The 239936-nt window shown below is 36.9% G+C and overlaps 12 protein-coding genes and 3 long non-coding RNA genes across 24 annotated transcripts; 7 read left to right on the top strand and 8 right to left on the bottom strand.

Moving 5' to 3' along the window:
* The first annotated feature begins 7556 nt into the window (after positions 1-7556).
* LOC124634279 (synaptic vesicle glycoprotein 2C-like) lies at positions 7557-24412 on the top strand. 4 transcript variants are annotated; one of them, XM_047169764.1, is made up of 12 exons: positions 8191-8261; positions 14842-14917; positions 15275-15374; positions 19286-19447; positions 19829-19991; positions 20320-20441; positions 20687-20931; positions 21352-21515; positions 21842-21965; positions 22383-22663; positions 23054-23181; positions 23513-24412. In XM_047169764.1, exons 2-12 carry the CDS (start codon positions 14870-14872, stop codon positions 23611-23613), a joined length of 1638 nt encoding a protein of 545 aa, XP_047025720.1. In that variant the 5' UTR covers positions 8191-8261; positions 14842-14869; the 3' UTR covers positions 23614-24412. The 4 variants fall into 4 exon arrangements, with proteins under 4 accessions (XP_047025721.1, XP_047025723.1, XP_047025722.1 ...); XM_047169765.1 differs by lacking the exons at positions 8191-8261; positions 14842-14917 and adding an exon at positions 7557-7638; XM_047169767.1 differs by lacking the exons at positions 8191-8261; positions 14842-14917 and adding an exon at positions 7656-7674.
* On the bottom strand, positions 22921-30388 carry LOC124634282. The gene is made up of 2 exons (XR_006984840.1): positions 29377-30388; positions 22921-23159 (listed from the first exon to the last, which is right to left on the bottom strand). It is a non-coding gene; the product is annotated as an uncharacterized LOC124634282 (long non-coding RNA).
* On the top strand, positions 28894-37470 carry LOC124634281 (putative transporter svop-1). Its single transcript, XM_047169768.1, has 10 exons — positions 28894-29151; positions 30989-31150; positions 31541-31703; positions 31949-32070; positions 32367-32611; positions 34843-34994; positions 35271-35400; positions 35983-36272; positions 36656-36783; positions 37034-37470. The coding sequence occupies exons 1-10, from the start codon at positions 29085-29087 to the stop codon at positions 37150-37152; spliced, it is 1578 nt and encodes a 525-aa protein (XP_047025724.1). The 5' UTR covers positions 28894-29084; the 3' UTR covers positions 37153-37470.
* Positions 37471-39085: 1615 nt separating this feature from the next.
* On the bottom strand, positions 39086-43273 carry LOC124634477. The gene is made up of 3 exons (XR_006984873.1): positions 43261-43273; positions 39471-39517; positions 39086-39224 (listed from the first exon to the last, which is right to left on the bottom strand). It is a non-coding gene; the product is annotated as an uncharacterized LOC124634477 (long non-coding RNA).
* Positions 43274-43762: 489 nt separating this feature from the next.
* LOC124634531 lies at positions 43763-56366 on the top strand. The gene is made up of 7 exons (XM_047170140.1): positions 43763-43923; positions 44098-44271; positions 51253-51461; positions 52645-52798; positions 53794-54062; positions 54303-54515; positions 54978-56366. Exons 1-7 carry the CDS (start codon positions 43872-43874, stop codon positions 55029-55031), a joined length of 1125 nt encoding a protein of 374 aa, XP_047026096.1. The 5' UTR covers positions 43763-43871; the 3' UTR covers positions 55032-56366.
* Positions 56367-59170: 2804 nt separating this feature from the next.
* On the bottom strand, positions 59171-74001 carry LOC124634646 (BTB/POZ domain-containing protein 17). Its single transcript, XM_047170306.1, has 14 exons — positions 73680-74001; positions 73057-73197; positions 72622-72719; positions 72248-72329; positions 71934-72053; positions 71108-71244; positions 70341-70457; positions 69429-69541; positions 65715-65992; positions 63958-64074; positions 63463-63551; positions 62548-62667; positions 61593-61680; positions 59171-61201 (listed from the first exon to the last, which is right to left on the bottom strand). The coding sequence occupies exons 1-14, from the start codon at positions 73761-73763 to the stop codon at positions 61133-61135; spliced, it is 1653 nt and encodes a 550-aa protein (XP_047026262.1). The 5' UTR covers positions 73764-74001; the 3' UTR covers positions 59171-61132.
* Positions 74002-75719: 1718 nt separating this feature from the next.
* Positions 75720-82693, top strand: LOC124634647 (FK506-binding protein 59). Of its 2 annotated transcripts, none has more exons than XM_047170308.1 (7): positions 75720-76090; positions 76593-76735; positions 78785-78905; positions 79572-79967; positions 80191-80462; positions 80801-80918; positions 81448-82693. In XM_047170308.1, exons 1-7 carry the CDS (start codon positions 75889-75891, stop codon positions 81465-81467), a joined length of 1272 nt encoding a protein of 423 aa, XP_047026264.1. In that variant the 5' UTR covers positions 75720-75888; the 3' UTR covers positions 81468-82693. The 2 variants fall into 2 exon arrangements, with proteins under 2 accessions (XP_047026264.1, XP_047026263.1); XM_047170307.1 differs by having other exon boundaries at positions 75721-76090; positions 80801-80911.
* An 80-nt stretch (positions 82694-82773) lies between these two features.
* On the bottom strand, positions 82774-93675 carry LOC124634648 (mitochondrial protein C2orf69 homolog). Of its 3 annotated transcripts, none has more exons than XM_047170309.1 (10): positions 93499-93675; positions 91399-91558; positions 90530-90657; positions 89967-90089; positions 89172-89280; positions 88078-88175; positions 87095-87253; positions 86578-86684; positions 85502-85614; positions 82774-85107 (listed from the first exon to the last, which is right to left on the bottom strand). In XM_047170309.1, the coding sequence occupies exons 2-10, from the start codon at positions 91525-91527 to the stop codon at positions 84973-84975; spliced, it is 1101 nt and encodes a 366-aa protein (XP_047026265.1). In that variant the 5' UTR covers positions 91528-91558; positions 93499-93675; the 3' UTR covers positions 82774-84972. The 3 variants fall into 3 exon arrangements, with proteins under 3 accessions (XP_047026265.1, XP_047026266.1, XP_047026267.1); XM_047170310.1 differs by having other exon boundaries at positions 93389-93675; XM_047170311.1 differs by having other exon boundaries at positions 89967-90071; positions 93499-93673.
* Positions 91907-93353, bottom strand: LOC124634650 (TWiK family of potassium channels protein 7). Its single transcript, XM_047170312.1, has one exon. It carries the CDS (start codon positions 93103-93105, stop codon positions 92029-92031), a length of 1077 nt encoding a protein of 358 aa, XP_047026268.1. The 5' UTR covers positions 93106-93353; the 3' UTR covers positions 91907-92028.
* Positions 93676-94175: 500 nt separating the features above from the next.
* On the top strand, positions 94176-113126 carry LOC124634318 (oocyte zinc finger protein XlCOF6-like). Its single transcript, XM_047169853.1, has 7 exons — positions 94176-94439; positions 94678-95099; positions 95445-95540; positions 95624-96091; positions 107080-107286; positions 107506-108281; positions 108354-113126. The coding sequence occupies exons 2-7, from the start codon at positions 94801-94803 to the stop codon at positions 108710-108712; spliced, it is 2205 nt and encodes a 734-aa protein (XP_047025809.1). The 5' UTR covers positions 94176-94439; positions 94678-94800; the 3' UTR covers positions 108713-113126.
* Positions 113127-115758: 2632 nt separating this feature from the next.
* On the bottom strand, positions 115759-180439 carry LOC124634317. 4 transcript variants are annotated; one of them, XM_047169852.1, is made up of 15 exons: positions 180338-180439; positions 176876-176943; positions 176267-176344; positions 136480-137898; positions 134432-136394; positions 133985-134180; positions 133472-133602; positions 131353-131480; positions 130921-131018; positions 130628-130683; positions 130089-130393; positions 129694-129750; positions 129527-129606; positions 122106-122194; positions 115759-121824 (listed from the first exon to the last, which is right to left on the bottom strand). In XM_047169852.1, the coding sequence occupies exons 4-15, from the start codon at positions 137881-137883 to the stop codon at positions 117821-117823; spliced, it is 8511 nt and encodes a 2836-aa protein (XP_047025808.1). In that variant the 5' UTR covers positions 137884-137898; positions 176267-176344; positions 176876-176943; positions 180338-180439; the 3' UTR covers positions 115759-117820. The 4 variants fall into 4 exon arrangements, with proteins under 4 accessions (XP_047025808.1, XP_047025806.1, XP_047025805.1 ...); XM_047169850.1 differs by lacking the exons at positions 176267-176344; positions 176876-176943; positions 180338-180439 and adding exons at positions 139462-139804; positions 163671-163999 and having other exon boundaries at positions 122106-122191; XM_047169849.1 differs by lacking the exons at positions 176267-176344; positions 176876-176943; positions 180338-180439 and adding exons at positions 139462-139804; positions 163755-163998.
* On the top strand, positions 122562-123077 carry LOC124634319. The gene is made up of 2 exons (XR_006984845.1): positions 122562-122906; positions 123016-123077. It is a non-coding gene; the product is annotated as an uncharacterized LOC124634319 (long non-coding RNA).
* Positions 180440-180795: 356 nt separating the features above from the next.
* LOC124634498 (FAST kinase domain-containing protein 4) lies at positions 180796-189502 on the top strand. The gene is made up of 11 exons (XM_047170096.1): positions 180796-180901; positions 181114-181282; positions 181556-181743; positions 182056-182283; positions 184295-184467; positions 185027-185258; positions 185999-186149; positions 186654-186881; positions 187145-187211; positions 187336-187441; positions 187939-189502. The coding sequence occupies exons 2-11, from the start codon at positions 181114-181116 to the stop codon at positions 188056-188058; spliced, it is 1662 nt and encodes a 553-aa protein (XP_047026052.1). The 5' UTR covers positions 180796-180901; the 3' UTR covers positions 188059-189502.
* Positions 189492-198103, bottom strand: LOC124634499 (carbonic anhydrase 1-like). The gene is made up of 8 exons (XM_047170097.1): positions 197319-198103; positions 196372-196548; positions 195836-195962; positions 195368-195470; positions 192683-192792; positions 191135-191258; positions 190539-190711; positions 189492-190056 (listed from the first exon to the last, which is right to left on the bottom strand). Exons 2-8 carry the CDS (start codon positions 196448-196450, stop codon positions 190026-190028), a joined length of 747 nt encoding a protein of 248 aa, XP_047026053.1. The 5' UTR covers positions 196451-196548; positions 197319-198103; the 3' UTR covers positions 189492-190025.
* Positions 198104-203346: 5243 nt separating this feature from the next.
* Positions 203347-217168, bottom strand: LOC124634484 (putative carbonic anhydrase 5). The gene is made up of 8 exons (XM_047170081.1): positions 216863-217168; positions 216103-216135; positions 213075-213242; positions 211980-212103; positions 207081-207183; positions 206601-206710; positions 205689-205812; positions 203347-205450 (listed from the first exon to the last, which is right to left on the bottom strand). Exons 1-8 carry the CDS (start codon positions 216900-216902, stop codon positions 205190-205192), a joined length of 963 nt encoding a protein of 320 aa, XP_047026037.1. The 5' UTR covers positions 216903-217168; the 3' UTR covers positions 203347-205189.
* Positions 217169-239936: the final 22768 nt, after the last annotated feature.

A 239936-nucleotide genomic window follows, 5' to 3' on the forward strand; every position in this document is an offset into this window, starting at 1 on the left:
TCCTCAAATATAAGACTGGTAACGAGGGTATAATAATTACCTATCTAAAGATTATCGACTAATTAATTGGACATAGACGATGTAATTGGAAGATAATAGTAGCTAAAAATATGTATGTCGTTGATTTTTAAAGGGTAATTCCTGCCAAACTTTAGATAACAAATGAACATGCAGTAAAAATATGCTGCTCTAAATTTTAAGGTTACCTTAAGTGTAAAGTAAAAAAAGCATAAGTACAATATATATATATATATATATATATGTTACCGTAAGATTACAAACATCGTTAGATTACAATCTATCTCGAGAGATTGTAAACTGTCGAATTATTGTGAACCGTAACATCTGATTGCAATTTAACGCATTATTTTTCGCTATATTATAATCTATCGATGAGAAATTGTCAAATTGTCAACTGTCCGAAAGCTCTCTCTGATTGGTCAGTCTTTTTGTAAGATCGACCAATCACGACCAGCCGTTCTGTTCCCATGGAGTTCCCGTAGAGTTAGGAATGAAATAGAGGTGTCAGTTAAATAAAATAAATGCTCTTCAAAAATTCTTCAAGTATTAAATTTATATAAAAATAACTCTTATAAAAATACAGTTAGGTATTTTGTCTTCAAATACAAACTAATATTTAAAAATAAAATAAAAGGGGTGCTAATTAAACAGGCTTCTTTTTAATATCATTATTCGCCCCCAAAAATGTATGTTGCCTTCTAAATTACTAAGTCAGCCACAATTAATAAAGCGTCGAGCATCTAAATAATACTATCTTAGCCACGAGTTATCTTCCACTCTAAATACAACTCAGCATGATGGTTATTTTTTTGCATCTAAATTTGTAGCATGCATTCTAACAGTAAACTTCTTAAATACTATTAAATGACATCATAAAAATATTTATTTACCTTCTAATTTTTTAACTCGTACCTACTGAGTTTTTTGTTTAAAATATAACACATCCCATATTAATTGACCCAGCATGGAAGTAAGCATGCAACTTGCAGCAAGCATAACTTCTGTCACGGCTCCGGCGCTGCGGGGCTCCGGCGGTCCCATGCGAGCTTATCGTCGCAGATGGTTTTCACGCTCACCACCGCAGCTTCGGCTTGCTGGCCGGCTCCGACGGCCAGCCTCAGCCGCGGCGGCGAGCGCTGAAACTACCTGCGCCTCAGCTCGCAGGCCGCCTCGCCCCTCCGCGCCTACGCGGTTTTGAATTGCACTCTAGGGGTAGGGCAGACAAGACTACGTGGAGTCGGTTTTGCAGCGATTCGTTTTCGTCACTAACTTCAATTTTTAATACAATTTTTAATTGTGTGTAATTTGAGTCTTAAAAATTAAGTACAATTTTTGATTTTATAAAAAATTAAACCGTCACTTATTTTTGCACGTCAAAGAGCTGTGACACCGGGAGTTGCAAAGAACATTGTCTTTTTTGACGTTCTACCAATCAGCGCGCAAGATGCATTCCGTTCTACGCCAGTTGACAATTTGACCGCTCTACATCGCTCTCGATCTTACAAAAAGACTGACCAATCAGGGAGAGCTTTCGGACAGTTGACAATTTGACAATTTCTCATCGATAGATTATAATATAGCGAAAAATAATGCGTTAAATTGCAATCAGGTGTTACGGTTTACAATAATTCGACAGTTTACAATCTCTCGAGATAGATTGTAATCTAACGATGTTTGTAATCTTACGGTGACATATATATGTTATGGACCAAGTGATAAATTGGGCAGTATACATAATGCCCGGTCATTATGAAAAATGCCCAATATGAGAGCGCAATTTAATAATAATTATTTAAATAAGCAAATTGACCGGGCACCGTACATATTACCCGTGACGTTTTGGGAAAAGTAATACAAACATATTTAATTTCAATTTTTTTATTGTTATTGCCATTTAACTTAAAATAAACTAAATATTAAACCACTTAAATAATCAGCCTCATGATTTGGATTAATTATGAAGGACTTCTGCCTTTTTTCATCAAATGACCCCCCGCTGTGGGTTAGCAGCGGTGAGGGTGTCAGACTCTTACTGACTGACCGTCGTGTCCTTTTATGTACCAGGGCCGCGGTCTTTCAAACAATCCCGCAGCCCCGGCAGACCTTGGCCCTGACGGGCCCCGCTGGGGTTGCTGACATCTCTTTGAGGAGCGCGTGGAACAACGCGCGCCACCGACACGGGTCTGTTGCCTAAAAATAGACATGAGTGAGCCACCCGAACTCACCGCCCACAGACCCACGCCTACGGTGGCCGGGAGTCGTCTCGCGACACCCGGCGCCCGTGATCTACCTGGTCCAGCGCGGCGGCCGGGATGAGAGGTGCGACGAACTCTTTGACGTTCCGCCGCCTCCTTCTCGAGCATGACTGCTTCGCAGAAGGAGGCGACGGCATCCCATTCCCTCTCGCCCCGGACCATGGCCTGAACCAGAGCCGGACGCGAGAGGTCGCCGCCGCCTAAAGCCTCGACTAGGACCCGGCGGTGCTCTTCCCACGCAGGGCACTCCTGGACTGTGTGGTCCACCGTGTCCTCGGGGCTGTCCGCACAGTGTTGACACCCGGGCGCCTCCTCACAAGGATTTCTGCCTTAAAAATCCACTATTTTTTGCATATAAATGTTAAGGAAAGTCATATTAAAAATATAACATAAAATAAAATTAAGAATGGCTGTCTCTGATTGGTCAAAGCGTGTCACGCCATGCGTACTTCCCTCCCCGCCCTCGCACCGCGTAATATATAGCTTTATTATCAAATTGCCCAGCTGTCATGTAGCAATATAATAATGCCCGTGCGATGTGATAAATAATGAAGTTAAGATAGTTATTAATCACTTGGCCCGATAAAGCTAGACATTATTCATAATGCTCGGGCATTATTTATAATGCCCGAATTAATCACATGGTCCATAACATATATAACTGCACGTATAAAGGTAGGTAGCCGGTTGCATATAAGAGGTACCAGGGCTACAGGTGTTTTACATGGAACTGAATCCTTGAACACACACCCGGGCAACATGATACTCCTTGGTAAGACTAATTCCTGAAATTTCTAGCTATGTAGGTACTAATAAACCGAAGCGATTGTCAAAGATGAATCCTGGTCATACAATTCAACTGCTTTCTGAAAATCCTCTGAAACACTGGCTATAGAACTTCCAGTAAGTATACCTCTTCATATCCGTTACATTATTCTGATTGATCTAGATAGTTTATTGTTGTAATTAAGGCATCAGCAGCGTCGGCGACTTTTCTTAACCTTGTGGTATCTCTGTATTTGCTACCAAAAGTGGCGTATAATTTCATTGAGTAATCAAAATCACGTGTTATAATGATACCTAGCTCAACACTTAAGTATCTTTATGATAGTTAAAAGGATACCTGTTCATAGCACTCAAGCTAATAATAGTAAGCAAGAACAAATACGTATTGAACAACAGATCCCACCAAAGCAGAGCGGATCAGAAAAGTTTTTAAACAACCCATAGAATGCCTTCGTTCAGCAATAACGAAATTCTATTGCTTCTTTACTCTACTTTACTCCACTTAAGTGGCATCTGCAGGACCTAAAATTCTTCATATTCTTTATCTAAAACAAAATAATTTTCGGCGTCATTTAGTTCGGCACATCTTCTTCTTACTTAATAATAAAAGTAGTTTATTCATAATCGTACGTAGATTATAAAGTATTAAATTACTTTCATCAGCACGTTTTTTACCCTGTTATATATAATAGCGAATTAGCTAAAAGAATACACGAACGTGACATAATAATTATCTATTCACAAAATGACGGCAGCGTTTTTATAATGTACGGACAGAAAGATAAAAGTGAAATATGTTAGTGATATAATAGTTACACACACCATCCATCCATGCTATAAATTATTGACTTAATATGTTTTCTGTACATCTTTACAATCTGATCTGTGTTAATAATAAAATAACGACAGTAACTTGATTTTATAAGGGTTTCTGTTACTGTTACAGCCTTCTTATCGTCCCACTGCTGGGCACAGGCCTCCTCTCACACGGAGAAGGATTGAGCATTAATTACCACGCTTGCTCAGTGCGGGTTGGTGATTTCAGACTATATAGTCCAGGTTTCCTCAAGTTGTTTTCCTTCACAAGGGTTTCGAATTTAATTAATTACCAAAAAAAAATGATAGTCACCGATTATCCTCGTAGTTACGGAGTTCCGTGTTACCATATGTTGTCTTTTCATAACATAATTATCTACCGACGAATCGTCTGGCTGATAACAAAGGCTGATTGTATCTAGCTAATGTGCAAGTTGTTTATGCATGTAAAAATTACGAAAGTTAGGTAACGATATAATAAATAAAATACGTATAGGCATGAACTTAATGTAAACTCATTTTAGAGAGCAATCAGGTTTTCTCGATATCTACTGGCTGTTTTCGCGCGCTGTCGTTGTCGTCAATTACCGGGAAAAAAATATAGCCTATGATTCTCGAGATTGTGTGACTTTCCACTTTTCAGTTTCGGAGCCTTTAAGGGTACAAAAAAAAGCTATATACATGAGTATAAAATTGTAATAGTGTAGAACACCATCGAGCGAAAGTCCGACTCCCACGTGGCTTTTTTAATTTCTCAATCCCCAACAGTATCTAATGCAGTCCTATTTGAGTTTTTATAAGATGCCATTTAAGTTTAAAATAACTGTATTAGATGTGTACCGTTTTAACTTGCTCAACCTTGTGCCAAAGACGTGATCAGTGCATGAGTGCATATCATCTAATCTAAGACATAATATTATGATAATTAATATATAACGAACGGAAAACTAACCTACCCCATCAAATGACGCACATTTGACCCACTGCGGTCTATAATCACAATAAAAGACTTGTTTACTGGTAAGCATTTTAATGGAACATAAATAAACACGTCTGTGAGCAGAAATTAATTACAGAGTTCAAAAATAAAACTTGATTGCCAGATATTTTTAAATCGTACCTATACAAAAAATCTAGGTAAGGTTCTCAATTCATCACAATTTGTGATACTTAAAGATAAAAATAATGTTGCAACTCAAAACGTAAGTGCATTTTGGGGATAATTATTTTGTATGTTCAAGAATAATTCTCATACGAATGGTTAGGTAACAGTTCATTTATAGTCCCAGGCGGACCACATCCAGTAACCGGGTAAAAGTAGGCAGCAATAAATCATAGAACTACTAAACAATATACAATAAATAACAAATAAATACCTGCATTGTCAACACCTTGACAAACAAAACTTTAATCATTAGGTGTAAATATATCATGTAATACAAACAATAGGTAATAGAGAAGATAAAAAAGATGTCAATCACTTTGTAGAACAAAGCGTGTGTCAATTACAAGGCTATGTCCTATCCCAGGTTCTAGACTATGTATCTATGTATTAAATTTCGTATAAATCGGTTCAGTAGTTTTGGCGTGGAAGCGCGATAGATAGAAGGACATATTTGTTTTCTCATTTATAATTAATAATATGGGTGAGTTGTACCATTTAACTACAACGGCATTGGTTAAATCGGTGATTTGACTACTTCAAATACAAAAACTGAATAATCAAACAATTGAATGCACAAGCAATTGTGCAAATTACAGGAGTGCATGACATTAAACATGAAACCATTTTGAGACTTATACAGTAACAACTTAGCTAATAATATTTAAAACATGGTAAAGCAATAACGAATGGGCACTATTCACACTGTTTAAGTAGGAAGCGTCACAATACTCCTTTCATTATATAATCGTCGTAAATTATCGTTACCTATAATTAAATGCAACTCACTATAAGTAGTAAGGATTTATGAAATACCTTGAAATTAAACTAAGAATTCCTAACGTGGATTAGATGAGGGCCTAATGACATGCTTAGAAAATATTTTATAAAAAAAAGATCATGGCAATTCTCTTAGCTAGGATCCTTATCAAAACCAGGCGTGCAATTCATTAATAAGATAGAAAATATTTCTGTCCATTTGAATTTCATCATTTAAAATCTAAGGAATCTCAAAGTTAATCGGAGCAATGGAGAGGTCTATGCCAAGAGTTTTTCTGCGAGATCGAATGTGAAATGACGAGATTCGCGAACCTTGGGGGAGATCTTGTCCAGTATTGGACGTCTTTCGGCTTTATTTTTTTTAACGACGTCAAAAATCATCAAATGACCCCTCCCGCTGTGGGTTAGCAGCGGTGAGAGAGCGTCAGACTCTTACTGACTAAAAACCGTCGTGTTCCATCGTAGGCCTTTTATGCACCAGGGCCGAGGCTCTTTCGAAAAATCCCGCAGCCATACAATCCCGCAGCCGACGTCTCTCGGCTGACGCGACGATTTAAAATCTAGGCATTGGATATTTTTAAGGGAGTGCGTTTATAAATTGCGGTCTAAACGCGGTCCGCGAGAAACAACTAGTCTATGGTAATTTAAATGGCCATGTTTGTCATATGGTGGCATGTTTACCTGGCACAAACAGTGACAAGAAGAACATAGAGTATTTTTATCTATCACAAATTAACTACGGGAAAACCAGCATAAGGAGATTAAAATATTATGAAAGAGCAACTGACAACACTGCGATTTAAAACCGGTAAGTCTACTACAATTTTCTATGTAAGTATAATTTTGCACGGGTTCCTCTGATAAAGCAGATTGGAATTCCCACGAGCAAGGGTTAAAATGGGTGTTCTGACGAACAAATGTCTCTACAGGAAATATGTAGGTATTCGATTTAACTCCATGGTTCTACGATCCAGCTTTTCTCCAATTATTTTAATTATAGATTAGTTTAATTAAAGAATAATATTAATATAGATAAATATTAGATTAATTATAGATTTAAAATTCTAATCGATAGCAGTTTTTTTATGGAACGACTACTGAACTAAATTCTTCCACCCAGTTACTGGGGAACTATACACCTTTGTCAGGCAACTTTCATGATCTGGCTTATAACTACCAAGTATCGACTTCTGAAGACCTACAAATTCAAACACTCTATGGGACTTACAGCTATAGACAGAATGGTTAATTTTTCGACTGATTTTGTATCACTTTCGTAGTGGCCTAGCTTTTGAAGTATCTTTGGCAGATGTACGGGTAGTCAAAAGCCGGTTAGTCTGACAACCAGTCTTACCAGAGCGAATTGGTTGTCCGGGTAACTGAGTTGAGGAAGTCAGTTAGGCAATCGCTCTTTTTAAAAGAGTACTCAGCAGCATCCGGTTTGACTGGAAGCCGACCCCAACATAGTTGGGAAAAGGCTAGGCAGCTGATGGTTCCTTTCCCTATACTGGGACAATAAAACGGCTGATTATTTGTTCTTTTTTTTAAGTAAATAGTGATTAACATATGAACCTAATGATCTCATACCCGGCTTAGCTACACAAACTTATATAATTAAACCCAGACGATCAGTTAAGCCTGACCCGAGGTTCAAGTCGATAGATACAGCCCTCCCGCGGTCCGTTATCTGAAGTCGGATGTTCAGCCATTAAATATCGGCCGGACTTTCGAAATTAATCAGTTTCACAAGATATTTGAGTGTGTCATGTCATGAGTGGGAAACGAGTGCTGTTTAATGTCAGTTCTTCGTTTTTAAAAGTGAGTTGGACCAGTAGATAATAATAATGAGACTAGGTAACTAAGTTAAAAGTTACAGCGATATTTTTAATGTGAATTTTCCCAACATTTTTCAGGCATTCACAATATAATTTTATTTTTATTAGAGAAGAGTTCCAAAGTTTTAAGAGTTGTGTGTTTATTCTCGCTTGGATCCGTAAAATAAATTGATAATAGGCTAAATAAAATTGAGATATAAAATCCTTCAAACAACACAATGGTCTGATGATGTAATAGAGATCGTCAACCTAAGTTTGATTAGCAATGATGCATAATTTTGAAATAAAATATTTTCTTATTTATTAAAAAAAAGCTTTCGTGTATCCAAGTCCATTGTTATCTCCACGACAACTAAACGTCAAGGAATATTTATTTTTCATCTCCAAAAAAAAATCGAAAAATATTCCGTCCACGATAACCCCGTACGTCCAAAGCGCCGAAAGTTCACGCGAAACAGTTCACAAACCCTTATCTTGGTGAAGTCAGCGATGTGGCGATACTTACCGAAATAAAACAGGCGCGGGACAGTCAAAAGCAATCAGTGTTATGTTCAGTGGCGTAGCATGCACCGCACCGCGCGCGCTCCCAACTCATACTAGTCCTCAGTGAGTACTCGCACGTCATTACTTTTTTTTTAAATAAATAATGGAATAAAAAAAAACATAAATAATAGGTACTGACTGGAATAAAAAAAATATATTGGAAGTTAAAAACAAGCAGTGTTTTGACATGAATTTGAAAATAGAATAGGTGCCTACCATAAAGTGAAATAATGTTATTTTTTGGGTTCCTACTTTTTTATGTGCTGTGGTTTCAATGAAAAGTGCTCTAACTATTACTAAGCCGTAGAAAAAATAATCCAATAAGTTTTAAGGATTAATTATTATCATGGGTGAATCAATAAATAAGACGAATAATATGCAGATAGCTTGTACAACTAGGATATTAGGCCAACTGAGTCTAATAATCGAATGTATTGAATACATAATGTAGGTACCATACATATGGCACTAAGTAACCTTCCCGCAATGTGTGATTCTGATGAAATCATCCAAGATTGTTTAATAAACAATAATGAGCTAATAATAATATAACACCAAGAAATAGATTGAAAAATAAAGATAACAACCGAACGCGTCACGTATGATAGGACTTGATGTACAAAAAATAAGGAAATAGCCTTTCGGTTGTCAACCTCCGTACAGCACATTACGTGCAATGCTAACGCTTTTATGAGTAAGGCAATAACGTTAGGTAGGCCTTCAGAAAAAGGAAGATTATACCGTTAAATCGATAATAATAAATTATAAATGATACCTTCCCGGAATCCTAATTAGTTTTTCTATCTAACAAAACTGATACGTAGTGAAATAAATCTGACCTGACATTCCTGTGACGTGATATGTTTTCATTTTGATGATATTTATTCACCGCAAATATATTCACTAAAACTACACTATAATACGATGGCACATATGTTTACACATTCATAACATACTAAATATCACTACTAAATACAGTATTTACACGACACAACAACTTATTCTGTCAACCGATAAAAATTTTGCGAACGCGGCGTTCGCCGGCAGCCATACGCCTGGCAAGTAACGTTAACGTTTTTACGACTTTTTCTCTTTGACACACAATTATGATGTCAATAAGTGATGGTTTAAGCATATATTACTTTTATTTTGTTTATAGGTAAATATGCTGACTACTTAAATGTATTTCAAACTATTTACGAGAATTTGTAGCAAAACATGTCATAACACGACGGCCATTACGGAAAAAAAAATGTTAAGTCTAAACTTTCGTTACTTTTTTCGCCTATATAATCATCACTTTCTGAAAAACAATTACTAAATACGGAATCTACACTTATTTCTCAGTAATTCTATATAGATTTTTATAAGAAAACTTAGCGTTTACTGCCTCTATTCATTGTTTATTTCGCTGTTTGATTCGCACAAATTTACACTCTTTGACGTCGGCCGTGAGTGGAATGTCAGATGAATTTATTTATTTTTTAGTTCGTTCAAAATTATGTTGCTGCTATTGAAAAATATTTAAATTAAGATCGAATGAACCATTTCTTTCATACAAATACAGAACATATTGCTACTTGCAACACAACTACAGATATTTAGCGGCCAATCCTGACCAAGCCCTTAAGTGTAACTGTCCGACTTAAGACATTTGGAGCACTTTTTTCTTATGTCGCACTGTGTAATATAAAACATTCGAGAGGTATATGAAAACATGTCCGAATCAAATCTAGTAAATTCCCCTAAAACACCTAGCTATTAAAAAACTTAGTTTTCATTAAATTGTTCATTATTTACCTACCTAATTTTGACACGGTTAAATATAACACACAACTCATTTGCAATAAAGTTACGAATCACAAACTTCGTTGTGTAAAATGTTGCCAAATGAGTAAATAGCAGTCCGTAAAAAGAACTTAAAACAATTCAAAAAATTTATATATCCTTGAATATGGAATGCAAATACTTAAATCTAAAACAAAATAAAACGACAACCTCACACATTGTTTTAAAATGACTGTTGTTGAAAGACGGTAAAACCTTTTTGGTCATTTGAGTCGCGGAGCATACATTTTGGAAATTCTAAAAACAAACATCGCAAAGGGTTTTAATTAAAATAAGTGTTGCCATATAAAAAAAACAAACTTATTTGAATAAAAGTCCATGTTAAAAATAGAAATTGATAATAATAAAAAGTGCATTAGCCGTTTATTCGATAATTATAACCTTGCACGTTCTGAATATCAAGTTTACGATAATATTATGTTTACCTGGTCTACGGAGGGTCAAGAGTGATGCAATTTAAACACTGGTATCATAGGCTTGAGGTTAAAGAGATCAACCTCTTTTGTAGCTTAGAAATTTATTAAGAGCGGATCAAAGAGCCGCCCGACGATGTTTTGGGTCAAGTTAGCACCTAACTTCTCTAGATGATATTTCAAAGTAATACCTATTATATAGTAGTAGTAGTAGTAGTAGGTATCTATTGAACATTGACGTGTTTTGACATACCTGATGCAAACAAGATTTGTTAGCATTTTGTTAACTTCATTAATACAACAGCTGATTGTTGCGATTTTTTTACACATTAAAAATTGGAATAATAATGTCATATTTTATTTTTATCGTGCCAAACTTAAGACTGAAATAAGCAATGAAGAAAAACATGACCCGAGTTTTGGACGACATAAAAGCAGACTTTAAGAGTGATCTCTTCCAGATAAGCCACTTATTCATAATATTCTAGAGATAGGTATTTTTTTTGGGCCCAGAGATCCCAACCCAACGACCTAACGACTTTCTACACTAGAAGGAATAAACCTATAGCTCTACAAAAGCGGTTTATTAAGAGAGCACATATTACGTCCTAAAGCACTATGGTAATACGGAAGCTAACGTCATCAGCATGACGCCATGAATACACAAGAAGGCTGTAAAATTATGTAGCACGCCAGCTCACTCATTTTTGGACGTATTTGTTTTATAGGCCACGGAAAGTGAGCCGTTAACATCGTTTTGGGGGATCATAAATTAATTTTGCCATTTTTATCTAGTTTAGGAAACTGCGTAATACTGTTAGATCGATTTTTCGCCACATTTTCCTTTTGACAATGTCATATTTTATGTCTAATTTATGAAGGAGTGTTAATTAAACTATTCCTAAAGAAAATAAATAAAACCTTTTTCGTCATCTATTCTTTGAAAACAAAAAAATCTTGCCTACACAGCATTCAGTATTAGAAAATCAGCATCCTCTAAAACACATGGTACATAAAGGGCTTAAAAAGGAACATAGTGGGATTTAGTCAGTAAGAGTCTGACTGCCACACTCAGAATGGATACTTAAATTAGTCTTAATGAATCCTTAACTAATTATCATTAAATCTGTTAATGAACGATACATCCCAGAGACGAAATTTAAGGGTTCATTAGTTAATGACAGCTTTAAGTATCCGTAGGGCAGAGTATCGTCAAATTGTCTTTGATAATGCTTATCGATAAACGAAAGGTGTAGCCGCACCTTAAAATGTGAAATTATTAAGTAGCAAAAACTGTTATTTAAATACATTATAAAACCTTGTATATCAATAATAGAAATAAGAATTTGTTAATTTCGGGATCGTTTTTACGTAAAAACACCTATTTTCATGTAAATGATATAAAGTACATGAAAACTTTTTTCTGGTATCACTGTCAATATTGTACTGTCAGTGTCAAGGTTACATTTAAAATTCTTGTTCCGTTAACCGACAGGAAAGAAAAGTGTGTGGAAAAGTGTGATAAGCTCTGAAATAAATAGCTTTATCTTAACATATTATCATGGTAAGTTTCGTTTCTATGTACATTAGTAGCTGCACATATGTATTTGAAGAATTTAACTTGTGCTTGTTTCATTTTAGGAGTCTTCAGGAACAAGAGCACCACGCAAACGTGTGGCTAATTTCACGGCGGACGAAAAAGCTTTGTTAGCACAATTAGTTAAAAAGAGACCAATCGTGGAATCTTAAATAACAGATGGCAAGTCAGTCGCCAAGAAACAAGCAGCATGGGATAGTATAACACAGGAGTTCAATCAGGAATCAATCACCAACTTCCAGACTACGGGCTGCTTTGTGAAAGTTTAAGAAAACCCAAAAAGCGATTTCGGCCCGACCCGGGAATCGAACCCGAGACCTCAAGCACAGCAGCCGCGCTTGCGACCACTAGATCAACGAGGAAGTCAAATAAACTTTGTACTACATAATTGGCCTCTTGTTCAACAATTAAAAAAGTATTCCTCTTATTTTATGGATTTTTATTTATTAAAAATTATATTATGAGAAAAATCTATCAACTATAGATTGTCGCACCAAAAATCCATTGCTGTTGGTTGTGCTTTCACGCCTTTCACTCAGGACAACATCATCATTCTCAATATGAGGAGTTTCCTAGTTCTTTGGAACCAAATCATCAACCTGTAAAGAAATATTATGCAGTGTCGCACAAGCACATATAACAGCCACAACTGTATCCATCTTAATGCCCATGCCAAGTTGGAGACAAGGAAACCTTCTTTTCCAAATGCCAAAGCATCTTTCCACAATATTCCACATTATATTTTATTTGGCTTCTGTTGTAGTTTTCTTGTGCAGTTGAATTTGGTGATAAAAACGGTGTCAGTACCACATTGCTAACTGCATACCCGCTGTCCCCTAAAATTATCCCTTTTAACACACCAGTATTCAGTCTTTGTTTACTTGCACTGCTGTTATAAATAAAACTATCATGGGTACTGCCAGGCCAACGGGCTACTAGATCATAAAATTCCAAGTTTGTCCCAGTGACTGTTTGAACATTGAAAGAAAAATACCCTTTTATATTCCCATAGACTTCTAATGTTACTCCTCCTGGGCTTCTTATTTGGCCCCACTACTCCAAACCTTCTGCTATAGTCTACAAAATCAATAAAGTCAAGCAAATCACTCATCTTTACTTTATTGTTCAAACACTTCTATTCCTGAGACTTTTTAAAATATTTTATTTACTTTTATAACCTTAAACATAAATGTCAAAATCAATCATTAGAAAGTTAAGTAAAGGTTTTGCTGTACTTAACTTTAATTGTCATTAAGGGATGGTAACGGATCATTAAGTGTCTCTGAGAGTGAGCTTTTTTAAATCTATACTAAGGAGCCACTTAAGTAACCATTAAATGACTCTGAGTGTGGCAGTGACACTCCCTCACGCTGCACCCAGTGGCATGGGTTATTCCCACAAGAAGGGTATTTTTACATCGTAGGAATATTTTGACTACCCAAATAGTACCTATGCTTTCACTGCACATGAACCGTAAACATTACTATCATTATTAACTTTAATTAATAAACAATTTCTTTCACTGATAACTCCAATTCTTGAATGACAATAAGTGCATTGAACTCTAAGCAAAAAAAAACAATAATAATATGCAGTTCTGATAAATCAATTCGTTGCCCAGTAACTGCAGACCTCTTTACACCATTTTTAAGCTTTTAATCGTCATAATCCTTACTTTGCCAGCTATAAATAATTCCGACGCCTACGATATGATATCGCGAAGAAGGCATGCTGATATTAATACCTCCGTTACTCATCTGATTTTATTTTATTTATAATCTTTAGGTAATTAATTCATTATTTGTAGGTGACATTTGATATAATTTTGTTGCTGAGCAAGTTTTCTTCACGTCACATCTTTAATATACGTCACAAAGTGATTAAATTCAAACTCAATTAAATCTATGCACCTATATAATTTTTGTCTTCCATCTTTAAAGGATTTTCCATAATAGTGTTACTACAAACGCTCGTCACGTGTTTAAGAAAATTTTACGTAGAGAATTTTCCTTAAACACGTGACAAACATCTGTTTAACTTTTTTGTAAATACATAGTGCAGATTGCATTGTCAAACGTAATAATAATCTGGTTTCCTGCTTACCTGGCGGTCATTGACTTTTCCTTAATCATAAACTAAAGAAACTGGTACCTCAAATTATTTAGAAATACTTTGACGATTCGCGTCATGGAAACAATCGCTTTGTGGTTTATTTTGTGTCCTAATCCAACAACGTTTCTTAATTAACACATAGACACAATAATAAACACATTTCTAATACAATTCAAATTAAAATTACTAAAGTTTGCAGAATTAGATTGCCTTGAATGGTTTTAGCGGTAAATCCAATTGAAAGTTGTCTACTTGAAATAAAACCCTAGCTCAAATATCTACTGCCTTGATCTCGTATTTTCCTCGAATGACTAATAAATTACAGGACAAATGCCAATCAATACAATCAACGATGTTTTTAAATTATCACTAAGCAGTGTATCGTAAAACTTCAGAGAGATGGCAAACATAACGTAGGTACCAACCATCTGATAAGACTAATCACTCAAGGATTTTTGCAAATCAATTATTTATCAACAATAATTGGAACAAAACATGATAACAAGATACTTCAATTAAGCCACTATAAAAAGGACGAAATGCATCATTAATCCACAGTCGTGATTGAGTGACAATAGCTATAAAATATTTAGTATAAAAAAAAAATACATGCCATCGACTCAACTCTGGCTAGACATGTAGAACCGACACATTATCACGTTCAAATTTTTAGGTTTCGAGTAGACTGAAGGCCGTTAATCATGGCGGCAGAAAAACCATATGACTATGATGTAGTCCCTGACGGAGAGGTAACTTTGAAACCAGAAAAGTCACAAAACAGCTTAAACTACACGAAACACGCTTTAAGCTATTATTTTCGTTAATCACAGCTTGGAGTTTGTGTCAAAAATCACTAAATGTTTTTGTGTTGTCCGGTGGTATTTTATGGGATCGAAGGACCCAAATATGTTCGTCCTTAGCTTTAGAAGACGTCACAAGAATTGGGATACGCTCGATATATTTATACGCTTGGTATATTTTATCCGTCGGGGTTCAGTATTTGGGTTTCTACTCCATCAGTGTTTGAATTTTATTCTCCCAACATATTTGTGGGCCCGGGTTCAAATAATCCATAGATTACTAAAGTAACTAATCTCTTTTTCCAGGTTCTAGAAGCAGAGATGGCTATGAACGGCTCTATGGATAAAAGTGGCGGGAAAGGCGACAAGACAGCTGTGACCCTAGATGACGCCATGTTGTTATCGGGTAAGTCTCTTACCTACCCTTTAATCAATTTATAATATTATTGTTTAGCAAACAGATTAACTGGATTGAGACGTTATAATTGAATAAACATAAATACGCATTCATTAATTAATTATCATGAGAATGTTATTAACATCTTCTCATTGAAATTAATCTGCTGACCGAGTGGCAGAGAAAAACATATCTCAGATAATTAGAGTAACTTTCGGACCTTTTTATTAAACTATAAACTATTTCAGTTAATGTAACACAAATGTCTACATAATACTATAATAAACTCTAGTAACAGCTGTTTTGTCCAGATAACAAGAACATTGACAAACACTAGTAAGCAATAATATATATATACTACAAAAACAACATGTTTTGCAGAATTAGATATAAGATATATAATAAGTACCATCATAAAGACTACAGTCATTTTACTTAGACTCCATTCAGACCGTACAAAGTTCAGTTATTTAAAGATCATATTAATCTAAGTTTATTGAGACAAGTTCATATAAAATACGCGCCGACATATTTAACCCATAAGTTTTATAAGCTCTTTAATTGATTGCAATTGCGAACTTTATTATTTCGCATTGTTTTTAATTGGCTGTGGGAAACATTGGCTAGATCTATTTGGTGGTCAGACTTCACTTTATCTTTTTTGTCCGCTCTTGATATTTGTTACTATTAAAAGAATTCGATTCACATATGAATTCGTCTTTTAATTCCAAAAAGTCACTAAAAGTAAAAGACCTTACGAATTCTTACCAACACTTAACAAAAGTTGCACCTAAATTATTCAAGTTTCCTACTAAAACAGATCAACAAAGCATCCTGAATTCCCAATAACTTAAACAAACCAAAACCACTTGAGGAAAGAATCAGTAGTGTTAAGCAAACCCGTTTCAAAGGACAGGTCATTGTAACTGGTCACCCTTATTGCTTCTGCCCCATATTATATGCGTAAACGTGACAACCCAAGTCACGTTTGTTGTAATATTATTCTAGTTTTCAGTGTTTATTGTTAGACGGATCGTGAAGTCTTAGTACTTAATAGGATGACGTTTCTCCTTTTGATTACGAAATCCTAAAAACTTCAAATGCGGTCAAGATATAGTCCTTTATATAAATAAATAAATAAATATCAATTCTGAGCATCTGACCATCTGACCCCTCTAACTTTAGATAGTGTGTCATACAAAGTAAAGCATGACGAAACACACAGCTGCACTAGTATCGTAAATAAATAGTAGCATTAAAAGTAGTAGTTTCTATTCTAACTCTCTCATAACGGGCCAGCTGGAAGAGATTTCTAATGAAATAAGCTGTGCCTTTGTACTATCTGTTCTATTTTTCTTCTTCTCTGTATTCTGTGTGTGTAAATAAATAAATAAAAAGTACCTTTTTACTTGAATTTAAACGCAATAATCAATCTCAACAAAAACAAATTAGCACGTGTTCTCTTTTGTTTATTAGTTTGTCTTTTGTTTATCTGCCGTAGTCTTTTGCCAGCTATGGTGGAATTGACTTCCAATTTCATCGGTTGCGACCAATTAGGTACCAGTGTTTCACATAGAACGACTATCTATCCTATCTTACCTCAACGCAGTTACCCAGGCAACCTAATACCCCTTGCTAAGACTGCTTGTTAGATTTTCAATCTGCTGACTATCCGTAGAGAATCCAAAGATGTTCAAATGACAGCCGGGACCAACCAGTTTATAGTGCCTTCCGAAAAGCGGAACTCATCCACGTCACGGACCGACTGCAAGAAGCCTTGGTTGACCTTACTTGATGTCTTTAAAATTAAAAGGAAGTAAAGTATCTATAATAGTTAAAATCACTACATATTAATTTAAATGCCAATAGATAAGTCTGCATTCGCGACCCACTAACACAAAGACAAATCAATGATTAATATTAATTACCTATTTACTCTATTTAACTCTGTTATTATCGAGGACAATAACTGATAGCACGAATATGCATATTGATGCACTAACAGTGTCATTCACAAACTTCAAGATATTTGATACCGAACGTAGACTCGAAGGACCATTTTGTATGTGACACTTATCTGTTTGCTTACGAAACAGTTCAAAAATATAATAATCACATTTTGACAGTTCTCTTAAAAATCAAAACACATTTAACAACACACTAGGGTCCAGTCTGAGTCGTGTAAAAAGTAGGTATGTAAATGCAGAATGAAAGTTACTTATATTGTATAAACTTTCGCTTGGTACTTTTTTGGCTGAAAGGACCAAATGAAATACCTTAGTGCTTTTAGTTGCCTTAGCATAAAAATATAAATAAATGTTGAATACATTACAAATATATTGTAGTCGGAAGATTGGTAAATGACATGTTAATTTGTAGACAAGCAATTAAATTTGCAATAACTGACAATAAATCAAACCTATCGTCTCATCACAAAAGTTCACCGAAGAAGAATTATACCATTTATCGCAATACTACTATGACAGATACATAAAGAATTTCTTATTATTTGCATATATCTTTTCTTTTTAAAATTGGTCACTAGTCACTCAGATGCATCTGGTTAGACTGGAAGCCAACCTCAACAGTTAGGAAAAGGTTGGCAGATAACGATAATACAAGTCTCTTCTTTTTATTTTAGCACGTTTTGACGTCAAAATCACGTTAACAAGACCACCTAAAGATATTTAGTTGTACAAATATTTGTGAGAAGTAATATGCGTAATAAAATACTGTAATATTGACTTGTTACTTACTGTTAAGTCAAACATCGTAATTAGGGAAACCCCACCGTTGATGAGATGACAAGATAAGTCATTGTCAATTGTTTGTTACTTTAATTAGATAAGGATGCTGTAGTTTTTATGGAATTAAATAAATAATTTAATCTGCAAAGTTATATATAATGGTGAATGGAAAAGTATGATTTATCCCCAGATATCCCTAGGTTTTTAAAACCGTGTCATTTGAGACGTTTCCTAGCGAGGTCCTTTGTTACGCATTTCCACGTTAGTCGTATCGTATTTTCGCGTCACGTTGTTTTGCTCAAGATAAACTTGATTTAGTTGTATAGATATTTTTGAAATTAACTGCATTGCACGTCATAGGTCTAGCAAATTACTCATACTGCAAAAACCCAGACCCACTCCTTGGAACCGTGCAACTAGCTTGACGTAACAAAAGAGCTTTTTAGATTGTCTCTCATCTTCGTATTTTCCCCTCTCCTGTAAAGTTTCCCAGCTATTACATTCGGCGTGATTTATTTAAAATAAATTCAGAGGTTTGTTGGTTTTAGACGAATGATAATCACCTCTTTAAAGTACTGGTATGCCCATTTATCCTTATCTTTGTATAAACTTTAAAAGGAGACCAAGAACATTGAGTTGTGTCGAAATATCTTCTCAGATACGAGATGTTGAAAACAATGTCAACAAAACTGTTGTTGAAAAAACGTTTAATTAATAAACATGCTAGCTAAAGTACAAATAAGTAATTAATTTAATTGTTGAACTTTATCATTGAACAATGTCTCATACTATCTAGGTATTTAAATAAATATAACGCACATCCTGTGTGTGCATACACAGACAGAATGTCCTGAATCATTTCTGACTCCATTTTTACATATTTTTGACGAAGTGGAATGAGAGCTAAGTACTTGGGACGTCATTACGCTTACTTTCTATTTCATTCTGCATAATTTTGTCATCTCTCTCTATCATTAAGATTTCCGTGGATTCACCCTGAAGTGTTCTACTTCGCATACCCGAATAAAAGTCTGTATATAAAAAAGCATCCATAAAACCGTAATCAGGTTACCATCTGCCCTTCTTGTTAAACAATTAATTTGCTCTACCTTTTGGACAACCGTGTGTGTACCGTACACTTCACCTGTAATAAGATTAACGTGATTGTTCCAGGTTTCGGCATGTACAACATCTTGCACATGCTGATGTCAGGCGTCATCCTGCTGGGCATGATCATGCAGAGCCTTGCGTTAGGCTACATACTGCCGGCGGCGCAGTGTGACCTGGAGCTCACGCTGCAGCAGAGGGGCTGGCTGTCTGCTATACCGTTCTTAGGTGAGTACTGCTTTAACAGTTGTCATCATCAAGGTTGTTATAGTTGGCTGATAGATCATGAGCAGAAAGAACAACATTCCTCTTTCTCGCATTTTCTAGATCCCTTTTAAATTGTAGGTCTTTTACAAGACTAACCAATAGGTACGACAATTCCCTTGTATTTTACAAGACTAACCAATACGACAGTTCCCTTGAATTTTTCATGGGAAACTTTATTGGTTAGTCTTGTAAAAGACCTAAAATTTAATAGGAATCTAGAAAATGCGATCCAATCCATTATCTTTTCAGTTTATCTTAATCTCTGCTAGTAAAAAAAAAAACATTCACACAATATGAATATAACACGTTCAGATCATGATACGATTTACTGTATCTTTCCAGCTATAATCCTGACATCGTACTTCTGGGGCTGGCTGGCAGACACGCAGGGCAGGAGACCAGTCATGCTGTTCTCTATGATCATATCTGCCGTCTTCTCCGCCTTCGCTAGCTTCGCACCTGAGGTCATCTCTTTCGGCGTGCTGGTCTTTTTGTCCGCTATATTGTAAGTTGATTTCGTATACCTAAGTTAATATAGGTATAAAGTTCGCTTTTGAGAAGCTTGGAAGAAATTAAAACCCAAACTTAAAAAGATATTTCATACTTACTAAATAAAACTTGTGTATGGTTGACTGATAGTTTGAAGGTTATCGTGGATTCAATCAAACTTTTAAGTAGAATTGAAATCTGATCGTTATAATCGTTATAATATCATTCATCTCCTTACTGTTTTATAACCGCAATCAAACTGCGTATTTATCGACCGACTCAATTTTTGCAGCGGGCTGTAAGAAGATTTTCAGAAACTAATGTTTTCTAAATTGCATTTTCAGCATGTCGGGCTCATCAGCTGTCGTGTACACATACCTGGGCGAGTTCAACAACCTGCGTCATCGAGACAAGATGGTGGCATTCGGATCATCCTTCGTCGGCATCGGCACGGTCATACTGCCATGTAAGTTGTGAACTCAATGGTTACTCATCAGCTTTACCGATTTTTAGGGACTTCCTTAAAAGGACTAGAAACTAAACCTAAACTGGGACTTCCATGTCCACTATGAAGTTCCTGGAAGGTTCAATGTTAGAATGCTAAATGCTGCCGAGGCTGCCAGATGACTCGAAGGAGTTACCGCAGCCCTGGGACATAAAGATCTCCAGTCACACGAATTGTAACTAATAATCTTTTCAAATCATTTTCAGGTGTATCCTGGCTAATCCTGCCCCTAGAATTCGCATACCCCATCCCGTTCCTGGGCATTGAATACCGTCCGTGGCGTCTGCTGGTGGTGGCCTGTGCCATCCCCTTCGCGTTGGGCTCCGTGCTGCTCCTGTTCGCGCCCGAGAGCCCCAAGTTCCTGTTCGCGACGGGCGATTATGATGGTGCTTTGGAAGTTGTGAAGAGGATCTATTATAGAAATACGAAGATGGAGGTGGACAGTTTTCCTGTAAGTGTCAATTATGTCGAATATAATAATAAAATAATATTGTGTTGGTTTCTTCCCCACGTTCGCCTTCCAATAATCCGGGACTCTGTGTCTGATTGAGACATACAAAAGAAGAAAATAAAAAGAATAGATTTCGCGGATAAAAAGATATGAAAAAATTGAGTATTAGCGCCTTGCGAAAATAAATTAGCAAGTTGGCATACTGTGACAGGTAGATTTATATTTGGGTATCGCCTACGTCAAAAGTACTGGTTTGTATTTAACTGACAAAACCCTGATGAAACCTGGATGGATTAAAACCAGTCAGTGAGCCCACTGCAAAAGATTGGAACCTGTGTCAAGGGCTTTGGATCCATATACATTAGACGCTCTTTATTTCTCCAAAATCCATTATATTCAAATATCCTCTCCCTGTTTCAGGTGACCTCCCTAATAATAGAGAACCAGATGACGAAGACATCTAACGTGAAGGGAGCGGCGGCTATCTGGGCGTCCATGAAGGAGCAGACGGTGCCGCTGTTCCAGAGGCCGCTGCTGCCCTGGACTGCTCTCACCTGCTTCGTGCAGTTCGGGATATTTGCCACGTAAGAACAGTTTATGATGACAATAATATTGTAGGACGACTAAAGGAAAACTATACATGGGTTAGAATAATGGGAACGACCGTAAGTTATGTTGATGTTGACTGTTGTAAAGGATACAAAGGTGTTCGGAGGAACAAAATATCAATTGTTGAATTGGTAAAAACAATAATATAATTAGATAGAAAACATTTTCCGACATTTTAAACTTTATCATTTACCAACAAACACTTATGTTGTAGTGACTTTGATATACCTCCTACTTATTTATTAACATCAATATCAATTGAACTGAATTTTGCTAATAGACTTTATGTTTCTTTTTTCAGAACTAACGGATTCTACGTATGGTTCCCGTCCATCCTCAATTCTCTGGCGAACCACGAGGGTGGAGAGACCAAGATCTGTGATGTACTCGACGCCGGCAGAGATGCTGTATCTAATGGCACTATAGTAAGAACAAAATAAGATTTTTTAAATGACAATCATCTTTCCCGAGAATGAAAAAGAAATAATGAAAAATGATGCCTATGTAGGTACTTATGTCGCACTGGCTTTAGCCTTCTCTGTTGAGCGTTTGGCAATTCAGTCTAGTCTTCGAGTAAGGATAAATAGAGATAGTAAAGATAAAAGGTAGGCAATTAGGCATAACTATATAAAATAGGATATGAATAGTTAATTCTTACGTATCGATTAGTCAATTTAGTGCCATAGATCTCAGGATGGGTCAGCTTGCTCAGAAAAATAATTAAGGTGCAAATTAGGAAACAAACTCTAGGAAATTCACACTCTCATTTTGTAAATCATAGATACTTTTAATCATCCTATATTTACTTACTATACTTACTTAACACCACTCTTTCCCCACAGATCTGCGACGACACAATCCACACCTCAACCTTCGAGCGCTCCATCTACATTGGCCTGGTCTTCTCCTCCATGTACATCATCGTAGGCTTCCTAGTAGACTATGTGGGCAAGAAGCCGATCCTCGTGGTGATCCTGGGCTTCACGGGCATCAGCGGCATCTGTGCTCACCTGGCTTATAACCAGCAGTTAGCGGTGGTGCTGTTTGCCATCTTCCAGATGTCTGGAGCCTGTATTGGGTTGATGAATGCTGTGGCTGTTGAGTTGTTCCCTACTAAGTTTAGGTGAGTTACGTATACCAATAGTGTTACGTTTTTTAATGCGTATTTGATGACTTTGTTAAAATATTGTATGTGTAATGTATATAGTACGTTGCGTAAAAGGTGCTTATTGTGAAGTTCTGAAATTATCTTATATCTCTTGATTATGAGATGAGAAAAACCAATGGAAAAAGTCTAGATCATCAAAGCTTGACCTCTATACTGTCAACACAGTTTTTGGTCACACTTGCCCTATAGGTATTTAAATAGAAAAATCTAGATAAATAGAATTCATATAATATCTTTCCTAGACATTGATCTGTTTAAGACTACTCATAAGTTATTTCTTTCCTACACATTAATCTGTCTAATAGTACCTTTAATACTTATATTTGGCTACATAATATCTTCCAGAGCGATGGCGATTTGCCTGTCCATGATGATGGGTCGCGTGGGCTCCATGGTGGGCTCCAACCTCATCGGACTGTTCCTCGAAGTCAACTGCGGAGCCGGCTTCTATCTGTTCGGATCCATAATTATTGGTAAGTTTTTACATCTCTTTAATAGTTATGATGTGTGACTTTGGGAACTTATGCTAATCTAAAAAATCTGCCGTTTTGTTCTTTTTGTTTGTTGGTCAAAATTGTGAGCACGATCCAGGAACTCAAGAAGAGCGGGTGTTTTTGGGGGCTGTCTCTTGTAATTTGATCTTCGAAATGTGCGGTTTTAAAATATACTGATATTTTGTATATATAAGTACAAACACATTTGATATTAGGATTTTGAATATAAATTAGAAGCAGAAAATCTCTAGCTCTCTAAACTATATTTACTCAAATCTGTATGATTAAAATAATGTATTTTTCTTTCCAGTAAATTCGCTATTCTGCCTAACGTTACCGAACAAGAAGAGGATCCCACATAAGAAAATCGTAGTGGAATCTACCCAAAACGAGACCCACGAACCTGTATGAACCGGTTCAAACCAGAAACATGGAACTGGACAGAACTAGTTAATTCTGTTGCGAAGAAAACGATAGTTGAAGATTAAATACTCCGAAATAAGTCTTAGGACTTGTTTATTGGCAATGGGACCGAGTTCCTTTTCGTTACTGAAATTAGTTAGGGAAAGCAGGTTTTATTCATCGCCAATAGATAGGCCTAAGACCCTATAGTTAATTGAAGGCTATTATACAAATGATGATGATGATGAGGGCTACCACGCTTGATTTTACTTCCAGAAGAAATGTGTGTTGAAATTTAAAAAAAAAAACCGTTTATATTTAATTACTTATGACCATTGTGCAATATGGATATGCCGTCTGACCCACATTTTGTAAATCTTTATGCGATAGTAGCGCCAACTGGTGACCAATTACGGTAGCCCCATCAGATGTGAATGAAGTGATCAGATATATTAGTTTAATTGATTTTTATTTGAAGGAATATAATTATTTAACAACCAAAGATTGTTGAGTAGTTATAAGTTATAACTTTAGTATTTAAAGAGATTGTATACGATATTAGAAGTAAGAAAGTGAGAATGTTCTAATGCTCACTAGAGTTAAGAACCAAAACACGTTTAATTATTACGAATGTAACTATCTTTTTTTTTATTGTTACGTCGTAACAGATTATAACTGATAAATTATGACGAAATGCAAATAGCAAGCTTGTTGTTCGAAGATGAAGTCATACTGCCATAATAAATATCTTCTGTTAATTATTTGTAAGATTCAAAGCATTAAAAATAAAAAAATTGATAATAAAATATGTATTTGTTTTACTTCTTCTTCCCAGCAAAAACACATAGGAAGTGGTGAAGGGTGGGCGTTTTGGGGGCTGGCTTTTGTAAATTTATTTTTTTGACATTCGAAAAGTGCTGTTTTGCAGCCAAGTTTGAATAAATGACTTTTGATTTTGCTTTTGATTTTACTGTATCCCGAGTAAAGTACCTTTTCTTATGTGTCATTTGCTAGTGTGAAAAGTTTCATCATAATTAATTACGATACGAATTTTATCAGTCTCCTAGTCTACTTTTCCCAAAAATAACTCACCGGTTTTACTAAATCAACATTTAAGAACATTGTTCTAAATAAAAGATTCAAATAACTCAAATGAATGAACCATTCAGTTGCGTAATATTTCACTCATTCATAAGAATACTAGACCTGTTGATCTGCGCAAACTAGATGCGCAGTAACCTAACCTCAAAACCCGCCCAATGAAAATATTTCAGGAATACAGCCGAGGAAGCTTTCAGAGAGCCTTCAGTCGTGAAAATGTTGTACCGCCCTACATTGCGGAAACTGAAGGTTTTCACTTCCGGGAAACCTGGCGACGAGGGCAGGAAAATTTCAGAATTGTGGGCGGCGGTACCAGGCGACCATAAGTGCTAGAAGATAGGGTTGCGACGGGATAGCGCGCAGACAAGACGGGGAGAGTACGCATGCGCGGAATTCGTCTAGCATCGATTTTCTCACACCCCTTACTCACGACCCCTTCGCTGTACATTGATGTAGGAAGTAAAATAGACAGTTACGGCATAAAAGTAATCATAACATCATGCTTAAAATTAGAACAGCTGATAAAAATATTTTGAGTATTTATTTTACGCACAAACATTTGCATCCCGATATTATGTAGATAGCGTTGTATAACCACTTAATATAAAAGCAAATAGTACGTGTGACTTCTTTATCGAGTTATTTAAAAAGCTAACGACATTTACAGAGAATGAACGAAATTTGCCCAGGTGGTCACTCGTCACTGCAAATTCAAGTATAGACAATCTTCACTCCATTCTATTTTATTCGTAGCTCCTGATCCGCTACGCCCTGCTGAAGAAAGGAATTTTTCCAATTCCTCGCACCTCTGTGCGCCTAGTAAACCAGATGTCGTGGAAACTTCGGTGAAAAGATATCAAGCAATTTTCCAAGCAGAATGGTCTTTCCACTTGCAAGTCAATTTCGAGTATGAGAATAGTCATAATGTTCAATAGCAATTAAATTTACTTTTTTTCAATCAATTATGTTTGTAGGGAAATTCCAAAAGAGTTTACACAAAGTGTACTCAAAGTACGTACTCTAGTTACCCCTTAAGAAAATGCTCATTCCGTTATAAAGAAAATAATTATTCAAGAGGCCTTGCTAGAACAGAAAACCTTGGTCCTCGAAGCGACAGCTAAGGCCCTCTATGAGTCCAAATCGTTGACGGATCCGCCATTTTAGTCATATTTACCAGGAGAGCAGATTCTACGAAGAGGTTATTGATTTTCCACGACGCGAGGGAAAGGGACCGACAGCGGTCCGACTTTCCCTAAGGTAAGAATGAGACAGAGCGATGCGCCCCCAAGCCACCCCCATGGCTTAGAGATAATCAGCTGTTTCCATTCAAGATTTCGCTTATTGTTTTGTTTACAAATAAGATAATCCATTGCAATTGACAGCTGATCTTCATCTCTAGTAAAAATGCCTACTTTATTTAAGTACATAGGTACTTAGCAGACATAACCATTTTCCTTGTAACACAAAACCTCAGTATAAATAAAGCTTATTTTGGTAGTTTGAAGACGCCCCGCCCGCGGCGTTACGGGGCGCGCCGTTAACCGCCTGTGGGATGTTAAAATTCTTTCATATCATGCTTATCCTATGCCTTCTTATATCATTACTATCTCTAGTAAGCAAAACAGATAGAGTATTGGAAAAGGCTTTCAGCATCAAACAACGAGCCGAATAAAGACGTAAGTTTCACGTGCTCGTAAAATCGCGAGACACAGATAGTTTTCAAATGTTTGGTTAATTTCACCGAAATCTTTGTGTAATATTTGTTTTTATATTTATACAAGTATGTGTTGCGTGTCAATTTATTCTTTGAGTTTATTTAATCACGAGTTGAGTTTTATCTCGTTTGGAAACAGATGTTGCGCTGATTGTAAATTATCTTGGACTGTCTTTTCAATAAATGTTTTCAGGATAGTAGGTATAGGTAAATGAGACACAGATAGGTATTTATACCACAGATAGGTATTTATATCTACTTATCTTAAGTGCCTGATATGTTTATACGTGGCTTTATGTAGGTACATATTATGCGAGGACTCTTAATCGCAATATCTCACGAATGATAACTTTAACGAAAACATCGTAGGACCAAATTTTGAGATTTACAACTTGGTCTAAGGTTTTTTTTTTATAAAGCTTTCCGTTTACGAAAAAAAAGTTTCTTTTGAAGCACACATAGGATTGATGGGGACTTCTAAAACTGTATTTGGAATAAGCTCTCCACCAATATTTGGCTTTCCGGGAATTTCGATTATTTCCAATATCTATTCTATATTGATCGGACGGCTACAGAAATCGGTTACAAATGACGTAAACATGACTAACAAAGACTGAACTTGGTAACAAAACTGCATGAGTGCCTTCTGAAAACTCTTTTAGATACATAGATAGATAGAATATTCTTTATTGTACACTAATAACAAACATAGAAGGACATAACAGACAAGTAGTAGACGAGTACAATAGGCGGTCTTATCACTAAAAGCGATCTCTTCCAGACAACCTTTGGATTGAGTCGATCTGTAAGGAAAAAGATAACAAACTCTTAAATCTTTTAAACTCAAACTCGAACTCTTCCTATGTGTTTTTGCTGGGAAGAAGAAGCAAATTTTTTGAAAACTAGCCGTCTTCCCGCGGTTTCACCAGCGTTCCGTGGGAACTACTGCCCGTACAGCGATAATATATCAGCCTATATTACTCGGGAAGAACGTTTCCAACAGTGATAGAATTTTTGAAATCGATCCAGTAGCTTTTCAGCTTATCCACAAAAACTCTTTCTCTCTTTTTTCCTCTTTAAAATATTAGTACCTAAGTATCAAGAAGTATAGAAAGAAATAAAATAATAGGTATATATATGTATATATATATTTATTATGATGCTACAATCACAGCTAATTCACACTTGAAACACCTAATTCACACCGAAATAAATTGTACCATACCTATGTTCATCAGGATTTTTAACAGGAAACTATCGCTAGTAGAAATTCTACTGGTATACATAGAGACAATTATACATACTTAAATAATTAATTGAACAATCCCTTCAGTATACAATTAAGGCATTCACAACCACGTCAATAGAATATAAACTACAGTGTACAGTCGACTTCGCATCTTTGTTACACTGTATTGCAAATTGCATCACAACAATTCGAGTGCAACAAAAGGGGAACACACAAGCAAAAAATAAATAGGTACGTAAGTACGGATATCCGACACACGAATGATTCAGTGTTCCGATAACAATTGCATAGTGAGTCGGAACAAGCGATTTTTTACTATTTTTTATCAAACGTGACTTTACATTTCTAGTGATAGTTACACATTTGGCTTTCCCAAAAATGTTATTGTCGATTACCGCAAATAAACAATTATTGTTTATGTACAATATAGTTATCGATATGAGCTGGTTATTCATTGAGTGATTTTATCACAATTTGTATCATTGGAAAATCCAACTTCCGATACTACGACGTTACCATTTCATTATTTTAGTTTACAACTGGATTAAACTGGTTACCAAAAACATGTTCTTTTTTTAACTTATTACACTTTTTTTTGTTAAACTGATAGCAAAAAATAAAGACAGTTTCTTCCACGTTCGCGTCTTAATTTAAGAATTTGTTTTAAAATTAAGTAACACGATAAACTACTTACCAAATACATTAATTAACATGGGAAACACAAAGACCACCTTACACAATACTTGTATTCTAACTTATTTTTGTTATTTCTTTACGAGAAAAGTAGTGAATGGATTTTGGTGACACCTGGCAGCAATATTAGGAAGGTACATAGATAGGTACAGGGGATAGGACCCCAAAATATAAGCCGCCTAACCACAGGCCTAACACACAGACAAGAGAGACCATTTGAAAGATTAATCAGAGTGCGGAAATAAAATGGTGAGGCCTTTGCCCAGCTGTGAGATATTTAAGGCCTATGGAAATAAAATTTGCTCGATAATATCAATCTTAATTCAAATGTTCTGAGCAATTGTAAAAAAAAACATTTACCAACTCAAAAAATTATATCTTAAGTCAAGTTAACGTCCTTCCATTTTGGAAGACCAGTGGAAAATGTCTTATTGACTGTGTGCGGAACTTCGAGAGTCATACGACGCGATTCCCACGTGGTTTTCCTTTCCTATCAGTGTTTGGCTGATTAACAACAAACTATATTTAAAGCGAGCGCCGTTTCCGAGCACTCACTGCGGTTTTCCTGTCTTCAGTCTCTCACTCGTATTCAAAACTTTTTAGAGTATTCAAAAAAAGTTACGCAAAATTAAAAAAGTTAAAAAAATTGACGTAAAATAGCGCGGGAGAAGAATTTGAATTTGGAAAATTAAAAATCGAATATTTGAGATTTGAATTTCTAAAATGACATTCACTATAGGGGATGGAGTCTCAAAGAAAACTTCTTTTGACGAGGCGTTGGACCTCACTGGTGAGTTTTTTTTTTTATTAGCATGGTTCGCTTACAAAATGGAGCTTGACTAAAATAATCATCCATATAAATGAACGAAGCTAGGAATGTAATTAAAAATTATCCGGGCCCAAGGTCTGCAATGCTAATCTTACGATTTTTTTTTTCAACCAAGTAAATGGAATTATAACATGATGCTTTAAAACACGTGCGCCTTTAAGTAATCTATAAAAAAATAATACTTACCTACCCATAAAGCTTTATTAAGTCCTGGACGGAACTACTTCCTTATTCTCGCTATCTTTATATCTAATGTTAAATTGCGCCATTGTTAACATAAGCTACTGAACTACTAAACAAACTCGATAACCAGTGTTCACTAGACTAGACGTTTTATCTTACAATCGTACGATGTACGATCAGACGTGTAGTGATAAGAGATGTGTGCCCAGTTCCAAGCTAATTTTTATCGAGTCATCACCATCATTTATGATCTAACTTTTCTTATGGCTATCCATCATGGGAATGACTTGCGTTTGTGCATCATCGGTTTTGTAGGGAACGGAGTAAAGCTGAAGAGTTTGTTTGTTTGTTTGTTTGTTTGAACGCGCTAATCTCAGGAACTACTGGTCCGATTTGAAAATTTATTTCAGTGTTAGATAGCCCATTTATCGAGGAAGGCTATAGGCTACTTTTTATCCCGGTACGGGAAGTAGTTCCCACGGGATGCGGGTGAAACCGCTGGCAGAAGCTAGTTAATTTATAATGACTTGGAACAGATCACGTTATCCATTGATCTCTATAGACAATGACTCTATAGTCTATAGAACAGCGATTGGAGCCATTTGCACTGTTACTGTACGTACGCACGTGCTTGTCGGTCAGTGTCAACATGATACCCACGTGGATAAAATCACGACTTTCTACTGAAGAATACAGTATTTCATGAAAGACCTTAATACTAAATAATATACGTCATATAAGTAGTACGACCGCACGCAGTTTGACCCGCGTCTTCGCCTTGGCTCGACTTTATAAAAAGAAACTTATCGTTACCATAATATATTTTTTCAAGTGCGATCTGAGATGAGATTAGAGTGTACAAACAAACAAATAAACTCTTCAGTTCTATAATGCCTATTGGTTAATTCAGTAATAGATCAACAAATGGGTAGACTTGAAAGAAAGCCAGGGGCTCGATTCTACTGCTTTCGTTATTTTGCCTATTCATTGTTACGACACTACTCAGACAACACTAAAAATCTTCCGAGATCGAGATCCCAATGTTAATATTTGAGAGCCAAACGAACGCAAATTGTTGTCAATTGTTACGTACAAATTAATGTCAATTCAGAGTCAGGGTATAGTATATTATCTTCAAGCTGTGCCCGCGATATCACTAGCCTATGGCTTCCGCAATACATTGCGACGAAACGCCGATTTTCTTTTGTTTGCCAGAATTGGGCTATCAAAGAAGTTCCTATTACTACTTTTTTTTTTAATGCAATTAATAAGTAGCTCCAGAACTTACGCGGAGGTATTTCTTCACGTTCACTTGTTCAGTTTTCAGCTGATATTTAGATGATTCATGCATTTCAATGACATCCCGTTATTCGTACTTCCATCTCTCCTATAAATCTGTAATCTGAAACAAAAATAGTAATGTAAGTGCATAAATTACTGATAACAAAATAATGTCTAATCTAGAAAACAGAATTACAAGTTACAAAAATTATAGAAGTCGCTAAACTTGGCTGCGTTTATTAAGAAATGTGTTAAAGTATTTTGTAATTTTGTAATGGACTTTACTTACTGACTGAAATTTTAATATATATTTGTGCTGCTAACTCTTTACCAGGTTTCGGCAAATACAATGTGGGCATGCTGATAACCTGCTGTTTCCTGATCGTGGCAATGTACATGGACATCTTCGGCATCTCCGTGGTCTTGCCAGCTGTGGCCTGCGACATGTCTTTGGACACCATGCAACAGGGGTTGCTGTCTGCTATACCGCTAATAGGTAAGTGGTTAAAGAGGTTGGATAATATTTCTACTGTTCGAAGGTTCATATACGATAGTATACCTACATAGGTACTATCGAAAAAGAATCCGGCCTTCATGGGGACCATAGTATCAATGGAATTTCATAAGGGAGTACATTTGTAAGTACATAAATGAGGGAAATATGTAAGAGGAGTACATAAGTTAAGTATTTAAGGAGAACATACGGGGTAGTACATAAGGGAATATGTAAGCGGAGTACCTACCTAAATAAGGTAGTAGATATGGAAGCATAATACGGGTAGTACACAAGGGTGCACATAAAAGAGTCTATAAGGAGCTAAATAAGGGTGTACATAAGAAAGTACATAAGAGGCCTATACATAATTTTCCATGTTCTGTTTTCCAGGTGTAATAATCTCCTCATATGTATGGGGACTTTGCGCAGACACGATAGGTCGGAGGACCACACTGTTGATAGCCATGCCAGTAGGTTTCGCCCTCAGCTTAGCAGCTACCATGGCTCCTAACTTCACATTGCTGGCCACTCTAAAGTTACTTTCAGTTTCATTGTGAGTATAATATTCTTTAATTACACGTCAATGCACCGATAATTAATCGATTCTAATATGTGATAAAAAAACTACCATAGTTGACAGCGTTAAGTACTTAAAGTATGGCAATACTGGGCAAAAGTCCGCCACACTTTCTAAACAAAACTGTTACTTTTATTTTTTAGCTATAAGAAGCGTATAGTATAGAAGTAGTTTATGATTGTTATAAAGTTAAGGTTAACTATATTTATTTGTGTTTACAGCTCATCAGCTGCAAACGCGGCGGCCTTCGTGCTGTTAGCAGAAAGCGTGCCCAGCAGGCATCGCAGTAGATTTATGTTCCTTATGGCCAGCGCTACAATGGTCGTGCAGTTATTGATTTGCTGTAAGTCAATTTCACTTTACTACCTTTTTTTGGTGGGAAAACATTACTCTTACTGACTAAAATCCACCATGTTCTTTCTGAAGCCCTTTGAATACCTATGCCCCGGTAACTCCTTTTCAGCACTTTAACTTTTTGCCCTGACAAATGGAACAGGCTGACAGTCTTATTTTTTTTTATATAAGAAATTCATATTTATATTAGTCTTCCTTGTTTGTTAAAAAAAAAACTACCAGACATATTTCTTCACTTAATTAATTTTCGTCTAAATAAAATAACAATCTATTACTTTTTTACAGCTTTTGCCATACCGTTATTCTCGCTATCCTTCAGCTACGAGATATCCTGGCTTGGCGTGGCATACACACCCTGGAGGTCGCTGATGCAAGCCATCTGCTTGCCGAGTGCTTTAGGAATCGTATGCACTATATTCCTACAAGAAAGTCCCAAATTCTTGCTCAGTAAAGACAGACATGATGAGGCTTTGGAAGTTTTGAAATCGATACACAAGAGCAACACTGGTTCTAAGAAGGGTGGTTATTCTGTAAGTATGGTTATCATCATCTTAATTAGTACTTTATTCGCTTGTTATGTCGTATAAAGTCGGTTACTATATGAGAAGAAATATCTGCATCTTATCAATATTAATATCAATAAAAAATAATTATTCTCTTGAGCAAAACAGAAATCAATACTGTTCCTTATTACCTTTAGCAAATGCACTATACCTACCTATTTATAATGTTTTGGTATATGAATCTTGAATGCTATGACTGTGCCTTACGTACATAAATTAATCTTTATTGATGCCTTGATTTATTGGCCTACATGATTATCGTTATGACGAAAAATCTTTGAGTCACACGAGCGGCTTTTTTCATTAGTCACGATGCAAATAAATAAACTTTATTCCTGATACGAGCTATAAACGAACAAGCGGTTCTCGCAATGTCAATCACATCAAGTGATTGATGACAAGAACAAATCTAAGCTATACAATGTTTTGGGGTTGTGTAGCCTATTAAACAGCCTTTTTATTTGCTCTATTTTTAATGATAATGTAACAATTCATGATAATAGAAACAAACTACGCAAACGTCAGATACCTAGATAAAATAGCAAGGTAAGCACAGATCGATAGACACTAAAATAAATAATATAATAAATAAATAATAAATAAATAAATAATAAATAAATAAATAAATAATAAATAAATAATAAATAAATAATAAATAAATAATAAATAAATAATAAATAAATAATAAATAAATAATAAATAAATAATAAATAAATAATAAATAAATAATAAATAAATAATAAATAAATAATAAATAAATAATAAATAAATAATAAATAAATAATAAATAAATAATAAATAAATAATAAATAAATAAATAATAAATAAATAATAAATAAATAATAAATAAATAATAAATAAATAATTTAGTATACTCCGAAAATATTTTGATTCAAAAAGCACTAACTCTATCCTACACAAAGCAATAGCTCATAATGACCGGAAACTCACACCACTAAACATGCATGATAAGATGCCACAAAATAACGAAATATTAATTGACAGACTGACTAAATTAACAGAATGGGCCCGGAAGTCACTACATGGAAGACATCTCTTCGACCTGAACCAGCAAAACGTCGACAAATTAGCGTCGAACGAATGGCTAAGGCGAGGAGATCTCTTCCCTGAGACTGAAGGGTTCATGTTAGCCATTCAGGACCAAGTTATCGAAACACGCAACTATCAGAAGCATATCATGCGAGCCGCTATCCCGACTGATATCTGTAGAAAATGCAGCAGTGCCTCTGAAAATATCCAGCATATTACCGGAGCATGCAAAGCAATAGTGCAGACCGACTATAAACATAGACACGATCAGATTGCTAACATCATACATCAAAAACTTGCAATAAAATACAAATTAATTCCCCCACCATCAGTACCCTACTATAAATACAATCCCCAAATAGTTCTTGAAAACAACACCCATAAATTATACTTCGATCGCGCCATCCTCACTGATAGGACAGTACATTATAACAGACCGGACATCACCTTGCTAGATAAAATTAACAAAACCGCTCAAATCATAGATATTGCTGTACCGAACACACACAACCTGCAACACACCATTTCAGAAAAACTATCAAAATACACCGACCTTAAAATTGAAATGTGCCGTATGTGGCGATTGGGCAGTGTCTCAATTATTCCCATAGTGCTTTCAGCGACTGGTGTAATTCCAAAGCAACTGCATCAGTCGCTGAAAACACTGGACTTAGCACCGACCACCTATCGAACCCTCCAAAAGGCTGCCATCTTGAACACTTGCCGAATCGTTAGAAAATTTTTACAAAATGACAGTGAAACCCAGACAACTATATCAATCCCAACAGACACACAACAAAGACTTCAAAACACACCTAACAATCCAGCACATCTCCCTTCATCATTCACATAGGTTAGCACTTGGCTTCGGCCCGTGCTAATCTAAAAAACCCGGTAGTTTATACCGAGATACAAAAATGTATACCCAAAAATAAATAAATAATAAATAAATAGTTTATTTCACACAAAGTTTACAATGTTGAACTATGACTATAAAAGCATAAAGGTTTATTTAGGTCAACAATATGAGGTACCCTGACTCCTAAACTAGGTGTAGGCCTGTAACTTAGAAGTCAGTGATTCTCCGTAAAAAAGCAAAGCAAGCGAGCAAAATAACCTACCCTACTGATTTTCATGTTAATTTTCAGGTAATGTCTGTTTATTTGGATGAGCCCCGTGCTAATAGTACAGAGACTTCTTTGGTGAAGAAAATGTGGAACCAAACCGCTCCTCTGTTCAAACCTCCACTATTGAAGAACTCAGCCATACTCTACTATTTACTACTAACAGCTTACATGACGTAAGTTACCTTTCATATTATTTGATACAATGATTCATCAATACAAGATCATTGTCTCAAACGATGACTTCCAAAAGTATTTCTAATGTAGACGAATATAATGTGACCTCATTGTTTTATTTTTTTCTTCTGTTCTACTAATTTGTTTTGTACACTGGCAACTTCATTTCGGGACTTTTAATCATGAAAGTACATATCAAACCGCTCTTAATTATTTTATTATCATTAATTAATTTAATGTTTGGAGAAATAAAAATTATTATTATGTATTTCCAGATCAACGGGCTTTACAATGTGGGTGCCAACCATGACAAACGCATACTTTGCTGACGGAGACAGCTCACACCATTATGGCAGCACTTTCTGCGAAGTGGCTAGTCAGAGTGCAAGTAGTTCTAACAGCACTGTAAGTTAAACAAACAGCCTTATATTTGATAATGGTAGCATCAATATGTAGTATGCACTCATACTATTCACTATAACTGTGTACTATTATTACCATACTTAACGAATTATTCAAAACTTTTGCGTTTGAACAGTCTGAGCCCGATTCTCCTAAGATAATGTCAAAATTGAATAGAAATTGAATCGTAATAGCAGTCTTAACCATATCGGCCATTCTGGTACTAATATAAGACCAATCGTATTCCATCGACATTCGATTGGTTAGCGATTGGTCTGCCATTTTGGTGATTTTGGTCTATACGGTAGTTTGCTCTACAATCATATTGCAATCGTTAATAATTTGCAGACAAAATGATTTATTATTAAATGACAGAAAAGGATAAAAACGTTTATTTCAATCGCTTCGCTTCAATCGTAACTGAGTCGTGATTGGATCTCAGTCGAAAATGAATCGTATGTCGCTTAAGTAAAATTAGGAGAATCGGGCCCCTGCTTACCAGACGGAATCAAGTGTTACAAATGTTGCATATCCTTAAAAATGGCACGTACATTTTTGTGACATTTTGACTTTTTTTTCTTCTAGGCATCTACAGAATGCACAGGCACTATTGAGAAAAAAGCGCTCTATGCTACATTGACATACTCCTTAGTATCAACAATCATAATGATAACACTCTCCTTCCTCGTGGGCCCTCTAGGAAAGAAAAAATTAACTCTGGCAGTGTTCGTCGTATCATCTTTCTGCGGAGTGATGCTACTGTACGTGAAAGTACCAATGCTTAGCATAGCATTGTTTTTCATGTTCTTATATGTCGCCCAGATTTTGGGAAACGTTAATACTTATTTGGTTGAGTTGAATCCTACACATTTAAGGTGAGTGGTTTTCTTATGTTCATCATAACAATCGAGTCTGGCTAGAGCTTTTTTTTCTTTCAAAACAAGCATTTATTTATTTACAGTAAGGCTTCTTTCCGTCAGTTGCATAAAGTTCCATTAAAGTTAAAGCTTCCTTAAATCTATTGCTGACTCTTTCTTTGTCAACAAGATAAAAAGTGTTAGCAATAGGTTTACTGAAGCTTTAACTTTAATGGAGCTTTGTGCGACTGACGGTTTAAGAAGTACTTAATTAATAAGTACAATTTTAATAAAAATAGTTCTCGTAATGTGAAGGCAAAAATTCTAAATGTAGTTAATTGACACTGTAAAAGTAAAGAATTGAAAGTGCAATGTTTTATTAACTCTTATTATAATTACAGAGGTATGGCGACGTGCTTGTCGGTGGTAGTAGCTAGAGGGTCTGGTTTCTTCAGCGTGCAGATCATCGCCAGCCTCCTAGGAAACCACTGCACGCCCATGCTGTATGGATATGTCGCTTTAGTTATGTGTAAGTAAAAAATATTGTATAGTCCACTCCTGGCTTGGAATGTAAATAATATAAAAAAATAATACCATCGTGATAAGTACGAAATTATATTTAGTATTGAATCTTTTTAAATAAATGAGTAGAACAAAGACGCAAACTGTGCAGAAACAGTTTCAAATATATATAGCCTCTCTTTCACGACAAAAACAAAGTAGTTATAAATATGTAGGTAGTATGAAATATGAAATTCATGTAAATACTTTTGTTTCAGCTGGGTTCTTTGTTGCAACCCTCCTGCCACCAGATGCGAAACCAACAATTAACGAGAATGTTGTTGCACGAAACGAAGAAGCTGCAGACCCCGAGATACCTAAAGAACTAAATAAATAAGAATATAATATTTTACAAAGTGTAGGAAAAAGAGTTGTGAAGTTGAATGGAGACTGGAGACTGTAAACTCATTAGTTTTAAGTTCCTGATGCGGTCTGTAGGTACGAGAATAGGCTAATACGAAGTCAGAAATTCTTGCAACCAGTTTTACCAAGGCGTATCGGGTTGCCGGGGAAACTGGGTTGAGGAAATCTGATGGGCAGCTCGCTCCATGTAAAACAGGCGGTTAAACTGGAAGCCGAACACTACATAGGAAACAGCAAAGCAGATGATACTGTTACTTCCTATTAAATAATTATATAAGATGGTATCCAAAAATGTTGTTTTTATTTCATAACTAGCCGTTCCCCGCGGTTTTACCCGTGTCCCGATGTATTTTTTGCCGCCCTGGTACATGGTGAGCAGTTGCATCGAAATTTCGTTATTGGTATACTTATACTCCGGTGAATTATGCTGTCCTAGTACTTTACTCTTGTGGTTCTGCGGCATTCCGTAAGTTGGTTTTTGTCTAATCACTCCCGTTCCGGGAATCTTACTCGCAATTTTTCCTTATTTGCTCACCGTTTAGACCTACCCTGAACTACGACAAACATTTTAAAACCAAAATCAGCTCAATCGGCCCAGCCGTTCTCGAGTTTTAATCACACTAACGAACAACAATTCATTTTTATTTATATAGAAGAAGGAGATAGACAGATAGATAGATAGATAGATAGATACCACACTGCAAAGCTTACCACACTGAAATGCACTGCAGACTGTGCATAGCAAATCAGATCGATTTTGACACTGCGTCTGATGGATGTCTATGAAACGACAAATTGTAAAATAGAAAAAACATATTAAGGTATAAACTTACATATATTATCTATTCGATAGTCAAGTTAGTAAAATTACACGCTGTTCATGCAATTACAACGATCGTATATCACACTTTTCATTTATAATTCAATTTTACAAATATACATTAATTTGTTGTTCCCGCCATCTTAAAAATAGATTATACAAATCATGCAGAAACAGATGTGCCATAAAACTGGTAGTAGGTAAAATATCAATGAAAACAGGCTTTACTTTATCATGGTTCTTACTTTCAAGAAAATAATATGACGTCGTATGTATTTCGCTAATGTAAAAACATAGGCTATATTTTATCCCGGTGCGGGCTTCCCCACATTCTTAAAAACTCTACATATGTAGTTCTGACATATAAGCCATACCTCTCATAAACATCGATATCCATTCATTTCATCCAATAACAAACATGCATCACACTCGAAGTGCATTTCATGTCTAAGATTTATTAGTTTTAAGAAAAAAAACATCGTAATTAATATTCAAAGATTCTTAACAATAAGTTCCTGGTTTTAATATATTACATGATTTTGAATTCACTTAGATATAAATAAACTTTTTGAGTAATGAAGAGTGTAGGCAAAATACGAGCGAAAATATTATGTCACTTCTGCAATTCACATCAATGAGGATGACTACATGTCACAATACGTCAACAAGATGTCAACAGGCGACCTAAGCGGGTACATTATTTGTATTGATGTCATTGACATATAACTATAGGGACAGGAAATGTCACGAAAAAAACCTGCACACCTACAGTCTGCAGTAGTAACTAAAATGGCTGCCATTACTAGGGTTGTACCACTACCGGATTCAACAAATATCGATATTGTATTCTAGTTAGAAGTACGTACGAGTCTTACTGGGTGCATAAAAATAACCTAGTATAAATAATTTCTTCGTCATAGAACTAACTATCACATTAACTTCACTGATACTAATAACCTCAACAACATCAACCAAATGGGAGGAGTCATTTCAGTAGGGTGATACCTTTGAAAAAAAAAAAAACACAGGCAAAGTAATTATTTATTATTTCAAATAGCCCTATGAAAGTTCTTTCACGTCAGACTAGTTGCAGGGTGCCAAAGATTCGGTCTTATGAAGAAGAATCCGCAAGAAACGCCATAAGTAGATACTGTCTTAAAAAAAATACAATAATTTACAATCGTTTTCAAGCTATTCAACGACTCCTGGGGGCCTTCTTTGGGTGTCTGAAAAAAAGAATATTCCTTTAATAACGATTGAACGGAGAGATATACTGTACTAATAATGTAATTACATAGGATTTGTCTAACAAAAAAAAAAAAAAAAAACTATCTTAAGACTTAACAAAAATAATGTGGGAACAGAGTTGTCACGTAATCTTAAGATATCCAGTGTTCTATTAAAACAACTATCTTCAAAGTGAAGCGAACAGACAAACCAATATTTATGTCTGGGATTAATATTTTCCTCACCAATAGCTTCTAACCATTTTGTCCTTAAATCATTTCGTATAGGAAACCTGCAAAAAATGTTTTTTTAATTAAAGAACATCAAAACTTGAACTTATCTATACTTTGATTATTTGTTTGGATTGAATAGGCTCCGAAACAAGTTGACCGATTTGAAAGCTACACTTTACCCGGTGGGCATAGGCTATTACTGTTCGGGTACGGAATTAGATCCATCGGAACGCGAGTAATACCGCGATGAAAAGATAGTACTTAAGTAAATAACAAAATAGAGATGTTCTATTCAACATAATACACAACTCTGAGGGCTCAATGTCTTAGGAACAGTAACTTCTGTTGTTAAAATTAGTAAAAGCTGAATTATAAAAGTGGATATTATATCGATACAGTTATGACAACTGTACAGCACTATGCCAATATGACATGTTATTGTAAACAACATTTATTTCAAAATATAGCTTTTTATACAGAAATAAACTTAAATATTAGTACTTTCACCATCAATTCATGTTTCCGTAACATATTTTTTATCCAATGTGAATTAGTTTATGTAGAATCTAGCAAAAACTGGTTACTAACCTGTGTAAAGACAATCCAGCTTGATTTTTGTGCTTACTTGCACCACACTTCACGATACAACACGTAGGCATACTCGTTGATAAATTCACTATTGAAATAGTAAAGTCTTAAAAGTAAACACGAGTGATTTTCTATAAAATAGCAAAAATAAGTCACGAAGAGCACCTATTTGACAGCACAACTACCATGACATGTGTACCAGATATGGCACGCACCTACAAACAGGAGGATATCAAAAGTAAATGTCACCATTTCACGCAACCACAAAAATATTGTTGTCCCTGTTTTCAAATATAATTATCTGCTTAGAAAGAGTGAGAGAGAACTATGTTGCATAGTTTGTTTCATATTTCGTCCATATTTATATAACTATAGATACGTCAATAACAACACGGCGTCTCCTTATAATTCTAAGCTCGATGGAAATCCATTGACATATAAATAAAGGGACAGGAAATGTCACGAAAAAAACGTGCACACCATTGACATATAACTATAGGGACAGGAAATGTCACGAAAAAAACGTGCACACCTACTGTCAGTCTGCAGTCGTAACTAAAATGGCTGCCATTACTAGGGTTGTACCGCTACCGGATTCAACAAATATCGATATTGTATTCTAGTTAGAAGTATGTACGAGTCTTACTGGGTGCATAAAAATAACCGAATATAAATAATCTCTTCGTCATAGAACTAACTATCACATTAACTTCACTGATACTAATAACCTCAACAACATCAACCAAATGGGAGGAGTCATTTCAGTAGGGTGATACCTTTGAAAAAAAAAAACAGGCAAAGTAATTATTTATTATTTCAAATAGCCCTATGAAAGTTCTTTCACGTCAGACTAGTTGCAAGGTGCCAAAGATTCGGTCCTATGAAGAAGAATCCGCAAGAAACGCCATAAGGAGATACTCTCTTAAAAAAAATACAATAATTTAAAATCGTTTTCAAGCTATTCATGAGAAAGTTATATAATGCAAATGGAGCTAATTATGTATTAATCGATTGTACAAAACAATTTTAGTGCTAAGAAAAAAATATTTATACAATTCGAAATCTATACTCGGTAAATAAGTTCTCAAGCAAATATTGCAACTTGCATTCCGATTTGCTCGTCTGTGCGGAAGCACTGCCGTGCCCGTGGTCGCCGTAGAAGCATCATGTGAAAATAAAAAGGCAAAACATATTATTTTCAATAAAATATGTCTTTAAAATCCTGAATTTTATAATACGCCTTTTTAATCAAAATGTTTTTAACTGATGTTTTGTTGAAAATAATACACAACTCTGAGGGCTCAGTGTCTTAGAGACAGTAAGTTCTGATGTTAAAATTTGTAAAAGACAACTGCACAGCACTATGCCAATATAACATGTTATTGTAAACAACATTTATTTCTAAATATAGGTTTTTATACAGAAATAAACCAAAATATAAGTACTTTCACCATCAATTCATGTTCCCGTAACATATTTTTTATAAAATGTGAATTATTTTATGTAGTTTCTAGCAAAAATAGGTTCCTAACCTGTGTAAAGACAATCCAGCTTGATTTTGGTGCTTCCTAGCACCACACTTCACAATACAACACATAGGCATATTCGTTGATTATTTCACTATTGAAATAGTAAAGTCTTAAAAGTAAACACGAGTGATATTCTATAAAATAGCAAAAATAAGTCACGAAGAGCACCTATTTGACAGCACAACTACCATGACATATATGGCCAGATATGGCACGCAGAAGGATTTCAAAAGTAAATGTCACCATTTTACGCAATCACAAAAATATTGTTGTCCCTGTTTTCAAATACACTTATCTGCTTAGAAAGAGTGAGACAGAACTATGTTGCATAGTTTGTTTCATATTTATATAACTATAGATACGTCAATATCAAAACGGCGGCGTCTCCTTATAATTCTAAGCTCGATGGTGCACACCTACTGTCAGTCTGCAGTCGTAACTAAAATGGCTGCCATTACTAGGGTTGTACCGCTACCGGATTCAACAAATATCGATATTGTATTCTAGTTAGAAGTATGTACGAGTCTTACTGGGTGCATAAAAATAACCGAGTATAAATAATCTCTTCGTCATAGAACTAACTATCACATTAACTTCACTGATACTAATAACCTCAACAACATCAACCAAATGGGAGGAGTCATTTCAGTAGGGTGATACCTTTGAAAAAAAAAAATAAACAGGCAAAGTAATTATTTATTATTTCAAATAGCCCTATGAAAGTTCTTTCACGTCAGACTAGTTGCAGGGTGCCAAAGATTCGGTCCTATGAAGAAGAATCCGCAAGAAACGCCATAAGGATACTCTCTTAAAAAAAAAACAATAATTTAAAATCGTTTTCAAGCTATTCATAAGAAAGTTATATAATGCAAATGGAGCTAATTATGTATTATAGTTCGGCCATTCAGAGAATGCGTTCCTGACACGTCGCGATTGAACTGACGACGTAACTTTGCAATGGCGTTGCAGTTACGATAAAAATATTTTTGCTGGTTGCTTACCGTTTTAACAATTGAGGAGCATTAAAACAACATTATTATATCAATAATCAATGAATGTAGTTACGTCGTCAGTTCAATCGCGACGTGTCAGGAACGCATTCTCTGAATGGCCGAACTATAATCGATTGTACAAAACAATTTTAGTGCTAAGAAAAAAATATTTATACAATTCGAAATCTATACTCGGTAACTAAGTTCTCAAGCAAACATTGCAACTTGCATTCCGATTTGCTCGTCTGTGCGGAAGCACTGCCGTGCCCGTGGTCGCCGTAGAAGCATCATGTGAAAATAAAAAGGCAAAACATATTATTTTCAATAAAATATGTCTTTAAAATCCTGAATTTTATAATACGCCTTTTTAATCAAAATGTTTTTAACTGATGTTTTGTTGAAAATAATACACAACTCTGAGGGCTCAGTGTCTTAGGGACAGTAAGTTCTGATGTTAAAATTTGTAAAAGCAGACTTATTAAGTGGATATTATATCGATACTATTATGACAACTGCACAGCACTATGCCAATATAACATGTTATTGTAAACAACATTTATTTCTAAATATAGGTTTTTATACAGAAATAAACCAAAATATAAGTACTTTCACCATCAATTCATGTTCCCGTAACATATTTTTTATAAAATGTGAATTATTTTATGTAGTTTCTAGCAAAAATAGGTTCCTAACCTGTGTAAAGACAATCCAGCTTGATTTTGGTGCTTCCTAGCACCACACTTCACAATACAACACATAGGCATATTCGTTGATTATTTCACTATTGAAATAGTAAAGTCTTAAAAGTAAACACGAGTGATATTCTATAAAATAGCAAAAATAAGTCACGAAGAGCACCTATTTGACAGCACAACTACCATGACATATATGGCCAGATATGGCACGCAGAAGGATTTCAAAAGTAAATGTCACCATTTTACGCAATCACAAAAATATTGTTGTCCCTGTTTTCAAATACACTTATCTGCTTAGAAAGAGTGAGACAGAACTATGTTGCATAGTTTGTTTCATATTTATATAACTATAGATACGTCAATATCAAAACGGCGTCTCCTTATAATTCTAAGCTCGATGATTGATGTTGATGTTCTTGTCTATCGTTAGAATATATGTCAATGAGACAATCCCTGTATTCCTTTTTCCGTTCACAAGTAAATTAGTATAAAAATAACTCTGCAACTCAATATGTTCTGTGCTGCAACTGGTAACATTCAAATTCAGTCGCTGTCGGATGATCTGTCAAAACTCTAACTGTCATTCATTTTTGTGAAACGGCTAGCGAAATGTCTGATTGTGCCGGTGATAATTCAAAACCACGAGTTCTGGTTTTAGGAGGTAAATATTTTCTTTCACGAGGACCTACTTTAATAGTAGGCACCACATGAATTTCAACTGTTTTGTTGGTTTCCCTGTTTTAAAGTGACGTGTTTTTTTTTATTCTCGTAACGGTCCTATGTGTTAGTCATCCTCTTTCGAAGGCTTTCGGTTGATGGTGTGGTTTTGATTCAGGGTGCGGTTTTATCGGCCGTAACTTGGTGGAATACTTGATATCTAATGACCTGGTGAGCGCGCTGCGGGTGGTGGACAAAACTCCGCCGCAGTTGGCCTTCTTGAACCCGACACACTCGAAGGTGTTCGAAGACCCCCGTATTGAGTACAAGAGCGCGAACCTCATTAATACCAGTAAGTATTACTTATCTACAATTTAATAAAGAAATAGTTTTTTATGTAGGAATTTAATTTTTATATGATTCTTATAAGAATTGTGATTTAATGAGCTACCGAAAATCCAAACGTATCTTTGTTATATCTATTGAATCAAGCTCATGCACTTAAAATTAGCTGGCTTTTTGTCTCATTCAATTGGCTAAATGTACATGGACTTCTATGAATTATTTCAAACTTTATAAAGTAAAAAAAAAAAACCTAATTTTCTTTAACAAAATAGCTAAAATTTATCTCATTACCGTTGACCAAAATCATAGCCAAAGCAAAACATCAATTTTAACTTTCACATTATCAGCAACATGTAGAGAGATAAGATAAAAACTTTTTGCTTTACATAAACAGCATAATCTCACCACCAAAAATAAACATAGTCATAATAACTATGACATTTAAATTACTCCTGATCGGTGTTACAATAACATAGAAGAAGAATATTATTAAACACTAATGCCATAATTAAAACAATCTACTGATCATACCATCCTCACTGCACTAGGCATGAATGTTAATAGTATATTAGTTATAAAATATAGCCTGTGTAACCCAGGGATAGTCTAAATAATCTATGGAAACATTGTCTGGATTCAGTATTTGCTATATACATACTTTACGTTACATTTGTAATTGTGTCGGTTCATCTCCCAAATAAAGTAAAATTAAAAATTTATCTAGTCTTGGGGACATAATTAGAACCGCAGAAAAGGGCTCATACTATACAAAATTCGTCTAACAAATACACATACAAATCTTCCCTCTTCAATTGATAGTATAGAAAAAATACCCTAGCACCATAATTAGAGTGTAACAATATGAATACAGCAACTATGTATTGTCCACAAATAAATTCAACGCAGTTAACTTCTGCAGTGGCCTCCGTGTTATCAGAACTTATCAAGTAGCCGAATGATTCATTTCCATATTGTTGTATTTTGTCTCCTCTTATCTCTGTGACTTATTACTTAATTGGCTTGTAAAACATTCTTGAACATCATTTGCTCTATACATATATAAAACACCAGTACTGAGATGTATCCGGTTAGATGGGAAGACAACCTCAACATAGTTTGGAAGGCTACGTAAATTATATTATTCTTAAACACAATGGAAATGACATCGTAGAACATACAATTGAACCCATCTTTGAATCCAATCAGAGGATCTACATATGGAGACATGTGAACACTTTTCAGATTGGTTTAGTGGTTTCGGTACCTTTATGGGGACGAACCAACACCATACCTTTCTTGTATCTTTCTATTTGACTTCAGTTTGATAGTATGTACTAATATAGGATGTTATTTCAACCTCTCGATTACCGTAATAGTTGAGACAGAAGATTTCGTAATACCAGCCTAATTATTCTGAAGCTAATTACTCATGCTTTCATGCATGCCGTTGCGTGAGCGCATGCATGCATATTTAATTTACGGATAACGTTATTTTTGTCATGGTTATGGACTATGGGTAATATCAACGAAAAGGTATTTAATGTAGCCTTACTGTGGTCTACAATTACTGCCGCGGGCTTTTCCGCCTAACCACTGGTGAATTTTTGCGCCAAAATCCTACGGCGCTATTCATAGGAATACACTCTATACAGATTTAACCTTCTAGGAATATGTATATGAAAGCATAATGTCGTTTGTTTAAGATCATTAGGGCAAAGCAAGAAAGTGTTTTTTTTTCTTATGATAAAGCAAAAAGGAACGTAGTGGTGGTCAGGTGGGAGTATCCCCAATGGTACATTAGAGATTAAAAGATTGCAAAAATCTAAAGGTACATCGACTGCTTTTAGGTACTTGCTCTTGCCATAGCAACGCACAACTATAGCCTTTTCAGGGCTATCATCAACCTCTCGAAGATCGCTTCAGGAGTTCTAATAGGGAATTACCTTCAGAACCGAGATTTACCTTCGTGTTTATAATATTAAGTTATAGTAAGGATTCAAGTGGCTTTACGGTCGCTAACCTGCAGTACTATGGCCTCTGCTTATACGAGTCTAGACTAAACATTGATTTGGTAAATCTAAAGCCTCTTTAAGCGAAAACATTACCGAATACACAAATTGAATCTGTATACTTTTTATAGGTACATAAGTACTAATATTATCAAAATTAAAAATTGGTTTGTTTGAATGAAGTACTCTCAGAAATTACTAGTCTGATTTGAAAAATTCTATCAGTGTTGGATAGCCCATTTATCGAGGAAGGATATAAGTACTTTGTATACGGGTGCGCGAAGTAGTTCCCTCAGGACACAAGTGAAACCGCTGGTGAAAGCTAGTTCTTAAATAAAGAACTGTGCTGAAACGAAACTACAAGTATCTTTTGAACTTGTAGGTATACCTATTGAACCTGCAATGTTCTTTGGCAAAGTTTTAGGGTCAATTCCCACTGAAAGAGCAGCGGCCGGCAGCGGCCGTAAGAGCACGGAAAATGTAAGAGCGCGGCGCGGTGCGGGGCCGCGCGGCGCCGCGCGGCCCGCCGCGCGCGCGCTCAATCCCTTGCAATTACGGCCGCTGCCGGCCGCTGCCGGCCGCTGCTCTTTCAGTGGGAATTGACCCTTAATGTATTTTGTACGTGACCCCATCTCAACGACCTTGAACGAAGACGAGTGAACCTTTCTAATGGACATCCCTGGATATACATGCTCTTTCGATTGAAACCCGAACGCTCAGCAATGAAAGTACCTTACATAAGACCAAGTCTGTTCATGGACAAAATTATAATTCGCACTTTCATATGTATTTACTCCACAACCTAAGAAAAGTGCACCAAAACTAAGTTGAGAACCTCATTATTGTATATTTAATCGGTTTTTAATACCAATGCCGCAGACAGGCAAACTTCCACGCCCTTCGAGGGGGTATTATACGCTATTCGACCTTTCACCCTGACATTTGCTGAAAATATCATGGCTGAATATTGGTTGTCCACATGCTGCCCATTAGTGGTGTAGCAAACGCGTTGTGAAAGCTTTTGTTAATAAATACAACGAAAAGGTTTTAATATAAGTCTGAATTGCGATTCTATATTTGAAATGGAGAAATTAAGTACATGATTGGAAGATCAGATGGTATAAGACCTCTTTTCTCTAAGTATACAAATTTTATAAAGCTGAAGAAGTTTGCTTATATCATTTGCTGCCCTGTGATCTATTTCTCTATGGCAGGTATTAGTAGACCGATTTTTAAAAAGCTTGCTTTGTTAGCCGATGTACCGAGGAAGGCTATACCTATAGACAGACTATCTTTTATACGAGTGCGTGAAGACGCTGACGAATCCGTTCAAAACAGCTATTTGTTGTATTATATACAGATACAGATTTCGCTCAAAATTAACTTTGTAGGTAATCAAATCTGCGAGGGTTCGTCATTCTCGCATGGTATGAGTCACCCCGCTCCCAGATTACTCGAAACATTTGTGTGTCCGTTATCGTCGCGTGAACCCGTTGTTGCAAAATTAAAAAGAAACATGTAAATGTGTGCACTAGACCGCGAATGACGTACATCGGTCAAATAACACGAACAGTGGGCCATTTTTTTTTTGTAGAAATTATTTTGGCAGATGTACTAAACGGTGCTTTTTAGGTAAATTCTCCCTCCTACAAGAGCCTTTATTCCATTACTAGGCGATGTATAATTTCTTTAGGTTTAGCAAGAGTTCAGTGTTACTACATCGTCATCGTCATAGCAAGTTTCACGTTGACCCCAAATAAAGGTTTCTGGTATAACGCGATATTTTCACCAAGTAAATCAAATCAAATCAAATCAAATCAAAACGTTTATTCGCGTTCGTGACGCACACACAAAAACGAATACATATAAAAGCTCACAAAAATAAAACAAAACAGGAATGAAAACGAAAAAAAAAAAGAGAATGGGAAAAGGAAAATATGCGTCACGATCACGCGAAATGGCCCTCGCTCAGCATATGCAGCGACCCTATGCGAGACAGAGTTGCGGCGCTGGTTTTCAGCGATGGCCAACACTAACATGTGACGTCAATCGGTGTGTAACCTTAACTAAGTATATACATACTAAGTGTGTAATATATATTTATAAAATATAATATACTGCTATAAAAACATACTAAATATAAATAGAAAAAACTAACTAACATAACAACATTCTGAACGAATGTGAATGGAAGTGACACTTGACGTGCTTCACAAAATTCTATAATTATATAGCTACTGTACCGATTTGAAAACATTATTTCAGTGTTAAATAGCTCATTTATCCGAGTGCGCGGAATAGTTCCCCGGAATGCATGGATGTATAGTACACAAATTCCTCGACACTCATTACTCTAAAATAGATTACTATTACTTGTTTTTCAGTGTGAATCATCATATTTTTCCACCAAATGGTTACCTATTATGAATTTGGCAAACACCTATTTCATTGTCTTTGCACTGATTCAATCGTATATAAATAATAGGCAAACAGTACACAAGTCTGCATGGTATGTCTAATCACAAGGAAAAAATGTATTTTCCCTATAAACAACATAAGTCAAGTGACAAATGTTATGGTGGATTATGATAAAGTTCTTTACCTAATTAAGGAATTTGCAACCATCGGCCGATAGGTAAAAGTTAGGCTGAAGTTTTCCAAATAAATTACTTTTAGTTTTCATCTGAAATCTCTTCATATTTACCTGTAAACAATCGGGACTTAAACGCAATATGAAGTGAGTAAGTATGAAGGCACGAGACGTTTTTCTTTACCCAACTTTAACTTAATATGTGTGCAAATAGCGAGAATTTTAAAACCTTTATCAAAATCTCAAATCAAATTGTCCATATCTTCCGAGTCCAGGCAATTTTTAAACGTCAATAACTCCATTGGATTTTGAGGGAGAAACAAGTTCCCATTTCTGCATATTTCCGCAAAATAATTCTCAACAAACATACTGCGTTTATCCTGTAATCATGTTGCTATCCTTAATCAGATTTCTGTTAACAATAAATGGAATTGTAAAGGCAGTTTTTATAACTGAACAATAAGTACTGACTTTGATTTTCATCAGATAGGTGAAAGTCTGCAAGGTTACGCTCCGTGAGTTAGTAATAGTAGTGCTAATGTAGGTTACTTATATTAAGATTTATGACTGGCGTGCTTTGGGATTGTACCTATTATTTTTGTTAGATAGACTTTTTCATCAAGGTTTTCTCCGTTACAGGCTTATCGTAAGGTTTTCATTTGTAACGTGTGGTAAATCGCTGAATCGGTCAGTTTGAATAAAGAAGTACCTAAATACTTTTTCTTCCCATGTCTATCACTTGCTATTTATTCCTTCTGTTCTATTGGCTACCGCCAGCGCTTACGTCCTCGTCTCGTGGAAACTACTCAAACCTGTATAAAAAGTAGCCCTTACTCGATAGATAGGCTCACTAAAACATTTCTCTCACGACTCACAAAAATGGAACCAATGCTTCCGAGATTACCACGGCCAAGCAAACAATCTCTTCGGCTCTATAATATCAGTATAATTCATTTAAATCAGAAACACGATCTCTAAAGCAGAAAATAATATTTTAGCTTCACACTGACCAAATTAAAATTCTGCTCATTGACTTTTAAAAGGAAATATCCCAAGCAAAGATAAATAAGTCTAATTTATAACAAGCATGTATAGTTGACTTGCGACTTAATATTCAGTGACTCAGGCGCATGCATTGAATCGTAATAAGGTAGTAAACAGTCCAATTGTTACGGCTAAAGCAATGAGGATATTTGGTAGGAAGGTATGCAGGAAAATGTTGTGTTTCTCAGTATTGAGATCTAGTTATGGCATTGTGTTGAATAGATACCTACTGCAGAAATAAATGCTATGGTAATGCCATCATCAACATCAGCTTTATTGTCCCACTATAGGATACATAGAAGAAATGAATGTTAGTCATCACGCGTGCACAAAGCTGATTAGCGATTTCAGACCTTTAAAAGTCCAGGTTTCCTCAAGAAAACAAAAATTACGATCCTGAAGTAACTTACTTAAAACCCACTGTCCCTTACCAACTTACCACAATGAGCTCATGATGATGAGGTCCTTTGCTTGACGTCAGATGTACATTGATACATGAGACATGCAGTAATGAAATCTGGCTGAACATTTGTTATAAAATTTCTCAGACGTCCAAAGCCCCGATATTCGTAAATATTCGATAACCTCTAGGTTTTCGTAGTTTAAACCACTCTCAATTGTCATTCCTCCATTAGTAACAAAAAAAAATGCTGAAACTCCCATATCCTTAGTCTTAATCACACGCATACATGTAATTCAACTCGGCGTGGCGCCGACAATACTCCACACGGCCTCATATTTGTGCATACAATGCGTTACCTCCTAGTTATGAATATTATAAACATTAGCCACAGGTATTGTTATCATGGGCTCAGCACACATATGTACGTGTTTCCTTGAATATAAGTTATACGTTATTTTTATTAATTAAGTAGCTTGTTATTGTACGCGTGGGAATGTCTTGATTTATTGAAGGGTTTTCATAGGTGAGAGAAAATCTGTAGATGTTGATGCTAAGGCTGCTGTCATTATTTGAACTTGATGGTATTGTAATTGTGAGAATTTATAGTGTCGTCATTTAACCATCATGAAAGACCTAAATACTTTGAACTTCAGGATCACAAAAATAAACATAGTCGTCTCGCATCTTATTAATCAGTATTACATTTCAAACTTAAGGGGCCAGAACTTACTTACTCGAATCTAAGCTACGTGCCTTTATTTTACAAAAGACAGCGCCACTACGTTATTGCTGGGAAGAAAAGGCGCTACAAACTCCCCAGGCACCCATCTCTGTCTGTAGGCTTGAATAACTTAAAAAAAAAGGATGAAAAGAACCTTAACCATATAGTAGTTCCACCTTTTCAAAAATCTTCTTTACTAAAATACCTATATTACCTTCCAGCATCATGTGCATCAGCATTAGACCCTGGCGACAAGGCGCCCTGGGACCTGGTAGTGAACTGTGCTGGAGAGACCCGGGTGGGGCAGACTGAAGCGGTCTACTCGGAAGGTCTTTATACCCTGAGCACCAATGTGGCCAAGCATTGCGCCAAACTGAAGGTCGGGAGACTGGTGGAGATATCTAGTGGGCAGATGCATAGCAGTGATAAGGTGAGCTTTATTTTAACTGAATTTGAGACTTTTTGCTTCGGAGAGTGCTGGTCACAACAAGATGAGATGCCTTCATATGATGTAACTTGAACGTATATTTTGTCACTTGTCAGGTGGGATCATAAGGTCAGAGCTTTCATTCATCCCATCATCAGAGAGGTTTTTACAATTGCCTGCCCCAATAGTATACTGTTAATTGATAAAAAAAACGCTGCCTGGTCACACAAGCCCCTATTTTATTTCAATTATCAAATTCAATATTATCAAATGTCCAAAATCTTGGCAGTCGGGTTAAAGCAACCAAAAAAACATTTTCGTATGGCTGTTCATTGCAAGCGAACTCAACGGCAATATCACCCATATGTGTATGTACTTACTAACAAAATTAATACAACCATCCCACAAAATTGATAAGCCCTCCCTACACTTACGAAGCTACATTAATGAATAAATTTCGTTAACTAACGACATCCATAAAAGCTGTCGTTCGAAGCTGTGTGATACGCAGCTATCGGAGAGCGATAATTGGCGCAGTTCCGGCGGTACTCGTCAAACTGGTCCTGTGGTGACATTGGATGAATGACGTCATTGGGCTGAGAAGATTGGGTGACGTCATTGTTGAGAGTAAATGCATTTTGGTCTTAGTGTTGGAAATGTATGACGATTTACACACGACACCTTAGCTTTTCTTCGCGCGGTTAGGTGGTATTCCTGTGAAAGATTTGAAAGAATTTCGTAGAAGTAAGAACCATGTTTTGCTATGTAGCCATGTTATTTCTCTAAAGCTTTCAGCCTAAATGAGCAAGAACTGATTTCAAGTAAGTTATCGGAAATCAATCATTTCCTTAAGTTTTATGGCAGTTATGTCATATCCCAATATGTCAAGGCAAATTGGGTTTCCTAGTGCGAACACAAAGTGCCTTGATCATAATAATGTCAGGCTGTATTTTCGAAACCCTCTTTCTTAACCTTCCCCCATAGCTACAATATAACCCAAATTCAATAAAAACCTACGGCTTATGTCGTTTAATGGTTTAATGGTGTGCCTTGTGACCGAACTCCCGAATTGGTGGTCCCGGGTGCGATTCCGCGTACGCTCAATATTTGTGCGACGAACATGTTTGTTGGCTGTGATCTGGCTGTTATTGTCTCGTAATAAGGTGCCTATTATTATTTATTTTAGCCACAAAAAGAAGAATGCGCAGTAGAACCATGGACAACCGAGGCTAAGATGAAGAGCAAAGTGGAGAAGGAACTCAAGAACATGGGAACTGAGCTAAACTACACCATCATCAGGCCAGCCATCGTGTATGGAGTCGGAGATAGGAGGAGCTTGAGTGAGTTTTCTATCTCTCTTTATACATTGTTACTCGCGTTACCTTATGTCCAGTGGCAACTACTTTCTTAAGCCTGATAATATGCCGTTTTTATGTGGGGTTATTGTAGTTTCCCAACAGTTTTTATCTGTTCAGGAGTTTAGGCTCTTATGGCTCTTATGTTACAAGCGAAAATATGAATTTAGGCTACCGACTTTTTATTAACTCACTCACTCAGCTTATCGGAAGGAGTACGATACACCAATTAAAAATTGAGTGACATTTCCGCCCCCGGGTAGAGTATTTTTATTTAGATTACAAAATATACACACAGAAGCGACATAGTAGCTGTAGGATGCAAGCCACTTACAAAGTTAAAGAAAATGGTCAGTACGTCATAAATGAGTGTTATAACCATTTACCGTCACCGCACGACAAGTTTTACCCAAAAAACGAATCTGCCAAGAAAATACTGAAACATCACGATATCAGTTTGCTAAACTGCAGAATGGCGTGAATTGGTGTTATGGTCAGTAATTAATGTTAAGTCTTCTAATCTGGCCGTTATGAAGGAAAGTGGATTATCACGCACAATTAAACGTACACCGTGTTCTGTAATCCACTTTTGCACCGAACATACATATGTAAGTTCATGTATTTACCGTTTTACATTCGTTTTCGGCACATAATTCTTTTTCTCTTTAGAAAAAACTCGGTTCTTTTCTTTAATTTATTTATTACTGGAGGCGCTTTTGATGGGTGCATAACTTAACTACATACAAAGTACAAATACAAAATGTTTTATTTCTGTACGAACTAGATATTATTATTATCATAATCATTCGCGTTACTTGTCATAATTATTAGCAGACTGTGCACATCTTTTATTGCATTCCAAAATGTATGATATAATATAAGAGCGGAAGGTATAAGCTACTTTTTTAGTACTACTATCTAATACCATAGTACCACTACAATACTAGTTCAAAAAACTCAACATAACTTTATTCCCACAGCACCACGCCTCCTATACGGCGGTATCTACAAACACTTAAACGAAACCATGAAGCTCCTCTGGACAGCTGACCTCAAGATGAATACTGTCCACGTCCGTGACGTTTGCCGTGCCATCTGGTGTTTAGGCACCCGGCCGGACGCTAACCGCGCTGTTTTCAACGTGGTGGACGAGGCTGATAGCACGCAAGGCTCGCTGGCTGAACTTGTCGCAGATATATTCAAGATTAATCATGACTATTATGGGACTGCTATTTCTACGCTGGCTAAGGTAATTCTTTTTCATAATATAGCTAGTTTAAAATATCAAAAAATCTCTTCGAAAAAGTATAAGATATCTTTGAAGTTGTTTAAAAAATAGGCAATTATTCACAACTGGTTACACCAATTTGGTTACAAACCATATTCCTTATTACTCCTCAACTCATTTATTTGGGATGCCAACAGTTATTACATCATGCATAGAAACCTTACACATTACGTACTTTAACCTTTACAAACCTATTTCCAGAACGACATAACATCAGTAGCCGAGGAAGCGAACGACAAGCACCTCACCGCCTGGGCCGAAGTCTGCCGCAAGTACTCCCTGCAGCACACCCCGCTGGAGCCCTCCGCCGGCGCTGAGCTGCTGCTCAACAAGCAGCTGTGTCTCGACGGCAGCAGGCTGCGGCAGCTACTGCCGCTAGACGTGCCCAAGCCTACCGTGGATAACTTGAAAGAGGTTGGTATTATTATTCTTCTCATTTCGGATAACGTACATTATGAAGAAATTAAAATGATTGAAAATGTTTTTAAGCAAGTGGAAACTAGAATCAACCTTATTTATAGTTTCTGACGTTCATAAGTGCTTGTAAAGGCCTAAATGAAATAAATGATTTGATTTGATTTGACAGCCTGTCCATATAATTTGTTATCAAATGTTCCCGAGAGATTTGTAGGATATAATCAGGCTGATTTTTGTAGGACTTTCTGACTGATTGTTTGTAAGACGTATGCGTTGCACTATTGCTATTAGTGTGTTCTATTTTGCTCAAAAAATCAGTCGCCGACTATCGGATGTCGGCGGACAGCCTAAGAATTAATTTATTTTGGAGAGTTGTGACGACCTTAAAATAATTATGCCTGCATCCTAGCTTTTCTTCACTATAAAACTATTTTAAAGGCTTTTTCATAATTTTTTCAGGTACTCGAAGATTATGCTTCCATGAACCTCTTCCCGAAAGAGTTGCTCCTATGACCTAATAAATAAAATACTTTTGTATCAACCGACAGCCATTTTACATACATTACGAAAATTTTGAAAAAAATGCACATTGTATTACGTTACCGCTTGCATCGAAGATATGTTGTAGCGATATTCGGTCACAAGTTATTCTCAAGTATAACTTACATTTTAGATGTATAAAGGCCGGTTTTATACCTTTTAAGTACAGTTAACTTACTCGAATTTGTCTATTTTTATCAATCGAATATTAACCTTCCTACTATTATGATAAGGTTGAGAATCTATTGAAAAAAATTGACAGATTGGCGTAGGTTGATGTCTGTACTATTTACCAGATAAATTCATAAATATAATTGTATGAATTTGTCCTTCATGTATGGTGTAAGGTACTTGTAAAGAGGTGTTGAAATCGGCCATAAGTGTAGTAGATCTTAATACATCATGATATATGATTAGTCAGTATTTAATCAACAAATATGTGTTTCTGCGAAACTCCTGGCGATGTCGCTTTTTAAATGTTTACTGCAAGTAATCAAATAATGGTATATAATAAATATTCAGTGTATAGATGTCCATAGACCCTATGTGGCCGACAAAGTGTGTGCTTATCGCTTTCAAAAAATCTTCTAAGATTATTTTACCATTTAAAATCTATAAGGTCCTAATAATTTTCGATTCATATTTTTAATGCAACACTGTGATAACAAGTGAGACGTTTTGAAATCAAAAGATAAACTTCCGAATAGTATTTTTTATAAAAATTGTGACAATAACTTAAAAAAAAATACATTTTGGACACTAACCATAGTCTATTTATTAAGGAATTGAAGACTGTGAATACCAAAAAGCAAATCTATCACTTTGCTTTTTTTTAAAACTTCGAAATTCTGCATTTACTATTCCATCCAATGTGAATTGAAATAGTTTTTATATCTTACGTATTACGAGTGAAGGCTCAAGTTAGCGTAGTACTTAAAAGTATTCCTTTTTATTCAATAATAATGGTGCAAACGTATTTAGTTTTAAAATGTATTCTTTGTACTCTCTTATGATAATTTTACGGATTATTTTTGATACACTATATCTTAAGAAGTTTAGGCGTTACCTTTAATTAAGATGAATATTATAGTTAAAGTCTTAAAGATCTTACTGAACCCAGTTTTAAACTATCGAGGCCTCACTACATTTTTTATATTCATACTAATTGGTATTATGGTCTCTTTTCCGCGATAATATAAATCGGAAAATGACCGTAACTGGCAGTTTTACAAATAAATAAAAAGGAATTGCTCTTAATTTAAAAATATATAAAAGAAGCATTCAAAAGGAGATGACCAAATTTTCATAGTAAAAAACCCAGAATCGACAGCAACGAAATGGGTACCGATGGGTTCATTATAATAGACCTTTGATGGTGCCAAAAAGTCAAGCCTGAAATCCATGGGGTATAGGAGCTAACCATATTTTCACAAAAATTGGTTTCTTCTTCTTTCGTGTCGATGACATGTCATATATTGAGACTACACTACGTCAGCCCAATATGCCGCCACAGCGAGATAAAGTAGGTTATGTTGAATTTATGTTGATTTTAAAGATTATTCACATAAAGGACCATAAAAAACATGGTATACTAACGTTATACATGCGAATAGTAATATAAAAAATAACTTTTAACACTACGTAAGTACCAACTAAAGCATGTCAGACTTAACTAAATTTTGACGTGTCGGGGGACCGCTTTTTACCTTCAAAAATACTCACATAAATCAAATGATAGGTATACGTATATAAAAAACACGAATCTTAATTAGATAATTAGAGCGGTCCCCCGACACGACAAAATTTTGTTTAGTCTGACATGCTTTAGTTGGTACTTACGTAGTGTTAAAAGTTATTTTTTGCTTTTTATAGGGTTTAGCGTTTTTAACCTTTTGTCATAATAATTGCGTACTTTTTTTGGGTCAGGGGTTTTTTAAATTCATAATTTAATTTTTTAGATGACATGAAATACTTTTTGTACTCTACAAATTATACTGAATCAAACCATACATACGAAGTTTCTGTCGACTCTGGGATTTTTTTGGCCATCTCCTTTAAATGACCACCCTCTGAGGGTACACAGAGTTGCAACTGTATTGTTTGAACATTCGTCTACCCGCTTTTAAACGTGCTTTTGCCCCGAAACAAGGTTTCTATGTATATTTGCGTAAGATAAGCATAGTTTAAGGTACAGTCAACATTTTAGTGGTAAGAGCTTCGAAATTGTCCAATTTGGCCTATGATATTGATGAAAAATTGTATTTTAAAGTTAGAATCATTTTGGTTTAGGCTAAGTTTGAAAACAAGTCCGTGGTCCGTGAATGTTAAAATGTCACACGGAAAACGCTTGTAATACATACATTGGGTTGCACCATTTAACTATAACGATAACCGAACAATTTTCAGTTATCAAATCGCCAATTTGAGCTATATCCTATATATCTTCAAGTTCACGGCTGGTTATAGTTTGGCTATCGTTATAGTAGAATGGTGTAACTCGACGTTTTTCAAACTAACCCTTAGTCATGTTATAGTCAAGTTACTGTAAGATTTTTGAAATCATGAAATTTTGAGTATTTTTAAAACTATGGGTGTCATGAATGTAATCCATGCTTGTCAATAAATGTTAAATGATTATATTTTTAATTACATAGTCAGTTTAGCGACGAATATCGTGTATTCCTATTGCTTGGCATTTTTTGAAATTTTCTGTACGGAATATGTTAAGGTTTGTTTACATTGAAGAGCTTTGTGTTATTTTACGTTCTACATGTATCGTCAATTGTGTAATAAATACTTTATACATATAATAATGGTTTTAATTTAATTTGAGACAAAAAAAAAAACAAATTAAAAATATTTTAAACTTATAATATTCAAGTCCAAACGTTTACAACAAATTACGCACGAATAGACAAAATAATACTGCAGCGAACAGTGTAATAAGACATATATTGCACATATAGGTGATCTTCACACTGCCCCGCATCACGCTGCATCTTGCGTGTCGACGCACCTACGCGCGTTCCTGCGGGAGTGCAGATCTGCATCATCGTGCGGGTTTTTCACGCACTCACGCGCGTAGGTGCGTTTTGTAAATTCACGCACAGCGAGTTCCATTTTCAAATATACACGTCACGCCCATTCAAAATCACGCGCGGCATTGCGGGATTCAGTGTGCCATACCTTGCGTCTCGCCCCGCACCTACGCGCGGGGGGTGCGTGTTTCTCCGCATGTATGTGCGTGATCCGCATGAACGCGCGTGGATGCATTTTCAGTGTGTTGGACTATGCGTGTTTTCCATACAAACGGAGATATTACCATACAACGGAAAAAAACGCATCCACGCACTACGCTGCATCATGCGGGGCAGTGTGATAATCGCCATACACAGACATACAGCATAACTTAGGGTGTTGCCAGAACTACCGATTGATGCCATGAATCGATATTCGTCGATCAATCCATCGACTGACGATCAATCGAGAATTCTCGGAACACCCGATAAAGAGTTTTTAAACTGGGACACAAAGTACTTTTTAACCAAATTAAAAATATAGAATTCACGTAATGTTCACTCACCTAGATTGGGATTTACAATGAAAGTTTTGTAGGCTGCATTTGATCACTGAATAATCGGCTATCTTAACAATGGACATAAGACTTCTTCAACAGCGGATTTAGGTAAAACAAATGAAAGTAACTCATGAAAAAAATTATACATTTTGTGCTAGTATCCAGTTTAGTTTAAACGCTCTAAGCCAAGAGTTGTAAATTATAAACTTATAGCAAATACAACCTGCTTGAACTGGTTCTGTTAGGTATCATATGTCTTGGCCAGGCCACGAGACTATAGAGTCCCGGATTTTCAGATTGCGAACGTGGGGCCGGAGACAACACGCTGAAGATCTTTTGAGACAACTTCAATAAAATGATGATACAAAATATTATTAATTATAATGAACAGTAAGAATCTCCATATTCCTTTGACATTGAAGATTTCTTTTTTTATTTTATGTGTCAACGAGAGATGTGTGGACTCCGTACGCTCGTCTTCCAATGTAACTGAAATGGAACTGATACAAATATAAATAAATAAATGACACCACTGTTTTAAAACTAAAAACAATTTATTTACACATAGATGGAGCGCTGCAAAGTTACGTAACATATTATTTCGGCGTACCTAAGCTCCTAAAACATTTTAAGAAATATAAAAAGAGGTTTAAAAAACTAGACCCCAAATAACGGAATATTACAACATAAATATTAGGCTTGCAATAAATTTATCTACATATTACATTGATTGAATTATTATGTAACATTATTTATTATATTAAATTAAATTTTCATCCATTCGCAATTATCATTTTATACTTATAATGTGATACTATTATTTTTGATGAATGGCAACACTCATGAATTTAACCAACACCGAGATATTACATCAAAAAGGTTTACATCGAGAACAATAACATTTTAACAAATATAAATTAGGTTTAGCTACCAGACAATGTACAAATAATTATAAGGGCTCAAAAACACAACTGTTCTTCAATAGTGACAATGGTCGAATTATTTCAAGAACATCGATTTTAATAGCAAATTGATTATGATACAAATTATAACAAAGCCAAAGTAATTCAATTTATTAATACAGACTTGAAAATCGATCAAATTCAGACAATAATAGACACATGTGTTTAAGTACATCAATATGGTTGGTAAAAAGCGCCTGAACCCTCACATTAATGTCATTGATTACTCTAGAATTTTAATATTAATACAGTAAGGGAGAGTTGCACCATTTAACTATAACTATGACCAAACCATGACCAGCCGTATACTTGCCGCCCAATGGTCACATCGGCGATTTGACAACTGAAAATGGTTCGGTTAGCATTATAGGTAAGTGAAGCGACCCACAGTGAGTATATAACACATTAAAATCCTTACTTCAACCATACAAACATTGAACTATGAGTTTTTCATCTCAAATAGACCTTCCTTAATCCAGTCGTTTATCTACCCTCGTCATACATAATAATTTACATATATATTTTATCTAACTTATCAGGCTAATAAAATGAACCTAGCAATCTTAACCAAAATCACCCGGTAACACACCGGGGTTTTTTGCAAAATTTGCTATTCATTAACTAAAATAATTTACACCATTCTTTCAGCTAACATAATATAATTTATACTTGAAATTCTTTAAAAAAATATTTTAATATTTTCAACGAAACATATTTAAACAATATGGTGTAAAAGTATTTCTAATAATTAATGTACTTAACAAACTCAGTGGCTAAACGAGACAAAGATGTTAATTGCTAAGAAGTATGCTTGTCACCTTCTTTCAATGGCCAAATAACTATAGTAAGACAGAGATGGAAACATATCTTATGGTCAGTTTTACCGGTTACTGAGTCTCTGACAGTTTTTATCATGGTTTTGGTTTCAGAGGTTTCGTTTGCAATATCTGACGGAAATTTTAGGCAGGCTACAGGCACATAGCACTGCTAACTGTCAGATAACTGACACTTTAAATATCTTTTTTACAATATAAAGGCGAAAGTTTGTGTAACGGCATATATGAAAGAACAATATGCGCATCGCTCGCGGTTTTACCCGCGTCCCGAAGGGAACATGCCACACATGGATATAAGGTACCACATGTGCCATTCAGATATATGAGTTATATTATTGACACGTTCGCGTGGAATAGTGACTTCCGGCAGATTTTTGGTTTGACCAATAGATGGCGCTTATGTCCGGAATGAATTTTATTTTTATATTTTTTTGTAATAAAAACTATCCTACCTCCTTCCCTCAAGTTCCAAACTATGTCTGTACCAAATTTCACATTTCTAATATTAGTTAGGATTGTCTTAGGTTTTCGTCTATTTACGATCAAATTACACAAGCAAGGCAGAGTTAACAAGCATACCTCACCAACATCTATTCACCTTCGTCTCTTGCAGCAAAGCAGTAACTGAGAGAAATATATGCATCTCGTTCACTCATGCGTGGCGGGGGGGCGGCAGAGCGAGTGCGCGATGTTGTGACGTCATCCCTGCGCCGCCTCGCTCGAGCTCACGTGGCAGTAGTCCGTTAGAGGAACTATTACTACTTGTATCTGGGAATTAAATTAAATAAAAATAAGAAATTAACCACTTACACGAAAACCCCCCCTTTTGGTTTCGGCCTCAATTTTATATAACACATTAAGTGGTGTTTTGCATTAGATTTCTGCATTTTGACCATCCCTATCGTGACGAATGAGATGTTTTATTCATTCATTTCATTTTGATTCAGATGAGTAAATATTTCAAATTACATTTATCCGAATATACTATATTTATACTCCGAATGTACTAAAAGTTTATTTCAGAACGTCGTCAATAAAATATTTACTTAAATTGAAAAAAAAAAAACTTATGTTAAATTCATGGTAAACAATTGATTTAAAGTTTGACATCTGACGTTTATGCTGTTGGTGAATTTGGGTATTTTATTCTTAAACTTACCCGCAGCTGATCCTTGTTAGGACCCAACAGATGTTTCGGTTCGGGGAAGTCGCAGGTATCCGAACACTTGGAACAACGCTTGCTGCCACTGCAAATATAAATAACATTGATGAAATATGCTGTGAAAGTATGTATGTAATGAAGAAAGAGGTGAAGTAAAATGATAGTAAAGAAGCCACAGAAATTCGGGTACGATGACTTTGCAAAAAATAATGAAAAACGATTTGGAAGAAACATATATCTAGCTGTTTTACGCGCGTCACGAGTGACCTTCAAGATAATGAGGGCTACCGTTTTTTGTTTCACCAGATGGCGCAACTGTAGCGTGAGGTCTAAAACTATGGCAATCAAAGTTCGTATTATGAGCGCTAAAACTTATATCTACATTAGATGATTATATTAGATCATATGTAATACAATAGAACTATTGTGTGAACGTATTGGCGATGCCACAGTGTTGCGCAGTGCCGTTTTGCTCGAAAAAGAAATGCGAACATAAGTTTCCGAAAGATTAAAGGGTGTCAAAGCAGTGACATTTATAGAACCCTGATCTGTATTTGCCATAATTAATCTAAAGTATCGTTAAATATTCACAATATTAATTTAATTAGAAATATAAACCCTCGCGAAGACCTCACGCTACACAAGCGCCTCTAGCGACGATTTCATACGCGGTAGCCCTCATTGAAATAATTTAAGAGGTGCATTATGACGTTAAGCTACAGTGAGCTTGATTCATTCAGTTTATAAATGAATTTATGATTCGGCATCGATAATCGTTTTGAAATAGTTTTTATAAAGAATAATGTGCTGTGACTCACTATTATAGTTATGAATATTTTTTCAGTTACATAGTAAATCAGTAAGGAGATTTATTTTCATATACTCCTTAGGTGGGTACATAATAATAAGGAATGCACATTAGTTTAAATACTGAAATATATGTATAACATACGTGTTACAAGCGCTGTACTTGTGCGTGGGCGGCGCGGGCGACAGGTCCCGCTTGGGCGCGGGCGAGTACAGCGGCGTGTTCAGCTCGTCGAAGTCCAGGGCGCCGTCTATGTTCAGCACTCTGGAACAAAAAAATAATATACCTAAGTTACTATTTAAATAAAACTATTTTTACGGATTTTATCGCGGATATATTAATATTAAATTTAATCCCAACGTTTCGGATCCTTAACAGCATTCATGGTCGCCCAAAGTCAAAGTCAAAGTCAAAGTCAAAGTCAAATCATTTATTTCATTTAGGCTTTCACAAGCACTTATGAACGTCAAAAAATATAAATAAAGTTGATTCTAGTTTTCCATTCCAAAAGTAGCTTCCTATGGAGAAGAACGGGCAAGAAACTCCATGGTTACTCTTTTTAAAAATAATAGGTATTACAGCTTGCATGTATTGATACATACTATAATAACATGCCCGCCTGCCCTGCCCGTGACCATATGGTAAAAGTAGTTTTATTTAAATGTATAATATTCGCCTGAGAATAATGGCCTTACTACAAAAACTTAAACGCCTGTTTTACACTTGTCTAAAAAAAACTTGTCTAAAAGTCACTGTGGCTGCAAAATGAACCATATGTCAACGTCATAATTTGTCACTTTTTTAGACAAGGCTTAAACTGACGTTTAAAAGTTTTTGTGGTAAGACGGTAAGTGTCACAAATCAATATATTAGTTACCAGCTGATTCCCGCGTCTTGATATTAATATAACTAGATTTTGCCAGAGGTTTCTCCTGCATCCCATCCGGGTAAAAAACCGAACCTGGAGCCTTAGTAAATAAATTAAATATAGAAAATACATAAATTTTTTTAACCACCTGCAAATAAAGGTAGTAAGCAGCAAGTAGCAAGAAATTGTACCTGTTTTGTGGTGAAAACCGATGCACTCGTTCCACGACGGAGGACACATGTTCTACTCCTTTCTGAACGCCCCACACTAGGATACCGATCTGAGAAACAGAACATTATTGTTATTTATATTATTTTGTTTCTTTCATAAGTACGCTATGGTAAATGTCAATCAACATAGAGAACGTTACCGATATACGGACTCTGACTGATTATGTTACTTGTTAAACTCGTCCTCTCTCTCGTGACGTGACGAGACGGTCAGTAAATTAAGTATTAAGAGCCTTTTCTTATTGAAAATAGTATGTATCTACAGTGAAAATCAACATACGGACAATGTCCAGTACTTCACAATTGTAACTCTCCGGGAGTTTGTTCCACTTTTATTTCTTCCCAGCAAAAACACATAGGAAGTGGTGAAGGTTGGTCTTTTGTAAAATTGACCTTCAAAAATGTCTCACTTTTAGCCTTATTTGAACAAATGATTTATTATCTATATCTCCTAACCTTAACCCTGACATCAGGTTCCAACTGCTCAGTCTCGCCATACTGGTTAACAGTATACTCGGGGCAGTTCTGACACGTGATAGATATCCGCACCGTCCGCAATACAACTTCCGGCACCTGGAGAAAGAAGGTCATCAGGAATTGGTGATTGGTGCCTAGGGAATTGCGGTATTTTGTTGATCGAGTGTTTAACTGATGATTTCAATAGCATATTTAACCGTCGATTTGGTTATGCATATTTCAATCACATATCTATCTATCGATTTTGTTACTAGCTACTAATAGGTTTTTGACGTTACTACAGGGCTAATGTCAAAATTCAGTGTCTAGTAAGCTATGTATATATATATGTTATTGGAATATAAAAAATCATGAATTGTAGAAGCAGATTTAAGAATGTCTGATTGATATATAAGTGTATTTCGGTATGCGATACGGGTTGTAGATGATGCAAGCGTGCTCAGTGAATTTAAGTAACTGCAAGTTAGCAAAATAGCCTTTTAGTATAAAATTTTGAAAATAATCTCGATCAACAAAATTCCGCATTTCAGTAGGCACTGTATATAAGCAATAAATAAATAAAATGATCACATTTATTCCATCTTTTTATTTCGCTTTCATACTCAAGTGCTTTCGGTTTTTTTTTTTGCAGAAGTTAACGTTAAAGATTTTTTTATGTGTTTTACTAATAACATTATTAACCCATGATAATGTAATTAAATAAAAAGCCTGTCATTCATACAATCGAACCAAGAAATTGTTGATCCACCAATGTTCATCAGAAAATATTAAAAGCAAGCAAATAAGTATAAAAAATATTAATGCTTATGTTCCCAAAAAAACATATATTTTTTCAAAGTATATCTGGCCTTATTACACAAATTACTGAAGAAGATAAGATGTGAAAGTAATGAAAAAAAAAGTTTTAAAATCACTTAAATATCTATGAAAATGCAAGAAAATAGGCTTGAGAAAAGCTTGGTGGCTCAACAATAACTTGTGATGACCGTACATACCCTCCCTTTGGGTCCGCGCGTTCGGAAAAACGGCTCGCGCAAGAAAACGAAATAAACTGTTAATCTATACATGTTACAATACACTGAGTGTCTGATTCACCACCTCTGACTATGTAAAATTATATCATTTATAGATTTTCAACTTTATCTCTAAAGAATAAGGTTCAATATTGATTGGCAAAATTTTACGGATTTGAAAAAAAACTACTGTAATAATGGTAATAATGTTATTTTTATTAACTGGCCACTCAAAGGTCGTGAAACACGACCTCACATCGATACCCAAAACATTTGGAAGCTATTTTCATACTTACAAGTGTATGAACTATGAAGTAATGAAGCAACAGCCATTATACATAAACAACAAAACACATTCGACCTTACCCCTGCATTTTACTTTTGAATTGCATTTATATAATGTTAACAGTTAAAAGCATAAAACCGCTTTCACACCAGCGGATTTTTACGCACGACGAATTAGGAGCGACAAAAATCAATCATTGTTTATACCGATAGTTGTTGTAGGGTCAAGTATTTTATTTATTTTCCAACCGGGCACACTTCCACAGTTGTCAATTCTTTGAATTTCTCACGGACACCGCCCGTAGGATCCGGTAAGAACTAAAAATAAAGAACTAAGATTTTAAGCCCCTTAAAATCCGCTAGTGTGAAAACGCCATATCACACAAATAAAAACTTTCGCCACCACCCAAAACCACCTAAAAGCCAAAAAAAACTCACGTCATAAGTCCCCGCCCACACAATCAGCAAGCTCTTCCTAAACCACACCCCTTTCGGGTACAAATCCACCGTCCACTCCGTCAGCTTATCCTGAGGAGCCACATCAGCTATCGAGGGTCTCGTGCTGAAGATGAAGGTCCGGGTGTGGTAGCAGGGCAGCGAGTGGAAGTTGTCCACGGCTAACACTGAGCCCCACGTGTCTTCGGTGTAGAGTCGGGGCGTGAATAGCATGCGGCCGGCTTCGGTTTGCTGGACTTCTGATACGCGTTCGTATTGACCTGGTTAAAGAGATTTAGTTATTAATTACGAATTGTGTTGTATTATTTAATTTCAATTGACTTTAACTATATAAAAGAACTTGTGTATGTTAATTTAAACAAAAATCATCCGAATTGAATACTTCCGCCTTTCTAGGAATTCAGTTGAAAAAGGATTTTATCTATACATATAATAAATCTGTAGAAAAGTAATTTTTGTACATTGCAGAAATTGACAAAAAAAATAGCCAGTATGTTAAAGGATAACTAACAGAACCCATTTCCATCATTTTTGTCTGTTTGTCTGTTTATCTGTTTGTTTGTTCGCGATTCACGTAAAATCTACGAATTAAATGCAGACAATGCTTATATACAAAAATTCTACGTAACTTGGGGTATTACAGTTATCGGCACGGATATCGGGCCATGACCTTCACCTGCGCAGAAGCGATTTACTGCCTTATTGCCTTATGCGTACGGGTGCGCAAAGCGATCCCCACTCTTCCGCCGAGAGCCCAATATCCGTGCCGGTATCTGTACTTAGTTTTTGTTTCATCGAAATCGATTCACTCTATCAAAAGATATGATTAATTTTGTGAATTCAAGATGTAAAATATTACGACACGCAATCTATTTGTCAAAACTGTACATTTGAATGTTGTACTTATATTAGTTGATCGACCTATTATTAATCTTTACACAGAAAATCACACCTTTATAAGTAACTTCGGAAGAAAAAAAAATATGAAAATTTTGTTTAGCCAAGGTTAAAGTAGCTCCATCTGTGGTAAATAAAATACATCATCAATTTGTCAAAGGAGCGAGGTGGTAAATGACAATATTACCATACATTCTTTATAGAGGATTATTATTTCAACAGATGGAGTTGTGTATTTTCCGTAATTCACCATATTTTAACACGAAGTGTAATTTTTCGATAGACATTTCAATAGTGTTTGTAAGTTTGCCGTGCCACATCAAAATCCAACTATAATTATTACCTTGATGAAAGGAAAATTAATAGTTCTCGGCCAAAAACGGTGCCATCTAAATTATTTTTTGAACATTATGTCAAAAATGATGACTTTAGTGGAACAATTAATTATTATTTAAAGTTACAGATGGAGTTCATATCAGGATTTTTTCATAAACATAGTTTAGCTTATCTTCCACTAATGTGGTGGCCTTAAAACAAATTACTTTGAGTGAGTAGTATTAAGTAGACCTTAATTATTTTTTCTGATGCAAAATATGTAAACTTAATCCTAGAAGAAACGAGGATCTATCTCTCGCAAGCGCTGCTAAGCGTGAGGTAGGTAATGTAGGATTCTGTAGCTTTAAAAACAAGCCCAGATACAAAGTGCAGATAAGAAATGGGAGCTTTCTCGATTTAATACCATACACACGTAAAATGCTTTATGCGTCTGAAAACGTACAAATTACGCGCCGCATACCAGAGACATGTTTACTTTCAACTTCTGATCGCAAATACACTGTTCACGATTACGAACAGTCTCAGTAAGATCCGAGCCAAGTCTAAAAAAACACCTTTTATATAAAATTACGTTTGATGTCATTTAATCACAAAGACAGAATTGTTCTCTGTTGCAAATCCTATCCACCTATATCCTATCCTAATCCAGAATGCATTGCAGGTGTGCATTGCACAAAAACCAATGGTATCCTATTCGAGAAGTCAAAAGAGTCGGCCTGTCAACGTCAGCTTCTGCGCTAAGCAAGTGTTCTTAATAGTACCATCAGAATTACATTCATCGTTGAATGAGGTGAATAAATTTTCAGAAACCACAATAACAGTAGGAGCCAAAGCGTATTATCGCTTCATAGAGCTCTGATTGGCCCCAGGTGACCAAGTCAGGTCTGATTTGTTCGTTCATCAGATCTTTGAAAGTGTTTCGGTGGATACTTACTGTCGTCCTGTTTACGTGTGACACAAAATATGGTATATGAACGTCCTCCGCAAGAGCGAAATTTTCCCGGTGTGCGGTAGTGACGCACAGTATACAACACTTATGTTTCTTTTGATTTGCTGGCTCCACCAAGAAATGACAAATTGCGAGCGTACATTCTGAAAATCTTGGCAAAACTGCAGGTTTCAAGTACGAACACATGAAGTGGACTCTCACAGATACGTACATTTTGCCTATTCGTGAACTAATGCAAACATTTCGGTGGAGTCCCGGCTTAGGCATCCCCCACATTAGGCGTGCGCGATCCTCGGGCGTGTGAGTAGCGCGGGCGCCGCGCGTGCGTCGCGAGCGCGTTGCGTGAGCGTCGCGTTTTGCTGCCCTGCGGCATTTGCAGCGCGCTCGCGGCTTGCACGCGCCGCTCTCCTTGACGTTTAACTGCTAAGGCGTTTAGCGGGCGGCGGGGATAGCGGGCGAAGGGGTAAGAACTCAACTCGAGCGCCGCGTGCTCGCCGCGAGCGCGTCGCTTGCACTCTTCACACATGCCGCAGGGCAGCAAAACGCGACGTTCACGCAGCGCGCTCGCGACGCCCGCGCTACTCACACGCCCGAGGATCGCGCACGCCTAATGTGGGGTCAGCCTTACCATGAGTAAGTGAAACTATCCTACCCTATGCGCCTGCTGATGATGATGACTCATTTTATCATCCATCCAGCTATTCCCCAACTATGTTGGTGTTGGCTTCCAGTCACCGAATCTGTTTGAGTACCAATATTTTGCTTGGAGCGACTACCTATCTACCTATCTTCAATCCAGTCAACTACACAAGACGATATCCATGGTAAGACTGACAGACTTTCTGGCTTCTGATTAGTCACAGCAGCTGCAGAAAATGTACAAATGACAGCTTTGTCAGATTCAAAGCATGTAGACATAGATTATAGCTGTTTCCTGTAAAATAATTTTCCGAATTGGCTGAACAACGTCACAAACTTTACTTCTTTTGTTTAGATAAATGGTCACATCCACAACACAACCTTGATCAATGAATCTATGCGACTGCTAAGTGCTAATCCTAATTATACTGTCACGTGAAAGAATGCACCTACGGGATAAGTAGTATTTTGACGATTCTATATTGCCCACGCAGACGAAGTTGCGGGCAACAGCTAGTTCGATTATAAGATGTTTACTGCAACTACTGAACTGCTTTAAAAAAATCTTTCACTACTGAAAAGCTATCTACATTTTATCCAGGTTCGGAAAGTAGTTTCCACGAGATGCTTATGAAAATGCGGGAAATGAGCGAGCTATACTGAAATGAAATGAGCGATGTAGACACACATCAACGGTTTTAATACCCAAAAGATTGCGGACAATAGATCGCACAACCAATTTCGTATACTCCATTTATTTTTCTAACGTTGCAGTTCCTACAGTTTTCAAATCAAATCAATATGTTTTTTGTCTTCAAACTAACCTGAAAATGCACCTCATAACTGCTACATTAAGGTTCATATTTACTCGTTACCTGACTGGTAGCTCATGGCGATGGCCATCCTCTCCATGAAGAAGTCTTTGTGTTCCTGCGTGAGCGGGCACAGCAGCAGCTTAGCCAGCTGGTTGGGACACATCATGGGGAATCTGATGGGGAAACAGTAGAATTTTATGATAACTGTGAAAGTAAACATGTGAAGAGCACTAGCTTTCTGTCTGGCTTCTTTTCTTCTTCTTTCTCATGCCCTGTTCCCAATTTTACTTGGGGTCGGCGCAATATGTCATTCATTTTCCCCTGTCACTCGTCATACTGACACTCACTCCCTTCCTATTCATGTCATCTTTCAGGCAATTCCATCCACCTTTTCTTAGGTCTTCCTCTTCCTCTCCATCCATCTACATTCATACTTAGCACACACTTTGTTGCATGCGTATCATCCCTCCTCATTACATGCCCATACCACGACAATCTTCTACTTCTCATCTTTTCTGTAACTGGCGCTACTCAGACTTCCTCTAATGTCTTTCTTTCTGTCTGTCTACAGGAACTAATTCCCGCACATAAATAAAAAGTAGCCTATTATTCCAAAGCAAAGTTTCATAAGCATCCATCAGGAACTTTAACCGTGAAAGAATCACAAACACATCGACATACATAAATGAATACATTCTTACAAACTTTTACATTTATAATATTTACGCCCCCGCGCCTCACTTCATACCACAAAAGGGACCCAATAAATCACTTCTGCGCAGATGTAGGTCAGAGCTCAAGATTCGTGCCGATAACTATAACAGTAGGATAAAACTTGAACAAAACCAACCCCAACATAGTTGGGAAAAGGCAAGGGAGATGATGATGACAAAAATTTCGAACCACATACATAGATTTGTTTCATATTAGCTAATAATATTTTCAATCTGTCCAGCAAACTATATAACTGACCTGACATGAGAGAAGACAGCTGCGACGAGAGACTCCCAGTGCGTCTTGAACTCGGCTTCCGTGAAGTCGGAGGCCGAGAGACGCTCGCGCTGCTGGTTCAACCACCGAACTACGAAGCTGGAAGAAATCATAGCAGTTATTAAGATTAGACCCTTAGAGGACCTTTTGAAGAGGTCAGATAGGCAGTCGCTCCTTGTAAAACACTGGTACTCAGCTGAATGCTGTTAGACTGGAAGCCGACCCTAACATAGTTGGGAAAGTCTCAGGAGATGATGACCCTAAAGAGTATTACAAAAAATAATATGCATGTAGGTACCAAAGACAGGTGTATTGTTTTTCTGAAGACCAAAAAATATACACCTAATTGCCTCACACAGTCTGTCTCATGGTAAAAATCAAATTTATTATTTGACCCCTCCTGGCTGTGGGTTAGCAGCGTGAGAGAGTACCAGGCTCTTCCTGATTAAAACCCACCATATTCCTCCTAGAACCCTTTGTGTATCAGGGCCGCATTAAATCGCGCAAACAACCCCGCATCCATTATTTCACCACCTACCAACTAATGTATTTGATACATATTTTGTCCTTGGTTACCTCCATGGACAGATATATTTTGCTTTTATGATGAAAGAAATTTGACATCCAATTTGAACTTTGATTTGGACTAACAAAAGAAGTGGAGAAAGGGAGTTTTTTTTAGGGTACTGTTTCACAAACGCCTCTTTACACACTAGTGACACTGGTGTCACATCTCTAGCGACACTCACCGGTAGACACTCATCTCGTTGTGCAGCACGAGGTCGCTCTGCTGCAGCAGCTGCACCAGCGTCTCGCCCTCCAGCTCGCTCAGGTCGCTGTCAGACCACACCCACTCCAAGTTCCACTTCACGAAGTTCTGACATTCCTGCACGAACAAAGTTGGTGGTTACAACCAAGAAAGGATAGATTCTACATCGTCAAAACCAGTTGCAGTATAAGATTTGCAATTTTTTATATCAAGAATTACAAAAGCAAAAATTCGTTAACTTCTAAACTGGCTTGGCTGTTTATAGTAATACTAGCTTTTGCCCGCGACTTCTTTCGCGTGGAATAGTAACTTCCGGTAGATTTTTGGTTTGACCAATAGGTGGCGCTATATGTCCGGAATAAATTTTATTTTTATATTTTTTTGTAATAAAAACTATCCTATGTCCTTTCTCAAGTTTCAAAGTATATCTGTACCAAATTTCACACAAATCGATTCAGTAGTTTAGGCGTGAAGAAAAGACAGACAGACAGACAGACAGACAGACAGACAGACAGACAGACAGAGTTACTTTCTCATTTATAATATTAGTTAGGACGGAAGCACGAAATTGCTTAAATAAAATGTACACAATTATTGTTACACATATTTACCTACTTCAAAAACAGAAAGAACTGCAATTATTTTGTCATCATCTCATCATCCTCCGAGCCTTTTCCCGAACTATGTTGGGGTCGGCTTCCAGTCTCACCGGTTGTAGCTGAGTACCAGTGTTTTACAGGGAGCGACTGCCCTATCTGACCTCCTCAACCCAGTTACCGGGCAAATCCGGTAGGCTTATTTCCTACCTTAGCGACGTCATTATGTCCACACGCCATGGTGTACTGCATCCAGGAGATGAGCTGCCCGCGCTTGGCGGCCTGCGCGATGTGCTGCGACATGTAGCCCAGGCAGAGCGTCACTAGATCCTGAAGGAAATACGAGATAATTTGTAAATAACAGACCTAATAAACAGACATGTGTTGCTGGGGAGTGTGTTGCGCCACTTCACAGCAAAAACACATTGGAAGTGGTGAAGGGTGGGCGTTACATTAGTTGATAATAAGTTATGTAGGTAATTTGGAAAAAAAATACAGATAACTTTTTTCAAAGCATTCTTTACCTTAACATTATACTTGTCGGCAAGAGATAGCACTGGCAACACTGTATGATGTGATATTCTAATCTGGCCAGTATAAAAATACCTGGAACAACAAACAGGTTTTTTAATAAACTTGTTATCCAAAGGTAACTAATATAAATTAGTTTAATTAGTTATCCTATTCTAAAAAGTTACATATACAAATCTGAATAACCAGATGACTTCTTTTTGCTGGGAAATTCTCAAATGACCCCTCCCAGTATGGGTGCAGCATGAGGGAATGTCAAACTCTTACTAACTGAAATCAACCATGTTCCTTCTTACGCCCTTTATGTATCAGGGCCGCGGTAACTCTTTCTAACATTCCCACAGTCCTGTTTAATAACATGGCTTACTTAAGGAAGTGTGGGAACACTGATGCAGCAGTGGGAGTCTCCTGCAGCACGATGCGACTCTCTCGCCACTCGCTCCACTCACGGTTCATCAACATCACCTGAAAATGGTAAAATAAAGCTTAACCAGTAATTCCTTTTTTGGTTTCCATACCCAAAAAGTAAAACAATGCCCTATTACTAAGACTTCACCATATGTCCATTTCGTCTGACCCATGATAAAGAATTGAAATGTCCACAGCTAGAATAACAAATAGTGAAAACTAGAATTGAAAAGGCTTCATACAGCAAATAAGATTTTTTTACTGAACCTTTTTGCCATGAACCCCACTCCCACTTGGCCCGTTTTTGCGATATTTACTGTTAGTCCTTATTTCACTCCTAAATAGCAAATATTACCAGAATCTGTTTAAAAATAGTTTCCAAATAAATGCATACCTGAAATACTTCACTACTGGCACACAGTATGAGCCGATGGGCTGGGTACCCAACTCCTCCCACCTCCAAGATCAGATCACTCATCAGCTGCTCTGCATACAGGGTCGCTATCTTGAGCAGCACACTCTTTGAATTGTCCACCTAGGATAGAATTGAAGCTTAGTAAGGTAGAGATAGAACTTAGACATTAGCCCATTACAAGTAATAAGAAATTCCTAACAAAGCAAAACAATGAATAGATAGAATATTGGGAACAACCACAAGATTACATTCTATAGGTCCTACATACACATACTGTTACTTTTACAGCCTTTTTTTTATTTGCGAAGGATTGAGCATTAATCACCACGCTTGCTTAATGCGGGTTGGTGATTTCAGACTATATAGTTGTTGGAAACTACCTCAAAATCACTGTTGTTTACTGTATTTAGTAGCAAGAATCTAAAATTAGGATAAGGGAAAATAATAAAATTTGTTGTCTGTCGTCCTGTGACAAGCAATAATCGAAGGCCGTGTTTAAAGGATAGTAAACGAGTTAACAGGACGAATATAGCCAGTCACAAATACTGATTTGAATTGGAAACTTGACCAAAATAACAAAAACCAATAAGAACGTAGTGTACCTCAAGATCTTCATTGGCTTCAGATTCATCCCCCTTTTTCTCCGAAGAGGTAGACACCTGACGGTCCACCGTCAAGAAATCCATGATGATGGCCTTAATTCTCACACATTGATTTAGATTTACGATTAATGATTTTCAATAACTTTTCACCAAATAATTCTTCGCTCGTCAATAAACGTAATTTTTTTATTTACCCGTCCATGACGTAACCAAACATGTCACTATGTTTGACTTTGACTTTTGAGACGTTTTTACTTTTACGCATTAGTTTTTCTGATTCCGTTCTTGTTCTTACTTGATTTTGTGGTTGCGTACGCGTAAATTGGATTGCACTTGTCATTGTTCTTTCAAAACATTCCAACTTTTTTATTCACATCTGATGCATCTAAATTACTTTCTGTCTCTTTTATCATGTTGAAAAAGAGCAAGATGCAGTATAAACAGAGGTCAGCCTTGCGGATGTTTTGTGTTACCGTTTGTAATGTAAATCTATATTCTTCCGTGTTTATTTATCAGTGAATTCTTGTGTGATACAGTGAAAGTGCTTAGATCTCAATGAGCGGCATGATGGGACTTAAAAAAAAGAAGAACATTATATTACTAACTCTTTGTATGATCATATGTTTCATTTTGTATCAATTGTATTTCTTTTTAACTATAACTTCGGAAGCCGACAATAACAACAGAGTTGTTCCAGTCCTAGATATGGAACATGAAAAAGGAGAAACGTACACGCATTTGCGTTCCGAGGCTGATAGATTTATAAACACAAACGGTGTACTCCATGGTGTATTGTACAACCATATGTTGAAATACAGACCAAATCACCAAAACGAGTTCAAGTGCTTAAAATCTGATCAGAAAATACCTTTCGAGCAAGTGAATGATGACTTCTGTGACTGTGAAGATGGTACTGACGAGCCGAGCACAAGTGCCTGTGTGAACGGAACTTTTTACTGTGCAACTCAATACAGGAATAAGCCTGTAGCCCTCAATACAATTCCATCTAGTCAAGTAAACGATGGTATCTGTGATTGTTGTGATGGTTCTGATGAATGGAAGACTGATGCAACCAAAAAACTATTATCGCAAAGTTCACCCAACTTTTATAGATATTATGTAACAAAATGCCCTAACAATTGTTAAAATATTCATCCAGGTTGTATATAAAGACTTATGTTTGTAAAACCGCTGATTAGATATGTAGATAATTCTAGAGTTTCAAAATGATAACATTTGTATTCCGCAGCTTAAATTATTTTTTTATTTGTTACATTTTGCTTCTATTTATTCAGGTGTACATATTTATTCTGTAACAGAAGTACCATTTTTATGAAGTCTCTTATGCAATGCAAAAATATATTAGCTATAAACAGATTATAGTTTAAAAATATAAAATTGTTCACTAAAATTAAAATGTTAAATGAAGCCATGAAAAGGCAGATCTTTGTTAATATTTAGGTCTAAGTGCTATTAGTTGCATATAAGAATTGCTGTGCATAATTTATTTAAAATTGTAAGCTACAGCAGCATTTAATGTATGGGTAGTCCAAGGGTAAGGATTACCCATGGGTTCATTTTATTGCAAGTTAAGTCAGGTACATATTATATTCTGTAAAATTTAACTTCTAAAGACTGAAACCTCATAATAAATGAATTGTAAATATATTTTTTGTTTTGGTGTATTTTAAACCCTTGTATATGCGTCTGCGGCATGAATAGATACCAATGAAAATTAACATTGGCAAATGAAAGTAACCAATAAGTTGGCTAGTTGGCTTTATCATAATTTTAGGAGGGTGAAAAGAGAGTGACACTGGCATGAACGTTAATTTTCGTTGTACTAAACACAATTTTCAATTTCAGAGTGACAAATATATAATTTGATCTAATCTTAGATGTCTGAAATCAATAAAATTGGAGTGAAGCTATTAAATAAATGTAACGTTTTATTAAATTGCTCAAAAGCCTTGGTGTCAAACAGTTAACAGTCAATCTAGAAAATTCCACAAAGAACAAACCACGCTTCCTCGTGTATCATCTGTGGTACAATTTCATTCAAAAAAATCCGGACCGGCGCGCGACTCACTGTGTGACTGCGAGTTTTCGAGAAAAAATAATCAATTTGTATAAAATAAGCCGTAGCAGCCGAACGTGTTGCGTTACGAGTTTATCAATTTAAATTAATTAGAAAGTAATATAATCCACAATGACTGTCGATGAAGGTGTTGATATCACCAAGACTGGTGACCGCGGTGTTTTGAAGAGAATCATCAAGGAGGGTACGGGAACTGATACTCCCAACGCAGGATGTCAGGTCACCGTGCATTATACAGGAACACTGCTGGACGGCACCAAATTCGACTCCAGCAGAGACAGAAATGAACCCTTCGAATTCAATTTGGGCAAAGGTAATTGTTTTATTTTAATAATTATTTAGTTCTTGACCTCTTGATCGCCGCCTTGATCGATTTATCTATGAGTATAGTCTATTATTAGATTCCACATTTATCATTAGACTAGTAATCAAATGCTTGAAGGGTTACAATTCCTTAAATACTTTGTTTTATAACTTGAAAACCACACTGTGAAGGTAGTATCCTACCTTCATTAAAATTTACTGAAGCATAGGATGATGAAAATGATTGAAAGTTCATGACTGAATACAGAAAGAAAAATGTGTTTAATAACATTTCTATTTAGATTTTGTTGAGTCATCGTAATCTGAAGAAATCACAAAAAGTAATCTAAACACACACAACAGTATGTAGATGTCTTATTAGAACACAAATTCAAAATTAGAATAGGAAAAGTTTTTTTTTTCTCTTGCGCATACTACATGTGGCCAGGTTGTACCTACAGTATGCTCCATATTCATGGTGCCAAAGACTAACATACCAAACTCTTCTGTAGGGTCTGTAATCAAAGCATGGGACATCGGAGTGGCTACCATGAAAAAGGGAGAGGTCTGTGTGCTGACCTGTGCCCCACAGTATGCTTACGGCAGTGCTGGCAGCCCACCCAAGATCCCACCTAACTCTACTCTTCAGTTTGAGGTAAGTTCCTTTAAAGTCAATTTGTCTTTGAATTTGCCATAATTATGGAATAAATATGTTAAATGATTGCATATTCTCATTGAGCAATCATAAGGTGACTATGTGATTTAAAAAACAAAAATGGGACATCCTAAATCCACAAAAATTTAAAAATGGTGTAGAAAGATAGGAAGAATAATTTCTTGCACATGAGGAAGAACATTATGCTTCTCTCTGAAGAATTATTATTTATTTTGACAAACTCAAATAACCACAAATGTCCTGGAATGATATGAATAACTAAATGATAGAGGTTACAGCGGTTACAGGAAGTGGTTACAAACCAACTGTAAATTTGTTTATGCATTAACTTAGTTCCTTGCATATTTATTTGTCCTTTTCACATAAATATGAAGTGTATTTAAAATAATGTAAATGAAAAAACTACTTGAGCGGGGCATTTTTGTTCTGACATAATATCATATAGCACTAGGCTGTTTTCCCCCAGACTTGTTTCCCCCGCATCTCGTGGGAACTACTTCCCGTACCGGGATAAAAAGTAGCCTATAGCCTTCCTCGATAAATGGGCTATCTAACACTGAAATAAATTTTCAAATCGGACCAGTAGTTCCTGAGATTAGCGCGTTCAAACAAACAAACTCTTCAGCTTTATAATATAAGCATAGATTTGAAATGGGTCACTTTTTCAGGGAATCATAATAATTACTATAACCTGTGACCAACGGGACCATATGCAAGGATAAATTTGCAAAACTGAATGCATAATACATATGCTGAATGCATAATGATTTTAATCACTTATTATTTATATTATACCATCTGAATACATTGACAGTTGTTGACTTATTATTTGCATTGCAAAAGATGTGAATTGTTTTATGAAGTACCATTATTAACTAATTAAGGCTTTGATAATTAAAAACCTCTGCCTTAACCTGTTCTAATATTGATGACAAAAATCTTTCACATATGTTCATTCTTTCCCCTAACATCTTTGGAAGCTCCTCTGTTTGAAGGAACGGATGAAATAGATCCATCATTTAAATGCTTGGAAAGTCGCATGCCCGAACACCGACTTACCCGCCAACCTGTCCTCCCAGAGACAGTGGGATGAGCCGCTCTGCAGAGTAATACGGAAAAGTTTAATCGATACGTCAATTACTTCTGCAGAGCGAGCGCGCCTACTGGCTGTGGGTGAATGGGAGTCGGGTCTATGGCTTCTTGCACTTCCGTCCTCAAACACAGGCACCATGTTTGATGACACCACCTTCAGACTCGCCGTTTGCCTCCGACTAGGTGCTCCATGCTGCTCTCCTCATCGCTGCCACTGCGGGGAAGCTGTCAACAGCCTCGGTCACCACGGCCTGTCGTGCAGCCGGAGTGCCGGCCGCATACCACGACATGCCAACATAAACGACGTGATCCGTCGCGCTCTTGTTGCCGTCGGCGTGCCAGCCGTACTCGAACCAAATGGCTTGGCACGCGACGATGGCAAGAGACCAGACGGCATGTCGCTATTTCCGTGGAAGGTGGGTAGGACTTTAGTGTGGGACGCGACATGCGTCGACACTCTTGCGCCATCTCACCTTCCCGGAACTGCATGTTGTGCTGGCTCCGCCGCTGCACAAGCAGAGAATCTCAAGCGGCGCAAATATAGTAACCTTATAGGCAATTACATGTTTGAGCCGTTTGGGGTTGAAACTCTAGGGCCGTGGGGTCCGAGGGCGCACCTTCTTGCCAGGGATATTTCCCAGCGCCTGGTTGACACTTCCCGGGACCCAAAGGCTGGCTTTTATTTCGCACAGAGGTTGAGCATTGCCATCCAACGTGGCAATGCTGCCAGTCTTTTGGGTACATTACCCAGTGACAGTGATGAGGAGCAATTTTTTGATGCACTGTATTAGTTTTAAGTTGTATATATATATATAAGTTTATTTTATTTTCAATTAATGTTCAATGAAGCCAGGAAAGCAAAGAATAATACCAGCTTGTGTTTTTCGGTTTTTGCGAAAATATCAGTCAATCTAAACCTACATTTCCATTGTCTAGATCGAAATGATAGACTGGAAGGTGGAGGACCTGTCTCCTGGCAAGAACAAGGGCATCCTTCGTCACATCCTCGAGCAAGGCACCGGGAACGACGGTCCCAATGACGGCGCTATGGTCACAGGTATTATTTACACGATTTTGTAGCTAACATTCAAAAAATTTAAAGTTTCTTCGAATTCCATTGAGTACTGTTTGGGTGAAAGAGTAGGTAACTAACAAATATACATACATACTCTTTGAAATATAAGTTTTAGGAAGCAGGATTACAGCAGTATTTTTTCTCGATATCTTAACCTGTTTTTGTCATAGATGAAAAAAATATGGTTCAGGCTAGAAATTGTCTTTGCTATATATGAAAAAAATATGGTTCAAGCTAGAAATTAGATTCCAGGTTCAACATGTAATTCAAGAAAATCATTACAAACAACATGTAAACTATAATATCTGCCATACAATGCTTCCTTTCACTTTATTCACAGAGAGGGATTGCTTTCAATTCAATACAAAAGCTGCATTTCCCTTCACTGACAGCAACATGATATTTTATTGTTAGGCGCACATTTGACGCTCTGAATAGGCTGAAATGTGATACACAATATTATGATAAATAAACGTTATGTGAATGTGGTGACAGCTAGATTATGGACAACCAGTTTTTTTATATTAATTAAACATATTTGAAACTTGATCGAAAGTTGGGTATTGATCATGGTAAATTGTACAAACAATCAAGTTTGGATATTTAAAAACATTTTGTGATACAATATCTTCTTAATTTCCTCAACAGTTGAACTGGAAGGCAGACTTCAAGCCGACGGCAAAGTATTCGACACGAGAACAGTCACCTTCCCTCTCGGAGAAGGCAGCGAACACAAAGTTTGCGAAGGAATCGAAAGAGCACTGGAAAAATTCGCTCTAGGAGAAAAGTCGAGGTTAACCATCCAACCTAAATATGCCTTCAAATCCGAAGGGAATGCCGATCTAGGTGTACCACCGAATTCTGCAGTGGAGTACATAGTGAAATTAACAAACTTCGAGAAGACCAAAGAGGCGTGGTCCATGGATGGCGCCGAGAAGGTGGAACAAGCTAAGATGTTCAAAGAGAAGGGCACCAACTACTTTAAAGGAAGCAAGTTCCAGTTGGCCATTAAGATGTACAAGAGAGTTACTTCATTACTTGAAGGTTAGTTTCCAATTGTATATTTTGTTATTGAATCCTTATTAATATTTAGGATTACGGGTTTGGTTGTTAGGCTTTTAGAATAAAATGACTTTAGTAATGAGCCATGAAAATGGGTTCTAATATCACTAGGAGTAGTGGGAAAGTAAGCATAGATCTCTCAAAGCTGCATTTTTCATACAAAAATCCTATAAAACGCTCCTTACAATATTCTTTTCTTCTCCAGATATGCCAGAAGACACCAGCGAAACAGAAGAGAACCGCAACCTAGCAAAAGAACTACTCCTATCAGCTCACCTGAACCTTTCCCTAGTCTACCTAAAGGTCACTCCAGCCCACCACTTCGAGGCCAAAGAACACGCTCTAAAGGCCCTCAAGTTTGATGAGAACAATGTCAAGGGCCTGTTTAGGAAAGGGCAGGCCTTGTTAGGCCTCGGGGAAGCTGAACTCGCCATGAAAGACTTTGAGAAAGTTGTTCAGGCTGAACCACAGAATAAGGTAGTTACCATAGTACTCAATTCTTCATAATTAAATTTCTAGACTGTCACACCTAGACCCTGCAAATTTCTCGTAAATGGATGACATAGCTATAAATTGTCTTATTTAAATGTTTAAAATTTTTGTCATTGCACCATTTCTGTGCAACTTGCATTTTCTCCTCTTATTAACTTACAATTTCATTATTGAACCACTGCTCATTGGGTGACACTTTCACTTCAAATAACGACCCACCATCGATAATTCTTCATCTACTTTATGTTCGTTTACATTACCTATACATATTTAGTGCACTAATAACAGCACATAATAAACCTTTTTATTTATTTTTATCCCAGGCTGCCGCGAACCAAATAATAGTGTGCAAGTCAACGATCGCCAAACAGAAGCAGAAGGAGAAGCAACTTTACGCCAACATGTTCGACAAGTTCGCTAAACACGACACGGAGGTAACAGGTTCGCGAACTTATTAATAGCACTCTCGCTCCACACATTACACTGAATTCATTTATCTGCTTAATACAGTAAATTCGAATATAAATTGCATCATCTTACTAAAGTTCTAAACTGTTTGTACTGTAAAGGCTCTGAAACTGTTCAATCGATTTGAAAAATATTTCATTGTTGGGATAGTACTTCCCTGGGTGACAGACTGTATTTTATCTGGGTACTGCAAGAAGTGAAGATCCCTGGAAAGCATATGAAACCTAGAGAAATAGCTACATATAATACAACTGTTGCTGCAATTAACTTTGCTCGAAATTTCATGTGAAGTCAAGCTTGTTCAAACATCCTTTCTGCCACACTACAAAATTTAGTAGCCTAGCTGCATATGATGCAATAGCATAACTGTCCTACGGTTCCTAGTGCCTCCTTTCCTCAATTCTATGTCAACATGGCATTGTAATATCATCGCATCATATAATCATACAAAAAGTTAGCGTAACAATGATTGAATGCTATATCTCCAATTTCCATGTCCCAGGTGGAGAAGCAGCGAGCTAAAGACGAGATAGACGTGATAGGCGAGAAGGTGGGCGAATGGGGCGCCGCCGAGGGCGAGTGGACCGACCAGCAACGTCTCAGGAAACCTACAGAGTTCGAGAAGGAAAACCCTAACATCCTACTGTTAGACAAGGACGGACAGTTTGAGAACATGTAAAGAGATGGATAGATGGTGTAGGATGATGCTTGCATGGTTTGTGTGGTTTTGTTAAATGAATTTCAGAACAGAGTTTTTGACCAGTGAGTAATTTTTTGTGGTTTTTAGGTTGGTAATTGTAGAACACATTTTAGTATTTTTCTCCATCATGTTGAAGGTCGAAATACGCAAATCCATGTTTTAAATAACTGGAATTGAAGAAAATCATTTATGAATTACTTCAACTTCTAGATTTGTTTGAAATTCTGCTTGATGCAGCTACGTTTTAAATTTACATACTGGTTAAAAAATCTGTAACCTCTACATATGTTAAATATGAAGAGGGTATTTTTAATTAAGTTCAAATATTAATTTAAGATAACATTCTGTGTAAGCTTCAACCTATGATAAAGCATTCTGCCTCAAAAGTGCATTAATGTAGTTATATCATATAGTGTATATTCAGATCAAACTGTATGTCGTTGCTAGCCACCCAATAGATCTCCTCACCATATAAACTAAACTACTACACATAATTATTCAAATATACCAAACTTAAAATAACTCTTATTGTTGTAAACCGTAGTTTAGTTTTCATAACTTATCGTAGTAATCACCAGTATCACTATAATTAAATCTCTGTGTTTTTTTGAAATCAATTATGTTAATAATCAATGGATTAAATCATTCCTCTCTATGTATGTACGTGTAGGTCAGTATGTCTGTTGTCCACTCGTTGTTATGTTCGGTTTTGTAAAAACTGCTTGCAGTGTCACCCACAGAGTAACATGAGCGAGTCGCAACTGTTAATTGCGGGTTACAATTTGGCACGAATTAATTTAAATATTAAGTTTATTGGTAACGATTAGATTAGTTTTGTTCTATAAGTTTAATGAAATGCAAACATTTCAATTGACTCAGTTTTTGTGTCCTTTGCTCTGAAGGTTACACTGCAAGTAGGTGTGTCACCTGGCGAGTGTTAATTTGTAGCATTTTGTTTTGGATACGAGCGGGTTTATTTGTAGTACATTGGTTACTGTATTTAGTTATTATACGAATAAATTTACTTATTAAACTGTTAAAGAGCAAACTACACTTTTATTTAAAGTTTACCTGGCAGCCCAGTCAATATAAAAATCTTGGTAAGGGAGGAATAATGACAGTCAATGGTTGCTTTAAAAATAATTTTATTCATCAAATTGAGATCAATTTCATTTCTATCCAAATAAATATCGATTTTAAAGCAATTATTTACACTATACACTGAATTACATGAATTCTTCACTAACCTAAACATGTTTTTCTTATCAAACGAAAGTAGCTAGTAGGCCCAGCCTAGCCTCCAGCTATGATATATAATTGTAAAGATATTGAAAAATAACTTACTCGTGTTTACACGGTTTTATATTGATACATTATTATAGTGGAGTATATACAACAAGTAAAAAAGTTCAACACAAGTTAAATAACTTTGCAACTATATAGTGCATAACCGTATAAATGAAATTAAACTGTTGAATATACTCCATAAAATGACAGCAGCTTCCAAATTATTTTGGAAGTCAATATGAACTAATCATAAAGCCCAAGTTGTAACTACTTACTAAACATAGTTGCCGCTAAATAGTTTTAAAACATTGTTTAAACTTGCCAGTCATAGACGGAACTATGTTTTAACCATAATTAGTCTTCTTGTTTAGTGAGCAGTCATGCAATTGGGGGTAAAGGTACCCTTTCGACACGAGTGTTGTTCGCGACAGATATAGTTATCGGCACGAATCTTGAGCTCTGACCTACATCTGCGCAGACGTAATTTATTGGGTCCCTTTTGTGGTATGAAGGCGCGGGGGCGGGCTAAATCGGTGATTGGCCCGCAGTGCATCGCGTCATAGCCGTCATTCGGGATTGGTTCTTTGCTTATAAATCACTTCTGCGCAGATGTAGGTCAGAGCTCAAGATTCGTGCCGATAACTATACGTCAATACTCATAATAAAGAGATGTATGTCCGAGAAAAGGGGGGCGCGGCCGACGACAAACGTTCGCACCATAAAATGGACCAAAAGGGTACCTTTACGATATAAATACATATATAATATATAGGTATCCAAAATGCGACTCTTGGAAGGATGTGATGAATGACTAATAATCACAAACAAAGCGAGTTTCGCTTTAGCACTACGGTAAATACACAGTAAAATCGTACATAAATATTGGCAACTTCTTTCTAAAAATAGCAAATCGTAAATTTTTTACACTACGAAGTGCATATCCGACCCGCTTAGAACATAATCTCTTGTCTATGACTTATACATAACAAATATTTTATTGATAAATTAAAATTCAGTTCTTGAGAGGATATCTCGCAAATAAAATGAGTTTTTAACTCGGTTTTATACATAGTAGAACTACTAAAAAACTACTATTCTTTAAAAAATAATTCTTAACTTCTAGGCCTTTGGCTTATTTAGCCAGGGCTAACAAAAACTGCCAAGCAATTATCAAAAATCATTGGTATTGCATATATTTTCAAGTCTTGGATTTTCACAATATTTTATTTACAACCTTTTTCATTCTTATTTCCCATCCCATACTTTCAATTTTATTGAATCTTGATAAAATTGTGGAACGTTATAAGGGTGTGGAAAACACCATTCATAATCACAACACTAGCGCAAATACATATTATATTAATTTAATTAACATAAATATTGTACTCAATACTTCATTCTTCCACATACTGAAGCCGATGAAAATAAATAATGTGATATTTAGCAACCTATGGCATTCATTGGCAGTTCTAAAATTAAATACACAAGAATGGCGCATCATACATATTACAGAATTAATAATAATACTTTCAAAATTCCTAGGGAAATAAACCTTCTACCCTGACTTAGTGTACAAACGTCAGTACATCTAACTAGCAAACTATTACAATATGTCAAGTTTCTTCAATAGATATTCAACTTTATCTCCTCAAGAATAAGGTTCAATGTTGATTGGGATTACCACGTTACCACGGAGAAAGGAAAGATGAGCGGAGCGGAGAGGATATAAAGAAGGTAAGTTAAGCGCCTTCTTGTAGGTCAACTAACGGACTGTAGGTCAACTAACGTGGCGTTTAGGTTCCTCGTCCCCCGAACACCCGCAATGAGGCGCGCTATTTTCTTAGGAGATCTTGTGGTATAACATCTCTGCTTATCATTTAGTTCTCAATAGATTTATTTTTTTACTTAATTTATTTAACACATTGGATACAATAGATTTAACACATTGGAGTAGCTTGATGTGCTGTTTATACAAAAACTTACCGGAAAAGTTTTGTTAAACAAAACGAAACGAAATCTTTCTGTATGTAAGTATGTAGTTTAAATATCTTCGTCGGAGGTATCAGGCATGCCTGCCGGTATGCTGTCCTGCATGCGCTTGAAGTTGGCGAGCACTTCGAAATGCATGTTCAGTGAGTGCGTCATGCCGGGCTGGTCGTGGAGATATCTGTTTACCTGGCAGAGAGAAGTGATTATACATAAATAGGGTAAATTTTACGGAAAGTTGATTAAGTAATCGGCCTTCGGTTGCTTAAACGACAACTTTTATACAGTTTACATAATTAGGGCCAATTACACAGGCAGTTGATTACGTCATCGGTCATTTATACCACAATTTTCTTAAATAAATAAATAAATATGAAGCCGTTATTTCGTGGAACCTGCTTGTTATCTTGCTATGGTGTTTATCGATAAACAGCTGTTTCCACCCATAAACAATCGTTTTTCTGGGACGTTAAACTTGCTGTTGTAAATAGGCCTTAATTTAATATGTTAGTTTAAAAAATATTCATGTTAAGTAGTCACTTTGTTGGTGTGCTCATTAGTACAATAACTAATAACAACTTACTTTAGCGCCAAGTTTCTTCAGTAGACTAGTAAATGCCTTCTCCTCCCTGCCGATCCACGGCCGACCTTCATCCTGCACTTGGTAAGGACTCACGTGGATGAACACGTTCACATCTGTAAAGGAAATATTTTTTATAAACATTTGATATTAAAAGGCTTTCCAAAAAAGTTATCTACGGCCGTTGAAGAAGGATACTTCGATGTTACTAAACATAATTCGAAGAACCACGATATCTAATGGTTGACTATTGACTGACTCTTGAATGAAGCAAGACTAAGCCTTTTCAATCTACCTCTGCAGCTGTTACAAAGCTGTGGCTGCATTACTGGTCCGATTTGAAAAAAATCTTTCAGTGTTAGATAGCCCATTTATTATTTACTAGCTTTTGCCCGCAACTTCGTTCGCGTGGAATAGTGACTACCAGCAGATTTTTGATTTGACCAATAGATGGCGCTATATGTCCGGAATAATTTTATTTTTATTTTTTTTTTGTAATAAAAACTATCCTATGTCCTTTCTCAAGTTTCAAACTATGTCTGTACCAAATTTCACACAAATCGGTTCAGTAGTTTAGGCGTGAAGAAAAGACAGACAGACAGACAGAAAGACAGACAGACAGACAGAGTTACTTTCGCATTTATAATATTAGTTTGGATTACATGGCATAATATTGTATACTGCAATATATACATTGTATTTCAGTTTATACATAAAACATTGTTGAAATGTTCTTCAAACCTACAGACATGTGTTGCTTGGGAGTTTGTTACGACACTTCTTCTCAGTAAAAACACATAGGAAGTGGTGAAGGCTGGGCGTTTTGGGGGCTGTTTTTTGTAAATTTTTGACATTCAAAAAGCGCTGTTTTGCAGCCAAGTTTGAATAAATGATTTTGAATTTGAATGTATTGAGGGAGGCTGGCTGGATGCGAGAAGCCGAAAATCAATTTCAGTGGCGTGCACTTGGAGAGCCCTATGTCCAGCAGTGGACTGCGATAGGCTGATGATGATGTTGATGATGATGAGGGAGGCTATAGCCTATATATATTTTACGCAGGTGTGGGAAGAAGTACTAACTGAGCCTGGTGAGCGTCTCGAGCAGGCTGCGGGAAGTGATCCAGGTGTTCTTGCCGCCCGCGTGGCCGCCGTCCAGCCAGTACATGTCCACTATACGCTCCATGAACCTAGGGGGAAAAATAGTCTTAACATTACATCCATCTGCCTAGCTTGCCCAACTATGTTAGGGTTGGTTTGCAGTCTAAACAAATGCAGCTGAGTACCAATGTTTTACAAGGAGCAACTACCTGTCTGACCTCAACCCAGTTACCCGGCCAACTAAGTACCCCTGACTGACGCTTTATTGGACACATGCAAAACATGACAAAAAAACCAAAGGAGGGCGCTACTAGTCTTATAGAAACATTTTGGTACAAAATATAATTATACATATGTAACAGTTTTTTCCTGGAAATACAACATCCCCAGGCGACAAAAGCTATATTTTATCCGAATAGTATTTATTTTTAATTTATATTTATTTATTCTTAGGATGAGAAGGAAACATCATTTTTGAAAATTTTATTGTTCTTCTAACCTCATCATATGCGAGTCTCCTGGCGTGAGGGTCTTGGTGTAGTGGAACTCGTAGATGAGCTGGTTGAGCACCACGCAGCCCTTGCTGAACCCCACCAGCGTCAGCTGAGACTCGTCCAGGGAGAGTTTGTCACGCCACCAGAGTGGGTCTGGTTCCGTACTGTAAGTAATGATTTTGTTGTTAGGGAGAATATTGCAAAAAGAGAACTTCTAGTATTGACACAAGAAAAGAATCCTATTATACAGGAATGAATTTTATCCAGTGCGCAAACTTTGTCAACTTATAGTTACATGAGTTTTATAGATAAGTAAAATTTTATTTTGTCGTGTTTTAGTACAAAAAAGAAAAGTTATTGATATCGAAAGATGTTTATTTTGTAACCGTCGTCATAGTACGGTCGTAATTGTACGGTCACAGTCGTCATAGTAGGCACGGCGGCAACGCGAAACCGGTTTACTGTTGGGAGCGCTGCTTCAAGCGCGTAAGAATAGTTGGTATCCATATTTTGCTGAGTTTAGGGCGGACTAAAGAATAAAAAAAAAAAATTTACTTATGATGCAGATATGTTCTGTTAATGATTCTGGACCACCAGTTTTTTTTTGTGCACTGCTTTAAATTTATTCCTGTATGTTGAACCATAGGCAGTAAATCGAGATGGATCTATTTTTGACGCGGCTTTCGTTTTGGCCATTGTGGATTGGATAGTTGGTGGATCTTATAAATATTGTTGATTTATAATAGTCATATCTGTAGTCTGCGATTTCTTTAAGAAAAAAAGTCTCAATTTCCTAAAAGAATTGCTAAGGAAATTACTGCTCTTTACATACAGATTATTCACAATCACATCTGGTATTCATCGTCATTCATTAATACATGACGGCACAACCTACCATTACACACCACACACACACACACCCAACTAGCACAGAATAAACAAACGTGTTTAGTGACAGACAACATCCATTGGAACTAAACCTACTCACGGCTTATGCGGCACGAGGAGGGGGACAGCAGAGCCGCTCGCCTCTGACTCACTGCCGTTACACTTGCTACTGTCTGAAGATGGGTGGATTGACGAGTTCTGGAGACAAAAGTTTAGCTTTATCAAACCTATTGGTTTAAAAAGATCAATGGCTGTCTGCACAGATCCTCATATACTCACATACACCTGTCCTACCCCCACCGATTTGGCTGAAAATTCACCTACGTTCCCATCGACAAAATTTAAGTAGGGAGATATACCCGGGATTTCGGGATTGTTCGAAAAAGTTACCGCGGCCCTGGTACATAAAAGGCCTACGACGGAACATGATGGGTTTTAGTCAGTCTGAATCTGACACTATCACGCTGGTAACCCACAGGGGGAGAGGTCGTTTGATGATTTCCCATAAATAATAATAAGAAACAAGTTGGCAGATGTACGAAGGAGCACATACTACATAGGTATACTACATGGAGGGAGAATATGTATAATGGGAGAACATAGAGAAGTACATAGGGAGTGTACATAAGGGAGTAATAGCTATCATTCTTCTGATAAATCAATAATCTCTTGGTAAAAATCTTAACAAACGTAGTATTCAAAGTCCTTGGCTATAATTTTATGTAGTCAAATACTTCATGCTTATTTGCGATTAGCGATAACGTTTATTATTTGTTGGTTGTAGTAACTAGGAAGCTAATACCTATTATGAAGTTAAATATGCAACAGTATTTAAATCAAAGATGCATCACATATAGCTATAGTATGAGTATCAATGTGGACAGATGTAGAGGAAGGGGACGACCAAAGAACCGATGGATAGATTGTGTGAAAGTCATGGCTAGAAAAAACGATACTTGTGATATGACGACTGATAGAAGAGTACGGAAGAAGAAAACATGCTGCGCCGACCGCGAATAAAATTGGGATAAGGGCGGGAGGACCGTACGGCACCCGTTTTTTTTTTTCAGTGTTACAAAGCCCAATTATCGAGGAAAGCTAGCTACAGGTTAATTTTTATCTGGACACACTCATGCTATGGAACGCGAGTGAAACAACTGGCGGATGCTAGACAGACATACAAATAAGACTTACATGTAAATCTTCAATATCAATGTCTTCAGGCAGAGTGACGGGGGATAAAGCCTCAATCAGCTCTGATGATGAAAAGCTCTTTATCCTGTTACTCACTCCTTGAAGAAGCCTGCAATAGAAACAAAAGATAAATGATATTTTTAATGCGTGAAATATAAGCTATATTGATCAGGCTTCGTTTAATCGAGCTAATGACTGTGGTGGGAAAGACAATAAGTTGGGTTGCACCATTGAACTATAACAGAACCATTTTCTGTTGTCAAATTACCAATTTGAAAATGTTTGGTTATCGTTTTAGTTAAATTGTGAAACTCTCCCTTGATAACTTCTCAAGCGTATTCAAATAATCTTAGCCTTAGAATAAGCCAGTTCGACCTATCAAAGGTGTTTATTTACATACAGGATACAAATACCTTTTTTTTTTTTTTTTTTTTTTTTTTTTTTTTTATCGACGTAACCCTACCTACCATCCAACCATACCATAGTAAATACCTACTATCAATTTACGTCACTAGCAGTTATTGTTTTATCATATTTTATGACTATCAGAAAGGTCGACTGTGAGATTAAAATAATCAATTTTGCATGAAAAAGCATTTTTTGGAACTAAGATAATCAGATAAAATCCTACGCTACATACTTACTATATTAGATAATTTTAATAAAAAATATTTTTGTTTATGTAACCATTGACATTTCCGCCAGTCCCTAAAAACGCCTAAAAAAATTATACTTAAAGGTCTCAAAAATTTCAAGTTATTTTTACCCACTAACCATCGAATATTGAATACTGACCTTTCTAAATGATGCAAGGCGTTATGTGTGGGAGTGTGTTCGGGAACGCCCGCGTTGTTGCTCGGCACAAAATTGTCGTAACAGCTGAAACTCTTGTACTCTATCCTGTAACCACCGATGTATCTACTTCAATTATATAGACAATCTTGGTAGGGTTTGACTTCGACTTTATTGTTTGAGGAATAGAGGTGGTTTTTAAACAACATTTCTGGGTGTAGGTTTGGGGATTCAAGGGTTAAGATAAATTAGACCTTATTTACGGAATCTGAGAGTGCGGTCGGTTATTTGATGGAATAACATTTTTAATATAAAATACGGATACGGAAATACGGATTAAAATCCTTGTTTATAAAACATGAAAAATGACAGCAAATGAATTGACCAATGCCGCTTCACTTTGGGCTACGATTGGTTATCGTTATAATTATCGTCCGTAAGTATCCCAAAAGATGACGTTCTCAATTCTATAGGTTTTTGGTTCGTGCACAACTCCGTCGTTATCCAACCGATTTGTTCTCCGTCTCCATCGTTATCTATGTTCAATGAGTCAAAGCAAGACTTACCTAGAAGGTCTAACAGCCAATATGTGTTTAGTTGGGAAGTTGTGTCCCAGCATCCGGACCGTATTCTCTAAGTTCCATTTCAGGTAGTTCCGGTTATCACGGTGTGCTTGCATCACTTCTGGGTAGTCCTGAGACCATAGAAAATATTTGAGTGTTTTTGGAAACGCTGCAAGTCCTAGTAGTCAAAAGTAGCGTAACTGCTCCTTGTTCAACGCATTTACCAACGATGAAGAAAATAGGACCCCTACCTTCATTTAATTATCAGTTTGTTTCTTAGCTTGCTTTTGAATGCGCTTATCTCGGGATCTACTAGTCCGATTTGGAAAATTCTTTCAGTGTTTGCACTTGACATGTATTGAGGAAAGCCATAAGCTACTTTTTATACAGGTACGGGAAATAGTTCCCACGAGACGCTGGTGAAAGAATTATATAAGGTGCTTTAATTTTACCTGCCAGGACTTGAATGGGGGGTAGTATTGCGTTTATAGATTACAATAGTGAAGAAATTTCGTTCCCCGGAACAGTCAATTCAATTTGAGACAGTAAACAAGTTAAATTAACATTGGCTCTACTCTGCATAACGTGGTTCACAAATTACGCGCGTAGTGTCGCTTCGTCAATGAAAACAACTGCTATCTCTTTCTATCTGTTCTGCAATAGTGGCAACGCGCAACTCTACTGGATGGTTTTAAACTAATAAATTAAGTCAAATTTATACGTATTTTTTTTTGTATGAAAAAAATATGACAAATAAAATAATAAATTATTTATCTTTACTATTGTAATCTATAAACACAATACTACCCTCCACTCAAGTCCTGGCAGGTAATATTAAAGCACCTTATATATAGTTAAATTACAAGTTATACCTGTACATCACCCCCAAAGAACACAAGCGTATGTTGTTTAAGGGGCGGCGCGCGCGTCGCGGGCTGGAATAGCGCATCATTGGCGCGGCCCTCGTGTCCCGCTACCCGCCGCAGCCGCACCGGCAGCATCCTGGCCTTCACGCTGATTGTCGCTGTTCCACTGAGGTGCAGAAATAGAGGTAAGGTCAATATGACCTGGGTCCAGTAGCGTGGAGCTGCGGAAGAATTTGGATTCCCGTGGACGCACGTGCGAGTAGAGACATAGGGGTAGTTTTAGCCGTTAAGAGTCCGGTAAGCACCTCCAACTCTCTCCCCGAGTCGATGATATAACTGTGACTCTTGGACAACACAATGGGAATACTCGAGTGAAGAGTTAGGCATGGATAGTTATAGCTTATGAAACTACTGTATTGGTTATAGGTATACAGTCAATTCATTAGTTGTGATCCTATTGCAAATCCTGCACTATTTTAAGAAAATATATATTAAAGGGAAATAAAAAACAAAATTATATTAAATGCATTTATTTATTTTAAAAAGAAAATATTACATTGGACTTACATCTACACATAAAATTAAAAATAATACTTTCGTAAATAATTCGTCATTAACACATAAACACATGACATGTCATTTGACATTTCTGCTGTTTTTCTGATGATAATACTTTGTATCATTCATGCACACTGTGATCTTGAGGGTTATATCATCCAGACAGTTCTTGAGGTCTTCTCGAAGCTCCCTGACCTTCACCCTGACATCCTCACACATTAAGTTGTAGCACATAGCGACTAGACCCATACCAAGCAGAACATAGATAAAGTTTATGACCAGCTTCAAATGAGAACCACCTGCAGAGTCAGCAATATTAGCCCCCGGCACAAAGTCTCCAAAACCAATTTTACATAAACTTATTACACAGAAATATGTTGAATCCAAGTAGTTCCATTTCTCCCACGCTCCAAACATAATTGTTCCAGTCAATATGTAGAATGATATCACCCACAAACAAGCTGTTGATGGCACCGTAATCTTACGTTTGACGGGCTGCATCTCTCCATCTTCAAATAAAGTGTCATCTCGTCTACTACACTCGTGGGCAGTTATGTACAACCATTTAAATGTCTGAGCTAGCACCTTGCCCATGTTGCAGAAGTACAACACATAGATTGGTATCCCAAAACAGGCATATGCTATTGTCACAATCTTACCCCAAACAGTCTTAGGCACAATGTTGCCATAGCCAATCATTGTAAACACTGATAAGGAGTACATAAGAGCTGCCGGGAATGACCATATATCCTCCGCTGACCTGCCATTGTATCCTGTATGGATAGCCTGAGTGATATTGTTTTGGAACACTTTAAGTACTTGATCCACTTTAATCACCCAAGCAGTTTCATTGAACAGGTTGTTGGTTATAGTAATGTTCCACAGAGCCTCTGCACAGTTCACTCGTAACTGCCTCACTTCTTCCAGCTGCTTGTCCGGACTGTCCTTCTCAATGTGCATGAAGCCCGCCGCGCCGAGGATCGCGTAGCAAACAACAAGAGCGCCGACACCCACTTGTGTAAACATAAAAGCTATGAATTTTCTGAAACAGTCTTTTATTTTCTCTCTTGCATCGCTGCCAACTGTTGATGAGGAGTCTCTGCTCCTCATAGAGCCGTGGAAGCTCGCGCTGAGGGGATGGTGTCGATCCATCATTTGGAATTTCAATAGAATAAAACAGTGTTGAGTAAACGGAAAATCTCGTCACGCCGGCGTAAACTATTTCGGGAATATCACTGGCATCGCGCCAAGACTGTTGTTTGACATTGATTACAAAACACTACGGTGTGAAACCCTCACTGTTGCTTATTTCTACTAGTTCCACCAATGTATTTTACTTATATTTTTTTTAGTTTCTACTTCTTATTTTGAAAATGTTAAATGTATCGTGTTCTTACATATTTTAAAACGCATATTTTATTTAATCAATGTTACTTACATAAAAGCGCAGTTACTATTTGTGTAACGGTATAAACATTATAAAATATGGTAAAAAAAAGGAAAAATCAATAGTAAACATTGAAAGAATGAGAAAATCGTGAAAACTTCAATAACTGCAGCGATTTATTCTTAGCATAGCGTTCACACTGGCGGATTTCAGAATTTTGCCTTAGCGAGGACCGGCAGTAATCTACTCAATAATATTATTTCCTATCACCTTCTTTTATCAATTAATTAATTTACACTCGCATTACACATTATATAGGTACAAATCGCTATTTTTCTGACTGAACTTGACTCGATTTGACATTGACTGACAACAAAATTGTTGACAATCATAGATTAAAAAAAAACACTTCCGATCATCTGCGATGCATACTTAATTAATCTCATTAGTAAGTCGAAAAATACCATAATATATTTTACAACAAAACAGGGTATGGTGAAAATTTTTATTCTCAAAGCTTTTAACCAACAAATCAATAATGGATCTACCTATATCGTAAGCAAAGTAAAGATAAAACTATACATGTAACAGCTTCTTGAATGTATGAATGTTGTATGATATTTCCCTGAGTTTACATCCTAAATTTTACTACTTATTAATTGCTGGTATGCAAATTATGCTTGTGTGTAATTAGTTGTATGACGAAAAGTAAGTTAGTGAGCATAGGTCATTTTTGCACGAATTGGTTCGCGACCTCCTCGGTGTCGGTTCATTCATGGTTCATTCATTTCATTGATTTTTATTTAGTCTGTTCTGAATTTTGTTCCAGATAAAAACTTTGTACAATCTTTAACATTACTTGGCAGTTATTTCACTTTTCCTTCCCAAAAATGTATGTAGCTATCCTATTGTAATGCCCAAAAATGTAGTGAATCTATTTATCGGAACGACAGAAAATCAAAAACCACACGTTTTCTTGGCGTTGTTTGTTATCCGGCGTTGCGTTTTTATTAAAGTGTATCGTTTATTTTCGCTGTTATGATATAAAATGTAGTGTGGGGACGTTGTCCGATACTCATTTATATGTTTACATCCTAAATTTGTGAGTATTGCATGATATTTTTAGTGCTAAAGTGTTAAGTGCTTCCTCTGTGCTAATGGCTGAACAACCTATAATTTTAATCCGTATGAAGTCGCCGCGGCGAGAAATGTAAATCGTAATAGCCACGTAATGATGTTCAGATACGTGTGTTCGGCTACCGGCAGTAATAAGAACAAGCTGTTACCGTCACAATGGCCAAGGTCACAACGATTGCTCATGCCGACATTTTTTTTTTCAGGCAATAAACCGTACAATAAACATGTAGCCGCAAATTAAATTATAATACGATGTTTGCAATAGCAGCGTTCCCTAGAGCCATTTGACACCGATGTAAACGTAATAGATGGATCATACTTAGCATATGGCGGTAGTGATGGGTTCGCCGACTCAGCCGGAGGGCGCGGGCTGGTTAGACATGGAGCGGCTGGAGAGCGCGCTGGGCCGCAAGCTGACCTCCATCGACCTGGTGGGCGGCATCTTCTGCAGCATCTGTCAGTCCACGTTCGGGAACAAGAAGGACTACGACTCGCATTATGTGGACCACAACATTGGCGACGCAGATATCGGCTATACTTGCGTTGTGTGCCGCAAGCAGTTCTCGGGCTACCCCAGCTTCCGCAACCATTGCTACTTGGCTCATGTTGCTAAAAACAAACACAGGTCAGTATTGATTTCTTCTACTCAACAAGTCTCTAACAGTGATGGTACTGTCAGTCAAGATATGATGATCTTGACTTGTTTAAAGGGTTAAAATTAGTAAACTGGTCAGCAAAATCTACTTTATAATTTTTTTTGTGGTTCAAAAGCATAAATATCTGATCTTTCACACAATAAAATTGAGCTATATATAAATAGGCTCAGCATCTGAGTCATGCATTTCTTGTCATCCAATTCACAGATTGTAATGATTCATGGATCCATTTTAGAATTGAAAGAGAAAAACATTTCTATTCTATGTATATGTATTTAAAGATAGAAATATAATGGTATTGTCTTTATTTCCAGGTGTTTACATTGCTCCAAAACATTTTCAAAACAATCAATTCTAAACAGTCACATTGATGCTACTCACAATTTCAGATGTGAAACTTGCCAAATTCAGTAAGTTTACCACAACAGTTGATTATTACAATGTTCGGTTTTCATTCAATAGTTATCAAAATAACAAATTCAAAATTTTGTAGCTTTCCATCCAAAAAGGAACTAACAACCCATCAAGTTGTACACGGGAAGGAGAAACCACCATACAATTGCCAAGAATGTGGGGATCACATAGAAAGTATTGACATGTGCGAGCTGCACATAGACAAGCACTGCACCACGGTGTACTCCTGCCCGGTGTGCAACGAACAAACCAACAACAAGCTGGACGCTGCCAAACATCTCACTATCCACTTTGGCGAAGTACTTACGGATGAAGACATTACTACTTCCAAAATTGGGGAGGACTGTTCTATTGACATCCTTGGGGGAGTCCTCTGTAACTACTGCGACGAGTTGTTCAAGAACAGAATAGAGTTTGACACACATTACACTACAGAACACGGAGATAAGCCACTGGTCTACTCATGTAACATTTGTGGGAAGCAGTATGACAAATACCATTTGTTTGGAAACCACTGCTATGATCATATGACCAAAGGTAGATTTGAGTGAGTATCTATTTTCTATTATAATGCAATGCGATTATTATACATACAGCCTTGGCCAAAAGTATTGAGCACCCATGACATCTTTCAGTTTTATGCAGAGTATCAAATAGAAATAAAACAAAACTGAGCCTTCATTCACGAAACTTTTCGGTTAACAACGCAGTTTCTAGCACATTTATGTACTTAGACGAGTCCATGCGGCCCTCACACACGAACATTTCGCCAACTCCAGAATCGGTCATGAAACTCCAGACCATTATACTGCCGTCGCCGTGTTTTACGGTTGGGACCACACACTCTGGCTTAAATTCTTCGCCCACCCGGCGACGCACAAAGGTCACACCAGCGACCTTAGCATGGCGATTCTATCTCTATTCTACCAAGAAACGACAAAGCTCTTTCTTTCCCACTCGACATGTCTTCTACCCGAGCATGGCGCGAGCTGTAGACTCGCGTTTCTATCAAGAGAAAGACTTTCCATAGCAACGGATAAGTAGCTAGTGATGGGTCGTTCTGCGATGAATTTACGTTTAGTTAGCCAAAAAAATGTGTCAATGCACTATTTTTCACGCATGAACCTATACATAAACTCACGTAACTCAAAGCAACAACAAAACGTATTCATCGAACTTATTTCTTATCTGTGGAACTAAAATGGTTGATGTTTGTTTGTTTACAAAAAACGATTATTGTTGTTGATTTTACATATTAATTTAAGTTGTTGATTTTTAATATTGGTGACTACTGCGGCAAGGAAAAAGTAAGTAGATTTTGTGATTAAATAAATAAAGTACTGATTATTCCAATAGTTGTGTGTAATTAATCTAAACGAACAATAATTAATTATCCATACATACGATGAAAAGAACAAAGGAAAATAACATAATAATCTCAATAAATGGTGGTATTGGTGGCATTGCCTGATGAAAACTTTGCCATGCACAGTTCAATGTGTTCCTCACTGTTATCTTGCTTCCCTATATTATTGCCCGAAGTGTTTTTACTTTCGCCGTTACAAAAACTGTTTATTTACAGCATACGAAGTCCCATCCAATAAACAGAGAAGATAGTATCGCGATCCATTGAGAAAAGAAGGCCACGACAAAGAAGAATGGGTCAGTATTCAAAAGCTGCTGAAAAATATGGAAAAAGAACGAGTTCTTGGCATACAATGCTGACACGAGAAATATTCTATTAGTAAGTGTCTTTAAATAATATTCATTTACTAGTAATAGTTCCCCAGACTTGTTGGCTTCATTCTAGCAAAACTCTCATGCTTTGTTGTCAAAATATAATTATGGCAATAATAATTATAGTACCTATTTGTTGCTTGTGTGATATAATATAAGCAACAACTCTTAAGATAAAAAATAAAATGAGACAATCATTTACACAGAGGTAAAGGTTTAATTACATAAAATTAAGGCTACAGATAGTCATTTATTCAAAATAGGCTGAAAATCAGCAGCAGAAGCGGTGGAACAAACTCCCCAGCAACTCAATTCTGTCTGTATGGTTTGAAGAACTGTTGATATACAAAGATATTCATAATAGTTGCTCTTCTGTGAGTTGCAGCTTGTAGTAAGCTACCACTAAGGTCATTAGTGTGTCTCTCTCTCTCTGCCTTTCCTTGGGAAGAGTTGTAGCTTGTAGCATAGGCACCCTGCAAAAAAAAATAACTGTGTGTTTGGTAAAGAGTTTTTACAGTATTATAAAAGAATAACATACTGATAGTGATACATTATCAGCATTATTATTGGTGTCATGAGCCAAGACCCTAACGCATAACTAGAATCCCCTGAAAATGAATGATAATTTAATTTTGTGTTCTTGTTTCAGATTACAAAAAAAGGATGCTAAATGACAGCTGGGCCTTCAGTTTACAAATTATAAATTATTGAAATTATATTATTTAATAAAGAATGTGAATATTAAAATCATAATGGTTGTTTATTTAAAATGTAATTTTTTTCTTAGCAGATAAAACTGTCCAATTCTAGAGTCATATAGCCTGCGCAGTTCGTTCTTAATGAGAGAACTATTGAAAATTGATTGTTTATGAACTCTGTCACGATAATTGGCATTTATGTTCAGTATTTTGCACTCAGTATCTACAATCTGAAATAGAGGTCATAACTAATATTAGGTATACTAACCTTGTATTCACTGCAAAAACAAATTGTTTAAAAAATTTGCTAACAGTGGTTAGTAATGTTGTTAATGACCTAAGCAGGACCCGAGCAAAGAACCTGCAACAATAAGGCTTTGTTAAATATTTTTCTTCTGTTTAATCATTTTCTTGCAATGAAGGGCAATACCTACATAATAGACAAAATAATCTTAGAAACAATAATAAATGAAGTGAATAGATTTTTCTATATTTAAACCTTATCTATAAGGACGAAAACTTTGTCATATTTTTGGTTGATAACAATTGGAAAGCACAACGAAATAAAATAGACTGTAGGTACTTACATTGACAAGAACAGGCAGACCCTGAGATATAGGAGACAGATTCCTGGCACAAATACTGCATCATCTCTGCACATTTACGTTTTCGATGTCGAGAGGCCTAACACTCGTACAGCTCGTTCTTTGAGCTTTACACTGATTCTTCTCAGCATAAAACTGACCACATGACGACGGTAGGACCCCGAAATACTTTGTAAATGCTATTTGAGAACTTAAAATTATAATAATATTCTTGTCTACTCTTGTCTAGGTCCGATGAGATGTAGAGTATTTGACATTTCATATAGAAAGTTATATCTACTCCCAAATGTCAAAAGTAGATAAAATATAGTCGTCATGCTCGAGGCGATAGACACATGTCGATGAAGAAAAGAAACATTTCTCTTCTCGATGTCAAACATCGCCATGCTCGGATCGATAGAAATCTTTCTTCAATCTGTCATTTTGTCGATTCTCCGGTAGACAAAAGCTGTTTCTATGGCGGTCATGCTAGGCCCGCAGGTGTACAAAAAATCTGCAATAAAGAGAAAAATATTGAGTTCCGGAAATAAAAAGAACTTCCTCTATGCGTTTAGAATTTAAACCATTTTATATTTTGTGAGGGCATTAAATTGACTTACTCACCTCAAAGTTTCATTCGTCTGACCACACAACATTTGACCAATCTTCAGCAGTGAAAGTTCGGTGTTGTAAGGCCCATTTGTACCGAGCTTTTTTGTTGCTCTCGGAGAGCCATGGATTCTTCCTGGCTTTACAGCCTTTCAGACCAGCTTCCTGAAGCCTTCTATGAGTAGTTCGAGCAGAAATTGTTTTCTTCATTTGTTCTGAAAACTCAGCAGCGAGCTCTGAAGATGTTTTTTTCCTATTTCTTAATGACTCTCTCAGTAACTGACGATCCTGACGGCCTATGGTGATGCGTTTGCGCCCATACTCGGTGGTTGCGCGGTAATTTTCATACTCATAATTTGTTATATTGGTAATTTCACTGGTGTTTGCAATCCTATTCCCTTCCTTTTCCCGCACATACCTCAACGCATTCGTTGGAGCGAGAGGCGACACTAGCGCCCTTGAGTCGTGTGTGCAACATAACAAACAAATCAATGGCTGACAACGCGCGCGAGAGCTCACGTCTCTCTCCGATACAAAAATCGATATTGAGTGGAAAACTGGTGTGATTTGTGTTGAACTTTATTTGTGGCAGTGCTCCTCGTACAAGAAATCGCCGTAGAAGACAACAGGTACTGTGCTCCTTTCCTTTAGGCATACTTTCTTGTTTTGTGTCGCCCGCAGTATGCCGATTTTCCCGTCGCATTTGCAATCACCAGTTTTCCAAATGTTTCGCATCTTTACGAACCATATTGCGTTTCCCGCGTAACCATTTGGTCCTGCATAGCCGGATTAGTATTTAGAATCAGTGTTAGCCATTCATTAGGTCGTTTTCGACAAACCCGCATTGTTTCGTAGGTACCTACCTTACGCGTCGAAAAGTAAGATAGGTATTTCACGTACTTATTTCGTTGAATTTCGCTAAACCCGCAAATATAGTACACGTACACACGTACTCCGGTGCCTAGGTACCTACTTAGTTGATAGATATCCACGTTCTAGTCGCTTTCAATACGTATTTCATTTAGTTTTCGTAATTCGTAGGCCGCTAAAATGGCACTGGTAGATAAATCGTTGAAGCTGCTGATAGCTAAACGTGATAGAATATTCGCTCGCATGCAAACTATCGCCGATAAAATTAAAAACATTGATTCGCAAGATTCCACTAGGGAATCCTTCCTGTGTGACCTTGAAACAGTAGATTCTTTGCGTACAGATTTCGAAAGTGTGTTGGACGACATTGCCGCCCTCGAGCTTAAACTAAATCCTGATTATGTTGTCAATTATCAAGCACTTTCTTCTTTCGAAGACCTTTTAGGCCGTATAAAGCGAGCAGGGAAATCACTGCAAGTTCAGTCGCATTCCGAGGTCAAAAGGTCACCCCGCTTGCCTCCCATCGAAATACCCGAATTTAACGGAGATATTAAAAATTGGCCTTTATTCATAGCTAGTTATCGTAATGCCGTACATAATAATATTTCTCTGACTGATTGTGAGAAGTTATATTATTTATTAGGAAAGTTGACAGGCAAGGCTCGTTCAATATGCGCGGGTATTACCCCCTCCGCGGATAATTACTCTATTATTTTCGATTCACTTTGCAAAAGGTATGAGGACAAGCGTCAACAAGCAACTTCATACTTAGATCAGTTATTTGAATTTAAACTTATTCCTTCAGGAACCCCTAATAATTTAGAATTATTTTTAGATAAATTCGCTTCGTCTGTAGCTGCGTTGAAAAACCTACAAATTGATGACCTCGCTGATTTTATTTTGTTTTAGAAAAGTCGTGGTGGCCTAGTGGGTAAAGGACCAATCTCTCAAGTATGAGGGCGCGGGTTCGATCCCAGGTCAGGCAAGTACCAATGCAACTTTTCTAAGTCTGTATGTACTTTCTAAGTATATCTTAGACACCATTGGCTGTGTTTCGGATGGCACGTTAAACTGTAGGTCCCGGCTGTCATTGAACATCCTTGGCAGTCGTTACGGGTAGTCAGAAGCCAGTAAGTCTGACACCAGTCTAACCAAGGGGTATCGGGTTGCCCGGGTAACTGGGTTGAGGAGGTCAGATAGGCAGTCGCTTCTTGTAAAGCACTGGTACTCAGCTGAATCCGGTTAGACTGGAAGCCGACCCCAACATGATTGGGAAGAAGGCTCGGAGGATGAGCTGATTTTATTTTGTTTTATGTCGCTCTTAAAAAACTCGATTTAGACACGGGTCGTACTTTTGAGTGCACTCGTAAATTAAAACCTAATAGTTCTGAATTTCCGTCTTTTTCCGAATTGGATAGTTTTGTTCGTGACCACATAAAAGTATTGGAACGTACGTCATCATCGGTTGCTCGGGTCACCAACAATAAAAAACCTGCAGATCGTAAACCTACTACTACACATGCCTATACGTCTAGTTCGGCTGAGTCATCCGCGTGTAGTCTATGCGGCGAGCAGCATGATTACATTTATAAATGTAGGGTTTTTAATAGTTACAAACCAGATCAACGTTTTAAATTCGTAAAATCTAATAACTTATGTATAAATTGTTTAAGTAGTGGTCATCGTGTTTCCGCATGTGGGTCGACATCTACTTGCAAAAAATGTAATTCCAAACATCACACTTTATTGTGCTTTGATAGTAAACACGCGGCAAGTAACTCGCCCCATTCAAACGCGGCTCGCGGGCTGCCACCGGCCGCCGTTGCCGCGGCCGGGCAGCCAGCCGCTGCGCCCGCCATTTTTACAGCAGCGCCGCTGCCATCGAGTGTAGCGACCACTACCCCCGCGCCCGCGCCCCCGCGCGCAGACATCGCGCTGTGTTCGTTATCCGAAAATCATACCGAGAGTAAACATCGGGGCCCTACTACGGTGCTCATTGCTACTGCTCGTATTATTATCGTAGATTCGCATGGAAATGAACATAGTGTTCGTGCATTGTTAGACAGTGGTTCTCAAAGTAACTTTATAACTAGTGATTGTTGTCGACGCTTAGGTTTGAACATAAATAATAGGCCTTCTTGTTCTACCGTAAAGGGAATAGGGGGTTCGAGTAAAATGATTCAGGGTTCCGTAAATATTAAATTTTATTCTCGTTTCAATCGTAACATAAATTATTGTTTAGAGTCGTTGGTAGTAGATAAAATTACCGAACGTTTGCCGACAGCCACGGTTGATGCTTCTCTTTTATATAATTTCAAAAACTTACCGTTGGCTGACGATACATATTTTTCATCAGGCCCGATTCAGGTTTTAATCGGCGCTTCGATTTTCCCGCATTTGCTCTTGTTGAACAAAGTTCAAGGACAGCCCCCGCATGCTTCGCCTCTCGCTTTAGAAACTGTCCTTGGCTATGTAATTGTAGGTGACGCTCCAGTACGCGTTGATAGTAAGTCGACTGTATCGTATTGTTGTACCACGGACCCGTTGGACTCCGCTGTCCGTAAATTCTGGGAAATAGAGGAGGTGGATGTTCCCTCCATACTAAGCCCGGACGACACATTGTGTGAGGAGTTTTATACCCGCACTACCACTCGGGATAGTGACGGACGTTACGTAGTTGCTTTACCTTTCAAGGGTGAAGTCGAATCCCTTGGGAACTCGCGTCAAGTAAGTGAACGTCGGTTTTACTGCTTGGAAAGAAAAATGCAGGCTTCTCCACAATTGAAGGTCGCGTATGACAGTGTCATCTTCGAATATTTAGAAAAGGGTTACATTTCACCTACAGATTCTGTCTCTTCGGAAGCTTCGTACTTCATTCCGCATCATGGTGTGATCCGCGATGACAAGATCACTACCAAGCTTCGTGTCGTTCTCGATGGTAGTTGCAAGACTTCTACCCGCGTTTCGCTTAATGATCTCTTGTATGGTGGTCAAAACCTACAAGGGAACTTGTTTAACATTATCGTTAATTTTCGTTTGTTTTTGATCGCTCTTTCCGCAGATATTCGTCAAATGTTTCTCAGTATCGGAATCCGAGAATCGGATCGTCGTTTCCAACGCATTTTGTATCGTTTTTCGCCGCAAGAACCTTTAAAGGTTTATGAGTTCAATCGTGTCGTTTTTGGACTTAAGTCTAGTCCTTTTCATGCTCTGCGCACTATAAAGCAGTTGGCGGAGGATGAGGGTGATTCTTACCCTCAAGCTAAGGAAATTGTAGCTACAGGTCTGTATATGGACGATTTTGTCTATTCCGTTTCCTCGGAAGACCAAGGCATTTCCACCGCCTCAGAAATGATAGGTCTCATGAAAGCTGGTCAATTTGAGTTAGTCAAATGGACCAGTAATTCTCAAGTTGTACTAGACTCGATTCCTCCTTCTCATCGCTTGCCGGCTGTCAAAGAATTTGATGAGTCTGACCAACATAAAGTACTCGGCTTGTGTTGGTCACCTACTTCAGACCATTTCAGCATGAAGGTGAATACTCCAGCTAACCATTGTACCAAGCGCACAATACTGTCGTGTGTCGCTAAAATATGGGATGTCATGGGATTCGTCGCGCCTGTCGTCCTGTATGCTAAACTTCTCATCAAACAGCTCTGGCTGTGCGATTGTGATTGGGATGATACTCCACCTGAAGATATCGTCAGGCTGTGGACTCGCTTTAAAGAAGAGCTACCAGTGCTCAGTCGTATAAAAATCCCACGTCACCTAGGTATTGTCGCCGATAGTGTCGTCACTATCTTAGCTTTCGCGGACGCTAGTGAAAAGGCATATGGTGGAGTTATTTACTTCCATGTTCAAAACAGCGATGGTAATACTGTCAACTTGTTAACTGCTAAATCGAAAGTCTCTCCTAAGAAGGTAGTTTCTCTCGCTCGTCTTGAGCTATGTGCTATACTTGTGCTAGCTCAACTCATAAAAAATGTCGTTGTCGCTTGTCAAAACCGCGTTGTTATTCGTAATATATTCGCATTTTCGGACTCTACGGTCGCACTCTGTTGGGTACATTCGTCGCCCCATCGGTGGAACACCTTTGTGGCTAACAGAGTGTCTAAAATACATAATGACTTATCTCCACAAAATTTGTATCACGTGTCCGGTACAGACAATCCCGCTGATTGTCTCTCACGCGGACTCACACCTTCTCAAATTATTGATCATCCGCTTTGGTTTACTGGTCCTCGTTGGGCTCACTTGGATGTCTCACAGTGGCCTGTCGTTCCCTTCAATCCCTCTTCCGTGTCCGAAGCACCTGAAGAGAAGAAACATTCGTTGCTAGCTACACCAAATGAAAGATCTCTCATTCTTTCTTTGGCCGATCGTATTTCGTCTTGGAGTAAATTACTTCGTGTGGTAATTTACATTTGTCGTTTTACTAAACTGTTACCTCTTAGATATCGCATGTCAGCGTCGGATTACGACTTCGCTGAATTACTCGTTCTTCGCCAACTTCAAACTCATTATTTCTCCGCTGAGATCGTCAGACTCGGGGAAGGCAAGGATTGTAGTCCTTTTATTCGACACTTGAAACCGTTCCTCAAAGACGGACTCATTAGAGTCGGAGGCCGTCTAAGTAACTCTGATTTGAATTATGATAGGAAGTATCCCATCTTGCTTCCAAGTAAGGATCCAATTTTAAATTTGCTTGTCGAATACCACCATAAGGTTAATTGCCACGCAGGTCCTGATTTGCTGATGTCACTCTTACGTCAAAGGTATTGGATACTTTCTGCTAGAAACTTAATTAGAAGTAGAGTACACAAGTGTCTTCCTTGCTTTCGGCTCAGACCAAAGCCAAACTTTCCTGAGATGGCAGATCATCGTTCTTGCCGTGTTGTTCAATCTGCTAAACCGTTCGTCCACACGGGCACGGATTATGCTGGTCCGTTTAAAGTTACCATGTCTCGTGGTCGAGGTGTTCGTTCCACCAAGGCTTACGTGTGTCTGTTCGTCTGCATGACTACACGCGCGGTGCACATAGAACTGGCTGGTGATCTCAGCACAGCTAGTTTTATGGACGCTTTTAAACGGTTTCTTTCCAGGCGTGGCCCGGTTAGTAGAATTTATTCAGACAACGGGACTAACTACATAGGCGCTAAACGCAAACTGTCGGAACTTCATAGATTTCTTTGCTCGAAACATCATAATACTGAATTTGGTCATATGTTAGCTGAAAATCGTATAGATTGGTCGCTCAATGTCCCCACTGCCAGTCATTTCGGCGGCAACTGGGAGGCTAATATCAAAAGTTTAAAGTCGCATTTAAATCGTACTGTAGGAGATACTGTTCTTTCGTTTGAAGAATTAAGTACCGTGCTTACCCAAGTCGAGTCTGTAATGAATACGAGACCTTTGTGCAGGACACTCTCTAGTGATCCTTCGGAACCACTTGCTTTAACTCCAGCACACTTTTTGAATCTTACGCCTTTAAAATACTTACCGGCGCAAGAAGTAGAGACAAAATCTACCGTGACTAGACACCAGTTGTTAGACAAATTAGTACAATCGTTTTGGAAGCGCTGGAGAAATGGATACCTTCACACATTGCAATCGCGTCGTAAATGGAACACGCCGGTGGATCCAGTCGTTGTCGGCACGGTCGTCGTTCTTAAAACTGATAATTCCCCTCCACTACACTGGCCTTTGGGTGTCGTTGAGGAGGTTTTCCCTGACTCCACCGGAGTGACTCGTGTCGCTCGGGTAAAGACAGCGACTGGATCCTACTTGCGTCCCGTCGTGCGTCTATGCCCGTTGCCCAATCAATAAATTTCAAGCTCGTTATTCAAAACTTTATTAGTAGTTAGGTAGATTAGGCAAAATAGGTACTTAGTTTTCATTTTGTTATTTCGTTTCGTATACTTACGTAGTACAACTATCGTATAAATAATTTAGTTTCGTAAATTGCTTCAACTCTTGAAGGCATCCCTTCAAGCCCGGGGGGAATGGTTGCGCGGTAATTTTCATACTCATAATTTGTTATATTGGTAATTTCACTGGTGTTTGCAATCCTATTCCCTTCCTTTTCCCGCACATACCTCAACGCATTCGTTGGAGCGAGAGGCGACACTAGCGCCCTTGAGTCGTGTGTGCAACATAACAAACAAATCAATGGCTGACAACGCGCGCGAGAGCTCACGTCTCTCTCCGATACAAAAATCGATATTGAGTGGAAAACTGGTGTGATTTGTGTTGAACTTTATTTGTGGCAGTGCTCCTCGTACAAGAAATCGCCGTAGAAGACAACAGGTACTGTGCTCCTTTCCTTTAGGCATACTTTCTTGTTTTGTGTCGCCCGCAGTATGCCGATTTTCCCGTCGCATTTGCAATCACCAGTTTTCCAAATGTTTCGCATCTTTACGAACCATATTGCGTTTCCCGCGTATCTATTTTGATGTGATCCGGTATCAGAGAATCGCTGAATAGCATAATGCACGGATCGGCGCGAACATTTCACAGTTTTGGAAATCTCTACTTGTGATTTCCCTTGCACATTTTTTTGCACCCAGGTGTTTTATTGTCAGCTGCGGCATAAGTCATTGTTTTAAAATCTTTGTAGATAACCGATAAAAGAATACTTCAACGATAGATTCGGGTTTCTCCCATAATTACCGTGATCTAGTGAAATTTGTAAGGTGCTCAATACTTTTGGCCAAGGCTGTATATGCAGTTTTATTTTGTGTGTACTCATGAACTTGAGTTTATTAATTTAAAAGGGCTGAGTGAATTTGATTGATCCTTCCTGTCTCTAAATTATCTATACTGTGTACACTATAGATTGAATTATGTGCCTATCGTGTTTAACGTATTAATGTTGCGAATTTTTAAAGGATATACTAGTGGTAGAGAAAGTAGTAGTAGTAGAAAATGGCCTTGATTGATGATGGGTCAATGATGAAATGTTTCTTGAGCTTACATAGTATCATGTTTCTAAATTCACATCAAGCAATATTTAAATGCCAGTTCTTCATCACCCACAGATGCACAGACTGCGGCAAGTCATTCTGTCGGCTGTCACTCCTGGTGACTCACACTGAGGCGTTCCACTCTGCCGATTCCGGGGACAAGCCATTCCGCTGTGGCACTTGTGGCTACGGCTTCAAGTCTGCTAAGAGATTGTGTGAACACACCCGAGTTGTGCATGCTACTAGTGCTTTGAGGTGCACGCAGAACGGCTGTAATGAGATGTGAGTCTATTATGTTATCAGGTTTTATCTGTCCTGTAGAAATGTTGATATCATGTAGCAGGACCAAGTTGTAGATAAGCAAATAACTATTTTCGAAGCCGTTTTACGGTTTCCACTGCTGTTGTATGTAGACTTACTATGTAACCTGTCTCTTTGTTCTTGCAAATAAGTTTTTAGGTTTTGTCGTATCAAAATATAAGACTTTATTATAATGTCCAGGTTCGAATCTCTGAAGGAGCTGCTGTTCCACCAGCGCTCGCACCGCTCGGCGCTGGACAACTGGTGCCGGCAGTGCGGGCTGCAGTTCAGCTCGCTGGCGGCCGCCGAGCGCCACCTCGACGTGCACCGCAAGAAGCACTACGCCTGCCCCGTCTGCCCCAAGACCTACCGCGAGAAGTACCTCATCCTCAAGCACGTGCCCACGCACTTCGAGTCAGTCCTCCATGTCTGCAAAGTCTGTGGCAAAGTCTTCAACCAACGCTCTCGTCTCGTTCAACACTCCAAAACCCATTCAGCTCTCCGAACCCACACGTGCAGTGTGTGCAGCAAGGGCTTCATGAAGGCCGCCGTGCTCGAGCAGCACATGAACATCCACCTCGGGTACCGCCCCTTCAAGTGCACCGTCTGTCCCAAGACCTTCGCCAGCCACCCCAACTTTCACAAACATATGCGCCGTATACACAACATACCCAAGAAAGATATACAAACCTTTAATAATATAATGAAAACTACTCCTGAACAAGTCCCAGTCACTGTAATCGATAATAGCGACACTAAAATGAAAATCGAGTCAGGAATCGATTCTACGAGTTCAGAAATGTCTCTAGAGACACACAGTTTTGCTGAGTCAGATGATAGTACAATGGACAGTATTGATCCAACCATCATAAAGAGAGATTGGAGTATCTCCAATGAAAGTTCCATTATTGAAAACATAGATACACTACAATATACTGATATGCTGCCGGCTAACAGCACCACATTTATTGATTTTGGTGAGTATTTCCACTTTTGTTGAATCAATTTATAAATTAGACTCATTTTTAAATGTCGAACTATGATTTCAGAGCTCTCCACAGAAGTAATGTCCAATCAAGCAACGCCTGCAGGCCAGGCGTGGCCCGGGCAAGACGGACAGCTGCTGCTGCCCGGGCAAGACATACAGGGCCTGGCCGGGCAGGAGCCTGCAGGGCTGGTGCCGGCGGAGTACGGGCCGGAGTTCAACGTGGCGTCCGGCGTGTGGTCGGGCGGGGTCATCGACCTGGACGAGCAGTACCTGCCGCACATCGACCCGCGCCTCACCATCAAGCCGCCCGTGGAGGCGCCGCCAGCAGACGCCTGGGAGCCTATCATCACGAAGGTATACAGCGTCTTCGAAGACGCTGAACTCAATCGACTCTCCATATTAAAGACCGACATATTCTAAACGCCCCGACACTCTCGCACTACACTAGAAATGCCAAAGGCGTAATTGCACTTGCTCAGTATCTCGTATTTGATTGACATACACCTCATAGAAACATTCAGAGAACTACCGGCCGTAAATTTTATTTCATAGTACCATTTCTAACGCAATGTGAGCAAAACATTCAAGTAACATCTCTCGTGCATCCAAATACGCAATAACAACCAAGTGCAATTACGCTATAACGTGCGACACCCACACTAATAGTAGATTTTAATGATTTAATAGTATTCGTTCCGGTCAAGCGGGTTCAATCACCTATAGATGTTTAATTATAAAGATTACATTAATTAGTGGGACCCGCTCGGCCGACCACACAGCTACCTCAGGCAAACGACTATATACCTCAGTAATCCATAGGAAATATTTTAATGTAACTGTTGATATATACATTTATATAACATAGATCCCACCAAACATTAGTTGGTTAATGTTCTTTAATCATATTCATAATAATGCTACCTCATTTAGTTGTTTAAGTTATCGATATAGATTGTTGCTTAAACGTATGCCTCGTTCAGATGTACAACAGTATGTAGTGATGTGCCATGTAACGACGAGAACGCGAGTCCTAGTCGAGTACTGCGGGCTAGAAGTGATGGGTGCATGTCGATGTTTCACCATATAATGTTGCCATGTTTATCGACCAATGTCAGAATTAAAATGGTTTGTTTAAATGGTCGTTATCTGGCTACGGAGCCTCCATCTCGAATATCTTAGTAATATGAGACATGGCATGCTCGCCTGACGTTCGCAGTACGCGACTCTTGCGCGGTTCTTGTAAAAGTAACGAGTCGTTTTGTTTATGGGTGGTAGGTTTTTGACATAAGCCTCATGGAATAAGCACTCCACCGTTTGCGAGCAAAACGAGTCGTTTTTTTTTTTTATAGGAGCCGTGTATATAAAGTCCATGCGTCGCCTGACGCCAGTAAAATCTTTAAATTGCAGTAAAAACTATTCGGTTCCAATATTGTATTATATTCGATGATTATGATCCAAAGTTAGGGTAAGATGATTTGGTGAACAAATTATTTGCATTTGTAAATATTTTGGTACTTGCGGCACTTGCATTTTCGACGCTTTTTGAGGCCGCCGTTGGTTCTAGGGAATAGGATTGTGGAGAATGGAAGGCAAGGAATATATCTCGACTGCTTTTGGATGTCAGCTGTATAGCTAGCTCGAGTTATGTAATCGTGGGGCTTCGAACTGAAGTCCATTCTAGTCCAGATGAGTGAGTAGTCATCAAGTGTGTTGCCGCACATTCTGCACAGGTTCTTGTTCGGTGACAGTATATGCTGTCCTATGTGCTATTCTCTTGTACAGGGATTCGTGTAAGATCTAAAGTATGTTATTGACTGACACGCATTTACTTGAGTAGGACGTTGTGCCGTGGTTGGCTGGTTCCAACCACGTGGTGTTGGAGTATCGCGGAGACCAACGGCGGTGTGCTCATGCATTTGAATTTCGATTCCTTTATTATTATTGTTATTTTTTTATTCGGAAGTCGCGACGCCAAGCGTCGTGATTTTAGTGTAAGTGAATCGATAGTGCTGTGATATTTTTTATGTATATTTAGTGTTAAGATTAGAGAGTGTAACGTAACGAGTGAGTACAAACCGTTAAACATCGCGAGTAGCCGGCGGCCGCCCGCCGCCAGAGCATTCGGTAATAGACAAGTAATGTTGCTACAAAACATATAGATGCAAGAGCATTCTAATTAAATTGAAAGGAAATCGGTGTTTCCACACCAAAAAAAATAAAAACTTGACAATGTTTACTTAAGCAGAATCAAGCTGCAAACTTAAAATGTTGATGTAAATGTTAAAAAAGAGAAAAAATATTTAACTCCGAAATATATTTTGGAGAGAATTATTTACAAGTATGAGGAAGAGGGGTCTTAGTGATAAAGATATCCAAAGACTGCTAGGTATTATAAGTTCTTTGAACTTGAAATTCGACTTATAAGTCAGGGATTTATGCGGAATAAAGTCAGACGTAACGAAAGCAAACTAATGTAATAGAAAAACGGCGTAGCTATCGGATAATCATAGGCTTTGACAAGAAAACGACAAAATTAACAATGAAGCAAGTATTTGGCGCCTGGAATCACCTGCACAAGGTATAGGCAGAGTTGCATCGATCACACACTCCGGCCGAGGCCGGCAGCATGAGCGGATCGCGGATCCCGTGCAAGGAAATTAACAAAACGAAATTAAACGCGCGCACGCCGACCGGACAGGGAACGTAAATTATTTTTGTCTGCATTTTCACTCGTAGTGGAATTGTCCGGGCGGTGGTGGCGCGGCCAATAACCACGCTAGATTGGTTCCTCTTGGCGGCCGCGCGAGGGGCGACGAAACAAAAAAATACATAGTATAAATAATCTTCATGTGGCGTTAAAATTGTACAAGTTTTGCCAAGTCGATGATAGCAGTATTCTATGTCTTTTTGTCGTGGTCGGTGTTTGTAAATCTGTTATGTCTAAATTATAAATAATATAAAAAAAAGAAAAATCCGTCTCCCCCGCGCGGTCCGTACAACGCTGTCAGTTCCGTGCGAGCTTACGACAGTTATAATATAATAGCATTAACTCACATACAATATAAGATGTCTTTAACCTCACCTGAGGCTTTCATTATTTCAATATAAATAGTACTTATTTCGAACTTCTATAATCATGAAAAAACCATTTTGATGTTAAAAATTTGTTGCAAAGGGGACAATTGTATATTTTCGCGGAAATCTTGCCGATTATAATAGAAGAATTAAAAATATGAATAAGTAGTTTTATAAAACAAGGGTATTAAAAATAGAGCACAGTTTACAAATGTTAGGGTCTAGTAGCACCTTGGGAAGATACAAACAAAACGAGTTTTTATGAAGCGCATAGCGTTATCAGTACTTTGTCTTGCCCTGCAAGGCACCAGTGCGAAGCTGGTTAGAAGTCTCAAGCCCCTTATAAGTTGATCTAAATAAGCAGAAATTCTCCAGGGCTTAATCCCACGATCCGTCTGCGGTATAAATTGAACGCCTGTTCAATAAATTTCGGTCGATGGCCAAAAATGTATTGACATCAATACTTCTCTGCCATTGACAGAACACTCCTAGGCTTATTCTTACTCTGCAATGAACTCTAAAATTGTTTCTCCATGAAACCAGTAAAATTCAGGTTGACTACACTCCCGTAGTTCAACGAACACCAATGTGATTACGGTTTTAAACCGATGGGGTTCAAAGAGCCAATTAACGTAAGATTAAGACCCTCACCTGAACAGATCGTCGGAGCGAGACTGAGTGACGAAACTAACCCGAAATTCTCTCATTGTACCCTTTGCGACCGTATTTGTCCCTAGCTTTTAGGTGTTAGGTTATAGTCGAACACAGGGTATTGTGGTTCTATTTTAACGGAAGTGTTAAAAAACGATTAGTAAGCGACACATCGCACCCGAAACATGATGGCTACACAATACTACCCCAATACCCAACAAGTGTACAGTATAGGTACCGTTTTAAATCTGTCTTAAAATATAAGGTTTTCAGGCCGGGTTACGATTATACTTACAGGGATTTATCTAAAACGAATTTTGAGAAATACGTATAAAGTAAATATAAATGTGTGTTTAAAATGTAATACATAACGTATTACTATAAAAAGTAAAACGAATTCCTTAAACTTCGTTTTGTGAAGCAGTAAAGTTTGCAGACTATGTTCATTTCAAACGAGCTGGGGAAAGTAAAAAGTTAACTAGACAGGACCAGACGATACCAACACAGGTTGGCAGTCTGCAGAACGAGTAGGACGGACAATTTTGATATGAACGTATTCGCCGATAGCAAAGTTTAAAAAAGATATTTTTCAAATAAATATTTAACAGTAAAATATGTAGAAATGTTTGGAAATATTTCAAGTAAGGCACAGTTGTGAAGTTTATCAAAACCCGGTCGATGTTTCATGTAGTAAGCTAAATAAATTACGTTTTAATTCAAAACTCTTATTTTAGAGGTTTAAACAAGTAAAAATGCATAATAAGTATACATAGTGTTACGTACCTACTGGTTTATTTGGCTCGCATTTTGGTATTGTGAAAATATTTTGTACATAATTCTGTGATCAATTTTATCCTTGACACCTATCATTAACTAAAATGATTTTCTTTGTGAATGAACTTATTTTTTCGACAAGACTGTTTTTAAATACCCATAGAATAGGGTGTATTCAATTGAAATTTATCAGATTTAAGAGTAAATAGCAAATGTACTACCTGGACCAACCCAATAGGGCCTGGTCTTCACGTATGAAGTTTTGATAATTTGAATTTAAAATGTAGTAATCAGAGTCTTGTCGTCTAAATATGTAATTGGCCTAAATCAACACGTTAGGCCAGTAACTAGTCGGCCATGATTTTATCGAGCTTACGATAGCAACCTTCGATTTGAGTTATTTTGGCCAAATCATGGTCCACTACGTTCTTAGGTGGAAAGGATAATGTAAAAGCAGCTTTTTTCGCTTTGATGTTTGAAACTTTTGACATGAAATGTATACTTTTAAGAAATTGTATTTTTTGTGCGTCAAGCTTCTAATTGTAAATAAAAACGCTGTTACATTTTTTTCTACTATTCGATAACTGTACGGGATTTGTTTTAAGACGTAGGCTCATATATTATGTCCATCAGGATTGAGGAGCCAGTTTTTGTATCTTAATGAAATTTTGTACTTATTTAGTAGTACGTTAAAAAGTATTGTAGGCTCAATCTTGGAATTTGTAGTATAATAGTTCAAAAGTTATATGAACACAAAGGTGGCTCCTCAATCTAAATATTTGGACTGAGGAGCCACGTTGGAACACAGAAAGTATACGATGTACATTCTTGAAAATTTTGTATGATTTAGTAGTAATTGAGCGCAATGCGTACTAAAAATTGAACTCCAGTACCTTTAATATTTAAGAAGATACAATACTTTTAATGTGGCACCTTAACCCATACGATGAAAGTGTGAATTCCCATGAATCGTAAGTGGCAAATTCAAATTACACCCCATAAACATTTAGTAGTAAGTGTGTCTGAATTTGTAGTACATAAACAAAGTAGTAAAATTGAGTGAATTTTGTAAAAATACGTATTTTAAGTGGCTCCTCAATCCTGACGTTTCTGAAACGAGAAAATGCTTGGGTTACCTGAAATCGGAATGGAATTAAAAAAATAAAGACACTAACATTTAGTATAAATTTCTACTAAATATACATGCACAAATGAAAATTGTATGTATTCAATATCTGATAAAAAATCATCTTTTCCATTTTCCTTAGGACGTCGCCATTAAGGGTGACCATGTAATGTGAATAAAAATCAGGATAAATAGGTAGTTCTTAGCTTTGACGCCAATTTTTTATGAAACCTCTGTAGACAAACGCATTTATGGCTATTCCGCCTCGTGAATGACAAAATATTATTAAATACAAAAGTATTTAATAACCTTACTTAATAAAGTATTTAATAAACTTGCTTTGCCATTCAACATTGCTGGAGCGATGTAATGTTCCAAATTCAAAAAACGCGCCTGCAATGGTTTTTTTTTTTGCCCTTAGGGCAGGCTAAAATGTTACGACCGTACTGCCTAGTATTTCGTAGTGGTAATGGATTTGATTTTCATTGTCCATAAATTCGATACTTCGCATTTTTTTTAATAATGACAGCATTACATATGAAACAGATATTCGCCTTTATCTGTCGCCCTACCTATTTATCCTGATTTTTATTCACATTACATGGTCACCCTTAATAGCGACGTCCTAAGGAAAATGGAAAAGATGATTTTTTATCAGATATTGAATACATACAATTTTCATTTGTGCATGTATATTTAGTAGAAATTTATACTAAATGTTAGTGTCTTTATTTTTTTAATTCCATTCCGATTTCAGGTAACCCAAGCATTTTCTCGTTTCAGAAACGTCAGGATTGAGGAGCCACTTAAAATACGTATTTTTACAAAATTCACTCAATTTTACTACTTTGTTTATGTACTACAAATTCAGACACACTTACTACTAAATGTTTATGGGGTGTAATTTGAATTTGCCACTTACGATTCATGGGAATTCACACTTTCATCGTATGGGTTAAGGTGCCACATTAAAAGTATTGTATCTTCTTAAATATTAAAGGTACTGGAGTTCAATTTTTAGTACGCATTGCGCTCAATTACTACTAAATCATACAAAATTTTCAAGAATGTACATCGTATACTTTCTGTGTTCCAACGTGGCTCCTCAGTCCAAATATTTAGATTGAGGAGCCACCTTTGTGTTCATATAACTTTTGAACTATTATACTACAAATTCCAAGATTGAGCCTACAATACTTTTTAACGTACTACTAAATAAGTACAAAATTTCATTAAGATACAAAAACTGGCTCCTCAATCCTGATGGACATCATATATTTAGCACTAAACTAAAAACCTAAGCAGAAAAGTGTGAAAGTTGGAGTGTAACACAGCGGTGGACGGCGACCGCCTGCACTTTCACACTCTTCTGTCTGGGTGATATACATAAGTAATGTACCGAACTACCTCTGCATGCCTCCATGGATAACAGTAATTATAGATTTCTTTTTTTGTTATTATTGCGATGTAACTTTACATTTACGCATTGATATATTTTGTACGTTATTAAACAGAATAATTATAAGGGACATAGGTTTTACAGTTATATTATTGCTATAATCAATATGTACCTACGATTTGATGTGTGCAAGATAATTTTCCTTTTATGTAGGACGCTACTCAAATCTGAATGGAACTAATTATTGATCCTTATACATTACATTATACAATCTGACTAGTTCAATTGATGTTTTATTTACTTGCACAATTCTAAACCCTCTGAATTTTCTTAGCATCTACAAAAAAAAAAAAAACATTAGCAAGTAAACTGGAACTCTTAAGGTACTGGTGACTGGTGGCTGAGGAGAATATTTTTCTTGGTTAAAAATAATACACAAAATGCGGTAATTATCCTTTATTTACCATCAAATTACGCACCTTATAACTATTTTATTCAACTATATAAAACTGGCTTATTACATGAAACTGATGCGTTCGCTACATCGTGTGATAGTAAAGAAAATTATCTATGCGACTACTAATCTACGTATAATAAAGGAATCAGTACTAATCATGACATTTAAACATGATTATTTAGGTAATAATGTATAACTATATATTGGTATATACTGAGGTCGCGTTTCCACTGCGCCTGTAATGGAATTCGTCTGCAATTGGTCAGGGAAACGTGCCCTTAGCTTAGATGCTTTAAATATGTTTTACTTGTACAATTTTAATTAATAATTTACTCTGAATGAAAGAAAAGCAAATGTTGGCGATTAAACGTTAAATTACAAGAATTTAGGCTCATAATATAAACAGATCCGCAAATACTGAGGTATCGATTTTCCTGCAGAAACGATGTATATTTCCTAAGTGAAAACCGTAAATGCGATCTAACTACAGGAAGCCAGTTAATTAAATAATAACCTAAAGATTACTGTTACAATCGATGCGATCCACTTTCATTTGTAAAAATTACGTTTCTTACGCCAAAATTACTTATCCCGTTTATCTAACATACTGACTAGACGTAAAAATGAGACTTGCCCGTCGGGACAGGTAACCTGGTGCCGCGCGGAGCGGCGAGGCCTCAATTTACTCCAAAGCGAACGACATTTCCGTTGTTAATTTTATGAAAAAATATACAAATTGCATACGGTTAACCTTAACTATAATTTAGCGGGGATATATTTACAATATTAGTAGTCACACACAGTAGTATTTCTAGTAAGAAAACATCATGTTTCCACTAAAAAATCCAGTGTGAAACTGGAAATAGAATTTAGGAAAAGGTTTTACAAAAAAAGTTGACATTTATTTTCGCTTTCGGGCAGTTAAAACGCGACTTATGATAATTAAACATCGAGATATATCAATAAACTATAATAGATTTCAATAAAGCTGACTCAAAACCCCTGGGGTTAAGTCCTATAGGTTATTCTAAAATATATTGTTGTAGTTTATTCATCGATCTCGAAATAACAGTAAATAATAATATTATGCCAGTAGAAAAAGAATTGTGACTATGTTTTTCAATATATCTCCTTATAAAACTAAAATTGCAGTCGAAATAATAGGATCCGTCGTAGGATAATCAAACATATAATCTCTAAAATATGAATAAATGCAACAAATATACAAAAGAAATGTAAAAGAAATAATGAAAATAGGTCACTAACTGGTATTTCACTCTCCAGAACAATTCACAATCAAGAATTAATCTCTAAAGTTAATTTAGCTAGTGGTACTTTCATCCTCGTCAGAAAGGTTATTCGATCAAACTGAAAGATGGTTAGTGAAGTATAGCTTAATCAATATTGCACTTATATTCGATGAAAAGGAATTCGATAAACCTTCCTATAATAACCATATTGGACGATAACATTAGTTGTACCACTGCACCACACTCAAAGGTTTGACAACATTCATAAGTAAGCCAGTATAAGAATATTATTTTGTCAAACATTTGAAGTGTTATGATAATTTATTTATTGTAATAGATTAACAATAATGTGGGTATTCGATTTGTAAATGTTCGCCTATTTAACTTGTTTTAATCGATATTTATTTCAGCAATCAATGCGGCTTTGAGAATAAAGGAAGCTAAGTATAGCCAGCAAGGTAATCAAACTCAGATACTATTGTGTCAGTATAGAACTTAGTGTACGTGTGAAACACCCACACATATGCATATATTTTGCTATAGAGAAGGTCAATGCATTGTATTACAATATTACTTTTTAATTGACCGGTTTCACACAACAGTGTGTAGGCCCCACAGCAAAAAAATTGCAATGCATTATATTTCACTGGTTTCACAAATCATGAGGTCAAATGTTATATAATTAATCGACATTTAATACATCGTAATTATGTCTGTATATCACTGAGTCATACGGCTGTTTGATTGGCAGACCTCATAACACTAAGAACATTAAAACTCCATAAAACATTAATATTTAAGATGTTAGCTGTCCATTTACAGGTTTCCTGGTGAAAACTCTAGTATTTGTTTTTTTAGCACTGTTCACTGGTCCTGCGGGTTTGCTCGGTACAGTTTTTGGCCTTAAACTAGGTATTTGTGACACTCGTATACCTATAGCAGATTTCTGCTTAGGAGCCGAAGGTACAGAGGCCTTCGGCTGCCCTTCAAAGGTCGAACTCCTGATAAGTTTGGGAGGTTCCTTATCAGCTTCTATCCAAACCTTTTTCTCAGCTTTAGCCGGCAATTTCTTTGCTTGTTCTACTTTCTTCCACAAGCTTGCTATTTTGCTTTCTATGTCTTTTGAGTTAGTTTTAGAAGACTGTATGGAATTGACACTAGAAGTGCTGCCTTGTCGAGAGCTTCTCGAAGCTATGGTGATGGTCTTTCCACTTTCATTGCTTTGGAGGCTGTGGTTCGAAAGCGAGTTCTTCATGGTCGGTTCGGGTTTCTTAGTGACCCTAGACGTGGAAGGCTTGGGTTGGCTAGCTTTAGCTGGTGGTGGTCTCGTACGATTGAACTGCGGAAGTCGTGAAGGAGACGTGTTGTTTTTATTCGGCGTAGGTGCCTTAGCTGCCTTGGGAACTGCAGTCTTTTTGTCCGGGACTGGCACAGGCAAGTCCTGAGTAGGCACAGAACTGTCCTCCTTCGTGAACGTTCCTTGTCGTTCTAAAGGTAACGGTTTGGTGGCAACAGGAGGTATACATATAGGTTTCTGTTGCACCTTAGTGGGGGATTTCGGAAGAGATTTTTTAGGGGAAGTGTTTGCACTAGGAGTTTTAGAAACGGAAGGTTTAGGCGTTTTGGCACTTGTGTGGGCTTTGACGGGGTTTGTGAGTTTTGGGGGTGCACTCTTAGGTGCTACTTTGGTTTGCGGAGTCGCGGGCTTTTTAGGAGCCGCGGGTACATTTCGCCTGTATGGAGACACATACATGGCCTTCTTTCTGCCTCTAATAGCTTTAGGAGCGTCATTCTCCTTTTCAAGCGAATCGTTGGAGTCAAGACTTTCGTCACGTCGAGCGGGTTTGATAATTTTCGGCTTAGGCCGGGAGGTCTCCGGGTCTGACTCCGAATGAGCTTTATCTTCAGAATTACTATCACCTTCGTAGCTCGCGAAGTCACTACTGCTTGGGTTCTGGTTTTTATCACACTGCATTTGTATCGTGCGTTTGTATGACGCGGTCATTTCTATATTTTTTAGGTTGTACACGACACACATGTCGACTGCTGCAGGGCTTTCGATGACGGGCAAGTAGTTTCTGAAGCTCTTCGTGTAAGTTTGCATTTGTGTGGAGTTGAGTTCGAAGTCATCCTCATTGTTCCCGCTGTCAGTTTCTCGTGAGAATACGTCGTCATCTTGTCTGTCATCCGATATCTGTTGGTGGTTCAGCTCGTTAGATGACAAGCTATCGTAACCAGTTGTCGTCTCGACATTTTCGAAGTTTGCGTCTTTGGTTACGAAAGTGGGTGAAGGAGGTATGTCTTCACTTAACGTCCTTGTTCTGAAACGTTCAGCGTCTTCTATTCGCTTTTGTTTCATGGTCTTTTTAGCCGCCAGCCGCTGTTTTAAACTCTCTAAGTGTGGGTCTACAACTTTCTGCGGCGGTTCTTGCGGCATTATGGTGTTAATATCAACAGTTTGAGTTTGGTACCTAGCTCTGTCTTCCAATCTCCTCTGTTTGGCGCTTAATTTCCTTCTGGACTTTATTTCGGAAGTGGCCGTGACATACTCGTCGGATCTATCGCTCTCCGACTTGGTCCATGTGACGAATGGTTCTTCAACTTCCAGTACAACGTCGTTTTCGGCGACTGTATCAGTTATAGTGTAGGTTTGATATCTGTCCTTAGCTGCATGCCTCTTTTCTTTAGGAGTCAGGTATTTGGGATCTCTCTGTCTCTTTGGCGTAGATTCCACGCTGCTCATATCAGAAGGTATGGGCGTACAGTTTTCAGATCCTGATGGAATATCAGTGACTACATTTAAAGTGGACACGCAATCGTCGTACATTGGTTGTGCAGTAGTGGGTTCAAGTTCTAAAGTAGATTCAGCAATTTCATCGAACAATGATGGCGGGTTAACCTTGTCTAGGTCATGGAAGACGTTAGTGAAAGTACTGCACATGGGGAAGTCTTGTATAGGCTGTTTGAAGTCGAAGACTATTGGAGTGCGGTCCCTGACTTCCGCGACTTCCGACACTATGCTGGAGACGGAGATCATGCTGCTCTCCATGTCAATGTTCTCCATTTCTGATGGAGGCTTCACGTTGTCGAGGAAGTTGACGGGATTGCTGTCCAAATGTTCGGAACTGCCCTGGTTCATGGAGTTACTGAGCGCTCGTTTCACCATCAAGGCTACAGGGAGAGACTTCTTCCTACTCTTTTGGGATTTCTTCGACATTTGGGAAGTTTCGTCCCATTGGCCTGATGCACTGAGTGACAACAAGCTGCCGAGGTTCGACGGCGGTTTGACGTTGTCAAGGTCTAAGGAAGTGAGTGACGTTACACTGTTCTCCATACCATAGTGAGAACTTTTCAGTTGAGCAGCCAATCTTGCCGCTTCCTTTTCAATAGCAGCCGAAAGAATGGAGTCAAACTTCTGCTCGCCATCATCGACAAGGGACGTGAAACTAGGTTCAGGTACACTGTCCAACATCAGTCGATCAGCATCTAAATCGGTATCCATTATCATGACGATTGGAGACTGAGGTATTTCTCTATCCAACTCCAGTTTGTTGGTCAAGTCTGGCCTTGAGAACGCCATGGTGGGTGGTACCTCGCTTTTTTCTAGCAAGTCGGGTAACGTTGTGTTATGGTCGGCTACTTCGCTTCGGATGGAAGACACCATATGTACGGAACCGCTGATGGTTGGGAAGGTGACGTCATCAGGACACGTGTTATCATTCCACGTGTCGGTGTCACGTTTAGAGATATCGTCTGGTAGAGGTATATCGTCCAGTGGTTTGGTGGTGTATTTAATGTCTGTCCACTCGAGTTTGTTCTGTTTGGAGTGTCGAGTAAGAGTGCCGCCGTCTGCGTGGTCTTTGCCGTCATCGCTCCAGTCGTCGGGAACATCTGCGTAGGACTCGTTGGAACGGTCGAGGTCGCGCTCGGGATCTGATAGAGTAGTGTCGGCCGAGCGTGGCGCGAGCTGCTCATTGCTACGCGTGACGTCACACGGGAGCGGGATCAGGTGGTCCTTGCTACGCGTGACGTCATCGGCTACGCGCGAGTGGTCGCTACGCGTGTCGTCACTAGCTACGCGCGGGTGTTGGCTAGGCGTGTCGCTAGTGCGGTCAGAGCCAGGTGTGTCGCGGTTGTCCCCCCCGCCTGCGGGCGCGCGCCCCGCAGACGGCGGGGGCACGTTTTTTGTCTTGGGGCGGCGCGCGCCGCGTGCGATCACCTCCTCCAGCAGCGCCCGCGCCGCGCCCACCCGCGCCAGCGCGCCCCGCCGGCGCCGCGCCTCCAGCCGGTCGTCCGAGCGTCCGCGCCGCGCCTCAGGCCTTCGCGCCATACCCCGCTGCACGCTACGCTCGAACACCTCCCGATCAGTGGAACCAAACGACTCGTTACTGAGCGACGACAATGACGTACTACGTTCTAACCTTGCTGCTGTACCCGTCGGTGACCGTCGCCGTCTCGCTCGACTGCTGCGAATGCTGCCCTGTTCGGGTTCATGTCTCGTCCTCATGGAAGCGCGGTCTAAAGACCTTGGTACTCGGTCCCTTCGCGAAGTATCGGCGACTCCTTCGGCTGAATGAGCTCTGGTACGTTCATCTGTGCAGTACTTAGCTCTAGGATTGACGCTGGAGAGGCCAGCTTTGACTGTTTCCTCGAATATCTCGCGGTCGGTCGAGCCGAAGGAATCGAGACTGAGGGAAGAGAGTGAGTCGTTTCTAGCGAGGTTGGCTACGTCCGCTGTTCGTGGTCGATCACGTGAGCTGCTTGCATTCTTGATGGGTAGACGACTTTCATATCTCCGACCTGCAACAATGAAAATAACTTTCAAATACTTTAAACATTAGCAAAAATTACATTAGGCTCAAAAAACTAATAACGACATGCACAACTTTTCTATGATGTCACTTATGCATACAAAACAGAAAAGTAACCTTCACGCTCCTGGAACGTCAGCGTTAATTAATAAACCTTAGTATTTGTTTTTATTTAATGTATTTGGTCTATGGCTTTTTTAAATATAGGTAGTCTTTCTTTAATCTCATTATATTTTACGTAGGTACTTATTTTTTTAATTGAGAACTTACCATCATCAAGTGCTGGTGGTCTGGGCGGCGCGGGCGCATGGGTGAGCTTGGGCGGCAGCGGCGGCGGCGGACTCGAGCTGCCCGACCTACTGTAACATCAATTTAGCATTTATTTCCTAACAAGTACGTATGGAAATGCCAATTATTACTACCTACCTTTTACTAGGATGGAGAAACGTTTAAGTATGAACATAGATGGATTATATGAAAGGACAGTAAAAATTGAATTGCGTGAGAGACGATGACTAGATAAATGACATCAGATAGTTAAGACTGCGTAGTGCAAAATAATACAAAACGGCCTTCACAGTTAAAGGGATATCACCAATACTATTATCAAAATTACCATAAAAAATATGCATTGAGCACCACTATGAATGTGTTTACAATTCATCGTTGGCAAAAATTATAATTATTGTCTAGTTAAAATAAGAAAAATGTGTAAACATGGACAAAAATCTTAAAATAGCACGTTCGTATTTAGTTGAATTTTGATAGTAAACTGTTACATTTTTTCACAAACTTTAATGCATATCAATCTATAATAATCATACTACAATTTGTCGTTTTAACATTTTCGAAAATGTAGCTTGGTTATTTTAGACATTATTTTGTTTAAAATTGGGCCGCTGCGCGCCCTGTTTTGAATCATACGCAACGTACACCGGCCGAAAGTTCAGTCGTCCACGAGAGCTCGGAGAGTGGTCACGTCTCATCGGGAAGCGACGCGCCGATTACGATACTTCGCGATCTATTGTGTACTTATACCTTGCCAAACGCAAACGCAAACTGTTGAATAAGGTAAGTCATATTTTTTGTTTTTTGTGTTGTTATTATATTGTGCATATCTATGTTTTATTTATACTATTCAATGCATATTTTTGTAACATTTTTTAAAATTTTGTTTTAGTGAAATGGGAAAGCTTAAGGAAAAATATTATAAGAAGAAAGTTGGCGCTAATTTACGAAAAATAAATTGTTCTCGGAAAAAGTACGTATTTCTTTTTTTTTTTATAACACAATAGCGGATATAATCTTTTCTTCAATTTTTGTCAAACATTCGTTATGGGTATCGTGTAATAGGTTTTTGGGGGTGGCGATTGCAAATCTGACATTAATTTTATAGTTCGGCCATTCAGAGAATGCGTTCCTGACACGTCGCGATTGAACTGACGACGTAACTTTGCAATGGCGTTGCAGTTACGATAAAAATATTTTTGCTGGTTGTTTACCGTTTTAACAATTGAGGAGCATTAAAACAACATTATTATATCAATAATCAATGAATGTTATAATTTTGTGCCAAACTGAGTGTCAAATAACTTGGTAAACAATATTTTTCTAAATCTATACTGCGCTATTACAAGGTTATGTCAGCGGTTTATATTTTGTAGTGCTGTGCTAAAAATAACAGGCAAGTATCGTAATCTGTTCTTATACAGTTATAATATAAAATAATACGTTTTGATTTTCTTTTTAAGAATTGGAAAATAATGAACTATAAGACTTAATTATAACGTTTATGAAATATAAAAATAAAACTATGACCAAACCGCATTTTTATACTTAGATTAAAAATGGTAACCCCAAATGGCGTTATGGGCCGCCATTTTGTGACGCTAAAACAGTCGTCCGTTGTCGTTTCGTGCGCATAGACCACGTTTTTCAAGTGTTTTCGATCTGTTTTTATTTGATTACCCGGCTTTTGTTAGACCGAGATATCAGGATTGATTCTGTTATTGATAATAATATAATTATACATGTAGGCGAAGATGATGATGAAGACACCACCTCCTCAAGCAAATCGGAGTCTGATTAATATTCTGTTCGCACATTCAATTCAATGTACTTGTAACAAAGAATAAATAAAACAATTTTATTATATGAATATTACCTTTTTTTGGTTTCCACTTAAATAACTAAAATATAAAACAAATGATTCCGCCAATTTAAAACGAAAATAATCTTAAAATAATGCGGCGGTTCATTTTGAAGGAACGGTAACGAACTCAGTGTTATGTTGTGCCCATCACTAGTCGTGACTAACTGATAGGTGTCAGGAACGCATTCTCTGAACGGCCGAAGTATAAAATTCAAGATGGCGGATGCTAGTTTTTGTCAAATATTCGATATGGGTATCGTGTAATAGGTTTTTGGGGGCGGCGATTGCAAATCTGACATTAATTTTAAAATTAAAGAAGGCGGATGCTAGTTTTTGTCATATATTCGGTATGGGTATCGTGTAATAGGTTTTTGGGGGTGGCGATTGCAAATCTGACATTAATTTTAAAATTCAAGATGGCGGATGCTAGTTTTTGTCAAATATTCGATATGGGTATCGTGTAATAGGTTTTTGGGGGCGGCGATTGCAAATCTGACATTAATTTTAAAATTCAAGATGGCGGATGCTAGTTTTTGTCAAATATTCGATATGGGTATCGTGTAATAGGTTTTTGGGGGCGGCGATTGCAAATCTGACATTAATTTTAAAATTCAAGATGGCGGATGCTAGTTTTTGTCAAATATTCGATATGGGTGTCGCGTAATAGGTTTTTGGGGGTGGCGATTACAAATTTGACATTAATTTTAAATTCAAGATAGTGGATGCTACTTTTTAGCAAACATTCGATATGGGTATCACGTCATAGGTTTTTGGGGGTCGCGATTGCGAATCTGACATAAGTTTTAAAATCCAAAATAGATATTTTTAGGGTGTCATTACTCCACAATGATGGAACAATTTCTTCTTATTTTTTTTTTTATTGCGAATTTACTTTATTGGAAGCTTTGGTCCGTTACAAAATATTTCGTTTTGTTTTTTAGGAGATCCGTTACTGATGATAACAAAGAAAATGAAACTGGAAATTCTTCCAACACCGTAAGTTACATTTATGATACGTTTTAACTTTGAGTTTTGGTCAAAAACGAGTGTTGCATAAAAATACATCCACTCTCAATAACGACAACAAGTAATAAAAAATACCATTTAAGTTGCCAAAATTAATGAAAATAGCGCAGATGTGTTCTTTTGTCGCTTTATTATTCAAGCCCGTAATAAACTTGACTGTCGGCATTGTGCAGACCAAAATTTTCTAAGAAATTCGTGTTGACTGTTGTTAGTAGGAGTCATGGATTATCTACAACATTATTTTTTGTTTATGCGAAACCTGATACACGTGTTCAACATTTTTGTGTAAAGAATCTATGTACAAACGTTTTAAAAGCGTATCATAAAAAATCACAAAGTTATAAGCTTGTATATTTTGAATGTGTGTGCTTGTATGTTTTTGAACAGACAACCAGGTTAGGTTGTCTGTTCAAAAACATGCCCATTTCACGGTACACCCGCGTAAATAGCGTCTACTGTGTTATACACTCGTGATAATAGTTTGGCAATAGGTACCTAACCGTACGGTGATTGTATTGTAATTAACTGGTACTTAATAAAATTTAATTAATATATTGTTGAAATAAAAACATAACATGGTGTAAAAATTATTGGAATAGAATCAGTTACTGATTCTGAACAAACTATATTTAGGTTTCGCATATACTAAAAATGATGTATAAGCTATCATATTCTTAGTTACTCATAAACTATACTTATTACTTTTAAGGAAACACCTACCAATGGAGAGCCTCCCCAACACGTTGGTGAAGAACCTTGCCTATACATTGGTGAAGAACCTTCAGTTAGTGATAATATTCAATGCAACTATCTCGAAGTAAGTTAATTGTTCTTAGATAGATTTTTAAACGTGTCTTAGTTCTAGTTTCTGCCTGTAGCTTGGAGACTACTAACAATATACTTATTTCATTTCAGAATTCTCCAAAACATACGGATTCAGATTCAGAAATTTTGATAGAAGAAGAAATCAAAGATGAAGACGAGATCATAATACATGGAAATAGAATAGTTGATTTCGCATATTTCTTTAAACAACTGCGAGAAATTGCAAATCACAACTCCCCACTGGGTTGCAATTTGAGTTGTTTAAAACTTATTAAAGAGGTAAAAAAAGGGTTTCTATCGAAATTCTATTTTACTTGCCGAATGTGTAGAAAAAGACTAGAATTGACAAATTGTAAAAAACCAGATAACCCTACAGACCTCAACTTGAACGATAACGCTGTCAGCAGTTTTATGTCCATAGGAGCGGGTTTTTCTGGTTTAGAACAGGTTTCAGCTTCCCTTGACATTCCTTGTATGTCTGACAAATTATACGCCAAGTGCCATACCAAGGTCTGTGGTCTATGGGAATTAGCTAAAGAAAAAAGCATGGAGGAAGCAGCTAAAGAAGAGTACGATTTAGCTATTCTCAACGGGGAAGTAGATTTGAACGGAGTGCCGATGATTACTGTGGTTGCTGATGGCTGCTGGTCAAAAAGATCTTATCGCAAGAATTACAATGCTTTGTCGGGTGCCGCAGTAATAATAGGCTATAGGACAAAGAAAGTTTTATATATGGCAGTTAAAAATAAGTATTGCATGGTTTGTGCTAGAGCGGAAAACAGAAAAAATGCGATTCCAGAACACGTTTGCTTTAAAAATTACACAGGGTCTTCAAGTGCCATGGAATCAACAGCTCTGGTTGAAGGTTTTAAAACTTCAAAAGACACTCATGGACTAATTTATTCAAGATTGATAGCTGACGGTGATGCAAGTACACATAAAAATATAGAAAAATCAAAACCGTATGGCAACATGTTAGTGGAAAAAATTGAATGCACTAATCATTTATTGCGAAATTACTGCACAAAATTAGATGAGATCACTAGAAACACAACCTACCCATTAAGGTACCGAAAAGCTGTACAGAAGAATATACTGCGTTTAAGGCGTGCAGTTACTGGCGCTGTAAAATATATAAATGCGCAAGATGACAAATCCTTTTCTCAAAAAGTTCTGGAACTGAAGCAGGATTTGCTAAACGGGCCACACCACGTCTTTGGAAATCATAGCTCATGCAAATCCTACTACTGCAAAAAACTGACCGAGGGGGAGTTGACGACAGAAGAAAATCTGGTACCAATGATGAAAAGTAAAGACGGTGGCTTTATATTTTCCGCCATATTAAAATTCACTTCCAGATTAGTGAATAACGCTACTAGCTTGATGCATAACGTAAATAGCAACATTGCTGAAGTTTTCAATAGCATCATAGCGAAGTTCATTGGCGGAAAGAGAATTAATTATTCAGGCAGGCAGTCGTATGCTGGACGATGTGCCGCATCAGTGGTCTCATTCAATTCGAGACAGCCACTGTCATACCTGAATAAAAAAATTTTACTCAAGAGTCCAAACAAACTAGTAAAACGTCTTGAAACCAAGAGAAATCTCAAAAGATTGGCATCAGCAAAACGCAGAGTACACAAAACGTTTACTAAAATGACGTATAAGCCTACTATTAGTGGGAACGACAAAAATTATGGCGATTCTTGCGAAAAACCAGATATTAGTGAGGCCGATTTTGAGTTTTCCAAGAGTGAACACCTGAAAAATATAACGTTAGCCGACAAAGATCGCCAAGCACTAGAAAGGCGAACTATTTTGCAGGCCGTTTCAATGGAATGGCGTCAGGAACGGAAACTGCGGCTGACGGCATCTGTTTTCGGGAAAGTGTGCAAACGAGGGCTTATAAAATGCGGCCCTTTGGTCAAAAGTATCGTGACTGAAAAAAATTTAGATCACGTGAAATCAATAAAACACGGTCAAAACAATGAACACCTTGCACGTGAACAACTACAACTATATCTTGGAATGCCCATACGAACGTGTGGTTTATTTATAGACAAAGATTTACCATTTTTAGGAGCAAGTCCGGATGGTATTGTAGAAGAGGACAAAATTGTGGAAATCAAGTGTCCTTATTCAGCCAGAGGCATGAGTGTTGACGATGGAATAAAAGAAAAGAAAATTATTTTTTGGAAAAGAGACAAGGAAGGTAATATGAATCTAAATAAAAATCATGATTGGTACTTCCAAGCACAAGGACAACTTCACATTACACAAAGAAAAACATGTATATTTGCCGTTTGGACTGAAGTAGACATGAAGGTTGAACTAATTGTGGAAGACAAAGAATTTTGGTGTAAAATGGAAGAAAAATTGAAAGCTTTTTATTTTGATTGCTTACTGCCTGAAATCCTTGATTCTCGCTTAGATAGGCAAATGGATATCAGGGAACCTAAATATATTCTTGATGCAATCAATCAAAAAGATAAACGAAAATTAGAATCTAAAGATATAACAAAACGCAAAAGGAAAGCGTCATAAATCACATGAACACATTCTTCCATTATGCACCAAAATTCGTAAGTTCAGTCTTCAGTCCGAGATGCAAATGTGCATTTTTTTTTTGTGTAACGTATCTTTGTGGTTGGAAATAACTATTATATTTTTTGAATGAGGTTGATACATTCTTGTGTCTTTTACAGTTTCTTTTTATTGTATTCTCACTGGTTTTTACTGGTACAAATTTTGGTCAGCTGATGACAAATTTGGAAAATCAACTTTTTTTTTTTGACATTTATTAATGCCTTTGATTTCTCAATTTTTATTTTAAAAAAACTACAACTCTCCGTTACAACCTGTATAATAAATTAACCACGTTTCTCTGCGCTTTAAGTATGTTTTTGTAAAATTCTTATCAAGTTGTTTTACGTCAGGTAATTAAAGATTTTTTTAATTACAGATTGGTTTTATTACAACAACCTACCCATCTTACCTACTTACTCACCTACCAAACCAAAATTCAGGCTATACGTTCAGCGGTTAAAGATCCCAACAGTAACTTGGGAGGTGATTTTCGATTTTTCTTAACTTGGGAGGTGATTTCGAGATTTATCATTCAAATCCGTTCAGTAGTTTTCGTGAGAAAGAGTAACAAAAATTCATCCAAACAAACTTTCACGTTCATAATATTAATAGGATTAGTTTTATTAATCGGATTTATGTACCTACACAGAACCGTCTAAATATTCATTATTCGTCTTTTCAATTCACTCAATACACTCAAAATGTAAAAACTCTAAGTTACACTCAGTCACTCAAATTCTAAAAATCCTGACTTACTCACTTCTGCCATGCAACGCAAGCGGCCACCGAGCGAACTTGTCGTTGTGTGCGTAACGACGCACACGACTAGAGCGCCGCAGTAAATACCTATTTTCCGCGCGCCGTGTTCGCTCGGCGCAGTCTTAAGCAAGGAAGAAAGAGACATGCGCCGATCCCAAGTAAAATTAACATGAAGGTATAATCATCGGCAGGGATATTGAGCCCTGACCTTCACCTGCGCAGAAGCGATTTATTGGTTTCTTACCTTATGTGTACAGTGTGCAAAGCGATCCCCACTCTTCCGCCGAGAGCTCAATATCCGTGCCGATAACTATACGAGTATACTGATGTGTATATCGCTCACCTGTCCCGAACATTCCTGGCGAACTCATGAGACATTCTGACCGTCTCCGTCGAAGAACGCAAGTATGGTGGCAGGGATCTCTGTAAATATACACAATCATTCATTATTTCACTGTACAAGTTGCAGAATAGGTTCAAATATTTCACTAGTAAATAATATCGACTTACGTAAACTTCATCTCTGTACGAGTTGACGTCAGAAGTCGGCCCTTTGTTCTTCACCACCTGTAAATAAAGAAAACATAAAAAATTTACTTACGCATACATATGTAAAATAATCCTCTGCGATAAAATATTTTTTTTTATTCAGATTTTTCTTTGCAATATAACTCAATTTATTGAGATTAAAAAAAAATATGTAGTTAGATCGAAACTTCCGAATTTCAGATAAATAGAATTTACTTAGAAACAATTTAGCACAAATAGTAAAGAAATAAAGTAATTATTAATGTTAAATTGAAAAAAAAAAAGCAGTTAAAGATGCCAACTCTGTTTTAGCACCAACAACATTTTTCAATATATCAAAGGATTGCTTGAATATTATTGATCTTATAACAAATTACCTTAGCAATACCCTTCTGTATGCACTCTTCTAACAAATCACCCGCATCGCTCAAATTCGAGCTATCAGACGTATCATGCGCATCGTGCAAATCGCGCGAGTCGTGCAAATCGCGTGAGTCGTGCAAATCGCGTGAGTCGTGCAAATCGCTTTCTTCGTGCAAATCACGTGAGTCGTGCAATTGCGGCGCGGGCGCAGAGTCGATGGACAGAGCGGACAGGTTGGAGTTGCTGCCGGCTTTCGACAAAATGGCTGGTGTGTCTTCTGTGAAGTATACTTTGCATACTTCGCCTGGGGTTTGAGTTCCTAGAAAAAAATAACCATATTAATATACTTTAAACATTAAAAATGCGCAAGTAAAGCCATTATTTTGGTATTACCTTGGAATTTAGTCTAAAGTTCAATCTTCTATTTATTTCTATAGCAAAGTAGTCACTTTTCATCAGGGTGCGCAAAATACGTAGTTCTCTTTGGACGAGGATGAAAACTGAGAGCTGGTTTCTAATATATTTTAACTAGTTCTTTTACAAGATATCTTACCTCTCAAAGGTTCAATAGGAACTGTGTTCGACGACCGCATTGTCCGCATTTGGTGTCTGAAAAAAGAAACATTGATATATTCAATTACAGCTGGTTCTAAGCCTGGCCATATAAGTTTAACAAAAAACATAAAGTGCAACTATGTATAGGCAATGTTTGATTGGTCTCAGTTGGAAGCACATCATACTCGCTGTTCAAGATTGAAAGAAGTGGAGAAACTTTCTACGAGCCCTGAAGAAGGATAACAGGATGTTATAATCATCAATCGTCATTATCAAAGAAAATGTTCGTACCTATTTCTGTTGTCCTGTAATACGTCATCTGGGTTATTGCTCGGTGATGCGTCGATCTCTTCCTCGTGTGTGAGTCTTGGTAATAATTTCAACGATTGCTGCAAAATAATACAAAATATTTTTTAAAATTGATATTGGCAGTTTTTCAAGGAAGTGGACACTTTCAGAAACAATACTTCAGCAACTAACGAATTTTGGAAATCCTGCCAATCACTACCTTGAGGCCAATTCTAGATTCATATCAACCTACTATATGAAGTTAAGGTCTAAATTGTCTAAAATGTATGAGACAAGTTTCAGAACACATTTATTCCCATTTCTAAAATCAATATTCCTTAATTCATGCTGGCTTATACCCCCGACTAGGCAGGGTAACTTGTTCCTCTAATTATTGAGCCTACTTTCCTGACTGTACAAAATTGTGATACTAACCTTGGGCAACTTTGGCTCATCATCAATAGTCAAGCTGGAGAGGCTGGTGGCTGCTGAGAACTGCGCAGGAGTATGTTCCACCACAAACCGGGATACGCGCTCTTCAAACACCGAGCCTACACATGGCTCTGAGAAATTGAAACAATATAGATTAGTAGATATACGATATTGAACTATATTTGTCACTGTTGTCTAAGAAAAGCAAAAAATATAATATTAATATAGGCGACCGGACCGATTGTTGGTCTCTCTGAAGAGATCACCAGGACATATTATAGTGCACAAGTATTTGCGCAGACACAGGTGCACTCTCTCTCCGATTTAAATATTATGACGTTCTTCAAACATTTTTGTATGTAATCGGTTTAACTGATGAAGCACGTAAGAGATAAGATAATCATTTCCTTTTATATTAATTTCGCTGGTACAATCAGTTTCTATTTGTCAATGATTGCGAATCATTCATCAGAATGACAAGACTCTACGGGCCTTACTACAAAAACTTTAAACCCTGTTTTACACTTGTCTAATAAAATTTTGGCTGCAAAATGAACCATATGTCAATGTCATAATTTGACATTTTTTTAGACAAGGCATAAACTGACGTTTAAAAGTTTTTGTGGTAAGACGGTACAGGTTTTTTTTAACGTTCCTATTTACTTGAAGAATTCAGGTCTATGTTCTACCATGTATAGTAACGAAAATCATACAAATATTTTATAAAGGCAAAAGATTTACATTGTTAAAGACCATGTATTTTGTTATCTGTTCTTGTACATAATATATGGGTATAGGGACAGAGTAAGCGACTTTGTTTTTAACCTCCGACGCAAAAATAAATAAATAAATAATGTCGGGACACCTTTTCACACACGGTCGGTTAGCCCCACGCTAAGTTATTAATTAACTTGTGTTATGGGTGTTAAGGCGACGAATTGGTCAACAATAATTCCATAACCGGCACGCGCATCTAAGGCGCCAAAAGGGGTCGGAGCGTCTGAGCGGGGCGAGGATAACAATACGCGCGCTAGCTTATAACTAAAAGTCGTAAGCGACAGAATGGTTTTGTAATTTTATTATTTAGAAATGATAATTTAATAAAAAATCCTTCTACAATTTTAAAGAGTATGTATATACTCAACTACTAAAAAAGTTAAGAGGCTTAAATCGGTCCCGTTTGCCCATAATATGTGAATCTCTTTTTAAAAAGAGGTATGTTTGATATATTTTTCTCTGTTATAAAAGTTACCTAATCATGTTTCTACGTCTAACAAAATAAGGTTTATATCATGAACTTTCAGGTAACCAAGTTGTATTTTGATCCGTTTTGTATTTACTGAGAAAAATTGAGATCCTTGGCGCCAAAAAATCCAATTCGTCCTCTTAACACAACTGATAAACTACATATAGCTACATATATACATATTTATAAATACATATTGTAACACCCAGACCACGACCAACAAGCATGCTCATCACACAAATGTCGATCGAACCGGGAATCGAACCCGGGACCTCAGATTCGGCAGTCCGACTTGGTGACCTTTGCGCCACAGAGGTCGTCGTCAAAAACGATGGGGTGTTATAAGTTTGACGCTATTGTAAATGTCGGTCCTGCGCCTGATCTCTCTCCAGTCGTGTCGGATTGCCGTCCCATCGGGCTATGAAAGTGAAGGAATAGTGAGTGCACCTGTGTCTGCGCAAATGCTTGTGCACTATAATATGTCCTGCGCAGTTGGCTGATCTCCTTACATGAGAACAGCCGCCGTGGCCGAAATCGGCCGAATCCGCCGTGGACGCCATTATAAGTCTAGGTGGCCTAGTGGGTAAAGCACCACCCTCTAACGTGTGAGTGTGTGGGTTCGATTCCAGGTCAGGCAAGTACTGGCACGTTAAACTGTAGGTCCCGGCTGTCATTGAACTTCCTTGGCAGTCGTTACGGTTAGTCAGAAGTCAGTAAGTCTGCTACCAGTCTAACGGTCGGGTTGGACGGGTAACTGGGTTGGGTCTAAAAAGGCAGTAGCTCCTTGTGGCACACTGGTACTCAGCTACATCCGGTTAGACTGGAAGCCGACCCCAACATAGTTGGGAAAAGGCTCTAGAGATGATGATAATGTACCTTGTGGCGGCGTGGACATGGCGGTGAGCGAGCCCGGGGCGGGCGCGGCGCGGGCGCGCGGCGACAGCGGCGCGCTGGCGCCGGGCGAGTCGGGGATCTCGCTCGGGGAGATGCAGCCTGATGTTAGGCGGCTGGAACAATGATAAACACGTCATATTTCTTCTTCTTCTTCTTGTACTGTTACCAATTTTATTTGGAGTCGGTGTAACATGTCTTCAGCTTCCATTCCTTCCTATCACTCGTCATTCTAACACTTACTTTTTATTCATGTAATTTTTCAGGTAGTCCATATTTACTTAAGCTTTATTAGTTTCAAACTTATATTTAAGACAGAAAACTTTATAAGACTGTTGGTTATACTATTTGAATATGTTGGAAAGTGTTCCGAGTGATCCGAATATACGTTATTACGATCGAGTTAATTACGTTGTTGGCATCAAAAAAGTTAACAGCACTCAAATTACATTAAATATACCTTGTGTACTTTACAGCTAAATATCTTGTGTATCTTACCTAACTTCAGACACCACAGAGCCCTGGTCATCTTGCTGCGAGCACTCAGGGAGCGATCCGAGCGAACTGGAGCGAGAGAACATGAGCGGCGTGTCCTCCACGAAGCGCTGCGGCGGGGGCGAAGCCCTAGCCGACGCGGGCTCAGAACCCGTGCACACGGAGACAGGTTCCGTTGCGAAAGTCACTGCTTTTGAACCTGGAGAGATTTCATTCAAGTAAGTAAAATTACATGTTTACATTGTATTAAAAATAAAACAAGTAGGTACCTAAGGCTGATAAATTAGCCCTTTTCGAAGAAATTGATGATAATGATATGGATAAGAAGAAAAAAGCATTGGAATAAGAGAAAGTTAAGAAGAAGCTCGGATGGGAATGTTTTTCTTTGTCATATCCGTTGCTCTTCACAATTCCTTTCATAATATTGTTTGTTTATTAAGATGTAATTACCTTCTTTGTCCTTAGCAGAACTGCTGGTATTTTGTTCGGGAGGACTTGGGTCCACGTTGATGGTCGCCATAGCATTCCTCTTAGCTAAACAGTCCTCTTCAGTGGGCTCGCCAAGACTGCTCAAAGAGCTCACTCTCGAGAAGTACCCAGGAGTACCCTCATCGCAATAGTTCACCGGCTTCTCAGGACTTATCATCCCCGAGCTGAACTTACTGTCAAAATCTTCTCGTTTCTCAGGTATCGGTTCGGACACAGAGATAGGTTGGGGCGTTGAAGCTGCTCTGTCGTTGTCGATGTTCGGCGGGTCTTCGATGGAACAAGTGTCCTTTTCGTCAGAATGCGTCATCGCCTCAGGATTCGGTTTGACAGTGGTCGCGGCTTTCTTATTGTCCTTCCCGATAACCCTCAAATCTGACATTGAAGTAGCTGTTGAGAAGATGGCAGGAGTTTCGTAAGGAGTGCCTTCAGTTGCGAAATGTTTGATGGTGTCCTCGTGGACGGAGGGACCAGGCGGCTCGGACAAGTCTGAACCTGTCTCCGATTGGTGTTCAGCGTAACGTAACGAATAGTCCGTAGGCTGGTCTAAATCCGTCTCCTGATAATCACCGAACGTGGTGGGGCTGTCTTTCTTCGAATACTTTTTGTTATCTGCCTTTGGCTTTTCAACCTCAGACTCGGTATTTTTAGTCTCCGAGTATTTCCTACTGAAGTCTATGGGCTGGTCGCAAGAATCCTGGTCGACGTCAAAACCAGATTCTGTATAATTTGTTCTCATTTCTGTGGTACTTCTAGGAGGAGGAATTGGAGGTTGAGTGGGATATCGAAGGAAAGAGTTGTCTTTGTGTTGCTTCGAAGATCCTTTAAACGTTTCACTGGAAGTTTCACTCTTCACTAGGTCTTTGTTCCGAGGCGTAGGTACTGGCACTTTGCCAGGACGCATAACTCTTTCGAACACGGAGTCTGAATGAGTACTGGTGACGGAATCCTTGCTCTCTGATCTGTTGACGTTACCCGCACTGCCCGTGTTTGAACGAGTGACGAGAGCACCTTTCAATAACGTGTTACTGCAGCTCAAGTAGCTAGCCAAATGTGCGCTGTGACTTAAAGATATTTGGGAAGTCAGCGTACCCATAAGTGGCGAACTAGACGTCATCCTGTGTCGCTCTAAATTCATGGCGATTTGCCTTTCAGTGGCTGTGAACAGATTCTTTTCTTCCCGATTACTTGTAGTCGGAGACGTTGCCGGTTCAATATTGTCGCATGTCTCGGCCAGGTTTTGGTCCAATTCTTGTTCCAGAGCTTTTTGCTTTCTCGCTCCCAGGGTTGGAAGTGCTGGAAGATTCATATTTCTAGCCGTCGTATCTAAAGAGATTATGTGCGTCTTGCCAGGCTTGGAATTGAGCAAATTTTTGAGGGCTGCGCTTGAACCCATCGCAATCATTTTATGCTTGGAGTGGATGAGGCTTCTGAGCATCGGCACCGCTCCGTGGTCCCATAGGAATTGTTGGTCTTGTGGGCATCGCGCGGACAGGTTCCATAGCGTGCCACAAGAGTTGCTGACAACAGTGAGACTCGGAGACTTGAGGTGCTGCAGTAAGACACTTAAACAATTTCTCTCGCGGAGAATTTGCCTGTAATCTTCTCGAACGGCGATGTGACTCGACACGTTCCTCATGATGCCACCTGCGTTTTCCACTATAGCTAATGTTTTCGTCGGTGAGTTGTAGCTGAGCATGTCCACAAGGAACCCTAGAGCTCCATCAACTGAACACAAGGCTACCTTGTTCATTGAGCAATGAGCTGTCAAGTTCCAGAGCGCTGAGAGGACTGACTTCAGCGTGGCTTCTTTTTGACACGTCATTGCGGCTTTAGTCAAACCTTTGACGGCGCCTACTTCTCTCAGCACTTGCTTGCTGTTGGTATCTGCTCTCCAGGAAAGATTTCGCAGAACAGCTGCTGTTACCTGCAAAATGAATATTTTTTTGTGATTATTTGATTTTTTCCAAACTTAACCTACATTATTACTGACTAAGAATAAGGTAACGTACCTGTCGCATGTCATCGTTCGGTGACTCCAGCTGCTCAACCAGAGCCAGCATGAAGTCCTTGAAGGAGCAGAGCAAGGACTTGTTGTTGCCATCTCCAAAGGTGAGGTTCGTTAATGTCATCCCGGCGTACTTCCTCATGGTTAGACATGTGTTGTCATCAGTTCTGCTGCCGTGTGCCGCCTGGTCACCGCTTACTAACGCAGCCAGCGCTTGCAATCCTCCCAGTTGACACACCACATGTCTGTGCTCTTCATCGAAAGATAGCTTCATCAGAGCTGCTACACTCTGACTCGGATGTTTGGTCGCATCATCTTCTATAACTTCCTTTCCTTCTTTCCTCATTTCTACGAGATCTTCTAAAACGTAACAGTACTCTCTGACTTGTTCTAACAACCTCCAGACTCGGGCTTCTCTTCTCCCTGCTTTGTCATCAGTCTGTGTGTGGATTATGTTACGAAGCGCCTTCGCCGCGCGATCTCGAGTTTCTCTAGGGACTTTCGAATGTATTAACTGAACGAGTAACGGGATGCATCCTGCTTGCCGCATAGCAATGCAACTTTCAACTGATCGGCTCATATCTAACAAAGGTCCGCTTAAGTCTGCGTTGTTTTCTGGTGATAAACTTAATAGAGAAATTAAGGAACAAACGCATTCCATTTTATTTTCTAAGTTAGATGAGGGTCTCGCCCCCTCTGCGGAACCGTTACTAGAGAAACTGCGAACGCTGGCGGAATCATGACCTGTCCAGACATCGCGCTCTCCTGGCCAGGTCCCTCTGTATAGTTGGGAAGCCCTTTTGTCCCGCTCACTCGATCGTGCCGCACTTTCTAACCCATAATGTAAAGCGCTTCGGTAACTTGTTCTATGCGGCCGATCTTCAGAGCTGGAGTAAGTTGAAGGCTGGTTTTTCTGTGGTCGCTTTGGTAGAGCACCAGCCTTCTTTTGTGCATTATTGTCGTCGCCTTCGACATCATCGTCTAGGAAGTTCGGGTTTGTGATGTCACTACGTTCATCAAACTCATCAGGCGACGGTGAGTGGTCGAGGAAGTGCGGTTTGGGGATTCGGCATTCGATGTTTGATTTGGACGGCGGTTGGTAATCTTCGTCAAGAAAATGTGGCCGGCGTGAAATAAGATCGGGCTCTAGGGTCTCTAGTTCAAGGGTAAGCTCTCGCGAACGCGCCTTGTCTGAAGATTTTGGAGGAATGTGTTTGGGGGCAATCTTGGTTTTGGTGTCTTTTGGGTTGGGTATGCGGCGCGAGTCAGGCGAAAGAGGGGAAGACGCATCTAGAGGCCCGCGATGGGGCTCACTCGAAGTGGAAGGGGTGCAGTCTTCACTTGCCGAGGGTCCGGAGTCAGTTAACGGTGAATTCGAGGAGTCCATGCTGCTCCAAGGATCTACCATCACTTCGTTCTCCAACTGCAACAATTGGAAAAAAAAACTAAATTAAATACCAGACTATTTAAGGGTAACGGAGTCAAGGTTAAGGACTCCTAGTGGTGAGGTAATGCTTGATGAATGTTGCCCGAAATGAATACTGCACTTAAATTACATGTATGGTCAAGGCCAGTTGGTCGAAACGTAACCGTGGCGTACTTAACTTCGTATTTATTTGTGGACGGGTTAAAATACCGGTTGGCCTGGCTTGAAAAGTGGCGCGTGCGTTGTGCGAGACCATATGTGCAATATCCTTAATTCCGAAGCAAATACTTATGGACGATATTGTGCTAAGTGATTAAATAAGCCTTCGTAATATAAGTTACAGTTAAATATATTAACAGTCAACATGGCTAGTAATAACGGGGTTGGAATACCTAATGTGATGAGACTCAATGAAGTGCAGTTAGCGGTAAAATGAATCATCCATTTCAAAGAAAAATATATTGCACTTCTATTTATCTTCTTCACAAGGTTCATCGTGCAGACATTATGGATGATGTTACCAAATATAAATCTAGTTCTTAATTAAGCTGTACCAGTATGAAACGCAATACATTTGTGTGTCACGTATGACCACATTGGCCACCCGTATGGAGATAATGCGTATAACATCACAATGAGTCACGGTCTACAATGTAATAGTGTTACCGCTTACGTCATAAAGTCCTATTAGCAAGTTCCCCTTGGATCGTTAGTTTTATGAAACAAGATGCGAATGTTCGAATCGGGTCACTTTAATGGGAATGTAACAAGTTTGGATGTGGTATATGAGTTTAAAGCACGCAATTTTGAGAGCGTCTTAAAGACTTTATTGTTTTGATTAGTCTAAATACATAATTGTGGGCTGATTGAGGAAGTTTGCCATAAACAGAATAAGGTTCTTAGAAATGACATTCTGCATATCAAGTAACATTTATATTGAAGGAACAGATAGATCTTACAGCAAATAAGTGATTCAATGACCCCACAAAGTACCCCTTTCCTTCCAAATGAAGTGATTGTGTCATAGAGTATTGTCTCAAGTTGCCATTGCCCATTGGCTTGGCCGGACAATGGCTAGACGAGGCGCTACCGTCCGGTGAGCACAATGGTATGGCGCCGACCATCGCTAATTGTACTTTGTAGTATTCGGACGTCGCCCCGGATGGCATTGATTGCATTTATAGGAACTATTGGTTCATCAAATAGTTTTAAATGGAAATAAAATAAGTTTTATACAATCCCAAGAATAAAGAATAAACGAAAGTCAATATCTGTTATGAATACTTCATATAAATTAAGTTGAAAAACACGGTTCAATTTAAAAGTTCCAGCCAATTGCAATTTTTATATACCCATTTATTTCGAAGCCAAACGAGATAAATGTAACCAGTTGAACGAGAAACTTCATGGCTGCATGATTTAAAGCGCATGAAAGGATTTACAAAATTCGCATATTTATTCATGGTAAAAAAAAACACATTGGCTAACAGTTCAAACAAGAAATAAAACGAGTAACCAAATCATTCTTACTACGACGACTCCTACGTATTAAATACTTACCAAATCACTATCGTTAGAAGTTGACACATCTTCAAGAGGGTTTCCATTTTCCATGTCAACACCAGAATCGTTGGGGTCTCCCCTCCTCCTCATCATATCAGTCCTGGTGATATCGTGGAAGTTGCGTCGGAGAGGATTGAAGGACATCCGAAGGTCCGTCGTGAAGTCATCGTACAGTTTGAACTGGTTCGCGTTGAACTCCGTATCGTTGTCGAGAACATCATGGTCTACCGAGACCCTGGAGCGATCAGCCCCCTTGTTCATGTAAGACACTTTATAATAGTCCCGCGAACTCATTTTGTTTAGCACTTTGTTTTACAGTTTATTTCATAATGTTTAAAAGCTAGAAGGATCATGTATTAGTGGTGTTGGCTTTGGTAGTCGAGATTATGTATTGGATACCACCGTGTTCTACATAGTAAGGTTAGTCTTTGGCACTCATAAATCATTGTAGCGAACACTAAATCCCATTATAAAAGCGTTGCCCTCGAATAAACAAAACATCGCTGGATCGTTCCAGATTGAAAGCGAATTAGGTCAACACTATGGCGAATTTAGAAGGGCCCTCATGGGAGGTACAAGTTTAAATTTTATTATAGTGGTCTGTAATTCTCGGCTCTTTTATTTGGAAGCGCGCCAAACTGCGACGATCATTGTACAGAGTATATGTGTAGAACATGATGTATTTTACGCATTTTCTTTAAATAAAGTTGTGAATGAAATTATGTAGATAGTAAACATGTAGATAGTGTACTGTAGAGTTCCTTGTAGCGTATTAATCAGGCCACGGTGAAGCTAATTAGGAGTAAGCTTGTATTTACCTACATTACACTGTAGTAAATTATAACACGGTAGAAACTGTTCGAGTCAAACATACGAACTCGTAAATTTTGGCGCACAGTTGGGAAGTGCAGGCTCGTAAATGTATTGTGGAAATAGCGTTATCTGTTTATATTGGACTAAGTCAAGGTCTTATAGAGCATACATTAAGCGCACATAAACGAGGGAACGTTTAATATGCTTTCATTTGATAAACTGAATCAATATGAATGTTTTCTTAAGTTTTTATGGGTACAGTTATGTTCACATCTGCAATGTTAGAATATCGCAGTGCGTTTTTATGTTAAAAAGTTTTCGCATGCCTGCAATGACACTGGCACACATATTCTTCAAACCGCAACACAGCAAGGCACACGTGCTAAGTCTGGTGACAGTCCTTCATACAACCGTTTATTTTTCTAATATTACTTATTCTTTTTCCCTAGATAGGTAGAACAATGTAGTAATATAAGCCTTATTAACAGAGAGGTTGAATTGGCCATGCGCATGCTATTTGATAACCTTGCGAATAGATGTTGCTGTAATTGCTATCGTGTATGTTTCGGTTTCTGTTTACTTGAAGAGATACGAGGATTTTAATTAACGGTAAAAATATTAAGTTTCGTTATAGCGTACTGAATCTTTTGTGTTCATTTGTGGCCTATTTGTGATCTAACCAGCACTTTACAATATATAATTATGTTTCTGTTCGCGTCGTTCTTCAGAAAGCGATAAACTCTAGTACGTAGAGGTAAATTAACACTTGCTTTTCGAAATATTTACTTCTAATGACAATAGTTTACAGCTACAATATTCCAGTTAGGAGCAATATATTCCAAAGTTCTGTTGAGAAATCTTGGCCCATAAAAAGAAGCAGCACTCGACAAGCTGTCGATGATGCACAACCGGAGATAAGTGACGACTCAGTAGAAAGCACTCAGCCCTGGCGTCAAGCCAGAACAATTATATTAGGTATTGACGTTACCAATTCGGAAATACTCGAATTAACTGAATGTTAATTCGAGTATGAATATGTAATATATATGAATGAAATGCTCGTCATCAAATTCGACTTAAAGGAAACCTTGACATGTTTTGATAAGATAGCATTATTCATTCAAGTTATAAACTAGAAAATTTCATTCACATTCAATAGCGAGTTCTACTTCCAATTTCGCAACAAAAGACTCGAAGATTTATTTCCTAACTTCAGCTCTCTTACGAAGGGTTGTAAGCTAACAACTTGGTAGTTATTTCAACCACCCTCGACCCAGTTGGCGAGTACTTCGACGGTTTTTCGATGGCTCTTTACTTCGCGGTTTCAAGCCCTGTTGGAGAATCAATGATGATGCTGCAAAAACTTCTTTTTATTTTACAAATGAAAACGTTTTGCTTAGGCGTTGAAATATTCTAGGTAGAAGAAACCAGATCTTGTTCAACTCAAGCGGCAGGGTGTGGCTAATCTGACAGTAAGACTAGTTTCCCTGAAAACATGTGAGGTACATAAAGAAGTGGAAATGTGCGTATCACAGATAAGCAAACAAAACATTGAATGAAGCTCCTGCAGATGATACTGATCTAAAAACAATGCTTCAAACACCTATAAAAATGGCGGATGAGTCAACACACCATTATAAAACCAATAACGCTTTTTCTATAAACGGTCAATCTGACATAGTGGGCGGAGTATAACTAATTAATTTAAAGCTCCCATTACTTTTCAATAAAGTTTTAGGCAAAAGGCAGACAGCCGTTAAATTCAAGGTGAGATGCAATCACAAAAACCATAAACAAACAGTTGACCAAAAACGGTTTGGGTCGTCGAACTAGTTACGTAAGTGAAAACGTTAGCAAAAAGCCGTTCTAAGCCATTTCGTTCACGAGGTTCTAGTATACACGCGTAGGAGCAATAAGGTGGCCACAAACCCAAATCTAGGTACCTAACAACAATATATGGCCGTTATACTCACAAATAGGTTGCGAGTCGAAACTTACCGGCAACTGCAGTTTTGCAACTCTTTATTGTACCTCGTGGTGGAATAATTTTACATTTATGGAAACCTATCGCAATAAATTACATTATGAAACGAGATTTATTTGACTACGTATTTCCAGCGAATATGGATTTACTGCTTTTGGGAGATATAAAACCAATTTCGATATTGCACATGTTGGTATGTTGGAACGGTTACCATGGTAATGAGCAATTATAGTTCGGCCATTCAGAGAATGCGTTCCTGACACGTCGCGATTGAACTGACGACGTAATAACATTCATTGATTATTGATATAATAATGTTGTTTTAATGCTCCTCAATTGTTAAAACGGTAAACAACCAGCAAAAATATTTTTATCGTAACTGCAACGCCATTGCAAAGTTACGTCGTCAGTTCAATCGCGACGTGTCAGGAACGCATTCTCTGAATGGCCGAACTATAGTGGTCAATGAACGCAAACAATGCAAATTGCAAATAGTATTGTACAAATATTTGCCAGTAAACTCATTAGCATTGATAAATCTGGCATGAACAATACTGCACGAATAAACATGAATGAAAGCCTGACAATGCAAACATTTATAACACTAAAGCCCAATTAGTAACTGACAAACAATTCACAATGTTTCCAAAAATAACATCTTTGGCGACTGAAATTGATAGGCCCTGTCATCTAACCCTCCAAGGTTTAACAAACAATCGTAGAATCCCGCAGTTTCTAAAACCACGTAGTGACAGAGAAAGACGTCTGAGAACAAATGACGGATTTGGATCTGTGACAACCGTACAGGAAGAGGGAACGATAAAAATAGAACGCATATTAGTTTTCGGAGACGCAAAGTAAACCGCTAATGATTTGAACGATGCAATAATAGCATTCGTGGAAGTTGTAAATAATACTAGGGAAGAACGAGGGTTCTTTAAGGATTTAGATGGCTCTATAGTAAAGAAACTGGTAAAAAATACGTTCCGCACAAATTGCTCTTAAATTCCTACCAAACGGCACTTTGATAATTACTTCTCATTTTACTTAGCGTGAGAATTAAAGCGTGTGACAAAACAATAACTTATCGTATCACATAACAACGAAAAAACTTCATCATTTGACGTAACATCAAGTAACATGGAACAGCGCGAAAAAAGCTGGCGAACATAAATCATTTCGAACAATAAAACAAAACAAGAGCATACTCTCTAGCCATTAGGCACATGAAAGCAAAGCCACTTACAGTGGTGAAAGTGTTATGGAATTTCGCGATGCACCCGGCCATTATTGTAATTGGAGTGAGACGGCCCGTCTAGACCGGTATGGTCGAGACCACTGATGGATGGGGTGCATAGAGGACGTTCACCGATTATTGCAGGTGCTTAGAAATCAACGCGATCGTCACTGAGTTTATTGACATCTTATATTTCATGCTCAATTAGTTCTGCTGAATTTTGCAGGCGTGAGCTTCAAACTGTAAAAAATCTAAATGGTTATTTCGATATTGTCAACTTTCCTTCGAAGCAAACCAATGTATCAATTCTTATCTCGATGTCATGTGTCATATAATTATTTTCTCTGCAATGTCATGAAGAAGTTATGTGGCTTCAATGCCACCTACATAGATAACATTGATGAAGGCAACGCAAAAATGTATCTCCGGCCAGGACTGAGTTGCATTTCATTTTGCTACATGACATAATGGTCTGTTTGTCTCGCCGAGTTTGCAATAATATGCATTTTCTTGAACGACAAAAATAATAGTGTGTATTTCAAATTGATAAATGTGTTCGCGAAACCCGTAGTTCTGTTCTGGCAAACTAATACTTTTACATCATCAAATGAAAAAGTATTTCTCAAAGCGTTTTACCACGCTAATTAAACACGAGCAGTGCTTGCAAAGTGATAGGAAAGTGAAAGTGGAAGAAATGTGGTAAAACATCAGGCTGTATCTAGATTTAGAAAGAACAAGATGGAAGTACTAGAGAATAAGATAAAACTTATCTAGGAGAACATGTACCTATACCATGGCTTTAAAAGATTGAGGATTCCGTCGAAGGTAATCAACTGCAAATAGTCGTTGGTAGAGTTCGTTATAATTGTTCACAATAGAAAATATACAACACAGCTTTGCATACTGATACAAAGTAAAATATAACAACGATAGATTGAATTAATTTCAATTAAAGATAGAACAGAAAACAAAGGCCCATTCAATACCTGATAAGGTGAGTGCAGTCCGGGACTACACTGTAGACTGTAGCATACCACTAAGTTCAAGATAGCAATATCACTAAGTGCATTGTCTTCGAACATAAACATTATTCAGACAATACAACGGATAGTTTCTGTAGACTTTTACAACTTATGACGATAAACGGTTGAACAATATTTTTCCTTCGAGCGGGGAAAGTGGAAACTAAGTAATATTGTATAACTATCGGTGTAATAGAATTTCAAAATCAATAAATATACTTAATTGATAGTTATTGAGACTGCAATGAGGAAAAGCAACGGATATATTTGTGTAATAATAATATAATAATAATAATCCCCATTCCTAGTCCACTAGCATCCCATCACAATAGCCCAAGTAGTTTTCATCCATAGTTAGCAATAGTTTAGCACAGAACCGGGGATTGTCCTTGGGTACATTTCTATAGTGTATACAGGGATAATTGTCGGTTTTGTGTCACCATTTCATTAAAGTTGTCTCAAAAGGGCTTCAGCGTGTTGGCTTCGGCCCCACGTTCGCCTCCCAAAAATCCGGGACTCTATAGTCCCGAGGTCTGGTAGAGACATACAAGTTAATATATAATAATAATCATTTATTTCGGAAATTAGTTCCATATACAATTCAATGCAATCTTACAAAAAATAAAACATAATCACAAAACATACAACATAATAAAACATACAAAATAAAACATAATATAAAAATATAATAGATAGAAGAAATATTTTTCTCTTTTTTTGTAAATGAACAGTTTGTAATTAACCAATACAGAGGAACATTTCAAAGACGAACATTTAATCATGCCCAGCAATAGACATTGTGACAGTACAGTTTCAAATTACCGGAAAACTATTTGAATGAAATGTTTTGTGCAGTCAACAATGTATATTTTCAGATTGATATTGAGATCCTTTTACTACTAAGGATATTAAGTGGACTTCATGTCAGATAAAGAAATATCAGAGGATTCAATCGTATACAAGGCATAAGAGAGAACACCACTTGAAACTATATTTAGGAGTCAAAAATGTTCCAGCTTAGTGTCAATGACTGGACGAACGAACAGATGTCAATCAACTTCTTATTACAAGTATTTATTTTGGTTTGAGTTCAAGTTTCACTTCAGAAGTTCTCTATTATAAACCGCATGCTTTCGAGAAAAGTTACGACAGCAATCTAGTGATTTTTGCGTCCAGCAATCATAATTAGAAGTGACATTTCAGAATGATTTAACGCAGACGAAAAATTGTACATAACTTCTTATAAAATTAGAATTAACAATGGGTTTTGGCTGTTTATCAAAAGCAGGACACATCCCACATGTTCCAAATTGTTCGTGTAGTACATATTGCTAAATTGCGACACGGTAACATAGGTAATCGACAGTTAACCTATATATAATTCTTAGTATTGCACCGGCCGGGTCAGTGCATCTAGGCTGCAATGCGGCACTCGTATTCTTGGCTCCGGTGTGCGACCTTCAAAATGAATGCTATCTCCATTTTGTTCTGGGAATACGTTTCGCAATAACAGCGAAGTTAAGTTCTTTATTCGCACAAGAATGAATAATTTTATAGCTAGAGTTTAGATACAATTTAGAACATTTGGCAGCATTAGGTTTTATTTTTGCGAAAAGTTACAGAATACGAAATAGGTTCGGGACGGTTTTATATCTACAATATATCTATGATCAAGTGGGAAGGATATTAAGAATACTGAATAAAGAAAACAGCCTTACGATACCGAGCTTTTGATAGGTTCTTCAGTATTAGAACAACTTTGACTAGCTTACATATAATAAGTTGAACAATTTGTCTGTCATCGTCAGAAAGCAAATAGTAAAAGTTAATATAACTATCCAACGCCATTACCTCCCACCGCAAACTCACTAGCAGAACAAACTACAAACATAGTATTAATTTAGAAAAGCTAGACCACACATAGCGCAAATTGGTGCGCGCGCGCCGTGTGGTCTCTTGATTGATCGTTGTGAGTTGTGACAAATCTAATATTGTGAATAACTAAATTAATATAAGCAGTTTTGTAAATACGACATCTTTTATGAACGGTAACTTCCCTGCTTGTTCAGCTAAAATACCACTTCAAAATACAGCAAAAGAGTATCCTATTTTCCCCAGTGTATTTCGAATATTCCAGAATTTATTGGCTTCTAAAGGAAGGTAAATGGAAATGGTACCCTAATGTCTACGTAACATGAGCTCATAAATGTCCCTTGGGTCTTTGTACGTCTGTAACGAGCCGCTGTGGCTTATTGTCGTAATAACTGGGTTACGGAGACCGCATGAAATTGTGGTACACCTGTGTGGTATTAACAGGACCCTTCTTAAAATAGACACTGGACAACGCAAGCACAAGTTTGTTTTCCTCAAATCTGCGTGACGACCTCTGACATGTTGCTAAGTCATCTATATAAAAAAACAGCGATCTAAAAAATATCCTAAATTCTAATGAGACGTTTTTGTCTTAATGATGTTTAATGGCAAGTTTTTACAAATTCTACATAATCGTAAAGACGTCAATGCCGACTAACAATGAGACGGCAATTAGTTCTTAGCCACTGATGAGCATATTTCAGATAGTCTACATCTTAACGCATTCCAAAATGAAGCATGTTGAGACGCATTGTGTGGACAGAACACGCTATTTCAGATTCTTTGGAGAATGGATTATTTAGTTAATTGATATGGATTTTGATTTGAGTACAATTTTGTTCTGAGTGTTGTACCGGATTTTGTTCCACTGTTGCGCTTATTTATATTCTTTATGTTTTCGTGTCGGTTATTGTGTGATGATCCTTGTCTTCAATTGGTAACAGGAGTCTTACTATGTAGAGTATTTCACAAGTTTTTAGGATCTGGATATGAACTGTAAAGAACTGTATAATCAGACCTTATTATGACAAATTTTTAGATTTCCGAAACTTTTCGTCTCCAATGTCCGTTACATCATTAAATTTTACATCAGTCCCATTACTTTTGAGCTCACGGTTTTCCTCCAGTATAATTTCAGAGCCGATTTCAAATAGCATCAATGTGAAATCCAATAAACATTTCAGTAGACAGGAACACATGTCGCTTTACGACATCTATGTACGTCATAGTAACGCGGACGTGTGAAATAACGGAGAAAATAATTACTTTTTACGAGTTTCCGATAGCTAGCCTTTACGATGTATTAACGATTAAATGTTTATGTAGAAATGACCTCCGTAGGCTGGCAAGCTTTAAAAGTCAAGGGTTTAGTACGGAATAAGTCACGGTCGATATAAATACTTTTTTTCGTACTTGTAACACTTATGCGTGAAATTTTCAATTTATTTCATAAAATTCGGTAAAATATTTTAAGTGCTTGGTGGCGTGAATATTACTTTTTACGAAAATCATAAACCGTAGGCACGTTGATCTCAGAATCATAAATGTTGGTATTACCATATTTATTAAGTCGAGTGGCTTCAATAAGTAATGTAAATGCTATGCCCGAAAAGGTTTTTTTAAAAATACGAGTCAGAACCTTTTCAATAAATCTTCATGTATTCCTTCTACATCTTTCAGACTGGAATATTGTAGTATATCATTATTCAAAGACATAATATTAAGATACAGTAACACCGACATTTGGCAAGATGAACATCGTAAATTACTTCTGCTAGTTTATGAAATAACTTGTGGTAAACATTTTCACGCAAACGAGTCATTACTACTAATCAGTTCAGCTATAGGAACTGAAATAAAGCTGTTGGAATTAATATTATATTCGAAACCTACGCTTCAGGAGTTTGATTTATGTTAGCCTCATAAAATAAGGCTAATTAAGATGATTTTGGAAATGTCCTGAAAGACTTAATAATAAAAGAAGATGGAACATAAACTAAAGTGGTATCTATTTGGGTATTTGAACCCATTCTCAATCACATTGATGATCTAACAAACATCAAGTTGAATGAAGACCCACAAGAAGGTCATAATATTCTAACACCTTAAACAAAACAAAAGCATATAAAAACTAAAACACTACACTAAAATCCAGAAAATGTAGGCGGAAACAATGTATTACCTAATACAATAACAATAGAGTTACGAAATGTTATGTACCTGTCATGTCATAAGAAGTGTAACAATGAATGTAACGTGTAATCCATCTGTGTGAACGCGAATCTTGTTTCACGAGAAATTCTTTGCATATTACTAGTTCCTTGATCCGGTGAGGAGGTAGTTTTTAAACTGTCTTCTTGTGATATGAGAATGGTTATGTAGGGCCTATGGGTAGGTAAGTTTAGCAGGAAACTATAATAATATGTCCTGCGCAGTTGGCTACTCTGCTTACATGAGAACAGGCGCCATAGCCGGTAATCGGCTAGGAGGATATCATAGGTAAGTTTTGTGTGAAGAGAATCAAATAATTTTCTACTTTGGATTGAAGGACCAGTTTGATGGGTCCACATGATATTTATTTGTCCTGTAAAGGTGTTTCAATAGCAAGGTTTAATTTGGAACGATTGTTGCGACTGTTGAAAAATTTACTTTCGTTGACGTATTTTTTAAGTTACTGGAGGTAACAATTTCGTATCCAATTAAACGAAATTAAAATAATTTCTATTGCGTGCACAAAGACAATATTTTTTGTAACCCTATCAAACTAATTGTATCAGTTGCCTAGTTAAGAAACAGAATTGCAAATTATAGTTTATAAACTATTGACAAAAACTGTGTTGGAATTCCAAGGACTATAATTTCCACCCACTGAAGTAATTGGATTGAATACACCTGGCTGATTGTTGAAATGAACCTTGATAGTGTTTGAACTACTGCGACATTCATGAAATTTGTCCCATCGTTAATCGGTAATCACCACGTTTTGATTTCCAAAGTCATATCATCAGTGTTATTTCTAACATATATATATTGTCTCTATCAGTTTTGTTTTAAATCACATCTTCAATAGAGCATTAGATAAACATATAAAAAAATCAAGCAACTAGATTCATTCACAAAACCGCTAAGGTCAACAACCTACTCTAAATTCAATTAATTAACACAAACAAGAGAAAACTGACAGTGAAAGATGACACATTACCTCGCGATGAGCATCGTAAGTGTTGCCATTAAAAATGAAAGTAAATAGCTAAGTATTACGTACAGATTATAATATTCATAATAGGTACTCCCACGCTTTGGATATTATACAAGGAATGCTCTTTGAAAACGTTTTGACAAGGCACGATAATACCAGGGTAAAGCAACTGAAGTTTTTGAAGAACATGTAATTAATGTAGAAGATAAGATTTTAAGATATGGAAATGTCTGAAATGATGTAATGATCGTAAGTACTTACACAAATAACATGATGTAATGCTGGAACTTAATCTTGCATAAAAATCGTAAAACATGGTCCTTTGGTACGAATGACTTTTACTCTGTATTTGTGTCAATAAAAAGCCTAACACACTTCTCTAGAAAAAATCAACTATGATTTGTTGATGATAGTAAAATTGGTTTTCAAACAAGTGAGAGTAAGATAGCAAAGTACACAGATTATGACCTTACTGACATAGAAATAATAGAAGCCTTGGTAATAGTGGCAATTATATCGTACGCACGATGAAGACGTATATCTGCGATTGCGTGTAATTTATTTGATTGTTTGTTTTTTCGAACGCAATGATCATTCTGTGGATAGTACTACGGTGAATTGTAAATTTAAAAGCCACTACACTGTCTATTTTTATATCACTCTGTGGCCAGAGCTGAAAAGCTCGCGAAATGGGAAAATGTAACCTTCCGTAAATCAAATTAAGCCTTTCCATTTTAAAATATTTGCAGATTAAAAAAGGTCAGTATCACAATCAGAGTCATAATTCTTCAAATACCGCAAATGATTAGGGCGGTGACTGCTTGAAATAAGTTAACGAGCCGTAAAATAAAGAAAGTTAAAAACGTGTACATGTATAATTCTCTAATACACGAGGCCACGACAAATTAATAACGCACATTACATAAACTGTTACCTAATCCTGTTTACATTATAAACAACCTTGAGACAGAGGAAGTTAAAACAGCGAAGATAATGTAAAAATTCGACAGCCATCAAGACAGTCATTAATAACCATAAAAGGTTGTCAGACCTCAGTTCCTATGGAAGTGGTAGTAATTTCCGATGCGGATGGGGTCAAGTACCATAGGGACAATCATGATGATATGGCATGAAGATTGAAAGGAAACCGCGGCCTGGATTTCGGGCTCGGAAGTAGCTGATCGATGGGAGGAGATAACTTACTGTTTTGCTGCGTAATGCTGCGAAAACTCCGATGAGTTCTTTTGATATGCCAAGGCAAATGTTTGTTTTCCAGAGCTACCAATTCTGAGCAATAAATTACAGCTTAGCCATTACGTTCAGTGATAGGGAGAAATAGAACACACTATGGTTAAATACGATATCGATTCCAGATAGGGAGATGAAAAGCAATATTGGCATAAATCAATATCATTGGTTGCGAACCTGAATAAAATATATAGATTAAAATCACAAGACGCAATCAAAAGGTCATAAAAAGCTTCTTTTAAATATGGCAACAATACAAACGAAAAAAAAAATAGCCGCAACGTATTTGTATGCAAATATGAATATAACTGACCGCACGCCTTCATCTAAGCTCTATAAAAGGATTTGGGAGGTTCGGTAGCATACAAATTGTGCTGAGTGGGATGACCAAGACAATGTTTAGTTAGGTCTAGAAAGACAAGACGACGTGGGCGAGGTAAAAGGACCATACTCTTACGACATTAAGGCTAATAGGGCCAATAATAAGGAAAGGACCAAGATTTAGTTACTAAGTGATGTAACTAAGTGGCGCCGGTTTGGACGCGTTTAAAGGAGATTGGGCAAGAATGTATGAAGTTTGGTCCAAATGTCCACCACGAACGAGACCTATATAATTAAATAGTCCACTTAATTTAGAGTAACTTTTACTAAGAAAGTAAAAAAAAAACAATGCCAAAAAAAAGTTATAGCCAAAAATGTATTCTTCATTTTCGGTAGTTTTTTATGTTATCATTATTATTTTTTATTTTATTCCACTTCCATTTCCGCATTTTATCTAAAACTAAGATGAGTAAGGCACATTTACATGTAAACAGCCCATATTTTTTTGCCCGATGGATGTACGAATCACTAACCAATAGAGGCGCCAGAAGTGCTTGAATATACTCAGCGGTTCCTGGATCTAAGAAAGTTCGATGTAACTGGTGGTGTCTTCTCTCTAATAATGAACAATTCTATTTGTCAGAAGTTACAGAAGTATGAAAATCAAACATCACGAAAAGTAATTGAAAAAATCTATAAAATGTTTTATTTGATTTTGCTATAACTTTTTTCTGGCATTATATTTTTTTTTACTTTCATAACAAAAAATGTTCTATATTTAATGGGCTATCTAGCCATATACGTCTCGTTCGTGGTGGACATTTGGACCGGAATCGCCCATTGTCCTTTCGCGTCCAGGTCAATTGGTTTATACCTCAATATATTCTCATATGTTTGAATGCAGCAGAGTTTCTGAGAACATGAATATCATTTGCTGTCTCTGAGACAATTGGTGCATTCATTTGCGATTTAGCAGTTCTTAGATATTAAAACTTGTACACATACATCATTCAAGTTCCTCTTCCAGGCTTCAGTATTCTGTGATTCTTTATGGTTATGTAAATAAACTTTTCCTCGTATCAATAGCAGCTGTAATAAGCCGGTGTTAAACATTTCATTAGTGCGTCAAGTCGTTATATTATCATTACTAACAGTTTAGCATCTAACTTTATCTTTTTCCTTTTCCTAATGATCTGGCTTCGTTTCATAACGCCGCGTGTGACTGGAATCATAATCTGCATTTATGAAAATGTTACTTGAGTTAAGCACATTTTCACCCGTTTGAAATTTTATTGAACTGCGTATAAAATATAGGTAAGCATGAGATTATGAGAAACCTTGTAACAACAGACAGTGAAGTAAAAGATCGATAAACATTTATATGCAACATTAAACAAAGACGCAGTAATACAAAGATTATAACAAAAATACACGTTTCCACAAGCACTTAGCGGAGATGGTATAAATCATAGAATTCTGACAAGCCTTTGCGAGCATTTCGTTCCGTATAATTGATTGCTTAGTGAAAGTAAAGTGTAACTAAAAGTAAAATCCGAGTGTAGTTTGAAATAATAATTATAGATGTAATCAGAGATACGCAGACAATACTGTCGGTAGACAATACCGAGTTATTTGTCACGGTATAAAGTATCAGTCTCTGTAACATTGCAAATAAGTTGAGATAATATAGATGTAAATTAGACCGTGAATAATTTATCAGTGCTCAGAAATCTTGGCAAGTAATTTTAATATGAAAAAAAAAATACTGATGTCGTTTAGCAAGTAAAAGTACCTACCTATATAGTAATAAATAATGCGCGTGAATCATAAGCGGTGTTTGGATTGGATGTCTTTGAGCGACCACCTTACGGAATGCTTATAACAATTTGATATGATTGAACTGTTCAAGCATCGAAGTTAACTAAATCAATAACTTCGTAATATGAACACAGGTCGCCTCCAACAGGTATCTGTGGAGATCTAAGGGTTAGGCCTATGTTCAGCAGTGGACGTCCTATAGCTGAGATGATGATGATGATGAACACAGAGCCTGTTAGTCAAGGTGGAGACTACGATCCACTTCAGACATGCTCAAACTCAAGAGCAAAAAAAGATCCATTAAGTATAAGTAAGCATTCAATAATTTTGATGAAACTGATTGAACCTCACAAATAAGGGCATAGACTTAAAACGAGTTACTTTAGTGAGCTGCAAATTACAAAACGTGCAGAATATTTTCCCAATAGGGCCGGTAAAAACGGTCTACATTCTACCTGGGACCGGTTGCCATCGCCCACTGAGTGACTCATCCAGGTTGGATTGCGTGATGTAATAATGATAGGCCGAAGTGTTACGTCTACGTAGGCGTACGATGATGCATTTTGTATGCAATGTGATTATTGAATCTGACATTGGGATGAGCTCAATATTTGAGGCCTGTTGTTTTGATTTAGAATGTCTATGTAATAAATAGGTATTGGTTAAGAGTTCTAGTTACTGCATTGTGCAATAGTTTCAATTGGCAACAATTCGCGTTACTTTTCTCAGAAAGATGCGTATCTATTTATGTTACGGTTGTGCTAGTCGATAATAGTTTTGTTGCGACATTTGTCACAGTTGATACTTAATCATTATTTACTGATATTTTTTATTCTGGTGGATTCAGTCTGCCCTTAGCATACATAGATATTGCTCTCACTTTGTTTTTACTAAGTCTGATAATATTATGTTGCCTTGAATCACGATTTCCCCAACAAAGCTTAAACCTACAACCTGAGTAACATTTCAATTAACAAAAACTGAACGCAATCAATAGCTCATTGTTGGCGCCGCTTCGCTTCACTCTGCTTCATAAATAATAATGTAGTGAGTGCTTAAAACAATACCCGACATAGTTCGCTCATGACGTTATGAGACAGTAAGGAGAATTTCGAATGGAAGATCAGGTTACGAATACAAAATACTCTTTGTATTTTGAACATTATTTTTCTGAAAATGTTTGTAAGTCAGTGACAGAAATGAACAACAAACACATGAATTTCAAGTTAATAAAATATATGTATAGCAGGATAGATGAAAGAGCATAAGCAATCAGTTCATAATACATTTCAAAATAACAGAACCACTGAAGTAAGTCCTAGACGTCGCAAAATCATTAATGGCCTTACTACAAAAACTTAAACCCCTGTTTTACACTTATCTACAAAAATTTTGGCTGCAAAATGAACCATATGTCAACGTCATAATTTGACATTTTTTTAGACAAGGCATAAACTGACGTTAAAAAGTTTTTGTGGTAAGACGGTAAGAATTTATGTGCAAGCAAACAATATTTAATTTCCGATAGCAAATAGCTAGTTAAGAAGTCTAGGCGTATAGAAATATAGGCCACTGCACCGCTCGTGTGACTTGCAGGCTATCATTCATTACTAATGCATATTTCAATCTAGTTGGTCTCATTCTTTAGTTCACGTTTCTTTGAAATGATAGTCACTTTTAACATTTTTGCTTTTGTCAGGTACTTTTGTTACTGTTACAGCCTTTTTATCGTCCCACTGCTGGGCACAGGCCTCCTCTCACACGGAGAAGGATTGAGCATTAATCACCACGCTTGCTCAATGCAGACTCAGGTTTCCTCAAGATGTTTTCCTTGACCTTTTTATCAGCCATTGGTGTCCAAGATATACTTAGAAAGTACATACAAACTTAGAAAAGTTGCATTGGTACTTGCCTGAACTGGAATCGAACCCACACCCTCATACTCGAGAGGTTGTTGGTTCTTTACCCACTAGGCTACCACGACTTTTTGTCAGGTGAATATGTCTAAATATATCTCTCTAGTTTTTATCAAAGACCACTTTATATTTGGGTTCTGTTCATGTCTTCCCAAGGAACAGAAATTAGCAGTAGATTCTGAAAACTTTATTGGTTTCTCGAAAAGGCTATTAAGACTTACATCTCAAATAGACGCGGAAATCTTATAAAAATAATGGAACACAATTCCAATAAAAGCTCTAAACCTTTAATCTTCTTATAAGAAAAAGTTTTCCTCGTGAAATAGGTCGCCATATAAAAGCAGTTTAAGGTTTCAATCGGACTCGGTCGCGCGGTTTCTGTCCGCATACAGTCGCATGCGGATAATGTTGCTCAGTTGACCTAATATAACGTCACTTTGCTGCAGTTATGGGAATGCTTTCTAGACCAGTAGCATCACATGCTTTTACCGATATAATTAAGATAGAAGACTAATAATCAGGAAAGTCAAGGTTACGATCAAAACTACCACATATTGAACGAAAAATATTGCTATTAATTTTTAAGCTGACCTCAATAAAAGGATCGCCCTTTTCGAAGAACCTCGTTCATCAAAGGGTAGATAAGTAGATCAAAGAAGCCAACAACAAATCCAGTTCAGCGCCAGTCCACCTGATGGCAGCAGCCAACAATCGCTGGCAATCTGCTACAAACTAGATTACACCCAACCTGCTTCCATTCCATGTATCTGATGTAGGTAACAGGTTTACAAGCCGGTCGATGCTCGGAGCGATTCGCTCAATGATTGACAATCAACTTAACGACATGCTCACGACACCCTGTGGTTATCGATACTAGAGATATGTATCGATTACAACATCGTGTGGGCGGATTGGCGAACAACCGGTTTTTTGCTAGGCATAACGAGTCGACAGGAACCTAGAAAACTGTCCGCTATTAAAATGTCTGCGTACAATTTACTTATAGATGAAGGGAAGCCAACTAACTTCCTTACATCTTTTGATACGAGTGGGCGACGAATCGATTCCGTATCGATAATTTGAATAACCATTTCTAGTATAAATAGGATCGTAAAGCCTTTTAAGGGATTAAGTGAAGTGTCGTGGGCTTCTCTATACGATGGGGTTTAAGTACCCAAGTATCGAGCCAAGGCTTAGGATTAATTGTTAGTAGAAGTTTATTTCCCTACTCTTCGAATGTATTTAGGAATCGAATACATTACATGTTCGTTTAGATTACCATTCAATTTCTAACTGAAAATGATGCTTCGAAATTTATTTAATCTTTGCCTAAACTAGGTCTGCAAACAGTGAGTTGTGAAACATTTCCGCCCGTATTCTTATCTTGTCTAAAGTAAATAGCGCCAATTGTTTAATTGGTAGGTAAACTGGTCAATCGATTGGAAACCAGGACAATAGATAAATTCGCGCAAATAGTCCTACAATTTTATCCTGGGTCCCTGGACTAATTGGTTAGTGACTGTTTCTTAGAAACGCCTACATCGAAACCACTGCAAGTCTTGGAAGTTATAATATTTAAATAGAAGGATTATGCAAAGATTATTATGCAATCTGTTTCTTATTTTATTAGGTATACACCATTATAATGGTGGGTGTGTAAGACAATGATGTGCCAATCAATGTAATGAATTCCATTACTTCAGTGGTTACAATTACTTGTATTGTAAGGATAATTCACACCAGTAATAACAAAGGTGGCAACAGCTATTAATGTGTGACATTGGAAATGTATAACACTTTCAATGGTAGGAATACGAAGGAAGTAACACGATATTGTAAATTGACGGATGTTTAATGTAAATATTAGCCACACAAATCCTTAAAGACTAAATAGGTCTAAAGTTCACTCTCTTCTCTCCTAGACTACCTTAAAATGGTTCACTCAGTATCCCACTTAGACCTACCATTCTCTCAGCTTTAAAAATTACTGTCGTCAATTTCATACCCTTGGCACGTGATGTTCTAGCACTACTTCACTACCAAACTGCACTACCAAAGGACCTCGAAAATAGATGGAACACAAGTACATGTCACTGATATAGGCACGTTCCCAGCCATCCATATCAATTAAGTGGCGGTATCAGTTATCAGTACGCGAATAGTAAGTATCTGAACACAGATCACAATATAGTGACTAATTGTGACAGCATACCGCAGGGCTGCCAACTATCTGACCGATCGTGACGCAGGCTCGGATAAGTGCTCAGTTTAAAAACTTCAGTGGACTTCAGAGGATTCACCGGGTTTTGAATACTTAGTTTAAGAATCTGCTCTTTTTATAATTTTGGTCACATGGGTGACAGATGTAAATGGATATACCGTTTATATATCGTTTTCACCAATGCCATCATGTTGAACAGAATTACATTTCTTACATCTTCCTTTTTTTTGTTACTTGAAGCAGTGGTTATGCGTCATACCAAATAAATATGCTCTTCAATAAACTTAGGTGTACCTTTGTTTCGCCTTTGTGCCAAATAAAATGCTTCAGTATCAAACGATGAAGCCTGAGTTACCAGGGATTACAATAATAAATCCATGCGTCAGCCTAACGCACTTCTAAACTATGATACACATTTAAATAAACTTGGCGTTGAATACTCTAAACGCCTAGGTACACTGACCTGGATACTAGAGCAATCCAGTTATCATTGCAAGACAGATTGAGGGCAAAACTATTTAGATCTTATAAGTTATTGTTTAAGATTAATTGTAGTGCCAGACCTAGGAGTTTGGTAATAATAGAATGTGAGCTGTGTGTTGCAGCTATAGAATATAAATCTACCAGTTCCAAAGTAGATGGTAACCAGTAGAATTTTTGCAGCACAAAATCTAGTTTGACCTTTCAGCAAGTACTATCAATTCTGCTAATGCAACATGTCAAAATGTAAGACACGTTGACAATTCAGTACATGTTAGATAAAACGTTGCTACAATCTCAGAGAGGAACATAGAAATTCTGATGTCGTATTCACAGATGCCAGTGGCTAAGAGAATGAGTTACGATCACTTCGAAACATACCAAGACTAAGACACTTGATTAACATAGAATGCAAGGAATGATCAATATGTAAGGTAGGAGATGTAGAAACGAAGATTTATAACTTTGGAATCTAGGCAAGCTTAGTTATAGAACCGTTATCGATTATAAAGCTGTTTCATTTATTTCCTTTGCCTTTCTAGGATCACGAGTTACAAAGATAATCTTACTAAATAAAAGGCTAAATATAGATCTTATTCAAGTAGCAATGACCGGCTCAGAACACTAAAATGTTTCTGGGTCAGAATTGCAGGCCAGAGAAGACATTACCAGAATACTAAATAATGCTGAACAAAGTTTGCAGACATCGTAAAACAAATACGAGAATTTTCAACGGACATTCACGAGTTTACCGAAATCTCTTTAAAATGTAAGAGAGTAATGCTAGTGCCTACATGGTCACAGTAACTGAAGAGTTTGAAGTAATTTACGAAAAAGAAATCCTATCTGCATGTGTTTTACGTGTTCTACATAAATGTCTTGTGATCCTTACAAAGGACAGGAGAGACTAACACAGTCATCTAAAACTGTATATGCCAAGTGAAAAACTCCATTAAAATTATCTTCCAGATTTTTTATTAAATTAAATCTTTTAGAACCTCGTCAGTTGAGAGAAATTAGAATCTAGACTGAGCGAGTGATGATTTTGTATGTTAACACGATTATGTGTCATCGGTCTGCGCAGACGCACAGACGCTACGCTCACCTGCGCATGAGTCATATGTTGAGCTTTATTTTATTTATTTCATGTATTATACTTGATAATCTTCTGGTATATTTAGAGCGCTAAATTAAGGAGTAATTAAAAGGTACAAAAAGTGCAGCTGTCTATAAAATTTGAATGTGAGTCATGCCACATGTTTGTAAAGTGATACCTGTTTATTAATTTTGACGGGTAGTGTTATGGATTAATTCTACCAGATTTTGGTAGGGCGTTGTAAATGTGGACAGCATAAGACTATTCAAGCATAGTAATCAACATTACTATTATCAAAGTACCGTAGAAAATATTGTTTTAAGTTATCAAGACGAAGAAGAAGCGAATATTGCCAGCCGTTGTGCGAAATAAAACCGCGAAAAGAAAGCGCTATTAAAACAGCCAATGGAACATCTGCATCGATAAAGCAGTTTTCTAACCAATAGATAGAAAGCAAATAGTATTCAGGAATTAAACTAACAAGTACAAACGTAATGATTTACATATTTTACATGTTTCGTGATCGTAACGTTGGAATTGTAAATAGTCATCGATTCCGGGCTTTCATTGCCAATGTCGCTTTTATGTTTTATTGATTAGACAACCCGCTAGTATTAAAAATAAGTAGTTGTACATGAAGCTACTAGGACCCACGTTCACATACAGCATAAACGTTGGTATTGTAGAGAGTGCAGTTTAAAAGACGAAAACACAGACGTGAAAAATCTGTTATTCATAAATTCTTATTTTATAATAATATGCAGCATTAATACCCAGCTACCATTCCATCACCACAAGATGCAACCCTCGAACCACAATTAAGATGCAAATGTATGCATCAGTGCAGATTGGTGCAGCCATCAGCTATGGAATATTTTACGTACCTATACATGCAATATGATTATATATTAAAGAAACTATAACTACATAACATGAAAATATAGGACATTATGTAGAATGTTGCCGACTTCTAGACAACTTTAAAAATCCAATACCCGAATCGAATGCTTTTAAAAATGATGCCCTGAAATATCCATTTAATGCAAAAGCACGTTCTGCAGTTTTGAACGCTTTTGAAGAACACTCCGATGATGGATCTCCTATACTGAATTTAGATCACACGTTTCAATGAGAATTGGAAACAGATGGACTTAACGATGAGGCTATTGCTCTCAATAGAATTATTATTTCAGCTTATATCACCATGTGACATGGTGATGGTTCTATTTGAACCATTGAAATATTGATAGATGATATTTTTGGAAATCTCTAAGCTATTTCAGTCTCTTCAAATCCAAATATAATTGTATCCACGGATGAACAATGAAGGCTTCTGTCTAAAATAACCTATTGAACCTTGTTATTTATTTAATGTTTTTGTTTTTGAAAAGGGTATTGAATTTGATGAAATTAGCGTACGTCTCACAACATGCGTTTACGCAGAAAGCAAAATAGCGGTAACTAATGATGAGACAGCTTTGTCTCATTGTCAACGACCACAATAACCCACTTTCTTCCTACACATGCTTGTCGTTCTAACTAGCTCACTTGAGATTTTCTTTTACTTCAACAATAATAATACAAAGCAACATATGATCTACCTACAATAACGTGCATTGTCATGTAACCATATCGATACTCAACATTTTTTTTTTGGGAGAAGCCTCAACAAAAACATTGGTAACAACGAGTTACAAAATAATACCTCATTGTAGACTAAATATGCATGAATACGCTGTTAGAACATTGTCATGAAATAGATACTGATATTCAATCTTTAACTTTTGATATGCCGCTCGACTGAAAAAAGTCACTTCACCAAGAAACATCGCTATTCTTTTATTTCCTTATTGTAAGCCACATGCAACAGTCTCTTCTAATAAGTACAAATTAAATGAGGCGTTTATAAAAACGTGTGGAACAATAACAATTGTTGCACAGATGTGCTCTCTCCGAGCTCATAACTCCTTATTCACTGAGCTGACCTGTTTACTGTATAGCGCCGGTTCTATTCCCGAACGTGACTCACTACACTAATTATAAGTGAAATTACTCGAGCACGGTCATTACTCCACCGACTGGTTGTAACAAGTTAGGTAATGCTTTATTTATTTTTAGGTGGACGTAGGTCAAGAACATTTTGAAATTATGGATTTTTTTATCTTCGGGATATACCGAATCTGACAACGGTGAAAATGATGACTCACATCATTATTATAGAAGAAAAAGAAGTAATTAATAATAGAAATAGCTTAGAACATTAACATAGGACATGCTATTAAGGACAAAGATATTATGAGGATGATGTGTGATCCCATCAAAACTTTCACACGACTAAAGCAATAACATCACAATATACACTGATAATGAAAATAATCAACGCAATGAACATGGATATTAATATTGATGAGAAGATAGATAATAATGAAAAACACTACTACTATAATATAACATACTTATATGAAGCTGAACTTATACATGTATAAAAATTTCATAACTGACCAACAAATACCGTAGAATCAGTTGGCCACGCGTAATCGAATGTCCTCAAAGAATAAATCAAGTATTTTTTGCAAGAGCTCTCACAATCGCTGCACTAAATGACGCTGATTACACATTAATATTGCACATGCACCATAAACAGTAATACTGAGAATCATACAAGTTGAGAAACTCTGATCGTGATGCAAGTAGGCTCTATGCTCTAATAGATGTTAGAATGCACGATATAAATGTAAATAAGAATAAAATAATTGTAATTACTGAAAGTAGTAGAAAGACTGGATTGCAACAAAAAGAACATACGTTAGAAACTTTAGACAAAAGAATATGAGGCAAAAATAATTATTTCTAGCTAGAAAGTAATATGCATAAGAAGACTGAATAACGGGAGGTAATTCCTGGTTTTGCAATAGAGAACAAATGAATAATAATAACGCAGGAATTATAGAGAACTATAAATAATTACAGTTATATCAGATTAATTATAGAAAGATAACATTAAACAAGATTGTCCAAACACTTTACACATTGTTTAGGAAACACCTTATCGTATTGCCAAATTGTTTTCATTCATATCAGTCATAGTGAAAATATTTACAGTCCGGTATTATCCATTAAGTTCCGAGTAGATAGTGACCTCGAAGCTCACTGGTGGAAATTTATTAGCCACTTCGTGTAATGGATATAATTTTCTATCTGTGTCAAAGGTTTTGGGTCTGCGTTCACTTTCTGACGCCGTTTAGTTGAAAGAATGGAGGAATCGCAATCGTTTTTGTTTGTAGATTGTTCATATTATTTTTTATTATGCTGTGATACTTTAGCTTTAGTTTTATCTTTGTTGCCTCTACCCCTGTCATGTCGTGATTTGGATGTTATTAAGAAAGTATTCGCTAATTCATTTTTCCTGCTTCACGTTATGTCAGCTTGGTCACCCATAAGGACAGGTTAAGGATAAAACATATCTTCAAGATGATTGACGTCCATTGTACATCATTGTTTGATATATTCTTTAGTTTAGCATTCAAGACAGTGATTCAGTCCTAATGTTCTCATAATGTGTTCCATCTTAGGCGGACTCGTGGGCAGAAGTGAAGTTTGAAGGTCGGTCATTTCAACATCGTTAAGTATAAAGGACGTGGCACATTACAGCAGCACCGCAACAGCTCGGCTCCACACCAGCATTTAAGTTGTCATTCAATTTAGAGCATTAAATCGTGTATATTATAATATATTTCGTAATGTCAATATGAAAAAGCCAACGGCGAGCAGTCAGCGTGCTTGCCGCTTCCACACAACTCGACTCGCCGCCCGCGTGCTGCAAGCGAGCGGTCCTCATGCGTACAGCGCGCCGACGGCGTGCTAATTGCCCGCCGACTCCGAGCCGGCAGCGAAACAACGTCATTACGTCGTGTTCAATCATAACATCAATCATAATCGTCTTAAAATAATATTGAGTTTGCGGTGACAGCAAGCTTACACCTCGCGGCCGGCGCGCGGACGGCGCGCCGACGGCGAGCGGACGGCACGCCGACGGCGAGCGGACGGCGCGCCGACGGCGAGCGGACAGCGCGTGGTTGGCGCGCTGTCCGCTCGCCGTAGTCTTAATTCGAGGCGACGCCGTGCTGCAGCCGTGCTGTTGCCGTGCTGCTATAATGTGCCACAAGCTTTAAGCTTAACACATTGTACCATGTTGTCGGCATATAATTGCATGTTTTGAAAACAAACCAATAATTAGTGATGTTTAACAAACATTCGATGATTTATTTACATAATGTGGTTTGTAGGGCTTATTACTGTATCGGAAGCTGTCCGAGAATAACTGAGGAAAATTGATCAATCAACCGCATAATGGGGTCTCTACGAACACTTTTTTGTTGATAATTTTAATGTAATTTACGGTAAGCAATTCATAATATATTTTGAGCTGTTAAAATATTACTGAACCAAGCCGTTCACAGGCTATTCATATCATAAATCAATAAATTAATCATCGCTTGCATTCAAAACATCGTCTTCATGGCTACCACCCACACTAAGGGACTCATTAATACTTCGGAACGAAACATAAATTTAGATCCTAACTACCGAATATCCAGCTCCTGAAATACGGATTTAGAAGTGAGAAGACTGATGTACTATAAACACTTCGCTACTGAATTATACTCCCTATTGTTAGTGTGTTAGGGTACAAGGTGACCGTAACTGGAAGGTGGCACGTCAAGATGCACCCCCACGGTAAACATCCGGTAGTTAAACTCGTATTCGAGATGTCTTCATTCTATAAAGTGCTTTTCCTTGTTAGAAAAATGCCGTGAATATCCGTGATGCTCCCTTTTGTGGGATTTTAAGTGTTCGCTACGTTGAATGAGAGTTCTAATGATTCAATGAGTGTTAAACATTAATATTTTAAGATGGACCGGTGGACCACAGTTAGTAAACACCAGTGCGTGGTAAAAAATATAGAGGAGCGTACTAACGGCTACCGACGCATCAGCCATAAAACAATAGCCAGTGATGCCTGAAATCACCGAAGGTACACTAGTTCACTATCCGATGGTTACCTCCATGATAGGTCTTCGATTGGACCGTTCATGCAGAACGATTTCTACGCATTCCGCCGATAATGTTGCGATTTCTGCCCGTTTACGATTCAATTAAACCCTGCGGGCTTTGTTTGCAAAAAGTTAAAACAAAAAAAACACTGATGATTAAAATCACTAGTCTAGTCACTCTCCATGTTCACATATAAAAACCAATTAAAACTAAATAATTACACAGTAACAATTTCGTATTCGCGAACGCGGTTCGAAATTTGAATGTAGAAAGTAATGGCGGCGGTTGTGCGCCCAATGGCCGCGTGGAGCGCAGACTGAACGCGGAGCGGCGCGTACGCAGCGTGCGTGCATGCAACCGCATGCGCAAGCCGATATGGTGGGATATTGTTTCAGCCGATATAATTATGTTTACTTAACGCGGGTTCGTTTACCAGTGCATCTGTACAGTGTTCAATCGAAATAGAAACAGATGATGGGGTTGAGTGAGAGGCTTACTTGGAAACTGTAATCCCACATCAACACGGATGATAATATTACGGATTGGTACTATAATATCCTTTCTCCTTAACTTCAAAACTGAAATCAATATTGATTTCTTACCAGAATGCGTGCACGGAACACACGATTAGAATAATGCTAGTCAAACCAATTTAATAACAACAACAACCAATTTAATAACAACAACAATTTAATAACAATAATTAAAGTTCGGCCATTCAGAGAATGCGTTCCTGACACGTCGCGATTGAACTGACGACGTAATAACATTCATTGATTATTGATATAATAATGTTGTTTTAATGCTCCTCAATTGTTAAAACGGTAAACAACCAGCAAAAATATTTTTATCGTAACTGCAACGCCATTGCAAAGTTACGTCGTCAGTTCAATCGCGACGTGTCAGGAACGCATTCTCTGAATGGCCGAACTATAATAACTAAAATTAGCATCAGAACTTCTATGTAAATGGTAAATTTTTCCATAATTGTCATCTGTAGTAAAAACATGATTAATCTGTCACGTAACATGAGGTAACACTAGAAAGCGATGGTCACAAATTAAAGAAGAATGCAATTGATATGCAATCGGCGATCGCTATTAGAGTAGTGACTAGATTAAACATTTACATTGTAATACAGAATTAATTTGTAGTTTCTCCGTACGTGAGTGGCAGATTGGTAGCTAATGACAGTTACATGAAATTGAAACGTAACATGATATTGGTAAGATGTTGTCTTGTGACGTGTTGTAATTAAGACGACGATGATGATATTGTTGGTAACCAAGTGTCGAACATTAGAAAAAAGGCAACATGATTAATTACTGGAGTTTTTGTTGTGTAGAGAAATTGCGACAAGATTACAATTAATACCCCAAACTTAAATACGGCAAATCCAAGAAAAGGCCTGTATTCTTAACATGGGCTGACTGACTAGCTAAAAACCCTGATATTTGAACGTTGTTTTAAAAAGCAACCACCCAAAGATAGCAAAAATCTGCCAATCCATGGTAGTCCAAATAGAACAGAAGTTAAACCTTCCTATCTCTGGGATCTCATTACCATAGACAAGATTGCGGTGCAGGTGCGAAGTGGCTCGCGTATCGAGGTTGCGCGACATCGCCACGCTCTGAATGATCCGGCTATTGGTAATCGTACATCATGTGATACCTGTCTCGTATGTGGTGTGTATGTGTGAGAAATCGGGATTTGAATGCATTGGTGGGTAATATTTTGAAATGTTTTTTAAGATTTGCAATATTACAGGAAGAAAGTTTGTCTAATTCAGGACTGTTCTTAGAAGGTCAATCAAAAAAGATGATCGATAAAATGGATTGGTACGATAATTTTGGATCAGGGACTGGGTTTAGATCCTATTTATTAGTTACATAATTAACTGTACATGTCAACTTTAGATATGCCTTCCAATGTTCCAAGGCTGATACTATAAGTAGGAAGCTAGTGTACAGTGTACAGACCTAGATAAAAAAAAACGGTGGGTTGAAGCATGTCAATCAGCAACCGATAAGACCAGCAACAATACATTACCTTATGCCGTAATTAAGCTTCGGCAATTTAAGACACCTGAATTTGTTTAAAAGTAATCCGTAACTAGATTTATTATAATCTGCTTATGTTTCAACGTCTGAAGTTTTCGCCAGTTTCTTATCTTCAGATTTTTGGCAAGAAAATGATACGATTAGTTTACTTTTTAGATAAAAGTTTGATCGTGCCAAGTTTTTTGACTGCCATGAATTCTAAATGTTTTCAGCCAAGTTGAGTCATTTATTTTGCAAGAAGAATCAGCGAAGAAAGAATGTAACTTTAAAAGAATCTTTTCGAAAACATCGACCCTTCAAGCGTATTTTTCAACGCCGACAGTAGTTACTGACTGAAAAAAACTTAAAGGACGATCATAATGACATTAGGCACTTTTAATTACGACAAGGCACAGGCGCGCCCACCCAGGGGCGTTGAACTAATAGCTATTACACGTAAAGTATTACAGCTGCAGTAAAAACTATACCGTCGCGACGACCGCACTTTTATACCCAAAGAATTTATAGAGAGACTATTCGAATTTGCAGTTAATTCCTACTTTAAGAGAATATATAAAGGAAATGGAAAGGGAAGCTAAAGTGGTTAATAAAATGGCGTCGACTTTTTCTAGAAAGTCGCCCGGTGAAAATAGTGCTTCGATCGCAATTATGGCGGCTGAAAAAGGAGAAAATTGAAATGATAATGACTATGAATTATTTTCAGCTTCCTATTGGTGATAATTTTTGAACTTTAATAAAATTAAACCTTTTGACGTATTCGAAACATGTTGAAGAATAAAATGTTCGCATAAATAAAACATAGGTGAACACTTCGATCAAATTGAACACTCACATTGGATCCATGTGAATAACTATGACTCCAAACCAAGTGACATAATCTGACAAAAATTGAATTAGCATACCCCACCGTCATTTTAATACCCATTAATATAACATCGACAGTAATACCAGCAGAAAAATTCCGATCACACCACAATGGATATAAAAATTCCATCATGGCACCCGGAGTCCAAATCAGCTGATATTCTGGCTCCTAGCCAGGGTCGCGGGCAGACTTGCGCATTGCGTCGGTAAACAGTCTCGTATTGACAAACCTGGGGATGTGTTCAACAAGCTGGTTTTTATAGGCTACGATATTTATTGGGTAGCGAAGGATGCGTCGAAGTTTATGTAAGCAACGGAAGGACAAGGCAGTAAAATTTTAGATAGGCAGACATTTCTAACAGTTGAGATCGTTTCTTGTCGAACATTCGACGGATCAAAAGTGATCAGTGGTTTTCACATAGATTTAAGTGGGCTAAATTAGATGGAGCTTCCTCATCAAATAAACTTTGCGTGAGATATTCAGTTACGGATGACTGTGACCTTAGGGCGTGCAGATGGGTCATGTCTCATGCATCACTATTAAAAAAAAAGAAAAACATGGTTGTTCTGACAATCTAATCTATGTAACTTTAAATGAGACATGAACACGCATTGTTGTCGTTGGCTTGGTGAAGGATGAACTATAGATGGTAAATGATGAATCATTCATTAGGCTAAGACCTGCCTACATTCCATTTACTTGCATCAAATCGCCTACGGAAACCTTGAAGCCTGTAAATACTTTAATCATTAGTTAACGAACATAGAGATTTAAGTTAATCACTCATATGTGAAAAGGGCGTGACGGTGCAAGTGTCAGAATTTGAAAAGGAAAATTATAACAATTTAATTTGGTGAAACCGACGAATCGTGTAGGGTGCCGGCTGCATCGTGCGAGTTATGTAACGCCACTACTTGTACTCGTACAGTATCTGATAATCTAGTAAGATTGCTGGAACCATTCATGAAATGGAAAATGTTTATATTAGAAAGTACACCTATCGTAATACTGTTAGGAATGTTGATGACTATACGTAAAACATTATTCAACTTAAAGATTGAAATAACTATGGATTAACACAATGTTTGTGAGACTTTTATATTATGACTTATCTGTGAATCACACGTTTTTCAAAATCTACCGTTGTACAAAAATGACAAGTTTACACAAAACCCAGTGCATGTCTAGGACAAATATTTGCTCATACCAAAATGTAGGCATTGCCAATGTCGTGCTGAGTGCTGTACCATCCACCGTTAGTCGTCTGTTTATCAAAATAATGTCTGTGACGTCATATCTTGACAATGCGATTAGACAGTGATTACGTCAGCTATTTATAACGCGAACTTTCTGCTGAATCTATTACTGACGCTATCAATCTTCGGCTAGCGGTTAAACCTTTGTGCGATTCGACTCTATTTTGTGTTTCAATTCAGAAAATTATTCACTGCAAGCGTTTCATAACAGGATTTGAAGTGATTTTACTGTGTTCAGATCTAGGCAAATTGAATTGTACACAATCAATTTAGTGCATCAAATTGTCATCCTGCAAACTATTGTAGTCATTTGCAGTACCGAAGCGTATTTGTCTCACAAAGACAAAAGCATTGTCACATAATGCGGTCCTAACTACAAGCGGACACAGGACGATATCCAATACATTAAAATCACCAAACAATACCTCTTTGTAAAAGACTCCTCAATAAAAAATAATACTGTTTCCCTAACGACTAAGCCTGTTAAACTAAGCTCGAATATATTGCAGAAAATTCGCGAACACCACCGATGTCACTGTGATTTATTAAATTTTCTTTTAGCACTAAACACATCACATCCTTTGTACATAACTTCCACGGCAGTTCTCACTATTCAAGTTTTCATCGTCACCACGAAAAAAATACTAAAAAAATTGATTCTCTACGAAATTAACTGCGCGAGTTAAAAACGCGAAATAATTTTGTTATATTCAAATCCAACATATTTCCTTCCACGAGGAAGGAGAGAGTGGATTGTTTTGTTACTGTTGATTAATTATGAAAATAAAAGTGTTCAGCGCCGGGACACGTCCGGACAACGCCGGCGACGCGACTGCAAGGATCGACCGTGCCAACCCTAGGGGAGGCTGCGTAAGTGCGCGCGACAGACGACCCAATACCAACCTACAGTCCACCCACATAAAGTTGTAATTTCACCATCCCACTATTATTCGACAAACGCGTGCCGTTCACTTTTGAAACGTCGCAAGAAGTTACGACGCGCGTTCAGTAATCGGGCTTATGTTGAACGCATAAAGTGGAAATTAGTTTGGCGATAAAATCTGGGGAAACACTAGGGATGAGGTGCGGTCGCAGTGAACTTGAATGGGGGTATAAACGCCAGGGTGGGCGTTGTTTCGCTCAGAAGGCTGTTACCGGGTGCTTTCATTAAACTCACTTTGTTATCACGCCAATATAACCATCCGGATATGTTCTATTACTCCTTTGGGTCATATGTTGTTTGCATATTCATCAACTACGTCATTTTCAATTAGAGAACTACCATTTTGTATTTTTTCAGTGAACTGTGGCCTGTAAAAGCTTAATTGAGGTTTGTCGAGCATTCCTTTCAATCTTGCCTTCAAAGGTTTTAATTTCTGCATTCAGGGTGCTTATTAATCATCCCTAGTATTCAAAACATGGGTCTATTTGGTAAGATTCTGAGAATTTTCCATCCTACTGTTTGGCCACAACCCCCATCCCCTTAGTCCACGTGACTCGATCAGCCACAGCATCCACGTGAGCCGGATTGTCCAATCAATAAGCCCAAGGTAGCTCGCTTTCACACTAATTGTAATTAGAGAAGGATAGTCTATTGTTTACATTAGTATTGGGATTGGAATGGCCTTTAACTGTTTGGATTTGTTATTTGACTGCGGTTTAGGAAGGATTAGTTAATTTGGATTGGGGAACCGCTATTGTCTAGACGTCAATTGTTTTATGAAATGCTGTAGCTAGTTTTGCTTTGTGTGTTTCAGATAGTTTACTTAATGATCATCTATACTAATATTATAAAGCTGAAGAGTTTGTTTGTTTGTTTGAACGCGCTAATACCAGGAACTACTGGTCCGATTTGAAAATTTCTTTCAGTGTTAGATAGCCCATTTATCGAGGAAGGCTATAGGCTACTTTTTATCCTGGTACGGGAAGTAGTTCCCACGGGATGCGGGTGAAACCGCTGGCAGAAGCTAGTGTTTTGTATAATGTTGATGAATTGTAATAAATAAGAGTTAACTTAGAAAGCTATAAAATAAATAACAAACCAATAGAATCAAAACAATAAATCAAAGGATAAATTATAACAATATTGCACAAAGGGAAACCAACAAAATCAGTTTGTAACACAAGCCATATTAATTCAATTCTATTGGATTTCCGAACAATAAGGAGGAAAGATTATTGTATGGCTGAACCGAGCACATTTTGTGATTGTTGCTGTTAATTTACACGAATGAAAGAACGCCGGAGAGCTTCAGTGGCTTATCTTAATTAGAAGTTGCAGACTTCTGGTCGTAGAGAATAATAAGTAATGTAAGTTCTTTGTCTATAAAGTTCATAAGTTAAGTAGGGTTATACTCTTTAATATTACAGGTGCTTTTGTTCTTCTTTTCCCGCCTACAAGTCAGTTTCCATTAGAGTAATTATTTATTTTTGTTGAGCACTCCAGTGAAACTTTTAGGTTTGACATGCCGCCCACTTTTGGGACTAAAATGTCAATCTTTCATCCGGGACTGGTAGACACGATAAGAGAAAATTGTGTGGGATTAACATTATAGGAATAACTTTTTTACAACAATACACTAGACAATGACTAGTGGGGGTCAAGATATTAATTAATGATGGGCAGAGGACAAGAAAAATTGAAAGGACTCTGGTAAAGCATGCACCATGGAGTTTGCAAAGGCAAATACAAAGAACATAAGTGCGATGATACGTCACAAAGTAAATAAATTCACTGCACGTACCCCGAAGGAAGCGACATGCTGTGCATAAACAATTTCTGACGTCGCAGAACAAAATATTAGGAACGGAAGCTTGGCCCCAGTGTTTCGCGACTTGCCGTAAAATGTTGCCATGTGAATATTTGATGGGATTTGCGACGGGAGACGTGTATGACGGTATGAAAAATGTTTAAATGAGTTGCAGCATTTAGAAGTCACTTTGATGAGGCTAACTATTTTAGATTAAAGATTAAACTGACGTGATGCAATGAGCGAGTGTCACGAAACGTGCAAATAAATACCTACTAAAAATTCGAGGTACATTGCTCCTTGAGAAACTCGCAGATGATAGAAGCTGATTCCAGGTCGTATCTGGCCCAGTTGCAGGTTGCAACAAAGTTAAAAAAAAATTGGAAAAAAACAGGCTTCTCCTTCAATATGCAAAAATGTTTCTGTTCAAAAAAACTCCATTTACAGAATTGGAATACCAACATTACCAACAGCTTCAATCACTTAAGACTATACGATTCAAATTCCAACAAACTAAACAGATTAAAATTCACGTTCCAGACATCGATAACTTAAATTGCTATCGAAGAGCAGACGGTGAAAGCTATTAAAGTAAGCGACAAGCCACCAGGCAAACAGAAGTTGACAGAGCAAAAATATTAGGAACGGAAGCAATTCTGTGTTTGGTGTTAAAACGTTGTGGTCTGCATAAGTTATAGACTTTGCAAGTTATGTGGGTGTGAGAACTATTTGAGGCGTAGGAGTGGCTGTCCGGCTTGTAATAAGGACGCTTTGCATAAAGGAACTGCTTGTCTTTCATTTATAATCACTATGTAGGGTTTAATCGAGGCAAGTGTGTTAGGGAATTTGTTACGGCACTCCTTCGTAGCGTGAAGGGCCATTTTGTGGGTTGTATTTTAAAATTCAAAGCTCCCCAGGTGGAATTTTATTTCAACTTGTATTTTTAATAGAGTACTTCGCAAAATTTTATCAAGAAGTAGGTAAATTGCATCATAAGGCAAAGGAGAACGGTGGTTCATCAAACCTGTACAAACTGGAAGCAAGTTTAATTAAAACACCTGACAAGCTAGCGTGTATTCATCCAATCAATTTAATTAGCACCTTCTCTTTGGATGAATACTTCGACAAGTACGTAACTTCGAGCTTCAATACACCAGCGCCATTTCTAATTACCACAAGCTGAGCTGTAAAGCTCAGAACACATGAGACCACTAAGAAAACTCAATACAATATGTATTTTCAATTTTCTGGGATGAAAATATCAAGAAACTTATCAAAAAATCTGAGGATTAGACTGGTGCATTACACATTAAGGCAATACAAAATAAGTTCGTTGATTTGTAACAAAACCCAAAAAGGCTTGTTTTAAGTCGTCTGATTGAAAAGCCGGTGTTACCAAATAGAGACTTATAAGAGGATTAGATCTAGTTGCTGAAAGGTCGATCGGTAATCACTCTGTCAAGCGTGGCTATCGCATTATCCGCTTAAAGTTAACTTTAGGCGATCAGGAGACAATTTAACGGTAACAAGTTGCTACAGGTTTTTAAGGATGTCACTTGATTATATCAAATCGTTGTTTGATTGTTGCTGGATTTCCATAACCTGCCAATTTGTTTATGAATTTTGACATTAGCCTCAAACAAGTTGTTTGATTCCTATTTCCAGTAGGCACATTAACTAATAGGTCATTGAAATCAGCCGTAAATGGTGGAGGTATATTTACCTACTGATAGTTAGTAACGTAGTTATCTCACCATCTAAATAAAATTACATTTGTGACGTAAACTAAGGTTACATTAGTTACATAAGCTAAAATGTTTATTTACGACTCAGATGGAAATGGACAAACTCCAGATCTAGGTCGCACGTGTAACTTGTTCAGTCATCTGAAAACTGTGCAAATTGAAAAGTTGGAACGACTGAAAAACGAACAAGTTTTCTACTGGAAAATAGTTCTGCTGCAGTGAGCTTGCAATTATTTGACAATTATTTCCCGTATTTGGAGATATAGCAGCTGACCGTTTCTTTTAGATTTATAACATAGCACATCTTTGGAAGTCGTCACAGGTAGTCATGAGCCAGAAAGCCTGACAATCAGTTTTATTGCCTTGAGGTGTCTCGACAGGCAGTGTTTTTAAATGTTGCCATTCAGCTGTATACGCTTAGACAAGACCACAATTGGGAAAAGATTAGGCAGATGATGATCCTACGCATAATTATAATTTTCTCAAAAAAATAAGGACATTATATCCCAGCTTTACTGGTATAAAGGTAGGTGGCCACGTCGGAAGCCGCACGGTTGGCTCGCACGTGAATACATAGGTTGTGTAGTGTTGCTTTTGATAAATGTGTAGGGACCCGACGGGATCTCGCTAAACCGTACGGTTAACAGGACAAATGTGAGAAATAAAGATGTTCGTACCCTCTCTTGCTTGAGAGCTAAGGAATAAAGTTGTTAAAATGAAATGTTTGTTTAAATTGACAATGTAAAACATGCTACAGACCAGGGATGAGATCACAAACCTCTAAGTAATTCATAAGCATAACAAAATTGAAAAATAGCCCAGTCTATTTTCAGAAGTCGTATTCGATATATTTCTTGTAACAAGCAACACTTCTGCCCCCAAAAAGCGACTTACATTCGCTTACTTGAAATCCATTACCGTTTAAACGCCAAGACAGTAATCATTCTTGCAAGACGAAAGTCCCAACCGTCTCTCTCTTCCGGAGGTCTTCCCTCTGTAGGGGATTACAACTTATTGCACGGAGATTAGATTTCCCTCCCTATTGCTACGCGCTGCAATTTTCCTCTCCCAGTATTTTGGGAGATAACTCAGTTATTTGAATAGCGCTACAGTTTGTGGGAAATTAAATATTAATGATGGGGCTAAATGACTTTTAGGGGTAATGTGTTGGCAGAGAGATTTAATATTTCATGGTGATGTTTGGTTAGGTAATTTGTGATTGTTACAGTGGAGCATGACTTGTAACTTTTATGATAGGTTTGAGCATGAATTTTGTTACATACAGACAAGAGGTTTCATAAAAAGAATATCTACATTCAATTATGATTTTTCTGAAAGGTAACATGATCTGCAATTATGCTGTTATGCTACATCAGTCCTCATTTAAATCGCCAAGAACTCACTTCCAAAATCGCTTTTCTATAACTCTCCCCATACCATTTCAAAGGAAAACTACTCTAATGCCAAAACACACCACATATTCCGATCCCCAACAAAGCTATCAGTCGTACCTACATCAACGTGAATCGATCCCATCATTAGCACCCCTATTGATATATGGGAACCATTGATTGTGTGTTAGCAGGTTCACTATTCCATAGTAAAGAAAGGATACGGGGGTATGGGGGCTAGTATTACATAGAATGCGGAAGGGTGAGATTTATAGTAGGTTGAGATTAAAGGAAGAAAGGAAAATACAGAATCGTAGGAAAATAACGCTATTCAAGCATGATATTGCTGTGTCAACATTGAAATCTATATAGTAAATGAAAAATAAGTTTTTCATCAGAGGCACAAGTGAAATCGAGGAAGTAGCGAATAGTATGCCTCTAAAAAGATAACTTCGCCATTATATTCGTCTGTAACATAAGTCACAAGTTTCATAAAAACGTTACAAATGAGATACACTTTTATATAAAATCTCAATATAAACGCATTTATAGTTCTTTCTTCATTTATTAAAACGTTACGAGCCTAAGCTGACATTTCCAATTTGCAGAAAAGATTAAGTACCTTCATTCCTCATCGAAAAAATATAGCCCTAAAGCATAAGGCAGGGTTCAACACGATTGCACGAACATTTCCCCTTTGCTGCACGATCCCTTTGCACCCCAAAGCTATGTGCAGACATCCTAATATTAATTTAGTACAAAAACATGGGATTTGTTATTTCGACACAGTGGGGTGTCCTTTAAATGCGATGTTTGTTTGAATTGTTTTAGGAATGATAATTGACATGGAATTGTTTAATTAGTATGTGTAATTAAAGGGAACGTAAAAACCTAACCTTTCTACAACAATTATCTGATAGTTGAATTTAAGTCTAGTCAGTCTCTGTAAATCCAACCAAGAAGAAAGACACACTTTCTGTCTTCGATTTTCTTTCACTATCGACATAAAAAAGCTACAAAAGGACTACATGCAGAAATAAAATATTTACCAAGTACATACATGTAGCAGGATTGACAGACCGGGGTGCGCCGTCCATTTACGTAATGCCACTACATCGAGGCTATTTTACAGGATTTTATATTGCATCTATCGCTCTATACTGCTGTATAAGACTTATTAAGTTACAAATGTTTGGAAACACTTCTAAGATACAAGTGGGCGTAGTTTATAAACATTCCAAGAACATAGCGTAGGTTGGATTAAACATTCTTTAACTCTAAGACTAAAGAGCAAGCCACAGGTTCAAAAAGCTACTAAGTACACCAATGTATAAAAATCGTCTGACCTATCAACAATAACAATCAAACCACACAAATAAACCTACCATTCAAAAAGCCACTCAAGTTAATGGCAACATTATTAACACCATAAAAAAAGTTCAGAAATGTCAATCACAAGTCTCCCCACACGTCTGTTACCCATGGGGAATATTTACCCGGGTGTGTTTGGGTCGGGAATCGAAGCGGCTTCGTATCGATCCGACCACGGCGAATGGTAATGGGGGAAGCGAGTTCGTATTTTATTTTTGTTCCTCGAAAGTTGTAGAAATGCAGGCATTGTGCAGTTAGGGTGTTTTATGGAAGGTGGGTAACTATGTTTTGCATACGCTTAAGCTTAAAAAAGGTGGCTAAGCGATTTTTAAATATTTAGTAAACAGAAAAGCGAATTTCTGTGAATTTAACTAGCGCGAAGTCTGGTAAACAACTTAGTAAGTACATAAGTACATATATTAATTCACCTTTCTTCTCTTCACTTATAAGATTTCAGCCCTCAACGCTGTGGACTTCCTCAAGTATCAAATATTGCTTTCATCAATTCACGGTTTTATTAAATTTTCCACTCTTTGGGAATACGATCGACTTGAAAAACACACGATTGGATTCTACAGGTACCTACAGGAATCCAATACACGAAGATCAGGTTAATTCATAATATAACGTGGATACGTACGTAATAGGAAAAGTGTTATTGTATATTTACAGAATATTGCAAAGATAAACAGTTTGAATCTATCCAAGTGAATGATAAGGAGTTTAATTATAATTGTACTTATAACGTGCTTATCTTTGTGAGAACTTTTAGAACTTAATAACGATTGTGATGTAAAATCATACATCGATATAAACAACAGTGTTATTCACAATAACTAATTCCATGTTAACAAAACCTTGATTCTTCTATTCATTTGTACGTTTCCCAAAATACTGAAACGGTAATCGCAAAACTGCCCACGTTATGTGGACAGTTTTGCCATTTGGACGCTGTATGGGTCTAAACTGCGGAAGAAAAAGAGCTCGAAGTTGATCGGTCTTCTTATATAATTGTTCTTATTCTTGGTCTGAAATTAACTTTACAGCTGGAGTAAACTAGAAGATAAGTATGTGTAACTTACCTATGAATGTAAGCCGGTATGCGATCCATCTGAACTCCGTAGCAACGAGTGAAGCACTAACAACACCTCACGAAGTACCTGGTCAATAAATTATCATTAAAAGCCATTTACAGTAAGATCACGGTCTTCCCTCGAAAAGAAATTCGTCTCATCAATCTTCTAGCTGGATAGGTATATAGGGTGGTGATTGATACTTCAAACTCAAGATTTCTTATTTAAAATAGGTCTATAAAATAGCTTTCTCGAAAAGTTAAGCTAGTTGCACCAAGAAATGGGGCTTATGGAGAAGAACTGGCAAACTCCATAGTCAATCTTTAAAAAGTGTCGAGTTGCAAAGGTCTTCTTATCATCCCACTGCTGGGCACAGGCCTCCTCTCACACGGAGAAGGATTGAGCGTTAAGTTTTTAGTAAATACTTAATATCAGCAAATTATAAATGAAATGAGATGAAATGAAATGAAATCGTTTATTTTGCAAGTTGGACATTAAATCACTTTTACGCGTCATTTTTAAGAACGCTGAAGTGATAATGATCTTTATCAATAACACACCCTCAAAATTAAAAATTCTACTTTCTAGTATTGTTTGTATGATAATTTCGTTTCTCACCTGTACGACGGGAGGGGGCGCGGAGCGGGGCGCGCTCAGCGAGCCGCACCGACGCCTTTAGCCCCCGCCTGGAAACAACGTGTTAACATATACTACTAATTATTGTTCACTTGTAAACTTTGTGCTGATTGACTGAGTGAAAATACAAGAAAAAAGTCAGGAATTTCGTAAAAATATACGATGAACGCACAAGACTAACTTTGAATACAATTAATTACATTACATGTAATACAAACGACCTTTTATTTACAGGGATATTTTTATCAGACTTCGATACAAGAAAAAGGTTCTCTATTTGAATGTTTGTAAGTTTATTTTTTAAAATTAAGATACTCGTACGTGAGTACCATCCGCCCGGTATAAGTAGTCCATGGGACCATCTCGTCACTACGAGTTCCTTCGGAAGGCAAATTAAAATGGTGGGTCCTCATTATGCTCTCCTCAAAGATACATAAAGTTATAATAGGTCCAGAGACGTAATAAATAATCTATAATTTGTCGATAGATTTCCATCCAATTATAATGAACTCTTGCTTTCGCAATACATAATTGGCAAAGTACCAGCTATCTACATGTTTACGTTTAATTAATTCATTAGTTATTACGAAGTATACGGACCTTTTGACATCTCACCTATTTACTTTACGTAGTCACTAGGACTTACGTAGTTAGGTAACTCTCGGTGAAACCTAACAAAGTTTTAAAAACATACTTTTTGAGGTTCCGCATCCAAAGGGTACTAAGGAATTCCATTATTAAGTCTGCCCGTCGACAACTGTCCGTCTGTTACCTGTTGGTCTCATGAACCATCATAACTAAATATTTACTGTTTACTATACTACACATGAATATCAGCTAGCCTTGATGGATAACGTATGTGACATAAAAAATCCAATCAAAGAAAATACCAAGAATATGGAAACCTGCCCAAATTCCTATCTCTGCTGACAATCATGACTTCTAACGTAAATTAGAAGGCCCTTCCCATCCATCTTGTACTACAAACTTTAAGGGTGAGTTGCACCATTTAACTTCAAGACTGTGTTCAAACCAAACTAACTGTCAGTTGCCGAATGAGAGCGAACGTTACGCAGTTTATTGTATTTCCATATATGCCTATTCACTTTTTCGTTCACGTCTTAACGACGCTATGCAAAGACGCTGACATTCGCCGGCTGACAGTCAGACTGAACGCAGCCTAACCAGCCATAACACAAACCATAACCAGCCGTGTACTTTCCACCCATTGGTCAAATCGTGCGATTTGACAACGGAAAATGGTTCGGTTATCGTTATAGTTAAACGGTGCAACTCACCGTTAGCTGGTTGTGTCATCCCACTATAAATAAAAATCTCACAGAATAGGTGTATAGTCTATTTTCGATTGCAGAGTGACGCATGGCCTGACGGATATAAATTAGCCCTTTGATTTGGCGTTATTTATATTTATTGTTGTTGGCAACACAGGTGTATTTTAATTATTTATTTCAGTTCTTTGTAGAATCGTGGGCGAATGGGCTAATTCCTTATTTACTACATTCCTTAAGTAGTAACTTCATAACTTAGTGTTTGCAAAATGCACATTGACCTGCATGGCAAAATCTTTTAAAGAAATATGTAACGCAAGTGTAATTTGTAATTTAATCAATAAACATAAATCAGTAGTGATTTTGTAAGATTGAGATAAGAACATTTATTTTTATACGCATAAATAACAATCATCATATGATTGTCACCAGAGATAAGATTTGGCAGTCACCTATTTATTCAGAAAAGTGTTTCTTACATATACAAGTTTTTGCTATCAACACATTATAACAGAAATAAATTAGCTTCACACACAATAACAATACTGGTACCCATAACACAAGTTAAATTCCAACATGGGTACCGTTCACGTAAACACTGTAATTAACTAAGCAACGAAACATGTTGAAAAAGTATGTTACTAGTGTATGTCCAATTTTTGTGAAATAAACAAATTTATTTATTTAATACAAAGTACAATTTTATATTACCAGCTGAATCAGTTTGTACAAAATCTAATAGGAAATATCATACCCAAGATAAACATGCACTAAGAAAACGCCATAGTTTTGAAAATGGTTCCTCACTCTCCTGTCCCAACCAGTTTGGGTATAAAGAAATGAGTATATTAAAAATAATCTTAAGCTTATTTTGACACACAAATGAAGGCTTATTTAATAAAGCTACATATTCTACAAAATACTGGATATGACCAGTTATTGAATGCTAAGTGATTAACCTGATTAGATAGAATTGTTTTCACATGTGCGTGTAAGTCATTATTTTCGGCAGTGAGAAATTAGCTCTTAGCGCAATCTATGTTCATGCATAACTCCTGTTTTATTGAGTCACTCAAAATATGAATATAAAAGCTTTGTATGTTTGTTATATTTACTAACATAGGACCAGTATTATTGTTATAGTAGGTAGTGAAAGCATAACCATTGGTTGAGGATTTTCTCATTTTTACTACAAAAAATTTGCAATACTATACATACAATATACTTATTACTAGGAAGGACACAAGTAACATATAAAGAAAAATGGTATTTCAGTTAATTTGAGAACCTAATTTCAGTAAAACGTAATTACCGTCAAGGTAGCCTCTGTCTAAATTTGTAAGTTATACCCACAATAAGAGATTATAAGTCAATATCCTTTCACATTAGAATAAAAACACAGATCAGTAGTACGATGTGGTGCTATGCTATGGAAAAAGTTACTTTGAAATGCTTGAGAATGGCTACTGTTGTCGCACATTCAAGAAAATCTAAACGTGGAAAGTATTCGCAAATTCTTGGGCTGCTAGCAAATCATTTTACTAAAAAATGTTCTTGTAAGCAAACATTTAGAATTGCCAAAGGCTTTCACAGATATATTAGGCTATAAATTCAATTTGTTTTGAAACAAAGGGAGGTAAGCTTCTGCTAATAACGGGGTAGGAGGAAAGGGTATAATATTGATTGTTACTAAAATTGATTTCAAGTTCATGTCAATCTATAATTATATCATCCTTTGTCAACATGAAGTATTTTTTATGCTTTGTTATTATAAAAACTTATGCCATCACTGAGATATAGGACATTGAAAGAAGCAAAAGGGCAAACGCGATAAGATCTTCGTCGAAACGCCGGTAGTAATTAATTTATCAATAAACTGAAGGTAGGAGATATATGACCGTTTTGTAAAACACATTATAACCATGCTTTCTGTTATTTTTACTTTGATCATGCCTGTCTTGACGTAAGAATTTAACTGTTCATGCAAATAAGACATCATTCATAGCATTCTAATTAAAAATAAGACAGAATTTCATAGGAAACCAATTCAAATTCGTACAGACTCATAGGTCTAAAACGGTAACTATTTTAATCCTAATCTGTTGATTACACTAAATAATGCTGATACTATGGGCGTTTACGTGAATTTACTTACCATATTCATGATTTTCAATGCCGGTTTCACTGTTTTTGGTAAAAATAACAACAAAATATCACAACAAAACTTCCTCCCACGACCGCCGTTTGCAATTTTCTGGACTAGTGATGAGACACATTTCAATTCAAATTCAGTGAGATCAAAATTGATAACGAATTTTATTTATAATAACATAATTTATGACCATGCTTTCCAAAGAAAATTGAAAAGAAACAAAGAATAAACAAAAAAATAATTGATTTTTAAGTCTGATCAAATTAATTGAACTTTTAAACAAATAAGAAATAAGCAACTTGAAAACATAGTCGTTTTTCAATTGTAGGTGAACATCACTAGTGTTACAGATAACATTAAGAAAACGTTTCGGAACTGCTACAAATATTGTGGTCACATGTCAAACGCGTTTATTTTACGTTTAGTTAACAATGTTTGACGATCGCAGTTGTAATATATTATAGCAACATTGCAATTCCATTGTCAAAAAGATAAATAATTTTGCTTTTTGTAAATGCTGTAAAAACTGCAATTTTCCTTTTCAGGTCGTTTTCGTAATATTCAAAGGTACTTTAATAGCTCATATTTTCTTACATCTTTTGTAAAACAGCAAAAATATAGTATTGATTATCATAGCTTGAAGTCGTGATGTAAGAAGTCGATTTTTACGTATTTTTAACACAAATATTAGATTTTAACGCATAAATAACTGCATTAGATGGTTCGCTGGAGTTCATTGTGTGAAGAAGTGTATAAAAATAATCCTCTTTCGGTCACAGATGTTGAAATTAAGCGGGGCACTGATTTGGAGGTTAGGTTCAAGGGCAGTTGTGAGGAAATACTCTGGCCCCAGCGCTACAGTGTTCAAAACTGAGAAGCTGGACCTATCCACAAACATAGCTGATAAAAAGGTTGAAGGTCTAACTGGCGATGACAAGGATAATTCAGGTAAATCTTTAGTTATTTTCCTCTCCGTTCTCACTAAGTTCCTATTCGATTTTTGCTTCTGCATTAATAGGTTTTAAACAGAACAGTATGGTTAGTTCTAACTCCGCCCCCAAGACGACCCACTGACCCTCAGATCTGTTCTTAATTCATCACAATTAATCGTAACTATAGAAATAAGCAGGTTTTCGGCGCAGATAGTCATGATGTTTCATACAAATCAATGTAATAAAACACCCAGCCACATTACCTAAACAAAATTCTGTACAATTACAGGTTTAGTAGCAGCAGCATTTGCCTCCCTACACAATATAGACCCAGTCGAGAAAAGCAAACCGAGTCCAAAATCCGTGAAGTACAATCGGTTAGCGCAGATTGAGAAGCAGATAACCAATGCATCAGATTTGAATACTCTGCTAGTGGTCGCTGAAAACCCTGTTGTGTCACGGAGACATGCTCTGAAGGTCAGTTCTGGCATAAGCCTAGTTTAATGTAGTAGTTGCATGCAAAAGTTTTTTTGATGTCCTCCTAGCCTATTATCGGCTACGGTGGCTGTTCTCATGTAAGGAAATGAGCCAACTGCGCAGGACATATTATAGTGCACAAGCATTTGTGCAGACACAGTTGCATTCACTATTCCTTCACTCTCATATCCCGATGGGACAGCAATCCAACAGGACCGGAGAGAGATCAAAGTAAATAACATCCAAACATCAATCTTAATTATATTTTTTTATTATTAACATCCAAAAACTTAATGCAAATTTCCTTTTCAGATGGTATCAATATTATCAGAATGGACAACCAGCAGCAAAGTCAAGCTAGCGGACTTTGAAAAGGATGCCCGGTTCCTCAAGCTGTGCCGTATATTGGCCAGATCTTCCTCCACCCATGCAATAGGTTCCCTGACGATGGCTGAGGATCTGAGCACAGTTTTGGGCATCACTGGTGATGATGAGGCTGCCAGATTGATTACAAACTTGACTTTGCCACAGATGATCAAAGTAAGCTTCCTGAGTTCTATATTTGTAATTCATTTTAAGAATGTTCGAAGACTAATCAACTTACTTAGTGTTATGTAGTATTTAATTTTATGTCCCAGACATTTTTCATTTACAAAAGGCAATCAGTTTTCATGGAACAAAAAGCTTGAGATTTTTTTTGTATATCCTTGATGATATTCTTTTCTAAATACACTTCCGGACACATCTATTGGCCCACCTTGTATTTTGGTCCTAGCTAAAATTTTATATTAGGTCGAGCAAAAAGTTTTTATGCAGTTTTGAACCTAGCACATTCACAATTTCATTCAATAGTCTTTTTTTTAATTTCGAACACAGAATTTAAAGAAACAAAAGACAATTTGGAGCCTGTTTGTTGATATCAAACAATCGAATACTAAGAAAACTTGGTTTTATTGGTTTAGTTGGATTTAATTCTTGAAAAAGTGATTGATATCTTTGGTTTTGCAACAAACATTACTTATTCTTAACGTTAAGGTGAGGTTCTATCAATAATCTATGGATACTTCACCTGAAGTCGCCGCCCAAGCTGTGGCACTTATTCAGGCCGAACACAGCCAAAGAAACGTGAGTGCTCAACTTAATTTAAGTCGATCTGCGTTCCAAAATGGTTATCGGAGGTACCTAGAGACTGGCGGCTTTGTTCGTCGCCAAGGAAGGCCACGATCTCGGGTCATAACTGAAAGGCAGGATCGATTCATAGTGACGAACAGCTTGAGAAATCGTCACCTTACCTCCATTGAGATACAAAACCAACTTCGCGACTTTCACGGAGTATCTGTGAGCGCTCGAACTGTCCGGAGAAAGTTAAAAGAACGCGATATGGGACCACACAAGCCAGCTAATGGCCCAAACTAACGCGAGCCCACCGAACAGCGCGCCTTCATTTCGCACGCAGTCATTTAAATTGGACACAACAAGATTGGAGCCGTGTACTATTCTCTGATGAGTCTAAAATTGTGTTACATGGCAATGATGGAAAGAAGAAGGTCTACCGACGTAAGGGAGAGCGTTTCGCACAATGCTGCTTTGAAGAGAGGGTTGCTTATGGCGGTGGCTCATGGACTGTCTGGGGCGGTATATCCGCGAGCGGCAAAACTCAACTTGAGGTTGTTACAGGACCACGGCTGCCAACATTAAATGCTGAAAGGTACATTCGTGAGTGCTTAGGATCTCACGTGATACCATACGCGGACTATGTGGGCCCAAATTTCCTTTTTATGCATGATAGTGCATAAGCCCATGCAGCCGGCAACGTCAGGGAATATCTTCGGGATGTGAACATCACAGTTATGGACTGGCCAGCCAGAAGCCCAGACATGAACCCCATTGAGCACATGTGGGACGAGCTAAAAAGACGTGTTAGGGTTCGTCAGCCAGTTGCCCAGACGATGCAGGACTTGAAAACTGCCATAGAAGAGGAATGGGAGATGATCCCTCAAAATTTCATAGAGCGGTTGATAAACTCTATGCCTAATCGTATGAGAGCTGTGGTAGATGCCCATGGAGGCAACACGCGTTATTAAATTAAACCTTTATTTGATAAAACATGTTTTTTATTCAAAAATCAATTGCCTTTAACAAGGCGCATATCCGACTCGTTAGGCGTAGCTCCATGTCTTGTGGTATTCTGAATTCAAATTTAAAACAATACGATCGAAAAAGAAGGTAAAATGTATCAGGTTTAAAACTGCATCAACAGTTTTTGTTCAATCTTGCAATCATATTTCAGTAGGGGCCATCGAAACCTAAACTCTAAGGTGGGCCAATAGTTGTGTCCAGAAGTGTATTATAGTTTTGGCAGTCTTTACCCATGTCCAGGACATTGTGTTGAAAAGAGTCCTGCACCTGATTTCCAATGGATTATTTCACACTTTTTGCGTAGTGATAATCGAAGACAAATCATTTATTCCATTTAGGCCTTTACAAGCACTTGCGTTTATTTATAAGTTTAATTCAAGTTGTAAAAAAAACTATCTTTAAATTCTTCTAGGTAATGAAAGCTCTTCAGCAAAAAGGCCGGCGCAGCACGCCGCTCCTCCGCGCTCTCTCACACAACATTACCAACCAGACTGAGGTCATTGACCTGAAGAAATCAGCTGATCTCCTGTACGCTATGGCATCGCTTAACTTCCCCGATCCTGTGTTACTTGATAGGATATGCGAGTAAGTGCAATAAAATGATAGTTTTGAATTTAAAGCATCAATAGGAAAAGGAAATAAAATGCACGTCCTGTGTACAAATTAAAAAAATAGCTATAGTTCGGCCATTCAGAGAATGCGTTCCTGACACGTCGCGATTGAACTGACGACGTAACTTTGCAATGGCGTTGCAGTTACGATAAAAATATTTTTGCTGGTTGTTTACCGTTTTAACAATTGAGGAGCATTAAAACAACATTATTATATCAATAATCAATGAATGTAGTTACGTCGTCAGTTCAATCGCGACGTGTCAGGAACGCATTCTCTGAATGGCCGAACTATAGGCACATTCATTGATGTGATAAATCACAGTTGAAGTTGTAAGTGTTTCAGAACAATGAAAGTTTCAAAATGAAATGGAAAATTGGCGGATTTTGTTAACTATACCATCATTTGCCTTATATATAAACATGAAATAAGGGTTTAATCTGAAAATAGTAAGGGCACTTTCAGACGTCAGCGTCGTGAGGTGCCCACTTTCATCTGTAAATCTACCTAACTTTGATTTTTTCCTTTTCAGTGACGTAATAACCTGCCTACCCTCAAACGAAGAGAAGTCAGCAGTCGTGAACTCCATCACTGTATCCCTAGGACTTCTGAAATACCGACACGAACCAGTCCTCTCAGCGATTGCCGATTGGCTACAAAACCACATACAGCTCTGTAGGGCGACTGATATCGCGTCCGCTGTGGTTACCATGGCAACTGTTGATTATTTACCGCCTACCCAGTCTACTTCGGCGTTGCTTGAAGTGAGTGATTTCACATAGATGTTACGTTAAACGAACTGAGTGCTGATTCCGAGTTTTTTGAGCGTTCGCAACTCGATCCGTAATTATAACTCTATTGAAATAAAGAGTCGTATGCTGCGTCACATGACTTAGGTATAACATCTTCACTCATTTTGCCGGTTAATAATGTTTACACTCGCAAAAGTGAGCGCGACTGTAATACGACCAAGTACCGATGACAGTCTTTATTAAATAAACAATTCAAAGATAAGTGCTACGTAATTCAATGGTGTAATAATCTTCGCATCGAAAAATTTAACTTGCAAAACTCGCACTAGGCACTCTGTTTCAGCTGTCAAATCGCCGATTTGACCAATGTGCGGTATGCAAATGGCTTGTTGTAGCTAAATAGTACATTCACCACAAGTGTTTCCTTATGAAATAGTAAAACTCACGACTGAAGTTTTGTCTGCAAGTTTGGCTGTTTTTTTTATAGTTTTGGCACTGTTTACTTATTATGTTTTGATTCAAAATGCACAATCATAAACCCAATTTATTGAAACTCTGTGGGTTGCCTGAAATTCGAATTTATATTTTTGGCAACCCTCAAAAACAAATCATACCTACAACTATGTGGGTACCGTGGGCTTAACAAGGCTAATTCTGAAGATGTTCACACAAACATAGCCTTGGTCTTGGTGCCTCTAACTCCGAAGATTGCTACAAACAATAATTAAATTAATAACAAAATATCTTCACAGACAGCTCTATCACTGAAAGAAGAAGAGATGTCGAAGTCTTCATCATGGCTAGACCTAGTATTCTCACTGCTGACGCTGAACAAAGCTCAGAAACATCACCTGGAGTCCACGCTGAAGCCTGAGTTCATTGACAAGTTGCTGTCTGCTGGTGGTAAGCAATTTATGAATATTTTTTAAATATAAATATTTCTATTGATTTACATAGTTATTGTTTATTCCTTCAAAAGATAGTTATGGCACTGTCACCCGCGAGTTTTGAATTCACTATGACAAAGATTCATGGGGTATTCACAATTTTATTGGATATTTTATATGATGATGTTTTATTTCACGAAAGCGGGTGAGTCATACACAAGGCTATGGCCCTATACATAGTATAAACAGTATGCAGACCAGAAGCCAGCACATAAAGTTACTACATCAGTCAAACTTATATATTTTGATCTTTATCTCTAAAGTATAAGGTTCAATGTTGATTGGTAAAATTTGAAAAAGAAACCTTGATTTTGTGGTGCGTCGGTACATTTACAAGTATAGCTCACCAGCTTTTGTGAGATAAAACATCTGTATCCGTAACCACTTAATCTTTCTGTAAACTGAGTAAAATAAAGACACTTCAACAAAATACTCAAATCTATATTTTCTACCATTTCAGAAATACCAATCCCCGCCCGTCGCAAGCTGATGATGATAGACTCGTACCTATCACTCGCCCATCCCGGTTCCCCTCGCCTGGCCGACCACATCTCCGTCGGGGTGCCGGTACTACACACCAAGGACAAGTCCTTGTATGTACAGAGCATTATGGACACCTTCAAGAGTTTTGTGTCTGCGGAGACGTTTTTGAAAAGAGAGTGCAATTCCGGTATGGGGTTCTTGTATGGTAAGAAATTTGGTTATTTATTTTTGTGTCATTTTTACTGATATTGTTAAGTTTAAGAGTTTTTTTTGTTTGAACGTACTAATCTCAGGAAGTACAGACCTTATTTTGAAAAAATATTTCAGGGTTAAATAGCCCATTTACTGAAGGCTGTCCCTGGCTGATATACGAAGGCTATATTTTATTAGGTTACGGGAAGTAGTTTATAGAGGACGCGAGTAAAACAGCTCGAAGTCAATAAATACATTACAAGTTTTTGTCCACAGATGCAGAATTTGCCGTGGATTCCAAATGTCATCCTGTTCCTTTAGAGAAAGCTAAAAATAACAAAAGGTAAGAGATCTATTATGTACTAGTTTCTAACTGTGTAACTAACAGGACATTCTTTCATATGAAGAAGATTTAATTTATACCTATTTTTTTCACTTATATTTATTAAAATTTGCAATATTTCCAGCGTATTCCGGATAGCGGTGCTAGGCTTGGACTACCACGACATGACGCGCAAGACCACGGCACCGCTTGGCGTCAACCAGCTGTATACTAGGCTACTCGAACTTAAGGTATGGTACTCCCTGGAAAATCTTACTATGTGAATAATATTATGAGTTCAAAGCATGCCAAAAATGTTAGAAGCACGAAATGGTATGTGTCTTGCTAGATATTGAGTTACTGAATCTACAAAAAATCTGCGAAAAGTTGCCATGTTTAAATCGGCAATTCCGATACTATTTACTTTGCCAATCCATTCGATATAAAAAAACAATTGAGGTTACATCACTGAAGCCATAACGCGAAAGCAGTACAAACAAAGAATACTTAGTTTTGTCAATATCATGGATGTAAAAATCTGACCTTCTATTCAAACGATCTTCATCAAGACTCAATACCTCAAGAAGTTCAATACCTGAGCTTACCCTTTTGATACTAGATCCCAGCTGGCTGCTCGATTACTATGAAATACAATACTTAAAACTACAACTCAATGTGCAATGCAATTAAGACCTTACGTCGTTAACTTAAGGTTGATATAAATTTAAAACTCCCTTTTACCTTTCAGGGCTACAAAGTACTCCAGATTCCATACACAGAATTCAACCCAAAAGACAAGCTGGTGAGCAGAGTACAATATATAGAGTCAAAGTTAAAGCTAATTGTTAGTAATCACGGCCAATCGTAGGCCTTTGTAGATATATTGTTTGTACTATATATTGTTTAATACATGTATGTCTAATGGTAACTGCGTGGAACGGAACGTGTGTAGCTACTTTCACCGGTGGAAGGTATGGTCAGCAGAAAAATTTAATAATAAAAATCTTGGTTGATGAAATTAGGATGCTTCCCTTCCCTCTTGCTTAAGAAGAGACTTGTAAAGTAATACATTCTGAATGAGGGTTCATAGAAAACACTGAACAGTTTTCTTTTCTGAAAATGATAAAACAAAGTCATCAATATATAAGCTTTGTCTGCTGACCGTGCTTATTTTACTGATGCCAATGCCCACGAAACTTAGGCAATGGACACTTGCCGAAGCTACAACTGTGCCTAAAAAACGCATTTTTAAACGAGATTTAATATTCCGGACTTACGAAAACATTATGAAAACCGCATTCAAAGAAGTACGCTAAAATTACCTTTATTACAATCAGAAATATAACAGCTCTCGTCAATTAATATTGCCGGTCTGAAGTTGGCAAAAAGTGGGCTATTAGTGATCAACAGTTACTTACAAAAGATTCCAACGAATTGAGAACCTCAAGGCATGAAATAACTTCAGAGCGGCAAATCTATTAGACTTGGAAAAAAACTGGTAATAACTTGAAATATTCTTTGTTACTATTGTATAATATGTATTTTTTGTTTATTTTCTAACGTTATGTGTTGTTAAAATATATTGTAAGTAACTATTATAATAGCTTTTGTTATGAAAAATCTTACATTACACAACTCGACGAACGTTGAACTTATGTTTTGTCTCTTTCGTTTCCTTTGTAGCAAAACGAGATAGCAGTATCCATAGAGTTATGTTGATATAGACAGATACATAATTTTATAAATACTTTAAATCGATGCTTTTATATGATCGAATGTTTTGAATACGTATTTCACACATTTTAGTTAAAACTGCGGTTACCATACATTTTTAGTTCGAAACAAAATCGTATTAATATTAATTTATTAGTTTAATTTTTATGCTTGGGTTTACAATGGGATCTTATGTCCCACGTTGGGTGCCAATATCAAATGTTTGTGACTACCCTCGTACTTATGTCTAAAAATATGGGTTGGTCGTAATGTTGGTATTGTTAGCCAATGTTTGGATGTAAATTATGAATTTTGTCTACAAATATTGTTTGATAGAAATATGTTGTTCTTAAAAAATCTTCATGAAATTAGTATAAATATCTAGGAGTATAATATAATGTCAGAAATTATGTAACTAACTCCTCAAATTAATTTGCCTAATTTTTGAAGACGCTTTAAGGGAACGTATTTATTTCTCAAAGTGATATTTGTGTACAAAACTCGATTTAGACAAAAACTGTTGACAAATGTATGAATGTGTGCGTGAGACTGTAGATACGGCTGTTAATATTATTTAAATAAAACAGATTTAACAATAATAGCTTATTTTTATTTTATAATAATTCCTATACCTACTCTAAAGTTAACAACATATGAACATAACGAATACTTTTAACAACGTAACAAATACGATTTTTTCTTCATTGGTATCGTTTTGCATACCCTTAAAAATATACTCCTTACTTAATAAGGTACCTTTAAGAGACCCGAATGACAGGTCTAAACAAACATCTAGACGAAAGTTGACTGTTCAAGCCTAGCATTAAGGCTGGTACTTTTTTAAATGTCCGCAAACATATGCTAGCAGTGGACTAATACACAGTTTTTGTTCATGAACATAAATGCGCGAACAATTTTAGTGGAATCTCGCCGATAAGGGACTATTCTTCTAAAGAAGTCCCCGTCCCTTGAAATCTTATGTAAAGTTTGTATTGAATTGGGCACAGCGCAATATCATCGTTGACAATTTGTATCAAATGGCACATTACTTCTATCTGATCTGGTTGACCAATCTGTCGGTACATTGAAGTTTCAATAACATGTCTAATTGAAATCTGTGTGTTATCGACTCTTGATACCGTTGGACATGAACCTGAAACAATAATATTATTGTTCATTTTACACTGAATTGTAAGCGGCTGAAATTAAATTTTGTAGTACAAACACAAAAAATACAAAGTTAGTATGAATTAGGCGGTCTATGACTTGGGGTTTTTTATATAATGCTTGACCCAGTAACAAAAGGTTGAAAATAAAATTATTAGGTTAATTGCTTTTCTTATTGGGTGTAGTTTTTTGAAATTAATCCCTATTTAAGGCTGTCCACGGAAGCCATCTTAAAATGTAGTAGGTACAGCCATTTTAAAATTTCATAGTCAGCAATATAAATAAAACTTTCTACAAATATCTATACTAATATTATAAAGAGGAAAACTTTGTTTGTTTGTTTGGTTGTAATGAATAGGCTCAAAAACTACTGGACTACATACATACATGGATGTTTGATATTCATCCCTATTTATATGATGACCTCCTTAACCGAACTTCTTTTTTGGCAGTATTAAAAGGACTTACGTCCCGATTTTCCTGAAGAATTCTCTGAATAACTTGATAACGTCACCGAAGAAGACCGCTATCTGTGGCATGTGGATCCTGGTCTCTCCCGGCGTGAACACCAGGTGATGCTTGATCTTCTGTAGGCTTCTGAAGTTGTGGCGACCTACGCCTATCTTACCGAATTGACGGTACTGGAAAGGAAAAAAAAAACAACGCATAAGTATCAGTAGGTAGGGGGAAAAATATTGGCATCTTTGTGCCCAATAGGTCCAATGGATAAGCAGAGAGAGTTTTAGAACTTTATTATTTAGCTGGCTTTCGACAACGGTTTTGACTGCATCCAGTGGGAGCTATGTACGTCTCTTACCTGGATGAAAAAGCCTTATAGCTATATTTTTGAATGGGATCAAGCAAAGAATATATTTATTTGATCGAAATGTGGTGTGACATAGGTATAGCATAGGTCTCCACATGATATTGTTTTGTTCTGCATCTAAATAAACAAGTAGGTACTAGTTGGACCTCCTAAGCTCTTAGAAATAGGAACTAGAAAATATAGGGCTCAGCTTATTTTGTTTAGTACCAACCTACTTAAAAAAAATTTAGTGAGTTACCTGGGCATCAGTCAAATAGACAGGTTCATCGAATATGATCCATATGACGGCTTCATTGCATTCAGGCGAAGTCAGGGAGCCAGAGTATGTGTAGTACGACTCTTTGTTTGGACTGAATAGTTTCCTGAAACAATAGCATAAGGACCTGTACTTCTTTCAAGACTTCACTTACCGCCTTTGCCCTCGGGTTTGAGTCTATTTTTTAATCACTACATAGAATAAAACAAAGTCACTTTCTCTGTCCCTATGTGTGCTTAAATCCTTAAAACTATGCAACGGATTTTGTTGCGGGTTTTTTTTTAAAGAGTGGTTGAAGAGTAAGGATTAGTACATGTAGATACCTATAATAACATCCATTAAATGGTGGAGTATGAGCATTGCACCCGTGCGAAGCCGGGGTCACTAGTACGTTAAAGAAACGTTGTAATTTAAGGATAGTTCTCACCAAACTTTTTGTCATGACGAGACATTGCGCGAGTCGCTGCGCAGAAACCAATTTTAGATTTTAGGTACTTTACTTATGTTAGTATTTAGGTACACACCAACTCGTTGGTTGGTCTAGTTGTCGCAAGTGTGGCTGCTGAGCACGAGGTCTCGGGTTCGATTCCCGAGTCGGGCCGAAATCGCTTTGTGGGTTTTAGAAGACTTTCACAAAGCAGCCCGAAGCCTGGAAGTTGGTGATTGATTCACCCGTGCATCGGAGAGCACGTAAATGTCGGTCCTGCGCCTGATCTCTTTCCGGTCGTGTCGGATTGCCGTCCCATCGGGCTATGAGAGTGAAGGAATAGGGAGTGCACCTGTGTCTGCGCAAATGCTTGTGCACTATAATATGTCCTGCGCAGTTGGCTAATCTCCTTACATGAGAACAGCCGCCGTAGCCGATAATCGGCTAGGAGGACATCAGATCATCACATACCAACTATTGTTGGTAATTATACACCTACTTATAAGATAATGTGTCAAGGAACCGTGATCAATTTGACAAACATTGGGGGCAATCGTTCTTAATGCCTTCCTAATTTCGATCAATTTAGTAGCTTCACAAATGTAACGCTAATTGCTAATTATGCCTTGCTACTTACAAGTTGGTAGCTTCTTTTAAAGAACATGATGTGTATCCCAAATGAATGAAAATTGTGTTGCAATTAATTTTATATTATGCAACTGAGTAGTATCAAGTGAAACACTATCTTTAATAGGCAATCGTCGTTTGATTTTTTCTCTTTCTCTTTGAAGTTAATTCAAAGGACGGACCCATACAATAAGTGACCTGAGCGCGTTAAGCCCATAAAAACAAAAAAGGAGAGCTAGAATAAAAAGCCTTCTTTTGTAATATATTTTATTGCATTTAACAGAGAGAGCATAATGATTGTTTCGATCACATCTTTCTCAAATATGTTGATACCTAAATGGCTCCGAATGAGCATTTGCCTTATAAAAATACAAGAATTCATTTATTTGAAACCCAGGGGAACCTACACCCAGATCAATCACAACGATTGATAAGGGTTAAATTGTGTTAGTATGGGTGACTTAGGTAGGACTCACGTCATATCGAGGATGACTCCGCTGACCCTGTCTCCGGTGTTCATGAGGTGGGGAATGTATTCCATGATCTCCGTTACATGGGGTTCGAAGTCGTCTATCTCTGCTTGTACCTGCACGAGAAAATTAATATCTTTATTTATTTATTTTCCAACATATTTTCTACATTTGAAAATATTGAGTACTTACCTACCTACAAGAAAAATGCATAAAAATATAAAAAATAGGTGATGTTAATTTATTGTAGGTCCTAAGTTGTCGTAATGTAACTTTGTCACTCTGAAGTCAGCAATTTTATGGCTGCGCCGCGCATACGCAGTGATCTGTTCACACATTTTGACTGTCTCGAAGTATTTCGAAGGCACTAGAACCAAATTTGAGAGCGGGAAAGTTACTTTAACTAGAGAGCAGAAGTCTTATAGAAGTGGGTAAGACTGGATCCTATAATCTATGTAGGTATGTTTAAATATTTTTTCATCCCACCATCTCGGAAAGAATAGTTTTACCCTTTGATATCTGAGCGCAAAAGCCGTTTTTATCCTCTAGAGCGGCAAAGTGATTTGAATTTAGAACATCGTGTGCAATACTCCATTTGTAAACAAATAAAATAGTCCTTAATTTAATTATTCAATTAATTAAGTAATTTTTATTATTGTTTTTGCACAGATTTTTAACCGAGTTTCATTTTTAAACCGAGTTTCCAAATAAATGAACTTTAATAGGTAGGTCCTTCTTTTTAATTTGATATTCATATGTATTTTTGCATTTAGTAATTTCCTCGATGAAGTGGGATGAAAAGTTACGTGTTGCACTCGAGTGCAAAGATTTTTCACCTTGTGCTCTTTTGATTCCCTTGCTATCGCTCAGGATTCTAATTATTGAAACACTCGCTACACTCGTGTTTCAATTTTAGAATCCTTCGCTTACTTGGTCATTAAAATTGAGCACGCGGTTAAAAAGCAACTTTGCACTCTATATAACAAATAACTATTAAGTAGAGCCTAGTCTCCTAGATCTGCGTCACCCACCTTTAGACTTAGAACTTTGATTAAAAAAACAACGGCATATATTTACTGTTTATTGCTACTTCTTTTCTGCAATACTTCCTCGAAATTTTGAAAGAGAAATGATTAACTTGCTCAATAGCCTTGATAAACCCATATTGAACGTGTCAAGGTTACAAGGTCATAATGCAATCATAACCGACAATATTTAATTGTTATTTATTTTATACATTCTTGCACTTTTCAAAACAATGAGAGCACCTGCAATTAATTACCTAAAGCTGATTATTTTTGCACATGGTTTATCAGTTGACTGTTAATTGCCAAACAATTGTGTAAACGGTGCATTTTCTTTTTTAATTAACTAATCTAATTGCATTTTTATAGTGTCAGTGAACTGTCGATAACATTGTTTTTATTTCAACCTTGCTAAAACTAAATTAATACACTTCAGTCAACGGATCAACACCAAGAGCAATTTAAATATACATTTTCATGACCAACCAATAGCAGAAGTAGATTCAATAAAATTTTTAGGGCTTCACATAGACAAAAAACTGAATTGGAAACCGCATACCGAAATCTTATGCAAGAAACTTAGTAAAGCTGCTTACGCCTTGCACACTTTGTCGTTTATAGTAGGTGTTGAGGCATTGTTGACAGCCTACTAAGGTCTAGCAGAGTCCCATCTGCGTTTTGGAGTCATTTTCTGGGGCAACTCTACAGAACGGGAAATGGTGTTCAAGGCCCAGAAGAGATGCATACGTTCTATGTTTAAAATCAAACCTACTGATAGTTGCGTTCCTTGCTTCGAAAAATATAAGATACTTACTTTGCCATGTCTTTATATCTTAGAATTGGCGCTCTTCGTTAAAAGCAATCCCAGTCGTTTCAAGCTACAAAACGAACTGATTCCCCGAAACAGACGAGACAATGGAAGGATATGCCTTCAGTCTGCAGGGACAGCCCTTATGCGCAAGAGTGTGTTCTGTATGGCTCCAACTATATTTAATACACTGCCAAAGAGCTGGAGAGCGCTGCCATTGCCACTTTTTAAAAATGTACTGCATAAGTTTTTAGTCAGTAAAGTATATTATAATATTTTAGATTTCATAAATGAAAAAGACTTTATTAATCCTAATTATATTTTTCCTTGTTCTTCTTCTTAATCCTATGTTCAATAATTTTTGATTTATTAATATTATATTGCATGCCAATTGGTAAAATATGGCGGATCTTTTTACCCTTATTTAACAACATCATTGTAACCCGTATTTGCAATAATAAATATCTTTATCTTTATGTTTTAATGCATTTGAAAAAAAGTACGATGAACTGCAGGGAAATGTAGACTTTAGGTACCTATAGGAAGTGGCCTCGTTTAAAATTGCAAGAGTTGGGCGAGAGATAGTAAAAGTGCCGTCATTGCATTTGCATTTCAAAAATACCTATTTAATTATTGTCTTTTTTCGTAAATAAATAATTTAAATTTTATTTTCTTTTTATACTTTTGTATTTTGTTGTAGGTAGGTACTTACCTTTCCTTTTAGCGCAATCTTAAGGATTATTTGCACCCTCAAGTGTTTAACTAATCACGCCGATAATTGAGAAGCATGTATGTATATGTATAGATATACTGACGTCTAAAACTTTTCTAAATAATATAGGAAAGAATTAAACTTACATTGCCAAAAACGGAGATGATGGCCAGTCCGTCCCTTTTGCCCAACGCCTCAACTACTGACAGATCACTTCTCACGTGAACGAAATGTAGCTCCATGGGGAATCTGGAATAGTATTTTTATTAGGTATACAGTTTTAGCAAATCCTCTTCATATTAGGTGATGATAATACGACTTTTGGCTGCAGCGCTAAATAAATATTCAAGCCATGAACATTTGAGAGTCCTTACAAAACCAATACCTTAGCATAGGTATGTAGGTATGGATCTCATAGTACTTAATTGTCTATTTTTCATCATCATTAGGTTTTCATCAAATCAACTTATCGAAAGGTTCGTTTTAAGAAAACAAAACTTTTCTGTCGGACTAGATTGTTCGCGCTTATTACAGAACTCAGTAGGTACAAGTTTTCTGATGATAACGTAAATACGGTTTTCTGATGATAAGGTATACAAGAAAAGAACACTCACTTGACGCCATTGATGGAGTGTTCAGAAAGCCAGTGGAAGTGCAGCTGCTCCAACCTATAGAGGTACTTGAGAGGACCTCCCGTGACCACCGGGTGAATCGCCTCCTCGCCCTCCGAACTGAATTGTACTGTCAAGATTTGACGAAGATGTTAAAAAATATATACTTTTAAAACCCATGTGATATGGGTGTATGTAACATTAGCGGGTAACAGTGTGTAAAAAAAAAATCTGTACCTGCATTTCTTTATCTATTAAAAGAATTCCAAATGTGAAGAATTTATTTCTATGCTTGACTGGTACTTACGCTATTATCAGGACTAATTTGAAAAAATCTATCATCGTCAGATAGACCACTTATCGAGGTAGGCTTTAGGTTACCATTTGTCCAGGAGCCTGGAGCAGTTCCAACGGGTGAAACTGGTTGAAGCTAGTTAGGTAATTATATTTTCTACATAGTTTAGATAGCTGTTGTTAAGTCCAGTCGATACGCCAATCATCTCGTAACTGCAGAGTCGTATGATGTTAGATATACTTACTTGTATGCCCATTATTGATACCAGAGACGAGCACCCTATGGTACCCCGAGAACTGTAGAGGTCCATACTTGATGAACATCTTCGTGAAGTCCGGGATGACCTCACTGGTCTTAATGTCAATGGGAGACTGCCTCTTGCCACCCTCCTGGCAGTGGTGGCCTGGCCATTTGGATTCTTCTGCATGGGTGAGTTAGAGAACGGTAGGTAAGTGAAAAGACTTAGTCACTTAACTTTTCAATTCTTAGGTTTCCCACTTTTTCAGATATATAAAACTACCTTATATAGATCATGTGAAAGTAAAAAAACAGCAATGTTTACACTACAAAGTAACGGGGCTTAAAAAATTACATGGTATTACACGATAGCGTTGATATAAAGAACTTTAATCGCTATTACTATTTTAATAAGCGTGAAACTGTAAACCTTTGATATGGACTACCGGCACTAAAGATCAATTAGGGCATAGCAACAGTGTAATATTCACCTACATTCCATAATATAGTATTTCTCTAATAGTTTGAATGATTGAATTGTCATTTCTCCTTTTTCCTTTGATGGGTAGGTAGATATCTTCTGCAGGATTTGGCTTCCTCCAAGCCTTCCTTAGCTTAGCTATATACACCAAACAGTAGAAACCTACAGTAGCGTATCTGGTATTGAGCGCTTTCCGAATATCTACCAAAGAACCAATTGTAGAAGTAGACAGCTATTCACTAATATTAAACATTACATTTGGCAGCTGCATCCCTGAAGCTAAAAAATATCCCACACTGCGCTCACCAACACGCAGGCCCAGCGCAGTGAGTATGGTCAAATATCTCCCTACTCACATCTAACCCCAAAAACGTTCACTAGATAAAGATGCCCCCTAGTCCACTAGTGGACGTTTTTAGGCTGTGACAACGAAATTATTATTTTTTTTGAACAAGCTGAGTAAAAACACTTACCATCATAACTCCATAGTGGCTCATAGTCTACAATTGTGGCAACTGAGCTGGACTCCGCCGCTATTTCTGTGAATAAAAACACTATGACTTGTGGTGAACGGGACACCCTGTTTTGGGGCAGTCTTTTGTAATTTTGTAATGTTCGAAAAATTATGTTGTTCAGTCTATTGTCCTTATTTCCATACAAAATGTCTCATAATAATATATTAGTACAAGGGTATCTATATTAGTGTGTCTGGCTATTGCGTTTTCACTGTAAAATAGATATACGAATTATGATCGACATTCTATAGTATAAATTTCGCCATATGCCTCAGGATTTGACTGTAACCACGGGACAAACTCGTCTTTAAACACACTCGAGAAACACCGAATCTAATTGACGTACGTAACAATTTTACCTACTTACTATTTACTATGCATACCTGCTATGACAGTATTTAAACAATGCCATACAATACGCTTACTGTCTCATTGTTTTCGCTAAAGGACATTTGTTATTTTACTAATACAAAAAGACTGGTTTGCCAAAAAATAGGCTCGTCATAAAAACATCACTTTCCCTAAAGGTACGTTTTGAATGCTAACTGCCGACTACAACTGCTGACTGTACTCAAAAATCCCGGATGAACCACTTCCCGAAACCGAGTGAGAGGTAGCCTATGACATTCCTTAGGCACTAGGTTCCGCATAAACGAATGAAAAACGCGGGAAACAGCCAGTAACAGAAATAATTACTAATTAGTATTACATACCTATCAAAGGCAACAGGAAGACAATCCTTAGCATTTCTACACTGTCGTGACTCTCTTCAGCACCAGATAATACTGAATGAGAAACTTCATTGGCAAGATTTACAAAAGATCATGTTTATAAAATAACACAAAAGAGAATCGTTATTGTTATTCATATTGTTGGGAAAATTTCACGAGAAATTGTTTCCTTATTTGTAAAAAATTTGATAATGAATTGCTTTGGAATATGGATTCAGTTGTTAGTTTGGGAAAGGCTCACATCACTACTTCTTCATTTTTCGTACTTACATACGAGTAGGTGCATCATGTGTTTGTAAAGATATGAATCTCCATCTTTAGCGTTGATCATGTTTTCGAGTAAATATTAAACAACCGAGAACAATACAGTCAATCATAATTAAAATTTGTCTGCAAAACAGCAATTTCATAGAACCAAAAATTAAGTATGTCAGTTCCTAAAACCCCTTTCCATTCCCTTCTGTCTTTTCTTTCCCTTTAAAAGTTCTTATGTTTTGCCGGAAAGATCCTTCTTTACCTAATATAAATACAAAGAGACAATTTAGAACTGTACCTAAACAAAAAATATTTTATTCAAGACTGCAAGCATCTATATTAAAATCTACAATCTTCACTTCTTCTAGCCGTGCCATATCTCAATCTACACAACGCCTAGATAGTGCATCTCGTCCCCTCGACCATTAGTCGTAATCGGCGGGAAATCTGAACTAGTCCACTGTATCTTCACTAACGGATGCTAGATGACTAGATTGTGACCTGATTCTTGGATTACTAGGTATTTTGTTTAACGTGGGAGATTTAACACGTATTGAACATGCGTGGTGGTTAACGCTCAATCCTTCTCTGTGTGAGAGGAGGCCCGTCCCTAGTGGAAGGACGATAAAAAGGCTGATGAACTGTCATCTCTAAGTAGTTTTGAAAGGTCTAAGAAGTTAAAAATATTCGGTTCTATGGAAACTGCATTACACATTGCTTTCTGCCTAGTAAAATATAAGAGTACCTAGTTACGTTTTCTTTACTATAAAAATAATGTTCTGGAATGCCCCAGAACATTATTTTTTGTTTTATTTTTGGGATTTTAAAATGTAGGTACTCTTCCGTAAGAAGAATAATATTTCTTCAATTAAAATATTGGCAGACTAACAGACAGTTAATGCCACGCGTTATCTTATCAGCTTTCATAACTAAAAAAAAAAAATTAAGTATGTATAGTTGCTAAATATGTATATTTTCTAGGTTAAACGCTTAAGCTATGAAAACCAGTAATAAAAGGTAATCTTCAAGCAAATACCTGAGATTTGGGTTAAATATGGCATGTGCTGAATCTAGGTCTTCAGTGTAAGTGTCGTAAAACCTTAAGAATTGCATTTAAATATATATTAAACGAGGTAAGTTATTCAAGGGTAAATAAATAGATCAATTAGGTATGTGTCACAAGTAAGTATACAGGGTGTGTCGTTCACAATCACATTAAATCCTATCGCATATACTTTACGATATTCTATGGCGAATTGTAAAAAAAATAACCTAATCCTTTCAGTGGTAAACCACAGGAGTAATTTTTCGTTTTCATAATTTACATCATGTGTGTAAAGCAGAGATAAAGTTAGGAGTATCGAATGTTTTGATCCTGTTGACAGTTGTCAGTTTTCAAGGGAGAATTTCAGTTGTTTGTAATGACTGACTTTTATATGGTGTTCTAATTTTCGCACATTTTTATTCTATTTACTTTGTTTGAAAAATTCATTTATTTTTATTTTTACGTATTTTTCTTTTTTCTTTGTGTTAATCGACATATATTAACCAGTATACTAACGCATTTAATTTAATGTGATTATGAACGACACACCCGATATAGCATCTACCATAGTATACGTTTTAGCTTCACTTGCCTTATCCCTTAGAAACACTAGAACGTCTTTCATTGTAACTGCTAGACACAATTTGATATTGTACAGCGGAAGTATCACTCTCGCTGTCGCCATTAGGTCATATCCTTGCGGACAATCACAATTGCCATACTGATACGATCCGGTTATATAAATAGAATAACTCCTTTACAAGGGGACTATTCCTAGATCGTCTTACTAAGAAGTTCGTAGAATAAAGGTTGGAAGATGGCAGGAACACTGATATGGTTAACTGTCTCGATGTATGAAAATGAATGATTCTTTAGAGCAGACTCCAAACTGTTTAGGTTTGATCGGGCCATCAATAGAGATAAATATTAGTGCGCTTACATGCGCTAAGATCGTGATCCTGTGTCCCTAGGGTAGGTATCCGGCTGGTATAAGATCGACTATCAAAATTTTTTGTGTGTGACGTGTTCGTGACTCAGATCTGAGTCACGAACACGTTAAAAAATTTCAGCCATCTATCAGAAAGCGGATTAATGTTTGATTGGATCCACGATTAATTTTTTAAAAAACCTCAACCAATTATCTATCGGTACCTATATAGAGTTAGATATGTTTAGTCGGCAGTGTGCGGTGCTCAAAATCTATAAATTCGTGCTTACCTTTAGCAAAATTACGTTTAAAACCCGCCAAAATTCAGTTAAATATTTAATAGAGTTTTCTCGGAGAGACGCCTATCTCATATGCATTGCGCTTGCAACCAAATTGTGTTTAAATATTAGATTACGCTCTCGCTTCTATGGCAAATGAAAGAGAAACATGATGAAGCTGTGAACTACAACATGTAGATATGTATATATGTAGAAACGACTTATTTTGTAGCGTAACAACTAAACGACTTATCTTACAAAAAATAAAATACTATAAAAGTATACAAAAGTAAAAACATGTATAAAATAATATTATTTATTTTGGGCGTCGATGTATTCCTCCGCGTCACTGTGCTCAGTAATGTCACCAGAAAACTTATTTATAAAGATATTTGTTATTTAAAAGTAAAAAAAGGACTTTGACTATAATAGTAATGGTCTATTTTCGGTTGCAGCAATCATGCATACTCAAATAATTTCTATAGAAGCAATATATGTTTAGATTTTCTAAAATTCTGAATGTGACCATGATGTCTTTGCAAATCAACACTGAACTTGAGTAACAATTTATACAAAATTTTTAAACTTTAACCATCATAATATTGATAAAAAAAATTTTAGCAAGTTCAAGGAACGACCTTTTTAAGGTTGAATTATTATTTATCGAAATCACAAAGGATATGGCGTCAGCGATTATTATCGCTAATAAATCAATAAATAATTTCGATAGTACAATAATAAGTATTTATTAGATAAAATATGACTTTTATCAGTTTCTTTAATGATAAATGTCTATATTTAGAAAGCTTTAATTCAGTATGAACTAAATATAGAATATTTATAGCAGTACCTACCTATTACTTAATTAGGTACCGATTAAATATTTCTTCTTCGTGTTCTTATAAATACCTGATTATCTACCACTTGTGTAAAAAGCGAAATATACCTACTGATATTTATTTATGTTAAAAAGTAAATGGTGTCCCTTTTTACTGTGCCCTAACAGGGTCCATAAATGTACGTAGCTGTAAGCTTATTGTAACACCACGTGCAACTTGTGGAACGCAATAAATGATATGAATATTATACATTTTTATAACACCCCTTCTTATTCCGTCGGGTATCAAAATATAGACTCTCTCTAGCTCTCTCATTCAGGGTTGTCTACTTAAAACGTAGACGTAGAAAAGTAAAATCTAATGAACAAATGAGACTAATTTCTAGTCAGGCAACGAATAAGAGATAATTTATCTAATTTCTTAAGCATAAGACGCGATTGGCAAGTTATCACAATAAAGTACTATTTTATCATCTAATTACGGTTCGGTTAATTTTTGTATTATTGATGACACGCCATATTATTATTATTTTTCGATCATTAGGTACGACCCTTATCGTACCACTGCAGTAGAAAAGGTTGTGACTCATTATTTATCTTGTGTGTTTTGTTAAGGGTAGGTATTTTAATGCTTATTATGTATTCCTATTTTTTCGGTGGAATTTCTGGAATTAAGAAAAGATAAATTGAAAGGTGTAAAAATGTTTTATATCTATGAGAAACATTGAAAGTGCCTGTATCTACGTGTGTACTGTGTACTACTACTACACACGCTCGACGCTCCGATTGCAATAAGAACAGTAAGAACTATTCTAATCAAGGAGAAGGGTATGAAAAGAGATAGGTACGATTGAAATTTTTAGGTCTTCATAAAAGGTAGGTAAAGCCGATGAAAAAGGTCGTAGACTTATAAACAACAATAAATCATACTTTATCGATCTATTAAGTAATAATCAGAATTTGTTATCAATGATTCATTTGTTGTTGAGATAAAATGATTAAGTGTAAGTAATCATTATCATTAAGTTTCGCACCAATTAGTTTGTAAGAGGCATTAAGTATAATTTTCAAAAAACATAAGCTTTTAACGAGCGTAAACACTTACCGACTTCAAAAAAGGAGGAGGTTAATGATTATATATCCTTACTTTTGGGCATGTATTAAAATGCTCCAGGTAAATAATTTCTTCGATAGTTTCTGAAACGGTTGAATAAAACTAACAATAATTTTAACTAGCGGGGCCCAACAGGACCATGGTCGGCCGGGGCTGCCGTATAATTCGAAAGAATTACCGCGGCCCTGGTACATAAAAGGCCTACGACAGAACACGACGGTTTTTAGTCAGTAAGAGTCTGACACTCCCTCACCGCTGCTAACCCACTGCGGGAGGGGTCATTTGATGATTTTTGACGTCGTTACAAAAAAAAGCCCCATACTTTTTTGCAAATAAAAGTTTAGGTGACGAAAGCAATTAACAATAGGTAGGTACTTACGTAATTATTGGCAGGAAGTAGGTAGGTACTTACATACTGCGGTAAAATTATCACACTTCAAAGAAAACTGATGCAATACCGATTAGTGTTGATTGATGGAATTTGATCGAATTTACGATAGATTTGTTTGGGTCAAACTTAATATCGAAAATATGTATTTTCTGGTTCTAGCCAATGCAGGTGTCTGAATTAGTTCTTTGAACTGGACTATCAATTTTTTTAATCTACTGATTCTTTTAATCCAGCAGTTCATGCTGGTCTATCATACTAGTACCTACCTACATCAGTGATTAAGTAGGTAAAGCAATTTCAGAACAAATAGTGTACACGAGCTTTTACATTCCACAGATACTTATTTTTTAATCTGCTTTATACCGAAGGTTGACGAAAATTAAACGGGTAATAAAAAAAACATAAGTTGCTATTGTATTGTTATTTAATAACTTTAAACACTATGATATACTGTACAATTATTTTAAAATAATTAAAAACATAATTATCATCCACACATTCTACAATCGTTCAGTTTTCACAGCCAATAATTCATTTATTTGAATCATAAAACATTTATTATTAAAATAGAACGTAATTCAAATCTTAAAATAATTTATTTAACTTGTCATATTTTTCTTATATACATTTTAAATGCAATCTTAAAAATATAACTAAATAAATACAATTGAATTGTGAATATCATCAGTAAACTTTTTATTTTTAAGCCACGCTTTGTTTAAATGCATGTTTTATGTAAAATTTATAATACAATTCAGATTAAATAACTCACATAATTATGCACTTATAAATTACAATGAAATAAACAGAAATTTATTCACAAATAAAAAATATTGTTCCAATAAATCTTATTTATTGGTGTATAATATAATCTTTATAATAATAGAGATATAATTTATTATTTGATAAAGAATTACAGTGTTATGTCATTGAGCACTTTATGAGTGGGTAACTGACCACTGAGACACGTTTTCAAAAATGTGTCAGCGGATTACCGTAAACTCTAATCATAATAATTCCTAGCATGATGTTATTGTTTTGTTTTTATGCATGCATATGCTGATTTGCTGATGCTACAAAAATGAAGCGATAATCCCTAATTATGCAAAAATTCGATGCAATCTTATTAAATTATGCTGAGTCGGAATAAAATAAACATTCTATTGTAGATTAGGTGTGTTAGTAAGTAATTCATGATTGTCTTCATAGAACAATTACCTATGAATTTGACAATTTTAAAATTATTTGTATTTAGCAGAGAATCATTTTGTATAATACAATTGAAAATATGATTATACTTTTTTACAGACTTGTTACCTATTGTAAAATTTTGTCATTTGCTATTCAATTTAGACACAGTTTATAAGCGATTTTTGACAATTAATACATATTATTAAATCGCTAACATTTATTTTCACATACCTACAGGTATTTTTTCTGGCCTTATATGTAGCATAGGCAAACTTGGCAAGAAATGCGAAATAACTATTACATTTTCTAACTTGTACTCGTAGCCAGAATTATCCGTTGCTAATAATTAAAATTTAATTTTCGAACAAAGATTATCGCGTGACGATCTTAAATACGATATCCAAATGAAATCTTACATCTGAAACGTTTTTATCAACAGGTGCACAATAAGCTAGATTAGTTGAACAATCTAAATTGCCGATGACTAGAATTCGACAATAATACGTCATTATGACATTTATGATAATGATAATTAATATCATTTTGATTACCGACGTATTACGATTACGTGTTTTATGGATTACGCCTAAATCTTCGTCTGGATCTGGATTTGGGAAGATAAATACATCCGTATTCTGACTTTGCGTTTTTCAAACAGCCTTGAAGAGCATTCTTTTAAAAAGAGGTTCATTATCATCCCTTGATTATGTCTTTGTCGTATTATTGTCGATAGAAAACAATTTATTTACTTATTGCACACACACCTAGAAGACACATTCTACAATTTTTCTAAACATATAATTTATTTTGTTTCTTAGAAACACTGTCTTTTGTAACGTCTTTTAGAACTTTTCATTAAATCTCTGAAAGAGACGAAATATTGCCTAAAAGTTTCTTTCTAAAACCACTGCCACGTGACGTTTGAACTTCATATCAATTTGATAGGAATATGGCACATCAAACTACCAGTCAACTACTTTTCACTAATTGGCAGCTTAATTAACTTCTAAATTTGGCAGTTCCTAATTTTCAAAACCCTTAAATACCTGGTTGAAGATCTAGTTAAGCTTAATGCACTTTTTGGCGGTATCTCCGAAGATTTTCCTTTTGACGTTGAGAACTATGCCGATGCCCTTATTGACTCCTGCTGCGAGGGTGGTGGATAAGCAGGAGAGGAGACTGAGGAGTGTGCCAGGGACGGTGGGCAGGAGGATGGAAGCACAGGATGCTATAGACCTGTACACCACACGGCCATTGGGATGCTGAAGGCTTCTGTAGTTGAAGTCACCGCCGACATCCACTTTGGTGAACATTTTGTACTAGGGAGAAAAGAAGACTGTAAGTTTCCTGGCTATTTAAATTTGAAGAATAGCAGTACAGTGTAAATAAAGTCATACAATTTTGATAAGGATTTTTAGCTATTGTGTCTGTTTCATAATACGCATACAATATACATAAACTAACTAACGTTATCAAAGAGATTTTCCAAAAACAATAGAAGAAGGATACATTACACTTATATTGAAAAATAATCTAAATATGGAAATTAATGGTTACCTGTTCCGGAGTGATGTAAACTGGTTTGTCCATAACGATCCAAGTGACTACCTCCTGACACATTGGGGTGGTCAGGGAGCCGTGGTAAGTGTAGTAAGACTGAGGTTGATGGCTCAGCAGACGCCTGGTGGAACACAAGATTTTAATTGAAACATGGTGATCAATGGTAAAGGTAGATTTTAAGGTAAAAAAGTGTTGGGTACATTTTAACGGCTGTCCCCAATATTATTGATAGGGATAGAGCAACTGCTGTAAGAGAATTACATCTATAACAGCTATCGATTTACTGTGATAAATACATTGGAGTTGGATTCACTATACTTCAGAAAATTTGCATTGAAATCCCTTCTTATTCTGATGTTTACAATAAAACCAATCGATTTATTTTTTCTAATAGTAATAGACAGTAGGTATGTGTAAATCCCCAACCGCAACTAAAATCTGTCGGCTATTGTTTATTGCCATTGCCCTTACGTCCTAACGATTAGTTTCACGATCGTCTTCCGTCCCTTAATAGGTTCTTAGTTCTTAGCTACTGCAGAACGAATTTTGTACCTTTAAGATTTCCCAGATTAGACAAGTCATTGTTAAAACGTAATTTCATAGAAATCTTCTTAAAACTCATCCTCATCCTGTCCCTAACCAAATTTTTATTTCTTTCAGTTTTCACCTGTTTCTGTTCTCTGTGTTATATCACTTACAAGTAACATCATCATCTATGTACCTAGCCCTTTCCCAACTATGTTGGTTTCGGCTTCCAGTCTAATCGGATGCAGCTGAGCTGTATATTACATAGAGCGAGTGACTGTCTGACCATACTGACATTCTTCTTACAATTACGGAAGCTCGATCGTCCTTCAGCTTATTTCCTTATTTTCATATTCCAAAGTTATTTGCTTCAAAGATACTTACGAAACATCAATCCTCTGAACCTCGGTCTTGTTCTGTGAGCTGTCACCGAGGTAGGGCACCATTGGTATGATTTCTTCCAGAGCGCGACCACTATCGTAGCCATTCCGTACCTATAATGAAGAGGAATGCTTAAGATACCTATGTACCTATTTGTCTGTAGAAGGGATAGTTTATTGTTTTAGTGACATACTTTAGCTTATTAGCAAAGACATGGAAGCACTTAGTGTAGAGCTAATGTTTCAGTGCAGTTTGAATGAGCAAATTAAAGATTGACTGTCAATTTTGGTTCTAAGTATTCTAGCCAGTCTATTAAATTCCTACTGGGTAAAGTCAAAGTCATTTATTATTTGTAAAACATAGTTGTACATGTTTTTTTAATATTAATTTAAGGCTTATTTTCACCAATGAGATACAAGGTGAATAAGTAGCCTACCGATTACATAAGGCTGTCGGTGAAATTGTCCTCAAAACTCCACTTACCATGAACATGACACCAACGACTGCTAATCCATCAGATCTTAGCAAAGCCTCATCGAGGGTCAGACCAGTCTTGATGTGTACCATGTGGACTTCCAGGGGGTATCTGATGACAAACAACTTTATTAGCCAGCTGATCAAATGCTGAGGCTATTCTTAAACTTTTGTCTGGTGCATAGTTCTTGCCTGCTGCGGGATGTTCGAAATAGTTACCGCGGGCCTGGTACATAAAGGGCTCGAGAAGAAACATCATGGGCCTTAACCCCACACTCAGAGACATTTAATGATTACTTAAGTTACTCCTTAGTGACGGATTGTCAAAGAAATCATTCACTAAGGAATGGCTTAAGTAACCATTAAACGTCTCTGAGTGTGTCCATTAGTCAGTATGAGTCCAACACTCTCCCTCACGCTGCTCCCACAGTGCCAGTAATAATTTAACATATTTTTCTGTAGTGTTACAGGTGGAGCTATAAATTACTAATTTCCCATGGGTTTAATAGCAGTATGAAAAATCTCTCTGTAGTAACAATATATTTCTGAAATAAGATACCCACAGTTTTTCCAAGATCAGTTACATTAATTTTGTTCACGTCACGTAATAGATAGAAAATATCTTGCTACTCATATTTCACGTCTGTTTATGTAAATTGGAATTTCCTTTCTCTCATTTCAGGTATTTAATTACATATCATTTTTATCTTATAGATGTCGTAAAACACACAAACAAAGCTACTACATAGGTAATTATAGCATTTTTCTTTAATTGGCCTGATAAAAACTGTAACTAAGTACTAAACATACATATATGAAATAATTAATATACAGTCATCACTATGGCTTTCACATTACACTGAGCTTGAACCTGAGGGATCTATTTCCTGCATTCGGATAAAATGTACCCTAAGGGATGGTTCATATCTGGCGGAAATTGCACTAACGCATTATCGGTTAGGTGTGAATGATTGAATGTTTTATCGTATATTTGTCTGTTTTGTCGTTACGCGACCGATAATACGCGACGCATATTCCGTCAGACACGCACCTTCCCTAAATCCTCTCTCAGGCTGTTTCAATCATAACTAGACACGCGTGCCATAAAACAACATGAATAAAATACTATCTCATTCAGTTCCTAACAAGCAAACACGGACGACCAAGACATTGTTTCAATAAGAAACCGTGGAAAGAAACCGGTACACTAAAGGCACAAAATTCGGGAACAAATAAAATGTCAGTCGGCCGACATTGAGTACACACCTAATCTTTGTACAAACTGGTATGATACTCACTTATCTTATGTGACATAATGTACGATTTGATTTGTATAGCGATTACAGTATTTTGCATATTTTACGATTAGGAACTTCTTTTTAATATGGTGTAACAAGGGATCTTACTTTATATGCCTGAACTTAGAACGAATTTTTTTGGTGGTTTGAAAACTATTTTGCTCCGCACCGCTTTAGTGTAGACTGGGCTTTAGACTTTAGTTTATTGAATAGTTACTTACATTTATGTACATATATAAAAACACATAGTCTTGATTTTTATCAATGATGGATTATCCCTTGAATAGCCTTATTCAATTGGATATTAATTTAGTCTAATCATTTAGGTACTATTTCATGGATGGTCAGAAATTCAAGACTCTTCATCTAAATTAATATTGGGAGCAAGTTAATTACAATTGAAATAGTTTCTAAGATACAACTTGACCTCTCTTTTGTGTGTAATCCCAACTATTAATTAGATTTTGGAAACTTAATTAAGCAGTCGAACATTCTTTGTAAAGTTTTCAAAGACGAAAAAATACCCACGTTTATTTTTCTATATTAATTACACGATTTTCGTGATATCTAAGAATTTTAAGGAAGTTAAAAATCTGATAGGTATAATACATGAAGCATCTTATCTTTTTATCATAAAAATATTAATAAAACCTAATTTGCAAATGTTATATAACAATAATCAAACACTAAATTATATAATAGAACGATAAGTTAAATAAATTATCGTAATCTCAAGGTTTTACAATTAACTTCACCTAGACCGGTTTACGTGGGTGAATGCACTCGTTTTTAATTACTTAAATGATTATTGTCACTGATTGTACATACTATAATTACTTCCTTAATTTATTAAATTTAATATATCAGTACGTTTTACGTATTTTGCAAAGAGGTACAGCATAATTTTAAACAGGTAGGTAAAAATATGAATTAGTCTGAATTTGATAAGTGATTTAAATCATTAAAGTAGCCTAGCAAAAATCCTTATTATCTAAAAAAAATCTAGACACACGGCAGTGTGTCCGCCAAGTTCGAGCAAAAAAAGCGACACACCGGCCGTGGGTTATATTACACGAACCATTTCGGGCCAAATTCGACCCCCCTATAACTCAAAATCTATTTTATTTACGCTTTTCAAATTTCTAGTATCTGTTGAGACCCCCTCACTTATCTAAAATACAAAATTTCATTAATATACCTATTGTAGGTCTTGAGATATTGACGTCAGAAAATCGCTATTTTACTATACACTCACTGACTGACTGATTCACTGACTCACTCATCAAAAACCTAGACCACTTCCAATGGTCGTATTGACTTGAAATTTGGCATGGAGGTAGGTCTTTATGTCAAGGTAAAGGGAAAAATCAGAAAATGGCCAAGTGTGAGTCGGTTTCAAAATAATGAAGGTGTAAAATACTCAGTGTAAATTTATACCCCTAAGGAACTAAAACGAACTAAATTTATCTATATTTATATAATATATCTTCGAATGGTCGTACCGATCTGAAATTCGTTACAAAGGTTTGTATTTAGTCAAAGTAAAAATCTGAAAACGGCCAAGTGTGAGTTACTTTCGAAAATAACGAATGTGTAACTTTGATCCACGAACATAATATATGATAACATGTCATGTCAGTCAGTTAGTAAATCTAGTCCATTTAGTTAATCTAGTTTATTTCTTTGTAAGAAGCATAGTGCATATTCAAAAATCTGAAAGATAGTATAAATGAGACATTTCCTTAACTAACTTAATCATAAGAAAAAAATAAAATAAACAACCTTACAAAAATAAATGAAATCCCACCCAAAACAAAAATGTGAAAGGCTGCCAAGTTCGATAATATGGAAATCCTTCGCCTATAAAAGAAGTGAGATCTGAATAAGTACCAAGTTCCATACACATTCCTCAGTTAAGAATAGTTACTTTTTAATAATGTTACTTGGCAAGTTTTAATAGAAAATTAAATACTTGATTCATTGCGTTTAGTAGGTTTATAACAAGGTGTGTGAAAACTTGCCAAGTAACATCATTAAAAAGTAACTATTTTTAACTGAGGTATGTGTATGGAACTTGGTACTTATTCAGATCTCACTTCTTTTATAGGCGAAGGATTTCCATATTATCGAACTTGGCAGCCTTTCACATTTTTGTTTTAGGTGGGATCAAAATTAACGAAAAAGATCATTTCTAGCATGTGGATCATCTTGTGTGTGGATCACAAAGACACATAAACTCAAACTACATAAAGGTAGGGAAATATGAATTTATTTCACGTCTTCAAACGTCATTTGCTGATCAATAAGCCACCAATAAATTGTTCAATAAACCACGTGTTACCTTAATAGCTAAATAAGATAATTACAATCGATCTAATTAATAAATTGCGAACTACAGACAATATCTACTAATTGGGAATTTACTAACAGTTAAGATTATTACAGTCTGAAGCAAAAATTCCGAGAGATTCACACGTGACTCAATAGTTGAGGGCTGTGGGATTGTTCGCGCGAGTTACCGCGGCCCTGGAACGTAAAGTGCATAAGAAGGAACATGATGGGTTTTAGTCAGTAAGAGTCTGACACTCCCTCCCTCCCTGCAACCACAGCGGGAGCGGTCATTTGATGATTTCCCATAAAAACGGTTCAGTAAATTATGAAGTTTCTAATATTTTTGGTTAACCAGCATGCATTGCTTTTCAATGTAAATAAATAGCTACACCCAAAGGTCAGTTTAAATGAAAATCCATGTATCTTTACAAAAAGGCTTCAAGCTTGAAATGAAAAGGTGTAAAACGTAAAAGGTCGCGCTTTCAGAGTTGAGATTGCTGAAAAGATACAGCCGTTGAAAAGAGTGCAGACAATGATGAAGGTTACGCTTTCAGGTGAAAAAAGGTTCGCTATGTATCACGAATTGGATTACTTTTGAAATCATCTTTCGGATTAATCTCGTATGTTAAAAAAACGTGATTACAATACCTCGTATTTTTTGGGTCGATTACAAAAGATCTTTGTGGAAAAACCTCATATTTGTATTTCAATAAATGTTTTGTAGACGTTAGCTATTTTTATAAGATTATGTGTGTTCATATTTAGTATTATTCTATTCGTTCTTATCATCTTGAAAAGATTTTATTTAATACCATTATAATCGTCTCGAAAACTCTTCCATGAATATGAGTCGATCAGTTTATAATATTGAATCAAGTGTTGCTCAGATTACGAAACAAACATCGTAATTAAACTATGTATTTACATAAATTAACAGAGGTTTAGTGTGAAATAACCTTCTAATATTACAACTACCCGGGGTACCTGTCGCCAACGAGAATACTCCAACAGCACTTAAACATATCCTATGTACAGATATGATAGTAATTATATATGCAAGTCTTTCTATATGCTCATCTACTACAAAAACTTAAACACCTGTTGAAAATTTGTCTAAAAAAAGTGTGGCTGCAAAACGGACCTTATTTTAACGTCATAATTTTTTAGACAAGTGTTCAACAGACGTTTAAAAGTTTTTGTGGTACGACGGTTAGTGATTATTGTAAAACTGTTTGTTTTCCTAATAAAATACAATATTTTTTAAATATTTTTGACTTACTTCATTCCATCGATGGCGTGTTCAGAGAGCCAGTGGAAGTGGAACTGCAGGAAGGTGTAGTTCCCTCTGAGAGGTCCTCCTTGCAGGATTGGCGCCGGCCCATCCGCCACGCCTGACCATTTCACTGAAATATCGAGCATATTTAGTAAAAGGGAATAAGTAAGTAAGACTGGTGAGTAGTGGTTTAAAAAGGCTTGTTTTTGTGATTAGAAATTGTTCGTAAGTTTTTAGGTTTTTGTTATGACTTATGACCCAGAATTAATTTTGAAAAGTTTTTTTAAACAAGGCCTACAAAGTTGCAGAAGTATGTATCTTTTTCATACATATTCGACGGTAAAAAATGTTCACGATCTTTGTATTTTTAATAACGTTACAGAGCCATAAGGAATATTTTATGCACGCAATCTACATCCAGCCTTTAAAAAATACATAATATTCCATGGGGACTCTCCAATGGGACCCAGCACTGAAAGGTTTTTACTCTCTTGGCAGTAACAGCGGAACTTAATATCCATTTAATTTCCTCTGCCCTTTTCCTGCCCTCCCACTTTTTATATGATTAATGGTAAGTAGCTGACCTGCTTAAAAATCTTTTATTTTCTGCTCTTTTTGCTTTTTTTTGCAAAATTGCCATTATTAGTTTATTTGGTGCAAAAAATGGTAACTGCAGTGACTTCAGAAAGCCGTAATTTACAATTAAATTGTCTATTTAAAATATTGGGTTGAAGGCTAGTAAATTAGTCTAGCAATGTACTTTGAAAACTAAATTGGAACTGAAAATGTAGAACTTTAATATCACGCCATCGCTTTGAAACATGAAATGTAGAGAATTTATTAAAAGTTTGAAAAAGTTGCGAAACTGTGGCTCTAGATACCTACAGGTACCTGTGAAAACTGCATATTCATATGAAAAACCTACGCTTTTCACAGTTGACATAGTTGAAGTTAGCAAAAGTTTGCTCTGTACGAAAAAAGAGAAAAAAATACATGATGAACTTCGTCCCACGAGCTATCATGCTATCCACATGATAGGGTTTCAGAATAATCCCGAATTTTTCATTTAAGAAAGTTCTAGAATATCAAAATTGTACTCACACGTATGTCCATTATTAACAGCATACAGAGGTACATCATTGTACCCCCTGAAGACGAGGGGGCCTCGTATGTGCACCTGATGCGTGTCCACCACGGCCTCGTTAGTCATGATGTTGATGGGGGACTGTTGCTTCCCCACGTTGCAGACGCCCGGCCATTGGTATTCCTCTGCGGGGGGAAAATTAGGTTTTAATAAGTAAGTATAGATTGGGTGAAGAGGTGATGGTTGGAGGAATTGATAAAGGATTGAGTGAGAAAAATGTAGCATGGTACACTAATTCTGTGATAAAAAATAACAATGTCTTTATATGTATTGCATTTTTGTGCTGTAGTGATATTGAAGAAAGAAAGTGTTGTTGACTGAGAGTAGAAGAAAGAAGTACCTAAGTGACTAATAGAACCAGGTATTGGTATTAAATGTTATAGGGTAAAGGGTAGACTCTAAATAAGGACACTTTTTTATTATTAAAGCATGCAATCTATGTATTTGAATATTCAATGGCATAATATGATGTTAGCGCATAGACTCGTCACAGGCCACCACATGGTGTAAAGATTGTTTTATTACAATGAAACAATTGTTATTATTATATTAGAACAGACAATTGACATTATTACATTGAACAATATTAGTAACAATTAACAAACATTACATTTGCAGTTTGCAGTCAGAATGCGGTTTTTACCACAGGATCTTATTATGTAAGGTATCGAAAGGCAAGTTTAAAAAAATGAAATTTACAAAATGCATTATTGAAAATAGTATCAATAAGTAGGTACTTAGTTTACTAAACCCAGAATTTAAGCCTCAAAATGCAGTATGTTTAATTGATCAACAGTACAGATAATCAAGTAAACTTTAATTGATGAGCTTTGATTATGTCTGATAACTTGCAAAGAATGTAAGTAATTGCATAATTGGGGAATTATCAAAAAATAAAAGCGTGATCCTTATACATGATCTTCGTTTATCTTCGCAAAGTCATTTAAGTTTATCTTCAGGCTTAATTATTTTGGAAGTGAAGTAAAATTACAGCGGGATAGTTCGAAAGTTACTGCGATTTAGAAACTAAATAGAAGGAATTTGGCAATACGAGGCCCCTTTTCGGTGTTTTTACAGACTGAAAATATATTTCAAATTGTTCAGAGTAAAAAACAGCATCATTGGTGTTACATAGAATTCCAGTTTTGACATATTTTTAGGGCTGTTTTGCCAACATAAATCACGTCTGACAGATTGATCTGTCTATTATTCTGTACGATCGTGGCTAGATAATAATTAGCTTAGACTAGAACGTTACAATTTGATATGGGTTATTTATTGACCATGCAGACAATGGGAAAAGTTTTAGGGGATCTTCAGTACACTTATTCTCCTTGCAAGTTGGTTTACACAAAAATGCAGGTGCGTTTAAAAGCGGTCTGTTCCATTAAAAGTTGGTCGGATTTCGAACTTACATATTTCTTTTTATCATATCAGAAAACAATAGCTTTCGTCATCAATTTCTAAGCAATCTTTGATGACATTTGTAAACAAATAAGATTGTTATCATTAATGTTAAAAATAACGTCGCCTTATATTTTAATTGATTGTCTTAATGACTCATTAACTTTGTTATAGGTATTCAGATTTAATTATAGACAACTTATCTATGGTCGTACGATATCTATCAATAGTTATTATTAGAACTCGAAGTTTTGAAAATATGCTACGACAGCGTTATTTTTCAGAAAATTCGTACCTTTTATGTACAGGTTGATTTATTGTTTGTATAAATGTGTATCTAATTTAAAAAAAAAGCTGTTAAGGTTTGTTTCGATCCTAATTATAATATTCCTCAATAATTTTTATGGATTCGAATAAAATTTCCTGTCGAAAAAATGCTCTAATTCGTTTGAGATCCAGGATCGTCTCCAGGCGAGCTTATTTTCTCGATACATAAAGAAAGTTTGGCTGAATGGATGAACGGATGTTGGCTAAAAGAGACCCACCCAAAACAAAAATGTGAAAGACTGCCAAGTTCGATAATATGGGAATGCTTCGCCTATAAAAGAAGTGAGATCTGAATAAGTACCAAGTTCCATACACATACCTCAGTTAAAAATAGTTGCTTTTTAATGATGTTACTTGGCAAGTTTTCATACACCGTTATAAACCTACTAAACGCAATGAATCAAGTATTTAATTTTCTATTAAAACTTGCCTTTTTTATATGCACTATGTTTCTTACAAAGAAATGAACTAGATTAAATAAATGGACTAGATTTACCAACTGACTGACATGACATGTTATCATATATTATGTTCGTGGATCAAAGTTACACATTCGTTATTTTCGAAAGTAACTCACACTTGGCCGTTTTCAGATTTTTACTTTGACTAAATACAAACCTTTGTAACGAATTTCAGATCGGTACGACCATTCGAAGATATATTATATAAATATAGATAAATTTAGTAGTTTTAGTTCCTTGGGGGTATAAATTTACACCGGGTATAAAACATCTTCATTATTTTGAAACCGACTCACACTTGGCCATTTTCAGATTTTTTCCTTTACCTTGACATAAAGACCTACCTCCATGCCAAATTTCAAGTCAATACGACCATTGGAAGTGGTCTAGGTTTTTGATGAGTGAGTCAGTGAATCAGTCAGTCAGTGAGTGTATAGTAAAAATAGCTATTTTCGTTGACGTCAATATCTCAAGACCTACAATAGGTATATTAATGAAATTTTGTATTTTAGATAAGTGAGGGGGTCTCAACAGATACTAGAAATTTGATACGCATAAATAAAATAGATTTTGAGTTACAGGGGGGTCGAATTTGGCCCGAAATGGTTCGTGTAATATAACCCACGGCCGGTGTGTCACTTTTTTTGCTCGAACTTGGCGGACACACTGCCGTGTGTCTAGATGAAGATTTTTTGGTCAAGTTTTTCGTAGTGTCGCATGCCGGCTTAATTAGATTTAAGTTTTTTATTTATGCTAGTGATGTGATGATTCAACTAGTGCAATGAAAACTTACGGTTATAGGTCCATTCCGCCTGCAGAGTCAAATCTGAAACAAAATATTGGCATTTTGGAACAAATATTATCTACTATAAAAAATATTGTAAACAAGTTCAATAAAAAAATAAAGTACAATAATAGATACTTAATGTAAATATAAATAAATAAAAAAGTACATGGGTAAATAAAAAATAAATAATGGTAAATAAAAAAGTACATCGAATTAGATTTGCATAAAATTACGGATTAAATACAAAAAAGAAAGGAAATCTCTTGATCTTATGAAAAATCATATTTACCACAACATAGCGTATGAAGCGTTTTGTTTAGTTTTATGTAAGTACCTTAATATAAACAAACTGTAACCGAGAGCTATGTTTTACTACATTGATATAATCCTAGTTAATGACAATCTTTAAACAATTAAAAACACAGATCAATAAAAAAACAGCCGAATAGAGAACCTCCTCTTTCTTTATTTTTGAAGTCAGTTGATAAGGCTAAAGCTTGCTTTTAAGCTATTTAAGTTGTATACTTCCGTTAAGTTTTTGGCTTCGATTAACTGATAATGATATAAGTTTGACCTAGTTTTTCCTCAGGATTTAAAGAAGTGTCTGGATTGAACTGACTTAAACTATTTATTTTTTTTGTATTTAATGGTGGTAAATATTTTTTTTAATAAACTTCAAACTGGTTTCTTGAGGTCCCAAATGGTATTCTTAGTCTTTCGCTTTTTTTTTTGATTCACAACATTGAAATAAAAACTTTTTACAAACCTGCCAAACTGATCACGAACAACACAAATATCGCAAACATTTTCCAAAATTTTTTTTTTTTTCAATTTATTTTTCCCAAAAATATTTCACTTTTTGTTTTTTGTTTGTTAATTTATTTTTTTATTTATTTTTTGTTGCAACAACAGTAGTTCACTCTCACACCCACGTTTCCCGACTAATACGCAAATTGGAGTAAGTGCTCATTTTATACATTTTTTCGTCTTGTTGTACATTTTTTTATCGGGCGTACGAACGCGCGGGTCGGCCAACACTAAGCTGGCTCGTAGTACGTTTGGAGTGATAATAGGTATGTTCGTGACATACGGCCGGGAACGACGGACGGCATGGCGCGTGCCGCTTCAGCTGTTTGTCAATACTGAGCATGCGCGACTAATGTTTGGAAATTTTGTATGGTTGTATAAAGTGAATTTTCTGCTAAATACATTTTTTTATTTGTGTTTTTTCATTTTCATATTTAACACTTTATTGGTACACACTTTATTAAATGTGGTAAGACTGGAGACTGTTTCGTTTTGAGTAGATGGGTATGTAAAAAAACTGTCACTCGAATTACAACAATAGTAGGGGATTATCTAATTTATTAAGGGATATCTAATTCCTTACTTCTGCTATGAAGTTACATAATGATATTTTATGGTGTTTAATAAAAATGAAAGAAAGTTCGCAAAAACATGAACACAGTTTGTTAACTTTTGAAAGTAAACAAAGCGATGCACAATAAAATTAGGTCAATCAATCAATTTGTTATTTGCTTTTTCTGTTTTCTACAAAGAATCTGAAAATCTTTTTCATTTTCCGAGCGATGCAGTGCACCGATAACTTAATTACTTGTTCATAGATAAACATTCGTTTGTAGTGAATCAGTTATTTTTGTGTTAATTGTAAAACAACAAATCTTAGTCAGGGAATTATCAGGCTTGATCGGATTGTTCCAGTTTCCAATATACTATCTTTATTTTTGATCTATTACGATTTTATTTATTGCAAACATTCTATTCAGGTACCTACTAAAATTAAGCTCTTTTACATATACATAGCTCATATACACATAGTTAAGTACATAGGTACAATAAAGTAAATAGCATAAAGTTTTATTTATGATAATAAATAGGTATATATGTATCTGCATCGTTCTAGAATTTTCACCGCATCATTAAAAAACGTTTTCTATACCTACATACATATTTGGAACGTACATTTTTAAATCAGTTCTTTTGACAGTATTAGTAGAGTATTATTTGATAATTGCTTAATATTATCTTGAAAAGCGTGCGCACCTTTTCCGACTGCTAATTTGTATAATCTATTTTTATCTATAACATCAAACATGTTTCGTAGATAAACGATTGCTTATTCATTGACCAAAGGGCTTGGGTGATGAGCTTGCGTGATTATCATTCAAATAGACTTCCTTCGAAATTAAACTTCTATTTTGCATATTTTCTACTAGTTTTAAGAGGGTTTTCACTTTAAATATTTTTCTAAAAAAAAAACAATACTATGGAACACACTATAGAGAGAAGAGAAACTGTAAGTACATATTATTATTTCACCATATTCATAATCTGACGGTATGAGATAAAATATATTCATGATTTCTTCATCTTTTACAGTATGAGGTAGTTGACTTGCTAGAAAGTTAATGTACTTATTTACAAGTTATCGCGACTTATAGTTCAGTATCGAAAGACGTTTTAATTTCCTTAGGTAGTTTTTAAGTGCGATAAAAAATAGAATATTCCAGAACAGTATTTTTTTTCTTTTGAAGCACTGGCCAGAAATTATCAAAGTAAGTAGTACTTACTTGAAATATTATAAATGGCGTAATGTACGTACCATTATACATGCCTGGTCCAAAAATAGAACATAAAATAAATTTCAGATAAAAATTGAATTAAAGTCAGGCATAAAGTATTGATAATGACTGTAAATGAGATAGGTAATTCCTATCTGTATTGATCAGAGACGATAGTGGATAATTTGCAGTCTTAGACTTGACAGATAAGTTCATATCTTAGCAGATTGTTTTTACAGTTATAGTTCGGCCATTCAGAGAATGCGTTCCTGACACGTCGCGATTGAACTGACGACGTAATAACATTCATTGATTATTGATATAATAATGTTGTTTTAATGCTCCTCAATTGTTAAAACGGTAAACAACCAGCAAAAATATTTTTATCGTAACTGCAACGCCATTGCAAAGTTACGTCGTCAGTTCAATCGCGACGTGTCAGGAACGCATTCTCTTATAAGACATTGTGACGTGTAGGGAGGAATGACAGACATTATATGCAATATGCCTAGTATGGTAAATGCACAAAGGATTACTGCGTCTTTCTTTTTTCTTAGCTTGAATTGTCTCACTGGTGGGCAAAGGCCTCCCCATTTTGTTTTCTCACGTCTCGATCTTTTGAGCTGTCTACTGCGTCCAATCTTAAGATTTTCACTAAATGAAAGAAGTATTTACCCAGGTTTTTCGTAAGATCGTGATTTTGTGTTAATCCAATTTTTAATACCAAACTTATAACTATTAAGTCTCACTCTATAGAGTTATATTTTATAAGCGAAGTGTATTTTTTTTTTTACAGAAACAATACATTTATAGCACCTTCTAGTTTAACTTTACATTTAGTATTGTTGGTGTTCGTCACTCAAAAATTTACTATTTCTCTTGACTCTTACCAAAAAGTACACCCCTAAAGTTGACCATCCCAACCGCTCATGTGTCTCACACATCTGATCTCAAGTTGGCGTCGCGCGCAGCTCACCTAATTTATTAATAAAAATCTTACCGCCTAAGTGGTGCACCGGCCTTCCATATAAACAGTAAGTGCAATCTACTGCACATGCATCCGCGATTTAAGATTACTAGGTAATGCTAAAAATAGAATGACGTCTTGTGACTGTCAAGTTAATTGAAAGAGAGGGTCTTAAAATTAGATTTTGTCCTGTAAAAAATGCTGCAAATCTAGTCAGTTTTGATTGGTTCAATCTGATCTTGTATTAGAGCTTTGACATGATATGCCATCGAACTTTCAAAAACGAACGTTGTAGTTTCAAATAAAAATAAATTAGAATGGTATGAGAAGATTTGCAATAATAAATAGTGGTGGTAGGAAGACTAGCATTGGCACCATCTTACTTAAATTATATCGAGAGAGAACGATGAATAAAATGGGTAGGCATACAAATATACACAGAAATACATATAAACATCAGAAAACTACTTTTTATAAAATATCTAGCTTTGTGTTCTCTCCTTAGCACAAAGACGATAACCAATATTCAGGTTAGACGTAATATGAACTAGATAATAGGCCACTGACGCCTGACTCCCGAACTTAGATACCCTAAGGGCATCAGGACATGTTGTAGGCTATTCATTTAAGTGTCCAAGTAATTAAGTGTTCCTTAAATAGTTTATATCGTACGATTTTAGTCATAATAATTAGTCGACTAGCACATAATGAAATATCCTTTTTCCGTCATAAAAAGTCCCATATCTATGACTATGTACATTCTTGTCCTATGTCTAGACCTATATATATGTCGTAGCCTTATCGTAGATTTGACCACTTCATGAAAAGCTTGAGCATTTCATGAAATGGTTGCGTTTCATGAAATGTTTATGTTAATTTGACCAGATCGTTAAATCGTCAACATTTCTCGATTTTGTCATCCACGTCTGGCCGTATGGTATAATAGGGTATCCATAAAATATTTAATATAAATCCACAATATTTTGGGTTCACCCAATGATTGGAATTTAATTTCATAAAATCTGGTAGTTACATCACGCTTAAGAGAGAAAACCTCATCCACCTTATTATAAAACCAGTTGTTGGAGATGGTTTAAGCTTAGTTCTAAAGCTGGTACATTTTTATAACAAGGTGGGATAAGTAGTGAAAACTTAACTTTACAGAAAGAAGAAATAGCATGAGCTTTGCAAAGTTTTCTTCCCAGAAACACCTAGCTTACATACTTTTTTATCAAAAGTTACATTTCCGAGATTTTCAGTCTAGACGATGATATAGGTATCTACATATAGGTACCTACTCATATATTTATTTACATAATATTGTGAAATTCTACTAGGTACCTACGTTTCTATTATGTATTAGTTACGTATGAGTATGTATGCACTTAAAAATATGTCAGTCACGGGAAAACTTATCAAATCGTTTGTTTATCTATACTAATACAATTAAAAACTGTATAATAAATATAAAAGTAATCGTGTCTATAAATTATTTGGTGTGACGTATTCAAATTCCTTTTTACAGTGTTGTAAAATGACTTAGATATTTTCAGGTAGGAACCGAAGCATTGTTTCCAGTTTACATAGGTATAAAATGGCTATCTATACCTAACAGGTTCGGCATTGTTTTTGAAACGTCATGAAATTACTCTTGCAATATGAAGAACTTCTTACTGTAAAAAATAACAGGGTATTTGACTAAGTTTAAGATCTGTTAGATGGGAAAAACCTGAGCTTTTTAGAGGAAAAAAATACCAACATATAGCATCCAATGTTCTTTCAAATTCAAGAAACACGAAAAAAAAAGCTTTTTAGAAATCTATATCATGACTACTTTTTTTGTGACCGATCGATCTTTAAACCAGACAGGAACAGATATCCACAAATACAGAACATAAGCCAGTAACAATAACATGCAGTATCGAGTAACACCGTATGACGTGTCGGTAACATCCGTGTCATATTACAGTAGTGATGTACGGTAGCGCTACGGTGCTGCTAATCTGACGGACTCAGCGGTTAAGGGTTAGGGGATGGTGTGAATGGCGGTGATTGATTGTTTGAATTTTATTTAGTTTTCATTTTAGAACTACAGGACATGTTTTTGTTTTATAATTTGCAGAGGTTCATTGTGAAAGGAGACGGAGAATAGTGATGACTATTATCCGGAAACGTCCACAGAAAACTGGCTGCATTGCGACGTTGTATAGCAATTCTCTGTTCGAAAAATAAGCCAGCCCTCTCAGAAAAATAGGTCAGAATAATTTTGGAAATATGTATGTACAAAAGCGAGGTTCAACCAGAGTGCTCTGACGCACACAAAATATGCTTCTTCTGATCTAGTACTGGCTCTAGTAGTTACAAATTGAGTGCGATTCTTTTCTATCTGAAACAAAAACAAAACTTTTTAACCCTTCCATTCTTTTGTCGAAAAATACAAAAAAAAAAACATATGAAACAACAAAAAGAAATGTTTGTCCGCTCGCTTGTCCGCTCTTCCCAACCCAGCCCTTAAATAACGTAGGTAAGGTTTAATTAAATCTAGGCGGGTGTGAATGATCCCCGTAAGTGGATTATGAGACAGACGAACGTTAATTGTGGACTCACCGAACGAGAGCTCGTTTTATCCAGTTCTAAATTTAGCATTGTACATTTGATTACCTTCATACTATTGTTTTTTTAGGAATTTCCGACGAAATAATTTTTAGATATTTCTAGAATCCAGTAAATTGTTTTAAACTTCATGTTAACCGGGTGTTACACCCCGCTTTCCGAGGAAACTACTTCCCACAGCCAAAAAAAATAGTCTTTGTCCCTTTTCGGGCTCTAGACTATTTGTGTAGCTTTCATTTAAATCAGTTCAGAAAGTCCGACAGACAGACAGAGTTCAATTCAATTCACATTTTTTTTTGGTAAGGATTTTGCTTACTTTTGGAAAATGATTACTAGTCGTTTTCCATGCTTTTACTTGCATCCTTGCATACCGTCCTCCGAGCCTTTTTCCCAATCATGTTGAGGTCGGCTTCCAGTCTAACCGGATTCAGCTGAGTACCAGTGCTTTACGAGAAGCGACTGCCTATCTGACCTCCTCAACCCAGTTACCCGGGCAACCCGATACCAGAAAATTAAAATATTATAGGTTGCTTTTATGACCGATGGATGATTTATGTGACAAAGCGGTAACGGTTAAAACGGTAAACTACTAACTTAGTATAATACGAATAAATTGTAATCAGTCATAGACATCACAATAAAAACGTCAACCACTTTATTAAGTAATATTAGAAACAATAAATGTGAAAGTTTATGGGTCCTCAATCACGTTTTGACAACAGAGTAATTTGGCACTTAAAGAAGCAATCGAACTTATAACAGGATGACTTTTATCCAGTTGCGAGTTCAACAAGAAACTGAAAGATGAGTAGTTCCTTCGGGAAACCGGGAAAATGCGGAAAGAATCTAGTGTCCTGTAGACTAATAACTATCCGCATATGTAGTTCACTCTATCTGGCCACTTAATTTTAAAGAGGAATAGTAAAGTATAATTTCTAGAACTATTTATTTGTATTTGGAATGCACATAATTATCTTGTTTTGGAGTACATAGGTACTTTATTATTTAGGTTATGTTCCATTAGTCATGTAATTTCAGGGAAATTCTATTATTATTATCTTGGAATAGTATTTTAAAATTCCTTTAGTAGGTTCAGGTGGCTGATGGTCACATACATAAGCATCTGCCTAACCTTTCCCGAACTATGTTGGGGTCGGCGTCCAGTTTCACCAGTTAGAGCTAAGTATCAGCAAGCTAAGCAGCAGCTAGTTCTCAACCTAGTTGCCTGGGCAACCTGATAGGTACCTACTCCTCGGTAAGACTGGTTGTCAGACTTTCTGGCTTTTAGCTACTCGTAACGACTGCCATGCTGCTAAAAAAAAAGTCGTGGTGGCTTAGTGGGTAAAGAACCAACCTCTCGAGTATGAGGGTGTGGGTTCGATTCCAGGCAAGTACTAATGCAACTTTTCTAAGTTTGTATGTACTTTCTAAATATATCTTGGACACTAAAGGCTGATAAAAACGTGAAGGAAAACATCTTCAGGAAACCTGGACTGTAAAGTCTGAAATCACCAACCCGCATTGAGCAAGCGTGATGATTAATGCTCAATCCTTCTCCATGTGAGAGGAGGCCTGTGCCCAGCAGTGGGACGATAAAAAGGCTGTAACAGTAACAGTAACAACGACTGCCATGTTCAAAAGACGTCTAGTGCCCATCAATTTAACGTGCTTTCCGAAACATAGGGATACTCATCATGACATATATCGTTTCCTATCCACAAGGATCGGGTCCAGGTTTGCTTAACGCTATGATCGATCGATACCTACGGCTATTACTTAGCCACGCGTTATTCTTGTGACTGATATGGGCACTTAATTGAATCTTAATCAGAACTGGTTTGATCTGCTTCCATAGATATAAGTAGATTATACAAAATAGATAGAGCATGAGATATCTACTAATAGGCTATGTCTACGGACGCGTGATAAGTATTACAAAGGTCAAAAAACATTTTCATTTACCTTAGCTTGGAATTTGAAGAAGAATATGCCCCTTAAGCTAAATTAATTGGAGTTAGCATAGCATGCGTTTTCTTAACACATTTTCATTAGGCGTTATCTCAACTTTTCTTTCTAAAAAGTAAAATTCATTTCTTCTAGCGTGTTTTTGGGCTTAGATAGCTTCCAATCTTGCCTCCATATACCTACAAACTTAATACGAGGATACAGAATCGTACTAAAGCTAGGGAAAGTTTTAACCAGGTACAAATATGTGCAATAGCTCATAATCTTGAAACCTACATTTTTAAAGCTGCAAAGGGTGAATTGGGCTATATTCAAAATGCAGTAGGAAAATTATCTACTAAAAGAAATATAGGTCAGTAATCTTCCACGACCACACCATTTCATAGTGTCAAGTGTGACCACTGGACACAATCAGCTGACGAGCAACAATATCAGATGCGTGACGTCACAGCTCCGGCAGACAGCGGCCCACTTGCGCACAATAGCCGCTCCCACTTCTAGACATAGATTAAGTAGTAAGATAGATAGGACAGATATTGGGTATGGGTAAAATTCGTGCGTTTTTGGTTTCGAAGAATGATGTTTTAAGGAGTGAATTTAATCCTCTTTTAAGCATACTAAGTGGAACTAATTGCAGGAATCGTCCACCAGCACATCATTTCATTGTGTCAAGTGTGACCAGTGAACACAATCAGCTGACGAGCAACAATATCAGATGCGTGACGTCACAGCTCCGGCAGACAGCGGCCCACTTGCACACAATAGCCGCTCCTACTTCTAGACATAGATTATTTAGTGTGACAGATTGGACTGAAACTTTTTATTGGGAGTAGGTAAAATTAGGTAGAGTAGGTTTGGGAGAATGGTGTTTTAAGGAGATAATTTAATCCTTTTTTAAGCATCTTAAGTGAAACTAATTGCAGTAATCGTCCACCATTTCATTCTGTCAAGTGTGACCACTGGACACAATCGGCTGACGAGCGACAATATCAGATGCGTGACGTCACAGCTCCGGCAGACAGCGGCCCACTTGTGTACAATGGCCGCTCCTACTTCTAGGCATAGATTATGTAGTGTAATGGATTGGACTGAATTTTTATGTTGGAAATAGGCAGGGAGGACGAAATGACTGATCATTTTAAAGTAATAATAATGAATAGGTAAATTTTGTGGTTTGGTTTGGGAGAATGATATTTTAAGGAGTTAATTTAATCCTTTTTGAAGTATCTTAAGTAGAACTCATTGATTTAGAAACAGCATCAACATATTGAAAAAGAATAAGAAAATTGTCATATGGATGATATGGCCGCCTGAAGAAAAGAAGTGAGACAGGGCCACGTCTCGAATTTAATGAAATGAATAAATGGAACGAGATACAGAAAAGTGACCCAAGTTTAAAGTTGACATGTAGTTAAATAAAAAAAATGAAGTGTCTTCAAAATAATTTTATTCATGAAATGAGGGTTACAAATTACTTAATACGTCCTTATTTGGATGCTGTCACGATAAGTAAAGTTAATTTGGTGATATCCCTCCATTTTTATTACCAGTTCTTTGACTCAATCATTGGTCATAATTAAGCATGTCCTGTCTTATTAATTACTTTAATCTGTTAAATTGACTTCAGTTCTTTTTTTGTACATGTAAGCACAGTTTAAGTGTATTCCCTTGTAAACAGTTGTAAAGCTACGCACTAACTTTCGTAACAATGTCACTCACACACGCATGTGTTCGATGCCCGACACGAGTGTGGAACCCAATACAGAAATACGCTTGTACGATATGACTATATACAGAAAGCACAGTTAATAGAAATCTCTATTCCTAGACAGCACGTTTCGCCGAAAACTTTGTTGTTAGAAAACATTGTTTGTAGACATCTCGGTACATAGGAAGCACTGTTGACGGAAATCTCTGTTCATAGAATATATAAAGAAGGAATGTCATATGTGCGATCAAACACTGGAAATGGAATGTGTTCGTTTTGCTTCATTTTTGATTAAAATGGCATTTTTGTATGAAATAAACGTGTTTTTTTTATGGATAGAGAGGCAGAAAAGCGAGATTTAGTATATTTTCTCCAGAGGCGCTTTCTGTGAACCAAGGTGTCTGGAAACAGTGGTTTCTATGAAAAAGTTTACGGCAAGAAGTGCTATCTATGAACAGAGATTTCCGTCAACAGTGCTTCCTATGTACCGAGATGTCTACAAACAATGTTTTCTAACAACAAAGTTTTCGGCGAAACGTGCTGTCTTGGAATAGAGATTTCTATTAACAGTGCTTTCTGTATATAGTCATATCGTACAAGCGTATTTCTGTATTGGGTTCCACACTCACCCGACACTCAGTACTGAGAGCACCGATAGCGCCGGTAAAAGCTCGTCGATGCACATGCGTGTGTCAGTGTCATTTTTAGGGTTCCGTACCCAAAGGGACCCCAAAAGAGTTGAAATTGTCACAGACGATGTATTTCTGTTGCCGCTATAACAACAAATACTGAAAACTAGAATAAAAAAATATTTTGGGGGGCTCCCATTCAAAAAACCTGTTTTTTTTGCTCATTTTCTCAATAATGGTACGGAACCCTTCTTGCGCGATTCCGAATCGCACTTGGCCGGTTTTTTTTACAAAGGTTGTAGGTAGCTTCACAACTGTTTACAAGCGAATATATCTAAAATATGATGTAAGCGACATCTTATATTGTTTATCTAATGGACTTTATGCAGTGCCAATAAATAATATTTTATGATACATTGTATAACCTATAAAATTATTTCACGTAGTTATCTACTTCACGGTATCCATAAATTGTATTTAATATGCATATGAGCGGATAAAAAATTCTTATCCGATAATAATTGTATCGTTACCTGTTCTGTTCAGATGTTTGGCTAGTTTGATCAATACATAGTTTGAACGATGTAATATTTGAGATTAGCAGCTATAAACTAAATTACCCTTAACCGATAGTATTAAAGTTGAATTAGTAATATTAATTGATAAACAACTCAATTCAAGGCTTAAGGGATTTCAATTCTTCTAGGTTTCTAAGGTAGTGAGCGATTACGTTCATCACATCAAACACTGAAGTTACTGAATAGAAACTAATATTATAAAGAGTTTTTTCCTTATAATATAACCAATTTGACAAAGCACGAGAAAAAGCTAGTTAGAAAAAAGAGAACATTGAAAAAAAGCGCCACCTATTTGAAATAGCCAATAAGTAAATGAAACCGCACAGTTTGTTCTGCCGTCTTATCTGTCCTTTCTGCATGCATTTATCGAATCTATGTCGATAGGTACGGATGTCGATCAATGACTTCTATTAGCCGACTCGAGCGAAGGTCTCGGCTATCATATAGTGTAAATCTTGATCTACCTGACTATAGGCCTCTTGAGTGGTACTTCCGTAGGCAATTCTTACTAATCAATCAATACTAATATAATAAAGTGGAAAAAAATTGTTTGTTTCTTTGTACCCTAAACGTTCTGAAACTGCTGAAACGATTTGAAAAATTCGTTCACTGTTGGACAGCTACATTATTCCTGAGTAACACAGGTTGTATTTTATCTCGATAAGGGCTGTAGTTCCCACGGGACACGAGTGATACTGCGGGAAAGGGGCTAGCCTTTACTTATATTCGAAATACGAAAGTGATTTTGTTTGCTTGTTTGTTTTACTTAAAAATCGCTGAACCGATTAAGGTGGAATTGGGAACGACTAAAAAGCTTTTTACCGTACTTACATAGTGCGAAAAATAGTTCCGAGCCAAGGGAAATATATAGTTTATTTTATTTTTATGTGGGCCTTACTTATTAGTTATAATGTTGACATAGGACTATATGGACTTCCGACAATTAACACTGATTTATGTACCTATGTGTAAAAGAAAATGCTATAGTGACAGCGGCTGGTTAAGATTTATGGGAGTAAAAGATTGCTTTACTGACCCCAGATTTGAGTACGGTCAAGAAAATAGCCACGAATGGTGGTTTTATGGTGAAAATATAGATTATACACTTTGTATTTAAGGCTTTCTTCCACTCGCTATAGCGTCCTCATTAGGATTTAGTCAGTTCAAGCTCTTTAATTAAATTACATAATTACTGAATGATTTAAGTAGAACAAGGCGTTAATTTAATTTTTTTTAACGTCTAGAAAAATATCGTCAATATTTTACACTGTTTTTCGAAGATCGAGTCAAGTGCAACCGATTGCTCGGAAAAATACCCAAAGCACCCTTAGAAATAATGAATACCACATTTATAAGCAAGGCTTTGTGGTATCATTCCTTTGATTGAAGAAGTTTTCTTTATTTTAGATCAAAGGAGACACGACAAACATAAATGTAAAAGAAAATATGTTACCTTTATGGCAGGTGCTTGTAAATCAGCAAATCATTATGGAAAATGATACCTATTTCGATAATCATTTTAAGGCAACGATTCAATCTATACTAATATTATAAAGCTGAAGAGTTTGTTTGTTTGTTTGTTTGAACGCGCTAATCTCAGGAACTACTGGTCCGATTTAAAAATTTCTTTCAGTGTTAGATAGCCCATTTATCGAGAAAGGCTATAGACTACTTTTTATCCCGGTACGGGAAGTAGTTCCCACGGGATGCGGGTGAAACTGCTGGCAGAAGCTAGTTATATAGGGGTTAAAGTATGAAATTGCCGATTTGTACTGAAAATCTAAATTTTTATCAAACTTATTTAATCAAAATAGTTGCCATTATTATCTACTAGCTGTTGCCCGCGACTTCGTCTGCGTGGGCAATTTGGAATTGTCAAAATACTACTTATGCCGTAGCGTAGGTGTATTCTTTTACATAACAGTATGTTGCGACGGCGTTATGACTTGAACTTTTTTGGAAATCACTGCGATATTAAGCGTACTTACACATTTATAATATTTTAATTGAGACGTGCCGAGGAGAGAGCAAATTGGCCGCGGCCATCTTGACATTTCTGCCGAAAGTTTTTCTTGTCCAATCGAATCACGGCGTGTGCGTTGTCTATGCATAACTTCTGGTCTCACCATTGGCTCGCCCGACGGCGGCGTTCCGTCGCACGAACAATGATAATGAAGTTGACGACTGTCAGTGTGGTAACATACTCCCGGCCTTGAAAGCGTCAGGTTTCAAAGTTGAATGACGCCTCTCTCCTTGGCTTGATTTGTAGTATTAATTGTCGGTTAGAGGAAGCGGGCAGATCTTGGAAAATGCCCGCCTTACTACGCCGTCTTGTTTGCGTATATCGGCAACACGAGATATACCGTCCTTCCCAGGGTAGGTTTTCAGTATTCTTCCTAAGCTCCACTTCAACGGTGGCAGATTATCATCCTTAAGAAGGACAAGCGTGTTCTCTTTTAGGTCATTTTTATGTTCCTGCCACTTGCTCCTGGTCTGCAGCTCTGACACATATTCTTTGGACCAACGCCTCCAAAAGTGCTGCCGTATTTGCTCAACCCTCTGATATCGGGTGAGTCGGTGTTCAGGAACATCGTGGACGTCGGCAGGCACAGGCGCAGTCAGTGGACGGCCAACCAAAAAATGAGCAGGAGTAAGGGGGAAAAGGTCAAGAGGATCGGTGGACATGGGAGTTAAAGGACGTGAGTTTAAAATAGCTTCAATTTGCGTTAAAACCGTAGTGTACTCTTCAAACGTGAGATGTGCATTGCCAACTACACGACGGAGGTGATGCTTACAACTCTTAACGCCAGCTTCCCATAAGCCTCCAAAGTGGCTAGCATAAAATGGAATCATTTTAAATTTAATAGTCTGCGAAGTTGCGTATTCTTTAATATCATCAGAACAATCATTTAAGAATTTTGAAAATTCGTTCATTAAACCTACAAAGTTCCTGCCATTGTCAGAAAAGATCTCAATCGGTTTACCACGCCGCGAGATAAACCGCTTGAGAGCCAACATGTAAGCATCGGATGAGAGATCGCTTACAAGTTCCAGATGGACAGCACGCGTAACGAAGCATATAAATAAACAAATGTAGGATTTTTGAACCCTTGCTCCTCTACCCTTACGGTTCAACGTGAACACCGGTCCCGCATAATCCACGCCGCACCGTATAAATGGATAACCAGGGTCGAGACGTTCTTGAGGCAAATTACCCATGATCGGAGTAACCGTGGTCGCGCGTAAACGAGCACACTTCACGCATTTGTGCACTACACATTTTGCGAGATTGCGACCGGCGACCGGCCACCAAGATTCCCTTATTGTAAATAACAATAGCTGAGGCGCAGCATGCATGGTACGGAGATGTTCATGCCGAAAGAGGAGCACGGTAAACCAATGTTTCGCAGATAATAAAATTGGATGTTTTTTGTTAAAATTAAAATTTTCGGAATTTTGTATTCGTCCACCTACTCTTATCAAATTGTTTTTGTCAAGAAATAAATTTAACTTAAGCAATTGCGCATTTTTCTTTATAACCCTTTTGTTACTAAGCGACTCGCAAACATCGGGAAAAGATTCTTGTTGACTCAATTTAGCCAAAGCAAGTTCCGCATATTCGAGCTCCGTGACGGTTAATAAGCCCGTTCGCCTATTATTTCTATTGCGCGTATTATAAATAAATCGAAATAAATAAGCAGCAGAACGCTTCAATCTTGAATATTGAGAAAACTTGGAAAATGGAAATAAACTGTCATCAATTGACTGATTAACTATGTGACAAATAACATTAGACTTTAACTCGGGCAACTCTGAGTTGCAATTTACGTTATTATTACTTGATATATTTTTTATTTCAAAGTCTATATTGTGTAAAAATTGTGGGCCATCCCACCATAATGATGAAGAACTAAGTGTATCTAAGTATACTCCTCGCGACACTAAGTCCGCAGGATTATCTTTGCCAGAGACATGTCTCCATGGGTGCTCCTTGGTTAGGTCATGGATCTCTGCCGTTCTATTCTGGACGTATGTTTTTAGTAAATTAGGAGGCATACCTAACCATCCTAGAACAACGGTGGAATCAGTCCAGAAAACGACATTATTGACTGTAGAACGTAGAGAGCCAATGACTTTGGAATATAATCGCGCTCCTAATAAAGCGCCACACAACTCCAACCTAGGTATAGTTGTGGGTTTTGTAGGTGCGACCTTACCCTTAGCGCATAACAAGCGCACCGTAACGACAGATTCACTATTAATAGTGCGGACGTAAACACAGGCACCATACGCTACCTGCGAGGCGTCAGTAAATATATGTAGTTCAGTATGTATTGGGTCACAACACATAACATATCGCGGTATACGTAGATTGCCAAGCGAAGATAAGTTGCTAGTAAACCGGTTCCAGATATAAGCTACGTCACTAGGAACAGGTTCGTCCCAATCTAGTTTTAATAACCAACATTTTTGTAACAATGTCTTGGCTATTGTTATAAACGGGCTTATTAACCCTAACGGATCAAAAATCTGGGCTGCGTGCGATAAAATAATGCGTTTACTAATAATAATTGAGTCTGATTTTATTTGCGAATAGTAGTTCAATTCGTCCGACGCATTATTCCAACCAATACCTAAAGTTTTGTTCTGAGTGTTATCGCCAGTTGCGAGTCGCTTAGTAACATTCTGCACATCATTAGGGTTCGCGCGGTCAAAGTTAAAAACCCATTTACGTAAAATAAAACATGCAGACTGTAACACGTGACTAGTGCCCTCGCAAATTGCGTTTAAATCATGGATATTGTTCGATCCGCAAATTAGGTCATCTACGTAAAAGTTATTTTTAATCGTCTCTGCAACATACGGAAGCTCGCAGTCTTCGGCTAATTGTTTTAAACATCGACAACTAAGAAATGGTGCCGACGCGGTACCATAAGTTACGGTATTTAATTTATATATTTTCAACGGTTCTGACGGATCGTCGCGCCACACGATAAGCTGCAAATCACGTTGATTATTGTCTATTAAGACCTGGCGGTACATTTTTTCGACGTCCGCACAGGCCACGTATTTATTTTCGCGAAATTTAAGTAAAATTGAAATTAAATCACCTTGAATGGCGGAACCAACCATCTGTATTTGATTTAAAGAAATACCTGAACTCGACACCATTCCGGCATCAAAAACGACACGCAATTTAGTAGTAGTAGCGTTTTCACGAAACACTCCGTGGTGAGGTAAAAAATAATGCGGTGTACTATACGTTTGAACAAGACTCATGTGACCTAAGTCAATGTATTCGTGTATGAAATCACTATACATTTGTTTATACTTGGCATTACGTAGTAATTTCTTTTCTAACGAATAAAACCGGTTTTCGGCCTGAGTACGAGTGTCGCCCAAGCAATCAGGCGAACGCTTGAACGGCACTCGCACACAGAAGCGCCCGTCAGCAAGTCGCTTTGTTGTTTTGATAAAATGCTCTTCGCATGCGAGTTCCTCGTCGGTGCCGATATTATTATTATTCACGGTCACCTCCTCTATTTCCCAAAATTTGCGTAAAGATTGATCTAATGAACAATCATCATCAGATATTGATGACTGTGTAAAATTACATGAAACATTTTTAACAGGTGGATTTTTTAAACATTGAATTGAACCAGACACGACCCAACCTAACTTTGTATTCTGAAGGTAAGGACCGTTTATAAGTCGCATTTTACCTTCACAAATAACCTCCCAAAACAAATCCGCACCTATCAACATATCTATCTGTTGACTATCGTAAAACTTTGGATCAGCTAAAGTGATATTGTCCGGTATACTGAAATGATTTATATTCAAAGTTGTTGTAGGTAACTTTGATGATATTTGCGGGAGAATTAAACACTGAACACGCGAAGTGAAACTTCCATTTCGTGACCGAAACTCAATAGTACAGGATTGCGAACACTGTGTTATTAAGTTTCCGACACCATGTATATTTTGAGTGGACTGTATAATTTTAGGTTTTAATTTCTTTATGAAAAATTGCGAAACAAATGAACGTTCACTTCCGCTATCCAGTATAACGCGCGCTTTATGGTATTCACCCGATTGGCCACGTACATCGACAATGGCAGTTGATAGTAAGACAACTTTAGGTACATTGTTACAGCCCGCCTGAATATTGTGTACTTGTAAGGAGTTACTATGTGTTATATTACTAGTGTCAAGCTCTGAATTGCTAACAGCTGATTGCTCACTAGATGCCATTGACCTTTTATCCTTACAGTTAGCAACCTCACAAATTAATGAATTGTGTTTTTTGTCGCACTTTCTACATGGACCAAAGACACAAGTACCTACAGAATGGCCAGAACGCATACAGTTTATACACAAATTCTTGTCTTTAATTATTTTTAATCTATCTTCCGCACTTAAATCAAGAAAACTTTGACAAGAATACAAAGGGTGTTTTTCATTACACATTAAACAATTTTTATAGAACTTTGTAGACTTAGATTGTGATTTATTGTTAGATTTATTAGTAACTACATTACAATGAACTTTAGATGTGGAAATATTATTTGTTTGTTTTTTATTTTCAAATCCACTGGTTGCATTTATTTTGCTATGTGATACTATGAGAGTCTCTAATATTTCAGCTTTATTCCTAAGAAACTGTAATAAATCTTCCAATTTAATTATTGACTTTGAATTATTACCAGTGTTTAAATTAATTCTATGTTCCTCCCAGTCACGCTCCGTGATGGGGTCTAATTTGGAAACTACAATATATATAATTAATGTATCCCAGTGCTCAGTTGGTTCACCTAATAGTTTTAATGCACGGAGATTTTTCAAAATATTGTCAATTAGTTTTCTTAATAACACCGGAGATTCTTTTGTTAATGCTTGAATTGTGAACATGGACTTTACATGATTGTGAACCAATTGCCTAGTATTATCAAACCTATTGATTAACAATTCCCATGCAATGTTATAATTGTCAGCGGAGAACTCCAATGATTCTATTACAGCTTTAGCGCTTCCTTTAAGTGCGGATTTCAGGTAGTGAAACTTTTGAATTTGTGTTATACTGCGACAGTTGTGAACTAGTGACAAAAATGTGTCCCTGAACTCTAGCCACTGCTCATAAGCTCCATCAAAGTTAGGAATTGTGATGGTTGGTAACTTTATTTTAGCAGTACTGTTACTCGGCAAATCTTGCAGAGATCCCTCATCAGAGCCTGCCATGCTTCTGACAAGGGCAAGAACCCTGTAGTATTCTTGCTCAAACTCTTCGCGCGATTCGAGCTGCATGTCAATTTCTGACTCAGAACAGATATCTTCTATCTTACCTTGAACTTCATTAAAATCTAACAAGATATTTTGAGCACCTGTGACGCGTAATTTTAGCTCTTCTTGCTGTTGAAATGACAAGTTCACGTTTTGAAACGAAGATACATATTTTTTGAAATTAGTAAGCCGACATCTTGTAGATGCACGCTTCTTTTTTAAATCTTTTAGCATTTTATCCATTTTATCTGATGATTCCATTTTAGCTTGATAAATAAATGTATTCGGTACTCACGGTTTCCAGCGGTTACTTAGCTAACAGGCGTTCCAGCGGGCGAGCTGAAGCGTATGCGCATCACCCCACACCGTGCAAGCTTGACATGCGAAAATTTTATAAACACAATGGAAGAAGAACCGAAAATCAGATTGGAAAAGGGATAGGAATTAAATGCAAAAGGAATAGGATAAGTTGGCACGTCTCACTTCGCAGCACAAGTTACGCCAAGCCACCACACCACGTGCGTCCATACAACACTTCGTAATTATTGTTCTTTCGCGTACGATCCGGCTCGAAGGACCACTTTTTATGTTGCGACGGCGTTATGACTTGAACCTTTTTGGAAATCACTGCGATATTAAGCGTACTTACACATTTATAATATTTTAATTGAGACGTGCCGAGGAGAGAGCAAATTGGCCGCGGCCATCTTGACATTTCTGCCGAAAGTTTTTCTTGTCCAATCGAATCACGGCGTGTGCGTTGTCTATGCATAACTTCTGGTCTCACCATTGGCTCGCCCGACGGCGGCGTTCCGTCGCACGAACAATGATAATGAAGTGTGGTAACACAGTATAATTAGGATTACCACTTAGCAGCAGCACGGGTTGATCAATCAAGGTGGTGTCGACGATTTGTGACTATTTATCTAAACAAATGAAGTAAAGTTTGTGACGTTGTGGAAATCTCTGGATCTAGTCAACCGATTTGGAAAATTATTACGTAATTCTCACAGAAAACAAAGGTCTGACAAAGTTGTCATTTGTACATTTTCTGCAGCAGCTGCGACAAATCAGGAGCCAGAAAGTCTGTCAAACAGTTTTACTTACCATGGATAACGCGGTGTCTAGTTCACTGGGTTGAAGAGATCAGATAGGCACTCCAAGTAAACATTGGTACTCAAAAAGATTCGGTTTGACTGGAAGCCAACACCCACACAATTGAGGAATAGCTGGGTGGATGATGACTGAGTCATCAGGCAAGCGCATAGTTTCACTACTTGTATTTCGGGGATTTTCTGTGCACTCACTCACTATGTTATGTTGGAATTCCACCGAAATGTTTGCATTAGTTCACGATCACGCAAAGTATACGTCCGAGAGAGTAAGTCCAATTCGTGTGTTGGCACTTGAAGCCTGCAGTTCTTCCAAGATTTTCAAAATGTACGCTCGCAATTTGTCATTTCTTGGTAGAGCCAGCAGATCAGAAGAAACATAAGTGCTGTGTATACTGCGCGTCACTACTGCACAACGGTAAAATTTCGTCTTTATAAATAGCACAAACGTTCGCTCTCTTGCGGAGGACGTTTAAATACCATATTATGTGTCACACGTAGGTAAACAGGACAACAGTAGGTATATTATCATCGAACCGCTTTCAAAGATCTGATGAGCGAACAGACCAGAACTGACTTGATCGCCTCGAGAAAATCAGAGCTCTATGAAGCGATCATTCGCTTTGGTTCCTACTGTTATTGTGGTTTCTGAAAATGTATTCAATTAACCAACGATGAATATAATTCTTAGCAGGCCGACTCTTTTGACTTCTCGAAAATCATAACGTTGGTTTTTGTGCAATGCACAAACTGAAATTCGATATATTACACATTCGATATTCACACTTCTACAGAATTGATATTAAAAGGTTTGACAACGGGCTATAGTAGCGTAGTTAAACTAACTGAAACAATGTTAGTGATCCTTCAATAAAGTTAGAGAAGCGGGTGTGCATCATGAACATTAAGAGTTGGTAAATACGTGATGAAGATGACCTAATTCATTACTATTCTAATTTGTTCATGCACCACAAAACTCAAGTTAAGGTGGAGAAAAGGATTACCAAGCTCCCAAAGGCCTGGGCATTTGCAACACGTTGCATGGCATCCTGGAAAGTTACGTAATTCTCAGCCATCAGTTTGAGCAGCGTGAGGGAGTGTCAGGCTTTGGCCCTAGTGGGCCTCACAGGGGTTTGCTGAATCTCCTTGAGGGGCGCGTGAAATAACGGGTCTCCCAGAAGCCGGAAGGTCGATGACCCACTCAAAACTAATCGCTCACGCCTACGGTGGCCGGGAGTCGTCTCTCGACATCCGGCTTTCGTGGTGTCTTACCGCAGTGGCTGGGATGAGAGTTGGGAATTTTCAGTCGCTCCGCCGCCTCATTCTTTGTCATCCCATTTCTTCTCGCTCCAGATCATGGTTTAAACCGGGGCCGGGTGCGATAGGTCGCACAGTCCGCACAGTGGTGACACCCGGGCGCCACCTCCATGAGATCAGAGTTGGGAATGTATGTTTGCAAAAACTAATAGAACATTTAGCGAAAACACGTTTGATAGTAATTCTGTCTTTGTAACTGAATAATATCAATGATAATAAACGTGTGACTGTGACTGTTCGTAATTGTGAACGGTGTATTTGTGATATAATTCTTAGCTCGATGATTTGTGATCAGAAGTTGAAAGCAAGTATGTCTCTGGCCTGCGACGCGTAATTTGTACGTTTTCAGAACGAACGAACTCTTGTCTTCTGTTGACATCTTGTTGACGTATTGTGACAGGTAGTTATAACCATTGATGTTAATTTTAGAAGTGACACAATGTGTTTCGGTCGTATTTTGCCTACATTCTTCATTACTCAAAAAGTGTATTAAAACCAGGAACTTATTTTTAAGGATGTTTGAATATTAATTACAATGTTTTTTTTTATAATAATAAAATCTTAGACTCGCAATGCACTTTCAGTGTGATGCATGTTTGTTATTGGATGAAATGAATGGATATTCATGTTTATGAGAGGTATAGCTTATATTATGTCAGAACAACATATGTAGAGTTTTTAAGAATGTGGGGAAGTTCATAATTTCTTCATGACGTGGGTGCCGCTTCCCATGGGAACTACTGCCCGCACCGGGATAAAATATACCCTATGTTACTCGCAGATAATGTAACTTTCTAATGGTGAAAGAATTATAAAAATGTCCCTGACGATGCGCTGATATTTCTTGTAGTGTTTTTATAGTAGCGAAATACACACGTCGTCATATATTTTTTTCTTGAAAGTAAGAACATACCATGACAAAGTGAAGTCTGTTTTCATTGTCTGTTTGCTGGGGAGTTTGTTCCACCACTTCTTCTTCCCAGCAAAAACACATAGGAAGTGGTGAAGGGCGGGCGTTTTGGGGGCTGTCTTTTGTAGATTTGACGTTCAAAAAGTGCTGATTTTCAGCCTACTTTGAATAAATCACTTTTGATTTTGATTTTGATTTTGATTGATATTTTACCTACTACCAGTTTTATGGCACATCTGTTTCTGCATGATTTTCTTCATCTATAATTTTAGGATATCATTTCTTTAAATTCAGTTTTTTGCTCAAGTTACTTATAAAAGCGTTATTTTCTATGTAAAGATTGATAATAGGCCGATAAACTTACAAAGTTCAACATTCAAATATGTGTCATTATTGCGCCCGCTGTTGCAGAAACGTTAACAGAAATTATAGTTCATTGCTCATCCCCCGTAGGTGATAGCGTGATAATATATATCCTATATGTTGAACTGGCCCCCAGGTAATATTCATGCAAAATTTGATTTAAATCTATGCAGTACTTTTCGAGTTCAGTGAGACCAAACATACAGACAAACAGACAAACAGACATACAGACAAACAGACAAACAGACAAAAATTCTAAAAACTATATATTTGGGTTCAGAATCGATAATAGATCACCCCCCAAGTATTCTTTTAAAAAAATATTCAATGTACAGTTTTGACTTTCCTATCATTTTATTATATGTATAGATAGATACATTACGGCCATCTAATAGGAAGGTCATTTATGCATTTACGATTGAACTCCGAGGATCTAGACTGCACAAACTGTGTGAAAGAATTTTGTTCTGCCTCCTGGGAAGAAAACTTATTGTCACGCAGATAATTGTCCAAATCACAAAAAAAAATTGTCGGCGTTAGAGCAAGGTCTGGCGAATATGGAGGAGGACGATTAGTTTCTAACTGCAGTTCCTGAAGAGTTAAAACGGTTTCTCTTGCTGTATGAGGTCTCGCGTTGTCATGGAGCAGTAACGGTGAAGGTCGATTCATGAGTCGTGGCTGTTTTACTGCTCATTTTTTCAACATTATTCGGTGTTCGGCTGGGTATCTGGGTAGTTTGACTAGGATCGACTTTAGTTTGACTAGGCCAGTGGTTCTTAACCTTTTTGACATGAGGGACCACTTTAACTAAAGTTTGTCTTGCCGGGGACCACCTCATCGGTTTACCTATAAATTAGCACTCATTTCTTTATTATTTATCAAAAAACAAACTGATTTTTTGGGTCAGTTCTACTCAAAGCTAAACGCATGTCGGCAGTTGTTGCAAAAATAAGGGCATATAGTTTCTGAATACGCAGCGAAGCGCGAAATTTTTATCGGACTTAAAACAAAAATTACGTAAAATTTTGCCCAAACGTACTTAACGTTTTGTTTGTTGACAAATGCAAAAAAGGGCATATAGTTTCTGAATACGCGAGCGAAGCGAACGCGAAATTTTTATCGGACTTCAACCAAATATTACGTAAAATGTAGCCCAAACATACATTTTCATGAATGGGGGGACTAGGTACGACACAACCGATATACGTCCACGCGAAAACCCTCGCTCGCAATTATAAGTCGATAAAAATTAAGTTAGATAACGTATAGCAACGTCGCGAAACTGAGCTTCGCGGACCACTTGGAATGCCTCCAGGGACCACCAGTGGTCCGCGGACCACCGGTTAAGAACCACTGGACTAGGCGATCGAGTATTCAAAAATAAGCTCGGTTTCGCCAGTCACATCAATCAAATAGATAATATAAATATAATAAATATAAATATAAATATCGATAATAAATATAAATATGTCTCAGGGTTCATACTCGTATTTGTTATCCTATTTTATATACGTGATGTAATACTAATTGTAAAACATTTTCTGCATAGCGGACTCCTTCCTTGTTTAGAGGAAATAGCAACTGAAAGGTCTGATTGGTATATTTATAGCATAACTTTTATAATAAGCTTGTAACATTATACCTACCTATTAACATCGTGTTGGAAAGTAGGGCTAGGTTACTGGGAAGGTGACGAAGCTTTGTCTATGTAATTAGACAGGTGCATAAAATGTAATGGCTGATAGTTTTCTCCTTGTATTAAAGAGTGTTACTATTACGCATATAATATTACGTAAGTATTAAAAAGCCTCCATA

Source organism: Helicoverpa zea, chromosome 11 (assembly GCF_022581195.2).
Source record: "Helicoverpa zea isolate HzStark_Cry1AcR chromosome 11, ilHelZeax1.1, whole genome shotgun sequence".
Taxonomy (NCBI): domain Eukaryota; kingdom Metazoa; phylum Arthropoda; class Insecta; order Lepidoptera; family Noctuidae; genus Helicoverpa; species Helicoverpa zea.

Coding starts and splice junctions, on each gene's coding strand:
- LOC124634647 (XM_047170307.1), top strand. CDS start 75,889: ATGACTGTCGATGAAGGTGTTGATATCACCAAGACTGGTGACCGCGGT. Junction 79,968..80,190: donor AGTTACTTCATTACTTGAAG/GTTAGTTTCCAA, acceptor TTTCTTCTCCAG/ATATGCCAGAAGACACCAGC. Junction 80,912..81,447: donor TCGCTAAACACGACACGGAG/GTAACAGGTTCG, acceptor TCCATGTCCCAG/GTGGAGAAGCAGCGAGCTAA.
- LOC124634281 (XM_047169768.1), top strand. CDS start 29,085: ATGACATTCACTATAGGGGATGGAGTCTCAAAGAAAACTTCTTTTGAC. Junction 35,401..35,982: donor CAAGTAGTTCTAACAGCACT/GTAAGTTAAACA, acceptor TTTTTCTTCTAG/GCATCTACAGAATGCACAGG. Junction 36,784..37,033: donor ATATGTCGCTTTAGTTATGT/GTAAGTAAAAAA, acceptor CTTTTGTTTCAG/CTGGGTTCTTTGTTGCAACC.
- LOC124634498 (XM_047170096.1), top strand. CDS start 181,114: ATGTTGAAATTAAGCGGGGCACTGATTTGGAGGTTAGGTTCAAGGGCA. Junction 181,744..182,055: donor CACGGAGACATGCTCTGAAG/GTCAGTTCTGGC, acceptor TTTCCTTTTCAG/ATGGTATCAATATTATCAGA. Junction 185,259..185,998: donor CTACTTCGGCGTTGCTTGAA/GTGAGTGATTTC, acceptor ATATCTTCACAG/ACAGCTCTATCACTGAAAGA.
- LOC124634499 (XM_047170097.1), bottom strand. CDS start 196,450: ATGTTCATCAAGTATGGACCTCTACAGTTCTCGGGGTACCATAGGGTG. Junction 191,259..192,682: donor GGAGTCATCCTCGATATGAC/GTGAGTCCTACC, acceptor CTATTGTTTCAG/GAAACTATTCAGTCCAAACA. Junction 190,057..190,538: donor TTCTTCAGGAAAATCGGGAC/GTAAGTCCTTTT, acceptor TTATTGTTTCAG/GTTCATGTCCAACGGTATCA.
- LOC124634279 (XM_047169765.1), top strand. CDS start 7,591: ATGAGTGGGAAACGAGTGCTGTTTAATGTCAGTTCTTCGTTTTTAAAA. Junction 7,639..15,274: donor TCAGTTCTTCGTTTTTAAAA/GTGAGTTGGACC, acceptor CTCTTTTTCCAG/GTTCTAGAAGCAGAGATGGC. Junction 20,442..20,686: donor CGGCACGGTCATACTGCCAT/GTAAGTTGTGAA, acceptor AATCATTTTCAG/GTGTATCCTGGCTAATCCTG.
- LOC124634484 (XM_047170081.1), bottom strand. CDS start 216,902: ATGTTTGCGATATTTGTGTTGTTCGTGATCAGTTTGGCAG. Junction 207,184..211,979: donor CACGCCATCGATGGAATGAA/GTAAGTCAAAAA, acceptor GTTTGTCATCAG/ATACCCCCTGGAAGTCCACA. Junction 205,813..206,600: donor GTTCAGAGGATTGATGTTTC/GTAAGTATCTTT, acceptor GTGTTCCACCAG/GCGTCTGCTGAGCCATCAAC.
- LOC124634648 (XM_047170309.1), bottom strand. CDS start 91,527: ATGCTGCCGGTGCGGCTGCGGCGGGTAGCGGGACACGAGGGCCGCGCC. Junction 90,090..90,529: donor TTGGCTGTTAGACCTTCTAG/GTAAGTCTTGCT, acceptor TAATTGAAGTAG/ATACATCGGTGGTTACAGGA. Junction 85,615..86,577: donor CGAGACGCTCACCAGGCTCA/GTTAGTACTTCT, acceptor TTTCCTTTACAG/ATGTGAACGTGTTCATCCAC.
- LOC124634650 (XM_047170312.1), bottom strand. CDS start 93,105: ATGATGGATCGACACCATCCCCTCAGCGCGAGCTTCCACGGCTCTATG.
- LOC124634646 (XM_047170306.1), bottom strand. CDS start 73,763: ATGGATTTCTTGACGGTGGACCGTCAGGTGTCTACCTCTTCGGAGAAA. Junction 73,198..73,679: donor AAGCCAATGAAGATCTTGAG/GTACACTACGTT, acceptor ATTCTATCCTAG/GTGGACAATTCAAAGAGTGT. Junction 64,075..65,714: donor TGTGGGCGGGGACTTATGAC/GTGAGTTTTTTT, acceptor TTCTTTCTCCAG/GTGCCGGAAGTTGTATTGCG.
- LOC124634531 (XM_047170140.1), top strand. CDS start 43,872: ATGTCTGATTGTGCCGGTGATAATTCAAAACCACGAGTTCTGGTTTTA. Junction 44,272..51,252: donor CGCGAACCTCATTAATACCA/GTAAGTATTACT, acceptor ATTACCTTCCAG/CATCATGTGCATCAGCATTA. Junction 51,462..52,644: donor AGATGCATAGCAGTGATAAG/GTGAGCTTTATT, acceptor TATTTATTTTAG/CCACAAAAAGAAGAATGCGC.
- LOC124634317 (XM_047169849.1), bottom strand. CDS start 139,758: ATGAGTTCGCGGGACTATTATAAAGTGTCTTACATGAACAAGGGGGCT. Junction 133,603..133,984: donor TCTGTGGTGTCTGAAGTTAG/GTAAGATACACA, acceptor TCATTGTTCCAG/CCGCCTAACATCAGGCTGCA. Junction 122,195..129,526: donor GCCAGGAATGTTCGGGACAG/GTGAGCGATATA, acceptor TTGATGTTACAG/TAGGTCGGGCAGCTCGAGTC.
- LOC124634318 (XM_047169853.1), top strand. CDS start 94,801: ATGGCGGTAGTGATGGGTTCGCCGACTCAGCCGGAGGGCGCGGGCTGG. Junction 95,541..95,623: donor TGTGAAACTTGCCAAATTCA/GTAAGTTTACCA, acceptor AAAATTTTGTAG/CTTTCCATCCAAAAAGGAAC. Junction 107,287..107,505: donor CAGAACGGCTGTAATGAGAT/GTGAGTCTATTA, acceptor TATAATGTCCAG/GTTCGAATCTCTGAAGGAGC.